This window comes from Cyprinodon tularosa, unplaced genomic scaffold, assembly GCF_016077235.1.
Source record: "Cyprinodon tularosa strain WSP-4 unplaced genomic scaffold, ASM1607723v1 ctg643, whole genome shotgun sequence".
NCBI classification, from domain to species: Eukaryota; Metazoa; Chordata; class Actinopteri; order Cyprinodontiformes; family Cyprinodontidae; genus Cyprinodon; species Cyprinodon tularosa.
Genome location: NW_024039389.1, coordinates 426,270 through 714,627, shown reverse-complemented (window position 1 = coordinate 714,627; position 288,358 = coordinate 426,270). Strand labels below are relative to the sequence as shown.

Here is a 288,358-nt window from a genome sequence, read left to right as displayed (position 1 = left end):
TTACAATTCAAAACAGTTTTCACTTGTTCAATTGTTGAAGTGAAAAACATTAAGGATTTTTTTTTAACATAATGCCTTGGTTTTTGGATTAGTCAGGAATCTTAGCAAAAAATTCTGGGCCAACATTTACTAAGAATCAATTGACGTCAACTATTTTGGTCAATTTGTACATTTCTCAATTTATGTTGCAAAAATAATTGATACTCAATTTTTGCTGGTCCACATCTTCTTGAAATTTGTTTTGTAAAGGATTTGCTTAAATATAACTGTTGAGATCTAAATATAGATTTCCATGTTTATAAATTTTTGTATCTTTAGTTTTGAGTTTGATATATATATATTTTTCTTTTACAGGCATTCAGTATTCCTTTTTTAAGCAAAGGGCTTTTTTCCTATAAAGTGTTTAACTGGACAGTGAAAATTATACAGAGAAACAGATCATATATACAATCTACATTTGTTTCAGAGGTTACTGATCCAAATGCATTGATAGTTTTCTCAGTTCTTTTGGGAGTTACTTTCCTATCCTTTGATACATAGTTTTCAGTCACGCAGTGAATACAGGCAAATGATCAGTGATGTCATATCAAACCACTGGTTTCTTGAACCTCCATATTATTACTGAAGATATTGCCATTGTGTGACATATCTCCTGGGTTTATTGCGGGACAGAGGGTCAAACTATACATAGCATTAGAAAAGTAATGTATTAGTCTGTTGGGATTCAGTATTGGCATCGCCGCAGAATAACCAATAGTGGTTGGAAGTAAACCTTTTTCCATAATTTCAGCAAATGTTTTAACTGCCTGAATCTAGTGAGCAATTCAGAGCTTCAAATATATAATTCCATTACATATTTCAATTGTTAAAAATTCAACCATTTCACCAATGTTAAAATAAATTGGTTTGGAAAGTAAGATTTATGGAGAGAACTACCCCAGCTCCAGTTTTTCCTTCTCTGCTCATGTTAGCTCACAAACACTATGGCTGTTTTTGTAAGTTTGGTTTTTATTGACATTTTTTTAATTTATTGCCCAAGTACTCTTATAAACCTAAAATGACTGAACGTACGTCTAGAAAAGGATGTTGATGGTTTATCTTCAGAGTTCATTGTTGCATTGATTCAGAGTTAAAAATTTACAATAGTGAGAAGTAATATTGTCAAGGTCTATTTCAGTTTGATCAAGTATACTGTGCTCCCAAGTTTTTTTTGCCAGAGCCTATTGTTCTTATTGCTCATGGAATTTTCTTTTACCTTATCTAAGCTATTTTCTGATGCATTTGTATACTTCCTTTTCACCATCAACACCATCTTCTGGGCTTTCGTTGAGTTTATTAAAATTCTGTTATAAACCCAGGTGTTTTCGATTTTTGCAACTTTTTTAGTGGTCTAGCTTTTCTTGGCAATGTCAAACATTTAGGCCTTAAACAGCTCATTAAATGTATAATAAAAAAAAAAACAATTTCCAAACCAGATCTTAGATGCTTCTTTAAAATCTCTTGGTTAACGGCTCTGCTGATATTTTCTATTCTTTGTATGCAGCACTGACCAGGATTAAATAACACAAATTCACATGTATTAGAACATACATTTTTATTCCAAATACTTTAACCAAGCTTGGTTGCCAGTTCCTTGGCCTTAGCCTTCTCCAGCTTAGTAAAGCGGGCTGTGGATTTGGGACCCAGGATACCACCTCCCCAGTGACGACGAATCTGTAAAACAAATGCAGGTCGTTTAAAATAAGCTCTCATCTTCAAAAATATTTCTAAAGTAAAGACACCAAACATTAAAGCTTACCTCTTCATATCTGTCATTGTAGTTGGTCTTGATGGCTTCAACAAGTTTAGCCAGTGCACCTTTATCCTCACTGTGAAGAAAAAAAGAGAAAAAAAACTCAATAAACACAAAGCCTTAAATGCCACATCTACTACAGTGGTACATTGCTCTTCATGTTAACACAAAATACAGTTAACCATACACAGCGTGTAGAGGGTTTTGGGACAGTTTAAACCGTTTTTGTATTAGAAACTTCCCAAACTAGAAACAGTTCATTCTTTTGACACTTACGGGTTAACCTGTGTGAAAGCGAATGAAGTGCATGTTTTCCTGTGCACCAGTCTTCCCAGTCTGGCCTTGCCCTTTACAATGCAGTATGGGACGCCCATCTTGCGGCACAGAGCAGGGAGGAAAACCACAAGCTGTAAAAGCATGACAAAAACTGTTAGAAAAAATGCAAAAAACACGCAGGTAGGGCTAGATAAAGTCTACTAAATGAATACAAGTCTTTAGGTGGTCACTGCTCAGGGTTAAAAAGCTCGTGTTTTGATCCACACAAAAGGATTCAGGTGAAGAAATTCAGACATCATTGCCAGTGACCCCCTTAAAGCTCAGCTAGTTAGCTCAGTTTTAATTCTCAGCCTTACCTCAATTGGATCCACATCATGAGCAATTACAACCAGCTGAGCCTTCTTGTTCTCCACCAGAGAGGTAACGGTGTTCACACCTGGGAAAAACAAAGACATTTAACATCTGACCCTCCAAGCACATGAAAGAAAAATATATTCATATCTGGCCAATGCTCAGGGTTAAAAAGCTCATAAAGCATCAAGGCAAGTTTCAGGTGAAGAAATTCAGGTCATCACTGCATCCTGGCCAGTTTGATAAAGCTGATTCAATGTCAAACCTTCCAATATAAAAAATATTCTACTTCAATTTATTAGAAGGTCCTTAAGCTCAACTCCAGTGGTTTAGTGCTCTTCACCTGCACGGAGGACAGGAGGCCTCTTGGTGGGAGTGTCTCCTTTCCCAGCTGCCTTCTGCTCAGCACGAGCCAGCAGCCTCTTCCTCTTCTCCTGCTTGGTCTCTGGTCTGTACTTGTGGGCCAGCTTAAACAGCTGGGTGGCTGAATCAAAGCAGACACATGTTTAGCCACAAAATAAAGCATCTAACAAAGGTAAAACGCATTTAAACCAAAATGCATCAGTGATCTTGGTGGAAATGTCATCACAATCAGATAGCAAATATTTCACATCATTTGCAAAGAACAAAGAATTCTAAACTACAATATACTACTGATGCATCATCCTCTGGTGGGTTGAAACACTGAATGGAGGTCAGCAGGATCTAATCAATGCATCTCAGTAGTGTGTCCTTAGGTTCCAGGTTTAATAAAGTCCTTATTAAAAAGCACGGGAACATACCTGTCTGGCGGTCCAAAGCCTGGGTGAACTGGTTGATCGCAGGAGGAACCTTCAGACGCTTGTACAGAATGGAGCGTTGCCTCTGCAGGCGAACGTAACGAGGCCATTTCACAAAGCGTGTCAGGTCACGCTTTGGCTGAATATCCTGGCCTGTGGAAAGCAAATTGTTTATGTTCTAAAAGTGAAGTTTTCCTCCGTATAGTCGCTCCGTACTTAAAGTGCATCAGCGATCTTGGTGGAAAAACTATCATCAAGGATGTTAAGATAGCAAATATTCTTTCACATCATCTGCATCAACTCATTGAATGTTTTTCAGGTTAAAAGAGTACTCACCGATGCCAAAGTTCTTTGGCCTCTTCTCAAACAGGGGGTTAACTACTTTCTTGGCCTCATGTTTTTTGGCCACGGAAGGGGCAGGTGCCACCTTCTTCCCCTTAGCCTTCTTTCCCTTAGGCTTAAAAGACAAAACAAAAGGTTAGGGTCATAGCTTATCTATGACAAGTCAAATTACAGTAACATATAGAGTCAACCCCCGTCCCCGAAAAAAAAAATTGTATTCAGTGCTAAAGTTTTTCAATCCAGCTCCTTAAGAGCAACTGTCCCACATGTGTCGACTTATAAACTAAATCCACAGACTTAAGTAAAGGGTGATTAAAGGCATGATGAAGCACAGATAGCTGGGAGAAAAATAATTTGAATCAGCTGTGCTGGAGCAGAGTCCTCAAATTTAGGAATGTGTTAACACGAATTATTTCATTAGTTTGAAATTGTTACGTGCTACACGAGATAGCTTAAAAGTAGCATAATATGATTCAAGGCTAAGCTAATCCTAAGCAAAGAGCCAAAAGAAATGCAAAACTAAATTGCTATAATTAAGAAGAAAAATATACTACTAAATTAAAAGAAATTACAAATTATTAAAAAATGAAGCTGCAAACAGGGTTTATCTCATACCTATACCTCATAAAGCTAGCAAATGCTAAGTCAATGCTAGGGCCCTTTTGGCTAAAGCCGTTAGCAAAACGCTGCCCAATACTTTTTGCTTGGTCAATAAAAATGGTCGGCAGAGTTTTTTTTATAATTTTGTGTAATATCTAGTAGGATAACAAAATTATAAAAAATCCCGAATCCGCGGCTTTTTCCGTATTAGCTCCTATCCTGTAAATACAACGCTGCTAGTACCGGCGACACTTCAACCGCTAAAACCCAGTTTTAATCAAAAATATCACAACAGAAACAGTCAATATACTCGTAATATTAAATAAATAGTTTATAATACTTGATATCGGAAGTGTAAAGTACAATTTTAGGCGCACAGGTGAGGATGAAAGCAGATACAAGAAATAAAACATTATGCCAGAGAAGTCAAACATGTACCCACCATGTCGGTTCAGGCAGAAAGGAAGAGCGGAGGATGTGGCTAGGGTAAATACCGCGAGATTTGGCCCGCGACTGCGTGTACGTATCTACGTCAAGGAGGCTGATTTGGAGTCAGTTCATTACGTTCTTATTGGACACTACATCACAGTCTGACCTAAGAGAAACAGACACGGGATCAGTTTAGTACGAAAATCGTATTTCCGTATGAAAACGTGCCATGCATTATTTCAAATTAGAAAAAAGGTTACCAGAATCAACTTTATTAGTCAAGATTGTGTCACGAATGGGGTATTTAATTCCAGAACCATGTGTCTTTATTGTCATTATTTCACCATAATGTTTTTTTGTTGTTGTTTGTTTTTTTTCTGAGACACAGGCTCAAACTAAACATATAGTAGACACATGTAAAAAAAAAAAAGAGAAAAAAAATACAAGGAATAAGTATCCCTTGAGGAAAACTAGAAATGTATATAAAATACTAAATGTCTCATTTGTGTTCACAATGCCAGATGATGATCTTGTGTGCATGTTTAAAGCATATTTAAAGCTTTAGAGATGACAATGGTAGGATAAATACTAAGCAAAAATACTTCGTCATGAGGCAGTGGGAAGGAAACAATCTTAATGCAAATAAAGCTACATTTTAAGACCCCATAAGTGGAACTAAACACTGTTGCATCTTTATGAACAAACAAACTCAAAATTTAACCCTGACAAGAAAGCAACCATCATGAAGCATGCAAAAGAACATTGAGGGTTTACCTGAAGAATGCAGTCCTAACTTGTGAAACATTACTCTTTTTTTTATTATTTAATATATATTGAAAGGAGTGATGTTTGCTGGAACTGGAATTAATTACAGGAAACTGAAAACTGGAATTTTTAACCAAATGTGTTTTATAGTTTAAAAAACCAACTGTTATATCAACTATAAAATACTGATAGTATAGAATCCAGATGTTTTGAGTTTAAGCCCCACTACTGACACCGGGTCCCTGAGCAAGACCCTTAACTCTACACTGCTCCCCGGACGCCACACAATGCAGCCCACTGCTCCCCAAGGCGATGGGTTAAATGCAGAGAGTAAATTTCATTGCTCTGTACTTGTGACAGTGTAACAATAATAAAAGCTAAAAAAAAAAGATACTTGTGCAAATGGAAATCTAAATGATGTTTGCTATTTTATCGCTGTAAAATTAAAAGCTGAACCATTTCTCTCTGTGTGGCCAAAAACAGCCTTACTATAGTGAAATTATGGTACAGTGAGTGTATGTATGGGGAAAAATGGGACATATTATTTTGTTTTTTTACTCATGATATTTCAGAGTTCTGAATTTCTATTATTCCTTTAACAAACACATAGCAGGTTCTCAAATGTGATTTAAGTAATAGAAAGCAAACTGTTTACAAAGCTGTTTTCTCTACAGATTGTGATAGCTGTTGTATAGCAGGATTCCCCAAAGTCGGTCCTTGAGGGTCTCTGTCCTGCAGGTTTTAGAGGTATCTCTGCTTTAGCACAGCTGATTCTGATGATTGCAGTTCAGCAAAAGCCTGTTAATCAACTATCAATGTAAATCAGCTGTGCTGGAGCAGGGAACCCTCTAAAACCTGCAGGACAGCGGCCCTTGAAGCTCTGACTTTGGGGATGCCTGATGTAGTGTATGGCACAGGAATGTGTTTAGATGCACAGAAGAGCAATAGAAGCAAAATATATGCTAGTTTGGGTTAGGGTTAGTAAAAAAAAAAATCCAATAAAAAAATCATATTTTAATTTCCCTGAGCTAGATTTTTAGTAATGTTATGGAGAGAAGAACATTAGATTTATTCTTCTCTCTATCAACTTCACCCCAAAGTACAGGTTTACACAAATATATAATATATTTTTTATTTAAATAAATATACATAATTGGTGTTTCACTGTTTAGAGAAAGACAATAACCAAACCAACATAAATATTCGGGGAACCCTATCAGTGGGAACTTTTTTTTATCGCCAGTCAAAGCACAAGCAGGACACATTTTTGCGACGCACAAAATTACGTGACTTCCGTAAATATATTGGGTATAACTTTACATGGTTATAATTGACTTTTTCTTTTTTAAAAGTGCATTTTCTTTTATTTCTCACAGTAAATGATAATTTCTCCTCAGAGTTGAAAATATTTGAGCTCCCCTGCGATCCACCCCTGACCCGCTCCGGCAGGCTACGTCATCGCGTTCTTTACGTGCTCCGCCTCAGCTCTGCGGATGGGGGTGGGGACAGTTAGGATGTTAGTGGATCGGAGTGAAAAAACGTCGCTTAGTCGGCTCTTCTTCTAGCTAACACACCATCCGCTGCTTTCTCTCAACACGACTTGTTTAGGCAGAGATGATATAACCACCTTGACGGCGGCATCTGCTTCTATTCTGTTAGTATGATGCGTTAATAACAACTGTTAGCCCTGGAGAAAGGAGGTCTGTCGGGAGTAAACACCAGGGCCTGTCACTTTGCTGAGCTGTCATCCTCTGCACATAGGTTTAGGCTTGTTGTTGTCATATTTTATATATCTGATCTGTCAGACGCAGTGTGTTTATGAAGTCGGTGCACACAGCCTGCTGAGTTACAACAACCTCCTATGTTGTGATGTGTTTTCCTTGTCATGTCTGTTAGGGTACATCAAGTTGGAGACAGCAAGTAAGATGGCAGAGCAAGAAGTTTGTCCTCACCTGGAGTCAATAGGGGAGGTCACTAAGGAGGACCTTCTCCAAAAATCTAAGGTGTTTTTTTTCTTTAGTATCTATTTGTTGTCAATTTGCTGCTTAAGATAATATCCATCCATCCATCCATCCACAGCTGTTGTACAGTAAGCATGTGTGTCAAAACAGCACCTTTGAACTGCTGTTTTTTTTGTATTTTCCAGGGAACCTGCCAGTCATGCGGAGTCGGGGGACCCAACCTATGGGCCTGTCTGCAGGTAGATTTTTAGATTGTTCTTTAGTTTTGAAAGTTGGAACTGTGTGCCTTGCATTATGTCATGTGTGCTTCAACAGCAGCCTGTGTTACACTTACTTTATCCTGTATTGGAAGGTAGTTTTTTTGCTAAATAATTAATAATGGCGTAATGCGTAAAGGTAATTGAGCACTGCTGCTGTTTTCTGGCACAGATGCTTAATCTTGTATTTTGAGTATCACTGGGGAAAAAAGGTTCCAATTAGTCAGATCCTGTCTGATTATTTATTTCTGCTCTTTAGAGTGACTGTTCATATGTTGGTTGCGGCGAGTCCTACGCTGATCACAGCACTCTACACGCACAGGTAAAAACATCTGATGCTAAGGAAATTTAAATGTTTTTATGTCTGTTGCCAACAGTGCACTTAATTTAGAATACAGTTCTTTTTAACTTTTTACACATTTTCTTACAAATATTGCAAACCTGAGGATATTTTATTGAGCTTTTAACTGGGCCATTCTAATGCAAGAAGCCATTTTGCTCTGTTCATCTCCCCATCAAGCCTGACCAGCTTCATTGTCTTTGTCTAAGAGGCTCCACAGAATCACGATGTCGCCACGTTTCATTGCATTGTGTTGTGTTTAGATTTGCAGCCTTTTTTAATTCCAAGATCTTTTATTTTACTACAAGTAATATATGATATATATATATATATATATACAGAATATTTATCATAAAAGTTATAAATTAACTGTTTTGGGAACTGTTTTCTGTACATTTCTTGATTTTAGAACAGAATAAAATAATCAAGATATATAAAGTACTTTTCTTTGGTGGGTAACCATGAAAGGACAAAAAAAACAACAACCTTGCACCAGATGATTAACCACTGGTTTACCAATCAGTAAATTTGCAGACTGAAAATTTCAGTCCTGTTGCCGTTTGAACTGAGCCCCACCTCAGTTAGTTAGACCAAAGTTTTTGGTCTAACTACACCCCTCTATATGGAGGACCAACTCTGCCATATTTAAAAATAAATACAGAAATAAATAAATGCTCAATAAATGTATAAGCATACAATTAATTGCCAACAAAAAAGTGAGACATAAATGTATATAACTCTTAATTAGCTTCTTTATTTATTTGCCTTTATTATTTTTCTGTCCTTTATAATCTTCAACTTTATTTTTTAATTACTTATATTTTTAAGTATTTATTTATGTGCATGTTATAATATTTTTGTCTGTTTTATTCTTCCTTTGTATTTTTTTACCTTAGTTATTTCTTCGCCGCTGTTTATTTCTGTCTGCCCTTTTTACATTTCTCTATGCATTTCTGTCTCATTATGCAAATGAGGAGGGGGGGTGTCCTAGAGAGTCAACTTCTGCTCATTGGTTGGCTTAGCGGCCCATCTTCTTAACTCACAGAGCTCAGAGTACTAAGTTAAATGTTCTCTTTTCTGTAGCTGTTGTTCAATTAAAGTATGTTTTAAGATAATTTGAGGCGAGAACCTTATACTTTTAAGCATCACCATATGGCCCATTCACAGATTTAATGCGTAATTTAAAAGAAAATGTGAAGAACTTGAGAGGACCGCGGCAACCAGAGGAGCTCCGAAGCTGACGGCAGCCAGGTCTATAGCCAGGCTATGATGGCGATTTTTTGTTGTATTTGGCAAAGTTTGGCAAAGTCCCTACTCAAGTTCTAATGACTTCAGACTCGACATCAGACTCTCCTCCTGTAGATTCGACCGATGTAGTAAAATGCTAACCAACACGCTTCACACACGGCTATGCCGAGAGAGGGCAGCTGCAACAAAAAATCGCCATCATCACCAACGATTCTTCACACACGGATATTCCGAGAGAGGGCCGCTGCAGATGGGCTGTGGTTAGACCTGGCTGCCGTCAGCTTCGGAGCTCCTCTGGTTGCCGCGGTCCTCTCAAGTTCGTCACATTTTCTTTTAAATTCCGCATTAAATCTGTGAATGGGCCATATGGTGATGCTTAAAAGTATAAGGTTCTCGCCTCAAATGATCTTAAAACACACTTTTATTGAACAACAGCTACAGAAAAGAGAACATTTAACTTAGTACTCTGAGCTCTGTGAGTTAAGAAGATGGACCGCCAAGCCAACCAATGAGCAGAAGTTGACTTTCTAGGACACCCCCCCTCCTCATTTGCATAATGAGACAGAAATGCATAGAGAAATGTAAAAAGGGCAGAGAGAAATAAACAGCGGCGAAGAAATAACTAAGGTAAAAAAATACAAAGGAAGAATAAAACAGACAAAAATATTATAACATACACATAAATAAATACTTAAAAATATAAGTAATTAAAAAATAAAGTTGAAGATTATAAAGGACAGAAAAATAAATAAGGTAAATATTACAAAGGCAAATAAATAAAGAAGCTAATTAAGAGTTATATACATTTATGTCTCACTTTTTTGTTGGCAATTAATTGTATGCTTATACATTTATTGAGCATTTATTTATTTCTGTATTTATTTTTAAATATGGCAGAGTTGGTCCTTCATACCTCTACACCCTTTATACAGATGTTAAATTGTAGATAGGTGGCTTTCTTTGACTTCTTCTTTGGTGGTAATATGTTAACTAAGACTGTATTTCTGTCATACCTTTCTGATATTTATCAGAAATGAAACATGCAACATTTTTATTCCAATCCACTATTATGCTCCACTTTAAAAGGTGGCTACGAGCGCAAACACGCAGCATCAGCTGCCAAAGGTGCTTCAGATATATTAATGATGCCAACTACAAAACACACAAGCACAAAAATCAAGTGCTTCATAAAAATGCTATTAGAGCAAATCTGCTAATCACAGAATAATGGAAAGTATTAATCAAGGAAAAGTGCTGAGGATACCAAAAACAACAGAATGTAAAAAAAAATAAAATAAATAAAAAAACTGAAATGTGTCAGACCACTAGGGGGAGCTAACCACAAGTCAGGAGGGAGCAGTCCTAGTATATTGACGATTGTCCTTAAGATAATCATTAATTACTAACTGTTGGTCCAGTCCCACCTGGACTCGGAGGTTGACCAAGCAAAATTGCAAGTTTACAGCTTTTTTATTTTATTTTTAATTGATTGATTTTTCTTTAGTTTTTACCTGCAGAACTTTGTCTTTGCAGCGTTTCTCTGTTGGATTTGCCTTTTAGTGCATGTGTGCATTGGCAGTTTGCATAATTCTATTTTCCGTGATTGCAGCATTTTTCTTTTGCAGCGTTTCGCAATTCAAGAGGATTTTAAGTGTTTATTTTTGGAGTTTGCATCAATAACATGTCTGCAGCACATATAGCATTTTGTGGTGCGTCATCCCTATGCTGATCATTTGCAGCTATTGGCCACAGTACTTTTTCTTTATCTGTCATTTAAAGTTCAAATTAAAATACCTAAAGGTTTGTATTTGTGGTGTTCATAAATGTAAATCGTTAAAAATGACAATAATTTAGCAAGAACTTACAAGGTTGTTTTATTTTATTTTATGGTGTTTTTCTTTAGGTTAAAAAACACAACCTGACGGTGAACCTGACAACCTTCAGGATCTGGTGTTATGTGTGTGAGCGGGAGGTGTTTTTGGATCAGAGGCCTACACTGGTCCCTATTCCAGCTGTACCCCACCACTGCAAAGCTACAGAGCAGGTGCAAACACTGACAAAGTTCATTTCTATTTTTCCTTTTGTTATTGATGTATTTTACACATGCATGACGCTCATGCATTTGTTGTTGGCCCAGGATGCAGCTGCCCCTTCAGTAGGTCACCCTCTAAAAGCAGTACCGATTGCAGTGGCAGAAGACGATGGCTCAGAATCAGAGGAAGATGAACTTAAACCAAGAGGTGCAAAACTAGCTTCTAATCATCATAGCGTTTATTAATTCCTATAGATTTTACAGAAAACTTAAAGGAATAGTACACCCAAAACATGATTAGCCTTCATTTTCTACTCACCCCCATGCTGAACAACACTCTGGAGTACTTTTTTGATATCTCAAATGCATCTGGAGATCTGGGAGGCTGCTTGCTGTCTGCTGACATTCAAATAATGGAGGTCTATTGTGCCCGAGACAGAAAGGTCCATAAAAGTCCACAAAAACGTGTCAATATTCCTCCATACTGCTCGTCCAATGTATTCCAAGTGTCCTGAGTGGGTAGCATCCAGAATTTACTCGAAACGAAGTCATTTAGAATGTTTTTAGAGCATAAACAGTAGTGTATAGGATTTCCTGAAAGCGCGCACATGCGCGTTCACGAGCCTACGGAAGCCGGCAGACCAAACCAGCGCATTCAGCTCGGCAAAGCACTCATGCTCTTCCTCAACACTGAAGTCCTCAGACAGTTTTCTTTCGTTGTTTCTTTCTTTGCACAGATAAACAGCACATTTCTTCTTCTACGCTTGCATTATCAGCAGAGCAGACGCTGAATGCGCACTTTCATCTGGTTTGGTCTGCCGGCTTCCGTAGCGTCCTGAACGCGCTGGCGCGCGCTTTCAGGAAATACTATATACATATATACTATATATACTATATATACATACACTATATTGCCAAAAGTATTTGCTCACCTGCCTTGACTCACATATGAGCTTAAGTGACATCCCGTTCCTAATCCATAGGTTTCAATATGACGTCGGTCCACCCTTTGCAGCTAGAACAGCTTCAACTCTTCTGGGAAGGCTGTCCACAAGGTTTAGGAGTGTGTTTATGGGAATTTTTGACCATTCTTCCAGAAGCGCATTTGTGAGGTCGCACACTGATGTTGGACGAGAAGGCCTGGCTCTCAGTCTCCGCTCTAATTCATCCCAAAGGTGTTCTATCGGGTTGAGGTCAGGACTCTGTGCAGGCCAGTCAAGTTCATCCACACCAGACTCTGTCATCCATGTCTTTATGGACCTTGCTTTGTGCACTGGTGCACAGTCATGTTGGAAGAGGAAGGGGCCAGCTCCAAACTGTTCCCACAAAGTTGGGAGCATGGAATTGTCCAAAATGTCTTGGTATGCTGAAGCATTCAGAGTTCCTTTCACTGGAACTAAGGGGCCAAGCCCAGCTCCTGAAAAACAACCTCACACCATAATCCCCCCTCCACCAAACTTTACACTTGGCACAATGCAGTCAGACAAGTACCGTTCTCCTGGCAACCGCCAAACCCAGACCCGTCCATCAGATTGCCAGATGGAGAAGCGCGATTCGTCACGCCAGAGAACGCGTCTCCACTGCTCTAGAGTCCAGTGGCGGCGTGCTTTACACCACCGCATCCGACGCTTTGCATTGCACTTGGTGATGTATGGCTTGGATGCAGCTGCTCGACCATGGAAACCCATTCCATGAAGCTCTCTGCGCACTGTTCTTGAGCTAATCTGAAGGCCACATGAAGTTTGGAGGTCTGTAGTGATTGACTCTGCAGAAAGTTGGCGACCTCTTCGCACTATGCGCGTCAGCATCCGCTGACCCCGCTCCGTCAGTTTACGTGGCCTACCACTTCGTGGCTGAGTTGCTGTCGTTCCCAAACACTTCCATTTTCTTATAATACAGCTGACAGTTGACTGTGGAATATTTAGGAGCGAGGAAATTTCACGACTGGATTTGTTGCACAGGTGGCATCCTATCACAGTTCCACGCTGGAATTCACTGAGCTCCTGAGAGCGACCCATTCTTTCACAAATGTTTGTAAAAACAGTCTGCATGCCTAGGTGCTTGAATTTATACACCTGTGGCCATGGAAGTGATTGGAACACCTGATTCCAATAATTTGGATGGGTGAGCAAATACTTTTGGCAATATAGTGTATATACTATATACACTACTGTTTATACTCTAAAAACATTCTAAATGACTTCGTTTCGAGTAAATTCTGGATGCTACCCACTCAGGACACTTGGAATACATTGGACGAGCAGTATGGAGGAATATTGACACGTTTTTGTGGACTTTTATGGACCTTTCTGCCTCGGGCACCATAGACCTCCATTATTTGAATGTCAGCAGACAGCAAGAAGCCTCCCAGATCTCCAGATGCATTTGAGATATCAAAAAAGTACTCCAGAGTGTTGTTCAGCATGGGGGTGAGTAGAAAATGAAGGCTAATCATGTTTTGGGTGTACTATTCCTTTAATAAGAGTAAATATAGAAAGAAACTCAAAAGTTTTGCTATGAAGAACCCCTTTTGGAGGTGTTTCACTTCTACTTGTTCACTTCTACTTGTGTGTTCATTGTAAAGTTATATAAGTTGATGGGTTCCCGTGTTGCCTTCAGGGTTGACGGGAATGAAGAATATAGGAAACTCCTGCTACATGAATGCTGCTCTGCAGGCCCTGTCCAACTGGTGGGTTCACCTCCACTTAGCCAATTATCAGAGATGAGTCTAGTCTAGTTTAGTTTGTAAATCAGAGCTCCAAACTTTAACTTTTCGTTCTTTTTGTTCACCAGCCCTCCACTCACCCAGTTTTTCCTGGACTGTAGTGGATTGGTGCGGACCGATAAGAAGCCGGCGCTGTGTAAAAGCTACCAGAAACTCATCTCAGAGCTCTGGCATAAGAAACGGTATAAAAATATTTAAAACTTTTTAATATTTCACTTTTTTGGGTCATTATTTTTTTCTTGGACTGATTTAGATCCGTCTCGTGTATCTTTTGCCCTTTCAGGCCCAGCTACGTTGTTCCTACCAGCCTGTCCCATGGCATCAAACTGGTAAACCCAATGTTTCGAGGTTATGCTCAGCAGGTGAGCACCCTGCAAGTAATTACATTTGATTTCTATTGCAAACCACGGGAAACATTCTGCAAATATTAACTGGAAAAGAGATGATTCCTTGGATTTATGTGTGTTCATCAAAAAGGACCAATCCCAGTCAGGCACTGAGAAGAACATCAGTTAGAATGAAACAGTTGTGTTTATATTTCAGTATTCGTTAACAATCTAAACATGCAGGTTCTGTGAAAGCTGCCTAAGTAGCAGGAGGGCTGGAGTGTTTTTATAAGGAAATGAGTTCCCCCTTTTCTTTTAAATGCAGTTCCTGCAGTTTCTAAATGTTTTTTTTTGCACACAATTGGGCAGGAAACTAAAACGATTGAATCCTTTGAGCAGTTTTCTGTTATCTAGGCATCAAAGATGTGAAGCTTTAGTTTCTTTTCTAGCATTTTAAAGTTTTTGAAACTCCTAAGGAATGTAGGTATGATTGGATTGCAGTGTGGAGAGCGTGCAGTTTAAGAAACAAAGGTAAAGTTTAGATAAGGCCTTAAATAATTTTTTTTTTGGCTACTAAAGGATTTACTTCTATAGAGTAATTCCAAACCAAGATGGCTATCAGCTAAAACTGAGTGGCGTTATTAATGTCTGAAAGCAACAAAGAAACGACTAACATCATTATGTTATATTACTCTCTTTCAGAGGAAACGCTGGTAAATTCAAACATCTTTTTAAAACTGAAAACCCAGATTTAAACCTGAAGTTCTTACAGAAAGACATTTTTATGAACTACAGGCAGTTTGCACCTTCAGGCGGGACTCACTACTGTGTCAGATCCGCCGTAACATGGCATGAAAGAAGTAGACGACTGAAGCAAGTAAAAACAAATTCTTGTTGTCTTAGGCTGATCCATCTTATTTGGAGAAATCCAGTTAAAACTGCAAACTTGTTTCTTAAGAATTGTTGCTTTATGTCTCTTATGAAAGCACATTTACCTTGAGTTTTCTTTTATTTAAGGTAATTTGTTGAAGTCTCAGGCATTGTTTTGGTTTCTGAAAATATATGGTGGAATATTCAATGCCTAAAATTGACAAAGAAATCTGAAAAGTTTAAGTAGCACAATGCAGTTTTGATATAAAACTATGTAGAAATGTCTCAATTATTTCTTCTTTTGGACCATATTAATTTCCTTCTCTTTGATGGCTGATAAACCTGTAGTTTACAGTTAAGTTAGCTCAAGTGGGAAGGTATCAATTTATAGTTGAACCTAAAGTTTAACGTGTTCAGGGTGAAGACTGATCACCTCCTTTGCAGCGCTCCTCTACATGGTAAAGTCATCTCAAAAGCACAGATGTTCCTTTTCCCTTACTTAAAGCTTTCAGAGGGCAGAATTTAGCTGTAGACCTGCTTCATAGCCACATGGTCACGGTATTCAACTAAATAATTAGAGGTAACAGGTCAGTTAGTAGGTTTTGTCAAGCCAAATTATCAGTTTCTTCCTATGATTAGCTCAGAAGCTGCTATTGAATTATTTTAACAATTAAGCCAATAAAGCTTAAAATGGAAAAAGAGACAAAATATTTTCTTGTTGCAGAAAGGATGCTTATGAATATTTCTTTAATATCTTGTAGAAATGGCCCGGCACCTGTCAAAGAAGCTGCAGTTGTCATTCTAATGTTTTCTTTCTCTCCAGGACACCCAGGAATTCCTGCGCTGTCTGATGGACCAGTTGCACGAGGAGCTGAAGGAGCCGCTGACAGAGTGCAGCATGAGCAGGGAGGGGAGTGACGGGGAAGAACGGCGGGATGGAGACCGTTCGCCCTCCGAGGACGAATTCCTGTCCTGTGACTCTGGTTCTAGCAGCGACCGGGGAGAGGGGGGAGGACTGGGGGAGGGGGAGCTTCTCTTGCAGGACGAGTGCGATGGGTTTCGGTCCCCATCTGTAGGTGTGGGCTTGGGGACGGTTATCTCGGAGAAGGAGAGGTTGAAGGAAAAGAGGGTGTCCGGTTCTCCCCTGCACGGAGGCTCTCAAGAGATGGATGAGGATGCAGATGTGGACACTGCAGCTGAGGAGGGGCCACCGGAGAGGAGAGAGGAAGAGCCGTCAGCACTCAGTGCAAACACCGAGGTCCAAGCTCAAGAGGACAACCAGACGTCTGCTGCAGGACAGGCACAGGTCGAAAACACCACTGCCTCAGGTAACAGCTGTTTTTTTTTAATCTTCTGCTTTGAATCATGAATATCTAAAAAGTAAACATTGGACCTTCAATGTGCTGCTTTTTATTTTAGAACCAGACAATGAAGCATCAATGGCTCAGCCACAGTCCACTCCCTGCAGTCCTGTACGGACGCTGCAGGAGCTGCATCCCAAACTGTCCTCCAGTCCTCCCAGGTCCAGCCCGCTCCACTCTGCAGGACCCGCCTACTCCATTAAGAAAGGTCTAAGAGAAACAAAGACTTGCTAAATGTTTGAGTCTTTCAGGACTTCTTGAAATATGTCTTGGTTGTTTTTATTTGCACTAAAATCTTTTTTGTCCCCCTGTAGTATATTATTATAAAGCAGTTAGCGGTAGAGATGTAGAAACAGTAGAGAAATGATTAAACATTATTTACTTTGCAGATCAAAACTAAGAACTTCCATTTTTGGTTCATAGAAAGCATGTAATATAATGCACCTTGAGGTGTGGTGAAAATAACCTATATGCTGTTACATATAATTTGGTGCTGAAATGAAGATTATGATTATATAATCATTTTAACTGGATTAGTCTCTTCTTTTATTGTCGAACCTGCAGCCCATCTTTTCTCCGTCTGTGGTATGATCCGTGGAGATGTTGGTTTATTTTCTGACTGGCATTAGGTACTCGGGGCTGCTTTGTTTCAGGTTGCAAGTTTGTCTCTGAATGAACCGCTGTCACCATTTCTCCTGCAGCTCAGCTGCTGCTCACCTCCAGGAAGAAGAAGCAGTCTCACTATCGCAGCATCATCTCGGACATCTTCGACGGCTCCATCCTCAGCTTGGTTCAGTGTTTAACTTGTGACAGGGTGAGATGTGCAGCTTCAAACACCAGGGGGTGTTAAACCCACATTTAGCAAACATGTTCAGTATTTTTAATGGTGAGGATATGGATATATATGATAAATGATTAAACACACAGCTGCATGGATGTTTACAGGTCTCCACCACTGTAGAAACCTTCCAGGACCTTTCTCTACCGATCCCCGGCAAAGAGGACCTGGCTAAGCTCCACTCGTCCATCCATCAGAACCTGCCTGTAAAGACCGGCGTGTGTCCAGACAGCTACGGCTCGCAGGGCTGGATCTCCTACATCATGGACTCCATACGGCGGTCAGTGAAAAACACTGAGTCAGTGTTTCCTAGGAGAACTGGAATGGGACTTCTGAAGAATCAGATAGATTTAACTGGGTGGTAAATGCAGGGACGAGTTGGATCTGCCTCAGTTGGACAAGCTTTTTATTTTGATTCAGATCAAAGCAGAGATTTGAGAACTATAACCAGCGGGTGTATTTTCTGCAACAGTAGGCAAGTAGCCTCTTGACTTTTCATGTGGGTAGCCTAATGTCTTTTTTCAGTTTTTTTTTTCTTTAAGTCAGACACAGTAGAGATTGTAGAAAATTAAACCCTGCTGCAAAAGCAAATCTGATGATGGAGGCTTTGTGAGTTAGTCATTTTTCATTAGTAGCCTTTTTTTTTTCTTGTTCTGAATTAGATCTTTTTTGTGAATCGTCCCCTTTTACATGATTTGTAACTTCCAGTGTAATGAGTTGAAGCCTTGGCTGCTAGTTAAAGGAAACAAGCCCTTAACAATGAGTGGTCAGCTTCTGCGAAAAATGTATATTTAGACCAACCCACAGAAGCCTCATTCTGCTTCTGGGTGCCAGGCTCCGTTACAGCAAGATCCTGCCATTGGAATGAGTGTTGTTGTTTTGTTTTGTTTTGTTTTTTTCATTGCACACTTTAAAGCAGCTGAAGTCAATTCCATAGCAATTGGTTTGTTTTATTAACCGTCATTTCATAGTTTTTTTTTTTTTCTACTTGTGAAGCATATGAGGTAGAGGCAAAAAGTCGAGAATAAAGTCGCAACGAGAATAAAGTCGCAATATTACGAGAATAAAGTCGCAACATTACGAGAATAAAGTCGCAACATTCCGAGAATAAAGTCGCAACCTTCCGAGAATAAAGTCGCAACATTCCGAGAATAAAGTCGCAATGAGAATAAAGTCGCAACATTACGAGAATAAAGTCGCAATGAGAATAAAGTCGCAATGAGAATAAAGTTGCAATGAGAATAAAGTTGCAATGAGAATAAAGTCGCAATGAGAATAAAGTCGCAATATTACGAGAATAAAGTCGCAACATTACGAGAATAAAGTCGCAACATTACGAGAATAAAGTCGCAATGAGAATAAAGTCGCAATGAGAATAAAGTCGCAACATTACGAGAATAAAGTCGCAATGAGAATAAAGTCGCAATGAGAATAAAGTCGCAACATTGCGAGAATAAAGTTGCAATGAGAATAAAGTTGCAATGAGAATAAAGTTGCAATGAGAATAAAGTCGCAATGAGAATAAAGTCGCAACATTACGAGAATAAAGTCGCAACATTACGAGAATAAAGTCGCAATGAGAATAATGTCGCAATGAGAATAAAGTCGCAACATTACGAGAATAAAGTCGCAACATTACGAGAATAAAGTCGCAACATTACGAGAATAAAGTCGCAACATTACGAGAATAAAGTCGCAATGAGAATAAAGTCGCAATGAGAATAAAGTCGCAATGAGAATAAAGTCGCAATGAGAATAAAGTTGCAATGAGAATAAAGTCGCAATGAGAATAAAGTCGCAACATTACGAGAATAAAGTCGCAACATTACGAGAATAAAGTCGCAACATTACGAGAATAAAGTCGCAATGAGAATAAAGTCGCAATGAGAATAAAGTCGCAATGAGAATAAAGTCGCAACATTACGAGAATAAAGTCGCAACATTACGAGAATAAAGTCGCAACATTACGAGAATAAAGTCGCAACATTACGAGAATAAAGTCGCAATGAGAATAAAGTCGCAATGAGAATAAAGTCGCAACATTACGAGAATAAAGTCGCAATGAGAATAAAGTTGCAATGAGAATAAAGTCGCAATGAGAATAAAGTCGCAACATTACGATAATAAAGTCGCAACATTACGAGAATAAAGTCGCAACATTACGAGAATAAAGTCGCAACATTACGAGAATAAAGTCGCAACATTACGAGAATAAAGTCGCAACATTACGAGAATAAAGTCGCAACATTACGAGAATAAAGTCGCAACATTACGAGAATAAAGTCGCAACATTACGAGAATAAAGTCGCAACATCACAAGAATAAAGTCGCAACATTAGAGAATAAAGAGAATAAACTCACAGCATATTAGGACTTTATTCTCCAAATGTTGTGACTTTATTCTCAAAATATTGTGACTTTGTTATCGAAATTTTATGACTTTATTCTCAAAATGTTATGACTTTATTCTCGAAATCTTATGACTTTATTCTCGAAATGTTACGATTTTATTCTTGTAATATTACGACGCTATTCTCATAATATTGCGAATTTATTCTCTCATTAAAAAAAAAAAGAAATCTCTAGCCTGGCCCTAATACTCCGTCATACAAATGTACCTCACCTTTAGGTATTTATTTAGTTATTTATTTTCAAATGTAGCTCAGCTGGTATGTGTAGGGTCATTGCTTGGTTTCACCACAGTCTTTTGTGGCCTCTGTGAGAGATTTTCATCCAGTATTGCTCTATTCAGCTCAACCATTTGATCACAGTCTCTGTTCCTACTGAAAAACGTATCCCCACAGCATAATACAGCCGCAACCATGTTTTCTAATGGGAAAGATGTGTTGGGATCCTTCAAGAGTCCTAACAGTTTTCTTCACTTTTTATTCATCCTCATAATGTTTTTTTTTCCTTCAATAATGTCGTCAAACAAACCTTTGAGAACAGAACAGCTAAACTTATAAGGATTTATACTTCTGTTTTAAGTAAACTACAGTTACACTTACATTATAATTTTTTTTTAGAGACAGAAGCACAGACTATGTTGCATTTTCCATAACCTTTAATTGAAACAAAAACTAATTTTAATTGAGTATTTTTTCTTAACTGTTCAGGTTCCTTGATAGTGCAGCAGGATCCTAAACCTTGCATGTTTTCAAAGACTTATTCAACATTTAAAGGGGTTTGGATTAAAACATGTGTGTGTTGAAGTGGCCTAGTCAAAGTTCAGACCAAAATCCATGTCAAGTCTTAAAATTGGAGGCTTAGACACTTGAAGCATCCGAGTACAAATGCAAACTATATATATATTTTTATTTATTTTTTATTTTTATTTTTTTATTTACATCCTTCCACTCCATAATTATGCACAAAACATTATAAATGTAAAGTGGGATGTGTTGTATGCTTGCCATGACCTCCCATGGATGATAATCATTGGGGTTTTCTTTTGAACAGGTTTGTGGTTTCCTGCATTCCAAGCTGGTTTTGGGGTCCCATGGTTACGCTCGAAGACTGCCTCGCTGCCTTTTTTGCTGCTGATGAGCTCAAAGGTACAAAAAATCTTACTTTTTCCACTGATGCTGTATTGTTACAAGTGTGAGCTACATATTTTTTGTTTTGTTTATTTTTCTACAGGAGACAACATGTATAGCTGCGAGAGATGTAAAAAGTAAGTAGATGCTGGAAGTCTGTGTTGCTTAATTTGACCTTATAATGAATATATATATCTTGTTTTTTGCTGGCAGATTGCGAAATGGTGTCAAATACTGCAAAGTGCTGAAACTTCCAGAGGTAATAGTTGTCTTTATTTTTGATATAATTTGTTTAAAGTTCAGCTATTAGTTTGTCATTGCTTTTGTTTGTTTCCTAGATTCTCTGCATTCACCTGAAACGTTTTCGTCACGAAGTCATGTATTCGTTTAAGATCAGCAGCCATGTCTCCTTCCCTTTGGAGGGCCTCGACATGCAGCCCTTCCTGGCCAAAGACAGCCCGTCTCAAGTCACCACGTATGACCTGCTGTCGGTCATTTGTCACCATGGCACAGCAGGAAGTATGAGAGGAATTCCTGTTTTCTTTGATTATTTATTTTTCTTATTAATCTGTTCTTTGTAATGTGAAGCTTTTACTGACATCTTTTCATTCTTTTTTCTTAATGCAGGTGGACATTATATAGCTTACTGTCAGAATGTGATCAATGGCCAGTGGTACGAGTTTGACGATCAGTATGTGACTGAGGTGCATGAGACGGTGGTTCAGAATGCAGAGGCCTATGTGCTTTTCTATAGGTGAGTTTAATTAAGACACTTTTTTTCTCCACCAAATGGTTTAGAAAAATATTTTTCAAAATAAATGTTTCTTGCCATATTGCAGAAAGAGCAGTGAGGACTCTGTGCGAGAGAGACAGAAGGTGGTGGCTTTGGCCAGCATGAAGGAACCCAGCCTGCTGCAGTTTTACATCTCTAGGGAATGGCTGAACAAGTTCAACACTTTTGCTGAGCCAGGTCCAATCAGCAATCACACCTTCCTTTGTCAGCATGGAGGTGTGTGGCAACTGTGTTTTCTACTTTGGGACCATAATTGTACCCTACATCTGAAGGAGAAAATATTTTTATTTTTTTATTTATTTATTTATCCTTTATTTAACCAGGTAATACCCATTGAGATTAAAAATCTCTTTTGCAAGGGAGACCTGGCCAAGATAGGCATCAAAATTACATCACATCACATCATTACATACGTACAAAGACACACACATAAAAGCCAAATATGCACTTACAATAAAATTTCAATTAAAACATTGACATGTGAAGGAGTCCAACTCAAAACATCTAATTCTCAGCTTAAAAGTACCGTATTTTCACGACCATAAGGCGCACCGTACTAAAAGGCGCACTCTCAGTTATGTGTGCCATTTCTGTATTTAACACACACATAAGGCGCACCGGACTATAGGGCGCGTTTTTTATACACAGGTACATGTCCTCTACTACCTTTAAATAGCTCTACTGCGTATTTAAAAATACAGCGGGCCCAAAACTGAGTATGATGGTGCTTTATTCATGTATTTATTACAAAGTATTAATCAAACCTGGGAGCTGGCCATGACACATCGCAGATGACACAGCGCTGTGATTACTCCTAAATTAATTTAAAATCCTGAAACCTGCCGACGGAATTTGTTCGCTTTTATTGCCGGTATCCTGGTGCCTGCAGTTTAAATTATTTAGATGAAAAACACCTGCCAGCCACCGCGGTGAGGCTGCTGTTGAAGGGATTTCTACTGTCGGCGCACCGCTGGTATGTGGGGGTCTGAGCGCCTCCGACAGAAATAGTAGCCTATAGGCACGATAATAATCTGGATGAACTGACTGCAATTATTAAGTTTTCAGGTGGCCTTTCTCACTTAAAAACATATTAAAACTACTTTATTCCCACTGATCACAGCAAATATAGCTGCAAGATTTAGATTATTTAGATGAAAAACACCTGCCAGCCACCGCGGTGAAGAGGAGGAGACCCGCCCAGAGGCTGCTGTTGAATTAAGTTTTCAGGTAGAAAAATAGAGCGGGAGCAAAACTGAGTATGATTGTGCTTTATTCATGTATTTATTACAAAGTATTAATCAAACCCATCAAAGTCATCATCCTCTGTTTCTGAATTAAACAGCTGCGCTAAATCAGAAATGCCAGTTTCCCCTTCTTCGCTGTCAGAGTCACTTTCCGTGCAGTGCGGCTCCTCAGAAATGATGCCGGCTTTTGCGAAAGCTTGAACAACAGAGCCAGCAGACACGTTAGTCCCAGCATCAACAATCCATCCGCAAACGGTGGCGTAACTTGCCCGGCGCTGCCTTCCACTTTTCCTGAAACTGTGGTCTCTGTCTGTCATCCATCGCTCCCACGCCGCTCGCAGCCTTACTTTGAACGGCCGCTTCACACCGATGTCGAGCGGTTGAAGTTCCTTTGTCAGACCTCCCGGGATAACGGCGAGCACAGCGTTCATTTGATTCACCTTGTTTTTTCACATCGGCTGTGAGATGGGCACCCAGTCACAGATTAACAGCGATGGTGATGCGTGGAAAAAACCACCTGGTCTCCTCACATACACCGGCCTCAGCCACGCTTTCATCATCTCCTCATCCATCCAGCCTTTTTCATTTGCGTTAATATCATATGTCATCAGAGCGCTGTGTCTGTCTCGCTGTCAGCTCCCAGATCAGCTTCTCTGATTGGTTGATGCTGCGCGTCCAGCAGCAAAACTTAAATTTTTCCATCTCGAGCAGCAGCAGCGCGTTGGCGGTGCATCAGATGCTTAAACGCTCCCGACGCGCTGCGCCTGCTGCTCAAAACGCGCTGCGGGACCTTTTGCTGCACCTATACGCGCGTCAACCATTGACTTTGCATGTAAACTCGCTGCTTCTGCTGCACCTGCTGGGTCCGGTTCACACCGATGTCGTGCGGTTGAACAGCGAGCACAGCATTCATTTGTTTCCCCATGTTTTTCACATCAGCTGTGAGATGGGCACGCATGGAGTCACATATTAACAGCGATGGTGAGGAGTGGAAAAAAAAAACCTGGTCTCCTTACATTCAGCCACTCTTTCATCATCTCCTCAATGAGGTGGTCTCAAAAGTCGCAGTTACAACACACATAAGGCGCACTGCACCAAAGGGCGCACCACACATTTTGAGGGAAAAAAAAGACGTTTAAGTGCGCCTTATAGTCGTGAAAATACGGTATTCAAAGGAACCAGTTTACTAAGTTTCACGTTATTTTGCAGCAAATTCCATGTAAAGGGAGCAGAGTAAGCAAAGGCCTTTTTACCCAGCTCAGTACTGACACGTGGGACAGAAAGCAAGACAACAGCCTGCGAACGGAGAGAGTAATGACCAGTACTTTTTTTCATAAGAAGTGAACATAAATAAGATGGAAGCGCACCAAGAATAACCTTATATATAAATATAAACCAATGACAAAGCCTCCGTGTAGCCAAGGCAGACCACCCTACACGAGAATACAGCTCACAGTGATGGGTGCGAGCTTTACAATTAGTAATAAATCTCAATGATGCATGATAGGCTGCGTCAATCATCTGCAGGCATTGAGCAGATGAATGCATATATAATATATCACCATAGTCCAGCACAGTTAAAAAAGTGGATGCCACCAACCGTTTTTTTACATTAAAAGAAAAGCACAGCTTATTTCAAAAGTAAAAATCCAATTTTAGTCTCAACTTTCTCACTAGACAGTGAACATGAGGCTTAAATGATAGGTGGTCATTAATGACAATACCAAGATACTTATAAGTTGAAACAATCTGTATTTCACGACCATCAAGAGTAACCACTGAAGGAACATTCAGTGGCCTGTTCCGAAGATCTGTGAAAAGCATACATTTAGTTTTGTCTGCATTGAGCACAAGTTTCAACTGTAGCAAAGTATTTTAGACCCCCTTTATAGAGAGTTCACACGAGGGCCAGTGATATTTCCCATAGTGAAGCTCTCTGATTGTGGAAATAAGATCAAGAGACAGGATTCTAATGATTCTGGTGCTGATATCAATCAATCATTCAGTTAAACTTTATTTGACTGTTTTACACTCCCAGGTAAAAAAAAAAAAGTGCTGTTCAGGTTCATAAAAAGAAATGCAATGAAATGATATACAATGTTTACAGTAAGATAATATAATACAACAGTTAGAACTAAAAGTCAAAAAATAAAAACAGTTGTTAAAAATAACCTCATGCTATTCAAACAAAAAACGTTAAGGTCATTAAAATTAAAACCATCAGAAAACTCCCAAGTGGGATACTGCAGTAAAATATTACAAAAATGCTAAGATTTTCTACAAAAAAAGGAAATATTTAGATCACCGTATCCCAAAGTAGGAACAAAGGAGCAGTTTTCAGAGGATTTTGTTACTTTAAATCTGAACAGCAAGATGAGTCTCTGGTTTGTTATCCATTGAGGTTCCATTTAGTTATGTATTCGAAGAAACAACTTCACACATCATTGATCATATGGGGCACAGGGTTATTCTAATGTCGCCTAAAATACTTTTATGGCCCCCAGTTCACCCTTCAACTCAGGCGCACTTAAATTATTTTAGTATCACCCTCTAAACACCAGTCTTTAGTTGAATCAGATCTCTTACTGGTTTCTGAAGTAACTAGTTTTATCTTCAATTATTTTATAGAGGTAGAACTTATTAACCTCTTACACCCTCAGGGGGAATAAATAAATTTCTGCCTGACAAAAACACACAAAAGTAAATCACTTATAGCCTCACAGCTATTAGATTTAAGAAGAAACCTTTGGTACCTCTGTAAAGGTAAGATGTCATAGAATGGTTTTCTGGTGTCAGCACCATTGTTGATTTGACCCTGCCTGAAATATTAGGGACAAAATACAAAATATTTTGCATTTTTTGAACCTTGCCAAAATTTTCTTTGAAATAAACATTGCAAAACACTACCAAAATATTATTTATAGCACAAAAAAGTAGTACAGACTTTTAAATCTAAATGTTGTTTAAAAATATACCAAATTTGGACTCAATCAGATGAATCATATTTATTTTAGAATGGTATTAGTGAGAAATTTCTTAGGCGGAGGGGCCATTTTCGCACATTTATCCAAAAATGTCACCAAACTGTGCCAAATGTGTTTTTTACATCAATACTGGGGGTTTGTTAAAATTACGAGGTCACGTAGCAGCTGGACCCACCGGTGGGTCCGTAGGGTTCCAGGGGTTAATAATCCAATTAGGAACTGTATAAAATGTAGCTTTAAAATTTGCTGTATTTAATTGGTAGCCTTTGTAACTGATTTAACTGGAATCCAGCATTATGAATTAAAACAGCAATAATATGAATACAGTAATGGATAAATGAAAAGGCATCAAAGCTGCAAAAGTAAAACTGAGGGAACTGTGTTTTTTACTGCATATTTCAGCTGTTTATTATTTTAAGCATTTGTCAAAATGTTTATCCTTCCTTCAACTGCATCTGTACGCACTAAGTTATCATAGATTTATTATTAATGAAATAAAATCATTGGTATGGATTCTAACTGAAGGTGGACCTACTAGTGAGCCCCGAGGGACTCCAGTTATAAAAACAGGAGTCTTGAACCTAAAACTAAAGGTAAATCTACTTAAATGTCAAACTGTAGTCAAGATACATCTTGGAGAGATGGTTGATTTTAACTGTGTAAAAGAATTTCAACACGCCCACCTCCATTCATTACCATTAGGACCTTTCTAGATCTTTTTCGATCCAAAAACAACCTGCAAAATTACCTGCAAAATTATTATTATTTACATTACATTGTTTTTTTTCAGTAACATTTCTGAGCAAAAACCTTGACTTTGATTTTTCTTTTTTTTTTTGCACTTGTTGCTTGTAAGAGCTACTCGAAAGACATAGGAAATCCACTTTGTTTAAACTTGCAATATCATAAACAATATGTCTGACCATGAGCAGACAATCTAACCTTCATCTTGGGTGCTGACGCCACTAGGTGCTCTAGAAACCTCCAAATCTGTAAAAACCTCTTCCACATAATTATACATAACATGCATTTCTGATATTCCATGAGTCCAACAAGTCCCACTTTGCTCTAGATGCATTACATTACCAAAAAATAAATAGAGACTCTTCTGCATTTTTATGTAATTTGCATGTTTTTTTCTTAAAACTTCTCTTTTATTAAGACTTTTTTAAATAATCATTTAAATATACTGTATATCTTCTCTTCACAGGAATCCCACCCAACAAGTACCAGTACATCGATGATCTGGTTGTGATAGTTCCTCAGAATGTTTGGGAGTATCTTTACAACAGGTAAATGAAAAGAAGCCATGAGTGATCATAGTTTGATTTATCAGAGGAGCTGGAAAAAGGAGATGTAGCAATAGTAGCTCAGGGGTAGCTGAGTCATACAGCTACTCCCAGTGTTTGAAGTATTGTCCCCGAGTGAAACAGGCAGTCATGAATTATTAATTAAAGGTTCATTGACTCTGTGTAGGATTAATCTCCCATCACTGTTGTACATATAGCACATCTATTTTTGAAAGGTGCTTTATATATATTATTTTATGTTTTGTTTCCTGTAATTCTATTTTGCTATTGCAAATAAATGATAATGTTTAAGTATTTTCTTGTAATTAAATTTGATTAATCAAACATTTTAGTCAGTTTGTTGAGGTTTTTTGCTTTTTTCTTGCAATTTGGGGAAAAAATAAAAGGTGATCTACCAAACTTTTTCTTTATTATTTTTGCTAACCTTTCACTAGGAATTTGTTTTGGTCTTTTCAGTTTTGGAGGCGGGCCTGCAGTCAACCACCTGTACATGTGCGCCATCTGTCAGGTGGAGATCGAAGCTCTGGCGAAACGCAGGAAAACTGAAATCGACACCTTCATTAAGGTTCGCCCAAACCCCCAGAAAGGCTCCATTATTAAACTCACTCCCTATTCTAAGAACCTTTAATTGATTTAAGTTTTGTCTTTAGCTGAACAAAGAGTTTCAGGCTGAGGAGGCTCCATCAGTGATCTTGTGTATCAGCATGCAGTGGTTCAGAGAGTGGGAGAGCTTTGTGAAGGGAAAAGACAATGGTACAACCCTGAACTTACCAATATTTAGCAGTGGATGTTATTCATTTAAACAAAAAGTAAAACAAACATAATTTGTTTGTTTTCTCAGAGCCGCCTGGTCCGATCGACAATAGTAAAATTGGTGTTATGAAAGGAGGACACATAACGCTGAAGCAAGGTAAACCTTCCTTCACTGACTGGGACGTAAACGTGGAAAGGAGAAAAGTTCAGATGATTATTGTTTGTTTTTTTTCGCCTCAGGAGCAGACTACGGACAGATCTCAGAGGAGACGTGGCAGTATTTGTTGGGTATATATGGCGGGGGTCCTGAGATCGCAGTGAGGCAAACGGTGGCCCCAGCTGACCCAGACGGGCTTCATGGAGAGAGGAAGATTGAAGCAGAGACTAGAGCACTTTGATATAAAACTGAGGTGAGAGCCCCATGTAATGCATTTCATAATTTTTTTTCTCAGTTTGTGTTCAACACCAAATTGAGCACCGTAACCTGGTTCTGAGAAGTTGTTTGGTAACAAAAGGGATGATGGCAATCAATGCATCACATTTTCTCCACCTCATAATCGTGCTTCCCTGTGTGTTGGAATAACACAAAATATCCTAAATCCATTCTTGGGCCCCTCCTATTCAACATCTACATGCTCCCCTCTGCTCAGATTATAACAAACAACAATATTGTTGCAGACAACACCCAGCTTCACACCACAATGTCACCAGGTCACTATGAACCCAACAGAGCGTTTTTCTAGATATTTGATCAGATCAGTATGTGGATATGCGCCATCATTTTCTACGACTGAAAAAAACAAAACTGAGGTAATAATATTCGGACCAAAGGAGGAGAGATCCAGAATTAGCTCACAGCTTCAGCTACTGCATCTAGAAACCACTGATTATGGCTGAGATCTTGGTGTCATGATGGACTCAGACCTGAAACTTCAGAGGCTCATGAAGGCAGTTACTAAGTCAGCCTTTTATCACATGAAAAAACATTTCCTGGATTAATGGACTGATATCCAAGCAGGATCTAGAAAAACTCATTCATGCTTTTTTCTTTAGTAGAATTGATTACTGCAACAGTGTTTTCACAGGTTTGCCTTAAAAGTCCTTCAGGCCGCTGCAGCTGATCCAAAACGCTGTTGCCCGTGTTCTCACTAGAATTAAGAAAGTAGAGCACATCGGCCCAGTTCTGAAGTCCTTCCACTGGCTTCCTGTAGCTCAGAGAATAGACTGAAGATCATTCTGTTAGTCTATAAATTACTGAATGGATCAGCAACTCAATACATAACAGAGTTGTTGCCAATGTATCAACCTCCCAGACCACTCAGGTCTTCTAGTTCAACCCTGCTCTATACACCCATATAGAACCAAACATGGCCAGGTCGCATTCATCCAACCTGAACGTCATTAATACTGAATAAAGGTCACTATTCTGTGTCTTGAAATGCAGAAGCAGCGACAAAAACAACCAAGATGGACAATAATGCAGAGAGCGGTCTTTCTTGTTGATCTTCTTGAAAAGTTTGCTTTGTTAATGCTCTGGCTCTGTGATTACTAGATGCGATCCAGGGCTACGATTCATGTTTACTTCTGTTAAAAAGAGAGCATACTCGCTACTTGTGATGTCATTGCGCCCTCTACTGCGCATTCACACAACTAATTTGTCCTGCATGCGCAGTAAAGGGCGCAATGACATCACAAGTAGCGAGCATATAAAATATAAAATGTATAAATGTACAGTGTTGGTTAAAGTACAAGTAAATAAAATAAGTTTAAACTCTTAAAATCCACTTAGCTCCGGCGACCGTTTTTTATAGTTTTTACAACTAACAACTCAGAACGCGTGAAAATTGCAACGGTAAGATTCTCCACAATTCAACCACCAAGTTTATTTTATGGACACAGCGAGCACCAGAGCACAATTAAAACGGATATAGCAGCATGGTAAACTTTAAATATGACATTATTTATAACAAGGAGGTGTTAGTTTTCAAATGCTGTATCACACATTTAATTTGGGATTACAGTTCCTCAGTGATTTGCTTTTTCATTTTGGGTTTGCTAATTACGCAAGGATTACTTCAAATCAAATAAGGTACAGTGAACAGATTATATATAATGTAATACGACATTGAGTACAGCACAGTGTTGGTTAATTTTTTATTGTACAGTGGGATGGCATATGGCAGGAAGGATTTCTTGTATCTTTCCCTTCAACAGCGAAGTGGCGCAGCCTGTGAGAGAAAGTGCTCTGCTGTCTGACCAATGTGTGATGCAGAGATTGCTGTACAGAGAAAGCCTTCCTGACTTTCTTAAGCCTGTTGGTGTCGCTTGGACAGTGTGCATTGTGTGGGGGGGTTGGCGTCGTCTTATGGGTGACAGGTGGTGAGCTAAATCTGTTGAAAAACTGGTTGTTCTGGTTTGATCTATCCAGGCTCCCCGGTGTCTGCCTGTCTTTCCCCTTCATCCCAGTGATGTGCTTCATTGCCGTCCACATGTTTCTCACACTTTTTAGTTGGAGTTTTGCCTCCTATATGTTTCCTTGGACATCCTCAGCATGTCTATGGGTTGATACGACCCTCTACTCAGCTCCTCTCTGTGTCCAGACCTGAAAGCCTCCTTCTTCTTGTTTAGAAGTTCCTTCAGGTGACGGGTAATCCAGGGCTTGTTATTGGAGAAGCACTGGACCGTCCATGCTGGTAAGGTGGGGTCCTCCCCGAATCTGATGTAATCCGTAACGCAGTTGGTCATCCCATCAATGTCCTCCCCATGTGGCTCACATAGCACATCCCAGTCTGTCGACTCAAAGCAATGCCTCAGCAGCCTTTGGTGTCCAGCTCCTCACCGCCCTGGGATATACTGGGATATACTTTGGGGTCATCAAGTTGGAAAGTGTTGGCCTAGTGCAGAGGTCACGGATTAGCGGACTGCGGTCCGTATCCGGACCCACCTGCTGGCTATTTCGGACTCCCCCACTGATTTAAAACATTTATAAATTACCTCATGTTATTCGACGGCAGTGTCTAATTTCACTTGCCCCTCTTCTCCTGTTTGTACGGTAAAGCCCTGGATCAGGCTACACGTGACGTAAATAAGCCAATGAGCTGTGTCAGTCTGGGCTGTTGCCGCTAGCTCCTTTTAGACACAACAGGCAAACCTGTGGCCAGCCAGGCGGTGGGTAAGAAAGTGTAGACTGCTGGAAGAAGCGCTGTGAACTGGTGACAGAAAAGTGAAATGGTGTGCTCAAAGATGACCCTGAATATTTTGAGTATTTTTGGCTCACCTACTTCTCTGAAGCAGGATTCTCCACCATGAACATAATCAAAAATAAATATCGATTCAGGCTCAGAATGAGTACCTTGATATGTGCTTGAGAATGGCTTTGTCACCATTTAAACCCAGGTTTAAAGCCTTGCAGGGCGGCCTAAAGCCCACTGCTCTCATTAAGCCATAAAAAAAAGAAAGAAAACAAAAACAGGCAGTTCAGGTGTTTTATAAAATATGTGAATCAGGAAATTGTCTATATAGCAAACTGAACAATTGTTCTCTACTTCAAAAAATACTTAAAATTTTTAAAATGGAAACATTTTTAATATTTTTTTATTTGAAAAGTCAATGTATAACATGGATGCCTAAAAACCTCATTTTATTTCAGTGTTAAATTTTGTTTAAAGTAACAGATTATAATAAAAAATGTCTCCGGACCTTTACTGGTTGGTGATTTTCTTTATTCGGGCCCTGCTGATTTTTAATTGGTTACCCCTGGTCTAGTGGTCAGAGCAGTGCGCCATTTATATAAATACCCGTTAAATACTCGGTGCAATAATCCTTTTAAATAAGAGACTTCAGCTGTTATATATACATATGTGGACGCATTGTATATACTGTATATACTGTTGTATATTTTCCTCCTTTTGGCACCTTCTTTTTGACTACTAGTGAATTTCTCCACTGTGAGATCAATAAAGTCTTTCTTATTTAATCTTATCTTAAATAAACTTGCCTTGTGAAACTAAATTTGCAGAAATTTGTTGTTTGACAATAAAACGGGAAAAACAATTCAAGGGGTCCGAATTCTTCTGCCTGTAAATAATGTGTTTGGATGAAGTTTGGAATCTTTTTTTTTACTTGTTCTTCATCTTTTTCGCCAACAGGTCTGGTGATAAATTTCCACTTCTGCCCTCACATGAAGCTGAGGAATTTGCACGTCGGTGAAGAAGCATTATGAGCACTTTGTAAATGTAGCAATGTCTTATTTTGAAGCTGCAGGGGGTCAAAGCGGGACCTAAATATCAGTTTCTTCATCTGATAGCTCTGAAGCTCAGTTTTTGTGTCATGTCTCTGCAGCTGTTTTGGGTAGCTGTAGGTGTCTCAGTGGCTGCTCTAGTGATAAGACGTCATGTGCTGCTTCTCAACTGGCTGTGGCAGGCGCCCAACACATGGTGTCACTAAGCGGAACGGTGCAGTGATCGTTGCTACGGGGCTAATTTGTAGTGCGAGGACTGCTTGTTACGCAAGAAGCAATTAAGATGAATTACCAAGCTTGCTGATGTTTGTCTGTTTATTAGTTACATAGCAACAAGCAGACAGAGGAGATCTCAAATGAATGAAACTCCTGCAACTTCAACCTCAACGTGTACCGAGCCCTCAGGAATGGAAAGGATTTTCTGTTTGTTTGTTTTGGCCATGGAAATGACCGAAACAGGTTTGTTTATAACTGCAAAACATGCATGTGTGGGTTATGCTCAGTCATTTCTAGGCTCTAGCTGCATGCGGCTGTAAGGTTTTATTCCTGAATGGCTGAGAGGCTCAGTTGTTTTGTTTAAATGGTTCGTTTACATACAGAAGACTTTGCTTTTGTATAGTCTATGTTAGCGCTATCATTAAAGGGGGCATAGGGAGCTTGTATAGATTTGAATGTTAACATTTCATTAATTGATAAGCAGCATGGAGAGGACGTATCTGAAGACATAAGAGAATCTTGTGTTGTAGGTTTCTTTTACAGGAAGCACATTGCACAGTTCTTCAGACATTATCAGTGGCTGTTTTAGATCTATTGCATTATTTCCAATCAGATTTATCATACAAAGGAATATTTAGAGAAACTCTGATTTCTTTGTTGAACTTTAACTTTTCTTCTGGTCTCTTATGTTTGCTTAGCAGAGGGTTTGAAGATCCATATGTATCACGATAAAGTGTTTTCTATCTTGGACTCTTTGCTTATGTGTTTGCTTAAATACGGTTTAATGAATGTTTATGATATAATGCAGCCATAAAACCTTTAGTTTGAATTAAAATGGTTCAGGTTAGGAAAATATGGATTTATGACAATTCCTAAAAATTTAAGGGGAGCAAGAAGTCAGAGGAATTGCAGTAAAACTTTTCCAGATGCCGTTTAAGATTTGATATCCTCTTTTTTTTTTTTTTTCTCAGCACATTTTCCAATGTATCTCTCTCTCTTTCTCTCTCCCTATCTCACTCATATTTTTCATCAGCGGCTCATTTTGGCAGATTCAAAGTGCAATGAATCAAGCCACATTCACCTAATAAAACCTTTATGTGGCATAAATAAATGACAAGTTCCATTCTATCCAACGTCAATTTTACCAAGCTGTTCACCCAGGAGTTTTTTTTTTTTTTTTTTTTTTTTTTTTTTTTTTACATTATTTTTTTTTTTTTTTTACATTATTTTTGTTGAAATTAAAGAATAAGAATACAAAATATGTCCTATGACAGATTTTAAGGAGTTCTTAAAGCATATTGGAGAATTTATTTCTCAGACTGGAACAATCATTGGCTATAAGCCCATATGTTCTCAGTGGTCTTAAAAAACTTAACTTGCTGTCTGTTCTAAGTTAAAATAATTTTTGACAAAGAGCTAGACATTTCAATCATGTCCTGCAAAGCTATTTGCATGCCAACATTCAATATATGTATTTTTTAATATAATTGGTTTAATTTTCCCTGAAGAACAACCGACCTATCAGACACCATCTGATAAATACTGTTGACATTTAGAGATATTCATATAAACCAAATGCATCTTCATAGCTCCTTAAACAAGGTGATAAAATATAAGCATAACAAGCTATTATAAAAATCCATTTATTGCTGGTAGTCTTTACCACATTCAGCATGTAGTGCCGTTTGTGAACCTTGCAATTTAGATTATTAGACAATATATGATGAATAATCGAGGAATATTGAATTATTCACTTTTAGTTGATTGTTTTTTACAGGGTTTATGGGAATCCTGCCTGTTTTTCTTCTCCTTTGTTGTTTTTTTTTAAACTTCATCGGTTTCTAGAGAGATGTTACTTGCATAATGTTTTCCCATTAAATAAGTATTAACTGTTCATTTTCAGACCCGTTCTGGACAGGATGGTGTAGTGTCTTAAAAAAATATATATATTACAAAAGAAATAAAAATATATATTCAAATAAATTGTTTAAATTACACCTGTGGTATATGAAAAATACTTTAACCCTGTGTAATTTACTCCTTGATTCAAATTTGCTTTTAAATTATTGATTTGTCTGTAAAGAAAAGATCACTTATGTTCATTTTGTTTGTGGTACAAGCTTCTCTTTTCACACAGTTCCAGATTTTATGTACAGGAGATGTTAATATTTTTTATTTTCTATAGATGTGGGGAAGAATGTGCAATCAGACTAAAGACAAAAAACTGTGCAATCGTAGTTGTATTATAGAGATGCTAACAGCAGCAACGTGACAGCTGAAAGTTCAAACAGGCTGTATAACATGGTATAATGCAGTGTTTATTAGTAATTATTTCATTAACCCCACCCTGCCAGTGTGTTTTCTCATGTTACAGCAGGTATGTGCGTGTGAAACATCATTCCACTGGAAAAAGCAGGCATTGCTTGGAAAGTATTCAAAGGTGTCACGGCACTCGGCGGGATTTCACAGGGTCATGTTTTTTAAGTTTTTAACAGTGTTTAGATCTTGTGGTTGTGACTATGGTCGTGACTATGGTTATTCTTGTAATGTGGGCAACCACAGTACAGAGGAATGTTTTAATGTCTGTAATGTTATAACTATGACTGGTTTAATGATTAAAATGTCCTGCTTTTGGATTGAAATTTTCCTTCTTCCTTTATTGTACTGAGAAAAACTGATGTCTATATGTTGCTACTGTTTTAAATCGGTGTGTCATTTAGCGTGAAATCCCGATTTAAAACTTTAAATTATTTTTCTTTGGTACTAAACAAATGATTGATAACTAGTGAAACTTTCAAGAGGATCTTACTTTTGCTTGGATTCAAAGCAACAACAAAAAAACCAACAAACTCCAGCATCAACACACATTAAGCTGGCCACTCAGGACTTAAGTAAAGGTAACTTCTAAAACTCCAATCTAAGTTCAAGAGACAAATATTTAAATGGAAGTTTGTTAAGAGAGAAGGAGAAAGCCTTAATGTTTTTTGAATCGAGTTGAGTCACTGGAGCTAAAGAGCCTCTGAGATATGGAGTTCATAGTCAAAGATAAATTGTTGAAATGCCACAGGAAACTTGTAAAATCCTGGATGGTAGTTGTGTATATATAGCTTTAAGGGGGTTCACTTGTACTACAGTTATATAGTTGTCAGTTTTATGTTGAGGAAAGCAAATAATAAAATATATTTTTTATTCATTTGGCAAAGATGGTGAGAAAGAATATTGCTGTTACAACTACTTAAAGGGGATAAATGATATTGTTTAAATTAATATTATTATTATTTACAAAACTGACAAATATCAGCAAAGTTATTTTAACTGATGGAACACATTTCCATCATTACTTATGATCCTGTTTATATTTTGATGCGTTTTCTGTAAGCCAAATAAAAAATCTGAATATGAACGGGAAAAACTGAAGCGCTACTTTTCTTTCTCTGGAAACTCCTTACTAACAAACTGAACCTGCAGGCAGTGCCCTGACAAACACTCTATGTATTCATTTCTATCTAAATTCCAAATCTTTTAGTTTTCTTTTTATAATGATAGACAGTGCTGTATTTCCATACACTATTAGCCTCTCTGTATGGTAAAGGTGTTCCTGTTTTTTTTTTTTTTTCAGGATGGCATGGCTCCAAAGGCCTCTGTGTGCTCTAAACACACATATCTGATAACAAAAAAATTGAAAGACTGTGATTTTATATGAATTTTTCTCCAAAACCTGAAAGCATTTTACAAACTAACTACAATTCATAAAAAATATTGAAAATATGATTTCAATGCACACCTAGATTACTTACAGCTACTTTAAAAATTTTGTTTTATTTATTATCAAACTCTTTATTTTGTTTCAGTTTTTGCTCCAGCTTAGTCGGAGTTGTTCTCGCTTTTGAGAAAAGAAAAACGTCTGTAATGGATTGCTTTAACATAAAAAACACGTTTACTGACATAAATGCAATATATTATCTATGTGTATTATTTATTATGACCTATTAACTGAAAGTCTCAAAGTTTGCTCTTTATAATTACATTGCATTTGTGGAGGCAGACATCTTTTGTGCCAGGCAAGCTCAGAGCTGACAAACTAGTGATTAGAGAGATCGCCATTACAGGTGCTGGTCATAAAATTAGAATATCATGAAAAAGTAGATTGATTTCAGTAATTCCATTTAAAAAGTGAAACTTGTATATTATATTCATACATTACATACAAACTCATATATTTCAGATGTTTATTTTGTTTAATTTTGATGATTACAAATGACAACAAATGAAAATTTCAAATTCATCATATCAGAAAATTAGAATATTGTGAAAAGGTTCAAAATTGATGGCCCCTGGTGCCACACTCTAATCAGCTAATTAACTCAAACCACCTGCAAAAGCCTTTAAATGGTCTTTCAGTCTAGTTCTATAGGCTACACAATCATGGGGAAGACTGCTGACTTGACAGTTGTCCAAAAGACGACCATCGACACCTTGCACAAGGAGGGCAAGACACAAAAGGTCATCGCTAAAGAGACTGGCTGTTCACAGAGCTCAGTGTCCAAGCACATTAATAGAGAGGCGAAGGGAAGGAAAAGATGTGGTCGAAAAAAGTGTACAAGCAAGAGAGATAACCGCACCCTGGAGAGGATTGTGAAACAAAACCCCTTCAAAAATGTGGGGGAGATTCACAAAGAGTGGACTGCAGCTGGAGTGAGTGCTTCAAGAACCACCACACACAGACGTATGAAAGACATGGGTTTCTGCTTTCGCATTCCTTGTGTCAAGCCACTCTTGAACCACAGACAGCGTCAGAAGCGTCTAAAGAGAAACAGGACTGGACTGCTGGTGAGTGGTCCAAAGTCATGTTCTCTGATGAAAGTAAATTTTGCATTTCCTTTGGAAATCAAGGTCCCAGAGTCTGGAGGAAAAGAAGAGAGGCACTTCATCCACGTTGCTTGAAGTCCAGTGTAAAGTTTCCACAGTCAGTGATGGTTTGGGGTGCCATGTCATCTGCTGGTGTTGGTCCATTGTGTTTTCTGAGGTCCAGGGTCAACGCAGCCACATACCAGGAAGTTTTAGAGCACTTCATGCTTCCTGCAGCTGACCAACTTTTTGGAGATGCAGATTTCATTTTCCAACAGGACTTGGCACCTGCACACAGTGCCAAAGCTACCAGTACCTGGTTGAAGGACCATGGTATCTCTGTTCTTAATTGGCCAGCAAACTCTCCTGACCTTAACCCCATAGAAAATCTATGGGGTATTGTGAAGAAGAAGATGCAATACACCAGACCCAACAATTCAGAAGAGCTAAAAGCCACTATTAGAGCAACCTGGGCTATCATAACACCTGAGCAGTGCCACAGACTGATCGACTCCATGCCACGCCGCATTGCTGCACTAATACAGGCCAAAGGAGGCCCAACTAAATACTGAGTGCTGTACATGCTCATACTTTTCATGTTCATACTTTTCAGTTGGCCAACATTTCTATAAATCCTTTGTTTTTATTGGTCTTCAGTAATATTCTAATTTTCTGATATGATGAATTTGAGATTTTCATTTGTTGTCATTTGTAATCATCAAAATTAAACAAAATAAACATCTGAAATATATGAGTTTGTATGTAATGTATGAATATAATATACAAGTTTCACTTTTTAAATGGAATTACTGAAATCAATCTACTTTTTCATGATATTCTAATTTTATGACCAGCACCTGTATATTTGAATGCGACTCTTGCAAGTTAGGCTTGTTTACAATCCTACACAGACTAATGAAATACTAGCCTGTGTAGGACCAGTGTTGGGCACGTTACTTTGAAAAAGTAATTAGTTATAGTTACTAGTTACTTCTCCCAAAAAGTAACTGAGTTACTAACTGAGTTACTCCACAATAAAAGTAACTAGTTACTAGTAAAAGTAACTATTGCGTTACTTTTGCGTTTCTCACCCCCGTAACCCTCACCACCCGGCCCCCATCTTCTCGCCGTGTGTTTTTCAAAGCCAGCTGAATAGAGCGGACGACAAAGACAAGAACCTGCAGACAGTTTAGCATTTATTGCAACTCAACGTAAATGACATCAGGGGGGAACGCGATGTGAAGTTTTATAACAGGACATTCAGATCCGGTGAGTATATGAAATTAATAACTGGGGATGTCTAATTCTGCAATCCTGTGTGTTTGGGTTGTTATAGATACTGCAACATCTATCTATCCATCTGTCTATCTAGATGTATACTCTGTGTGTGACATAAAATATGGATCTCCATCCCTGCCACAAAGGCCATCAAATAATGTTTAAAATAAAAAAAAACAGTAGGTTGAGAAGGCAGAGTATCCATCCATCCATCCATCCATCCATCCATCCATCCATCCATCCATCCATCCATCCATCCATCCATCCATCCATCCAGATTTCTCCCTTTCTCCATATAGGCTATCATTTCTGGCTGTTGTCAGGTTCATGTGATCGTTCACGCTCTCCATAGTTCTCCTGTGGCGCGAGCACAGAGCGACTGTTGCGCGCCTTTAGCGAGCATGCGCGTTTCCTGCCGCTTGCGCGGTGACTCTTGCCGCCTGCGCTGTGTGGAGATGCAGAGGAAACCGTTATGTGATGGGGAAACGCAGCTCTACGTAACACCGGTATTTCCATGTGGAAAACGCTGTTTTGCTGCTGGAGTCATCCTCACTCTCCATCTCTCTGTGTGTGCTGTACGTTAACACCCACCAGCAGAAACACCCACCTATTCAACTGACAGACGGAATCTCATCCTCCCCTCTCTCATGACAAGGCGCGCACCTCTGGATGACCTAAAATAAATCTTTAATATCTCTTAAACAAAAGTAGCACAAACAATATTGTTTTCTGCACAAATCTGCACTAACGTTGCACTAACCATTCAGTCTATTTGCAGAGTTTTTTGACGTGGGTGGGGTGTCAGCTTCACGCAGCTGCACACGAGTCCTATCATGAAAAAAGGTTCATTGTGCGACCTGAGTAACGCGCAGTAACGGGGTGCCTGCAATGGTAACTGCGTTATAGTTACAGTCAAAGTAATTAGTTAGATTACTCGTTACTAAAACAAAGTCCCATCACTGTGTAGGACTAGGTTGGTATAAGTCTAGTTTACGCAGATAAACTAGACTTAGTTCTCCTGCCCTTGGTCTGTGTTTGTTTTGGTCAGAATGCGCAAAATAGGGGGACGAATCACCATGACAACAGAGGTAAGGGGAGACAGCGTTCCTGAGCTTAGGCAGAAGCAACGGGGAATCAATGTTAGAACAGCAGGAGAGAGAGCTCCGTAACCGAGAAGCTGGCTAGCTATGCCACCCTCTGGAGCTAAGCAATCACAGGAGTAAAGGTGGCAGCTTGCAGCTTACAACAGCAGAGTGGAGAGGCCTGCAGGGAAACAGCACTGATGGCTTGGAAGAGGCTACAGCTGGCCCTGGCTAACTACAGGTTAACTGCGGAGGATCGAAGTAGAACAGCAGAGGATCGGATTACTCTGCCAAGCGGAAAGAGTTCAGATGGCAGGGTATAGTGGCTGTGGCTTAACATGAGGAGGACGGCGTGACTTCAGACGAGCTTGCCAGGGAGATGGAGCAGTAAGAAATGACAGCAGGCCAAGGCTAGGCTCCAGAAGCTAACAGAAGCAGCAGCTGGTCTGTGTCTATGCTGGTTCTAGGATACAAAAAAGTATTTCTAATGCTACGTTCACACTGGACGCAGCAAGAGCAGCAAAATCGCGTCTGCTGCTTCATTTTTGCTGCTTGTACCAGTTTAGTTCAGACGCGTGGCTGAAGCAGCTTTGCTGCTCTGGCTGCGCGGTGCAAAAGTGGGTCTGATGGCCGTTGGGCGGAGCTTCACTATCCTTTCTCTGCCTTGCAGCTATATTTGCTGTGATCAGTGGGAATAAAGTAATTTTAATATGTTTTTAAGTGAGAAAATACACCTGAAAACTTCATCAGTGCAGTCAGTTCATCCAGATTACAATCCTGCCTTCCAGTATTATTTCTGTCGGAGCAGCTCAGACCCCCACATACCAGCGGTGCGCCGACAGTAGGATCCCATTCAACAGCAGCCTCTGGCCGGGTCGCCTCCTCGCGGTTCACCGCGGCGGCTGGTAGTTGTTTTTCATCTAAATAATCCGATCTGCACGCACCAGAATAATAAAAGCGAACATATTCTGCTGGCAGATTTCTGCATTTTAAGTCAATTTATGCGTCAATAAAGGGTTTCAGAGGAGCAATCACAGCGCTCTGTATCAACAGCGCTGTGTCTCTCTCCCTGCCAGCTCCCAGATCAGCTTCTCTGATTGGTTGACGCGGCGCATCGAGCAGCAAAAGTTACATTTTTCCATCTCAAGCAGCAGCACGTTTGCGGCGCACCACGCGCGTCAGATGCTTAAACGCGCCCGACGCGCTGCTTCAGCTGCTCAGACGCGCCTTCCATACTGCTCAAAATGCGCCGCTGGACCTTTTGTTGCGCCTTGACGCGTCAGGTGTGAACGCAGCATTAGACTGCATAAAAACGGCTTTTTAAAGCCACAACAAACTTCTTAAGAACTTTACCGCTTCATCAGCATTATTTTTATATCTTCCATTTTGATTTAAAAAAGCTTTTCTCTATGGCCTCCTTCACTAAAACAGTGGTCAATTAATCATTCTTTCTCATCTCCTAAGGTGTATTTTTGTCTTGTCATGTACTTAAGACAAGGTATTGTAGAATTAATGGATTTGATGCTGAGATCTAATGTAAATAAATCTCTTCATCATATTACAACATTGGTAAAGCAGATGTCCCAGTAGCCATTTTCTACCATGACGGCCTCATTGTTAGAGGGGAGAAGCAGCGTGGTGGGACGGTGCATGTTGCTGCACTCTGACTATTATGTCGCTTAAAATTACACATTGTAGCTTTACGGTGGAATTGTGAGTCAGAGCACCTTTTGAACTGCATTCTTTTTGAGTCAGATAATCCCTTGACTTAGCCATGTAAAATAGGTGATGGATTATTTTTCATGTGATGATTTCTGGAAATGTATGGGGAAAAAAACAGTTTTTTCGATTTTAAACTTGCGAAAAAGAATACTGTATATTAGTCTGAAGTTCTAAAAAAATAAAGGTTTTATGTTGATGGAAATCAGTGTTAAAAGTGTTAAACTAATAGACACTTTAAATCAATGCTTGTATGAAGAGATAAAGCTTCATATTTGAAGCCAACAAGACAGTGTTGCCTGAGACAAAATGCTGGCTTCAAGCTTTCACCATACATCCAGACAGACCTGTATTCTTCAGGAGTTGTGTTATTATACTTCTATGGATATTTTTCTTGAAATTGTGCTTAATGGTTAAATAGAGATCATATTATCTGACTGTTACTGACTGTTACCGTGTTTCTAATTGCACCAACATGATGAGGTCTTGAAGTCCTTGAATCCCGTCATTTAAATGTTTGGCTTTTATGGCAAAGTTTGCTAAATTACAGTTCTGCTTCAAGCCTTTAATCTTCTATCTGTAAAGAGAGCAAACAGATGGTGCAAGTCAGACAGCAAAGTGAGAGGGAAGATTTTCATCAGTCTGTTTTTACCTCCCTACACTGAGGCAGTGTGTCTGAAATTTTCAAGATTTAAGTAATCTATGAAAAGGAACAACAGAAAAATATAATTTATGAAATCCAATCTTTACAGAAAATTGTCTGCTGTAAAAGTCTGTCCAGGTTTGGACAGCGCACAGGGTATGCCCAGGTTAATTTTAGAAACACAGCAGTCCTTCAGTGAGCGGCTGTGATGTCATCTCGTGCCCCATGCGTATGCTGAGCTGCATCGAGCTTCGACACAGACAGGCTGAGGAGCAAACAGTCCAGCCTGCTGAGCAGATGCACTAAACATCAACTGATGACAGAATAAACACATCTACAGGTAAGACTTCGTTTCCAGGACAAATTTTTAACTTCTGTATGCATCATACATACATGCACATGGGTGCAGCTTAACATCATGTCAGTTGCATGTCTCTGAATAAACGCAGGCAAACACCAGCTTTTTTTAGCCTTAAAAATGATGGTTATGAATCCCAAGGATACTGGGATACCAGGTGTGCTGTGCAGGCTGTTTGACATGACTCAGCAGACATATTTATCAATGCATTGTGATCATGGCAGTTTAGGACAGCGGAGAACTCACTCCCCTGTGTCCGCTCACTAGGACAGGATGGGTGTGGCATGATGCAGCCCACTTTTGTCCTCTTTGTCTTTGGGAGATTTTAGGACTAACCAGGGAAATACTCTGCATCAATCTTTAACTGAGATCTCTCTGTGGGAATATCTGCTCCAGAAACAGAATATTACAATAGATTCTGTTAAAGCACCCAGAGACTCCACTTATACTTCTTAAGTTATTTTATTAGTCCTGGGATTATTTTGTTGTTGCGTCTGTTAGAAAAAGCTGTACTTTGGCCTAATTCATACATATATTTTGTATAATTTTGATCATGAAGACTCCATTTTAGTTTACTCTATTTCCCTTTTTGGACCCACTGCAATGCTGCATTATTTTGGAAAATGGACCTTAAATCTCTTTAATTCATGTGTCATGACAAATATTTACTTAATTTATCTTTATTACATTCGACAAACCAGACAGCACAAGGAAGAGGGTTTTTTTGCATAATGCAATCCATATAAGGTAATTTGATTATTGAGCTTTAAAGATATAGTACTGATGAGACGATTGCAGACACTCGTGATAATAATAAACATAATTAAATTCTGGTCTTCTGCTCATTAATTTGAACATTTTTCATTTCTTCTCAGGGTGGACTCCCTATACACGATACAACCTCAATCATTAAGATTTGGAGCACAATTGGAATTTACTGTAGATTTGCCATAATTAACACACTTGCATATTATTATAAATATATACAGACCAGTAAGTGAGTAAAAGTGACAGCCACTTTTCTAGACCCATTGTACATCGTGACCCGGTGATGTCTGATAAAACTTTACTGTAGGTGGTTGGAAAGGTGTTACTCTCCAGTTTCCATGGTTAACAGCCATGTTAGGCGACAAATCAATATGTGTCCTGAAGCATTTTTCCAGCAGAGTTCACCATGTTTGATGCAGCCTTAGATGGCATCTTCCATCCATCCATTTTCTGACACACAATGGGTGCTGGTGCTTATCTCCAGCTGTCTAGGTATGAGAGGCAGGGTACACCCTGGACAAGTCATCAGTCTGTCGCAGGGCAATACAGAGACAAATAGGACAAACAACAATTCACACACCTAAGGAGAATTTAGAGAGGTCAATTAACCTAACAATCATGTTTTTGGACTTAGGGAGGAAGCTGGAGAACCCGGAGAGAACCCACACATGCTCAGGGAGAACATGCAAACTCTATGCAGAAATGGAGAAACTCCATGCTGAAAATCGAACCCGCCACTGAGCAGCCTAGATGGATTCTTCTGTAATTAAATTTCTGTAAAACCAAATGAAAAACTGAGTGTTTTTTAAGAAACATTAAAGTTTTACCCTTAAAAGAATTTTGGAGAAAAAAATGCGATCGTCTTTGACAAAAGATAAAATGTGGATGTTGGGCTGTGTAGGTGGCCTGTGTGGCTCAAGGGGTTTATGGGTTCTGTTGGAAAAACCAAATGACTGACAGAGAAAACCGCTTAGAGCAGTAATTATACCAAAGTCGTAAGAAAAATATGTAAACATTTAGCATTTAAGATAAAAAAAAATTTCCTCTGTCAAAATTCTATATTCATTACTCCTTAAGTGGAAAAGTTTTAGTTACATCGGGTTTTATTTAGCAAAAAAATCTGCTTTAAGGAACCTTTTGCTATCTAATTATCAATCGATTGATCACAAAATAGGTAACAGATTAATCGATTTGCAAAATAATTGTTGGTTGCAGTTTCACCTATTTGACCCAGATTGTTACCTTTAATGAGAATAGATAGTATGCATAGTCTGCTATGTGCGGAGCAAGTTTTACACCAAAATGCACCAAAGAGGTGCTTAGAAATAAACCTCTGCTCTACTATGAACAGCTTCAGGCCTGAAGTTGCAGCTCCCACACGAAAAAGACTTCTGGTTACATTATTTTTACTGATAGAAAAGGCAAACTGAGTTTGTTGGCCATAATGGCTGCTCTTCCATTGACCATCAAACTGCAGACCTTGTAATGACAGAAATAAATTCCCTAAATGGACAATCGCAGCTTTAGAAATCAACTCTTTGCACCTTCTACACAAGCAAAAGAGAGTTATTCAGTCATGTTGAAAGTAGTGTGTTTTGGAAAACTGAAATGTAAACCCTTTTTGGTATCAACAAGATAACAGGAAGTGGTAGGAAAATGAAATGTGCTGTGTTTTTAAGCAAGATCCTGCTAGAACAAACTCTTTCACATGCAATTTTTATTTTATTTCACCGCAATTTTGGAATTTTATTTTTTCGACAATAGCAGAGTATGTTATATATTTGCAGCTACTGGCACAATTGTGTTTTTCAGAACTCAAGGGGAGAGATCCAGCCCTACAACTGCTGTCTTGACTTGTAAGGATAGTGCTGGTAGCGTCATGCTTAAGGCTGTTTCACTGCATGAAAAATGGGTAAAAAAAATGAAGGATTACCTTCGATCTTTCTAAATAAACAGCTTGTCAATTTAAACATGGAGACAATTTGAACCATTGCCCACGGTTGCTAGATTTGACTGACAGCGTCAAGTCCTTGAGGCCAAAGCACACGAGTGTCGCCTCATTATTCAGTGACCATCACTCACTGATGAAGTCAAGTTTGACAAATACTCTACATTTCAAAATGAATGAACTAATGGTATGAGTGCAAGGACATAGTGAAATCTGGAATTTTTCATTTTTCTGTTGCACACAATCATTTTCCTATGGATGTTGTGGAAAAAACTACTGAATGTTTTGAAAGGCATCTAGAAATTGATCTACTTACCCAAAGCTGTTTTTCCTCAGCTTAATTAACTTGCTGATAAGATGCCTAATTGGTCAGACATCTTAAACCTGACAATCATTCTACCAAGGCATTAGATGCTCTAAAGCTAAACAGCTTTAAATTAACTTTATTAATTACCCAGTTCACAAAAGTTTAATTTCAATACTATGCATAACTTGTGTATGTTTCTTACCTTTATTTTTTATTGTACACCGTTCAGATCTACTTTTACTGAGCTTGCTTCTGTTTCTTTGTTCTCAGGCACCTCTTCGTACTTCGTACGGCCTTCCTCCATCAAGCAGATGAGGCTGATATGACGAATTTCAGACAGGAAATAATTCCTACTACAAACAATTTGTATGACTCAAAAGGATGTTGGTTCAAAGAACACATAAAAGGAGTATCACAGCAGCAGCACTTGAAGTTTTTTGATTTTCTTGACAGCTGGTGCTTGGTTCCTCTCTAGCTCTGTGAACTCACTCAGAAGGATATTATTTCTTTTGGCAAAGGAGGTTTGTGTAAATATTTGCAGATCACGTTTGGCAGCCATGAGAGAAAGAGGACACCTTAAAACAGTCTTGTTTAAACTCTGTGACCTTATGCTTTAAGTTGCTGTTTGATGGTAAATGATCATCTTTTTTGATCGCTGACAGCAGATAAGTCAGTTTTTCTGCTGCTTTGCTTATCACCTGCATCATTGCGGTGCAACTTTCATTTCCTTCTTCTCAGTTTCATCTTCTCTCTCTTTTTCAGAGAAGACAAACTTGCTTTTTTAGAAAGAAACTGCAGCCTTCACAGCAATCCATAATCTCACAAATTTGTTGTATGAATTGGTTTATTTTTTAGTGTTTTTATTCTACAAAAGCATAAAGGTGAGGAGAAAAATTACCTGTTGTCTGCAGACAAGAATAAGATAAAAAAAAATTAAGAACTTACTGAATACAAAGTGAAAACTAGTAGGTTTTTTGATAATTGTATTGATATTGATATTTTATTTTCAGACACACAAGTATACAATAAATCATAGTATATGTCCTTGTAACATAAATAAAAAAAAAACTGTGAAAAATTATGTATTGGCAGAAGCACTAAGTTTATAATGCCCACCTTTCAAAAGCAAGTTACATTGGACTAGAAAAGAAAAAAAGATGGCCACCTTTTATAATACATACCAAAATATTTTAAATTGTGAGTTAAAAATGGATCAGAAATGTCAAATCTAAGTACTTAATATGATATTTATATGACTCAGCTATAAAATCAAAAAGGTTATGTTAAATGTTCATCCATGTTAATGTATTCTATGGATAAGTCCCAGGTACCAGCTTCTCTGACTCTTACTTCCTGCCCCTCCTGGTTTAGGATGAGTTCATATTGTGACCTGTGTTAGTTCCATACCTGTACTATCTGTTTACACACATCATGGGCTGCGTCATGTGTTCCCAGTTGGTTGATATGTGGACTGTGAGGACAAGAAGGACGGGCCGCAGGGCTGTGGAGCTCACCTCCTGTCCCCAAATGCTCAGCGGAGGCTACCACAGAGTGACCGGCCTCCACTACATGTCTTCCTTCTCAGACGCTGAGGACTGCTGCGATGACAGCAGCTCAGGCAGCTCGCTCACACTGGACTGGCAGCTTCAGGGAGCTGAGGGCTGAGATTTCTCCAGTAGGAGTTATATGTAATGATGTGATGTGATATAAAAGTAAACTCTTTTTCTCTTGAAGACTGGCATCTTTATTGAAAATATTTTAATATTTTCCTTTAGCTTTAATCGTTTAAATCAATATTAAAGGTTGGTGAGAGGCACTGGAAGTTTTATCTAGTGAGCAGTGGCGGCCGGCCCATAGGGGGCGCTGGGGCACCGCCCTCCCTGATAAGAAGAGAGAAACGTAAAATATATTTTTAGAAATTAACTCATAAATGTCAGTTTTACTCTCTAGACTGTGTACCTATAAGCAAAACAAATTATATAAACTACATTTCCCTATCTACTGTCATTCATTTGTGGATTTCCACAGACAGACTCCTACCGTCTCTGTTCTGGGGGCGCTGATCAGACTGACCCACATTTGCAGAGAATCTGTCAATCATGTACTATTGCTAGGTGAATTTAATGGCCAATCAGCGTCTCGGAACTTTATGGTCTTGGGGCGCTGAAAATACTGCGCTTTAACAGGCTTCTGCACCCAAGCGCAGGTGCAGACAATTAGAGGGAAGATGGCGAATGTAACGACCGAGATGCAGCTTCCACCAAATTCGGTGAGATCCTTATTTATCTACCCGTTTGCCAGAAGAACATCCCTGTTGTAGGATATGAACATTTCCTGTCATGGTTATTGTGACTGTGACGAATCCACCTCGTCGCTTAAAACAACCTCTCTAACTTTGCGCGCCACACACACATTCCTGTTATACTGTGTTTGTGAGGACCATGGACCAATACACTCGCGCTGAGCCCAGTAGCTCCATGAACTTAAAACACACAAGCTGTTCCTGGTTACCTGCTGGCATATTGAGGGTGCACACTTAATATTTCAGTGGGGTTAGCCGTGTGTGTGTGTGTGTGTGTGTGTGTGTGTGTGTGTGTGTGTGTGTGTGTGTGGGTGTGTACGTGTTTATGCTACGGGGACTTGTCATCTTCAGTCTGGCTGCGTCTTTGCTGGGTTCAAACCCAGTTTGGTGTAATTGAATAAGTCAATGAATCTGTGTAAAAGAATTAAGTTGTAAAAATTATTTGTTTTTGTACATCAATTGTTTGTGGAGGTAATATATGGACAAAACTGATTAATGAGAAGAAATCAGAAATAAGAGAGCCTGAGGGTAGGGGCTTAAACTATTTAATGAGGGCTGTGGGAAGAAAAGCGGCAATTTTTGTTTTCTGTTTCTTTGTTACATTGCTGGTAACTGGAGGGAGGCTGAGGCCCAGAGGATCTTGTACATGTTTAGTTTCTTTTGCACCCTGTTTTGAGTTTTTGAGCTCAATAAATCACCAACACCGGTAACTGAGACTGGATTCTTGGAGGCCAAAGAACCCCGTCACAGTGACCCAAATCATCACTGTTACTGTTATTATATAGTAAATTAAATCATTACTGTTAAATTGTATGTATTGTCCAATTGTTTATTTGAATTCTTATTCCGGATTAGTTGGAGACATACACTAGGCTATATCAGCCCCACCAAAAATATTTTTCACCAGCCGCCACTGCTAGTGAGGGAGCTAAATATCAGGGTGATGGCAAGGAGGCCTTCAAACCTCAAAGGATTGGAGCTCATCATAAATAACGGAGCATCAAAATCCTGAAGGAAACATGCAATCATAAAGAGGTTCTAAATGTTAGAATATCAATACACTACATCATTTTACACTCATTCAATCAAAACATTTTTTTTTTTTTTTTGAGACATACCTTCTGCTTTCCCATTAAAAAAAATAATCTAATTAGCTGGATAATTAGTCATATTAGTTAAAATCTGATATAGTATTTAAAAAGCAGCACTGCTGATATAAGCAAATCAGAGACACTTGCTTTAGCAGATGGTGTCTTGATACCAATGATTTCTTGCACAGGTACGTTGTCAGGGTTTGGTTGTGGTTTGGAGGAACCAAATGTAGAGGCAGAGAGGCTGAGGTGAATACTTGTAGTTTTAATGCTGAAAATGGTTAACAAAGGCAGGAATAAAAAATCCAACTAAAAATATAACAAACCAGAACCATGGAGACATCAAGGGAAAAAACGTACGAGGAGCCAGGGAGAGAAGAGGTGAGACGACAACAGCGATGACCGGACCAGCAACAACAAGGAACCAACAAAGAGTGGGAGCAGAGGGAGAGCATATATAGCTGACAGAGACAAAGGCAGGGCTAACGAGCTGACAAGGAGCAGGTGTGAGGAGACAACGAGGGAGCCAAGGGGAAAGGAACACACACATACACATACACACACACACACATACACACAAGGGCAACAGAGGACAACAGAAAAACATGAGAACTAACATAAATCTAGAAATTACAACAAAACTGGAATTAAACCAATAAAACTAGAAAACAAGGAGCAAAGTAAAGTACAACAAAACCAAGACCATGACATACGTAGGATTGGTAGAAGCAAAAGAAGAATCTGCTATTGAGCTTTACTAAGACTTGGTGATGGTATTGGTAAAATCACCAGCTCCAAATTCGTAAATGCTCAAGTAATCAGTGAGCCCCATGGCAGCTGTGGTGACTATGTAGCCTGCCAGCATTAGTGTGTGAATATAAAGCCATTTGAGATCCTTGGACTTGATGAAGCGCTTTACATTAAGGGCCATTAATTATTTTACAATTTGCCTTAAATCAGCCATGTTCAGTTCTTGGTCATAAGACTCCTGATGAGGGACTCAAACATAGAATCTAGGAGGTTTTCCAAGATCCAAGGAGAATCCATAGATGGCTTCAAAATGACCTTGAAACACCAGCCACTGTTTTATTGAAATAAGAAATGGCCCAAATCCGGGTGTGCAGGTGGCGCAATGGTTAGATTGAATCCGGCCTGTGGTCCTTTGCCGCATGTCTCATACCCCTTTCCTGTCAGAAAAACAAGCCACTAGTGCTGTAAAAACTAAAAAAAAAAAAGAAAAAGAAATGGCCCAAATCCAATGGCATCTGCACACTGAATTTACAAGACTCAACTGCTGCAGAAAACCAATCTTGATTACAGTTTTTGGAAGAAGATTTGCACAAGGCAGTAAAATACTGGTAGAGTGTACTGTTGTTTGGTGATATTAGGCCAAACGCTGAACATTCTGGATGTTAGTGTTTGGAGGAAGAATGGCTCTGCACATAACTCCAAAAGCACCAAGCCAAAACAAAATTTTGCATGTGGGAACGTTGTGTTGCGGGTTGTTTAAAGCATATGCTAAAAGCAAGCTTGGACATTTGGAAAACCTTAACTGGTTATAAGGGAAAAACAAAAAAAAGTTCTGAAGTTTTCCAACCAAACATCTGACTTGTATCCAAATAAAAATCAGTCAAAAAGAACCAAGAATGTTCAAGATTTGAAAACTTTGTGTGGAAGAAACGATCACAAAGTATGAGACTAGATTCTTTACCTAGGAAATATTCCAGAGCCTTGCAGCCCAGATAATTTGATCAGAGGACCTATGCTCCCCTTTAACCTGAGTTGTTAACTTAAACTATTCAGACTCAAATGTTTAAGTCTGATCAGTTTACATAACAATCATACTGTTTTTTATTTAAGTTATAAAACATTAGACTATCAAAAAGGAAACTCTTGTGTATACAGATTAAATGTGCAGCTAAATGCAGAAGTAGGTATAGACAACTGTAATAGACAGAGTTGACTCCAGGACACCAGAGAGCAGCTATTCGGCCACCGGAAGCACCTTTTTCTTGAATCACAACTTCAGTGGAAAATTTTGTAACCCATATTTTGCCAGCAGGCTCTGATGGGATCATTTTCAGAGTATCATCATCACAGTTCACGGAAGAAAAGACATGTTGGCTCCTGAAATGGGAATCCTTGTCAGAATGTTTAAGGCGGGGGTGCATTCTTACTACAGTGTTTGGAATGCTTCTTCATTGAAAACTATAGAAATTATTTTTGGTTCAAGGGCTTATATTTATATCAGTTTAATATGAATAGAAAATCCCTTTATTGTCCCACAATGGGGAAATTGTGGTGTTACAGCAGGAAAGGATTATAGCAAATGTGGTCACACAAATGTGGACCTTAAGAAAAAGTGTATAAATAATAAAATAGAATATGTAACAGAGTTAAGAAAATAGACAAATAAAATACTGTACTGTAAAGTGTTTTTACAATATAAATGCTGTGCATCTGGAGAATAAATAATCAGTATAGAGAATATATATGCAGAATATGAATAAAAACTCTTTTGTTTGAGGTAATAGAAACAAGCACACTTATAAAGATATCTTCTCAACATACTTTTTTTAAGAGGGAAATTTGGCATAAACAAACACGTTTTTTTCTCCATTTTTAAATTTTTTTTTAATTTTTATATCTGATCTAATTTTGGTAAATTAAAATCCTCTTTCTGATAACTTATATTTTTTAACTAATTAACTAATTTTTTTTTATTAACAGTTGACCTTTGTCCTTTTTCGTCCTGATTTCAGTGTAGATAGATCTTCTCGATTCTTGGTAATTCAGAATATCTCTATCATATTTGTTACTCACGCCTTGTGCTAGCTCTTTTACACTCCAGTCTAGTTCTTTTCTCTTATCTCTAACCACAATCTTATTTTAAAAGCAGTATATTGGACTGACTGCATGATTGTAGATTTTTAAAGTTCTGTCCCTGCTGGATGTGCTGAGATGTTCAGCCATTCAACCGTAAATTACCTTAAATCTGACCCTAAATGCATAATTAAATTAAGAATGTCAACCCTACTTCTTACCAAGGCAAACAGTGTTTCAACAGTAAATTTTAATACAAAATGCTTTTTGTTAAGGGCTGTTTCAGAATATGTTTTAATAGGAAATGTGTAAGTCATTATTTGTGAAAAGGGTTGGCATACGAAAATGTATGAAAAAGCCTTAACCCTTTCTATGATTACGTGCATGATTTTTTTATTTTCAATCCTACGTTCTTATTGAGTGGCCATGATATAATCTTATTTCATTTTTCTTGTTTCCATTTAATTTCTAGTATAAAATAGGCCATTATATATTTAATTGAAAGTATGTTTTAATGGTATTTAACCATCTTTCCCCTCCCCTTCTTCGTGTGATTATAAGATAAGCTAACTTCTATCTTCTGATTTACTTATAGACATATTAGTTAATTTGCTATTTTTCAGACACCATGTAATTCTGAATATGTTCTGGAAATGTTTCATTGTAAAGAGGGGCTAGGAAATGCTTCTTTGCCTCACTTCTTAGAAACTGAGGGGAAGTGAAGTTATGGATCCGTAAAATAAAAAGTTACCAGGAATTCTTAATTCAAAGAAGGAAAACTGACTCCAAGAAAAGGTGTGTGTTAAAAACAGGATTTAAAGTGTTTATATAGGAGCTCAATGGGGGGATGGACTAGAGTTATTGGGACGGAAGGCCTCTGGGTTCATTTCCTCCAGCAGTGGTATACATCTTGTTGAGCCTTGACTCAGACAGTTCAGCGTTCTTTTGAAAAGCCCTGGGGTGAGACATTCATCCTTGGAGTGATTCTGGTAGACTGACACCAGAGGGCTTAAAGGTTTTCTCTAATTGTGGATAACATTGCTCTACATTTCCTAGAGTCCAAAATCCTTAAAAATGTATTTGTACCTTTTCCAAATAGGTCTCATTAAATTTTTTTCTTATCTATGATTTATTTATTTTTTCAAATCACTCAGATGTGCTGCTTTTTAATGTCTTTAACCTATTTCTATTGTAAGGCAGGTTCAATTTATATGACTTCTTAACACCACAACTTATATTTTTCATTTTCAAAATGAGTTGCATATTTTATATATTTTCATTAGCCTGACTTTAAGTTAGATTTTTTGCAGTGCACACATTTAGTAAACTTTGTCAGGTTGTTTTTTTGTTTAGATGCAATTGATTCATTTCTTTTTCTTTGAGTTGCCATTTTCCTTTGGATCTGCTGGTGGAGGGCTGCAATGAGCTCCAGCTTTCCTTCTTCTTCTTATGGGATTTTATGGCGGTTGGCAGACTTGTGAATTGTGCATTACCGCCACCAACTGATATGGAGTAAAGCAAGAAAACAGGAAACGATTCACCCCCCCAAAAAAAAAAAAAAAAAAAAAAAAAAAAAAAAACCTGTGTAACTTAAACCAACATAATACTAAATCACATTTGCCCATATAATTTTAATTTACTCTAGGTCATCTTAACTCTGCCAGTTTCTGATGGTCCCATCGGTCCTCCCATCATACTTCCAACCATCTCCCAGTTCAAATCTTTAATGTCCAGATATTTTTCTGCAGCCTTCACTATTATTTTGATTTTTTCCGTTTTTTTTGTTGTCTGTGCAGTACAATTAATAACTTCTACCATGAAAAGAACAAAATTTGTCTTTTTAACAATAAGTGAGTCTTCATCAATTTTTAGAGATTTCTCTAGAGGTTTGGAATTTGCTGTGTGTTGAACTGTACTCCAGCTTTCCTCAATTGGTTGTTGCAGGCTAATCAGCGGGTCAAACCATTTGTAATGGGAAGGGAAATTTGTTTATCATTTGTTTAAATATTCTTAGTTTGGGTAATTTTGTTAATTTGTTAAATTTAAAAAGTACTTTGTGTCTGGCCAGTATTTATCTGTTTAATTAAGTTTATTTGTTTGTTGATTTGTTAGTCAGTTACCCCCAATTGTGTGTCAACAGTGGTCTGATCAGCCACTATTTAAGTTTCCCTCATATCTTGTTTGTTAGGTCAGTTTGTGCTTGAATTCTTTATGTTAGTATCTGAATTGAAGTCTGTTTTGTTGACCTCTGTTTTTGGGCCCAGTTTATCGTTTTTTTAAACACTTTTTTGAAACAAATTATGACCTTTTTAGAAAAATTTCAGTGGTTTTCTGGCTGGTTTGTGAAAATCCCTCACAATGTGGCATGTGAAATAATACCAAGAAGTGTGCATTATACCAGTGAATATAGCTTTTCACGACAATAATTATTTTTTAAGACTTGGGTTAGTTTAATCAGCTTTTCTTCTTTAATGAATTAAATCAGAATTTAAAAGCGGCTTCTTCTATAACTTGTTAGATGATTTAAAAAAGGTCCTAGAGCAAAATTAAATTAGGAAAAGGCTCTTAATTGTTTTTGGTTTTTTTTGTGTAAAGATTAGAGGCGGTTCTAGACCAAACATGCCAGGAGGGGGACAGCGTGTTTTCATAGGGGCACAGAAAGCAATGAAATAAAGAACAGGGCAAGGGATTCAAATATGTAAATAGTACTGCATGAAGTGAAATTTGTATTTAGTTAGGTTAAATCAAAATTATATGTCTTATTAGGTCAATGTACATTTAGAATTTAGGAATTTTACGTATTTTGACTTAAGTCAATAAAATCTGAATTAGAACTCAAGAAAATCATAAATTCAGCAGTAAAAATTCTAGTATTTTTTAAAATTTGTTTTGAAAACTGGGATCCTATCTCGAAACCACTGAAGCTATCCCCTTATTGTTTTTAAATAATTAGTAAAACAGAATTATTATAAACTTTTATATTTTCTTTAGTCCAATTGTTTTTAATGTTCTTTTTTGTTTCTGCATTATTTATTTATTTATTTTCTACTTTCTTTGATTGTTTTTTCTTCCTATATTTTAATCATATAAAGCACTTTGCTTTGTCTTTGTACTGAATAGTGCTATACAAATAAATTTGCCTTGCCAAAAAAAAACATGAAATAGATCCAAAAGATCTATCAGTAGCCATATCTGTTATGTCTTCAGTACAGGGGCCATCACGGGGGCCAGGACATTATCTACAGGGGTTCTGGCCCCCATTGCCCCCTGTCTAGAACCGTCCATGGTAAAAAAAAATAAAAAAAAATGTAAAACTTTACCCAGTTTTACAATCTGGGTGAATTTGTGTGTCATAAATCAAACACTTCCGTTGGTGTGAGCCAGTCATCTTTTTTTCTGTAGGTGGGTGGAGGCAGAGCCAGTAATAAAACCCTCCTCCCTTCAGGACTAAATCTCACTTTCTGCAACCTGGCGGCTTTGGAGCTGTTAACTCACCGCTGACAGTCATTAAACTTCAGTCATGATAAGAAACGAGGTTTTCTCCTGTTTTGTTTTCTACGCGGTCCTGCTGGTGATCAAAATGTACACCATCGCGGTCATAACGGGACAAGTCAGGCTGCGCAAGAAGGTGGGAGATTTAATAAGCGATTATTAGTTTAATCTAAGTTTTCTGTTGGATTCATCCTTTTTTCATTGAATTTTTGCTCTCTTCCTGATTTCTAAAAGGCTTTTGCCAACCCAGAGGACGCGCACAGACACGGAGGGTTGCAGTTTCACAGAGAGGATCCATATGTGGAAAGATGCCGGAGGTAGGAGCGCACAAAGTTTTTAACCTGATAGGAAAGGTCGGATTTTTATTTACAGGCAAACAATCACTGGTTAACCATGCACAGAGGCGTAGTCAGACATTTTTGTAAGGGTGGCCAGACAATAACCAATGTACAGTGAGGGGGGGCCGAACCTCTGGGTGAATCTACACTGTTCAAACAGGAAAATTAACCAGAAAAACATCCATATTTTCTAAATAAAGACAAACTATACTTTCCTACAGCCTTTGCTAACAGATAGACACATATATTTAAACATCCATGGTATAAGTATAGTGGATAAAACTCAGTTTTGAGTTCTGGGGCGTAAATCAATCATCATTGTCATTAATTAACTTCTTGTTTCAATAAATATTCTGCATAAAATTGATATTTACAAGCACTAATATCTACATAAATTGATTATTTGATACGTTTTTTATTAAAATAGCTATCTATGATTTCACTGAAGACTCCTAGATGACTTGCAGAGACACGTTTTCTCTTTAACCCATAAAATACAAAATCTAGTTCTGAAAAGAGCATAAATTCTGTATTTATCATCTTTGATGTTAGTATATTGATGTATATAATTAACCACAAAAAAAGAAATGTTGAATGAATAAATATTCCCCTTGAGAGTATTCCTGCGGCCACCATCTGTATTAGAGGGAAAAAATGGTTGGGGTGGCCAATGATGGCCCCCCATTAGCTCCACCCCTGATCATGCTCCATATTGCTAATACAGGTTTGTGCAGATATTATAACCTTGAAGAATTGAACACAAACATGCAGGATTATGTCCTAGATGGCGGGTTTTTGTTTGTTTTTGTGTTCTCTACTGATTTGCATTTAAAGCGGCCTGCTTGAAAACTGGTCTGTTATAATATGTTGGAAAAGGGATATCAGATTGGAAGGGGAATAAAGGGAGAACTGATGGTTTTTTTTCTGCTTGTAAAAAGAAAAGAGAAGCCTCACTTCTGTTTTTTTCCCCGAGTCTTAAACCATGTTGAACTCTTACTAAAAAGTTTTTTTTAGAGGTTACAAAGCTACGTGCCATTAAGCCCATATCAAAGCCTCCTGCTGACGGAGTGGCAGGGTTCCTAACCAAATATTTTAGTAGATAGCAGTAAAATGAGAGGAAAGGAAGCAGGAAAGTTCTCTGGTAGCCTGACTCCATTTATCCCAGATCTACATACCAGCCGGTATTGCTGATTCTGCACAAAGAGTGGGACGTCCATTGATGCAGAGAAATTCCCAAATACTCACCCTTACTTAAACAAACAGGGAATTTAACCTGGGGGTGCTCATTTCTTTACAAGTGAAATCCACATCCACATTGAGTCACTGCTTTGCTCATAACTTGTCATATTTCTACCTCATAGGCTGAGTCACACATTCGTAGACTACTGCTAATGCCGTCTAATATTCTGGCTTCAGAGTTCTGTTTCATACAGTTTGAGCCTCCTTTGTGTGCTCCCATTGTGACATTTTCTAAATTTAAAATGCTGTGATGGCCTCATCAGAGCCAAGAGGTGCATACGGGCCTCAATGGGGGTTTTGCACAGGGTGGATGGGTTTCTAGAGGTCCACAAGGTTAGGTTAGACAGCATTAACTAAACTATTTGAGAACCACTTTATCATTTTTTCAACCCTATTTTGTCTATTGCCCTTCATCAGGACACTAAGTAAATTTAGAGCTCAAAATAGATTATTTCAAAGTAAAAAATTCAACTTTTTAATCCTATTAATATTTATATTTAAAAGCAAAATAAGTTTTATGGCTATTTTGACATGTAAAACCCTGTAACAGAAAGTTTGTTATGTTTCTGTGGACCCCTATCTAGGTATGGTTCAGGCTGTCTATGTATTAAGTGAGCTTTGACTAAAAGGAGCTTTTTGTAACCACCGTTACCCAACCAAATGAGTCCTATTTGTAATTGTTGGCCAATATGTGTAAATGGGGCCCATCTAGGCTATGCCCTGACTAATTGATGACTTGATTGGTTCTAACACAAAGATTTGGTGTTGAGCCAAATTAATCCATTTTGGGGAAACTCAGTTTGGCACGTTATGGGTATTAGCTTAGGCTCAGATTGGGGGATGGGTTAATCAGTTTAGAAGCGAATAAAGATAGGCTGTCTGGGTGTCCTACATCAAACTATTCATAATTAACATGCAGCCATTATGTAACACCTAGAAAATCTCATTCATGGCCTTTTATCATTCCGTTTCCATTCATAATGTTGCCTCGAATCTACGAATGGTTCACCTTAATTATATAACCATTATTTTATATTTAAAGTACTTTTTATTTCTTTTTGCTAAACCAGTTAAAAGGAGCTACCCGCTTACCACCTGAATAGTCTTTAGTGGGTAAAACCAGTTGTTCTTGAATTGGTAGGAGGTTTCTCCCAGGAATCCATTGATTATCTTGGTTTCTGTGACACCCTGGGCTTGGTACTCCAGGTTGTAAGTGTGGGAAATATGAGTTTTGGCCTGCTAATGTTATTGACTGAGTGGGCAGCAGGAAGGGGCGGGTCCGACAGGAAAGTGATTAAGGGAGGGTTAAAAAAATATCCATTCATATTCTAAATCTTATCTCTTCCTTAGGGCTCACCTGAACGACTTGGAGAACATCCTGCCCTTCCTTTTCCTGGGGGCTGTCTACTCCTTGACCGGACCTTCGCTAACAGTGGCTCGTTTTCACTTTGTCGTGTTTTTTCTCGCCCGTGTTTTGCACAGCCTTGCCTACCTGTTGGCTTTGCAAGCACCTACCCGCTCTCTGGCCTACACTGCTGCTCAGGTACCCTGTGTTTCCATGGCTGTGCAGATCCTCATGTCAGTGGCAGCTTACGCCTAGCATTTAAAGACTTTTGGAGAAAAGAAAACCAGAAAACTCTTTGGAAATCATCAGAGGGGTTAACTACGGGTTCCTTTGGAAAGACAGTTGGAGTGCAATATAAGGTGTTGATTTACGCCTGTCTCTTTTTTCTTTTCTTTTTTTTTTAAAGTAAGAAAATGTCAGTATTTTATTATGTTTAAAAAATGTGATATCTTAACATATTTTGAAGTATAATGTTACAATGCCATGGACTGTTCTAGTGTACCTAATGAAGTTTGTTGCTGATCTGAAAAAAAAAAAAGATTATTTGAAACCTTTTATAAATACAGTTTTTGTTTCAAAGCCAATTTGGGCTGTTTTTTTGTACAGTGGCTAAAAGGCACAAATAAAAAGTACTGCAAACAAAAATTTGGACCAGGACACAAAATGTATGCAAAGAAGCAAAGTTACTGCAAATACATAAATGATGCTAAGGAAAAAATGACTGAATGACTGAAATACTCCAGACCACTAGAGGGACATGATCATCTGCTCATTTGGAATAGGACCCCAAGTAAAGACATAAAAAGGATTCTCAGAGATAGAAGCTCCTTCCAAATTGTGCAAAGTAAATAGTAAGAACACTGTCCAGGGTAGGAAAGAGATTCAGACTGCTGTGCAGTTTGCAGCCTTATGGCCGTTATTACACGGTGGACACACACATGAACCAGGCTGGTCAGATCGGGAGTAAACCTTTTCTGTAGAAGAACTACAAAGAACAGAAGTTACACAAAGTTCTAATCAATAAAACCCAAAATCTTTGCATATGACACACGGGGTACATGTCACCAAATGTTGTATTTTAGTTCAACCCCACGAGGAGGAGTGTGGAAAACCGTGGACGGTCTGCTATATTAAGGGCCGTCCCTGCATAAGTGCAGACTTGCTGGAATTTTTGCAGTGGGTGTAACAGCGGACTCAAGGCGTAAGAAGCACCTGCATTGAAATTTAAGTTCCACCAGTTAGCTGTATCTTTTTGACGCTGACAGAAATCTCTTTGAAATGGTTTTATTGGGCAGTATAAACTTATTTTTAAGAAAGTTGCAAATGCTTGATTTCACGGCAACCTGCACCATGGCGCTACAGCCGTACACATGACATCACTGTGTTGCCATAGTAACGACTGCTTTCCTTTACCAGTGGAGGGAGGGGCTCCCATTCTCATTCAATAGTTAAGGGGTAGTGTTTAAGGGGAGGTTTGGGATTGGACCCCTTGGCTGATGCAGACTCGCTATTTGAGTGTTCCTCTTACCCTACACAATATATGGTTTGGGACAACCCTTAATGTGGCGGACCCTTTGTAAGAACGTTCAATTGGATGGTTAGTGCATATATGTGGTGTTTTAGGGGTCAGTTTGGGATTGGGTCGAGGTATTCGTATTTACCCTTTGTAATGTCTATGGTCTGGTCCCATAGGAGCTGATGATCGTCTCCTCCTAGCTGTCTGGATCTCTTAACTTGCAGTTATTTTGGCTACTTGCAGCATTTTTCTTTTGCATGCGTTTTGTGTGTTAGTCTATTTTTAGTATTTGCTGTACTTTAATGTATTTGCAGTGATTAAGCCCTCCTCTGCCCTGACCTTTCCTGTGTTTACACTGAAGAAAAGGGCGCCATTAATGTGTTTTTGTATACTTATCATTGCATAGTCTGTTACCTTTGTGTGTTTTAACTTTATTGTTAAACCTTGTTTAGATACTACACTCAGCAACATTAAAATGGGTCCTGACAGAGGTTTTGAATTGTTTACTAGCCTTTATTTGCAGCTTCTCCTGTGAGAGTCAAAACAAGTCTCCTGTGAAAAGGAATGAAGGAAAAACTTGTCTGAACAGCCTGCAAGGAAAGAAAATCAGAGGCTTCCTTCAAGGGTTTGGAACTTCAATTTATTACTTTGTTTAGGTATGTGGACACATCTATGTATATTTTTCTAAGTAGTAAGACAGTTTTTAACCTAACAAGAACAAGCTTTGCAAGAGTTGTAATTTTAACCGTCAGGTTTTTTTTTTTTAATCAGTCCTGCAGAGACTGTTTTTCTTTTTAAGGGGATGAGGCCCCATTTTTTTTATTTTTATTTTTTTATGTGTGAGTGAGATGATCCAGAAGTCTGAGGCAAAGCTCCAGCATTCCTGCACCCATTACGTAAGACTTTGGACCAGGCTGTGCACATTTTCATTACAAGAGGGGGGTTGGGAAATAACTGGGGAGCATCATGAATGTATTTGCTCTTTAATGCCAAGTCATCCATCCACGCTTAGAGCAAATGCATTGTGTGTGTGCATTCTGAAATATTTTCTTTGCCCCTGTCGGCAGTATTTCTTCCATTCGCTTAACCTAAAGCCACCTTTTTAAAACGGTGTCATTCCAGTAATCCCACTTCTGGTTATTTTCCAACTACTCAAGATACCTAAACATTAGCGTACAGAGCTGGAACCTTTTGTGGGACAAAATTTTTTTTTGTCCTTATTCTCTCTTTTTTTTCCTACACAAAAGACAAATTAGAAGTGACCTAGTCCGTGGGAGGACTGGAAAATCCCAGTTATGAAAGAAAGAGCTCTGACAATACATATAATCTGGGAGACACATAAAGTTCACGTGCAAAGAACACGGGTGTGTCTTTACTCTTTTCAAACTCTTCTTCTTTAAGTGTCAGTTTTACCTTATGACCCTGCTCCTTTATTACACTTCCACAAAGTACACCTTATTGTTTAAGTTTCTTTTGCTTTCATTATTTTTGTGCAGATAAAGTTAAAACTTTGACAAGAAGCTCTGTTTTAAGTTTTTAACCTTCCACCATAAGCATTGGAATTATATACCAGGCTACTTATGCTGTGGTCAAATGAGCAGAGGGCTCAAACCAACAAAGAAATTGTCATAAAATAGACTTAGCATAAAGGATAGAAAGGTTTTAAATGCTCCATAGGCGCATAAATGAATATTTAGCACCACCTTGCGGTAATATTGTGAATATTCCTTTGTTTACAAGCCTGGTGAAGAAGGTGTAAAAAGTGATTTTAAACAATTGATGATCCCAAACTGCCACTTTCTGCTGCAGTACTCTCATGATCTTTGGAGATCTTTTTTTTTTTTTTTTTTTTTAACTCATTTTACTCATCACTTTAAAATATTTTAACATTTTTGCAACAGTAGCCTTTGGCACCTCTAAATGAGTGTCAAGTTTTTAGTCTGCAAGCATGAACCGCATGCTTGAATATCTGCTGGATTAATAACCTGAAGCACAAACTGGCTTCAAGTTAGCTTTGAAATCTGTGTTTTTCCTACCATATCCGTAGGACATCCAGTGGGTGGTCATCCATGTTGATCATATCAATTCAATTTGCACAGTTCTTCTTTTTTTTCTGCAAAAATTGTATCTTTATCAGAACTTTCTGTTAATGGAAGGTATATAAATCCAGCATCTCAAAGAGAGGGTCTGGCCTTTTTTTTTTTATTTAACCTTTATTTAACCAGGAAAAAATCCCATTGAGATTAGTGTTTAATATATTTATTCAATTCACATAGTATAAGAATATGAAAGGAATTACAGAAAGGAATAATAAAAAAAACAGGTAATAAAAATATAAACAATCCCTCCCACCCCCCTCCCACTGTCGTTTACAAAATCAACAAAAACATAACAACACACAGCATAGACCGTCAAAAAGGAGGTAGTAGACAGATAATTGAAAAATAATAACCAGAATATCATACAGATTCAATCTTGTAATACTGTAGATGGTTGGCTGAAAAAGGTTAAGAAAGGTCTCCAGACTTGATAAAATTTCTTTTCAGAGCCCCTCAAAACGAAGCGAATTTTCTCCAACTTAAGGTGGAACAGCACATCTTTGATCCAATGCGATACTGTGGGTGGGGCAGCATCCTTCCACTTGAGAAGGATCAAACGGCGTGCTAGCAAGGTGGAGAAGGCGATGAGTTCCCGACCACCAGCAGGCAAACCAAACCCTTCAGTCGTAACCCCAAAAAGCAGCATAAGTGGATTCATGGCTATACTGACTCCAAGTACACTAGAAAGTGCCTCCCTAATACCTTCCCAATATTGCTGTATCTTGGGACAGAACCAGATCATATGGATTAAAGTGGCCTCTGCTGATTTACATCGATCACATGTCGGGTCAATGTGAGGATACATCTTAGCCAGTTTATATTTATGGAGATGTGTACGATGTACTATTTTAAACTGAATGAGAGAGTGTCTTGCGCACATTGAGGATGTGTGAATTTTCCTTAAAACATCAGCCCACTCTGCTTCACTGAAATTCACCTGGAGATCCTGCTCCCAAGCCCCTTTAATAGATAACGATGACAAAGTCTCCAGGTGGCATATAAGGTGCAATAAAAAATCCCATTGAGATTAAAAACTTGTTTTTCAAGGGAGTCCTGGCCAAGAGGCAGCAAGTAAAACAATTACAGATCATTGAGGTAGGGTGACCATATTTTCATTTGGGAAAACCAGGACACCTTGGAGCGGTGTCACTTTCAACTTAAAAGCATTTAAAGATAAAAACTCAGTCAATTTCCAGTTTCAAGTTCTACACACAAGGAGCTGTGTAGCTAAAGGCTTTCTTCCCTAGTTCTATGCGGGGAAAAGGAACAGTGAGCAACAGCTGATCGTTGGATCTCAGGGCATAAGAAGCCATGCTTTTCTGTGTAAGTAAGGTACAAATGTAAGAGGGCATAATCCAAGAAGGGCATTGTAAATAAAAGTGTACCAATGACACTACCTTCTTGTAGAGAAATAAAACAAATACGTTAATATGCAGTGTAATAAATGCAGAGTGGATAATATAGAATTATTAACATTATGTTGCATGGGGGAGAAGCATGAAAAAGAATTTAATGCTTTACTTGCAAGTTGCAATTTTTCCCAATGGTGCAATGAAAAGCTATTTGAATAATTCTGGTAGATTCAAGGTTTTTGGCAGATAGCAAGGGCTGATGGGTGCGAATTTGAGGGTAAAATAGATCACTTATGATTCTACCTGCATATCCTGCATATCCTGCTGCAGATGTCTAAAAAAAATGAGTGATACAGCCCATGATTCAGCCTGGAAATATACAGTTATGAAAAGCCTTATGACAGACCCAACCTTTGTTTTATACCACTGAATCTGACTAGGAGCTGAGACAAAGGCTGAAAAGCAGGAATGCAAGAGCACAACCTTGTGGTAGCTCTGTTTGGAAAGTGTGTTCACCCGAGGGTATTATGTTGACGTCTGGTGGTAAGGATGTCAGTGATCTAGGTGTAATCTGGTACACAGAGCTGGAGAACTACCATCAGCAAAACTGTAATCCCACAAAGCTAAAAGCAGAACCAAAGAGCCAGGTAAAAAGCAGCTTCTACAGAGGATTTTTCTCTCTTTGCAAACTGCAGAGGATTCAGAAAAGTGTCACTCTTGTTTTTACACGACTACAAACGTTAGCCTCACTGCCCTATAGTCATTGAGCCTTGATTTACTTTGCCTTTTGCGCTTTCTGGACCAATAGTGCATGCGGGTATGACTCAGATTTCCAGTGAAATCATTGAAGCTCTCTGAACCAAGGCTGATTAAACATTGAGGGAAAGATTTAAATCTAATCTTGAATGCTATGTTTTCCTAAAATGGTGGAAGATCCTTTTAATCTGAAAGTCAGCTGCGGGTAAGGCTGGGAGAGATCTGATGAAGACCAACATGTGGAATGCTGGAATGCATCTGGTGCACCAATCAGTAGCAAGCTTTTCTTCCATTGCAGCCTGTTTGCATTCTTAAAGTCACCCCTAAAACTAAATGAGTTGCATAAAGTTATATAATAAAATGATTGAAATGATTAAAGAATACATTATCTGACTTTCTAAGCTTCTGATTGGAAATATTTGAGCCAAACTGAGCCTTCCATTGGATGTATAGAAGAACCACTACTTCCTAGTGTTACATTGTTGGAAATTAAAATAGTTTCAGGAAAGTTTTTAGGAAGGTAATTATGGACCTTTAAGACTCCTTATTAGGTATGGTTTCCAGATTCCTGAGGATTCCTCATTTACATGTTTGGATAAATTCTGGTCTAAACAGACATGGGTTTAAACACACCTACTCGGCTGTCTGGGTAACATCAAGGCTTGGTTATCAAAACATTTTCAGAAACTACCAAACACTATCACTAAGGTGATAGTGTTTGGCAGTGGCATTTCTAAATTGGAACCATTCAAGGATTGTGTACGTTCCAAAGTAACCAGCCTTTGGGTCACCATGGACAGAGATTTTAAACTGGACAAAAAGAAAAAAAACAGAATTTTAAAATTGTAGTTTTATCATCTCTGTTTTTGGTAAAACCATTTTTATCCTTTCACCTCTTTGAGCAGGTTTTACACTCTTTTTTTTCTAGCTGCCTGGAATACTGTAATGCACTTTATGCAGGCATTATCCAAAAAGCTCTCTCCCATCTGCAGTTAGTGTAACAGCAGCTTATTTTTTGACACGTTACACCAATTCTTAACGTCTCTACACTTCAACCTGTTCATTTTAGATTCATTTTTAAAGATTTTATTGTTTGTGTTAAGAGCTTTGAATGGGATGACTCCTTAATACATTATGGACCTCCTTCAGATTTACTCTCTAGCTCTGAGGTCTGAGGGCCATCTTCAGCTAATAGTGGATAAGACAAGGCCTAAAACCGGAGGAGAGAGAGCCTTTTCTGTGGTTAGCTCAAGATTTTGAAATACTTTGGCCCTCCATATAAGAACAGCCTCCACATTGGAGTGTTTTAAGACCCACACTGACTTAAACTCTTTGGCTTTTAACACTGCATAATTGTGTGGTCCTCTGTGTCCTTTTCATTTATTTATTTATTTTAAACTCTTACTGCTTTTTTGTGTGTGCAATGGTTTTTTTGTTTGATTTTATGAACAGCACATTGGAAACATTTCTGTAGTTATATTAGCTATATAGAGAAAGTGGATTGGAACGGGTTGTGTCCAAGAATTGTACAGATTTTAGTGTAAAATGTGAACTTTTAAAGATGATGTTTCACGCCTGTTGGACAGTTCCTTTCCACAATTTATAAATTCAGTCAGGGACAAATCATTTATTTTTGGCTTAAGGTCCTGGGATTGAATGGAAGTGTAATTTAGGTATCTGGCAACTATGAGAAAAAGCTTCCAACTGAACTATGAAGTACGAGGGTGTTGGGATCATGTTGTGTGTGTGTTTTGCTGCAGAATGGTCTATCCTCACATTCTTAACTGTTTAGAAACCTAAAACAGGAAAAACTCTGATTTATTGCCAAACTCTATTCTTTTTTTTTTAGCTGTTGATGGTTAGTTGTTGGGCTATACCCCAACCCAATAAAGGTGGACCAATAAACCAAATCCAATGAGCCATACAGCTAAAATTCCATAAATATTTATTACATATTAATGAACAAAATCAAATACTTTCACAGCAGTGGTCTACAGCACTTCTTTAAAATAACAGTTTAAATAATAATAATATAGTTCTGTTTCATTTGAGGCCACATTTGATGCACAAACATTTACAAGTATTACTTGGCTTTAAAAACGATGGCGATACAATATTTTAAGACACTTGGTGTATTTGTTTTTATACGTTTTCTTTCATTTTGATATCATAGATAAGTTCAGCGACAATCTAAACAGGAAATATAGATTTTATTACAAAAAAGGGGAAAACAAGTGAAAAAGCCAAGAGAAAGTGTAACTTGAGCAAAAGTACATAAAACATGACTCCTGTGAGTCAGTCAAGCAGTGTTTTTCCCTTGATCACCTTTAATTCAGAGAGATAAGATTTGAAGTAGTAGGGTTATCCCCCCCCCTTTGAGTTATAGGAGTGTTTGGGGGGATTCATGCTGTGGCAGGCAGAGGAACAGAGAAAGAAGCTTGAGGGGGGAGGAAGAAAGAGGCTCATGCAACATCCCACTGTTGTTGTTTTCTTGTGAAATATTTAATAGTATAAAGAGACACTTCCTACCCACCTTACCTTAGGATTCCCAGTGCAAAACTTATCTCCTCTTTATATTTTTGTTCTACTCTGCTGCTCTGCAAACCGTCCCAGTTGTAAATATATTAATGAAGGCAACATTCACAGTCAGATGTAAAAGGATTGTGGAGAACCTTGTCTTCCTTCTGGCCAAACTGACTCTGAACATTATATATCTCCAGACAGATAATTGGAGAAGACGTTTCCACATGGTCAGGTCAGTTGCAAGGTAGATACAACTTAAGCAGAAGCTTTCCATAAACTGAGATCCAAAATATTATGCTGTCTTCATACAAGTTTCATTGTAAAAAAAAATAGATAAAAAATATGTGAACCTGGATGAGAAAATCTGTTAAGATGGTACGTTTTAATATATATTGGAGTCTGTCTGACATGAATTAGAATAAGCTGTGCAGTACTTGAATATGAATAGAGAAAGGCAGTTTAGATAAAATATGTTTTAATATTTAATATATAATCAGTGCCACATAGATAACAGTGTGTTATCTACGGTCTGCTGTGGCTTCAGTTTGCCTCGTTGGCTGTTTTATTTTCTTGGTCTGAAAGTTTCCCATAATAATGATGTGAGAGGTCTACATGAACTCAGTGACGCCCGCTCGTCATCCGCCGCGTAACACCAAAAGCATGAAATCTCAGTCTGATCTTCAAGAATATCTTTGGCTGCCGTGAGGCCACTTCGCATACGTTTTCAGGCACTTACGTTGCTGTAAAATGACATGTACACTGCAAAATTTTTTTTAAATCTAAATAAGACATTTTTTTCTTCAAATAAGTGAATTTTTTTTCTTGAATTGGGAGGTAAGTGAGACACCTTGCCAATGGAACAAGACAATTTACATTTGAAATAGGAAAAAAAGAATTGCATTGTCCTATTTCAAGTGCATATTAGAGTTAATAATAATCATTCCATTGGCTAAATCACTTTATTGACCTGCTCAAAATAGGTGTAAATACACTTATTTTAAAGAAATTTTTACTTATTTCTAGATCGTTTTTGCAATGTACTTTGGAAGTGGATGTAAGACTGATACCAGGTAGTTTGTTTGACAATCTAAAGTTCCATGCAAACTTAACTCTAGTTTTTTTAATTTGTCCACATTTTGTCATGTTATAACCACAGACTTAAATACTTTTTACTTGGATTATACTGATAGACCAACACAAGAAAGTGAAGAATTATGAAGTTCCTTTGATAAAAGATGTCATTCTGCCATGAAAGGAATGAGAATTCCCTTTTTAAATTCCCCCTAAGCCATATGGGAGACACAGCAAACAGGTGAAAGGTGTTAAACTAACTGAGCAATACTCTAAACACACCATTCACACTGACAGCCTTCCTCCAGCAGGGACAGGTAAGCTGGTACGAGTTAATAGGAATATGAATGAAGTCTGGGTGGATGTTCCCTGTCCAACAGCTCTAAAGATACAGCCGAAGCAACCTGAGGTAGCTAAGCTCAAAGCTTTTTCATTTGTTAGTATCTCCTGGTCAAAGTTCAAACCTAAACGCAACTGAGAATCTGTGACAAGACCTGCTAATTGAGTTTGAGCTGATTTAAAAAATAAAAAAAAAAGTATAAAAATTTATGTTTACCGCAATGTTTATAACTAGCACAGAATTGGAATAAATTGACAACATAAGTCTTAGATCATCTAATATTATCAACCTTTAAGATGAAATTGGGCCAGTATGAAACAGTGACAGCTGTAAAAAGATTTAACCATAAAATAAACTTGAATGGCGGCTGAACACATTGCAGTACATATTGCAGGTGTATATTGACAATTTTGACTACCATGCATCATTTTTTTGTATTCCATAATAACAATCTGCTTTGTTTTGGTCTATTATCTAAAATCCTTGTAAAATCTATGGATTTTTAAAAATTCTGACATAACATAAAATGTGTAAAAAATGCAGATATGGCGGGTGGGAGGAGAATAAAGAAAGCCCAGTTTTGTGGAAGAATGTCATTTGTAGATGTCTCATATTTGGGTTGTTTCATTTTTTTTTTTATGTCAGGTAGAAATTTCTCTAATAACAAATGAAAAAAAAAATTATTATAAAATTTTTCCAAAAGTCCAAACTTGGAGTGTGGATTTTGATGTGTGTTTTCAACAAGTACAAAGTGTAACAGAGACAAAAAAAAAACAATATTATATATTCATTATGAATTTATAGAGATATATAGTATTTATTTCACATTTATATATATATATATGTATATATATTTAGGCTTTATTTGTCTGGATAGTTTTGTGAAACCTTGTTTTCTCTTAAACTAAAAATAAAAAATCCTTCCTTATGGTTTGAATATGTTCGAACTCTTTCCTTCCTTCTAAAATTGTATTTAAATTTAAATTAATCATCCAGCACCTACACTGCAGACATGATTTTAGTTAACTTGTTACTTTTTCAGCACCAGATGTCAGCCATGCTGGTTTAGCGTTGGTCTCTTGATTGAACTGAAGTTGGAGAAAAGCTTTTGTAATGTGGACCAAAGTCATGGCTGCTGCTGCCAGACGCTACAGTGGCACTTAGGGAGACTTTGGCTCCTGCCCTTTCAACCTGTTTAGCAGTGAGTGGGGATAGGTGCAGAGAGCAGAAAACATTATTTCACTGAAGGCTGGAGCAAAACTGAGTTTTATAACATATCTATAAATATTTAGAACAGATCAGGCAGATGTGCCTGGCACTATATGCAGTTTGGTGTATAAACCGATGTACAGATACAGAGCATTATCATACAACATTTGCAAGCGGATCTCAAACAATATACAACACATAGACAGTGGCTTCGGAGAGAACTGCGTGCAGATGCACGGATGTTTGGAGATCTACGTCCAGGTTGCAGTTTCGGCCCAAATCCCTCTCTCTAAGCTACTGTAAATGTTGAAACACACCCAGGCATCTCGCACAACCTCATACCCTTTTTGGGTTATCAGCTGCAGGGCCATACAAGCACCCAACGCAGCATGATCCACATGCGCAGAGGCATGTTTTGTGACTCCCACCATAACCTGATGGAGATCCTAGGTGCAGACCCGGGCTATTAAAAGGCAAGGGATTATTTCAACAAACCAATTAAAAGCAAAGCAAATAAAAAAACAAAATGACTGACAGCACAAAAGTACAGGAGCAAAGAAGTGCACAACAGGATTGTCTTCACTTTAGGTCCAAGACATCATCTTCAAAGGATGTGGAGAGAGTGAACGCGCTGGCGAGGGGCGGACTCTCTTCCTGCAGCACCACCATCTCAGGATCAACCTCCAAAGCAGAGGAGCAGTGCAGCTGGGCGTCGTCTGCTTCGGTCGACTCTGAGGCTAACCTGTTGAAAAGAGAGCAGTCAAACTCTGAAATTAACCCCCCCCCCCAAAAAAAAAAAAAACTGCTGCAGGTCTCTAGTGCTGATTGTCGTACCTGTCACTGTTTGTTGACGTCAGAGCTCGAGCCTTGGGCTCCTCTTCAGTGTTCTTTTTGCTCATTTTCCTCTGTTTGACTGATCCGCTGTCCGACTTCCCGCTTGGCTCCTCTGTCAGGCCTTTATCGATAAGAGAAAACAGAAAGTTAGTGATGCTGCCACCCTGAAACAAATCCCAATGTGGCGCCGGCAAATGCATCGGTATTTACACACCTGCAGCTTTTCCTAATTTTATAAAGTTTCAAACGCAAACTACAAACTTCAGTGCTATTTTTCTTATACATTTCATTCGACAGACAGAAAAACAAAAAAAACTAGGTGTAAACCATACACATAGTGTAGGATAGTGTAGGAAGAGAAGGAAAAAGAAAGTCATCACTTTTGCAGTTTTCTACACACCTTTTAGAGGCCATAATTCAAAAGGTATTTAGGTTAGACAAGGCCACAATGTAACACTTAAGCCTACTTTCATAATAATTATGTGATAAAAAACAGTGCATCAAGTACAAGATATCCCTTGTGAAGCATGGTGGTGGCAGCATCATCACCTTCAGTACAGACAGGGAAGCTGCTTTTTGGAAGAAAACCTGTTTGGGGTGGTTTTCCATCTAACTTAGCAATATACCTGATTACACAAGCAAGGTCACAGAGGACAGATTTAGATCAAAGCATTTTCTTGCATCAAAGTCAAAAATATTTCTAAATTCAATAATGAATCTCAAGAATAATGCACTGAAATGAAATACTTTACATTTGTTGTTTGTGCTTAAATCTGAAAAAGTTCAAGGCATGTGAAGGCTTTGTAAGGTACTGTATTTATATTTCAGAATACCAAGCAGCTCCTTCCGTGTGCGGCTGGCTATCTCTTTGATCTCCATGCGGGACAGAGACAGTGAATGTGTGGCGGAGATAAGCGGCGCCGGGGCAATCATGGCGGGGGTGGGTGCCGTCATCACTTTGTTGACCAGAGGGGACTTCAGGGGTCTTTCGATGCTGCGGCCCACCAGGTTACAGAGAGGAATCTTGAAGATGTGCTTACAGGTTGCTTCACCTGGTGGGAGAAATCCCAGAGGGTAAAAAAAGAAGAAAAAGAATCAAGAAAATAAAGAACAGTCAATCATGTGATTTAAGAGAAATCAAGGAACAGAATGCCAGAAAAAAACAAAGGAATATGCAATAGTTTATAAAAATACATATGATGGTCCTGACCTGCAGCACTTTTTCAGGAGCTTGTCTAAATTTTGTTTTTGATTTTTACTGTTTCTGCTGGAGGAATAAGGGTTTTAACCCTTTGAAAGAGTCATAAATGGAATATCCAGTACAATAACTGGTAAAAGCAGTAGTAGAATGGGATTACTAATCACAAACCACGACATTAAAATGAAGCAAGAAATACAACAGCAAGACGATTGTGATAATATTTGTCAGCAAAACAACTGTTAAATATAGAAAAATACATAGAAATAACAAATTTACATGGAACTAAGGAATCACAACAATTAAAATATCCTGCTTTGATTTAAAAAATGACGATCAGTATGTTTTACATGGTCAGAGGTTTACATACATTTTTTTTTTTAAATGTAAAGGAAATCTAATATTTTTCTTCTGCATTTGAGCAATGAAATCAGCATAAACCTGCACTGACATGAAAAAACAAACCAAAAAAACTCTGAATCTGAATTTATGGTAGATTTTCTCTAAAGCGCACAAAACAGTAATTAATTAATAATTAATTACTAATTAATAATAGTAATTAATAATAAGTGCCTCATTTAAAGCAGATAGAACATTTATGGTGAAAGACGACATCTAAATCGATCCAATTCACCTCACATCAGAAGCTGGACGAATTAAAAACATGGAAAGCTAGCTGCTTTGGCAGAACGATGATCAAAAACCTATTTCAGAACTTGTTTTGAATGAATTATGGGGGCCAAACATCAATCATATATAACAGTACTCTGAATGCTGTTATGGTTTTGTGAACTAAGCTTAAAGTAATCAAATCATGTCAATGAACTACAGCAATTATATAAAAAAATGGTGGCTTCAACTTAAATATATTCTTTTAACCAAATATTAGTGTTACTTTATGTCAAAATATGAGCCTGCCTGCATGATTTTGATCTATTTAGTTAAATTCTACATTAAATAGAACCATTTGATAAAAGTGACCAAAGTTGTTTATTGTTTTTCCGCTCTGAAAAAACAGATCATTCCTGCTAGTGCTGAGTGTAGTGTATGTAAACCTCTGATCAGAAAGATCTACTCTAAAAACCAAAATATGTAAATTAAACCATCCTGTCATGTTATGTAAGCCTGAACACTCATCTAATCGATCTAAATGAAGCAATTCAGATGATTAATAGCCCTGTTTACTGACACAGCATGGAGACTTAAAATTAATCTTCCTTACAAAAGAAACTAATGAAATATAGCAGAAGCTAATCGTAGCAGACAATCTAGTACTCAGCTCATACTCTAGAGCCTAAAGTCCTTTTCATCATTACAAAACTGATCTTTTTTTTTAAGTTTGCACAATTTGAGCACAAAGCTGTATTGTGCAAACATCAATTGTGCCAGCAGGGTGCAGTGTTGAAGCTCAGTAGCTTGGTACTGCTCTAATAATGCATGCTTGTGTGAATGAATGGAATTGGTGGCTATCATCGGAAATGTCAGTGTGGGAGAGTGGAGTAAAGAGCCACGCAGGAAAATAGAGGGTCACTACTTATGTCTGGCGGGTACATTGTGTTAGTCCAATTACAGAACGCTGTGCTCACACAGAAAATAAAAGCATACAGTTATAAGGAATATATAATCAGAAAGATCAATATATTCCTCATGCAATAATTTCTGAACCGGGGGGGAGCTGTGCTCTCCTTCACACTGGCCAATTATTGGAAGTCAAATGTTAGGGCTGTTTTGGGTTTTAAATGAGAGCCCAATTGTGCAGAGCTGCTTGACTGCAGGTCATCGGTGAGTGATCAAGCCAGTGGAGGTCGAGGCGGCCCTCAGCCACCTTTGTAACAGCATCTTGCTCTCATTAATGATGCAATTACATCCATAAAAACCTCCCCGCGGAGCAGATGCAGTGAGGGCGCAGGCAGGTAGAGCCGGAGATTTTTGTCAGCAGCCCTTTTTTCACCCCCATCATCAAACTGTGGCACCGCTGTTTGGACTTCCACTTTGGATCGAAGAGCAGGCTGACAAAAGTCTCCATGGCGACAGTGCAATCTGTAAATCATGCTGCGACAGACGTGTCTTCTCCTTCCATCTCTGCCTCTTCCTCCCGCCCCTCCTGCAGGAGCGCCAGTCCTCCCTCTCCTCCTGTACCCTTCCATACCTTTCCTTCGCCTCCGCCTTTTTTCCCCCTGTAATTAAAAATCCCTCCTTCTTGACTGACATTATCACCTCTGCTTCACTTTTCTGCCTGTGCGCTATCACTTCTTTTGCCCTCTCCTTCTTTTCTCACGTTGATGCTTTAATTAGTTGAGACAGAAAGAGAGGTGGGAGGATGAGGAAGACATAACATAACGTTCACTTAACATTCAACCAACGTCCAAGTCAACATGCCGCCTTGGAGCAGACAGGGTGATACACTCTGGGAGTGTGTGCATGTTAGTGGGGCAGCTTTATGAGGGGTTTTTATGAGCTGAGGATGAGAATCCTGCAGTACCTTCAGCATCCTTAGACATGTACAGGGAAAGCTTGGTACCATAGGGGATCCGTATTGAATCTGAACCAGGGATGAAGAAGAGGGTTACACAAACTGAACACACACAGTAACAGATTTACAGAAACACACAAACACATAATTAAGCCAGTCTTAGTTCTCTGGGTGGTGCAGGACTACACACAAAACCAGAAACAGCAGGGGAGAAAATGAAAATCCCTCCGAGAGAACTGATTACCTGCTCCAGCCTAAGAGCGTAAATCCTGCCTTCGGCTAATTGCAACAGCAACAGTCAAACCTCTCTTCCTGTTAGCCTTAATGGGACCTGTAAATAACCGCTCCTCTCAGTGTGGATCAGGCCTAATGGTGTAGACAACACATTTAATAATTCTGTTTCTCCATCTTTGTCCTTTGTCCAAGTCTCCAGCATCAACAGATGTCAAATCTATGGAACATGTAGCTGACCTCTTCCTGAATCCATCAGTGCGTCGGCTAGGGATGGCTGACACAGCGCTGAGAACAACCGTATCATCCAGTTAGATGCCAGAGGTAAGGAAGACGTTAAGAGAATATGGAATAAATAAGGTTTAAAAAGGAGCTAGAATGAATCAGAAAGGGTTCACAATGATTCCTAACATTCCCTGAAATTAATTCTTTTGAAGGTGGGTAGAGGATGTTGGTAAATAATCTGATTGTCATCTGTCCGTGCAAATAATCCAGTTGTTGAATTAAGATGATCATCCACAAGCCTGGCTTGTTGTCAGGACCCACTAAGGAAACAGCTCCTGTTAAGTTTCTGAGGAGCTGAATAACCTTTGATTAGCTGACCACATTTAGCTATCATTCAGTACAAATCAAATTTTTTTTTTTACACATTATCATGTTGCATTCATGGTGAACCTCTTTGATGGCACTTTCCATGAAGAGGGAAAAGTAGAGCAACAACTATAATCAGTATCTCAGTTCAAAACACCTAAATAACACGAACGTGGTTATGGATTAGTGTAATTAAGTTGCTCACATAGCTGTGGAAAAGCAAGAACACTTTAAAACTATAAACAGATAATTCTTTAAAAGCTGAAGAAAATGTACCAAAGATAATAAAACAATAACTATTACCTCTTAAAAGAAGTCTGGATTGTATGTGGCACAGAGTTGTCGAATACAACCCAAAAATACACTGCCTGGCCAAAAAAAAAAGTCGCCACCAAAAAAAAGGTCACTCACTCTTATACTTTGTTGGACCGCCTTTAGCTTTGATTACAGAACGCATTAGCTGTGGCATTGTTTCGATAAGCTTCTGCAATGTCAAAAGATTTATTTCCATCCAGTGTTGCATTAATTTTTCACCAAGATCTTGCATTGATGATGTTAAGAGTCTGACCGCTGCGCAAAGCCCTCTCTAGCACATCCCAAAGATTCTCAATGGGGTTGAGGTCTGGACTCTGTGGTGGCAATTCCATGTGTGAAAATGATGTGTCAGGCTCCCTGAACCAGTCTTTCACAATTTGAGCCCGATGAATCCTGGCATTGTCATCTTGGAATATGCCTGTGCCATCAGGGAAGAAAAAGTCCATTGATGGAATAACCTGGTCATTCAGTATATTCAGGTAGTCAGTTGACCTCATTCTTTGAGCACATACTGTTGCTGAACCTAGACCTGACCAACTGCAGCAACCCCAGATCATAACACCGCCCCCACAGGCTTGTACAGTAGGCACTAGGCATGGTGGGTGCATCACTTCACCTGCCTCTCTTTTTACCCTGATTCGCCCATCACTCTGGAACAGGGTAAATCTGGACTCATCAGACCACATGACCTTCTTCCATTGCTCCACAGTCCAATCTTTATGCTCCCTAGCAAATTGAAGCCTTTTTTTCTGGTTAGTCTCACTGATTAGTGGTTTTCTTACGGCTACACAGCTGTTCAGTCCCAATCCCTTGAGTTCCCTTCACATTGTGCGTGTGGAAATGCTCTTACTTTCAGTATTAAACAGCCCTGAGTTCTACTGTTGTTTTTCTTCGATTTGATCACACCACACGTTTAAGTGATCGCCGATCACGATCATTCAGGATTTTTTTCCGGCCACATTTCTTCCTCGAAGATGATGGGTCCCCACTATCCTTCCAGTTTTTAATAATGCGTTGGACAGTTCTTAACCCAATTTTAGTAGTTTCTGCAATCTCTTTAGATGTTTTCTCTGCTTGATGCATGCCAATGATTTGACCCTTCTCAAATAGACTAACATCTTTTCCACGACCCTGGGATGTGTCTTTCGACATGGTTGTTTAGGAAATGAGAAGCAAGTCATTGCACCAGTTGTGGTTAAATAACTTGTTGCCAGCTGACAGATAATCGCCCATGCAGTAATTATCCAATAGGAGGCTCGTACCTATTTGCTTAGTTGAATCCAGGTGCCGACTTTTTTTTTGGCCAGGCAGTGTATTTCGATGCAATTAAATAAGTAATATGTAGTTAAAATGTTTGGAAAAGCTAATTTTAGGCAAATATTCTCCTAAAGCAGCAGACATGCTCATATTTTATCATCTTACAGACGGTTTTCAGAATTATCAAGTGTGGTGTGAGTTTTCCTTCAGCACTTCTAAGTGAATGATCAACCTCTGTTTCAGCTACAACTCTTTAGGTTGTGCTTCTACAAGTTTTTAAAGACTGAATTTGTTGCCTGTTGTGCTTTATGAAATAGCTCAGATTTAACCAAGTGTATCTGTTTTCATGTTTTCAAGCTTAGCCACTGATTCTGAATGGGATTAATAAACTTTGAATGGGCCATGAACATGTTTAGATCTCATCCTATGGTTCTTGAACTGTGATGGTTTCAGTGGTACTTCTTCTGGTAGATTCATGAGAAGTGGTGCATTGCCCATTTCTCAAGACTATTGTAGCCTCTAAACTTTAGATTTTGTCACACTAAAGAAAAGCATCCCGACAGCATGACACTGTTTCAGTTTCAACATACTTTGTTCAGTATTTTTTTTCCACCATAATAAATATTGGATGCAGGATAAAAAATGTGAGGCTTCAGCCTATTCTAACAACATTACTATCTTTTATGGGCTAGGTTGCTATATGGATTTGGGCATTCTTTCACCTGGTCAGTAGTATTACTAATAGTATTATTACTAATAAAGGTGGAATATCCCTTCTGAGCTGTGGATCTCTGCAGATCCTCCATCTTTGCCTATTTGTCTTTTATGCGTTTATCCGTCTGTCATTTTAGGTAGACGTTGTGTCTCGTTAGGCGTGGAGTTATGTCATGCTCGTTCTACTTTCAGATGTGGAATTAAGCAAGACATACAAACGTGGAATATTATTTTCTTATCAGACTCCATTTTAAACTTCTCTGTAAGCTTTCTCTCTTACATTTCTGCTGCATTCATTGCTTTTCGTGAGGCTTTATGTTCCCTGAAGCTGTTTAACTGTGGCATTTATACCGACATTAAACTAAACATAGTTAAATGATTTTTTAATAGCAAAGGCAATATTTTAAGGGGACTGAATAAATACAGTATCATATACACATTGCCTAAAAAAGTTTAAAAAAAAAGTTCTATTTATCGACTTGTTGTTGCAAGTAACCTCTATTCCAACCTATATTTATTAAATCCTAATGTTCTTGTGACCCTGCAGAAGTTTAACTGCATCGTCAGTTTTGGTTTCTGAGTTGCAACAACATAACTGGCTTGATTCTCAGCAGACTTTGCCTAAAAGGCGGAGAAGAAAAACAGTGGAGAGAAACTTAACACCATAAAAAAATTTTTTTCATCTAGCCCCATAATGAATAGCTAACATAGAGTGCTGTTTAATGAAAGCTCTGTCAAATACATTGTGAGAAGATAAGGTATCAGTCAAAGAGAGATAAGACTGTGTGAGAACTGCTCAGAATTGTTTAACTAACCCTAACACTGGCAGACGGACGGGTCAAAGAGTCCCTCTGCAGAAAGAATTTTATGCAAATTTTCAAGTGAAGCCTAAAAGGGCCACACAAGGTCACAAAGATCTGCAGACATATGAACACCTGTCAAACAGCCCCCAACCCCAAAAGTGATTTTAATATGAAGAGCTTTACCATCTCCAAGAGGTGAAGGGAACACGGGCATCTCATAGCCAGTGGGCGTCTGTGGGGAGCTCTGAGAGCTGGTGTCTCTGGAACTGCAGTTAGAGGCTGAGCTCACCGGCGCTGACGAGACAAAATAGATGTCCGACTGTGGGCGGAAAAACAGAAGCAAGCAGAGTGTAGTAGAGGCCAGGAACAGCAGATAGATAACAGACATAAGATGAAAGGAAGAAAAAAAAGAAACATAAAAGAGACAAAGGTGTGTGTTTGATGGCAGGTGAATGCTTTTTCTTTCATATTTTATTTTATGACAAATTATTAGTTAAAGTAACAGACCTGGAAATTACTCTAAACAACTGAAAATATTTACATAAGACATAGACATAAATAGGAATACCTTGAAGGGTTGATTTATTTTAGCATTTCTATGTAAAAAGTGATAAGCATATAAAAAGAGTTTTATAATCACACCCATTTTTCTCTGATCATGTTGATGACCTAATCTTAAATTAAAACAAAACCAAATCAATTTTACTATTGAAATTATTATAAATAGTAAAAATGAATTATGATAAATTATGATAAATATGTGTAGCCTGTGTAATTTTTCTTATCATTTTATACAGTAAAGTTATGCAGTGTAAATGCAATAATCCAAGTCAACTATTGTGGAGTCTTCCCTTAGCTCTCTACCTTGAAGATACTTTTATATCTAAGGGAAACATATTCCGGGACATTACAACTTTTTTCTTTTTTTATGCGTTTTTGTACAATATACATTTCTTTTATATTGTCTGTTTTATTTTTTTTATCTTTAATGGCATGTTGCTTTAACTCTTTGTACTTTATATAAGCTACTGGAACCAGAATTTCCCTGAAGGAGTAATCCCAAGGGATAAATAAAGTTGAGTTTAAGTCTAAGACTTAACAATACTGTGTGTTTGCTTAGTGCATAATACATGAAAGCCTATATCCTGGTATATACTGAGTTTAGGGGCTCCTGAAGCACTGAATTTTCAAAAGCATGTTTTCCTACAACTGTGTATGCAAGTGATACCATCTCTCTATCGAAATTTATTTCAATTAAACTTATGCATCGAATAGTAAGTTCTTAATAACTGGACACATTATATCTGTCTCATAAGGGATTATCCAATTTACATAATCAAAATATAAAAATAAATTACCTTAATGTCTGGTACAGCTAAAGGTACATTTGTTTGGACAAATAAATGAAAAATAACAAAAGTCTAATATATAATGAAAAAAACTATTTCACATGGTTTCTTCATAACAACTAACATCCCGAGATTTTAGCTCCATGCTGCAGCTACTACCAAAAACAGCTGTCAGGAAATGTTCTGTTTTAGTGACATTATGCAAATATGAGTTATCACTCGATTGAATAAGCATTGTTTTTGAAAACAAGGGTGGTCTAATATTTCTTTGCATGACTGCAAATCTATCTTATGCTGTATGCAGGGGTTTATATTTGCATAACCTCTGGTGGAAAAGCCCTTACACTTAAGGTAACTTTTGTGTGCCACATGAGCAGCATAATTTTGTATTGTAAAACCTTTATGTAAGCTGAAGTGAGGTGTCAAATATTTATAAAACGATCTAAAAATGCCTTATTACCCTTAATTTGATTAGTTAAATAAGATCACCCAGTGGAATGAGCATTTTTACCCTTAAAATAAGATAATTTGATATTAAACACGTGAAACAAGAGACTGCAGTTGGTTTCTTAAATGTAAATTTTCTTATTCCATTGGCAAAGTGTCTCACTTACCTACTCAATTAAAGAAAAAAAATCCTTTACTTTAAGAAAAAAAGACTTAAATTTTTGCAGTGCTGTTAGTTTGTTTCTTTCTTAATCAAAAAGCTGCACACATATTCTATTTTCTGTTATTAGCGATTACTCATTTTGCCATTGATGTGCAGTTCTAATCAATCATAGGAACATTTTAGATCAGAATAATAACCCAGAGCCAACTGTGTCACTGTTAAAATGTGAAAGACAGTTTTTGCTCTGGGAAACAAGCATTTGTTGGCTCAAAAAAAGCCCTGGCCTAAAGGTGTAACTGCATCTAATCATACTGACCCTTGAGGAAGCCAGCTGCAGCTCCGGGACAACCGCTGTGTACACTAGGTTCCCATTGACCACCAGTCGGATCTCAATGGAATCCGTTGTGAAGGCGAGGATGTAAGGAAAAGCACAAACTACAAACACAAGATGAGCACATGAAATCTGGTTATTAGTTTATTAGCTTTATTTTTACACACAATCACAAGCGCAAAAAAAAAAAAAATGGAGATAATCTGATAGGACAGGATGCTTCTCGTCATGCCTGGTGTTTCCATGGTGACAGCAATGGGAAGGGTGGGGTGCTACCTACCAATTGCATTGGGCATCTGGTTCCAGCTGAAGTGGAAATCAGAGGTGTTGGACTGGATCATCGGTGTGGAGCCATTAAATGGGCAAACTTTCTTATAATAGCAAATATCTGGACAGAAAAACAGGTGCAGATTTTTAAAGACGAGTGTCTTTTCCATTTTTTATTACTGCTTTTTACTGTAGTTGGAACCAGCACTGAAAGCAAAACATATTTTTACTTGACAAAGTTGTTCAGAGTAAAAAAAACAAAAAACAAACAACTTTGATTTACAGTGTCTTACAAAGTACTTTTGTCTTACATAGTCCACTTTTTTATGTCAAAAAGAAACGTAAATGTATTCTGTGATCAATAATTAATAGTACCAAGTGGAAATAAAGGTTTCACTGCATCTTTTGACTCTAATATGCCTAGATAACATTCAGTGCAACCAAACGTCTCCAGGAGTCATTTTATAAGTAAACAGAGTCTACAACACTGCATGGCATACAGAACACAGCAATTTCACTTTCAAACATGGTGGTGGCAGAAACATGCTGCAGGGTTGCTTTTCCTCAGTGAAAAAAAAATTATGCAACTGTTTTTTTGTTGCATTTAAATAATCTTATTTAGTTACTTTAACAGAATTGTTTCATGTTAGCAGGGTAGGAGATAAAACAATTGTGTTAAAATAACTAAATATGATTAAGTAAATGCCAAAATGGTTGCAGAATTTTTTTCCGTCTGGGTTGGTTGCACAAAAAACGCTGGTGAAGATTTTCAGTCATCCAGGTCATAGTCACTCCAAAATTTCCAATTCCAATTAGCATGTTTTCAAAACAAAAACAAGGCTTTGTTGGGCTACTGTACAAAACCTCGAACTCAACGCTATTCCTGACAATTTGAATTGAAAAAGCTTCTCGGATGGGAATCGAAACGTCTTCAAACGTGAAAACAAAGTCCAGTGGATTGTTTTTAATGTTCTTTTTTTGAGTCGCACAAAAAAAACTAATGAAAAATTGTAACACGAAGGCTAAGGGCATGCAAACACTTCTGCTGCAAGGTGAATGTTTAAGAGCCCACTGTCCAGCTTTGACCTAAGTTATAAGGCATCTAAAATGTGAAAAGTCAAGGGGGGACTCACAGTTATAACACAAGAGCAGGCCTGCCTCCCCATCTTCATACACATCAATGGCTGCTACAAAGTTTACCTGCAGGCGGAGACAAGTCACTTTAAAGAAATCACTTGTACATCTGGAGAGTACAAAAGGTTAGAAATGGCAGAAGGTTTTTAAAGATTAATGTCAAGTCACTTCTTTAAAAGGGTATAAAATCATCTCCAATATATCAGCTTCAATGGCTACTTATTCTGTTAAATCTGAGTCTGAGGCTTTATTGCACCTTTTTGGGTGGTTATTATTGGCTACTTGAGCAGGATAGTGATTAGCAGGTAAAAAAAGCGCATTAATGTTTCACTCTCATTTATAATAAAAATTACAAGGAAGGATAAAGAAATGTATGTAAACAAACTCCTCACCCTGTTAGCGTCTACATGATGAAGTCGATAGGCATCCCCGGTGCTCTCATTAATCAGGTCAAACTGGTGTTTGTAGGCCACGCATATCATGTTGTCGTTTTCCCCTGTCGGACCGTCTACCAACGCCATCACCACAGGCGGATCACACAGACAGATCTCCTGAGTACAGGGTGGAAATCAAAATTTTGTGGAAACTTCCCCAGACCCACTCCTGTGGCCACCCCTACCAGCTGATTTGTTATTCCCATGTGGACATAATTCACTACGTCTGAAAAACAGCAGCTCCTCTCAAAAAATATCTACATAAAATTCTAATATCAAAGCTGAAAAGTACCGAATAGCTCTTTTCAGAGCCAGTTTTTGGTGTTTAATGGGAAGGAGGGATGTAATTGTGTGTAAACATAAATAAACACTGCTCAAACAATGTGATGTAAAATATGAATTGTGAAATGAATTCAATAAAGCAGGAGCTAAGGCTGATGAAGCTGCAAATTGATGGATGCATGAATAAGTATTGCCAGCAGATGGCGACATCACACATAATACAGTATTTATGTCTGTTGATTGTGCCTGGTGCAAAAGACTAAGAAAATGACTAAGTAAACAACTAACAACAAGAAGTTATTTTTAACAAGTCGTTTAACACCATTATTTTCAATTCTGGATCAATATTTTTGATTAATTAAATCTGTCCAGATGTTTGCTATACATTGGTTTATTTTAACCTCAACAAATATTTTGCTTTGGTATTTTTGACAAAGTATGTGTCTGGGCTACTTCAAGATAGCTTCCCTGTAGTGACTGTATTGGGTCCATGACTAGTTTGATCCACTGTAAAGAAAATCTTACTTAAATTCAAGCTTCTTGATTTACTAATTCTTGCTTTTAAAATTATTGCATTTTCATGTGATCTTTCCTCTCTCGCTCTCTCTCTCCTTTCCTATTCCCTCTTTCTTTCTCACCCCCCATCCGTTTCTTTGGCTATACGATATAACTCCCTAAATAATTTTTAATAAAGCTTCTAGCTCTGGGACATCGATTTGCAAAGCTTTGTTGGTAAAACAGGATACAAATAAAAAAAAAACTCATTGTCGTTGTATATTGTATAATAATAGCAAAATCGGTAAGACTGATTCATAAAAACTTTTTTTTATGAATCAGTCTTAAATTATCATTATTTATGCTAATGAGGATTATATTTAAATGTCTGACTGAATGTATATATATAAAAAAGCCTATACAAATCTAGAAAGTATGATAAGTATCTTATTCTGATTTATATCCAATAGATAAATGTTTAATTTATCTTGTGTAGTAAAATGTAGATTGACATACACATAATTTATAAAAGAAATGACACTAAAGAGTCTTCAGTTTTTGACTGTATTGATCTATATATCTATACATCTGCGTGTGTAAGTATGACTCTATGAGGAAACTAGGACAAAAAAGCATATATAAAAAAATCACATTTCTCACTTCCTTCTTGCTTGATGCAAAAGAAAAAAAAAATCCTTTATTCCTTATGCATGTGTATGTTGGGAAGGTCATACCCGTATATACTGAAATTCCTCCACTGGAGACTCTGTTCCTGAGGCGACGGCGCTGAAACGGGGATGTTTCCTGGTAATTAGGAGAAGTTTGGTTCTTATGGCTGCCACTATTCTCAGCTCGGAGCCGTGGTGGGTATTAATTGAATACAAATGGCAACCTGGTCCAAAGGAGAGATAGTTTAGAGGAGATGTGGAAGGTTGAACAAGCATTATAGCTGACATTGTATGGTGTTTTTCTACACATTAACTAACAAATAAAGCAACAATTATGTACCGTAAAAGAAAAACCCTGAGTTATCCAGAATATTCAAGTCCAAGTTATTTATCTGATCTATTGATTAATTGTTAAGAGCAATAAAATTTGCTCCTGTAAATACTTTACCTAAATAACATCTACTTTTAGGATTAGGAAGAATTTAGTATGCAAACCCAAAAAAAACAAAAACATGTTTAAGAATGAAAAGTCATAATTATTTTTAACCTTATTAAGATACATTTCTTTAGGCTCTTTATTTTTATTTAAAAAAAATTATGCAGACAGGAAGCAGGACTAGAAAGAGGGCGAAGACATGAGTCGGATGTCAGTAGGCCACGTCGAGGACCAAAGCCTCTGTGTTTAGATCAGTGGTGTCAAAAGTACACACATTTGTTACTTAAGTAGAAGTATAGATACTGCAGTTTACTGCAGTATCTACTTCTGGTAACACTCTGGTAAAAGTTGAAGTATCAACTTGACCTCTTTACTCAAGTAAAAGTGAAAAAGTATGTGCTCCAAAAACTACTTAAAGTATAAAAGTCTAAAGTAACCTTTAAGAAAAAGGCCAGATGCCACTATATGAATTGAAAGCACAATTTTTCCACTATTTCAAAAAATTCTTTGAGATGGGGCCAAAGATGAGGGAGGTCTTGTTGGTCTCTGTCTCCATCTCCCGATACGCTCTCGCCTGTGTCCGACCTTTCAGATGTTTAGACATGTTTTTCTGAATCCGACATTTTAGCATGGCATAGACAATTCACGTTTACAGTTTGAAGAACACCTGCTTGCTTCTGATGATTTCCTTTAACTAAGCAATGAGTGTTTGCGTTATAGGACTCATCCAATTACACTAGTTTTCACGAGATGTGGATGGCACCAATGATCTGCATTGGATGGCGCACATGACGTGAAATATATATTTAGAAACATTAAACCACGGGTAACTAATAAAAAATCAGTGGGGTCCGAATAAAGAAAATCAACCAGTAAAGGTCAGGAGACATTTTTAATGATCTGTTACTTTAAACAGAATTTAACACTGAAATAAAATGACGTATTTATGCATTCATGTTACACTGAATTAAAAAAAAAGAAGATGAAAAAATAAAAATAGAAATTGCCAAATATTACATCCTGTTCTATCTGAGAGGAGTTGACACTTGTACGACTGTATTCCTGTATATCCATCACTAGTTAAAAGACAAGATTCAGCAAATGCAAATTCTGCCCTGTAAAACAATGACAGCGCAATTGTCGCTGTACGATCCGAAGCCTCATTTGGAGCTTTTAAACAGGCTTTTGAAAAACTTTGACAATTTGCTGCTGTAATATTATAGATTTTTTATTTTTTATTCTTTAGAATAAAAAGCTAGCAGATATGCATAATCAGAAAATAACAGAAACACAATTATAGAGCATTCAGTATTGTAAGAAAGCCCACACTGTTTCTGAATAAATACATTATTGTATGAGTTACATTCCGTTTTTGTCTCTTTCCTTGTAAGTATGAAATGTCCCATGCTCCTGAATGCACCATAGCTGTCTGACGCTCGCGAATGCATCACTGGTCTGTGTAGATGAGCGTTTGATTTTCAGTTGAAGACAAAGCTTTGCAGTATTAAAACCCATGTCGGCTAATCGCTGTTTATTGTTGTGTGTGAATAACAAGAGATTTCAACAAATACATCAGCTTTACCTCGGACAAAATCTTTGGATTTAATGTTGTTCATAACATTGCAGTCCGCTAATCCGTGACCTGTGCTTTAAACCGAAGCCAAGAGTAACGAGTGACGTTTGTTTTAAAAATGTAAGGAATAGAAAGTAAAGATACTTGTGTGAAAATGAGTAGAAGTCAAAAGTAGGAGGAAAAATAAGTAATGGAGTAAAGTATAGATACCTAAAAAGTGTACTTAAGTACAGTAACGATGTATTTGTACTTCGTTACTTGACACCTGTGCTTTAGATCGTGCACTAATCCCTGCAGTATGGTCAACCCCCCCTAACATTTTTAAGAACTATTTTGGTGTGACACATATAGACATATATGAACATACAGCATATTTTTAAAACGAGAACCATTCCCTTCATGAAATTAACTTTGCTGGAAGTAGATGAAGCTGAGTCGGTTTACTGAATGGGAAAATTTTGGGGAAATAGATACATTTTAACTATTTTCACATCAGATTAACACGGGATCTTATATTACATATCAAGAATATAGGGCCAAATTATTTCTCCAACGATGCCCCAAAGATAGGAATGTCTAGTTTTGGCTTTTTTCAATAAATCAGGTATTTAACCACGTAGCATTCAAAGTTTTACATTATTCTTATTTCCCCATCTTGTTTTATATAATAAATGCCTTAGTCCAACTACAGTTATAGAAAAAAAAACCTATCTGTGTTTAACTTTTGAAATCACAAACTGGAAAAAAAATGCTTTAATTAGCTGAGTAATATCAGAAAAAAATGTATATTTGCGATATTGTTAAAAATTATGATCTTTATCTGATAGCAATCAAGCCTGGCATACAGTGTATGATCTTTTGCCAATTCTCTAGTTGTATGAGAATTTTTTGTATCCGGCCGAGTTTTAGCCTCATGGTTTGTCCTGCGTTGTGTAGCATACAGCAGGTAACGAGGGGCAATTAGCCTCTCCCACCCACCACCCGATCAGGTTTCAAATTTAGTCGGCCCTCGTTAGGTGTTTATGAGCAAATCCTGCTGCTGATGCAGAGCTATGAGCCTATTTACCAGAACCTCGAGCACTGCACATGTGAAAACAAGGGAATTCTTCTTCTAATATACTGACAAGTCTGACCAGCGTTATCTCTCTACGCTGAGTCCCATGTGTTGTTTTTGAGCGTGCAGAGTGAGCAGTTAGATCGCATCAGAGTTTCGGGGCCGTACAGCATAAGAACATGTATTGTGAGCTGGGAAATCTTAAACCCTGCAGTTTCGTTGTACAGTTTGAGCTGTAGCTGAGTACGATTGAAAATATTGTACAGTGTATGCCTGCCTTTAGATCCATAAATCAGTTGTAGACACTGAGTCCAAATGAATTCCATTTGACTGGCTAAACATATTGTTAAATAAAAAAAATCAAAACATGTAAGAAATTATGTCCAAAAAATCCTGTTAATTTTTCATATTGTGATGATGGTGATTCAGTTTACCGTGCCAGTATGTGGCGATTAATCATAGATGAGGTCACCAATCATTAAAAGGAAAGAGGCAGCTCCTTATGTCTTTTGGAAAATTTTCCTAACTTGTTCTAAAAGAGCCTCATTCTCAGGCATATTATATTTACCCAATTCTTTCTCGATCAACTCAGACCAATAAACTCAATATCCAACACCAGTGTTTAGAGCTCAAAGCCAATCGTTGAAGTCCATCATTTTCTACTTTGTTTACCTTTAGTTTTCTCTAGTTTGTTCTCTCTGCAGTCACACTTGCTTCTTACGAGCTGCCGTTCCTCCAGGCCTCTCTTGATGGCGCAGAGTCTAAACACATACAGCCGGGCGTCCTTTCCTGGACACAAAACAAGGGATTCTGCTGTTTTGCAAGAAGGTTATCTTTTTTGTTTTTTTTGCTTTTCCAGTATTGGCATCCTCCCACTAGCAGACATTGCATGTGGCAGAATTACTCTACTTAAGGCGCTGGTTCTCCCTCAAAGGGCAAACACATGCATGGGGAAAAAATGTTTACACTGACATCACATAATGTAATCACTGTCAAACCAAAGTCAACCATGTGTGTCAATGTTAGCAAAAACTAATCATCTGTATGGTAAATAATGACATAGTCACTGAGCTGAAGCAAACATGAAACAAATCCCACTGAGACTAGAGAGAACTCATACCAGAGGAAAATAACTCTTTGAACATTTTGGATATATTTTTTACGAAAAACATTGTTATTTTTTACCCTGTCACACCTTGACGATTTAGACAGCGTATGCTTGACGTACAGAAAATATGGCAAAAACACTAAATACGTTGGATAAGTTATGGACATGCTGAAGGATGCCGGCACACGTCGACATACGGCAAGTACGTCGAGACGTATGTTCATACATGGGCCATGAATCACAGGTAAGTTATTTGATTGTCGAAATACCTTAAGTGTAAGTTACTCATAAGTTGTGGCGTCTAGCTTATCGAAAACCTATGAGTAAGTTGTGTATAACTTAGGTGTAACTTATTAAGAACTTATCTCCAATGCATATCAACATATTTTACCTGTTCCAGACAACTGCTAAAGATGTTTCGAAACTGCAGCTACTGTTCAATGGTGTATTTGCGGCGTTTTGGTTTGAAAGGAGGTTCACAGGAGGAAAGCCTCAGTTCTCCTCCAGACTTCATCCCCATCATAGGATGAGCAAGAAGGAGAGTGAGATGCATCATCCCTGCGTTCATGCCCGCGGCCACAACCAACAATCTTTTTAGCAGACATGACGCTGAATCGGCTGCGACTGGAAACCCTCTTTCTTTCTGTTTTATTTTTTTCATTTATTTTTTTTGGCGGGAGGTAAACAGCCGCACAGTTAATACCGCGGTCCATCTTTTAATGCAGGACGGACGCCTCAGAGCGCATCGCTGCCCCCTCAGGACATTGGCTTGTGTATCATTTCATTGGCATTACGTTCGGATGCGTTATGTATAAGTTAGGCTTTCGTTGGACATAAGTTCTAGACTCATTATCAATATGTTATGTATACATCCAGAATTGAAAAAAATACATAGAAAGTTCAGCGTATGCCAACGTTTTAGTAGGCGTTCATGCGTATGCTGGCTAAATCGGCAAGGTGTGACAGGGACCTTTGTTTCAACATACCACAAAACATACCACATAATTGAAAAGTGGAAATAAAAAAACAAAGAAAAAAATCTGTTAAGAAATTCAGAGTTTTTTTAAGGTGAACAAACAGCTTCATGAGGCCCAAACAACACAGCAGACCGGTCTGGGATACTGATGTTTAAGGCCGGGTCTTTCAATAGGTTGCTTTCATGTGCATCAAACAACAGATGGAGGGCAGATGATAAAGAGCTTTGTGCTGCTTACGGATCTCCAAGAGCAAAAAGGGTTATTATCCAGAGCCCAAAGTTCATATTAGGTATTAAAATGTAAAAAGCTCATAGGGCAACTTTGGAAAAAACCTACATCTGTTAATACCTGTGTCTGCAGCTGTCCAACTGATTTATTTGCTGCCTCTGTTTATCATTGCATTGTGGTTAAATAGTAATTTAATAATAATGTTTAAGCTATGGTAAGTGTAATATGGACTATCTAGGGACTTTTTTGGCTGCATGAACTTCTGGTTTTGGTTAAATTGGCAGACTGGGCTCTAATGATCAATCTGTTTAATATTTCAATATATGCGCTAACGTTCACCTTGGCAAAGACCAAATGATTATTATCATGTACTGTATAGTTCCTAACTCACAAAAAAGTTACACATGTTCAGACATAAAGGCTTTTATCTGTTTTCATGTTAGATGTGACAACAGATACTTATCTTGATGAGCTACAGGTCACATCCAACATTTTGGTTAATTTTTTTTTTTTTTTTTGTATCTTTGTCTTGAAACTGCATTCATATCACTACAACACTGTTGCCCTGGAACTAGGGCTGCAGCTGACGACTGTTTAGCAAATCCATCAATCTGTCCATTATTTTTTGAATCAATTAATAATCCGATAGTAAAAGGTTCCTTAAAAAAGTTTTTTTAAAAATAAAAATTAAACTAGGTGAAACTAAAATGTTTCTGCTTGAGTTCTGGATAGATAAAACATTTTTTTTTTTTTATCTTAAATGCAAAATGTTTAGAGATTTTTTAACAATTTGATATAATTACTGCTCTATGTGGGTTGCTCTGTCAGCTAAAGACTTGTTTTACACTCTCTGTACTCCAGTTAGCGATTAATCGATTACTAAAATAGTTGATGAAGTACTTCATAGGGGCACAGAACAATAGTAATGATGATGAACCCCGTGGTCGGATCTGAATATGCCTGAAGCATCAAGGTGACTTTAAATAAGGGACCAATCAGTTACACACAGCAAAAATTGTCCATCTTACAAGGCTCTAGCTAAAACATCTTTTTAAGCTTGTTTTGAGTGTATAGAGCAAGGGCAGATTCTGTTAAATAATACGTCTTCTTGCCACATCGCCAGGCAGGACAGTGAAAAAAAATAAAATAAAAATAATGTCTTCTTTGGAAAATATCCACTCAAAATAACTGCAATAATCTGCCAGTACAGACTAGTGCACTTTCTTAAGACTTTTTGAAATCATGGTATATATTCTTCAATATGTTCATTAATTTAAACAACTTCAAACAGTCCCTTCTGTCTGCGCATATCATCATAAAAATTAGAAAACCGTAAAAAGTGATCTAAAAACTAAAAGTAAACTGTTATTAAAATAAGTGCATTTGCCATTAAACCGTGCATGTAAATATGATGATCTGCCAATGAAGGAGAAATTTTGTCCTTAAAATAATTATTAGTGGTGGGATGTGAATTTTTAAAGGAGTTCTGTAATTCATTAATCTTACTTTTTAATCCAATACTATATATTAACTAAATAAATCACCCTTTCAATTCAAAAACTTTGTTTCCTACTAAATTATTGTTGCTTGAGGAATGGGATAAAATGTAAAAAGGTAACCAAAAATGGTTAGAATGTCTTTGTTTTTTTCCTTTTGAATGGTAAGAGCGAAAAGAAATTGCATTTTTACTGCACTGCACCTCACAGATTTCCTCCAGCACAACCAGACCCATATGACCCCCTCTGAGTTTAGCTCTCTATAGGTCAGCTTTCTTAGATCTCAGTAGGAGAGCAACTGTACTTTGGACAAGCTCAGGTAAAAACAGTTAGCAGGTTTTGAACCAGATAGAGATTGAGAGATGATAGAGATGCATTTAGAGAGAATAATGAGAATAAACATCAGAACAGAGCTGAAAGAAAGGGAATCAGTCTCTGATATGCAGGGGGAAGTATAAAACAATATCAGTCCTTCTTTCAACCTACCTTTGTCTGCTCTGGTGATCAGAAGGTCCTGAGGCTCTAGAATGTGCATCTGCTTCACTGCAATGGTTTTGTCAAACACCTGCACTGGGGGAAGCGTCGGTGTCTCTGAAATACAATAAAGCAATCCCATCATCAAACGAGGGGTGAAAAATACATCCCAGCTGTGGAAGGAACAGTGTTATTGACTGCATGCCACTCACCAGCACCAGGCAGCACTGGATCAGGGCCTGCAACATGGACAGCATCATTATTACCATCATCCCAGCTTGATATTGAGCTATGTGTTGCATGATTATTTAAGAAAGACAGATCAAGATGAACTCACCGTCCAGCATCATGACCCCCGCAGTATCAGTCGCCACCAGCAGAGACTGACCCCACGAGTCAGCACAGACGATGTCATAGGGAAACGTGCTGCAGAAAGACTGGGATTCCCATGGCTGCAGAATTAGCCAAAAAAAAAAAAGTATAAGCAATGAAATAAACAAGGATAAACAAGGTCGACTAAAATGACACAAATGAGATAAATAAATAGACATAACCTTTTGTCTGTCAGAGTCTGACAGACAAAACCTGCTGTTTTAGTTCAGAGAGGTTCATCAATATTATCTATATTTTATAAATAGCAGTATGAAACATTTAAGCCTGGTTTATATCCGCCACATCCAACAGGGTGTAAGGGTGTGTGCGCCAAAAGTGACACAATCATGCCTTCCCTTCCACCGAGCACGCAGCCTCGGCACTAGGTCGCGCATCTCCGAATTTTTGTAACTTGGCACTGACCGCTTTCTAGATAGAAGGATATAAAGTTGTTCTCCATGAACAAGTTTGCTTGTACTGACATCAAATGGTGCAGAAAAACATTGTGGTTAAATTCGGTGTTGTTACTGTTCTTTCAGTGACTGAAAACATTATACAGGGGTGAGTTTATTGGCCAAGCTTGTGATACAACCAAGGATTTTAGTTTCAGTTTCCATGACATAAAATATAAAGAAAGTCTGAAAGAACTACGCAGAGTATACAATGCATTCAGGTTTTATTAAAAATGTTATTTAAAAAAAAAAGGTCAGGTGGAGATAGGCACCAGCACCCCTCGTGACCCCACTTGGGATTAAGCGTGTCAGAAAATTAATGGATGGATGGTACGTATGGGCTTCACAGGGGGTGGGGGCTGGTTTCCCCATTGTCACATCTCTCTTTTCTATTTCTGTGTAACACATCTCTTATTCTTCAATAATCATCAATTCTTAAACACACCCTGCTGACTTTGGGACCTAAGGAGTTGATGCATATGAGTCATTTTAAATGATTCCTCAGGCCAATATGCAGTGCTTGACTCTATCAATGCTACGAGCGGGGCTCCCCTCTTGAAATGAAGCCAATGTAAGTTGAGAGATGGCGCACCATGGTTGGCCAGGTCATTTGACCTGAAAGAATGCCCTTTCCAAACCAGCAGCTTTTCACTGGAGCTCTGCCGCTGGTCCTCCACTCCATGCACCGCGGTCTGACCTGTGCTTTCTAGACACGGGAGGCTTACCGGCTGACTGTTGAACTTTGCAACAATACTGCGGTGCTTGGGGCAACTAAGGGCTCTAGCATGAAAGTTACAGGTCTAGCGCACCTAGTGTCCAAAAGTTACGTGGTGAGCCTTTAAATAATGCGCTCATACATTTTGTAAGTGGGACGTAGACTGTTTCTTCTCTTTTTTTCTGTCTTTCCACTTGTTATGTTCATCAATGGCCCTTTGTGTTTTTTGTGAGTACTGCACCTACATCCACGTCAACTACGGTATAAAAGGGTTCAACATTTCTATGGGTTCATGACGGAGCACACAGACTGTAGCGACAACCCAATGTGTGAGTATATCTCGACCTTTAGGAAAATGCTCAAACCAAGAAAATAAACTTCTAATGGGTTAGAAACTGCTTCCTGATGAGACATTGTTATGCCAAGAAAAAAACTTCTGTTTAAGAAAGAGACTGTGATCTAAGTGGATGATCTTGTAAAGGTCCTTGTAAGAGAGGGTTTTAAAGTACAGTGAGGCAAGCCCTTTAAAAACCTCATCTGAAAAGACATCAGCAACAAAGAAGCCATTACCCCAAAAGCAATGTATAAACCCTGATTACAGTTTGCAAATGCTGAGGCAATAGGTCTTCTTTTTGGAGACAGTAAAAGAAGAAACTAAAAGTTAGGTTCTTGATATATTCTTTATAATAAAGTTGGGAAGACAGGAAGAAAAAATAGCAGCTTAAGAGCCTGCAGACAGAAACCTCAACTTTGACTTATGTAAGAGGCAGCGTCATGTAAGGTAGTGGCACTTTTCAAATCAGAACTGCATATATTTTGGAGGCGTCATAGCAACAGCTTAGCCAAGAAGTTAAACCTTACGTACAAATGAGTCTTGCATATGAGTGATGACCCTTTGCCTCCTGTCAAATCAGTTTAAAAGTGGCTTAAGAACAACAAAGTACATATAAGGATTTATCTATTACAAGCTCCTAATCTTAGTGTAATGATAATATGTAGACAGCGCTAAAAAAGTGGTGGTGAGCAAAACTGACACATTTACACTCTCATTTACACTCTCAGTGCTCTCAGTAATTATGGGTGGAAAAAGCTTGCGGGGGAAGTACCCAGAAAAAACAAAAACATATCAATTTTACTAAATACTGTAGAAACTGTCTGACTTAGACAACTCTTATTGTCAGATTATTTCCATTCCACAAAGTGTAGCAGTGATCAAATGTAAACAGTTTGGGAGTGAGGGGTCACTACTGATGTTACGGGCTCGGGACACGCAGCGTAAGGATGAAAGGTCTTTAATGGAGGGAGGAGGAGCCCCAATGATCTTCTCTGCTGTTCTCACCACTGTTCTCAATCTACTTCCAGTCTGAGGCACTGCAGCCTCCACCCCACACAGTGAGACAGCTGGTCAGAACGCTCTCTGTGGTGCTTCTGTAGAAGGTAGTGAGGATGGGTGGGGGCAGGTGGGCTCTCCTCATCCTCCTCAGGAAGTAAACTTCTACAGGCTTTTGACCAGTGAGGTGGTGTTAACAGTCTAGGTGAGTTTGTCTGTGATGTGAACCCCCAAGAATTTGGTGCTGTTGACCACCTCTAAAGCTGAGATGTTGATAACCAGTGGAGCGTGGTTATGCCAGTTTTTCCTGAAGTCGACAATGATCTCCATCATCTTTTCCATATTCAGATTCAGACTGTTATCTCTGCATCAGGCCACCAGCTGCTCCACCTCCACTCTGTAGCCCAGGTCGTTGTCATCTCTGACGAGAGCACCGTCGTGTCCTCTGTAATGTTCACAATGTGATTGGTGGTGAACCTGGGGACACAGTCATCTGTCATTAGGGTGAACAGGTGAGCATCAGGCTCCCCTCAGGATGCTGCCCTGAGGGGAGCCTGTGCTTATGTAGATGACATCAGAGGTGTTCTGTCTGTCCCAGACTGACTGAGGTCTGTTTGTGAGGAAGTCTAGCAGCTAATTGCAGAGGGGTGTATTGAATCCCAGCTGTTCCAGTTTGCCCATCAGATGCTGTGGGATGATGGTGTTGAAAGTTGAACTGAAGTCCAGGAAAAGCATCCGCATGTGGGTGTTTTTCTCCTCCAGGTGTGCTAGGCTCATGTGAACAGTGGAGGGGATGGCATCCTCAGTGGATTGATTGCGTTGGTAGGCAAACTGGGGCGGGTCTAATGTTAGGAGGGGGGAAAGGAGACAATGTGTTCTTTAACCAGCCTTTCAAAGTACTTCATCATGATAGCAGTCAGTGCGGCAGGCCGGTAATCATTGACTGAGTTGACCTGAGGCTTCTTTGGGACCGGAACGATGGTGGCAGACCTAAAGCATGCTGACATTATGGATTGATGCAGTGAAGTGTTAAAAATGTCTGTGAGGACATTAGCCAGCTGATCTGCACACTAATTGTACACTGGCCAGGTATGTTATCGGGGCCTGGGGGACTTTCTTTAGTTGACTTTACTCAGAGTTTTCCCCACATCAGCTATGTTGCAGTGCCTCAAACCTTCCAAAGAAGTTGTTTATTTCATTTAGGAAGTCAGAATCAGCTGCATCTACCAGGGGGAAGGGTGTGTTGTAGTCTGTGATCACCCTTATGCCTTGCAACATCCTCCTCGTGAGGCTGGCATCATGGCAGAGATCCTGGATTGACTGTGGTTCTGCTTTGCTGATCTGTTGGCACAGTTCAAGTCTGAACTCGCGGTTCTCTGTGCCTCTCTATCACCAGGCTTGAAAAGATGGGTTCTATGCTTTTAGCGATTTCCGAACCTCTCCAGACATCTAGGGTCGTTGGTTGGCCCGGGAGGTAATGTTCTTTGTGATGCTGACATCCTCAATGCATTTACTGATTTGGAATTTTCCTTCTCTTTCCTGGCATTTCGTAAATAGGCAACCCTTTTGTGATTCAAAGTCACACAGTAAGAAGAAATATTGCAAGTCTTCTTGTTTGATGTAAGGATGGTTTAATCAATATACTGATGGTAAGGAAATTCAAAGCAGTTTACATAACTCGGCCAAAGAAAACTAGTTTTTGTCACACTTAATGTGATCCACAATTTTACAAAATATCTGCCCACTAAAAAATATAAATTACTCCTGTATAATATTCAAAAACATCAACAAAACAAATTGAATGCAGTTAACGTCTTGAAAAAACTCCCACTCAGAATCATTAAGGACCTGTTTGGCTTTTAAGGATAGACTAACATTGATGTTGTGTTTTTCTGTCACCTCTTTTCTGCACAGACCCGTGGTAACAAGGCTTGTAGGTGCATCTCCTCGAACGATGGTCTTCAGCTTCAGAGCCTGGATAGGAGATAACATCTCATAAAACCCACATACAGACTGTATTTAAATACATGTGCATGGTCTGCAGTTTCTACATGTTTTCCACATGTCTTCCTTCATATGTGGTCATGTCAAAAACCACAAAATACTGTATTCCATTGATATTTTATGCAGAAGACAAAAAAAAAAGTTCAGAAATAAAAATGATGAATGACTGTTATTTTTTGTGTGGTGTCCATTTCCATCCAGCCCGCCTGATTCACCCCAAGAGATCAGTGTACAGTAGCCACTGCAAATTTAATCCAAAGTTGAAGATTATACTATTCATAAAAAAAATCTGGAGATAGTGGAATAAATTCCAACCAACTGTAGATGGTTTAGCAGCATTCAGTGTAGTCCAGTCATTCATTAAACACTGACAAAAAAATTTATCAATTCCATTTTTAGTCAGAAAAGCAAACTGTTTCTCACAGTTGCCTTTCATTTCATGCTTTACAGCACAATGTAGATATCCAGGTTTTCTCTTTCTCCGAGGCAAATAAAAGGGCCAGAGCAAAGGACATTCAAGTGGTCGCAAAATGAAGAGAATACAGGAATCTCTTCGAGGTGAGAGCACTTTAAGAGTTCATCTAAAAAGAGCTGTTAACTTCTCAGTGTCACTGTGAGCGACAGACAGAATGATTGCTGCAACACTTAAAGGTATAGTTGAGGATTTTCTTTTTCCAGGTGGATCGTCAAAATAAGTGGTCCTCCTAATTGCAAATCATTCTGGTGATATGTTTAGGTAAGGCCGTCCTATGTCCTCGTCCATATGTAGCTATATTTTTTTGCGCATGTGCACTTTAAGGTGCATATGTGTGATGAGCTACGGTTTCAGCCAGTTATTGAAGCTTGCCGTTCTCACAGCGGTTCTTTGTTGTCAATACATTTTCACTCACCTGAGATGAGTCGGACATAGTGGAAAAATTGCAAATCTTCTTTTGCAAAGTAAGCTTGTATGAGAGATGCAGACAGCAACTTTTGAACAGAGCGTGCACCAGGGGGATATGCGCCAGTCCATGCTCTTGCCTGCAATCAATTGGTGTTCCCTTTCGGGAGTGGGTACAGGGTTGTGCATGTGCATTTATTAATTTTTTTATAAAGTGGAGAGGGCTGGTTTTTTAAAAAATGTGTGAAAAGCCTTCACTATACCTTTAATATGTGCAGGCTTGTAGGACTAATACTCTGGATTATAGTTTGGGATCTCTTGTCCTAGTCCTCAAAAGCTATTATTCTCCATCTTTTGATGCATGGCTCCTCCTGATTTGTGTTAATGTATGTACTTTTAAATGTGTAATGCTGGTCTCTGCAAAACCCTTGTGCACAGTGCTGATGTGTTTGCGACTTTACCTGGCCTATTCTGACGAATTCAGCCTGCCGGGCCTCCTCTTTCTTACGCGCCGACTTCGGAGACTCAGGGAGCACGTCGCTAAAAGACCTCCTGTTTAACATGTTCTGGGGAGAAAAGGGAACCTAAACGTGGAACACACAAAAAATGGCACACAGGAGAAAGAGAAAGGAAAAAAAAGAAGGGGTCTTAGAGACTAACCCACAGTGGGTGTTTTTAGAAGCAGCAGTGAAAACAGTTTAAAATGAGTTGTGTTAGGGCCAGGGTGAAGGGGGACAAGTGGAAAAAAACCCAAGAGAAATAAGAACAAAAGCAATATGAGGAGAGGGAGCCCTGCTGAGAAAGTCAGCATTGCAGTGGTTTTCCAGTCAGTGTGGTGCAGTATGCGGAGGCAGACCGGGGGCTGCAGTTAGATATAGCAGAACACAGCTCAGCTGTGGTTACAGACGCTGCTGCTGGTGTCTGAGGTAACAGGAGGATTGAGGAAAATATGCCTTGGAGGGCCATAACTGAAGCCCTTCCTGCTCTCTGTGCGTGACTGACGGTCCAAAATGGTGCTCTACCTTGTGAAGGTCAGGCATCAGGTCTTGGTAGAGCGAGCGGATCAACATGTCAAGGGTCCGCTGACGTTTCTGGGCAAACGTTGGTGTCTCCAATGTGGCTTTCTCTCCATTGATTACTAAAAAAAATGAAGATATTAGTTAAAGTGAAATACATGAATTGGATCTCAATATTAGATCTGATTTGCTTTATTTGTTTTCATACATTTGACTAATAAAAAGTCCCTGAATTCATGGTGATCAGTAAACACAGGCGGAGATGGGAGAGGGGGTCCAAACAGTGGAACGCTCTCCTCAGAGAAAATCTTCAACCTGTAGCAAAGAGCAGTTTATACCTCCGAGATCCACCGCAAAAGCAGAGAAGAAAATTCTTGCAATAAAACTGCAATTAAGCCTACTCTAAACTCACCTGTAGCTGTCATTCTGGCTGTTGTACCTGACTAATGCAAAAATATCTGCAAAAATGAGTGAAGGAAAACTAAGCATGTTGTTTAAAGAGATAATTTCTGTGTTCTGCTTTTCCGTTTCAGACCTTGAGCTAGCAGTTCTCATGCAGTCGACAGCCACCTAATTTCTTTGACATTCATTGTCCATGTAAAGGATACGGGTGAAGTGTGATCGGATCATAGATGGTTTGAAGGACGATGACGCCTCGTCCCCTTCCTGAAATACTATGGTAACAATGTCGTTTCCAATGTGCCTCTTCCTCTCCACCTGCCAGAGAAACACAAGCGGCAGACGCTTCATCAAAAAGACCTGATTCACATTTTCTGTTCAATTTAATTTCCCTGTCGTTTGTTTGATCCTTTACAGAGCATATAGAAATAATTTATCACTGCATCATGATACCAACAGGAACTCTGATATCTGGTAACTATTTTAGCAGATTTTTCATACATGTTAGTTAGCTGTTTATAAAGAAATCTTAAACATGTAGCATGCATTTGTATACACATATTACTATGTACTTCAAAAGTCAAACTTTTGCTCAGAATGCAGCTTGGAAGAAAAATAACAGCTATATCCTAAACACACTAACCCAAAGTTAAAACATGGTGGAGGCAGAGTCATTATGGTTGGATTATTTTCTTTACAGAAGACAGCAAAACTGATCAGTTTACAAGTAAAGGAAATTAAGTTTAATACAAGAGAATGCTGAAAACACAAACTGTTAGAGTCAGCAAAAGATTGCACGGTATGGGAAACCCACTTCTTTAAGCACAACAATACTAAACACACAGTCAGAACAACATGGAAATATTTCAGAACAAAGATTGGTGATGCGTGAGATGGTCTCAATCTAATTCTCATGAAGTATCTGTTGCAACGAAATGTGATGGATTGATTTTTTTATGCCAATGAAGGAACATTTGAATTAAAAAACATAAGGAGGCTGCTGGTATCAGTCCAAAGCAAATAAATGGCTGAAAATATAAAAGTAAAGCAACAAATTGATACCAAAATTGGCGAGGACTGATGAAAAGTGACAAAGAACACATTAATAACCAAGCTGTAAAAAGGAATTCCCTTCATTTGGAATCATTCACTAATAATCAAAACCTTGAGTTCCTACTTTTTTTTATCATTACACTATTAACTTATATTAAATCATATTAATGGAACAATGTCCAGATAGGTGGCAAAGAGAAAAAAACACATAATTTTACAAGCTGAGATGAAATATCCTGGTGGGATACGGTTTATCTGCAGCTTCTTTTGGTGAGATGGAGAGGAATCGTGCAGCACTACAGCAACCACAGGATGAGCACACACTGTTCCCTATTACTGACAGCCAGAGTGTCTGTTCTTTAAACCAAATCCAATTATGTGTTAGATCTGCGAGCCAGCCACTCTTTTACATCACATATATAGGCATTACAAAGAAGAGAACCGTGGTTTTTCTCTCTTATTCTGTTTAAAGCTGCAGTATCTAGACGCTGTCAAAGACCTGGCTTCCTCTCAGAGCCCCTTTATTTTCTTAACTGAAATAACAGAGGTGTTTTTACACTATTACACATTTGAAGGTTCTCCTTACACACACATAGACACAGACCTGCTGTTTGTTCTCTTTAGAGTAGGGCAACATGGTGGAGACGTGGAACATGAGCTCATGCCCTTGATACACTGTGTAGATGGATTGAAGTCCTGTAGTGTCATCTGGAGGAACCACATCAAGATCAAGAAAAAATATATTTTAAAATCTGTTTTCAGTAAAAGGATGTTTATACAACTTAAAGGAGTAACTTCTTACTCTTGGTGTCGAGCCCTCCGCGATAGCCTGCCCATCCTTGCAGTGTAATGGTATCACCGAGCAGGTTGAGGAACTTGTCAAAGTTCTCGCTCCCCGTCTCTACAAATGTAAAAGCTCGTCAGCATTTACAGCATATCGTGCAAGAGAGGGCTTTGCAAAATTGTCTATAACCCCGAAAGATGTTTTTGTTTTGTTTTTTTTGTTTTTGTTTTTTTATAGCTGCATATCTACTGAGCTCATTTTAGTCTGAAACTCTAAAATAAAACCCAGTGGACACAACTGCCTTGAAAAGTTCTGCCTTGGTCTGTAAGGACCCACTCAGGTGTACATAAAAAAAGAGAAAAAAAAACATAATCAAGACCAAAAAAGACAAAAGAACATCTTGATAATATCAAAGTCTGGGGAAAATATCATGTGGAAAAACGAGAAAAACCTGGAACAGCTTGGAAAGTATGTGTCCACTACATTTAATTCGAAACAAATGCATTGATCTGGAACAAAGGTGGACAAAGCCACACGTGATGTGTCGTTTCTTCAAATGCAAAGAAAATATTAACTTATGAAAGGTATCATGGAAGTCTTGAGTGCTGCATTTCTGTTCTGCTCTGAGTACAGTTACAAAATTATTGTTGGTGTCAAGAGTAGCTCACCTAATGTAGAACTTTTAATTTTGAAACAGTGTTGGTGTCACTACTGTGAGCCAAGCGTGAAATGTGTCCTGCATGCTGGCAACAGCATTGTCGAGCAATAGATGGTAGATCAGATAACATTTCAGTAAATTCACTATTGCTCAAGGCTTTGTCAGGTGGTGGCTTATGTGTCATATATTTGGGTCAGATCAACCCTGGTTTATATTCACGGCACAAGGAAAATGCATCAGAAAGGGTTTGGAAGCAGACTGAGATAAAAGACAAAAGGTCAGAAACAAAGAGGGGAAACAAACTTAAGTCTATTAAAAGGGACTAAAGATGGCGCATGAATATACCTTATCAATCAATCACATTTTTACATGGGATTGTTTTGGATCTCTTTGGTGCCTAATTAAATGATATCATCAACTCAGATTATCTAATCTGATTCAAAAATCTATGTATTGATTTAAATTAAACATAAAAATGTAATTACAAAAGGAAAAACATTCAGATCCTTCCATTTCCTGTTAGATATCAGCGTATATTTATATACTAGAACAACCAAGAGGAAAATCTAATTATGGATCCATGGGGAGATTTGAACATTTCTACTAAAAAAACAAAAATATATATAAAAAAATGTGTTGCTTGATGAACAAAGCAGTGACATCCCAAAACAGATAACATATTTCATGCAATTTTAAGGAAATAAGTCTACCATCTGTGAAAAAGCTTGAGACACATAAACACTGATTTAAAACACAGGAGCACTTTAGGAACAACATTTGAAAATTAGTTTCTTTTTTTGGGAAAAAAATATTACTTTTGGTGTGATCTAAAAATGGCTGGGCTTTCACCTTATTATAGGGTAAATCTAAACTAAGATAAGCTAATAACTCCTAGCATTTAAAACTACGCCGAAAAATACAGAAAACAAACAAACACACGCTCTCGCACACAAAACACTTCTCAACTATTTTCTTGTTAACCTTTTAACAAAAGATAAAAAATGCTATTTAAACCAATATGCATATTAATAATCTTGTTACTATATTCATGGTTTCATGGTATTTCAGTTGTATATGGCTACAAGATCACCCTATTTTAATTCTAGAAGTTTAAAGGTAAGGACAAATAGAGAGCACCAGAATACATATACAAAACAGTTGAATATAATACACATTTCATTAAAACACCAACAACAAAAAACAGACATAAAATATCAATAAAGTAAGCCAATAGACTTTTACCATTGCTAAACATTTCGTCATCTGTGAGCTGTCCATCTTTGGCGTACAGCACACCAAATTTAAAGTTGACAGAACCCTACAAAATAAGAGATGATCACTGTAGCAAAGAAACAGCTCATATGGATGTTTCTGCTGAAAAATGCACACAGTTTAGAAAATTACACCAAACACATTATGACATTTACTTTGCAAGTTGCATTAAAAATGCTGCTATATCAGATCAACAACTATGCATGAAAGCATATACAAAATATATTGAATAATCATAACTAAACTGACTTAAAAAACAGCACAAATAAGACAAACGGTACTTCATCCTTTCATACCTCTTGTTCCTCCAACACCAGCAGGTCCTGAGGAAAGAGGAAATAAAAACTGTCATTCATACTAACCAGCACAGCGGTGAGAGATGACACAGCCTGAGGACATTATAAAGTTTAGGTGTTGCTGATCAGGCTTGGCGTGAAATGAACCGCTGCTCTGTTGTGAACGGGGAGGCGGCTGTTGCTCCAGTGTCACTCTCACCTTCTGAATCTCCGGGTTGAGGATCTCCCTGGGGCCTTTCTCAAACCTGTCCATGTTCATTGCGCTGTAATAGGAGAAAAGAGAGCCGGAAATGAAAGATTGGAAAAAGCGCGGTATAGAAAAGAGAGAAGGAATAGCAGGGATTTAGAAGTGACTGAAGACAAATGGCTTAGAAAGTTATACTGAAAAATGAGAACTGATATGGGGGATTTCACATTAATTTTCAATGATTTGGGCTTGTTTGAATTTCACTTGTGATACTTTCCACCCCTGAGGAATTTTCCAATCTCCTCTGTCATATCCCTTCTTATATCCTTTATCTAGTCTCCCACACCATTTGCTACCTGAAACACAATATCTTATGCACAAATAACTATAACTGTGATTATAAACTACTGTAAATAAATATGTGTTCCACTCTTCTGAAAAATTATTATTGAAATTATACGGTCCTATTGTTTTGGGGCATTTCAACTATTTTATAGTAGAAACAATGTTTTTCATATTAAAAACCAGGGTTTTTTGGTATTATGGTGACACAGCACAGAGTAATGGACATCAGCTCCTACATCCTTTTGCACTTTTTTTTTTTGATATAAGAAGAAGAATCCATATCTTCAGGTATGAAAACAGAGTGTTTTGAACCCACTTGAGGATGCTTCAAATCAATTTTAAATGGGCTAGTTGCTGTATATGCCCCTTGCTTACTCTAGCTACATCTAGTATTTTGGGAAAATTACTATATTCTGCTGGCATATTGTTAGCTATTTGTGTATTTTATGTGTTGTTTGAATTTGTGTATATTTACAATAACAGCAGCATGTGACAGAAAGTATATGATACTGGGCAAGTGTGCAAGGATGTAATGGGGTTAAGCAAGTTAGAGTCTCCCCTGGTGAAAGTTGTGATAATAATTAAGAAAAGTCCAAGATCCAGTGCGAAAAAGAGCAAAAAATAAAAATAAAAACATAATTCCAAGAGGGACAAGGCTCAAGTAGTGTTTTAAATACAACATGAATGGTGATGCTCCATTAAACATACATCCTACTTCTTTAAGTAGGAGCAAAAGCTGTGGAGACATTCACATTTTGCTGAGAAGCTGATGGATGCATTAATACTGATACTAGTTACAGCAATGTTATTCTTAGTCTCTACAGTCTAAGTCTTTTCATCAGACTGTTGAACTATTGAACTCTAAACTCTGCATCACATTTGGTACATGAATTTTGCCCAAACAACGTGGCTGAACTTTTATAATCCTTTTAAATAGGACACAACTCAATGTTCTACTGCATTTTGCACCATATTTATTTTGCACTCCACTAACCCTTTTCATGTTTCCATTATTCCATTATTTTAAACTGGTTTCTTTTTCTCTTATATTGTTACATTCTGATAACTGCAGCAATTTATATTGGTAATGTTTATCTTACTCCGACTGCAATATCATTATACTGTTGTAAGCTGTATGCAACGTAATTTTGTTTTGTATACACTCTATGCATACAAACTGACAATAAAGTTTGTCTAATTACAAAACAACATTAGAAATTGATATAATGATAAGAATAAAAACAAATGAAGGAATAATTAAATAAATATATATAATCTGGTCCGTAGGGAGCTGGAGATAAGCAACAGCACCCCTCGCGACCCCCGTTGGGATAAGTGTGACAGAAAGTGGATGGATATATAATCTAATTTCAGAAAATATTTATTATACTGTACATTATATTAAATTCTATTCTATTCTTATATATAATATTATATTGTTTCAGTATAATATAATTAAAGATTAGATCATTATCCTAATTATTTATCTTCATGATGTCCATGTCCTAGAATTAACATAAGAAAAAGAAAAAAACTAAATAACACTGCTTTTATAATTAGAGTTTTTTAAATCTTACTTTATCTTACCTTAGGATGGACTTGACTGATAGTGTTTTAGTTGGGCTATAGGGGAGGCTGATCTTCAAAGTTCCCTAAGTGAAAAATAATGACAAACATTTGGAATTAAAACACTGAGTCTAAGAGTAACTTACTTATTTTGAGAAAATAATTATTTTTGAACATGCTTTCCTCCTGATTTCTGTAAATTTCCAATGATAATAAGACAACTTGTATAATTCTACCCAAATAGGTTGCACGGACAACTTGGAGGTTCTTCAATTACAGGCAAAGTAATTGCAGCGTTGCTTTGTTGCAGAACGCCGACAACACAAACATCCTGTACAAGTTAAGAGTCCTGTCAGAAACAAGACAAATCAATATGCTCATGCAGCAGAGGTCCACCGCCTTAATCAGGTTCCAGACGAGGCTGCAGACCAAAATTAGATTCATGATATCCTGATCATGTAACTGAATCACTGAACAGCAAACAAACATTAATCAACATGCAACTTGCACACACCTACACACACTGGGATTTAAAAGTGGAATCACATCACTGCCAAACAAAGCAGTTTGGGTTTATTTACAGAGCTTTAATGATGCATGGAGAAATATTTATACAAAGGATTAACTTGTCCACTTGGGTGCTAATAGTTGAAGAACACGATGCGTTGGAGATGTTGTATTAAAGTGACTATAAAGTGACTTTTTTCTTAATTAAAAAGTATTGGAAAATGTTAAGCATGTTTAATTGGAAGTTTTTTTTAATTTTTTATGAATCTTTATAACCCATTATAAAGTTTACAGAGATGGTAGGGTTGGCTCACTCACCGTCTTTCTCCACAGGATAGCTCGGTACTGAGGGACCCGCTGGTTGTTCTGGTCAGAGAGGACAACTGACAGGTAGAAAGGGTTTTTCTCAGCATCTGTACCCACATAGTTCTGGTGGACTGAAGAAAAGAAAAGCACGATGATGAATGTTATGCAGCACACCACAGAACTATTGTTTTTAAAAGTTTTATCTGCATGTTGCAAATTCAAACTTTAAAGCTGACTGCATTCAGTTGCAGGAGGAGGCTTTTTGGAATACAGCCGCTTCGCACACAGAATGTTTTGTCCTATTTGTCTTTGTGAAACAGCTTAAGCTCAGTTATTATAGATGAAGATTGTTTGTGGTCATTAATTTTCAAACTATACCACAGACTCTCAATTGGATTTAGGCTATGGCATTGACAGCCTTTCCCAAAAGTAATCAAAATTGAACCTAAACCATTTCTATTTGGTGCTAGGTATGTTTTCAGTTCTGCTTTCCTGCTCAATAGTGAAGCTCTTCTCTATTATCAAGCATTTTTCAAACACATTTTCTCTTTAAAAACAGGTCAGAAATGAGCTCTGAGCATCAACTCTGTGCAGCCTCTCCCTCCCTGATGGAAAAAGCATCCCATGAACATCATGCTGCCACCTTCGTGTTTAACCTGTCACCAGTGTTCCTTTAGTCTTCTTCACAGGTTTTTCATTAATCAGCTCAAACAAACTGCTTCATAGACCAACTGGATTTATACTGAGATTAGAACACCCACACAGTTTGACTTTTTTAGTTGTGTGACTTACGAAGTCAAAAATGTTTGCAAGACAATTTTATAATGCGCTTAAAAAAAAGGGCCTGAATGAAAGTGCATGTCACAAGCTTAATTTTTTGGTTGCAAAAAAAACCCAAAAAAATCAAAAACATATATTTTTTTCCCTTTACTTCACAAGGATAAACAATATGATTCAAAGTATCATATAAAATATACCAAAAATACGATGAAACGTAATATGACAAACACAAAAATAGTACAATATATAACAGTCTCTTTTATGAGTGCACATTATAACATACAAAATCACATTATCATGAATAAAAACCTCCCCCCATCTCTTCCTTTCTTTCTTGTCTCGGCTGTTTTTTATGCCTTTATCTGTTTTCTTTTTTTACCTCATTAATTATTGACCATCTGATCTGAAATGCAGGCTATTTAATGCAAGAAAACTGGACTTAACTTGGTAATGAAGAAAATGAGAATTCATGTCATTATATGATAGTAGGTGCTCCTTCAGACAGGAAGTGGCCTCCAGTTTGATCATGTGCTGTGCGATGCAGTGAGCCCTGCTCAGGCTGCGAGACACAGATGGCTCAGCTGTGGTCCAAACAGGTCTAGCCAACTTTGTTCAGACAAGGCTCATTTTGAAACTCCCTATTCCACAGCATCATTAGACCCTGGGTGCAGGATGAAATGAGTATTGTTTCTTCATAGTTGGCTTTTTATCTAAGTTTCCTTTACAAGGATGTGATTTATCTCCACCTTTCAGCCAGCAGTGCTCTTTCTTTTTTAAATTATGCTTAAAAAACACAGACTTTTATCTTCTGTTGTGCCACCTACACCCCGAGACAGGGAACAGTTTCATGGTAATGAGAATGTTGAAATGATGAAAATCAGAGAGGTGAACCAACAGGTGATTCATTTACATTTTTTTTCTCACAGTATCCCTTGCTGTAAGCTTGATGTGCAGTGTGGGACATTTTAGAAAAGACACTTGAGCGTTAACAGCCTTGTCTGGCAGAGGAAAGCTTTTTTTTCCCGACTATTGAGACTGGGCTACATTTCTCCTACTACTTTCCCCAATGGTTAGTATGTGAGATTAGAGCTTAGTTGAGACTCTAAGCTGGAATATGGCTTGATGCTGGCAGATTATAGATGAAATTGAAGAGATTTAATAGGATAAACATTCTTTAGACCAGGTAAGACATCCAAAGGATGATTTATTTTTTGCATGCCCTGTAAGCCAGCTCACTGGCGCTGTCTCAGACTTATCTCTGTATCTTTTACACCAGTGTTTATCTCTGTCTATTTTAAACTCTCTCTTGTAGTAAGCATGAATTTTTTACTAAATAGAGCCCCGCAGAGCAACACTGACCTTTTCCCAAGAAGTACTTGAAGTACCATCTGGTGTGGTACTCTGGATTTTCCAGATGGACGTCCGTTCTCCTCCATGTTCCTGGAGTGTAGTCTGAAGCCTGATCGCCACACACAACATATACATTATTATTCTGACGGTCGAGCTTTGAGTCACCGAGGTCTCTTCTCAAGAAAAAAGTAAAACAATGCAAAAAGCACTGATCACAAGATAAATTACAAAATGACATTAGACAATAAAAGCCCACTATCTACTATCTAGTTGAATATTTGGTTTCAAGATCAAAGAACTTGCCTGTAAAAAGCTACAAAATTATTTTCTTATAATATGATTTATTGACAGCTGAGCTAGCACAAAGACAATATGCAATAGCATGCCAGGAAATCTTAAGGGTCTGAAAATGTATTTCAATGCATTTTTTTGTTAAATTTCAGAGAAACCACTGAAACAGTGATAAAATTTTTCCAAAATGTTTGAGATTTAAACAGACACGGTATCATAGTTCCTTAGGTCAGAGTCAGTAAAACATGAATTACTTTTTGATTGATTGATCACAACCAGCAGTGGTTCATAAAGCACTAGATATACAGTATATCCTAAGTTGGTCACACACACACATTCATACCTAAGGGCTAATTAGAGAGACCAATTAACCTAACAGTCATGCTTTTTGATTAAAGGAGAAAGCAGAGTACTAGTGCTGCAGGGAATTCAGTCACCAGCTGCAACAATGTTCAGTCCCTCAAGGATCCTTGGGCATGAACAACATTAAATAGGGCAATGACATTATGACAAATGTAAACACATTTACTTTTTCTAAAAATGTTTTATACAAAATCTAGGGGTAGTGAGGATTGATCCAGATTGACGGATGGATGGATGGATGGATGGACAGATGGATGGATGGATGGATGGATGGATAGGTGAAAAAATGGATGGATGGATGGATGGATGGATGGATGGATAGGTGGACAGATGGATGGATGGGTGGATGGATAGGTGAAAAAATGGATGGATGGATGGATGGATGGGTGGATGGATGGATGGATGGATGGATAGGTGGACAGATGGATGGATGGGTGGATGGATAGGTGAAAAAATGGATGGATGGATGGATGGATGGATAGGTGGACAGATGGATGGAGGGATGGATGGATAGGTGAAAAAATGGATGGATGGATAGGTGGACAGATGGATGGATGGATGGATGGATGGATGGATGGATGGATGGATGGAGGGATGGATGGATGGATAGGTGGACAGATGGATGGAGGGATGGATGCATGGAGGGATGGATGGATGGATGGATGGACAGGTGGACAGATGGATGGATGGATGGGTGGATGGATGGATGGGTGGATGGATGGATGGATGGATACTGTTGGTACCTCATCTAATGAGCCATTCTCCACCCTGAAGCGTCCCGCCCTGTGAATGGCCCCATCTGCATCACTGGAAATTAGCTAAGAGGGAGACAGAGAACCATGATCCAAATTAGACATTTAGCCATCAGTTGCTTTTGGCAAATTAATACAGAGGCCAGAAATCTACAACACACAAACAAGCAAAAAGGGGAATATCTGAATATTCAGCAACTCTATGTGCCAAAATCCCTCTGCAAATATGTGAGTAGTCGCTTTTCTAAAAAAGAAATTCTATTTTTTCCACTCATTTAAACATCAATAGTCACTCCAGTCTCATAATGATCCCAACTTCCTCCATGATAAAACTTTCAACAGTTCACCCCAATTATCTCTAACCAAATCAGCTTCACACAGACAGAACTTTGCCTGTGAAACTGGGCAGCTAATGATAGTCTGAATGGTTGACTGAAACTAGACAGGAATCAAGTTGTACCAAGTGTAACTCAGCTCTTATATGGAGAAGAAGGTGTTATTTTTAGATAATAACATTATAATATATGGGGTTCTGACACATTTCTTAATAAAAAAAAATCCATGGAAAAGAAATAAATCAAGGTAATTCAAAAGAGAGGACACAGGGAGAAATAAAAAGGACTGACATCAGAAAGAAATAAGTTAGGAAAAAATAATGAAAATAGTGGCACAAAGAATAATGATTGGAGCCGATATGGATAAGCGATAAAGCATGCAAAAATTGAAAAAAACAAAACAAAACAAAAAACCAGAAAAACTTAATTTTCCCAATTCTTATCAACCCCTGAACGACATTTAAATCAAACTACATATATTCCCAGAGTGCGAATCTTTGTGATTTAGGGCTCTGCTGATGTTTGTATTTTATGAAAGATGAGAGAAAAGAAATATGCTTTATTTGAAAAACTAAACATCTCCATGGGGATGTTTGCATGTTGTTAGGACTAATCTCAGTGATGCCATCTGCCTTCTTGGAAACAGTCTTTTTTTTATTTTTCCTGAGGTAAAATAAGCCTGGAACTGCTAATTTCCCCTGACAGATTGAAACATGCATTAACTGTTCTGCACTGCAGGCTGCGCCAGTGTCCCAGCAGTCAGTGTTGATTTAAAATGTTGCTTCTATCAACATCTCACCCAATAGAGTACATGAAGAGAGAAGAACTGGAAGAATGAGAAGAATGTCAGATGATAGTGGGGTTAAATTTATATTTATTATCACTTTCTTGATTATGCATTGCAAAGTCACAGCATGTGGCCTGTCAAGATGTCTTTTAGTAAACAGAATAACAAAAACCTGTCAATTTTTGTATAGAAAATTTTCTGACTGAACCAGATATGCATTCAGTTTTCATGTTTATTTAAGCTTGAAAAACCTTTGCACACCCTACAACCTGTTCGGGTTTAAAGGTCAGCAGATTTACTTAGCAGAAATATTGATAATAAATACAGCACCAATCATCACAGATACAACCAAAAACTTATAAATCCTTTTCTGAGATATTACGTGACAGCAAAAGACATTTAATTTTGGACTCATCTCATCCAGTTTAGCGCACAGAGGAGGGGATCTTTGTTCCTGCTGCTGTATTAAAATAATCCTCTACAAAGTTGGTTGCACACTGTAAATGTATTTAATAAAAATACTGATTTTAATGTTCACATATACTTTTAAACCTCAAACATCATCTCACTGATTGATGCTGGGTTGCTAGGTAACAGACCCTCTAATCCTTCTCTTATTCTCCTCCTCATGACTTTCTCTTTGCTCTTAGCTCTTTGACCCCCAAGACTGTCCAGCTCTATTTTGTTACCATCACTGACAGAGCTCTCCACTAAGCCGGTATGAAACAAAATAAAGAAGAAAAATGATACCCTAGGTGTAAATCCCTGTACAAACCATTAGATGCACAGAGGGCATATAAAACGTCTGCAAAAAATATCGGTGGAATAAAAGTGTAATGCACAATGTCCATAAAGTATGACCAACTGTCTACCTGACCATGTTTACTTTATGGTCATATAAAACAACAAAAACTCAAAAAGAGTACACAGCCCACAGGCCCCTTAAAAAAAGACAAACAAACAGTAAATGTTTTTCATTTAAGGATAAAGTTTCCTTAAAAGTATCAAAGAATCAAAATCAGAAGTGCAATCTTGCTTTAAAATATTTAACAAAAATGAATAATTGACAATTAAAAGTAAAAACCTTGCACAAAGTTTTTAATCAGTTATGTGTGATGTGGTTTGGCAGTCTGTGCAGAGCCCGGATAAAGCAGTGACGACGACCGAGATTACAAATGAGATGTGGTCTGATTTGGAGATTCGGAGTTTGTTCTTTTCTGTTAAGCAGCTGACTGCAGGATAGCGAGCAAGCAGATAGCCTTACTAATTAATTAGCTAATATCAGCAGAAAAACAACAATATGATGTTATTCACTATAAGCATGTCTATTTGCACACTAGTGTGTATACTGTAAATATAGCAGATGTACAGGTTATGCTTTATTTTTTTCACACAAAGGTTTTGAATCAAAGTAAAAATAAAACTCATGTTAAACTGTAGGATGAGAATATCCACCCTTTCACTCTTACAGTACATCACCATGTCCATCAGTAAAAAAGATACAATAGAACAAAGATAACAGGAATAAATCAATTAGTTTGTCAGGCCCCCTGTGTTTTTTTTTTTTTTTTTTTTTTTTTTGGACTTTGAGAAAAAAAGAGCACAAATAAACAGTTCAATAAAGAATCTTAGTTTTTGGTTAGAAACTAGTGGCAATTTCTCACTGAATAGAAGGGAGGATAAACCTTCCCTGTATGAGAAATTGTTTGTCTTTTACATAAAGCAGTGAGAAAGTAGAGCACTGATTGAATAATATTCTAAAATACATCACTTCCTGAGAGGCTAAACCTCTTTGGGGGTCTATGGAGGAAGGGCGGGTCATGAAGCTGGCTGCTCAATGCTGATTGGCAAACATAGTTTAGGATTTTTTTTTGACTGACAGTGGCCAGACAGCGAGGAGGATTTCCTCAAAGAGGAAAAAAGAGGGAAAAGTGATCATTAAGTCAGTCAACAGTCATCTGTTGTTGAACTCTTGCCTTGGTTTCTGGAGTTCATTATTTCAGAGCGCTTCACAACACCTGTTACCACCAGTTGTAATGATGTGTTACATGTGTTTTAAACATTTGTTCATGCGATACATGATGTTTGAATTTAACTAACACCATTGAGCCTCCCCTGTTATAGAGAGCAGCAGCCGTCACTGTTAGAAACCTTTTGTTGGCAATTACTTTGAACTTACGGACATCGGCAGACGCTGTGTTTCCTCATTTTTTATGCTCTGCTGGACTTTTACTGCTGCTGCTTTGACTTGCTGTTTGGTTGTGGGTCTTTTTGTGAAAAGTTTTGTCTTTCACAAGTGAAACACATGCTCAGTGGGGTTAATATCAGTTGACTCGCAGCCTACAGAATTGAAAAAGACTCCTGCATAGGTGTTGAAATTAGAAATGTAACTACAAAACCATGATGGACCCGTGCAAAGAGAATTGGGCAGCAGTCAGAGGACATCTGATCCATGAATGCTCAAACTGAACCAGTTGAAGCATTTCTGCCCTGATTTTTTTCGGATGCCCCCTGGATGCCTCCCTCTGGAGTTGTTTCACGCCCCTTCTACCCAAGGAGTCCCAGGAGACAACCTTGGACATGCTGGAGGGATTGTGCCTCTCGTCTGACCTTGGAGTCTCTGCTGAGACTGCTGTCCCCACAACCCAGTCCTGGGTAAGCAGAAAACTATGAGTACTGTACGAGTTTGAGTATAACTACATATTAGCAATTAAATTCCAATCAGTTAATTGATGTGACATCTAGTTTGTATAAATATATATAAGGGCATATTCCAATTGGATTCTTGTCATTTAAGAAGTTTAGTTTATTATTATAAATACAAACAGCAAAATAATGAAAAAAGAACTTTGAGTCATTTTTAATATATTTTTTTCTCTTTATCCTTTTTTAATGTTAAAGACAAACAACTCATTTTTGGAAGATCATCTCACAGTTTTCCTCTTTTAAAAAGCTTATTTAACATAGCTCAACTAAACTTGAATTTCATGTAAAATAAGATTGTCCACATTTTTAACAACTAAAACTACAAAAACAGAAAAAAAGAACTACTTGGCTTGAAGTAAATTTTACCTTTTTCTTTTGCAGAAAATAGCCCATAGTTTTCAAACATTGTGCACACAACATGCTCGTAGGTAACTCAGCTAAGAGGCTATGCGAGGATAAATTTAACTTGAAATGACTTTTATTCACAATTCTTAATAGAAAGAGAACTAAAACCATTCAGCGATTAGGCCCCTCTTTTCCTCTCTTCTTTTTTGAGAAACAGGAAGTTGAATCATTGAGGGCTCTTTCACGCAGGTTTATAAATTGTCAATTTTTCACAGGAAGGCATTTGCTTTGCTCAAATCTGTATTTACAAAATTAGCTAAATAAAGTTAAAGGTAAACATATAGGTATTATATTCTACACTCATGTAGAAATGTTTTTCACTTATCTAATGTGACAGCCTGTCAAATCTAGAGACTAGGATGTTATAACAAAACTAAAGGAAGTATAAATGAGCTGTACACAAACACACAGGCTCACAGCAAAACATTACAGACTGAGGTTGTTAAAATACGCTTATTTTAATTACTTTAAAAAACAAAACAAAAAGACATCTTAAACTGATTTAGTATCAACAGAAAAAACAGCCTAAATAATCAGATTCATATCAAAATTAGACCAGCTCAGAGCTAGAAGGTTTGGCTCACAGTAGGACTGTACTGGATCCAGTGCTTATGATCTTCTCTTAGTAACTAGATTTTTTTTTTTGTTTAATTTTAAAGGTAGGACAATTTAACAACAATGACTACTAACACTAGAAGTTCATGTGGGAAATGCAGAACTTGCAAAGCAACAAAGCCAGAATATATGCATCGATGCATGTAGAATGTTATGATTCTGCCCTTTCAGGACTTTTTGTTTCTGTTGAAGTTTTCTTTTTGAGTTACAAGTAGTAAGCGAGTTAGTTACATTTCTTCCATTTCTTGTTTACTCTGTTGCCCCCTTGTGCCAGCCTCCTTTCCCCTAGCTCCCTTTCAGATCCTTCTGTGCAAACCTGCTCCCAATTAGTTGATTATTCCATTCTTTGACTAGTTTGGCATTTATACTCCTCCTCTTTGCTAACTGTTTGCTGGATTCTCTTCATTCCCTCCTTAACCTATGTATTCCCCTTTGTTCTGGTCCCTGTGTTCCTTGATTAGGTTTTTCAGGATTTATGCTTCTGTTGCTTATTATTAAATCTGCTTTTGGGTCCTCTACAAACCTTCACACAACCTGACATAGAGAACCTCTTGAAATGTGAGAAACATTAACTGATGTAAAATATCCAGTCAAAATATGTGCTTTTATGAATACAGACGTAAAATCTTTAGCTTATATTACTTTGAAGCACTATAACACCAAATCACAGTATATTCTGAATTACTATGAGCATTCTCCAAACACAGGTTTGAAATCATTCCCTGTGCTCTGACCTCACACCTGAAATGGCTTTGAGTCATTTTTTTCATTTAATCTACTGGGACCTTCTCTTTGTTTTGTTTTGTTAGTTCCTCCAAAGAAAGCAAGTTTACTGCATTAAGCAACGAGAAGTTTGTAGCAATCTTCTCCCATGAAAAGATGTCTAATGACAGTGCAGTTAATTGCTCTATTAGTTACCTTACGATAACCTTCATAGGCATACATATGAGGACACTGTTAAGGAAACCCCTCTCTTAACTGTAAGAAAAACTCAGATCAGGGTGGGCACTGCTCCAGGAGTACTTGTTATGTAAAGAGAGATAGCAGCAGGTCTTTTAGTGGCTTCACTTGGTAGAGAAACATCGCAAAACAGAAAATATGTGAGACAGAAATTAGCTGTAGCAACAGCTCCTTCAATGTATCTGACTAAAAAAGAGACAGGACTGAATACATACAGTAAGACAGGGACCAAATGGGTCACGTAAAGACGAAGAACATAAAGCTATTGGCAGTCCACTCTAGAAAGGCAGCACAGTTAAACAGAATGCAGTTGACCTCTCTTTTTAAATTAGGACATATATTTGGTAATAAGACCACCCATTAAGCATAACAGTGTTCCGGCTGCAGGTTAAAAAAGCCTGTGGAATACGCCGTTTTTTTCAGTAAATTTAATTTACTTATATTGCTAAAAAATAGTATATGCAAGCCAATAATGATATGCTGTTATAACTGTATTGATACCTACGGTATAGGACAGGAGTAAACAATTAAAACTCAGCGGGATCCAAATAAAGAAATTCAACAACCAGTAAAGTCTGTAACTTAAAACATAATTTAACACTGAAATAAAATTAGGTGATTATGTATCCATGTTATATTTTGATTTGTTTTTACATTTTTATTTTACATTTTTAAATTTAAAGTGTTTTTTTAAGTAGAGAACAACAATCATTCAATTTGGTATATAGACAATTTCCTGATTCACATATTTTATAAAAAACCTGCACTGACTAATTTGTATGAGGTGTAGCCTGGTCCCGAAAGCTCTGGAGGGCTTTACCGTACAAACAGGAGAAGCAGCGCGAGCAAAATTATACACTTTCTTCGAACGACACACGGCAAGTTATAACTGTTTTAAATCGGGTTGGGTCCGGATTAGCCAGCAGGTGGGTCTGGGCTCGGACCGCGGCCTGCTAATCCATGACCTCGTGTATAGGATATTATTTACTAAAAATACACCGATATAGTGCAAAAGTGTGGGATTTGATTAAATAGACGCTGTTAGCAGGTAATAAAAATCAAACACTATACTCCTATCACTTTATTAATTTGATACCTATGAAGACAAAACTGGATTGACATTTTCACTGATGACATTTTCTTAGGTTAAAATGGACAAAACAAACAGCCCACAGTGAAAAAGTTGCTTTTTATTTCTAGTTTTTACTAACAAACAGACCTGCGGTACTTCATAGAATCTATGATTTAGTGCTAAAACTGTTGGGAGCTGGAGAAGTTCCACCTTTCTCCAGCAGAGTCCGCCGTGGATCCTTCTGAGTGAGCCTCCTGCACAGCTGCAGCCCATCAGATCATCAGAGGATCCACCATATAAGCTGTCTTCAGACCTTGCCTCAACGCCGCAGTCTTGATCCAGTTGGTCAGCGCCTAAGCCTAGACTCTCAGTGTATCTTTGTGACTTTGAATCCAGCCTGGATTCTAACCGTTGTCTCTATCTTCCAGGAAACCAGTGTCTCCTCTGTGAAGCTCTGGAAGAGCTAACCTGCTGAGCCTACCCTCAGAGCCAAACCCGAAGAACCATAGAGAACTTCCATGCAGCTCAGGACTAAGAGCTGGAAAACCCAAGCCAAGGTCTGTTCATTACTAGACGCGAGACGCTGAAGCAGCAAGCAGACTCTGCTGATCAACTCCTCTCCAGATCCAACAGTGACTCTCCCCAAGCTAACCTCAAGAACCCTCAAGGTACAATCAGTTATAGTCAAGAAATCAAACTCCAACGTGCAACGCTAACTGAACCGTCTCTCACGCAGACTCCGGTGAACCAGTGTCCAGGCCCGACCCAGAACCAGTACATTCTATGTGCTTGTGTCAAATAAACTTGTTGAACTTTTATTCCTGTGTCCGTCAGTGGTGTTCTGCATTATTGGGTCAGTCTTAGAGTACCCATCATGACAAAAACAAGTTTTTGAGGATTTTTTAGAATGCAACCTGAAGAAACATCATATTATCAATAAAATTTCGTAATCATAAATTAGGTAATTCCAAACCTGACAGCCAAGTAAGAACCCCAGATTAGTTGGTTGAGGTTAATTAAAAAGTTTAGGAAGTAAGTATCAGACTGTGTATGCACCAGTAGTAAAATATCCCCCTGAATTCCTCATGTTGCCTTGGAACAATACATAAAACTGGTGGACAAATGATCCAAACTCCTCGCTGAAAAGTTTACTTTGAAACAGTGCCTTGCAAGAAAAAAAATGAGAATGTTGTGCTGAAATGCACGCACAATAAGTTATTTATTTTGCATATATGTGATGATTTTGCTTCGAGGCTGTGTACACAAGCAAAGCAGTAGCTGCTTTTCCTCCCTGATGTCTAAAATGAGGCAATAAAATCCCACAGCTTGAGAGCCAAGCATGGTTACTGCAGGTGTGAGGCTCTGATAAACCACAGAGAGGTTTCTGTGCAATAATTAGCTGCGTCTTCGAAGTAGCTGCGGAAAGGACCGTGCTCTCTTCTGCCGGATGCATATTAATAGGGCTGAAAACAAATACATTCCCAGTGTGGCAGTATGTGCCTGTATTTGCCTGTTTTGATGGGTGGTTGAATGAGCTTTGCTGTTAAGATGGAAATGTGTGTGTGTGCTGAAAGGGGAAAGTAAATGCCGATCGGTAGGCCTCCATCTCCTTCCATTTCTCCCACCTCCTGCAACATTAACCATCCACTAGCAGCATAATGTAGAGGAACCCAGTGCAGCATTCAGACAAAGCTATGCACTGCCTCCTCTGTGTATGTCTGTGGCTGCACACTGGGGGAAAACATTCAGTGTGCAGTTGAGCTGTCAAATTCACACAAGCTCCTCTTCTGTACTAGGGGTTTAAAAATGAAAAATGTCACAAGAAAAGAGAGATTAAGTGCTCTAGGATGTCTGTGTAGTGATCTAGGCACCTACATGCATTACACAGACTCTGCTTCTAATGAAAGCGTTGCAAAGGAGGGGAGAGTTTCTCCAGTGGGTCTCCTTGGACCAAATGAGGCAGACAAGAGGTAAAAAAAAATGTACTGGGGTAAAGCTCAACACTTTAACAAAAAACCTATCAAACACCTTGGTGCATCTGGGGAGGAACCGTAGCAGGAGGGGGAAAGAAAAACAAGGAGAAACCTGTAAACATTCTAAAAATAAGACAATAACAAACCATTACTGAACTTTTCCCATCTAAAGTGTAATTTATCCTGTATAATTCCCCTAGAAAAAAGAAAGAAAGATGCAATAACCCAGCTGGATACTGTGTTCTCACCCTCAAATCACCACTTCACAAAAAGCCCCTTCAGATTCATTTTAGTCTCCTATAATCTCCGATATCTGCTTCGCAAAAATTCTAATTATGAGGACTTCCAATCAAATCTCTCATCAGGTGATTTAAATCTGAACTCTGACTACAGTTTCATTCTCTTTTCTTAGATTTCTTTCTTCTGTTAATTTGAATGTGTGCTTGGGTTTGCTGTTACTGTATATTACTGGAAAAAAACAAAAAAACATTCTATATCACACAGAGGATGAAGCGTATATCTCTTTGTCTACATTAAGTTTTTTATTCAGATTATTTCCTTACCATCTGAAGCAAAACAACCCCAAATTATCATACTACCAACACCATAACTTTCTATAATGTTCTGTTTTTTCTTTTGGTCTTAGTTAACGTTGTTTTTATGTCAGAATTTGCCTTTGGAATTATTATTAAGTTGCAATGTTGTGTAGCCAGGTTTTTAGCATTTTATGATAGGTAGTTGTTTCTGTTTTACAGCTCCCCGTCCTTGATCCAAACACATGGGTAAACAGGAGATATTTTTACATTTAGAATGCTAAAAGAAAGACTTAGCCCCTTCAGAGTTAACGCTGACCAGTTGGGAATGAGTTTCCATCTTATCTTTCCATCTATTTTTGAAAAAGCATTTTCCCATATATTTTTTTTGTATTATTGTAAGGGTCTTTACTGATCCTTTTTGCATACAATTAGTTTATTGCAATCCATTGTTTTTTCTTTTCAAAGAAAGCTACTTTTTTTTTTGGAAAATTCCACAAGAAAAACTGAACTTGAATCAAAATATTCACATTTTCTAAACCTTATAGAAGGTGTGTTTCCAGTGCCATTGAATGTTGAATCTTAATCAATAAGTCCTGAAAACAAATGTTAATTTGAAAAGGAAATTGTGTAACAATTACATTTTTTTTATTGCCTGAAAGCGATAACTGAAATTTCATACATTTTATTCTTGGTATATTATAACTACCGTATTTTCACGACTATAAGGCGCACATAAACGTCTTTTTTCCCCCTCAAAATGTGCGGTGCGCCCTATGTGTGTTGCAACTGCGACTTTTGAGACCACCTCATTGAGGAGATGATGAAAGAGTGGCTGAATGTAAGGAGACCAGGTGTTTTTTTTTCTCCACTCATCACCATTGCTGTTAATCTGACTCCATGCGTGCCCATCTCACAGCTGATGTGAAAAACATGGTGAAACAAATTAATGCTGTGCTCGCTGTGAACCGGACGCAGCAGGTGCAGCAGAAGCAGCGAGTTTACATGCAAAGTCAACGGTTGACGAGCGTATAGACGCAGCAAAAGGTCCCGCTGCTGCTCGAGATGGAAAAAATTGAAATTTTACTGCTGGACGCGCCGCATCAACCAATCAGAGAAGCTGATCTTGGAGCTGACAGCGAGACAGACACAGCGCTCTGATGACATATGATTTTAAAGCAAATGAAAGGGCTGGATGGATGAGGAGATGATGAAAGCGTGGCTGAGGCAGGTGTATGTGAGGAGACCAGGTGTTTTTTTTCCACGCATCACCATCGCTTTTAATATGTGACTCCATGCGTGCCCATCTCACAGCTGATGTGAAAAACATGGTGAAAAAAAAGTAAACGCTGTGCTCGCCGTTATCTCGGGGGTCTGACAAAGGAACTTCCACCGCTCGACATCGGTGTGAACCGGCCGTTCAAAGTAAAAGGCTGCGAGCGGCGTGGGAGCGATGGATGACAGACGGAGACCACAGTTTCACGATAAGTGGAAGGCAGCGCCGGGCAAGTTACGCCACCTTTAGCGGATGGATTGTAGATGCTTGGACTAACGTGTCTGCTGGCTCTGTTGTTCAAATTTTCGCAAAAGCCGGCATTATTTCTGAGGAGCCGCCCGGCATGGAAAGTGACTCTGACAGCGCAGAAGGGGAAACTGGCATGTCTGATTTAGCGCAGCTGTTTAATTCAGAAACAGAGGATGATGACTTTGATGGGTTCGATTAATACTTTGTAATAAATACATGAATAAAGCACAAACATACTCAGTTTTGCTCCTGCTCTATTTTTCTACCTGAAAACTTAATTCAACAGCAGCCTCTGGGCCGGGTCTCCTCCTCTTCACCGCGGCGACTGGCAGGTGTTTTTTCATCTAAATAATCTAAATCTTGCAGCTATATTTGCTGTGATCAGTGGAAATAAAGTAGTTTTAATATGTTTTTTAAGTGAGAAAGTCCACCTGAAAACTTAATAATTGCAGTCAGTTCATCCAGATTATCTATTTCTGTCGGAGGCGCTCAGACCCCCACATACCAGCGGTGCACCGACAGTAGAAATCCCTTCATCAGCAGCCTCTATGCTGGGCAGCCTCCGGGTTCATGCAATGGCTGGCAGGGGTTTTTCATCTAAATAATTTAAACTGCAGGCACCAGGATACCGGTAATAAAAGCGAACATATTCTGTCGGCAGGTTTCAGGATTTTAAGTTAATTTAGGAGTGATCACAGCGCTGTCATCTGCGATGTGTCTGTCTCACGGCCAGCTCCCAGGTTTGATTAATACTTTGTAATAAATACATGAATAAAGCACAGTCATACTCAGTTTTGCCCCCGCTGTATTTTTAAATACGCAGTAGAGCTATTTAAAGGTAGTAGAGGACATGTAGCTGTATATAAAAAACACGCCCTATAGTCCGGTGCGCCTTATGTGTGTGTTAAATACAGAAATGGCACACATAACTGAGACTGCGCCTTTTAGTACGGTGCGACTTATGGTCGTGAAAATACGGTAGTGTTGTGCCGATGCCATTTTTTGGCCCCGATAACAATATCCAATACCTGGTTGTGCAGCAGTGACCGATACCGATACCATCTATTTAAAAGGAATGTGTGTGTGTATATATATATATATATATATGAAGAACTGCATCCTACTTGGATGTAAAATAATTGCCATCATGGCTTTGTCAAGCTGCTGCCTACCTTTGAGAAGGTCCAGTAGAACTTTTTATTGCATACCTGGAACGGGTGACAATAGTTGAATAAAGTTTGGCCTTTAAAAATGTTATCAGTGCCCTATTTGTTGGTACTCGCCGATACCACAGTTTTAGTGCAGGATCGGGGCCTCGCCCGATACTGGTATCGGTATCGGTGCAAAACTAATTATTACCTCCATTAATAATGAGATAGATTTTCATAAGCCTTAGTTTGTACATAAGGCTGGTCATCCATTTGAAAAGTGCCCTGACAGTCTGCCATATTTAAAATACAGAAGCCAGTGAGAGATAAGAGTAGTAGTAAATGCAGGAATGAGACCCCATTTCCCCTTGCTGGCAGTTCAGTGTGATTGAGAGGCGGAGGTGAAGATCATTTGGAGACGTTCACCCAACAACTGAAAGCCTACACTACTGAAGCACAGTGCAGCACCATGCAGAGGCAGCAGCAGCACAAGAAACGGGTTTAACTTTCCTCAGGGAAGCGAAAAAACAGAACTTAAACAACAACAAAATTGGAGATTGGAGACATATGAAAAAAAAAAAGGATGAATATTGGGCAAGCCTTCTCCAGGTGAAAGGAGCTACAGAAGGAGAAAGATTTTTAAACTGGAATCTGAAGTTACCATGTTTCTCCAGGACAAATATATGAACTGTACTGAATACATTAGCATAAAGCAACATGTTAGATTCCACTATTATGAACTGATCATGCTTGAAGGCTTAAATGGGTTTAGTAGCTTTTAAAGCTTTTTATCATAGTAAAAGGCAGCTTGTAGAGACTTAATTTATTTTTTTTTAAAGATTAAATTAATTCTTGCACAATATCCGTCTTTGGGTATCCAAACTAAGGCAACCAGGTTATTTTGTTTTTCATTTTTTGAGATACTTTGTTGTTGTTTTCAGCACTATTTTAGCATTATCAGAGTTACTGTATATGAAACACAAGGAGTAGATGTGGAACTTGAACCACCTTAAATGAGAAGCAAATTTGGTTTTAAATCAACTGCCATGAGAAATAGCAGAATCTTTAAAGTTAAAAACAAACAACATGCATACTATCACCCACTTAAATTGCTTTCATTTTAAATTTCAATTTAAAACACATTTGGTATTATGGACAGGCTATCAAAACAATGTTTTTCTAACTGCTGACAGATAATTGAGCTCATCATTGGGCTTATTCATGCACACTCACAATTGACTAAGAAGGCAGTGAACACAGGGGTAGGCAGCTGAGCAGGGAGAGGGAGGGGGGTGGGGTTGAGTAAAAATGGAAGCGGAAAGAAGAGAGGCAGGTGCAAAGCCAGAGATTGCAAAAAAGAAGAAGAAATTAGGGTGAGGATGTGGGAAATGTGAAAAATGCTTCAAAAAAAAAAATTATGTGGAATTTAAAATAAAGCGCATCAAGCTTGTAAGAGCAAGATGCAGAATAAAAAGAATCATGAAAATCAAGTCTTCTCATAATCTCCTCTTCCAAGCCTCCATTTTTAAACCTTTTTGTTGTGTCTCAGTGTTTATACAAATGCAATCCAGATGGGAGGTGGAAGAAATGACTTGAGATGCCTCTGGCTTGGAAAATGAAAAGTCCCATTTATCTGTCCAATAGAATAACTTATGTAAGGCACAATTAAACCCCACAGCACAGCTTGGATGAATACCTCTCGCTTCAATCTTTGGTTCAATGCAATGCTTTACAAAACATGTAGTCTATTAAAATATTTCAAGGCCTCAGAGAGAAAATGGGTAGGTTCATTTTTACCCAATGCTTATTCAGGTACCCTGCTTTAAATGTCCCAATTTTGCCAAGTAGCAAAAGTGGAACATTTGTATTAAGCGCATTTAGCAGAAGGTTATCTGTAGAAGTTAAAAAAGACATTACAATGACTAACAAAATAATATATACCTCTTAAACAATTTTAAAATTTTGTCATGTAATTTTTTCTTTTTCATATTAATTTTGTATTTTTATCCTGTCTATCTATCTATCTATCTATCTATCTATCATCTATCTATCTATCTATCTATCTATCTATCTATCTATCTATCTATCTATCTATCTATCTATCTATCTATCTATCTATCTTACATTGTAGTTGTTTAATAAAGTAGTATAATTATTATTACACCTTAATATTACCTGCCTGTTGAGTGTTAAAACTGATGTTTACCCCTTAGTTTTTCTTATTAACACAGTTCCTCGGTCCTCCTATATACAATTATAATCTTCATTCTGTATGTGGCAAACATTTGGGAATGGAATCAGAGCGGTGTCCTTCAGCTAAGAAAAAAGTATAATATTTTGATAAGGCTGGAGCCATAGATGTCTCCTCATCTGCATATGATGTAAAATGTGTTGATTTGGCAGACTGGAGATGAATAAAATGCTTCTTTAACTGTTAATCGTGGCCACTTCCCAAGAATTGAGCTGGTAAGCAGCTGCCTTATGTAACCCTAAGCAACTTCTCTGATCTGAGTAAGATTATATTTTCTATCAAAATCTGTTGCCATGACTTATGGTTATTTAATCCATATATGTTATAAAGTGTTATTTAAAGAGTTTGTCCCGAGTGGAATTTTCAGGAAAATGAACTGGAGAGAGAAAGCTTCAAGCTGTAGACACATAATCTGTATTAACTGGTTCCATGTACATCTATAGTGAAATCAAATAAGAGGTCTCCCCATATTAAACTCTCAAGCTAAATTTCAACAACAACTCACCACTGTTTGTAGTAGGAAAAAAAAAAAAAATGATACGCATCATGATAGCTGGGTCCAAATACACTATCACTATATAGTGCAATATTTTACCCAGCTATAAAAATGAAAAGTATAGATAAAAAAGAAGCAAGTGCTGTATAAGTTTATCAGAAGGTATTGATCGTTCAGTTGTTTTGGTATTCATGTTGTTTGGGGCTTGAGTCAGTCCACGTCTTCTACTATGATTGCTTCGAAAGGACTCCCCGGTGCTATCTGCCAGAGTGGCGTTGCAGAGGTAGCCCCTTTTCCCTCATTGTTTTATGTAAAAAAATATATAAAAAAAAAAATAAATATTAGGAACTTAGAGATTGATATTACAGATCGAGTTGGAAATCACGATATATATCACCAAGTACATTTTTTTCCCCACACCTCTAGCTGAAACTATGCTAAAGAGAAAATTATGAAAGTAGACCAGGAGAAGGACTGGGAGGTCAAGTGAGTCCTGTGTGGAACATAAAAAGACATCAAAAAGAAAATACATTAAAAGATAAATGAAAAAATATATATAGAAACATTAAAAAAAAGGTACATAGAAAATGAATTAAAAAAATTGTCCAATTGTTTCAGAATGAACCTAGGGTTAAAACTAATGAATTTTCCTTCTCGGTTTCAAATTATTCAGTTCAGGGATGACGTGTCAGAAGTTTTTATGGATTTTAACTTGATGATAGATAATGATTGACCAAGCCTTAACAATATTTCAGTTGCAAGTGATTAGGTTTCTCCCATAAGTGTTGTAAGCCTGTCACAGTACAATTCTTACAAAATGTCAGAATTTTTTCCATTAATTTTTCATAGTTTTATTTTCCTAGTTTAAGGTTAGATTAGATTTTGGACGCTCCATCTGTGTTGTTAAGAATGAAGTTCAAACTTTAAAATAAAAATTTCAAAAAGGCTAAATAGAAATCGATATTCTGTGAGTACTAACTGAGCAGGACCAATAATAGCAGCTTACACTTCCTCCAGACAGCAGCTGGATACACCTGCGAGTGAAACACTTCACCTTGATGAAAAATATTAAAGCCTTTAAATCGTTATCATAACCCCAATGTAGTTACATCCCTAGTAACATGCCAAGCTTGGTTCTTACGACCATTTACACCTCATACTAGCATGGTTCCTCCCCTCCTATTGGAGGTCCATGGTAATACAGCTCTCAAGGCGGGAATTATGCAAACAGATAGAGGCGCCCATAACGTTTAGGAATTTATGTGCCTGGATAGTGTCCTCTTAACAAATATCAATGAGAGCCTCAGTCTCTATATCATCCCACCATGCTTTTTTTATGCAATTTACTGTTAACAAGCTGAGAAGAACTTTGTGTTGTGAACAGATGAAGAGATCTGTGAATTACAAAGGCGGACAGGCAGGAAAACCAGCTGACTGTAAATAGGAGATGACACGGTCTGCTCATGCACTCTTTGTCATCAGAGAACCGAGCCACAACTGAACCGTGCCGAACCCTACTGTTGAACTAGTACTAGATTTAGCCCGGTTCGATTGTGTCTGGCTGTGTCTGATCTGGGTATTTTGACAGAAACGAAGAATCAGGGTGCAAAACAGACAATCCAGTGACTGAGACTGTAAAGAATATAAAGAAAAATGAGAGCATCTCAGAGCAGGAAATGAAATGTGGGAAATCAAATCAGAGACAGAGATTAAGAAGTTCAAACCTTACTGCCATTTCTTTGTTTTTAGAAGATTTCTGTATCATTCAATCGATCAACAGTTTGTTAGAAAATAGTCATCTATTAAGAGGCTGATTCTATTGCTGTTAAAGGGAGATGAAGCAGGTACTTACAGTAGTATTTAAGTATGATGAAGTCATGACACTAGTTTAAGCAACCCTGTTTATTAATATATAAATACCACTATGTTTATGGGCTTCTATTTTCAGGAACAAGAATTAATTTTTGACCTCTAAGCACAAATCAACCAGACAAAGCCTTCTTAATAAATGCTACTTTACTTCAACCTACACAGCTCTTTAGAAAGCAAAAATATTTCCAGATGTATTTGCTCACCCATCCATATTTGCAGTCAGGTGTTTCAATCACTCCAATGGCCACGGGTGTATACAATCAAGCACCTAGGCATGCAGACTGTCGTTACAAACATTTGTAAAATAATATGTCACTATCAAGGGCTCAATTAATTCCCGTTTTAAAATGTCATAGGATCCCACCTGTGTAACAAATTCAGTTGGGAACTTTCTGTTCCTAAATATTCCTGTCAGCAGTATCATAATAAAATGACATGTTTTGGGACTGACAGCAAGTCAGCCATGAAGTGTTTGGCCACGTAAACTGATGGAATGGAGTCAGCAGTTACGGAAGCACATAATGCAAAGAGGTTGTCAGTTTTCTGCTGAGTCAATAACTTTACACCTCCAAACTTCAAATGGCCTTCAGATTAAGTAAAGAGCAATGCGTTGAGAGCTGTATCTAAGCCATAGAATACAGTGGCCAACAGGTGCAGGTGAGCAGTAAATGATGAAATGAGCAGCAAAAATGCGTGATGCAAAATCCAAACCACCTAAGAACAAACTACAAATACAACAGAAAAACGCTGAAAACAAAAAATGCTGCAATAACTAAAAATAGATGCAAAAACCTGTAATCGCAAAAAACAAATGCAAACAAAATAGCTGCAACCACAAAAAACGCTGCAATCACAGAAAGAAAGAGATGCAGACTCGATCCACAGAAGTGATCCGGACCACTGGAGGGTGTCGAACAAAGAACAAACCATATCAGACCAGACATTGTTTGTTCTTTGTTTGACTCCCTCTAGTGGTCTGGAGCACTTCCATTTTCCTGCCAGTTTCCTGCTGTTTTTGCTATTTGCTATTTGCACCATTGCTACACATTTGCACCTCTTTGCAGCTCTTTCTCTTCTGTTTACAGCTTTTTGTTGTTGCATTTGTCTTTTGTGCTTGCATTTTTGGAAGTTTGCATCACACGTTTCTGCAGTTCATTTCATCGTTAACTGAGCCTTTGCAACTGTCGACCACCGTGGATTGCCGATTGCAATGAAAAGCATCAGATGCAGTGGTGTAAAGCACAACAGCAATGGACTCCAGAGCAGTGGAGACCTGTACACTGGAGTGAGGAAAATAATGCTTTTCCACCTGGAAATTTGAGAAACGAGTTTGTTGTTTCCCAGGAGATGGTACTTGTCTGTCTGGTGTGGGGTTGGTTGTCAGGAGCCAAGCTTGGCCCCTTAGTTCCAGTCAAAGTAATTCTGAATGTTTCAGCATAGCAAAACATTCGGAACAATTCCATGTTCTCCACTTTGTGGAAACAGTTTGTAGCTGACCCCTTCCTCTTCCAACATGACTGTGCATCGATGCACAGAGCAAGAACCCATTTTGGATTAATTAGAGTGAAACCTGAGAGCGGGGACTTCTCATCCAACATCAGTGTCTGACCACGCAAAGGCACTTCTAGAAGAATGGTCAGAAAATCCCATAAATACACTCCTAAACCCGGTGGACAGCCTTTCCAAAATACCTGAACCTTGGTGGACAAGGTAAAAGGGAACCCCTTTAGATTAGGAAGGAGATATCATTTAAGCTCAAACGTAAGGCAAGGCAGATGAATAAAATATCTTTGGCTATATTGTGTAAAAAGTTTTTTGAGAACCACTCTACTTAAGTTATTTAAGAATCCTGGAAATTAGTAATCCAATCTACCATCTACAAGCCAGAAGGTAAATGCTTTGTTCATCCATGGCACAACATGTGTGTCAGAGACTCCCTCATGCTCTGCAAATAAGCATATATAATGCGGGATGTGGAGGTGAAATAACACCCTATGAAGGGAACAATTACCTGTGAAATCAAACACAGAAAATGAGGTTGACTCATTTTCTGAACCTGAGAGAAACAAGCTGCAATAAACGAAACTAATACAGCCGATCTGACAGCATATTTCTATGCTTTTCACATAACAGCAAAAAAAAAGAAAAAAAAGAAAAGACAATTCAGATAGCACTGAAGGCATCAGCCGATCGACCAACCCAGTGGTCTCACTAATGGGGGCAGCAGCTTTTGAAGGGCCCTGAGGAATCTGTAAATGCCTAAGTGAAGTCTTGGACCACAAGGTTCAGCATATCTGTGTTATGTCTGATCTATTTAACAGACCATTAGTTATGTTTCAAAGATGGTCTAAAGCAGGAATGAAGGGAAAAGTATCAAAAGCAATAAATGTACACAACTGGGTGGTTTGGATATGCCTTCAGGTTAAGACTATTTTAGACATCTCTCCCTTTGATCAGTGTTAGGTAGAGAAAATAAGGCTGTAAGTATGATTACTAATTTATTTTTTTGGAGATTAGTTACAAGGTTACAGTGCAAGGACAAAAAAATACTGTGTCACAAGATCTTTTTTCCATGTTGTCACAGAAAAAAGGTTTCAGATCAACAAAATTATCTTTATCATATTTTTTCTAATACAACCTGAAAAAATATGTGCTTTCCAAATGGTAATCTAATTTCTCAAGAAGAAAAGATACCCAAACATAGCTCTGGGAAAATCTAATAGGCCTCTCTTAAAATAACAACCTAATCATAACCACATTTTGAGGAAATTTTAGATCTATTTCAAAGAAACTCCAAGTCAGATTACTGATCCAAAAATATACATATTTGCAGAAAATCTACAAGGGCTCAACAGGCAAATCATACCCTGATCTAAAGAAATTTAAGAAAAGCCGAGGAACAAAGCATTTTCATATTTATCAGTCTGAAACCGGTAAATGATATCCCTCATAAATGGCAAAAACATGGAACAGAGATGAACCACTTCCCTCAGTGAAAATCAGTGTGTAAGTTTCAAATAACAAAGGTATTGAACAGAAATAAATAACAGTGTTGAAATCACTGCTAAACAAAATATGCACAAAGGCTCATTTTGTATCTGACAAAAAATGCTATAGTGTCATGATCTTGGCACTGATGACTGGCCTGATTACTCATTTCATTCACCTGCTTAGCTCCACCCAGCTCTTGTTACTGTTCATTTGATCCACCTGCTAAAGTCTCTATTTAACCAGCTTTCAACCAGTTATCAGTGCCAGATTATTTAAGGCTAAGGTGAGAGTTCTCTAGCGTACATGAGTGTTTCTGATTGCCTGATCCTGACCAAGTTCTGATCTGTGTGCCTGACCAGACCTACGACTCCTGCTGGATATGGAACTGATTCTTTACTCTGTCCTGGAAATTCTTTCGGGACCTCTGATCCCCTGGTTCTTACTGCCGATCACGTCTTTGACGCCGGCTTTGGCTTTGCCCTCTGGATTATCTTCCATTCCTTCATCTGCTTGGTTCTGATCTCCTGCCTTTCCTCCGACCTCCGGGACTTCAGCGTCTGGGACTCGTCTGGCGCTACAACTATAAGACCAGGTTAGTGACTGACATGTTCATTATCATCCTCCTGCCAGACAGACGTGGTCACTAACCCATGTTTTCTCCCTGCAGAAGTTTAGCCTTAGACGCCCACACTATTCTCTGCAGTACCGTCTTACATAAATATTTTGTGATACCTAACTGTCTCTCCACCTCAAAAACTGGGTGCTTTTGTTCTTAGCCTGACATATAATAATTTGGGTAAAGTGGTGTATTAACTGATGAAACAAAAATGAAAATTCCAGGAAATTTACTTCCAGTTACATGAAATCTAAAAAGTTCCTTTTATGAAAAGAACAGCAAAACATAAAGATTATTTTTCAGTTTGAAAGCACAAAATAAAGATTTTGAAGCGATTGTTTTCTGAATTAATTCTTGCAGGCTTGTTTAAAAGCTAAAACCATGAATTGAAAGATTTTTTTTTCCTTTTACATATTGCACCTGGTAAGCAGGCATCAAACTGTATATATAAATATAAATTAGCTTCGGATGGATCATAATGGTCTTAGACTAGACACAGGCTGTGATGTTAGATATATAACATTATTTTCAAAAAGGTTTTTAATATTTCTACATTACAAAACAAGCCACAATTCACTCTCTTATGAAAATGTGGTTAATAATCTTATCCTAATTTCAGCTTATCCTAATTTATGTGGTTGATAAACACACAAACAGATTTAGTCTCACACAGTGTGGTCCAGACATGCTGAGAGTGGGAATAAATTCAAAGTGGCAGAGCACTCAGAAGCCTCCAAGGCACTGACAGTAACACTGGTAGGCAGGTGGGAGTGAAGCCGTCTGCTCACCAGTCGTTGTGAAAGACCGACAGTTAAATCTAAAGCCAGTGTTCCTCAAATACGCATGCATGCTAGCTCTGACAGGAGCTTCGGTAACGTTCTTCGCTGTGCACCCCTGCACATCAGCCAGCACAGAGCCGGGATAAACCTAACCTACCCACACAGAAACGTTCATCATCACAGTGTTCTTTGATGAGTTTTACCTCCAACACTGTCCTTGTTTTCATGTTTCAGGCAGCCAGCGCCCACCTGACTGTCACTGTCTTGATAGCTGGTACATTTCATTTCGAGCTCTTAAAGCTGTCATATAACGATGAAGGCAGCAATTGCTACAATCTGCATCTTAGGCAGACAATACAATAACATTTATGAAAGTGGACTATCGAATTTTCACTGAACGTAGCTATTGGAGAGGGTGGGAGTTGCCTTTGTGAAGTCTTTCAATGCTACGCTGTCATGAAGTATTTTCCATTGCAACAATAACATTTTCATGGGGAAAAAAGTGGGGAAAAAATCTGACTGTGCTCTAGCATACTGATTAAATTGATCCTCACTTGTGCTAATGAGAGTAACTGGTGCATGTAATACGGGCAGACAGCCAGATTGTGACTGGGTGTGGAAGGGCTGCAGAATATCGATTTCCTCAATTCTGTGCAGAATTTATTATATTTAAGTTCCTGCTTTAAAAACTTCCACTTTATAACAAAAAGGTCACTAATACGGTTGTGAAAGGATGTACCACTTGATTTTTATCTAAATTTAAATGCTGCATAGGTTAAAATTACTACGGAATTTTAACAATTAATATTTATTTTAATTGAAGAAATAAATTTAGGCTACTGATATTGACCCTTGATATAGTGGTGGGATCTTTAGGCTTCAATTGTTGCATTCAGGTGTGCACTTTTTTTGATGAACTTGACTAAATAATGGCTACGTCAGAGTCACCATCCTCAGAAATTGAACTTTGCTGTTAAGCTCATTTTGCTAATTAATCATTTTTTACTCTATTAGTCAAAGCAATCATCTACTTCACATACTTCAATATCGAACTACTGCATCTCACAAGACAAAAGGAAAATGAATCCATAGTTTTTCCAAAAAGCATAATGATTTTATTAAAAGGAGTATTGAATGTTGCACCATCTTGTCTCCAAACAAATAATAAAGATCTTTAATAGCAAAGGCTATTCTAGAGCAAGCTATTATTGAATAAGTTATGTTACTGACGTTATCTAAGATGGCTCTAGATCACAAACAGTAAGTTAAATGTGGAAAGTAAGTAAAGACACTTAATTAGTTCAATACTACAAATTGAACAAAGCCTATTTATGATATACAAACCAAACTGATATATGTAGTGTGGGCTCAAGCAAAGCATTGAAGTTATGAAATTATTCAATGACGTGCCCATTTATGGTAAATATATTATTGTGATACTGTCAGAGAAAAAAACAAATGCCCCTTTGTAATCCAGGGCAGGTTCAGAGGCAGCTTTGAGCATTCGTGAATAAGTCGTGAATAATGCGCAGGAGTTATTCACTTCTTTATTCTGGCTTCAGGTAGGCTTTTTATGAGGCTACTATAAACACCTGTCAGTGGCTGGGAAGTACCAGCTCACAGCAGCACTCACTGCTTGCTAAGGACCAAAATCTCCAAAGACACACACAGAAAAAACGTTAGATTTTAGGTAAGTAGCTTTTCTGAAAAACACAGGGCTGAAAACTGGCTACAAGTTGCTACAAAGTTGCTTACTTGGCCACAGTGTTCTGCAGTGCGGTGAGAGTTTCTTGGGTATGAGAGACCTTTGTGTAAGACATGACTGATGACATGAACTTTTCTGGGACAAGTTTGGGAAACATGATTGGTGATTTATTTACTTTCCTCTCCCAGTGGACTGCAGCTAATTACCCAACAAATGTGAGCCAGCATGCTACATGATACTTAGTTACATAAAAGTTCACGTTTTTTGTTTGATTTGATTTCATCATGCTATGTCAGGCACTATTGCTCTACTGCTGTCATACAACAAGGTGAAAAGCAACAAGACAAACAGTCATCACAAGCAGCACAAGCTCACCTGCTGCTTCTGCTCACTAGTCTATAGCAATTAATTATACCTCTGAGTTAGGCTACAGATTGACAGTAACCCCAACACACTTTTAGCACACCAACTGTAACTAGTTTGTAAGACTTTACCATGTTGTTTTGTCTGCTAACCTCGACTGTAGGGGTTAGTATCTGGAGATTGCTGTTGTTATATAACTTAGTCGCAGTTAATCCCCTGCCACTGCTTTCTTCTCCTGAATGCAACATCTCTGTTTGTAATATGTAAGACATTGGCTTGCCTGTCTCTGGGCCTGCAGCATGAGGCAGCACCTACTTCACCTGAATTGTGTGAACAATGCACTCAGACTTTGGACATAGCCTCTACATATGGCCCTCCAGTTATCAAGTGTAATACACCTACAGCCTTACCAACAGGAGTTTTGACAATATTAATAATGACCATAACATTTATTTTGAAACTATGCCATCTAAAATGTTAAACTCATAAATATCCTATAATATTTTATTTTTTCTAAACTTACTTTCCTGTAAGAAACTTTCACAAATAATTCCCACTTAGGAACTACAGATACCCCCTTCACATATCAGACTGCATGGCCTGTTTCCATTAAATTTCACAAGCAGCAGATGCTAAAGTTGGAAAAATAGAATTTTTGCTGCTTGATGCGCCACATCAACCAATCAGAGAAGCTGATCTGGGAGCTAGCAGGGAGACGGACAGTGATGCTGATGCAGAGCACTATGATCACTCCATTGAAACTGTATTAACTTCTAAATTAAGTTAAAATGTCGAAACCTGCCAGCAAAATATGTTTGCTTGCTTTATCCTGGGGCCCGCAGTTTGGATTACGTACATGAAAAACACTAACATCTACCTCCAGCCGCAAAGAACAGTAGGGGAAAACACCCAAGATTTGACCGGGCCTGAGGCAGCTGATGCTGGGGATTCCCAGTAACAGCGCACCTTCACTATGTGGGGGTCTGAGTGGCTCAGACAGAGAAATAATATTTTAAGGCAGGAATCCTAATCTTGATTAACTGACTGCACTGACCATGTTCTGAGGTGGACTTTCTCACTTAAAAAATATTAAATGTACTTTTTTACCCACTGATCACAGTAAATGTAGCAAAGCTGCTCTCTGCCATTGAACACAGGAGCAGCAAAAGCATCAGATGCATCTGAACACACTTTACTGGATGTGCTTGAGGCGCATCTTATCTTAATGAGTACAAGCATCAAAAATGAAGCATCAGGTGCTTTTTTGCTGCTCAAATCGTGGTGTAAACGCAGCATTACACTTTCGGATTGTTTGAATTAACCTTTGAAACAAAATATTGTACCTAAAAAGGATCTCATGTCTTGCTTATGAAATTTCAACCTCTAGTCAAGCACACATACTTCCCATAATCAGGAGAAATTTAGATTTGTAAAAGAGACCAAAACTTAACCTCAAAATGCAGAAAATAGTGTTTCAGAGTCTAAATTTTGGACACTTTGGGGATGTGTACGATTTTTGGGGAACTGGATAAAAAAAACATAACAACATAAGAATGGGCCATAAAAAGCCATTAATGTTTAACAGTGGTAAGTCCACTCATCAGCTTTTTGTAAATGTTTTTGTAATACTTTCAATAACTTCGATTTATTTAGATACTTAAAAAAAATACAACTAAAGTAATTAAGGCTTGAATCAGGTTATTGAGTCTTTTTTCTGAGAAAGTATAGCAAGAAAAACAGCTTTCTGCACATGGTTAGCCTTTTGTGAGAAAGGAAGAAAAAACAGAATGAAAACAAAACAAAAAGCTTATAAATAGATTAATTAGCAAAAACCAACCTGAGCTTTCATTGCAGCCTAATCCTCCTTGCCTGACCAGTCCAGGAGTGACAATTTATTTCACTTCCTGGTATAAATGTTTGACGTGTTCAATAAAGGCTGCTCTATAGTTTAGTTTGAGGAAATGTACATGTGGTTTAGGGTGTCCACCACACCCTTGTAAAAACAAAAAAAAACAGGGCATACTAAAAATATAAAGATGACTTTACACTTGAGCTGCAAAAAGTCAGTTCCTCAATAAATGCTACAAAATCCCTCCGTGGCAACCAAGCAGTGCACACCTTAATGCACCAGAGATGCTTCTTCAATATAGAAGTAAACATAGAACCTTTCAACGAGCTGAGCAACTAAGCAGTAGTTGCAAAGGCTGTAGCTTAACATTCATCAGCGGGCTGTTTTTCTAGCTAAACTAATATAGACTGGTATAACTTTTTGTTATGTGGTGGTCTGTGCAAATATAATCTTAGCCTTTTCCTTTCTGGTGCAGAGGCTTTTCCGAAAAGGTTATTCATAGTAACTTACACACATAACAATTAAGGTGCTTTACAAAACTTAAGATCAAAATTAAGATATTAAATCAAAATGCGAGTGCTTTCTGTTTGAAGACTATGAAACCAAGGGAAGCACCTGCCTCTTACTGAGAAGAGTAACACTAACTCCAAAGTTTCCAGTGAAGCTGGAAAATTGATTTGCATTTGCTGCTATTTTTAAATATTTTTTATTGCTGTTTAAAAGAATTGGTAAAGGGGTTTGAAAACTAGAGCAACACAGAAATGAAGTTAGACATGAGTTATTGCTGGTAGGGTAGTTTGTCTTTTATGTCTGTGTTCTCCTGTAAAGAATTCAGGACTTTTCACACTTGCTGGCAGAGATAGGCAGCAACACCCCTGCAGCTCTTCATGGATGAGGAGAGGACCTACTGACTAATAGTGATGTACATTTGACTTCATTTCAGACACTTTGTTTCAAGATACTCTGTTCCTAATCCTGGCAAAGCTACAAAATATTTAGATGGTCTTGACTCAGAGACTACAAACATACTAATACAAGTTAGGTTTAAAAAAAGGAAGTCAATCTGTGAAGGTTGAAGGGAATATTATCATCTATCTTAGAAATTGAGTCTGTTAGGCTGCCTTCACTTATTGGCAACTGTTGCTGACTGCTGCCATGATGCCAAAAATAAAATAAACAGACAAGGTGAGTCATAGCTTGGCTTGGGCTGGTTTCCTGAATAGGAACACCCTGCTCTAAATCAATATCCCATTGTGGTTTTCAGTCTTCGTAAAAGAAAAAAAAAAAAAAAAAAAAAAAAACAACAGCTTCAAAGCAGTGGAATAAATATCAGTGAAAATCAACCAGACGTAGTTTTTTAGTTGTAACAATAAGTATTAAAATGTAGTCACAAGTATTAACTGGTGGTCAGAACAATGCTTTTAATTTGGGCTTATAATACCAAAATATTAAAATCAATAACAAGAATGTAAGGATGTGTTGAAGTAAAAAAATACTATCATTCTTTTAAAGTGCTGATAGTATTGTACAGTTGTGGCTGGCCAATAGAGCGTGCCAATGGCCTTGATTAAGACATTAAAATAACAAAAATCATAAAAATTGAATATTTTAAAATATAATAATATATTTTTTAGATGTGCACGATAAATATTTAATCTTTAATGACGAGTAAAGCTGTTTTGTTCATCATTGGATTTGTGACAGCAACATTTATAGGGGTCAAAGAATGATTCTATAGGGTATTTGGTGCTGGTCCTTAAGGTATCTGTATAGGTAGTGTAGGTTAGGCTGAAAATGGCAGTTCTATCAGCCCTAATGCAAGCCTGGTTAAAAGCCCTAGAAAGAAACAACAGGTTTTCTTCCTTTTATGGTATGCTCATGAATATTTAGATGATCTGTGTGCTGATTGGTTGGTTTACAACGAGCGAAGCTGTTGAACAAAGAAGCATCATAGCAACAAGCACTCACTCACTAAAACATCGAAAATGTTCATAAAGTAGGGTGACCAGATGTCATTCTTTTCCCGGACATATCCTACTTTTCATTTCCGGGATTTTGGTCGATGACAGTGCATACTTACTACATACTAGTATAATACATACTAGTATATTCTGCTGTAAAATGAGTCTTACGTTTTTGTTCGACTTCGGAAACCTCTGTGGATGGAGAGACATGATGAGTTTTAGAAGGAACAGCAGAGGCAGGCTGATTTCGGCTCCTAGATCTGGAGTCAGGTTCAGAAGACAAGGAACAAACAGACGTGGAGTTGAAGTTGTTTGCAGGGGCAGAAACAGAACAAATGAGAGATCTTACTTTAGATCTTTGTCTGGCTCGTAGCCTATTATCCAACGCTGAACGGAGCATTGCTTTGGACAGGTATGCACAGGTTTTACAAGCGACCTCCTTCCCACACCGCCCTCTCTCTTGTTGTCTGCACAATCGAAGTGGTTCTAATCCGCGCACAGTGCACAAATTATTGTATTGCCTGCACGCTCTCTCTCGCATAAAAAAAAAACACCATCTTGCATAGTCTAAAATCCGGGGATAATTTATCCCATTTGCGGGCATCCGTGAATAACTATCTATATCAGGGAGACTCCCGGAACTTCCGGGGATGTCAGTTACTGGCCCCCAGCCCTCATCCGCTGGCTGAGGAAGGGCGGGTCATGGCTCTCTGCTGAGGTCCGGTCCAGTCAGTGGCCCAGCAGTCGACACTTCATGTGTGTGGGAGTTGGGTGTTCAGTGATAATTTCTACCATAGGAAAGCACACACCATAGACTCAACATTAGGCTTTAGTGGAACCAATGCAGCGAAATGGCATTGACAATAACAAAGACAAAGTAATACAAAGTAATGACATACAAGTTTGTATTTCAGTGTACGTTAGTTAATGCTGTTCAATTAATTGCTTTATTATTTTTCTTATGTAGAGCTTTATGACACTTGGAGTTTGCAAATATTTTTTTCAAAAAAAAAAAAAACCTACAACCACAAATTCAGATTCCCATACACAATTGGCTCTGATGATCTTGGTACCAATGACTGGTTTATTGCTCATTTTATTTACCTGTCCAATTTTCCCTGGTTTTCTCATCAGTGCTCATCTGATCCACCTGCTCTGTCTTCTGACCTTTGAGCCTGCCGGCCCCTGTTCTGATCTGTTTGCCTGACCTGTCTTTGCCCTTTGGATTATCCTGCCTTCCTCCGTCATCTGCTTGGATCTGATCTCGTGTCAATTCTGTTTCCTTCTAGGCTTCGTCGTCTGGACCGGCTGGTATCAACCTCGTTCTTTGGGCATGGACTCTAAACCAGAGTTACCTGCCTTGGACACCCTAGCCGCTGCAGCTTCAGATCTGCAAACTGTTAATTGCTGCTTTAAAAATGTTTTAAGTGATCCCACTGTTTGTCTTGCCTGAATACTGGGTCCCTCTGTTCTGAGTCATTACATTGACCGTTTGTGTCTGTTAGGTTTTGGATTTCCCACTAACGTCTCGCAAACAAGTTAGGAGCATCAAGTGAATAGGTGTGATCCCTAAGCTATTAAAACTCAGTTAGGAAGTCATGAAGAACAGCTTCATTGGTGAAAAGCTGTACTCCATTATTCAATGAAAAGATATCGCAGTAATCAACCAGAAGATTATGTAGTTTAACTGAATGTTATACAGTCAGTATACTGTATTTTGCTATTATACAGATGGAAGACTATTCAAAAATTTTTTGAATTCACTTTCCTTTTTATAAATATATGCTGGTAGCATAACAAAACCTTCACAACTCTAATAAAAAATCCTTTCCAGCAGGAGTCTGTTTAGTCCTGATGGGATAAGAGTCTGTGTGGCTTGTTTATTAGAAGAGGAGGTGGGTAATGGAAAATTAATGACAGGGCTTGATAAGCCAACGTTGATGATCAGAAACAACCTCAGGGAAGAACACTGCATGATGCCAAGCATACATTCTCTTTTCAAGCCTTGATTTCAAAGAGAAATTAAATCTTTGCTTCTCTTTGGGAAGGGAATATAATTGTTTGTCTGGACTTTAAAAAAGGAAATGGTTTTCCTAATGAGTTTAGAGCGCATATTGCTTCAAGCCGAATGAGTTCTGGTGCATTACGGTAATAAAAGAATTCCTTCTAAAGGCAGTATAAAACCTTCCCTCCAAACCCCTCTGAACGTGACTCGCATATTTATATTCATGAAAATAAAAACAATAATCTAAATGATCCCTATATTTCATGTCAATAAGATGCATCTGTATGTTTGGTGGGCTTCCTCCATAGCATCTGTGTTGCTGTGATGTTAAGCAGAGAGTTTGTAACGCTCTAAAGCTTTTAAGACAGCTGTCTGTATATTTGGACAAAGCTGCAATCTGTGCTTTGATTTTATTTGTAATTAGACTGATATCGCAGATAATTTCAGATATCATATTAGTTAACTATTAAATAGCAGTTTTACTAGGTGCAATAATGGGGTTTGATATTTAAAAGAAATATTTCTTACTCCAGAATAAAATAGGATTTAATGCATCTCTGAAGCCCACAGTGTAATCTTTGTTAAGTTTTTTCAGCTTACAGTAAAAAATATGCTTAATGTGTTGTGGTATCTTATCAGTGTAGCATTGGGAAAAGTTTTTAAACCCCTCAAGCTTTCTTAATGAACTTAATCATGTTTTAAACCCTTACAAACCAGTAAACCAAAGTGAAGTGAAAAGACAATTAGACACATAGGCATTCCTTTTCTGCAAAAAATGATGACATGACATGATATGTATTCAGTTTGTTCCATTCTGATACCTCCAAATAAAACGCAATGCTACCAGTTGCTTTAAGTAGCAACAAATTTGTAAAGAAAGTCCACTTGTGCATAATTGCCTATGAAGTAGGGCTGCAACTATTGATTATTTTGCTAATTGATTAACGTATTTTCTGGACTATAAGCCACTATTTTTTCCCCACGCTTTGATCCAAAAGGTGCGGACAGAGGAGGTGAAGTCAAAGTTGTAAATCTGTTGCACTGGTATTCTGGTGCCTGTAGCACCAGAATATCCGTGCAACAGGCACAGTGGAGAACAAATGTACCAAATTCACACATTTTGACAACTATTTGCCGCTTTAAAGCTGCCGAACCAATGAAGAGGCCAGGTTCAACTCCTGCAGAGCTGAAATAAAGAGCTAATGAAGCCCCATCTTTCAGTGGAAGCTCTTACTGCTGCGAGCCAACAAGCTAACGGAAGCTAGCATTCTTCGTCTATACTCTTGGTTCGATATGTAGAGCTCCCCCTACAGGTTTGGTGGTAGACAGTCCAGTAGATATCTGCGGCTTATAGCCCGCGGTGGCTTATAGATGTATGTTGGTGTGGCTTATTGTGAGGTGCACTCTATAATCCAGAAAATATGGTAATCTGCTGATTATTTTTTTTTATGAATCTATTAATAATTGGACAGCAACAGGTTAAGAGGATCCTCTATGGAATTTAAACCAGGTGAAGATAATCTAATCTGCTAAACTTGTTCTGAATAGAACACTTTGACAGGCATTTAAAAAAAAATCTAGAATGCAAAGTCTTTATAATTATTGGGTTTTTACAATTTTGGGATAATTACGACTCTGTCTGGCTTGCTCTTATAGCTAATGGCATTTTTTAAAAGTCTCTATGTCTGGCTTGCTCTTATAGCTAATGGCATTTTTTAAAAGTCTCTATGCTTTAGTTAACAATTCATCGATTTCTCATTATTACAATAATGGATTAATAGTGATTAATCAAACTAATCGTTTCAGGCCTACTCTAAAAGTATCCTGTGAAACCATTAAAGGTATTTTAGAGAAGATCAGTGACTACAGTACATATTATTATGAAAGCCAAGAAACACAGCAGGGAGGTAGGAGATTACGTTGTGTAATATTCCAAATTTTGACCATGTAACAGAATACTGTTAAGTCCATCACCAAAAATAACAAGAAGAATGTGGCACAACTGCTTACCTATCAAGACATGAATGACTCAGATAGGCAGAAAGGAAGTAAAGGATAACTGGATGTGAAGTAGCTGCGGAAATGCCACGCTTAACAGCAATACTAGTAGCATACCACAAATCTGTCCTTAAGGGAAACGTGGTGAGGAAAAAAGTAAGTAATAAAAAAAAAAAAAATCCTAGCACAGTTTTTCCCAAGCCACATATGTTACATAGCAGGCATTTAAAGGTCTTTATTTAAACCTATGTAAACTAAGACTGTGCAACAACCTGAACATTTCACCCCTAATAAAGTATGCTGGTGACATCATGCTCAAAGGATGATTTCTTTCAGCAGGGAGTAGGAAAGCTGTTAATTGCTATAAAATATGCTTTGAGCTAGATGAAGAAAAATGTTGGAAGTAAACCATTCCAGGACTTTTAATTCACAGAGACTGAGAATTATTAAGGTGAGGCTCACCTTCTAGCATGACAACAGCCCATAATATCCCATTCAGAGCTACTATAGAGTGATGCACATCAGAGGGTTAATCCTGTGTTAGAAGGGCCCAGTCAAAGTTCAGATCTTAATCCAGCTGATATTTTCTGACTATTCTTAAAGAAAATCCTATTTACAGTTGATTGTAGCCCAAATGAAGATTTGCTGCATTAACTAGGCTCATCATAACAATCCTTACACTTAAAAGTAAAGCTTCACTTGGTGAAGGTATGTCAAAGAAAGTCCCTTTAAAATACTTCTGAGTTAATAATTGCAGTGTCTCAAAAAAAATTGTAGTTACCTTATCAGTTGGAATTGCTTCAATCACAGGTAACCAGTCATTTTGTTTCCAGTCTTAGATTCTAGGAAACCTAAATAAAAGATTTGATGTATGATTTCCTTCTTTGGATCCTTTTCTCAATACATAGAAACTGCCTTTAAGGTATGTTCACACCAAAAGCAAAATTTGCATGTCAGGCAACAAGCACATCCACAACTTTCTCATCACTCCGTCATTTATGAAATCTAAATTGAAGTTTCTGATAATCTAATAGGCTCATGCTTGATGCAAGAAGAAAGTGTGACTTTAAGCTGTGTTTGTGTAGTATTGGTTACTCAAGCCATCTCAAACTCCCTCTCTGTCTACTTTTATCACATGCACACCCTCTAAACCAGCATAGCTGTATGAGGCGTCTGTCTGCTGGTGCTGATAGGGCAACATGTGGTTTCTCCTGTACACTAATCTGTCCTCCACGTGGTGAGTGAGACTCATAGACAAACCCTTAATATGTCTCTGGTAGGAAGTATGATCACACTGCAGACTTCCTGTCCCCTCTGGGCCATCGACATGCACAGCTCACATTAAGTATCCTCGCATACACACACATCCCCTTCAAACAGCTGTGACTCAACATCTTACTAATCAACCACAAAATTCCACACTGTGTAGCACTTTTAGAACAGAAGAGTAAAAAAGAAAACAAGAAAAAAGCCAAGAAGTTTGGAGGCTGGTCAGCAAGAAGAATCATACGTCACAGCAAGTAGACCACCTGTTGTGATGCACACTGGCAAAGCGGATCTATGGACCACACCCAGTGTCAGTGACTCATCAGCCCTGACCCCCCTGCTGTCCATTGGTGTGAGCAGATAGGAGGAGATGGCAGAGGGATGCAGAGACAGATAGACAAAAAGCGAAGATCGTAAAAAAGAATTACTAATGAGGAGAAAGAGGAGGGGGACTCATGCTCAGAAGCAAAGAGAGCTATGCAGCTAATCTTGACATCGTGGGTGGGACTCACCAGCTCGACTGAACCATAGTGTTTCCTGCTGAAGTCTCCACGCCTGCAGCCCAGGTCCTCTGAGGCGGAGCTGAAACACAAATGTATGATCAGACACATGGCCTACATAACACCACACACGCAGCACAGACACAAAGTGACATCACTCATACACAAGGGGTAGCTGAAGCATCTGATTTCCCTTTTATTCCGCTTTTCACACCCTGACTAGTTGTTCACTGACATTTTGCTCTAACTATGCTTGTGCTTGTTCCCTTCTGCCTTCTTAATGTCCTCCCTGGGTGCGTCTTCATCGGTGTGTAGAAGCTGCTGCTGGTGGCATGGTGACTGGCCTGAAGCAGCAGCCAACCCCCTGCTGATTGAGATGTCGGGCCTGATTGAATTAGGCCTCAGTGATAGATGGGGGACATGCTGGTTAAACCAACAATATGCACAACGCTTGAAGCTGCAGCTTCAATTTTGGCATCAGAAAACATAACATTGGAAGAAGGTATAGAAATAGTACTTTTTCTGTTTGGATTTGATTAACAGACTGTAAGTGGGCAGTGGTTCTACCAGTGAGACTAGTATCAGCAGTACAACAACCAGGGGCGGATTTAGGAAAGTTGGGACCCAAGACAAAGACAGGCAGGGGGCCCTCTGAATTGAGAATACAACACATAAAACAGACCTACAAATAGACATACATTATTTGTTCTATGTTTTGTCCCTGTCTTCTTGTTCCTTTTCTTGTTGTTTTCCTCTCTATGTTATGTACTTAGTTGACTTTTCATCGTGTCTCAAAGGGCATGAAAGATTTTTTTCCAAGCATTAAGCTCACATAGCTGAGTGCTCTGAAGTTCCTATTAGGACAGATGTAATGAGATTTGGTCAATACGAAAATCATGCTACGTTCAGCAGCAAAACAGGCGCCTGCTCCTTCATTTACGATGCTTGTACACATTAAAGTCAGATGCACCTCAAGAGCATCTTTGATCTTCCTGAAGCTCAAGTGTGAACAGATGCATGAATTATAGCAGAAAGCAGCTTTGCTATATTTGCTGTGAGCAGTGCATAAAAAGTAGCTTTAACGTTTTTAAGTGCCACCTTTTAAGTCCACCTCAAAACATCGTCTGTGCAGTCAGTTCATTAAAATTACCATCCTGCCTTAAAAATGTATTATTCTGTTGTCAAAGCCGCTCAGATCCCCACATACCGGTGTAGGCACCAGATCTGCACGGTTGGTCAGACCTGCTCAGGGTCATGCCCTGTCAACATTTTGCAACTCCACTCGAAAAAACGGTATTGACCCTTTTCTTATGGATCAAATCTCTTTTGGAGTCTCAACATATTAGTACCGATATTTGTTATTATTTTACATTTAATTTCCGATCTAAAGTAGCTGAGAGTAGAAAATAATCAAAGTCAGTCTTAAAGGAAAGTACTGCATTCTAAGACTGAGCTCTGTCATTTAACCGACATTCAGCACATGAGAGCGTGATGTTTTTATCATTTATTGGGCAACCAAAATGTTTTACACCATGTTGTAACATTCAGCCAACTATGTAGCGTAAGTAAAATTTATCCAACTCCAGCAGCTGCTGCTTGTGAAGCGGGTCACACACCTCAGATGTCCGGAAGCTCAAGATGCTTCGAGATGCGCTGCTCCTGTTAGTCGAGACAAGCTACAGGACCTTTTAATGCTCCTTGATGCGCGTCAACTATTGACTTTACATGTAAATCCGCTGGTTCTGCTGCTCAAAGCGCATACAATGTGAACGTATCATAAGATAATGACTTCTGATAAAAGCTCAAAAGACACAAATCAGTCTTGATGTTCAAAGCAGCTCGTTATTTATTTTTGCCAACAATATGATCCAGGCAAAAAGCGAACTGCAGACCATGATGTTACCTTACAACATAGTGACCATAGGCTATATTTACACTGCTAAGCCACAATGCACAATTCCGAGCATTTACAGTGTTTTGCATGCTATTTCACGTTTCCAAATATATGTGAATTCTATCTGATCCCCTGTGTGAACTGCTTCGTACAGCTAGAGTATCCCGCATGCGCAGTAGAGGACACAATGTCATCACAAGTAGTAAGTGTTCTCTGTTTTTAAAAGAAGTAAACATGGATGGTAGTGCTGGGGCACAACTAGCATTCAGTGTTGTAAAGTAACAAGGTAAATTCACTTAATTTCTCTACTTAAGTACTTTTTTTAGTATTTTAGAACTTGAGTATTTTTTGGAGGTCCTTCACTCCACTACATTTCAAACTTATATTGTACTACTCCACTCCATTTCTAGGAAGCTGCTAGTTACTTGTTACTTTTGGCTCAGCTTAGCTTTGTAATCTGCTGTTGCTGTTTTTCTTTCTTGAAATGTAATTCCAAAATGTAAGATAGCCGCCCTCAGGACTGAATTTGGACACCAATGTTTTAGAGATTTTATGACATTCCATAACTGTGAAAAACTTAGGGCCGATATTATTTGTAGTTTATAAATTTGATCAAGGCCTTAGTTGTTGCCATGTGGCCAAGTTGTTCAGTCTGATGAGTTCTCAGAGCAGAGTTGGAGTTTCTTTGTGGTAATAGACTGAACCTTAAACCTCTATTCCATAAGTGTGAGGAGAATCAACACACTCCTTGTTTTCTTTTTGGTATATTTCTTAAATAAAGAAGAATAGAAAAATAGCTTTCCTCAGCCTTTTTAAGCTTAAGTACTTTAAAGGTGTACAATCTGTAGCAGGTGGTTATACGCATCAATACATCAAGTGGTTTCTGAAAGTTACAAGGTTCTTTAAAATTATTAACAAAATTATAGAGAAATCTACTGATATTAGAAAATGTAATTAGTACTTTTGAATACTTAATTACTTTTAAAAGTGAGTACTTCAATAATTTAACCTGATTTGATGTTTGACTTAGTAACTTTTACTTGTAGTTGAGTAAGATTTGACTATGAGTATCAATACTTTTACCCAAGTGCTACTGTTGAGTACTTTGTTCACCACTGCTAGTGTTCTTCCATTTGTTTTCCAATCATAGTAAGTGAATTAACTAAATCTTTTCAAAAAGATCAAAAACAAGGCCTGCTCTGTACGTTATCACCCATCATGGCTCTCGCCTGCTGCTGTGTTGCAGAACGCTGAACAGGGACCTTTATAGACTAATAATGATGTTCAGGTCAGATGAATTGAAAAGATCAGATATGTAACGGATTTAGGACCACGTAGCCAAAAGCCTGGGTCGCATTTGAAAAACATCTGTTTCGTTCAGATCAGATGTCATGAAAAGATCAGATACAGGTCGGATATGGACAAAAAAAAAAAAAAAAATCGGATTTGGGTCACTTCAGGCCGTGAAAGTAGAGTTCTCTCAAACTCTACTTCTCTGTGTATCACCTTATCACCAACACAAATTCCTTGTGCATGTAAAACACTACCTGGCAATAAAAAAATTTCTGATTTTCATTCTAATTATGTTCTAACCATAAAAAACATCCCCTCTCCTTAAATTAATTTGTTTTGTTGCATGTTTGTGGGAGTCTTTTTTCCAAACATCTCAATTGTGACATTAAACTGTTATTTACAGATTTTATGGAAATATTTAACAAAATTAAAGTATTCACTTTTCATTTGAGATATCTGATTTTTACTCATTTTTCTGTTCTAATGTGAAGCATCCGCCTAGTGCAGCAAAAGCATGGAAACAAGAAACCACTGTTACAATGTGTACTATTACTAAGAAGTGAATGGTCCCCTGCAAGAAACATTTGTAAGAGCAAAGACATATTGCACTGCACTGAATTTTTACAGATGTTACCAAGCAAAACTGCTCCATACATCTTTTATAACACCTCCTTAGTTTTATTCTATATATCCGCAAAAATCTTCAGTGTTCCTAGAGCAATTTAGGGAGCAAAGGAGGCTTTATCTGGAGCCCTTCCATCTCCTTTTTGTATATTGGTGTTTTTCATTTAGTGGAAACTGGTGAAATTTCCAAGATCCATGTGAAAACAAGTTAAGTAAAAAAAAAATAAACAATAGAAAAAAGACTATTGGGAGATGAATATCCCCAAATGAGCCCAAGATCTTTTTTTTTTTTTCAATATGGCTGCCTCACATGCTGTATTGTTGCAGGGAAAGAAAAAATATTTGCATTTTGGACAGTTTGTAAAACATGATACAGTACGATCTGTATCTGCAAAGATTTTCTTCTTTTAATGTTTCACCTTAGTAAAGTAAAAGCAAAACTAGCTGGCTTCCCAAACAACAACAAGACGTTGTTCACTTTATTCTACATTTTCAGACGAGAACCTATAAAATTCATTCCTCAAATACTAGACCAGCCTAACAATATATGTAAACATGCCTTCCAGTACATCCAAAAACTCTCCTTTAAGGTGTCAGAATCGTCCCAAACTGCTCAGGCTAAGCCCAGTGATGACGCACCGGAAAAAAAACAAAGGGACCAAAGGTTAAGGTAAGAAGTGGCATGAGCTTTGCATGCTGCAAATCTACTCATCAATGCAGCACACTCAGCACATTGTTTTGACTTTACATAACAAACATTTACCCCCCCCCCCCCTGTGTTTTGCCTTTTTTAAAGCCACACCTGAGCAAATACCTGGATATTTAATCTGATACACCTGAACTAGACTCTCCCTCTTTAGACAAAGGGAATATGCCCTACTTCTACAGAGAATCTGTGGACTCAGATCTGAGGCAGTCCACATGCATCATATTCACCCAATAACTAAGTTATCGACAGAAAACATTGTGGCAAGTAAAAGAAACGAAAAATAAATTCCTACAAATAATAGAAATGAGACTTTAAATGGCAGAACATTAAAATGTCAAATAAATTTCGCCCCCAAAAATTATCTGAATTAAAAAGACAGTGACATTTTGAAGCTCAACCTGAAGGTAGCACTAATGGCAGTTATATGCTTTCTGCATTTTCTACAAAACGTAAATTTAATGGACCGACAAGCTTCAATGCCTTGTAAACATGTCTTTTTTTCTTTTTTTATGCCCCTATTTTATAGTTTTAGTGCCTCTACTTTGTACAACTGTTTAGGAAAACAACAAGAAGCTATTATTTTTGAACATATTCACTATAGGATGAAGCATCTCAGTGAAAAACCTCTGATCAAATACTTTTAACTTGAAATAATGAAATTGCAGTAGTTCTTTTGAAGCCTGTCCATATTACTTAAAACTGATAGTTAGCGTTCCTAAAGAACAGTTTCCCAAAACTTGATTCTCATTTTTAGTTATTCACTAATGATGATGAACAACAGCAGTAAATAGAACATTAGAGAATCCTAGTACATCAACACTAAACATGAGATGGCAGCATCATGCTGTGTAAATACATCAGTAGATATACAGGTTGATCGGAATTGATGGAAAGATAGATGGAGTTAAATTCAAGGTAATCCTGGAAGAAAGTCCCTTAAAAATAAACAGACTTTCTCCATTTTAGCAGGATAGAAACCTAAGTATACTTTGACTATAGCCAAGGCATAATCTGGACCTTAATCCAATTCAATTAAATAATTAATCTGTTGCAGAAGTTGAAAACCGATGTACACCGCTGTTCAATGCAGACTAATCAACTGAGCTGTTTTGCAAGGAAGAGTTCACTAAATTTTCAGCCTTTAGATTTTTAAAGTTGTTGAAGACATAATTATTTGCAAAATGTTTGGTATGCATAATATATTGATTAAAGATATCATTGCCTGAGATATCGAAGCCTTTACAAAGTGTGGCTCTTACTTACATTTTTTAACCTATTGTTAACCTTGCATTTCTTTTTATATAACTAGCAAATAGCAGTTTGCTCCTGCTGAAATCCAGGTCTCAACCCATATCTCCCCCTAATAGATCCTTGTCCTCTCAGAGGGCAAGGCTGTTTATGCATAATTCACACTGAAGCTTTAAGAACACATCTATGCATCTATACCACACCATATATCAATCACAGCACCTTTATGGTGTTTGCTTTTTATCTCGGCTCCATCAAAGCCTTTATATATTTTTTTCTTTGCCCTCCCTATTTTTCTCTTCGCACACAAGTCACAATTTCCTTCACCCTCCCCTATTCCTCTGCAGAGAGGGTCATACAAATACTGCATCTTAGGCGGATTTGATTAATAGATACAACCCCACCCACTGTTAGTAATAAAAAAATACACTTTTTCCCCTTACATTTCTTTTCTAGATTTTATGAGCTCATAGCATCCTGCAATGATTTAAGGTGCTCCATGTACATTTGGCGATGCAAAAAGGTGAAAAGAGTTGACTTTTTAAGACCTCGCTTTTACAGCCTGTCTTAATTCTTAGGTTTTACACATTAATATGTAATAAAATGTCTCCTAGTCATCATCAGGCCATAAAATGATGTCACTGCAGCCCTGAATGGATAAATTACACCTTATTATTGTACATATATATCATAAGAAGGATCTTCTTTGTGACAGTTTGAGTCTTCTACACTATTGCTATGATATACTGGACAACAATTTTTACACCATTGCTTTATTTGAGCTAGGGAGAAGTCCTCAAAATCTTTAATTTAATTTTTTACTTCTGTGCTGTAGAATTTGGTCCCAGTTCATATAAGGGAATTGTTCTCACATCTGAAAATAATAAATAAGACTTAGTAATATACAGCTTTTGGAGTGAGTGTCATGATTTTCCCCACTACACTTTATTAGACTTGGACTGGTTTATTCTTTGTTGTATCACATGTTAATGTCTTAAGACAAAACACAGGTATTCATTTGATACTGATCAGGGTAGTATAGTCACAAAGTTCGTAGGTGTGAGATGTTATTTGGCACGTTCCTTTTATCGCTGCATTTATTAACATCTGGGATTCTGTTTAGAAATAATGTTTCATGTAAAATTTGGAAAAAGTTTTGTCACATGATAAAAAAATATTATTTTAATACCTTCAATGATTTGTTTTATCCCACTGTTTTAGAAAATGGTACCTAGTATGAAATATTTTCCAGGGTATCAAAATTTTAGTATCTGGACAACCCTGCTAGACACAGATTCACCATCACATCCAAATGCCACATTGTTTGTCGTTTCTTTGACTTTTAAACAAGCAGACCATAAAATATCATAATTTGAATGTATGCTTCACCTGTGTTTCACTAATTTGAAGAACATATTACTAGATAAGGTCTCAGTAGCTGTTAGTAAGACATGCTCTTTTACATTATTCTACTCTAAATGCAAAGAACATTAGTTCCTGACAGTTAAGCAGAAAATGTCCTTTAGCACAATAATAAGCAGCAAAAAGGATTTTTTATTTCAGACAGAGAAGTTGTCTTTTTCCCTATATTCTGATTTTAACCGTTTCATTTTAAATGCAGGTATTAAACACATTCAAGAGGTGTACAACCTGTGGTAAACCAAGAGCTGTTTTTGTTCAACATTATTTCTGCGAAACCAGAGAGATAAAAACTGTTCAAGCTGTGCTGACATCTATTAGAGGAAGAACAAGCTGAGGGATTTAAGTGCTGGGAGGAACATGTACCTGTCAACAGAGCTATGGGAGGCACAGGCCACTAAGATTTCAGCATGAGTTTGTATCAGAATTGAAAACTAGATTTATGCCAATACTCACATGCTTGATCCAGAAAAGCAAAGAACAGAAAGTGAAAAAACCCAACATTTAAGTTCCTCATCTGAAATTATTGTTTAATTTAATTATTCTTTTTTTAAACTAAATTTCAGTTTTAGCATGACTCTGTTTGGAGGCCACTGTCTGATATTTGTAAGGTTTTGATGATTGCACCCCCCCTGGTGATACAAAGGGCATACACAACCTGTGTACATTGATTAGCAGATCCAATTTTAACCTAATCAAAGAAAGCCTTCTGTCTAACAATGCAAGTGTACAAGCACATACACCCTCAAGTGAAGAAATTAGGAACATAAAAATAAAAATAAAAGAAAATCTGTCATCTTATCTACTGATGTCTATTATTTTTAAACCTAATTTTGCATGCTGCAATTGTACATGAGCTACTTTGTGTATTAGTTGATGGTGTTGCTGTGTCAGTCTTAGGGCAAGCTGCACAGCACCTTTCGATAGTTAGAAGTAAAACAGCTCATGTGCCTGCCCCGCATTTAAAGCTGCTCTTATGATTCAACATAAGTACTTGAACTTTGCAATCCAGCATCCAGACATTCACTCACCAGCAGACTAATGGATGTTAGCCAAAGTAAAATGACTCTGAAAGCCCAGGCCAGAGACAAATAGCTGAGAAACAGACACAGGTAAGATGGATATTCATTACTGAACTGCTCTACTCTGCAATAGAGTATGGGAAAGGTTACAAATTATAGTTTCTGTCAAGGCAAAGTGGACGGTGGCCACTGAAATGCTTCATCTATGTAAAGCATTGCTCTGATCTGGCAGTCATCATTCTAGACCTAACCGTTTTCTATAGGAAAGTATCCTTTAATCATGCTTTATTAATTACAGACCATGTAATGTAATAATGTAGACTCATTAATGAATCTATATTATGGACTCTATATCAAAGAAAAGATGCATAATGTACTCTAATGTTACTGGAAACCAAACCATTTAAGTTGTTTTTTTTAAACAAAGAACATGGCATCATTAGATATCCAGCTAATATATAGAGAATGACAGAAATAAAACCAAACAGCTAAAAGCATATATGTTTATGGATGGGCTAGGATCACCACAGCAACACTGCAAGCTTCTTTAGAAAATTAGAAAAGTCACAGTTTAGGTTTATATTTGTTTACCTCGCTGGGTGCCAACAATTTTTGTAGTTCACCTCTGTAGTCACTCTCAGCGCTTCCAGGGAGGTTTCTTTTATGCTGTTGGTTAAAAGCCATGCATAGTATTAAAAGTTCCTCCAGCACTGAGTTCTAGGCTAAAACAATCTGGAAGGCTCAAAAACACAGAGCAATAATTATTCCGCAGTTTATTTAAACATGCTAGCTCTAATATAGAATATCAAATGTATACCAGCCTCTCTAGGAAAGGTTTTTTTCCTCCACAGATGTAAGATTGTGGAAATCCACCAGACTAAAAAAGTGACTCTTTCTTTTGCATACTAGTTATTATAGCAAAAGCTACATCCCAAAATTTTAACAGTGCATAAAACTATTACAAATGCAGTTCAAATTAACGTAAAAGTAGTTTATTGTCCCCCTAAAATCATACATTTAAATCCAAGCTGTTTTCTTGTGTGTACAAACAGGCTTGAGCGTTTATAAGCAGTGAAGTGATTTTGGCACTGCACAAAAACTCGAGTTTTCAATGTATAACACATAATAACATTTAAAGAGTTTAGATCAGCTTTCATAAGCCCCAGATAAATAGTCACAGTTATTTTCTCTAAAGAGTGTTACAGCCCTAGCTGACCTCCAATAGAAGATGACTACTACAATATTTGTCCCCCTTATAACCAAATAATAACTAGCTATTGGGAAATATTTTTGTTTTTACTAAACGACTTGGTCACATTGTTGAAATAGTAGCTACATAAAATAATATGTATAATAAACTAGATCTTAGCATATCTAGAAATAAGTAAAAAAATCCTTAAATTAAGAGTATTTACACTTATTTTGATAGTTTGCCAATGAGTATTTTTACTCTTAAAATAAGATAATTAGATAACATACACTTGAAATAAGACATGGCAATCGGGTTTTCTTATTTTAAGAGTAAATTGTCTTGTTCCATTGGCAAAGTGTCACCTTTATCTCCTAAATCCAAGAACAAATGCACTTATTTTAAGAGAAAATGACTTATTTAGATTTCGATTTTTTCCAGTGTAGGCACTTATGTTTGCTTATTCTGTAGAGCAAAACCATAATAACCTCTAAAATGTATTAATTACATTATTAGAAATCTAATTGCTCTAACCTTATTACATTAATTATGGTTTATAACTAATAATCAACAGGTTACTTTAGGTGCAGGATGGATAGCTTTTACTTTTCCGTTTTAAATAAACAGAACCACAGAAATGATCCTTAACAACCTCTTCAAGGAAGGAAAAGAAGTGGCCCAGCCTGTCAGTTGACTTTTATCCAGTTTTTTTGTATGTAGAAGTAAAAAGAGCTGCTGTGGAGCCTTCAGCTCTCCCAGTATAAAAAGCTGGACCTAACCTTGGACTGAAGCAGAATCAAGCTGCTCATTTAGATCATTGCGACCACATGTGTTATTCTCTCCCTCCCCACAGTGTAACTGAAAAGCATTTCATGAATAATTTATATTTCTTTTCTCCACATAGCAATATATTGTTTGCAAAAAAAAAAAAAAAAAAAATCTGATTTGCTGTGGAAGAAAGCATGACACCAGAGATATGGAGCAATTAACAGACTAATTACGCGGTGATAACGCAGAGTTATCCATACATAAACAAGCAACTAAATATCCTTCAAATACAAAAAAAAAAAAAAGAAACACCCAAACTTCCACTAAATATAATCAGCTATTGTAACTCATATTTGCGTAAACACACTGGAGCAGGTGTCCAGGTTTGCCTAAACTGCGCTGCGCTGCGCAACAAGCTGCAGGAATATGACAGAAACGACAGACAGGAGCGCAAGCATTCAACAGATGATCACGGACATGCATTCATTCATACAGGTGAAGGAGTTTGTTTTTTTTACCGCTGATTGAAAGTCAACAGTTTGTTAGAGGCTGGGTCCACGCTATTCATGTCCCCATGCGATGCGAGGTCCAGCGGACGAGGCGACAGCAAGCAAACCCGGTGCCTTTAGTTTTCTCCTAAGAGCGCAGGAACATCGCTGCTACGAACTCCAGAGGAAACAGCTGATCCCCGGCTGGTTGTCCTCTGGGCACCACTCTTCTCTCCCTGCTGAGAGGATGAAGCGGAACCACTTTGTCCTGGGAGCTGTGTGTTTGCTGATCTATCTCTACCTCCCTCTCTCTCTCTCATGTATGGTGCATTTCAAGTCCCCACCGTTTCTTTCTATTTTTTATTGCATTTCCCTGCGCTTAGTTAGGAGGATGTGCCGCAGGCTCTGCAGACCAAAGAGCAGCATTCAGAGGGGGTTTATTTCTTTCTTATTTGCAGCTGTTACATCACCATCAATTATGGGAAGGATTGTAGGGGATATGGAGCAGGGAGCAGCGGGGGGCCCAAAGCCTGCAAAATTAATGGAAGCATATTTTTACATGATTTTATTATCGTATATAGTGCTGATCAATCATCCACATCTGTTTAAGTTTGGCATGTCTTGCTTAAAATCAAAAAGTGCCTATGCTGCTAAGGATCCCCATAGAATCATTACCAAACAACCAAATCTGCAAAGGTAAGGTATGGAGAAAATAGAAGCAGGAATTTTGATTACACCAAGGAATAACCTCATGTTTTTTAAATAAAATAAAAATTTAAAATAAGATCCAAAAATCTGGGTTTAACTGTATGTTGGAAAGATGAAACATCAGCACCTTGGACAGCTTTAAAAAGTCTAGATATATCATTATGTTAAGTGTGTGCAATATTCATGTCAGAAATGATTGATTGTTGTTTAACATATTCCAAGTGTTATGAACGTGCATTCTTTAAGCTTATGTCATAATAAGCCATTTGGGATGTCTTGCTGTAGCAGGCCTTTACACCAAACATGAATTAAACTGCTAAAATGGCTACCTGTCACAAAGTGTCAGAAGTACAGGTGAGGAAGAAAGGAAAGAAGAAAATATAAAATAACATTGTCATCTCACCATTTAGCAGCCCTAATAGGTGTCCACTTTAAAGAAACTTCTTACGTAAATGTTGTTAAGAGCATGAACCATTAATGGTTTGGTATTTGTAATAGTTCTGTGAAATGACAAGGCACATGTGATCACATATTGGCAAATTCAGAAAAGTTGTTAACAATGATATGGTAGCTGATGAGGTGAATTGGCTCCCAAATCAAATTCTGCTTTTAGGTTGACCCGTTCTTGCAATGTAGTTAGAACTAAGGCTACAACTAAAAATCTTTTTGGTAATCAATTAATCAATTGGAAAAGGTTAATTGAAGCGTTGTTGCAGAATTTAGGCCAGGTGAAGCTAAAACTTTTCCACTTAAGGAGTTCAGGATAGGGCATATTGATGGACAAACATCCTAAATGCAAAATGTTTATTTTTTTACAATTCTGGTATAGTTACTGCTCTAAGATGATTGCTCTGGGAGCTAAAGTCTCTATACTCCAGTTAATGATTTATCAATTACTAAATTAGTTGATGATTAATTGATTAATCTGATTAACTCTTTCAGTCCTAATTAAAACATTTCCTCTGAAGCACTGAACTGAAACTGAAAGATACTATCAAGTGGACTATTTCTACAACTAGCAGATTTACCCTGACAAAGAAAAAACACAGATATGACAGCATAACGAGTTTCATTACATGATAAAAAAAGAAACTGTCTAAAAAAAGTGCACTGATTATAAGAAAAATGTTCCAGAGTCTGTATATTTTTAATGATGATGTCACAACAGCCACAAGAACAAAGCGGTGAGCTAGCATTAGTTAATATGATGCTGATCAGATGACTTTAGATTTTGACATATAGTCTTTTACACCAAACCTTGAAGTGGCAGAGTGTTTTCTGTAGTGGATCACATCGGTGTGAATCCATCCCGAACCAGACCAGAGAACCGTATGCTGGCACTGAAAACTTCTGATCTTGAGAAGGTTTTTTCAAAGCTGGAGAATTATAGGGGAATGACTCTCATCTGTTTTGCCATGTTATGGTTTTCCCCTTTTGGACTTTGAGTTTTCAGTTATCTATGCCATCTGTTTAGTTGATAATTGGTTTAGTTTCCATTTTGTGTTATATTTAAGCAGTCTTGAGTTACTCTCTGTTGCCCCCTTGTGCCTGTCTCCTTTCCCCTTGCTCCCTTCTAGTTACTTCTATCCACACCTGCTCCATATCAGCTGATTACCACCGTCTTTCTTTTGTCTCCCATATACAAGCTCCCTGTGCAGTTCCTCAATGCTGGGTTCTTGTCGTTGCATGGCTCCCCATATTTGTTTTCCCCTGGTTTTTGGTTTCTAGTATTTTCTCCTTGGATTATTTTTTTTTCTGTTGCCCTTTTGATTTCATTTAACCTACTAGAACTCATCTCTGCCTCCCTAATCTCTTCATTTGGGTCCTCAACCAACCTCCTTCTGTTATTGTGCTTGATGCACGATACTCTGCCCCTTCATCTGTCTGTACAGAACTTCCTGGTTTCCATTTAGCCATATCAAAAGTAACTGATGTGATGCACATCAAAAGTACATAACTGCATTTTAGTTCACTTTTCTGTAGTAATCCAGGCTATAAAAAATGTGACTTTAGAAAAAAAATGGTAACCTGTCTTTTCTTTTTGTTTGCAAACTAGTATTTTCTTTCCATATTCCAGTTGCTCTAGAGCTGAAACTGGTAGATATTTAGGCATCTTCAAAGCAAACTTGAAAAGAAAACAGGTTATATTTCTAGCCTAACCTTTATAAGGTTAAAAACTTAACAATAAAAATCATAAAATAAAGGGTTTAGATGTTATACAATTATTTCTGTTGTATATAAAAAGACTGATTGATACATTAATGTATCAGTAGCTGGTTGTTAATTTTATCTTTATGTAAACAATAATAAATTATAATCCCGTAGCATGAATAAACTCACAGTTCAGTTTATTTCAATAAAATTATCTTTATCTCTAAAGGGCAATTATGAAGCAAGCATGTTCATAGAGACACAAAGAAGTGAAAAATTTGAAAAATAAGAATCACCATGTCAAATTACTAAAAGGCAGCAAAGTTAGGAAATACTTAAGCCAACCATTAACGCATTTAAACACAACCAAATATGTCCATACACATACACAAACTGATATAAGGAAACTTGGTAATGCGTCTTTCTTTTTTAAAAGAAAAGGGTTTGGATCAACTACTTAAAATAATGAATAAGTTAATTTATTTTTGGTGGGGCTACAGTAAAAAAATTAATCTTCTGTAAAGAAATAAAAAAAACCCTTCCCAAACTGAAACAGATTTTGGTTGATTTAATTGCTCCTTGATATGAACAAAATCCTTTTGTAAAAGCATCAGAGCGTAAATGAACCTGAACAATGTGTTCCGAAATTACTTTCTGTTATAAATTTCTCTCTTTTATTTCCCCTGATAGTGTTGCCCTGCTAAATAGGTGCAATGTGACAAAAAGAAAAAGTATTACAGAAATTACAAAAAAATTAAACTCCTTAACGCCCACTAGAATAAATTGAAATGTCTTTTCTTTTGTCGGTGTGTAATAACAATAAGGAAAGCATCTGGAAAGCGGAGGACATTTAAAGAAAGCAGAGGATGGGGGAACAAAAAACATGTCAGGGTAGATTTTAAGTCCTCATTCTATGCCGTCTCCCTTTTTGACACCACTCGCGCTCTCAATTACAGCAGCTGAAACCTGAGCTCAGGTAAATCTGATACCCTCATTATGGTGCAGCCACAGCCTGTCTAAGCAGATCAGGCTTCATATATAAAGAAAACATAAAAGAGTGCAGGAATGCTTTGCCTTGGCTGCACAGCCCTCAGCTGCTCATTAATTTCAGATCTGCAGAAACGCCCCTCTGTGGGCTCCCACCACCGCAGGGAAAACACCTCAAGCTACAACCACGCCTGACATTTTTCCGTTTTATTTTTATTTATCTAAAAATAGAGCATTTTAGAATCGCAGCTGAGGGATTGGCAAAAAAAAAAAAAAAAAAAAGAGTCTTTAAGGGTAACTGGAGCTTGCATTAGGATAAAGTTACAGGAGTCCAAACTGAGACACCTGAACTCCTCCCCCCCGAATACGAATTAGTGCCCAGAGACAGCACCACCAACAAGTGGTTCATACACACTCTACTATGAAACACAGACTCCTGCACTTTGCATGAGGTCATCTGCCTCTTTTGAACGAGAACTTAGTCCTTCACAAGGGAAGTTAGAGGACTTCCTCTGCAAAACCTAGCTGTATATGCCCAAAAGGTTATCCTCCTCACATAAAGAGTAAGAATATTATGAATGTGACATCCTTTATGTATTTAAAGGTACATTTAGAAGGATAAATGTGCTTATCCTGAAAATAATATTTGTAGGTGTTACAGTAGATTTTCTGTAAATCCCTGGTCTAATATATTCTTAACAGCCCACCGAGATTAGTCAACAAGGTGTAGAGATACCACATTGTTTTAGTTGTCCTGGATAAGTATTTAACCATTCTCGTTGAATATTTATTTTTATTTTTGTCAGCTTTTATTGTCATTACTCTGTCAAAAGTACAGAACAATGAGATTTAACTTTGCATTTTAACCCATCCCTTTGGGGAGCAGTGTGCTGACATTGTGTGGTGCATCGGGAGCAGTGTGGGGTTAAGGGTCCCAAAGTGTCAATCCGTGCGAGTGGGGCTTGAACTCAGAACCTCTGGATTCCAAGCGCAATGCCCTAACCAGTAGGGAACCACACCGTCTCATTTTCATAACCTTTAGGCATATTCTATGAATTTTAAAAAGGAGGAGGCCTGGCTTTGAGGAAGGTCATTCTACAAGCCTTATGTTTTTGTGGTTTTCATGATCCATTCACAGAAAAGTTAGGTTTGTGTGTTTGGAGTTGTTTTTATTTAAAAGTCTGAGGTTTTATCTATGTAAGCCTGATGTTACTCACAGATGAAGAAAAACTGCCCGAGATGTTCAAGAGCTACCCAACTACCACCATGAGGCAAATGATATTACAGTTAAATAATAAATATCATAGTGAATTTGTTGTTGTTGTTGTTTTTAAGTAGATTTCAACAGTTACAGCGAAAGTGGTAGGTCACACTGAAAAGTATGAAGGTCACAGATGTCTGCAAGACCACTGAAGACTAGGGGTGGGTATTGCCAAAGAAGTCACGATTCGATTCGAATCACGATTCACAGGCCACGATGCGATTCTATCACGATGCATCACGATACTTGAATTATTGCGATGCATTGCCATATTTTCTCCTCCATGTTTTGTTTTTGAATGACTCGGCACAGTATCCCACGGCCGAAAATGCTTGTGACACAAGGCAGCGTGCGTCAACACATTTGCAGCGACATCTACTGGACTGGAAGTGGTATTGCACTTGTTTTTGGCTGATGTTCGCCAACCATTCATGCAATTTTATTTATTCATTTTTTAAAATTAATAATCGATTCTTGGCATCAAGAATCGATTCAGTAGATCACGAAAATTAGAATCACGATGCATCATCATCACGATTATTTTGCACACCCCTACTGAAGACTGGCCTTCAATACAGTGTAGGATTTCAGAAAAAAAAAAAAAAAAAAAAAAAAAAAAACTGGCATTGGTGTAAAGTAAAAAACAAACAAACAGGTATTTCTTACATTTTCATAATACCCTAAAAACGGGGGGTGGGGGGTGGGGGGGGTTTACCATTAGGAAATACTTGTTGGGATCTGGAGATCTCCCCACCTTTCTCCAGCAGAGGGCGCCCTACGTCTCCTGGAGCTGAAGCTGACTACCAGACCTGCGGCTGTTTTGCTCATCAGGAGGAGCAGCATATAAGCAGTGGCAGAACTACTCTTCAGCGCCAGAGTGTTAAGCTAGTTACGGTTAGCAAACCTGAGCCAACCAGCCTGTCTGATTCTCTGACTCCCAGAAACCCTGACTTGAACCTAACCGGTTTTCTGTCCTCTCTGCTTCCTAGGAAGAACCTGACTGAGATCCTGGAGCTCTGGAAGAGCTACTCAACTGAAACCTGCCTGCCTGCTCTCAGTAACAGACCTGAAGATCAAACTGTCTGGATCTGTCAGCCATCCCTCAAGAAGCAACTTGAAGGAGCCCTTAACACTCACAGCCTGAAGCTAAGTTCTGTCGCTTCCAAGCCCTCTGCCAACGTTCAGTCTCTAGACCCTCCTGGTTCCCTCCCTCTACCGCTCAGCCTGAATCTCTGAACAGGTACAGATCTGCACATTCTCTCAGCTACCTGATCATTAGCTGCCTGGCTAACCTAACTGTCCCTCTCTGCAGAGAGCCATTGTGTGACCAGTCCCGGATGTGATTCCAGCATCTGTCATCTAACCTTGAGTTTATCATTGATTCCAGAATCTGTGAAACAACCTTGTGCAAACCTTTTAATAAATTGTTAAACTTTACTCTGACTCCTGGGTGTTCTGCATGTGGGTTAGAAACTTGAATCCCAACATGACAATACTAGCTACTGGAGACTTTGGCGACAACATATTAAAGCACAGAACTCTGCTCTCCTGAGCAAGTAGATTGGTAACCCCGCCTCCTGCTCTCCTCTATCTTGCTTTCATGATTCATGCAGCTATTATTTCATACAAATGAAAAATGGAGAACAAATAAGCAGATCATTGCTTGTCTACAGTGAAAACAAGGACTGCTTTATTTAGTTTTGGCGTCACCTTTTTGGAAACACAGGAAGGAGCAATCAGCTAAGTGAGCCTGGAGCTTGGAAAAAAGAGAGCATGAAAACTAAGAACAAAACATAGAGAGGAAAACAACAAGAAAAGGGACAAGAGGAGAAGGGCAAAATGTACAACAAACAATGTATGTCTATTCTATTAAAATTTCTGTATCTGTATAATGGGTCTGTTTTGTGTTTTCTCAATTCAGAGGGCCCCCTGTCTGTCTTTGCCTAGGGCCCCAAATTTGCTAAATCTGCCGTTCCACCCCAGAATGTCCAAAACGGTAGATTCAATTTGTATACATGGCTTTAATTACCTTTGCTCTGCTAAATGACCCCCCCCCAACCCTTTTCCTTTTTTTGTCAGTTGAGATTTGTCAGTATTGATTTGGAAGCACACAATAAGCTGTAAATCTTCCGCTGCGTGGAGCCTGGCAGAGCTAAACTATCCCAGGCTCTCTGCTCCCCAGACAAATTAAACTTCAAAGGCGAGGATTTAAACGTAGGTGTAGGCATTACAGCGTGTGGGTTTACAGTCCGTGTGTCCACAGCGTGGATGTGAGGCTGTGGATCTCAGTTAGGATAACTGTGTGAGCAGTCAGTCACGGCTTTGGCGCCCAAAGTGCCTGAATCTGCATGAAATGGATCAGGAGCTCTTGATTCAAAAGTGCGATAATCCCTATGAGTTAAGGCGCCTTCCTTTTGGACAGGTGCCTCTCGGGTCCCAGATGAAGAAAGTTCACCTTTCCCATGCTTGCAACCTGCCTGGCTTAAATAATATATATTTGCTAATATTTCTTGTTTTGTAGTTGTAAGCAGATATAAAACACAAATAAGAATTGAATAAATCCTATGCACAGTGTATTATGCAAAGTAGACAAGAAGCTATAACAGCGGAACTGTTATCTACCACCCATGCCGTGATCCAATATGCAAATCAAACACACCTACCATGATGGGTCTCTTTTGTTATAAGTGGAACTACCAGTAGGAAAAAGTCATAATAGGAGTTCTCATTTTCCTACAGCATTGTGTTAGACAGTATTTCTGCTGTGATGTGGCTCAGGAAGATCACATTAAACCACTGCTTCCCCTTTCAAACATTCAACAGACATCATTTTTCTGGTAAGCAGCCACCTGTATTCCCCTCACGTGTTGTCCAACAGGGCAAACAGACTCATAGGCGGTGGATTTCGATCCAGACCTTGGCCTGTTTGTTTCTGGCGAGTCTCAAATGCCAGGGAGTCACCACGTGGCCTCTGTGAAATGTCACTATGTCAGGTTGCAGCAATTGATAATGGCGATCTCATTAAATGTGATCTGCTGAATTAACCTTTTGTCTATAACACTCAGGCAGTCTCTGGGCACCACTCAGTCCTCATTCCTGCAGCTAAACATCCACGTATGCATTCATGTAAGTATTAGCAGAGGATACAAGGCTGCTACAGGAAGAAAAATTACAACAAGTGTAAGGCAGAAAAAAAAGCCTGAATAAAACCTGCAACTAAATCCACCTGTTCTCCAGATGAACATCCCTGCTGCGGTTTAAAATGCAACAAGCTCCTCCAAGAGGAAAGGTGAGAGCAATGCATCAAGCACAACATTTCAAAACTATAAAACCACCATGAAGAAAAACAATAATTCATGCTTTATTGTTTTTTTTTTTTATTTTATTTGTAAAAATAAGTGTGTTAATACCTGTTAGGAAGTCCTTTGTCTCCCAACCTTGCTGCAGTAACACAGCATTGTTTTTATGGGAACTGTCTGCCACCTTGTGGCGATGCTGTCTAATCACATATTTGCTTGTGGGTAAGGTAGAAAAGGCCTAACTCAGTGTATAAGGGGGGTTCTCTGAACGCTACTGCAACACTTCTTGATATTTCAGTTTTTTGGCTGGGAATGTTTTTTTTTCATTAAAAAACATTGTCTGCCAGTGCAAACATTGTTAAGATGATAAATAATATTAATTACAAATTCAGCATCAATGCTCTAATTGACTGCTGGTGTTATATCCATAAAGCAAGAGTTACTGGGCTTTCCAGTTAACGGCCAAAGCAGGAGCAGCATCTTACATGTAGACAAAAGGTAGGTTCATGGATGTATTTATGACTATGATACTTCAATAAATGTATTGCCTGTTAAACCCTAATATTACCTGCTTGTCACATGTCTAAACAAATGGTTTCCCAAACAATTTATCTAATTAGGAGAGTTCTTCTGTCAGGATGAAAGTAATCTTCCTTATGTACATGGCAAAGATTTGGGAATGAAATGAGAGCAGTGTCGTTTATCTAAGAACAAAGTGTAATATTTTGATAAGGCTGGATCCATGAATGTATTCTCATTTCTCAAAAGTATGTGATGTAACTTCAATGAGATGTGAGCCTGGTTGGTGAGCGCTCCCATCTGTAACCCTAAGCAATTTCTCTGATCTGAGTAAGATTACAGTTTCTGTCAAAATCTGTTGTCACGTCTCATAGTTTTTTTTTCAACATAAATGTTATGAAAAGTTTGCCCCGGGTGATCTTTTCTCAGGAAAGAATCAAGGAGAGAAAGCTAAAAGATGTCAGCACAGAGCTTTCCTCTAACTTTAATAAAGTCTTTGATTAATGATTGCTGTATTTTTCCTCCTGTCTCAGCATACTTTATAATGTTTATTAATGATCTTAGTCAACACCCTTTTTAAGAACTCAAATTTTTGTACATTGACAACCGGATTTTTCCCCTCTAGCTGGCCAGAGTGTAAAAGTCTATGACTTGTCTTTTATGGCCCTAAATTCCTGGCCGTACCCCTGGCCATACTTGTATGCTCTTCTTCCCAACTTGACTGTCCATTTCAAACTTTTTAATTTTTAGATGCAACTGATTGATGTTTCATAACGCTGGAGGAAAATTTTGATATCCACTGCTAGGAAATTGGTAGCTTTGAATGTTTACATCTGTTCTGACGTTAAAAATTAATGATGACCATTTATAAGGCCTATTGGACTGACACCATCTCATTGCTGCTTGTTTTTTAAGTGACTTTTTTTTATTTTAAAACAGTTAGGGTCCAAAACAGTGTAAAGTTCTATGTAATTCTCTACTTTTTATTGCATGTTTTCAGTATTTCACAATGTATTTAATATTTCCGTTTTCTGCCAAAATCAATAATCAGTTTTAGATTTTTAATTACAGCATCTAATGTAGCATCACTTCACTCAGCACAGAACATCAGAGCTAGGAACTGTTGGAAGCTGGAGAAGTACAACCTTTCTCCAGCAGAGTCCGCCGTGGATCCTCCTGAGCTGAGCCTCCTTCACAGCTGCAGCTCATCCCATCATCAGAGGATCCACTACTTAAGCTGTCTTCAGAACTTGCCTCAACGCCGCAGTGTTGATCCAGTTGGTTAGCACTAAGCCTAGAACCTTCTGAGAACTTTGTTGACTTTTGAATCCAAGCTGGATTCTAACCTCTGTCTCTGTTTTCCAGGAAACCAGTCTTTTCTCCTGTGAAGCTCTGGAAGAGCTTAACCTGCCTAGCCTGCCCTCTGAGCCAAACCTGAAGCCTGCCTTTGAACTTCCATGCAGCCTTGGATCAAGAGCTGGAGACCCTGAGCTTAGCTCTGTTCAAACCCAAAGAAGTAAGACGCTGAAGCAGCTGTCGGACTCTGCGAACCAAACTCTCTCCAGTTCCAACAACCTTCCTCTCAAAGCCTAAACGTGGACCCTCAAGGTACAAACCAGAAACAATATAAAGACAAATCCCTAAGTGCCTCGCTAACTGAACTGTCTTCCCACGCAGACTCCGGTGAACCCGTGTCCCTGGACCAGAACCAGAACCAGTATTCATTGTGCTTTGTGACAATAAACTCTGTTAAACTTTTACACCTGTTTCCGTCTAGTGGTGTTCTGCATATTTGGGTCTCTTTTGAGAACCCATCATGACAGGAAAGCCTCATCCAGCGGCTTTATGACTAGATATATAGAATTAACATTTAGTTCAACCTCCAGTTGATCGCAATCTTATTTCAAGTAGATTCAAGTTTCTTCTGCATAAACATTCATGTCAAAAATGGGCTTTGTTTTTTTTCTTATATCTTTGCACACATGGAATGAAAAGTTACTCATTTAAGTTATATAATAAACGGAAAAACTAAAGACAGCATAAAAAGACACCCCTTTCAAAACTAAACTAAAGCTCAGTCTGAAGCCTCTAGAAGGAAAACAGTAACGGCTAATGATCCTAGAAAAAGATTCAAAGAGGACTTAACTCAGCTTTTACAGTTTTACAGAAAGGAATCTGCACATGGAGAACATTAAAAACAATGTTCTCCTGTTGATATGAAACTACATGCCTATACAGTCCGAAAGAGGCTGTGCAATGTTAACTTTGAAACATTTAAGCCAGAATTAAGTTTTCCAGATTAATTTTAAACAATAGACCGCTACTGCTGGAATGATGTCCGATGGACAAATTGGCACAAACTGAGAGGGGAACCTCAAGAAAATGTCAGATAAACCGTAAATTAATTGAAATAGAAGCAGAAGTAGGCCCTCCAAGCAACACAATGACCCAAAATAAAGATTGGCCAAAAACTATAAAAGGAAATGTCCTGGGTCGAGTCAAAGCCCAGGGCTTAATCTGATTAATGCGATGTTATGGGACTTTGACCAAGCGGGGGAGTAGCACCCTAGTGGTTAAGGCATAAGGCTTAGTTTCCTTAGGTTGTGAGGTTGAAACCCACCCCCAAAGACTGCCACTCTGGGTCTCTGAGCAAGACCCTTAAGCCCTAATTACTCCCTGGGCGCTGCACAGTGGCAGCCCACTGCTACCCAAAGGGGCTTGGTTAAATGCAGAGTTCATTTTCGCCATTATGAGATCAATAAAGTTTAATCTATTTTTATATTTTTTAAGCTACAAGAAGGTCCTTTATTTAACTTTATTGATCTCACTTTGGAGAAATTTGCCTCTGCAGTTAACCCATTCCCCTGGGGAGCAGTGGGGGGTTAAGGGTTTTGCTCAGACACCCAGAGTGGAAGTCTGTGGGAGTGGGGCTCAAACTCAGAACCTCAGGGTTCCAAGCTCTATGCCCTAACCACTAGGCCGCCACTCCCCACAATAGTTTATGCAAGTAAAATGTCCTGCCTTTATCCTCTGAAAACACAATTTTATTGATACATTTTTGTTGTTGTGAAATCGCTATTTTTCATTTTTGAAAAACTAGACATTTATGTGTGTCCCTTTTCTAATAAGGACCTTCATATTTATTGGGGTGTCCAATTCTTTTCCATCGTTGTGGAAAAATTCAAAACTCTGGTTTGAGTCAAAGCGCAAATCTTGCATAGACTGAATTGTAAAGCAGCGATAAAACAGCTAATCTTGGATTTTCTGCCTGCCCACCCACCAAAAAGTATTTGGGACAGTTTACTGTACTGCAACATTCTACAATGCTTAACACATTTACATTTGCTATGCTGAACTATTTGCAATTCAAAACATCAGTATCATTTGCTCAGTTATATGTCCTTTTAGTGCTAAAGTTAAAGGGGTATTTCATATAAGACAAGAAAGTTGCTAGAAATATGTTCTGGCTTTTTTAGCCATTTTTAACAACCTTACAATTTTACAGGCAGATTATAGTTAAAACAGGACATATGTGGTTACTGATCAGACTGAATAGAGAAATAGAGAGAAAAATAAGGATTAGCCGGATTAGTCATCAGAGTGACTGTATATTCAAAATGTAACAGCCAGCATTATAACTCAATTATTTATGGGTGACACTAAAGTCAGTTTTTTTTTCTTTTTTCTTTTTTTACATCTGGGTGGATCCCTCCTTTTTTCTGAGAAAGAAGCCCAAACCACAGGGAACTTCTAGCTTTCTGTCAATGGTCAGTGGAAGTTATTTTTGCTTCCAATGTTCCTCTTATAACCAAAGTCCTCTAAAATACATCCTTCCATTTCTTAAGGCAGTCAAAGAAATTCGTCTTCTGCTTCATTTTGAACCTATGGTGCAAACAGAAACACTGAATGCGTGATTTTTGACACATTAACAATCTAGCGATTGCAAACAGCTCTAAATATTTTTCTAAACCAAAGTGTAAATAATCTGGAAATAAACACAATCTTGTTGCGAAAGAGGGTATTTTAAAGTCAGTGTTAAACAGTCATCTTTTTGCAGAATTACTCACATTTCAGAGAGGGTGTTTCCTCTCTTACAGTTGCAACATTATAGCCTTTCAGTTACTCATCGGGCTGCTGAGCTCATGCTGCATACAGTTAAATGTAAACATTTAACGACCCAGTCAACCATCTCAGGGTCATGAAGACTGTGTAAAAATAATGCATGTTAGTTAAACCAGTTATCTGAGTAGTTGCTTTGTTATTGACAAGTAGTTTTCCATTTAAAGTACTTTGGAAACTTAAATAAATACTGTGTTCTACTTGGTATAGTAGGGCTGATATTAAAAAAGTATTTTCCAGCACAAGAAGAAATAGCCTTTTTATATCATTTAAGCAACACAACCATGCTCCCCTCATAGTCACCTTTTCAACCAGGATCTTTAAAGTTTTATTGACCTTTTATATGACAAACAAAGGATAACATAACTGCTATTGGAATGAAAACTTCTGTCTCCAAAAATTCTACTTTTTTAGGAAATGGAAGAAACAAAATGCTTCTAAATGGAAATTCATACTGTTTGGTTGGTCTTAAATATTATCTTTCCAATTACTTTCCAATGAAAATATATCAACAGAATCCCCAATAGAGGTGAGGGGGAATTCAGCACAGAAAATGTTGTGAAACCAAATATTTTATCATATTTCTAAGGAAACTAGATTCAGCTGAGTCAAGCTGGAAGAAAAGTATTTGTGTACATTATTATTTAATTATTGCCACATACTGCTATTTAGAGCTAGCTCTGTCAGGATCTTGGTGCCAATGACTGGCTGAATTACTCATTTCATTCACCTGTCTAGCTCTGCCCGTTTTCTCATTATGTTCATCTCATCCACCTGATTCAGGTTCTATTTAACAAGCATGCTAACCAGTCATCAGGGGCAGATTATTCTCAAATCAGTGGTGAGAGTGTTCCGGTGGTGAGAGAGTTAGTGTTTCTGATAAAGTTATCCTGACCTGTTCTGCCTCTCAACATCTGAGCCTGCCTTTTTCTGTCTGATCTGTTTGCCCGACCTGTCTTTGGACTGCTGGATTCTGCCCGTTTACTGAAGTTAGAACTGCTTTCTGACACCAGTGTGGAATTCCCTTCAAAACCTTTTAAGAATTCTGATCTCCTGGTTCTGAATCCTGAGCATGTCCTTGATACCGGCTGTTGCTTTGTCCTCTGGATAGTCCTGCCTCCCTTGATCTGTTTGGATCTTATCTCCTGCCAGTTCTGCACTCTTCAAGGCTTCAGCGTCTGGGACTCTCTGGGCAGCATTCGCAGCATGCTCGCCTGACCTAAATCCAATAGAACACCTCTGGGACATTATGTTTCAACCCATTCAGATTGCGCCTCAGACTGTCCAGCAGCTCAGTGATGCCCTGGTCCAGATCTGGGAGGAGATACCCCAGGACCCCATCCGTAGTCTCATTAGGAGCATGCCCTGATGTTGTCAGGCATGCATACACGCACGTGGGGGCCATACAAATTAGTGAATACCATTTTGAGTTGCTGCAATGAAATTTCAGCAAAATGGACTAGCCTGCCGCATCATTTTTTCACTTTAATTTTTGAGGTGTCTTTGAATTCAGCCCTATAATTCAGCCATAATTTTAATTTCTATCAAATTATGTGGCATCCTTTTGTTCCTAACACATCACCCAGTCCATATCAATATAAATAAACACGATGATTTTTTACCCATTGAGATCTGATGTGTTTTCAAAGTGTTTCTTTCATTTTTTTGAGCAGTGTATTTAACATCTACTGTAGGAAGTGTAACCTTAACTCCAATCCTCAATGTTTTGCAAACTTTAAATGGAGCATTTCTCATTTAGAGGTTTCATTATAAATCTCTTTGAACATAAAGACTTTACACACTTTTTTAATTTTAATTTGTTTAAAAAAATTAAAAAAAACTTTGAAATTACCCATCACTTCCCTTCCACTAATACGATTGTTCCTTTGTCCCTTTGTCCTAATTGCATAACATCCCACTGCATGTGGTGTGAATAAATTTTTGAGGCACTTTAAGCACTCCAGACAACTAAAATAACATCCAGAGGCAGCCCAGAATGCATTCCTTTACAGTTCTGCAAATATCTCTTTAGTGGCTTTCTTTCTTTCATGTTCTTGTTCTGTTTCTTTCCCTCTAGCCAACAAAAGGCTTTGCCCAGCCTCCTATAAAACCACAGGGTAAAATTGCACAACATTAACCCTTTACAGACTCTGTTTCCTCCTCTTGTCTTCCCTGGATCGTTGATTACCAGTTAAATGGTGGAAACAATGGGATTGATGGTGCTTGTTTCACACTTTGCAGGCGACTTATTTTGATCACTCTACTCTAATCTTGTGAGTGCTTACTTTTTGATAATTTCACTCTGGAATACAGATCAATGTATAGAAAGGTTCTACAACTGTCAGGAAAAGAAAAATCTCCCCATGATTTCCATCCATGTGGCTTGTCTCTAAACTCCAACTGGCTGAACCCAAATCGGAATGCACATTTTGGTGTAGCTACACTGAGTTTATTCCAGCCAGCTATACTGGGAAACAGTTCTTTATATCCTTTAGGAAAGTCCTTGAGCAGAGTATGGTGCACTTTAATGTGTACACATATCCTAAAGTCTTAAATGGAAGCAGATGTTTCCAAGACTAAAACGCTACATAGGGTTATAATCAAGTGAGGGGTTCTTTTTTTCTCTTTTGCGATTTTTCTTCATGTAATTTAGGTCAATTTTTCCATCTCAATTAGCCTGCTGAGCTCCATTGTGTGCTGTGTGTTTAGTTATGCAGCCACATATGGGAGCGATTACAGTCCAGTGTTTACCAGAACTCACTGAGGGACAGGCTGTACGGCTCAGCAGAGAAGAACCATCCTGGTTGACACTGTTTCAGCTTCCCCTTCTAACCCCTTTTATGGATGTCTGAAAGAAACAGCATTTGCACACTGAGCATGTGAGGATACCTCTTACAGGGATATATAATATTAGATATACTGACTTAAAAAAAGAGACCGAAAGTCATATAAAAGTTTTATGGTGATATAATATGACAGGTACATATTTCTTTGTGGTAAAAAACATGTCAAAGGATGTTTTAAAGGAGTCCTAAAGTCATAGCAGTTTCATCAAATGTCAGAGGAAGCAGAAAATGATTTAATTAATATATGGTGGACATAACAAACAGTGCAACCCCAAAAAGCCAGGTTGTCAATGAAAGAAATTATGCAATTAAAAATAATTTCAAAGCATTTCCACCTATAATTTAGTAAACATTGAGAAAAATTCAAATAAGGACCAAGATAATCTGTTATGGAGATAATAAACAAAAAGCAGGACTCGTTATCAGTCCTCTTAGGTATGATTTGATCAGCATCTCACTTGTGGAATTGTTAATATTTACCCACACCGTCTTTCAAAACATCTAAATCATTGAAATAACGAGGACCTGTCTACGGTGACCCCACTGTCAGGTCAATGTCTGAGCCGAGTTAGCCATTTCATTTTCTTTGGGTAAAATCAATTATTTGTTGATTCCAATCTAGGCAGGAGGCACACCGATGCTTAAAATTAAATCTTTCCTTAGGCAGATATTTTATGATATTTAGGTCAGAACTAAAATGGACCAATAAACCACCCAGCGAAGATTTTTGGCAGATATTCATGTTATTCCCTTGTACTGGTATCTCCGATTCATATGCACTTACAACCATACCTTCCAATTACATACAGTAAGCTACATGCATTGCCAATCCTTCCATTTGCTATTAATTGTTAATGTTCTTGTTTTTATTTGTTAAAATATTTTGCTGTTTGTCTATAGAGACATTTTGCAAGTTTTTACCAAAACATATCTTTAAAGCACCCTTATTTTATCCCTTTAATACTAAAACACCGTTTGATGAACAGACAAACATCTCGGTAGTTCAGAATCAATGCATGTATAAGCCTGCAGCCACTGTTGTGCATGAACATGTTTAATGAACGGCGTTCACAGAATATGTTCATATGTTTAGTGAACGGTGAAATGAACAGATCAGTTTTGAAGTAATGATGGTGAACAAGAGTGACATTCACTGACAATAATGAGCGACAAACACACCTCACATTTGCGTTCAATTGATATCGACCCTTTTTGTTGGGTAATGTCAGGTTTTAAGGCACTTATTACGGCCAACAGCATGACAGACCAGCATGTCTACTGCTAGTACTATTCTGCGTGATTCAGACTCATCTACTGGTATTTCTGATGCCAGTTTTGCAGATCACTTCGCAGAGTTTTATGAACTAAAAAAGGAAGACTGGAACAGAAAAAACGGTGCCCACCATGATTTTACAAACAAGTTTGTATGTCAGCCACAACCTCTAAATTGAAAGCAACACATCGAGTTAAAGCACCTAAGCTATCTTGGAAAATATCTGCTACTGAAGGAGGAGCATAAAAATGCATTTTGGAACAGATCTTTTCAGTAGAACCTGAATGTTCCTGTATGTCCTGAAGTCCTGTGTAATTTAGCTATATAAAGGTATCACTGCATAATACAGTATACCTTGACTGCTTTGATTATTTTCCATTTCCTTCTATAAGTTATGATCACACATTTAAAGGGTGAAATATGGATTCTATTGTGTTGGATTTTTGCTTAATTTACCACATGAACCGAACTAGTTCATTTATAGGTTTTTGAACTTAGTTGATTTTTTTTTTGAAAAGGTGAACTACAAGGTGAGCTAGGTCATTTTCATCTGCATTAACTGAACTTCGAACTCATTCTTTTTTATTATGAACGAGCACAACATTCCCTGTAGCCTATTTTCCCTGAATGTACTTAAGGTGAAAGTTTCTGAGCTGTTCTCATATATGATGTCAAGTATGTCCATACCAAATGGTTCCCACAAAGCAAACAATTGAAGCATTATATTCAAGATGGATTTTTTTTAACCCTCAGAAGTCCCGATACCTTCACGTAAGGTGAAAAAGTGAGAAAAAAACTGTGACAAATGCAAGCGTGAGCTATGAGAATGAGCAGAAGTGTGCTGCAGTTCCATCTTTTAGCCACATGTGGTAGTATCATTGGAAAACTCTGTACTGTCTCTTTAAATTAAGACTTGGGAAATATTTAATATCAGTATGTCATTTTTTTTTTTTTAATCAAAAAGAGTCACAGAAATTGGCAGCACATGTTGGGGATTGATGGAAAAATCAATGGGAAAAATCACTGCATCGACCTGAAAAACCTGTATAGGTAATTCTCTATTTGGAGCAGACTGGGCTAAATTAAAAACAAACCAGGATTTCCTCAATATGTGAAAATCCATACCCAGATCTTGAGGCAGCCACCAAGATCAACCCAGACAAACATATTAATGTCGACTTTGTTTTGTATTCTTCTTCTAAACTGAATAATAATTATAATTTTGATACTTTGTGAAATCTTTGCAAATTATGGCTTTAATTAAAAAACTAAAACACAGAAATATCAAGAATATCTACACTAGACAATTATCAGGTGTTCCCTGGCCTTAAGGGGCAGAAGCATTCTGCCACAAGAACTTGTGTGACGTGAGATCAAATGAGTGCATTTGATTGGCTTAAAGTCATTGGATATGTTGCAGTGCTGGTGGCTGGTACATTTGCAAGCACAATTTTGCAGCTGAATTTTTGCACACAAAGTTTTACTGGTAAATTTTTTGCAAGCATATGTAAAGTGAAACATATTAATAAAGAGTAGTAGATGTTAGAAGAGGTTGCTAGTTTGTGCTCCTGTCTGTTGCAGTTGATTGTTTCAAGGACAATATTCCTCTGTATTGCACCACCCTGCTTCTTCCTCCTTTTGTACAGCATTCCAACCTATGAAATTTCTCATGTTTTGTCACCTTCAACAATAATTTACAAAATGTTTATGTTATAGACCAGAGTTAACGACCTATGTACGGAAGCCTTGGGCCTCGACGCGGCCAACCCGGGATTCGAATCCGACCTGTGGCCCTTTGCTGCATGTCTATCATATGTATCTATCATGTGTATCATAAAACTGTCACCGGACCTTTACTGGTTGATTTTCTTTTTTCACACCCACTGATTTTTAATCGGTTACCCCTGTTATAGACCAACAAGTGATATATAGGTGAAAAAACTATTGGCATCACTAAAAACAAGAAAAACATGTGGAGTTCCCTTTATTTCACAATCTCTTTCACTGAATACAAAACAAATCAACCAGTTGCCCTCGGAGCTTCTTTATTAGTCATTCAATCTCAGTATAAAAACAGCTGTTCTGTGACCAAAAGTGGTCAGTTGGAGAAGTATAGTTAACAAACAAGATCATAATGATTACAAAGAAGACAGCAAACGGGTCGGGGGTTGAGTTTTGGAGATGTTGATCAAACCTCTCAAAAAGGGTTGATTAATGCATCTAAAATATAAGTAGCATGTTGTGCAAACATATCACCTCCCAGGAGGACCATAGACATAACAAGTTAAAGCTACATTGGAACAGTATCGTTGATTTAATCATTTAGCTTTTCTTTTGGGATTAGTTAAAGGTATAGAGGATGACCTTTTATCCAGGTGGATCATCTAAATAAGGTGTCTTTTTAATTGTCAACCATTCTGGTGATATGTTTATGTAAGGCCGTCCTACGTGCTCATCCTGTTAGCTATCTTTTCCTGTACATGCACACGTTTAGGCGTAAATGTGTAATGGGCTACAGTTTCAGACAGTCATTGAAGCTCACCTTTCTCACTGTGGTTCTTTGAAAAAGAGAGAAAAAGTGTCTAGGAATAGTATGAGAATAAAGGCCTCAGAAGAGGCAGATATATCCCAGAATGCTTTGCGCGAAGAGCTCTCCTCGCAAAGCATTATGAGATTTGCTGTCACATGGGCTGTCGCTACCCAACAGTTGCGATAACTAACAAAGATGGCGCAGGCAACGCCAAGAGGAGGAGTAGTTACGTGACCAATGGAGAGAAAAAAAGCAGTGATCATCTGTCGAAAGTCAGTTAACTGAATTTGCTATAAAGTCAAAGATCAAAATCTGAGCAGGCCACTGGTTACAGTTATAATATTGGTTTTAAGTAGTATTACTTTCAAATATGCAATTATCGTTACAAGAGGTGTACGCTGTAAGACTTCAATTCCTTAGGTTGATGGTTCGAACCCCCCCCCCCCCCCCCCACAGACTTTTGAAAGTTGCAATAAAACCTAACAAGTATTTGAGCTAATATGACTAATTTGTATTGGTTTGCCATAGTACAAATACAAAAAATTGGGTAAAAACACTGCCAAATTAAGATTGGTTGGATTAACCAAAAGATTGGTTGAAAACATAACTTCCAACCTGTTTAAAACAACAAACTCTGGAAAAACTATTATTTTTGTATACAAATGACTAACACCTTACATTTGGCTCATCATTGCCCAAATTGCACAAGCACTTTCACTGTCTGCATGAGCTTATTTCACTAAAATGTGAAAAACAGTGAATCTTATATGATTTTCTCCTCTAAGATATTTTACACAAAAAGAACTTACAAAATACTTAATTATATACACCAATCATTAACAATTTCAAAGTAATTTAAATGGGAAAAAAAAAACAATAGCAAAAAATCCCAGATTATATTACTAATTGTAGGTATGCACTCCACCAGTAGGTGGTGACATTTTCACATGGAGCTTTATGAACTGTAGCGATCGTTGAAGCAGTTTGGCCAAACATTCAAAGCCTCATGAGGCTTCGTCTCACATTCGTCTCACTGCAAAGAACCAAAAAAAAAAAAAAAGAATGTCACAGAAAACTCACATGGGGAGCCAGAGATGAGGAAGAAGCAAAACAACAACAAACCAGCACTGAGTGACTGCAGAGGTGGTGTATATATGGGGGAACAGAACAACGGATGGGCTAATGAGCTGAATATGGAGCAGGTGTGGTGGAACTAACTAGAAGAAGGACAAGGGGGAAAGAAAAAAGCACAAGGGGGCAGCAGAGAGTAGCTGAAGGACTAAACACTACACTACAAAATACCCGCAATACAAAGAAACTACAAATAAACCTAAATCAGAGGCCAGAACCCTAACAGGATTGTGCAAGTGCATTTTTTTTTAAGTGGAGAGGGCAGGTCTTTTCAAAAATTTGTGAAAATCCTCCACCATACCTTAAATTCAATTAGCAATTTTTAAATATATCTATGTATGTACTCAACTTCTCTCTGTCAGATTTTCTGACATTTAAGTTACGCCACAGTTCAAACCATTCACTGAATGCAAAGCAGAAAGAAACTTTAAAGAAGCAAAAGAATCAGTCTGCTCTCCAATGCATTTCCTCTGCTAGGTGTTTGGTGATTTGCTCTAATGCAGGAGACCTAAGCAGCCCTGACTTAATTTCCAGTTCAAACAGAGCACAAAGGCAGAGTGACACACATCATCTGCAATCTGCAATCTGTGCAAGCTAAAGCAAAATCCCTGGCAACCGTAATCAAAGAGCATCTAAGTTTGTCAGCAGGGAACAATGATGAAGGCACTGACAGCATTTTAAAGCAAACAAACCAAAATCAGCTTTAATGAGAGACATTTAAAAGCAACAGAGGGTGCAGCTCCTGCTCTGCTATAACACCTGCAGCTACAGGTAAACTTATAGCCGGCTTGGCATGGATAAATGAAGGCATATGTTTAACATTTAACATCATATAAAAGCACTGGAAGAGTTTATTAATGGATGACATATTTCTAAACTAATGTGGATGTAGTCTGTCATAACCATTGTGGCAAACTTTGTAGCAAAACCCTGTCTATTGTATTTGTCAGGCCTGAATCCTTAACAACATGTTCTCACCACACCTTGTTAACTTGACAATGGAATGGCTTTTCCTCACTCCAGCTTCTCTTTGCCAACACATGCCTTTCCCTTAAATTAACCACAGACGCTTACAGAAAAGATTGATGGGTGCCTAAAATATTACAAACAATGGAATTACTTTCTCCCATGTCTGAATCTGCTGATCTTACTGCCTGCATTGAAAGCTTTTTATTTCTGCTTTTAACAGAGAAAATCTTCCTACTGTGGTCAGGGTGTCTTTGCAACCAGTCACATAATACCTGTGGCTGTCTCCTTGGCTCCATCTCTAAGAGTTGTACTACTTCTGCCAGCTATCACAGTCAGTTCCCACTTCCCTCTTTGACACATCACCATGTCGTCTGATCTGATAAGTTTAAGATCAGCCAAGAGTTCAGTGACAGGCCCACTCTCCAAACAGATTTTGTGTTGGAAAGTAATGAAAAGAGACTGAAACCAGGTTAGAAGTTGTTGTCCCTGGAGGACATCCAGGCTCTCCCTCCCAATCTTAATATCTGAAAGCAAAGAACTTGTGCATAATAAGAGGGGCAGATTAGGTTTAAGAAACAAATGACACACTTATGCTTTGAATCATACATTTCCTAAGCATTGGTTAGCAAAATGCAATCTTTAAATTGAAGAGAAACTCGGTCACATTGCATTTCACGGGACTATTACAAATGTGCACAAAACTATGTCAATATTCTGCTAAATAAAAAAATGGAAAGATCCAGAATTCCGGTAATTACATTAGATAGAAAATACAATTCAAATTGCACATGGACACATTTGTTCACACGATAACTCTGGAAACAACAAGGCAGGTGCAGATGTAAGCACTATATCCATATTTCAGACACAGCTCAAATACTTCGGTCTTCTTCTTCCTACAAGGCGGGAACGTCCAGTTGCATATCATGTGACTCTTATAAGATATTTAAAATAAAATATATTCCAAAACATTGTAGCAGTTACCCAGAACCTCTTATTAAAAAAGCCTGACAAATTAATCATTTTTAGATATTAGAGAGTCCTCCAAGGATAAATGTAAATACAAAAACAATACAAATGTAAATTTCTATCATCTTCACCAATTTTCACAATTCTAGATAAGGAAATAAAACTATATCTGACATTTTCCAAGAATAAAACAATGAAGCTCAAATGAATGTCAGAGGTCATGGAATATTTTTAACTTGTCATATCTACAACATCTGCTTCGTGTTTTTTTCTTTTTTTTTCTGATATTTGTTTCTCTTTATAAGAATGTGTTCTCTGTCGAAGCATACACCCGTTGCATACTTTTGCCCATTCAGCTCCTTGTTTTTCTTTGCGTTTTTATATATAGATCTTTTCCATCTTTCCAACAACTTGAAAACCAATAAAATAATAAAAAAAACATTGATTTGGACAACATGTAAATCAGAAACATGGAATCCTTAGCCCTCCAGCAGACTCCTGGTTGGAAGTCATGCATGTTTCACCACTCAACTAAAGGGTTACCATTCTGATCGAGTAGCTAGGATGCATCATAATACATAATGACAGGACCCCACACTCTTATACACAATTTACAGAGAATATAGGTGGGATTCTTTTGCATTACTTTTAAGTTTTATATTCTTAAAAGGCTATTTGAGCCAGGCCCCATTATTCATGCTTTTTTCTGCCTCAATTAATGCCTGAAGTAAATCTGACGATGTGTGTGGAAATCTAAAAATTTTTACACCATTGATATCAATTAATAAAGATTTTGGCGCTCTATAATGGGAATTTAGTGGAGACAAGACCTACTTCCTCAGTTTTTAACAGTAAGGGAGCAGGCAACAACAAAGACTAATGACAAGGACCAAAAACAGCTAGTGCGATGAACATGGGGCAACATATCATAAAACAACTGCAAAGAGAATGCTAGTTTACTGCAGATGAATTGGCAATATCACTGTGAGTTATAAACAAAAAAGCAGCTAGAGACATATAAATATATCTACATGAACCACACGGAAATCAGACAACGACGCATAGCCACAACATAAGCCAACAACACTTATACAACATCTACACCAGTGTTGGGAAAGTTCTCTTTCTACGTATGTGAACTAGTTCAAAGTTCAGTTCACACATTTTAAAATGAACTAGTTCAGTTCATAGTTCATAATTCAAAATTTTGAACTAAGTTCACAGTTCCAAAAAATGAACTAGTTCATAGTTCTTTTTTTTTATTTTATTTTTTTTATATATATTGCTCAATTACATCATAGCCTACTGTAGAACCACAGACAGCAATTATTGTATCAGTTGTAACACTGAAACTTTGCGTCAGATTTCATCTTCATGTCCAGTTTTGAATCCTTATCCAACCAGGGTTTACATTAGCATTGAGGGGACAGCATTTCCCCATTGTTGCTTTAACGCTTTGTTGCTGTCCATTCACTTCACACTAGTAGCAGCTGCAGCTTTCACCCCTACAGTATATTCTCAAAAACATCAGGAAAAATGTGCTGCTTGAATGGTCTTTTTTATGAGGAATTATTAAAAGAAAAACAGGAAAGTAGTCTTTAAGGTGCAAATGTTTTTTTAATTTTAATAATTTTTGCAATTTGAAATTCCATTTCAGTACATACTAAAAAGGAATCCTGGAAAATTATACCAGGCAGGTTTAACAAACAAGTTACATGAATAGTAAAACCCTTAAGAACATTTTACCAACACAAACTGAGGGACCAGGCTGAGGTAGGAATTTAAGGTTACTGAAGTGCGGATTTTTTTACTGAAAGCCGGCGGGCAAAGTTTGCAGAGAAATGTAAGATTGTTGCCATCATCCTCACCGACCACCTGGTCATAAAACTGTTTTAAGTGATCATACTGCTGCTTTGTCGCATCCACGGTCGTCTCCATGCTGCTGTGGCTTCCACGCTGCATTTTGTTTTGATGACACACGTGGCTGTAGGCTATGACACTGGTAGCTGGTGTTGCCAGTTTGGGTGTTTTTCCCGCTACATATTAAGGCCTGTTTACGGTGTGATTTAGCCGGGGTTTCGCCTGGAGGGATCTATAGAAATCTGGCAACCTATTGAACGAAGTTGAACTGAGAGAGCGTGCCGTTCACAGACACCAGAATGAACGAGTTCACAATAACGTTCATCAGGCAGTAATACAGTACGTTCAGTTCACGTTCGCCGTCTGCTCTGCCGATAATGCAAGCGTAGAAGAAGAAATGTGCTGTTTACCTGTGCAAAGAAAGAAACAACGAAAGAAAAATGTCTGAGGACCTCAGTGTTGAGGAAGAGCATGAGTTCTTTGCCGAGCTGAATGCGCACTTTCATCTGGTTTGGTCTGCCGCGGTTTCCGTAGGCTCGTGAACTCGCAGGCGCCCGCTTTTAGGAAATCCTATACACTACTGTTTATGCTCTAAAAACATTCTAAATTACTTCGTTTCGAGTAAATTATGGACGCTACCCACTCAGGACACTTGGAATACATTGGACGAGCAGTATGGAGGAATATTGACACGTTTTTTGTGGACTTTTATGGACCTTTCTGCCTCGGGCACCATAGACCTCCATTATTTGAATGTCAGCAGACAGCAAGAAGCCTCCCAGATCTCCAGATGCATTTGAGATATCAAAAAAGTACTCCAGAGTGTTGTTCAGCATGGGGGTGAGTAGAAAATGAAGGCTAATCATGTTTTGGGTGTACTATTCCTTTAAGGCATTGAGAGATGTTGTTAAAGTGTAAATCTACATATATACAATATACCATCTCTGATTTGAGAAAAAATATTGAAAAGAATCTGTTGATTTTTCTGACATCTACACCTGCAGCACAGAAACTTGCTAAAAAGATGAACAATCACTCAACCAGCAAATCTGACAGCAAAGAGGAAAAAGACCCAATAATTACTTCCAGCAAAGGTCCATCAAAGTTTTTTGCTTCCACCTGCAACTCTGCAACTACCTGCTGTCAGGGAGAATGTCTGCCAGCTGGCAGTCTGCTGACTCTGTTAGATAAGGCTTAGTCATGATGAAACAGTGTCCAAACACAGCTGTGAATAACAATAGTAATAATAACATGTGATGTGTTTATATGAACATAACAATCCAAGGATATTTGCACAGATTATGGCAGTCTAACCTGCAATTTGTTCACACTTCTGAACCAAAGATCTATCTGAAATCAGTGGAATAATAATGAACCCTATTGCTGTACCTCACTAATCTATTGGATGAAAGCTGAGTTTCACTCTGGGACTGCCAGAGTGGCCTGGAGGAGGAAAAGAGGTCAGATCAGTGTGTAGATAAAAATTCCTCCTGACATAATTCCACATGCCAGCATCTGGAAACATTTCTACAAGTTTATGTGTGCAAATGCATGTTTCTAACACTCTACAAAGCTTCTTACGAAGCTATCACATGGTCCTTTTCGTGCATGCCGATGCACTTCTCCTCAGAGCCCATCCTCTCAGCAGCAACCATTTACTTGAGTCTTTCACATCCCCTCGGCACAGCGGAGAATCTATTCCCCCATTCAGTCGCTCTTCACTGCCAGCTTTGATTGATTGTCTGTTATCCTGTCTTTGCCGGAGAGACGGACAGCCCAGGAAGCTTTTCAGAGTGACTCCAAACAGAAATGTTCCAAGCTCTTTCAATGCACAAGTCCGATCAGGCTAATTAGAAGGCATGTGTTATCTAAAGCGAAAACTCTTGGCATTAAGCTAGGCTAAATCTCCCCCCCTTGCACACCGAACACCCAGAGAGCAGTTTCTATTTCCATAGTGAGACCTGGCACCAGGAATGCCCAGAACAAATTCAGTACCACATACTCACATACACAGATAAAACTCTACAAGAGTAAAGTTATGAAAAATCTTGTCATTCTACACACCCATAGATTTTCTTTAACAGCATGACTGTAAAATTAAGACAAGAATCTATAGAACAAAGAGTCTAGACATGATTTCTTAATCTTTAGAAAAGTTTCAGAGTCAGCCTAAGGGGAAAAATTATTTTATGGCATTTCCAAACAAGGCGCTGTTTGTGTTTGGAGTTTTCAACCTTGTACAGAAGTAAATGTAACAAATCAGAATACTCGTTAAACATTAAAGAGTGGATTTATTGCTAAGAAGCCCCTAGTAGTAGATTGGTTTCCACTAAACACTGCCTGTATATTAGTTTTAAGGACAAAGACTACAGTAAAGGTAAAAAACGCAGAGGGAATTATCGAAGTTGAAAAGAAAAACGGTTTAAAATAGGATATAGAAAGAATAGCAAGAAAAATGTAATTAAACTTCGTCAGTTAAAAATGTATTAAAAAGAGATGATGCAGCTCTCCTGTCCCTGCTGGAAAAAAAGCACCACCACAGCATGATACTGTCACCACCATGCATCACTATGAGGATGGTGTGATGATATGCCATCTTCATTTTCCACCACACAAAGTCATGTTTAGAGGGACTGACAATAAGTTACACTTTAAACTTTTTAAAATAAATATGCTATATTCTACAAAGTTCGCTTTCAAAAAGTTTTTGGTAAAACATTTGAATTTATCTTGTATTTGTTATGAAATGCTTTCTTCTACTTTACCTTGGTCTACTATTTTGTTTTCATCAATCTAACTAAATCTCCAAATAAAGTTTTGGCCTTTGTTTTTGCAAGTTATACAACAGCAATAAGATTTAAGAGCATACATTATTTTACACATTGGACAGCTGGAATGGATATACAGAAAAAAAAACTGCTCTCTTAAATGTTGTGTGATGACAGCCAATAGAAGCGGAACATGTACTATCAGTAAGCGACCAGCTACACTTCCAGTCACCAAGCTTTTATAGAAAATTGAAACAACAAAGAGATCTAGCACAGGTTAGACATGCAAGTCAGACCGTACCCCCCCCGCCAGGAGGTCACATATCTCATAAACCCAGTCATTTCATCCGAAAAGGTTTCAACAGCTGCACATTAGGTGGTCTGTTTGCCATCAAATTATTTGCCTTCATGTGTAACTCTTCCCTGTCTTGTCAGCTGCCTTGGCTTTTTCAGACAGCAGCAGGTGATCACACACCAATCAGGAGTTTTATGTCTAAGTTTGTCACATCTTTGTCCATTTTTGGTGGGGTTGGCAGTTCCCTGTGGCAGGTCTGAATAAGAATAAAGGATTGCTGCTACTGTATGTAGCAGCGGGTTATTACCAGACTGCACAACTGCAACAGGCTGTGTGCTAAATAGGAGCTCATCCATGCAAAGTAAAAAAAAAATGCTGCAAATTTAACAAAGTTTAAAAGATGGGTTAACAAAGTCAACATCCAAAGCAAATTGATGGATATTTTCTGCTTGTTGGATGTTTCACAAAAATGAGGGCTGTTTATCACCAACAGCATGCTTTGTTACGCTGGGTTTTACTGTCTTTCAGCATAATTATAGTGCATATTATACTTTCCTTAAACACTAATAAACCCTACTTTTTTTCTCCTGGTTACTAGAACATTACTGTGCTCATGTTTCAATGTATCTTTCTGGAATAGCTTATGTTTATTTTATCTTTAACTACAAAATAAAATGACAAAGGATGAAATGTCTGTGTTCAATATGTTTATACTGTTTAAGATGAACAATTACATTTCCAAGAACAGTATCTTTCTTTCTAGGTATCTCTATCCCTCTGGTCTGGCTTAAGCAAGGTATCAGTTTCTACTTAGTCCAGGCGAGGTTTGCTTATGATTGTGGTCTGACATTCACAAGACTAGCAATCTGCTCTTAGTCTGAATGTTACTCAGTCCCAATGGTGTAACGACACAACACTAGGCCCGTATCCAACATTATCTGGGTGGGCCCCATATGAAGTACAACACCCCCACCCACCCCCTGTCTGGTATCGATCGTCGCTAACACATTGTACATAACGGTTATGGTTTTAATCTATGCTCTGGATTACCCATAATTCCAAGTCGTACCGTAAAAAATAAAATACTCAAATACATTGTTCTTTTAGGATCTTTATTGCGGTTTGAAACATTATATGAGCGTATTTTTACCACCCCTCTAATGAACTATACACAGTTATTAACTAAAAGTACCACTGTCTGCTTTGCTATTGATCATGTTGAAATCGGGCATTTGTTGGGGTATAAATAAGGTCTGGACGGTCAGTCTGGTATCAGGTGTGTTTAAGAGAATTTTTTCGCACCATTACATCTGCAAAGGGACGTCCTGGTAGGCAATTGCGAAGGGGGCAAACCAGGTGTGAGTGACAGGGCCCCTAAGCAACTGCAGTCTCTGCTTACCGATATTTTGACCATTGCTCAGTCTAGTTTGCTATGAGACACCACACTAGGAGCTAAAGCACCCATAACAACCAACATATTCTCATTATGAGTGCGTGTGAAATCGTACGAAAAGTTATGCACACTATTTCGTACGTTTTTGGACGTTTTTCCTCAAAAAAACCACATCAGTGCGCATGCGCTGGCAGACAGAAAAAAAAAAGCAGATCCGCGGACGGACGTAAAAATGGGAAAAACAGTGCAATCATCACTTATTCATGTCTCTAACTACGTTGCTTGCTGTTTTATATCTTAGGGTTAGGGTTAGGGTCAGGGTTAGGGCTAATTGTAATTTATATTCTATATTCGTGAAAGGTGCGTCAGATGCGCATACGACGAAAAAAACGTCCAAAATGTACAAAATTACGGTGCATAACTTTTCGTACGATTTAACACGCACTCATAATGAGAATAGGTTGAAATAACAGGCATAATTAAAACCTATCCCAAAAACTAGAGCAGAGACTCTTTGGACATCAGATCAGACTGAGTTTGCCTAACCATAAAGCTTTTCTAAGCAGGTCCAAAATGTAGGAAGTAAAAATAAACAAGAATGGACAGTTTGGAGGGGGGCCCAAAGAGACTCTAGTCGGGGCCTTTTATTTTCCTTTGTCCGGCCCTGGCTGGTACCCTAACCCCCTCCGTAATTTGGCCATAAATTCACAAAGGAACGAGTCGTGTCACTAAGCAGCTCTGGATATATTGCAGAGTCAGGTGGAGAGGAAATCCACCCGTGCGTAACGCATCTCTCCATTCGATCACAATGAGTAAAGCAGAGCTAAAATAATTATAAAAACAACTGAACCAGCAGTTAAAAATGTTACACAGAGCCCTAAATGATAGCACAAAATACCCCAACATTAGGCTGCACTTCTTCTGACCACATTACATGTCGGGACATCCCCGCTTCTTTCCTTAGGCGCATGGGGAATGTTTCCACATGCCAAAATAAATCCAACCAAACATCCGTTTCAACTGATTCTCTGCTCACACCAGAAGTCATCTCTCTAAGATATGCGATGTTCAGAGCAGCCAGCCTGATCGCCTTCTTGTCCCAGACAGAAACACCATCGTCCTACCTGGTTATCTCGAAGCTGCAACCCTTCCGAAGGAGCAGAGCTCTCTTCCGCATGATGCCTTTGTCTTTGCCGAGGTACGCATTTTTATCTGAATTCATGGGTGCTGGACAAGCAGGTAGATTAGAAGAAAAAGCAGCGCCTCGTTTCTGTAGAGTATTAAAATAAAAATAAAAATGAGCGACTGAAGTGTAGGAGTCGAAGAGGGGAGACAGAGAGATAAACAGCCTGACCGAAAAATATCCCTCGACGCAAGGTTCACCTCCTCCTTATAGACACACAAATGAAGATCTGGATCCTAAAAGAGGAAAGGTGCATGTTTTCCGCCTGCCGGTACTTCCATAAGGTCTTATTAGAGGAGTCTAGAGACAGGCTGTTGCGGCTGTCACCCTGAGCGGACTGCGCAAGGAGCCGCTCCAGAGATCCTGAGCACTGTGGGGCTCTCTCTCTCTCTCACACACACACACACACACACACACACACACACACACACACACACACTCCCTAAGCTTCAGACCCACTGAGCTGATGCTGGCCACTGACTGCATGAGCCCCAGGATAAAGGAGGAGAGATAGGGAAATAAACATTATCATGGGGGGGGGCACTGTGTGTGTGTGTGCGTTTTGGAGCGCGCTCTTGTGTGTGTTTTGGGGACACATTTAGGCGCGACAGGGACAGATTGTCTTAATATCAGGGGGCCATGGGACTGCTGCTTCACAACAATCCCCAAACATCCACCTATACGAAAAAGACTATATTGATAAGGTTGGCCCAGCAATAACCAATGTATACTGAGGGGTGGCCAAAGGTGGATAGGCACCACCGTTCCAACAGGAACAAGCACAACGTCCATATTCCTAAATAAAGACAAACTGTAGTTTCCTACAGCCTTTGCTAACAAATAGATGCATATATTTAAACATCCGTCTCGATAAAAGCTATATTGGATAAAATTCTTTGAGGTTTGTGTTCTGGAGCGACAACATATTCTCACTAGAAAAAGCTGTTTCGGAGAAACAGCAAGTGGGAATGCTTTTGCTGAATGAATAAAGCTGAAATTAACTCCAGAACATATGAAAATGTGATAGGAAGTCATCAGAAACTTCAAACTGCAGAAAACAATTGAATCATCTGAAGATTTTTGTAGGGTAGAATTATTTGGCACTAAAATGGCAGAAAGAAACTCATCTTAAAAGCTGCACAGCCAAACCATACATAATATCAAAAATGTCATTAATATGTGCACTAGAAGGGTCTTAATATAATGTCTATCAAGTTTCTAGAAAAATTTCTAAAGAAATTTTGAAGTGGGGCCACCTACTGCCCAGAAACATGTCAGGCATGTTATGAATTAGCAGCAAACAGAAAAGCTTAATTCCTGTCCAGAAAAAGAGCAAAATTAAGCCAAGGTTCACAGCATAGGCTGAAAAATATTAAATTAGCTGAATCAGAAAAGAAATTACAAAGAAAAAATTGAATCTTATCTGGTTGAAGAAAATATGAGTAGCTCAAGGATGGGAAGTAAAATGTTGAGGAAGATGGTATTGAATAAGTATCAAAATTTTGAAATTGTGGAAATGTCAAGACTTGGCACAACAATTTGAAATGATTTAAAATGTGTTGGTTGATCAGCATAAAGAAAACAGTGTCATCCTTAGAGGATTGAAAATCTACAAACCTATGTGCAAGACTGACCATGAGAAGCAGAGGAAGGACAGAGAGAGAAGCTTATAGAAAGAGAGTTAATACCACTTAAGGAGCTGAATTTATAAAAAAAAAACTAACCTGCATGTTACGAGCCGCTGCAGTGATGAAAGCACCGTTGGCAGGCTTAGGCTGCATGTTATGAGGTTAGCAGATGCTGTATCTCAGTGTAAATCTTAGAACCTGGTTAAGAAATATGCTCTGAGGTCTGTGGTCAACAGGCCTTGGTGTAATTTGAAGAAATTGGTTGAATTTGGGTCATAGCTACAAGCCATATGGCACAATGAATGAGTGTGCGTAAGGAAGAGGCTTTTATTTTGTAGGTTCCCTTTAGTCTTATTTTGAAAGTCTATCATGGATGTGTGTCAAGGGAAGGGTCATGCCCAGCAGTGATATAGAATCCATTTCCAAATATGAAATCACTGGTTTTCCATGTTATTGGGTGAATAGATGCTATATTAGAGCGTAAATGGGAAACTTTTATTGTGAAATTTGCTCTGGGATATGTTTTGAAAAGGTCCCTAGAGTCTAAAAAAAATAGGAGTTTAATTTAGGGGCTTTTATTTTGAAGGGTCCCCGGAGTCTTATTTTGAAAGTCTATCAGGGTTGCATGTGAAGGGAAGGGTCATGGCCAGTGGTCATATTGTATCCAATTCCTAATGTTAAATCAGTGTTGTCTCCCTCCATTAGATTAAAATGTGCTGTTTAAAGTGGTGGAGGTAAAATCTCTTTGAAGCTCGGTTACCTTGACAACGCTTAACGAGCCTGTCAGTGACAGAGAGAAACGCACTTCAATTCCGTTCCTTTCCTCTCAGGCTTTTTTGAATGGGAATATCAGCTCCGAACAAATGAGTGCTGAAGACAAACCGTAAATGGTATCCAAAAAATTCTTTCAGTCTAAGCGACAGCTATCCTTTGTCTCCAATTGGGGTAACTTTAATGGATGTAGCTCATTCACAGCCTGATGGGAAGGAGAAATATAAAGGTTTATAAATCCTGCTGGTCTCATTAAATAACATGCAGCTCAATGGTAGAGCAGAAGTCTCAAAAGCAAAACTTTCCCTCCGAACAAACGAGCAGTGAGCCAAAACCGTATTAGGCATTCAAAAACTTTTTTCACCGTGAGCGTCAGCAATCTTTGGACTACAACTGGTGTAACTTTCATATTTCTACAATATTTGGTCTAGGCGTGGTGACGATGTAAAAAAGTATATAATTGTCAAAATCTTGATTTTGGGGTTCGGACAGATTTGTTACCCCCGAACAAACCTTGTTCCTAGCTAAACGATAAAAGATATCGACACACTTCCTTCAATGTGAGTGCTAGGAAGGTCTGAGGAACAACTTCCACAAGGCTCATGTTGCTACGTCGAATGGTTCCCGAATGGGAGCGATACGAAAAAGTCTGTTTTTTTTTATTTTCAGTTCGGATTTTCAGAGAGCTCTCATTGGCTTTCTATTGGGGAAGTGTGGACTTCTTCGTGGTCTGGGCCATACTGTCGGAAAACCGTAAATGCCACACAAATGAGGGTTACATTTCCTGAATCCTGACAAAAATCCCTACGTTTTGATGTAAAATGTATCTAGATAGAGTAAAAAATGAGCGAGTGAGTTGAAGCTGTTCGGCATGAGTGAAATGTTTGAAAACGCTAGAGTGGCACACTCTAGCAGCTGAACATTCCGTCCATAGACTTCCATTATAAATCTGAAAATCTTTAAATTTTCTTTTAAAGTTTGAAGCTTCACTGAAGCAAAACTGTAAAAGTTAGCAGAAAGCTGAGTTAAACAGTAATAGCAGAAAGATACGGAAACATTTTATAAGTTGAATGGTGTTTCTAGCTGAAAGTATGCTGAAGTAGTTAAAGGTCAAAGATGATGAAGGTTTAGCTGAATTTTGCTGAAATCTAAGAATTCTACATGCATTTCAATGGGACAAAAAAAACGCAGAAAAAGCTGAATATCGCGAAAACTACAAAAAATATCTTTACCAAAAGACATAGCAGAATTCTCCTGAACAAGCTGAATGTTTTGATACCAAAATTGTTGAAATCAGTTGAAAACTGCGGGACTAGTTAGAGTCAGAAAAATTAAAAGTGAAAAACAATAAGTGGGAATGCATAAGCACTGAATTCTGTATCTCTAATGTTTGTATATCGATGTGCATAATTAGGCACAGTGTTTTTGTTAAGTAATTGTTAATATATAAAAAATTAAACTGTTTTGAATATTCTGTTTGAGAGAATAAAATAGTAGGGGTGGCCAATGATTGGCTAAGGTTGCCATGGCCACCCCTAGCCCCCCATCTAGCTCCGCCCCTGGATTGAACCAAAATGTTCATTTCTAAGCTTTGAGTACAATTATGGGGTAGTATAGAAAGGACAAGTACACTATAAAAAAAATAAATATATGATCCGTCAGTGGGGCCCCTGAGAACTTTATGAGCTTTATAACATTTGCAACCAATTGGGAAATGCAATCCACCACTGGCTGTTAAAAATAGAAGGGATATCCTTTATAGGAAGCTTCACTGCACTAAATCTTATTTTCTTACTAATCTAAGAGGTGGGGATATATGGAGAGACTGTCATTTTTGTGAGAACCACCCCTGAAGAAAAAAATGACAGTGATTATTACGTTAGTTGGTGGGATATAAAAGCACTAAGATAATATTTAATCATTGTTGTTGATTGGTTAGAAGCAAGAGAAAAGAAAGAAAAACCTGATAAAAGCCAAACTTTTGATGCAGCATTTCCTGTCAAGTGTTTGTTCCATGTCGCAGAAAGCTGACCCCACAGACCTGTTCCCTTTATTTGGGCATTGAACAATTATTTCAATAAAGCTTGAAACCATTACGGTCCAGTAAGAATTTATAGCAACTCTGTTCCTGTAACATTTTACAAGGTTGGAGCAAACAGAGTAGGGTTTTTTAAACAGCAATTGAATCTTGAATCATTATTCCACACAAAAAACTAACTCGAGAACATAAGCCAGAAGGTAAGCATTTGAACTGTTATATTAAAAGGTTTATTTTGCATTACACCCTACTTAGTTTAGATTTGGTTTGCCAAGATAAGCCCCTTGCATCATCTATCATCTTCCAACATAAAAAATAGGTGTTACCTGCTTTTTTGAATGTAAGTTTGCACAAGTAAAACAACACAACATTGGAGATGCACAAGCTTTAACTTCTGACAGTTTTGCATTATATTTACTTTAAAGCTGCACATTGCCTTGTAGCAAGAAGTTCCTGGGTTTGAAACTTTGTCTATGGTCTTTTTGCAGTAAATTTGCATGTTACCTTGTGCCTGTGCAGGTTCTCCTTCACTGCTCTACCTTCCCCCCAGCATCCGTTAACAGATCTTTAAGGTTAAATGAGCTTGTCAAATTGCTTTTAAGTCTGTGTAGGAGTGTGCAGCGTTTGGACTCTGTGATGCACTTGAGAGCTGTCTCATGTACCCCATCTCTCACTCAGTGACTGCTGAAGATAGACAGGCACTTATGATTCCCACAAGACTCCACACCTTTCAATAGTTGTATAAAAAATAACCAAGAGCTAACTGAATTAAATCAAAATAAATTATTTTTGCCTCATTATAATTTTGTGTACTTAGCTGAATGATATTAGTCTCTTGCGTGTCAAACATGGACTGCAGGAAAAGGGAAATACTTGGTTGTGGAAGAAAAGCTCCTTTACCCCCAACAATTTGAACAAAATAAAACTTTTATCAATTTTTTAGGGAAGGGGCTGTCATCAGTGTTGACGTTAATTTCTTAAATATAAATTTATGTACAAAAAAAAAAAAAAAAAAAAAAAAACTGTTTACATGTCTTTACACCAAGTTGCCAATAAGTGCAAAGGGAACTTTGCTTTGGGTTAAAATGGTAAACAAACAGCAACTCTTGGAGCATACCTAATAAATCAAGGTGCATATTGTTTACATTTCCCACAGTAGAGTATGGTGTCCTGTCCAGGGTTATGATATTGTAAATGCTTGTCAGCAATTGTCAGCTGCAGTTCAAATCTAAAGAAGCAGCAAGCTCAGCAAAGCAGCACAACACAGACAGTGAAACCCAGTGGAGAATGAAGTCTGTGCTAGATTTGTATAATAGCAAAGATGAGTTCTTTGCAAAAGGCGTCACTCTAAGAGAAATCCAAAACTTTCTGGATTTGGAGATGTGGGGAATTTTCTCACTATATGCAATACGGCTTTGGTTGGTTACAATTAAAAAATAAGAATAACCAAACAAATATCCTGCAGAAAGTATTGTTAACATGGCTGTTGGGATCCGAAGGTTTGCCCTCCAGAGGGCTGTGTGGATCCCTTCCTGTGGGCTTCTGTTTTTGTTGGGATCCAGAGGTTGCCCAACAGAGGGCGCTGTGGATCTTCTCCTGGGAGCTGATTCCCATCAGCTCTGCTGATTAACCTCTCCCTATATAAACTGTGTGATAGCTTCACTCTGAGCCGGATCGTTTCCATGCCTTGCCATGTTCTCCCATGCTCTGCCATGTGCTGCCTTGCTTTGCCTTGCCATGCTCTTCCATGCTCAGCCGTGCCATGCTTTGCCATTGCCATGCCTGCCTGAATCTGCTTTTCTTTGCCTGTTAAACCCAGCCTGTCTAACCAGCGAACCTGTGAGTTTGAGCTTGTTAATCTGTCCCTGAGTTTAACCTGTGCTCTGTCTTCTCTGCCTTCCAGGGCAGAACCCTGTGTGATCCAAATAAATATTGGACTTTAATCCTGCCTCAGTGTCTGTTGAGTTCTGCATCTTGGGCTAGCAAACCTGCTAAATCATGACAGAACGATCCGGCCAACAGACTACCCCAGCAGACTCCTTCCATGCTCACCTGGTGAGGCCCGCTCAGCGCCGTCCGCTCCCTCCCGGGTGGGAGGCGCTACGCCGTCACTATTATGAGTTAGTGGCCGCTTTAGCTCCTGAGTTAGCCCCGTGCCGTCCAGAGACCTCTGAGCAGGTCGTGAGGGAGAGGTTGTGCCGGCGTTTTTTGGATTATGAGTTGGAGCTGGGGCGGCGTCGACAAGAAGAGGAGCGGCGTCGATGTGTAGAGGAGTTGGAGCTGGAGCAGCGTCGACGTGAAGAGGAGTGGGAACGCAGAAGTCGGGAGATTTGGGGCTGTTGGTTAACCCCCGAGCCTGCTCTGCGTCATCCAGTGACTCCTGAATCGGCGGCCTCTTCACTTCCTGATTCGGAACCGCGATCGGCGGCTTCCGGTGCTCCTGATGCGAAGCCGCAATGGGCGGCCTCTCCAGTTCCTGATCCGGAGCCGCAATCGACAGCCTCCTGTGTTCCTGTGGAGCCACAATCGGTGGTCTCCTCTGTCCCTGTGGAACCACAATCGGTGGTGTCCTCTGCTCCTGGTGTGAAGCTACAGTCGGTGGCTTCCGGTTTTCCTGATGCGAAGCCGCAATGGGCGGTCTCTCCAGTTCCTGATCCGGAGCCGCAATCGACAGCCTCCTGTGTTCCTGTGGAGCCACAATCGGTGGTCTCCTCTGTCCCTGTGGAGCCACAATCGGCGGTTTCCTCTGAGCCTCCTCCTGAGCCGCAGTCGGCGGTTTCCTCTGAGCCTCCTCCTGAGCCGCAGTCGGCGGTTTCCTCTGAGCCTCCTCCTCAACCGCAGTCGGCGGTCTCCTCTGAGCCTCCTCCTGAACCGCAGTCGGCGGTCTCCTCTGAGCCATCTCCTGAGCCGCAGTCGGCGGTTGCTGCTGAGCCTGTTGCTGAGCTGCAGAAGCAGAGACGGCGTCCTCCTCGGAGCTTCCTGCAGCAGCTTAGACGGCGTCCTCCTCGGAGCTTCCTGCAGCAGCTTAGACGGCGTCCTCCTCGGAGCTTCCTGCAGCAGCAGAGACGGCGTCTTCCTCGGTGCTTCCTGCAGCAGCAGAGACGGCGTCTTCCTCGGTGCTTCCTGCAGAAGCAGAGACGGCGTCTTCCTCGGTGCTTCCTGCAGAGGCAGAGACGGCGTCCTCCTCGGAGCTTCCTGCAGAAGCAGAGACGGTGTCCTCCTCCAAGGCCCCTGCAGCTTCTGAGACGCCGGCCCCACGGCCGGCCACCCGAGACTCAATCCTGCTACCGGCCCCACGGCAGGCCAGCTGAGACTTAGCCCTGCTGCCGGCCCCTCGGCCGGTCACCTGAGACTTTCCCTGTCCTTGCCCACCCTGGGTGGGTTGTTTTGAGTTCTGGACCCTGTTTTTGTTTCTTTGTCTGGCCCTCCATGCCTGTTTCCCCCTCTGCTCGCCCTAGGTGGGTTGTTTTTGTTTTCTGGTTTTTTGTTTTTGGGCGTCTGGTATCCGCCCTTAAGGGGGGGGTACTGTTGGGATCCGAAGGTTTGCCCTCCAGAGGGCTGTGTGGATCCCTTCCTGTGGGCTTCTGTTTTTGTTGGGATCCAGAGGTTGCCCACCAGAGGGCGCTGTGGATCCTCTCCTGGGAGCTGATTCCCATCAGCTCTGCTGATTAACCTCTCCCTATATAAACTGTGTGATAGCTTCACTCTGAGCCGGATCGTTTCCATGCCTTGCCATGTTCTCCCATGCTCTGCCATGTGCTGCCTTGCTTTGCCTTGCCATGCTCTTCCATGCTCAGCCGTGCCATGCTTTGCCATTGCCATGCCTGCCTGAATCTGCTTTTCTGTGCCTGTTAAACCCAGCCTGTCTAACCAGCGAACCTGTGAGTTTGAGCTTGTTAATCTGTCCCTGAGTTTAACCTGTGCTCTGTCTTCTCTGCCTTCCAGGGCAGAACCCTGTGTGATCCAAATAAATATTGGACTTTAATCCTGCCTCAGTGTCTGTTGAGTTCTGCATCTTGGGCTAGCGAACCTGCTAAATCATGACAATGGCATCTTTTGTTAACACAGAATGACTTCAGTTCATTTTCTCACATTCAAAATAATTTTTTTTATATAGTACCAATTCACAACACATCTAAAGGTGCTTTACAGAGACAATTAAATCAAATTATACAGTCAGATTGGTTCAAAGTTTTCTATCTAAGTAAAACTAGCTAATTGCATCGACTCATTGACTCGACAGCAATCCCTCATATCAAGCATGCTTGTAGCCACAGTGGAGAGGAAAAACTCCCTTTTAACAGGAAGAAACCTCCAACAGATCCAGGATCAGTGTGAGCGGCCATCTGCTGAGGTCGACTGGGGTTCAAGGAGACAGAAGCAGAAATCCAGAAAGACAGAGGCCACGGGCGGCACTCTCCTGGAAAGACCTAGCCAGGAAGACAAGCTTCCGGCCAGCTACCATGTCAAAGGATGAAGACAGCACATAAAGTTAGTCACAATAGGAGAAACAGGTCTGCACTGAAAAACAGGCCAAGCTCCAATATTTATAAACAAAGGTGTTGATGGCAGCAGGACAGCTGATATTTCTTTCCGGGATGGTATCACATTCAATCAGGAACAGACCAGATGAAGCTACTATGAGGAAAAAAAGAGAGATAGAACAACGTTAGAGATTGAACTGATAAATTCTGAAGAGTGGGAGACTAGATATAGAATGAGGCAGAATGATGAAAAAGGGGTCCATATGTCCTCTGGCAGTCTAAGCCTACAGCAGCATAACTATAGACTATCTCCTAACCTGACTAATACTGGTAATTTCCTCCCATTTTACTTTTAGAAATTTTAGGTGCCACTAGTAAACCTGTAGATTTAGAACAAAATGCTCTATTAGGAGCATAACGCATAATCAGATCTCTGATATAGGACAGAACTTGGCCATTTAAAGCTTTATATGTGAGAAGGAGGATTTCAAATGCACTTTTAGACTTAATAGGAAGCCAATTAAGAGAAGTTTAGGATATGAGGAAGTTTCTCAGCATCTCCTCTGGAAAGGATCTTTCTAATTTTGCAATATCCCGAAGACGAAAACAAAATTCTAGAAACCCTCTTGTATATGGGATGACTGGTCCTGATAAAAAAAAAAGACAAAGATTTTTTCTTTTATTATCTGAGATCAATTAAAACTGATCCAAATGAAGTTACTGACTTATCAGTCTTTTGTTTAAAAGACTCTGTTCGGAAGACTATATCATCTGTTTTGTCTGCATTCAAAACCATCCAGGTTCGTAATACAGGTTTTTATGTCATCCAGGTTTTTATTTCTCCAAGACATGCCTTTAGTCTATGTAAAGGGTTAGTTTGATCTGGATTTATACACTGCAAAAAATAGAAATCTCAATAAGTTATTTTTTCTTAAAATAAGTGTGTTTTTCCTTGATTTGAGGAGGTAAGTAAGACACTTTGCCAATGGAACAAGACAATTTCCTTTTAAAATAAGAAAAAAATATTTTATCGTCTTATTTCAAGTAAATATTATCTAACTATCTTATTTTAAGAGTAAAAATACTCATTCCATTGGCAAATCATCTTATTTACCTGCTCAAATTAAGGCTAAATATACTTACATATACTTAATTTAAGCCATTTTTTACTTATTTCTGGATTGTTTTTGCAGTGTAGAGAGACAGTGGAAATTGATCTCATGCTGTCTAATAATTCTAACAATTGGAAGCATATTTATAGTAAAGAGAATTGGCCCTAGCACTGTTCCCAAGAACAAACTTTAATCTTTCAGAAAAAATTATTTATCTTATTTATTGGTATTTTTCTGATTAAAGTCATAACAAAAACCTTTTGGCATAAATCTTGTCAAAGAAAATTCTGTTTTAAAACTCAAAGCAAAAAGCTGCAGTTTATAACTCTACTCTGACACCATCAGTATTGTATTTATTAGTGACGTAATATCTAAGTTCAATTATTTCCATGTTTCTGTGGTATACTAAAGAACAAATAAACGTTTTTTTAAAGAGCATGTTTTATGTACATATGATGGCAACATAGAGAGGTTTACATAAAATGAGGGTTTGTGAAAAAGGCACTTTCAAAAAGTTATCACCCAGGTGTGCGTACTTACCTGGTGCCAGTGTTGATCAAGCTCAGTGCTGGTGGCAACATAATTTTGAAGGTGTCATGATTTTATCTAAAGCTCTGACCCACATGCAGAAGACCAAACAGAGAGGCCAGAGAAAAGTTTAACAGGTTTTATTGAGAGTAGGTTAAGAGGAGTCCAGTGCTGCTCTGAACACTGTCGAACCGGGACTGAAAAGTGAAGGGGAAGATTCTGCGGTTAGTTCAGGCTCAGTGGGAAATTTGTGTCTTCGATTTGAAGAAGGGAATTGAGGCAACAGGACTCATGTTTCCAGAAAAAGGTGTCACTTGTTGAATCCAGTCGGTGTGGGTTGTTCCAGTGAATGACTTGCTCATTGCAGGGCAGACAGGACTTACCCAGGCTGCGGTTTTTCCTTGAGGAACGGAGGAGCTGACTGCCACTTAGTTTTCCTGTGGTACTTTAACGGTTTCTTGTGGAGATGACACCCCTGCTCAGAGAGACGCCCAAACAATCCTTGGGGAAAAGTAGATCCAAACCACTGGTAGTGGCAGTCAGCAGCTTAAGAGTCCTCCGGTAATGAGGTAACCATCCGCAGGTGTGTGAGGAGGCCAACGAGAATCAGGCGCCGCCTGGTGGTGAAGGAAAGACAAACAAAAGCACAACCCACACAAACTGGATTCCTAACAGAAGGACAGTCAGAAGATAGGAGACAGTTCTAGTGTCTGCTGGACATTCAAACATAATCTTTTGTTGCTGGATCTGAAACTTTTATCTTGAAATACTGGATCATCTGGAAAGCACTTCTTTCCTGTCCACTACTAGGATGAGCTGTTTCTTTAAATTTTTAGGGCATTTAAAGCACATCAGCCACTCTTCAATGGAAACTAGTCTGCAGATTAGATTACTGGAGTTAATTATTTTTTATTTATTTTTTTTTTTACAGTTTGTCTCATTATGAATAGCAAACATTGCAAACTTATCTGCTGTAACTGTTTGTTATTTGCAGTTGATTAAGATACATCTAATGTATTAGCAGAGCTCTGTAAAACGGCCCAAAATGGCAACAAAATCTAAAACTCATTGGTCATTCATGGCAGTGTTCTTCAGCAGCCAAATAAAGAGGCAGCATTATCTTCGCAGTTTCTTCTTTGATTGATACATTATGTGGGTGCTTCCTGTAGGTTGCAAGGTTCGTTTTTTTTCTTTCCAGCAGGAAAAAAAGTGACTTGATCACTCCCACATATGAACAAGTGTAGTGTGTCAGCCCGGTGTTTAGATGAGGAATTCTCCCAACATGACTCACGGCTGTGTTTAAAGAAAACCATGACCATGTTTGTGTGATTCTGTTGCTGCAACTCTCTGACTCACAGTTCTGCTTCAACACATCAACCTATGGTTAGTAAAGCCTTTAAATAGATGCCCTCTCACTAACACCACTTATCAGGCTGTATTATACAGAGCAACAGGATTAGAGCAGGTAAAGTCTAATAGTTTTTTGTCAATGAGGGTAGGCTGCTTATTTGATATTGCAAATATTTTTTCTTTTTTAAATTTTTTTAGTGTGGCACAAATGATAAGCAGAGTGTGTATGCCGGGCATTTATGTGTATTCCCTGACCTGTCACACAAAGCTTCTTAAATCAGCAACCTAATGTTGGCTTATAGTTAATAGAAAGTTTACAGTAAGGGTGCTTAAAGCTACAATGTGTAGTTTTCAACGATATCAACATAACTGTAAGGCTGCAGCGAAATGAACCACCCTCCCCACACTGCATCTTCCCTCCAATGATATAGAGGCTATCATGGTATAAAATGGCTCCAGCCATGTCAGCTTTTCCAACCTGTCGTGTGATTTATTTTGCATTAATTTGCTGCATCAAATTCATAGATTCTTCAACACCGTCGTCTCAAGTAGAGGTTGGCGATACTGGGAATTTTTAATCGATACAATACCAAGTAAATACAGGGTCAGTATCGCCGATTTCAATGCTATACAGACAGTTGACCTTTCTGTGTTTTTGTGATTTTTTCTTATTGTTACAATTGGATAATAATAATATTAATAATGTTATGTTCATAGTGCTTTTTTTTCTAATCCACCTCTTATATAATATCTTTCAATCCTTATGTAATTTTTTTCAATTGTGTGCATTCGTCTGTTGCTTTAATTCTATGAATGTCCCCGTCGTGGGATAAATAAAGGATTAGTTCATGTTAGCCCACTTAAATAACATGTTTTAATAGGATAAATGTACTGGGTTCTTTCAAGGTCTTAATGACGCTTTCTGAGTGGCCTCCAGTTACATACGACATATAATATCTACTTTGAAAGTAAATATAAAGGTGATCACTCTTATCTACCTGGCTATTCTTCGGAGGTCTGAAAGGCCTCCGTGAGTGATGTCTGTCTAAGATCCGAAGGTCTATTGGGGAAATGAGCAAAGTTTCCCCTCTCCATTTCTGTAGCTCAACATTTTCTTGCTCATGTTTTTTTTTATGTGCTTTTTAAAAACTTTTTGTGTTTCAACTGCATTTAAGCAGCTTTGTACAAACCATACAGCCGTTATTTCATTTACGGCATTAAAATATTTGCTCTTCTTCAGCTTTTTCTGCGCCGGCGTCTGAGGAGAGCAGCGCAGTTGTTTGTGTGTCAAGTGGAGGGAGTGCCCAGTGTGCAGGCCAGGCTGAGACTGCTTGCTGAGGCGGTGAGAATATAGGGAGGGGGGAGCAGCAAAGCGCTGTAACACAGATGGGGAGACTGGTGAATTTGCTGCAGTTAGTGCATGCGGGAGAGAATAAATAGTATCAATCTTGTTAAATGATTATTGTTCAATATCAATACCAGCGTTGGCATCGATAGTATCAATCCTAGGATCGATCCTTCCACCTCTAGTTTCAAGTACATTGACAGGCATAAAAAAATAGGACTTGAGAAAGTATCTTGAATTGACCACTGTTTTAGTGAAAGAGGGACGTAGCGACAAGATTTTTTAAAAGGTCGCACGGCCAACTTATATCATATTGGGCTTCCACACCTCTTTGCGTGGACTCAGTGCGGACAGAATTTCTACCGGTGCATAATTAACACTCCATCACTTTGTTGTAGGAAAGACTCTTTTATTCTTGACTTGCCTTTGTCTGCTCAACGATAGAAAGGTGCATAAAGTCCTGTAAAGAAGCTGATAAGGCAAAGTTACCACCCTTCCACTACCGTGTTGGAAAGTATAAAGGGTTTTTGCTATTTAGCTGCTTTTTTACAAATCATGGAACTGCTGCTGGGCATTCTTACCATGCATTTTTTCTAGTCCAAAACTATTGTTCAAGAGGTTAACTTGTTTGTTTAGAAGCAGTCATGCAAATTTTAGTGGTGTACCATCCATTTTGAGAGAAGTCATTCTTTTGCCTCTCCTTGCAGATAAGCAGTAGCTAATGTACTGCTTTGGCAATTTTACTGTGACAGACTTTAACATGAGTCATTGTAAACTTAGGGCTGTGGTTGAGGGGCTGGTAAAACTGGACTGTTATCAAAGTGTAATTGTCGAGCTGTCCAGTTGTAACCCTGGAAAAATTATTACTGGCCCATAGAACAAAAGCATGAATCTCAGAATAACATCTACCTCACTCTAGGGCTACCTCACCTTATAAAGGTGTATTTCAGTTTTGTTCTTATAATTTGATCATTTTTATTCCCACTGTGTTTAAAGTAAATTCTGTGTCTCAAGTTGCAGCTACTTGCAGTTCTCTGCATTGAACTTCAGAGATATTTCTAACTCCCTTATTATCTCCCTAACCACCAATGATGGCAATCAAAAAAATTGTATGTATTAGACTATTTATTTATTTCTCTGACTTTAGACATAGTAGCAAGCGTGGGGGTGCAGCTATTGCCCTGTACCTACAAAGATCAACACATACCTTGATGGTCTTAAAATTTCATATACTCACTGATGAACAAAAAAGTATAATGTCTAAATTAAAACAATTCTCCCATCACTTAAGATACAAAATAAATTAAAAAAACACAGGGAGGGCAATAACTGTTGCACAAATTATTTGTTAAACGCATTCACAGTTTTGCTCTGTTTACAGATTAATCCTCTTTAGGAGCTGTTTTCTTTACCAGAGGTAAAATGTGACTGGAGCTGCATTAGTACCTATTTAAATTCAGGCTTCTTCAGCAACTCACTCTGTATTACCTTACATTTTATGTCCACCCACTCATTAGAGTAACATCTGACCCTCTGGTGTCTAATTGCTTAGCTGTGATCAGAAGCTGGGTTCAGATGTGTTTTGGAGTTCTGCAGGTGGCAATAGGTAGTTTCTTTTGAGGGTTTTTTTTAGCTGCAGATGATAGCCACACTGATTAGAAAGGAAAGAAAGAGACAGAAACATATTCCAGCATCAAATAACAGTTTTGAGACATGGAGGTGAATGACAGCACGCATCACTTAAAATAACATCTCTCATTAAAAAGTAGATGGAAAGAAAGCAGCAAACTCTCTGAAATGTTGTACATCAGCCATGTTAGAAAAAAGTAAAAGAGGATAAATTAACAATTTCCTGCAGTTATTCATCATTTGTCATCATTGTAATCGTCCTGTGTTTTCAATAACCTCCCTCTTCCCCACAAATAGGATGTTATCTTAGCTTCCTTATAGAACTGACATCATGTAAAGGTGTGGCTACAACCTAAAATAAGGAAACAAAGAGGACTTTGGGTATGATTATTGTTTTCTTTTTCATGAAAGTGCTTTTAATTAGTATTATGACATTCTTGTCTACTTCTGTTTCCATCCTTGGTGTGTGTTCACTGAGACACATTTTCACATAAATGATTGATTATAAACTGAATGTCCACAAATACTGACAATGAGATCATACTTGCCTCTGTAAGTCCTCACTCGGTTGGTTAAGAGCTTGGGATTAGAAAACCTTTCCGTCAATCTGAGAACATTTCATCATACCATTAATAACTTTAATCAAAAAAATACATATTTTAAAAACTATTAATATGTATTAAAACTTTCATTTGTTTAGACATACAATGAAATAAATTATATTCCTATTGTCTGGAGGACATGTATTCTAATTCAGATATAATGGACCAAACAGGTCGTTTTATTTATGAATATGTTTTACATACATATATATCATTATATTTAAACAATAAAAGTTGTAGGAAATTCCGACTACATTACATTATTATTAAGCCATCTAGTTTATTACATACTAATAAGATTCACTAGAATTGAGGTAGCACTGTTTTCTTGCAGCAATAAGGTTGTTATTCATAGGTCTTCCAGAATGGAATTTTGTATGTTCTCCTAGTTAGTGAAGGCTCTCTCTTCAGCTACCCTTTCACAATTCAAAAAATATTCGTCAACAAGTTTACATGCCTGTGTAAATTCTCAGTCATCTGGGTCATGGCAAAAACACAACAGGCTTAAATCGGAGGCAACCTGATTTTATGAAGACTGACACTACAGCAAACTGTTATTGGTCAACTTAATAAATGTGTCTATAGACTTTTTTTTTTTTTTACAGATTAACTTTGTGCTTCATGATTAGAGAATTTTGACCTGAGAATGCCAGGGCTCAGTGCTGTGGTAAGCAGTTTCCTGCTTGCTTGTTGTTTTTTTTTTTTTTTCCATCTCCTCTTCCCAACAGATGACTTGCAGCTGACAGGTGGGCGTGCCCCTACAGCTGGCAGCTAAAAGGAGTGAGGAAGCAGCCAGAAGTTGCCACTGTGTTTCCTTGCTTCTAAGGATTACTGTGGAAGTAACCGGGGTGAGCACGCTAAATCCTGTTCAGTTACCTCCTCCACTTCCGAACAGCTGATGTCCATTCCAGCTAAAGCTTCTTCCGACCACCTTGGTGCTAACAAGCCGGGTGACCTTCACAAACCTGATCTCCATCCCTGGGACTTCAGGCTGACTTCGTTCCTCACAACCGACCCCGGCTGCTGCTGGGGCTCCTCTCCACCATCAGCCACTCCACCTGTCACTCAGTCATCTGTGGGTTGGACACCTACCACTGGGCTCGTCTCTTCGCTCCACTCCCCCTGGATAGGTTTAGCGAACCCGTTGGTAAGCACCCTAATTTCGTCTCCTCCGTTGTCCCCTCCTTGGTTATGTAAATTTCTTCTTCTCTCACAGATCCGGTCTCCACCCGAGGTGTCCAGAACCTCTCTGACTCCAGTGAAACTCGGCATCCTGTTAATAAACGGCAATTAAATCAAGATCTGCCTTTTGAGTGTTTTCTGCACGTGGGTTCACCACATAACAATCATGACAGAGAAAAGCTGTTTTTACATTTTAAACATCAAGGAAGCTTTTTTTCCCCATATTTTTATTGTCATTGCACTGTCACAAGTAAAGAGCAAGGAAATGAACTCTCTGCATTTAAACCATCGCCTTGGGCAGCAGTGGGCTGCCATTGTGTGGCGCCCAGGGAACAGGATTAAGGGTCTTTTACTCAGGGACCCAGAGTGGCAATCTTTGAGAGTAGGGCTCGAACTCAGAACCTCATGATTCTAAGTTATATGCCCTAACCACCAGGCTGCCACTTCCCTTTATCAGCTCAAGTCTAATATTTTTTAAGCTATAGTCCCACTAAAATGCAACTGCAGCTGTATTCTTATACAGCTGTCGGATAACAAGGATTTCCATGTTAGTTCTATGAACAGGGTGGATCTGGAGTAAAGCATAGAGGTGCGAAGCCTAGCTAGGCTGAGTTGGGAACATTTGATCACCACCTTGCCTGCATATTAATTTGAAATATGTGATGTTTTGTTTACATTCTTGTCGTGAAATCCAGTGAGGGACTAGATGTGGCTTTGAGCTACAGTGAAGGAGTTAATTTTTTTTTAAATTAGATGTAAGATAGAGAAAATAATAATGAAAGAGTGGGAACATACTTTAGATGACTTTAATTTAGCCCTAGAAGGACTGTTTCATCATCTTACCTGCAGCCCAGATGGATGCCTTTTCTCCCCAGCTCCATTGGTGCTGGGCGGACAGACTTCCTCGTCGATACTCCTTCATCTCCCAAAGACTCTAGAGGCCTCTAGAGTCAGCTGTAGCCTCTCTTATCTCTGCCTCCCTCGCTGACTTTTTTGATGTACCACTGTCCTATTTCCAGGAAGTCAAAGTGTCTACCTCACCTTCAATGCTCTGTTTTTTTTTTGGACTTATCCGATCTGCCGCTGTGCTCCTCTGTTTCTCAACAGTTAGCTACTATTGGTACTATAGCTCCGATGGTGCTTTTTCCCCAGCAGGCTTCTTTGGTCTGCCTTCTCTCCCTCTCTGATCTCCCACAGTTTTTCCTTAGTTCCAGAGGGCGACACAGTTGGCAGTCTGGTCCTGGTTCTGATTTTTTTCTCAGACTGATTTCCCGCTGCTCCTGCCTGAGCTCCAGAATGCCGTCTAACCTAACCCTCTGTTTCCAATGGGGCCCTGACCTGAGTCACGGATAGGCAGAAATAAAACAAAAACCATTGGATTTCTAAATCCACTGTAATGAGATGAAACCAACGACCATCAGACTCAATTACGAAGGAGGCTTTCGCTGGCCATGCGCATTTCAAGGTGAGCAAAGGAAAACAAAGGATACATTTCCGCAAGTTTTACCTTTGGACTTAATTCAGGTAAGTAATAAAATTATTTGGTATATTATATTGAAGATTTTCTAATCTGACGTTCATAAACAGTGTCAAAAACTCTTTAAAATGAAAAACTACTAATGCTGTTTGCCACCCTATACAATAAAAATTCAAAGCCAAAACAAAAAAAAGGGTTCAAATCTCATCTGCTGAGACCTGAAGAGAATTTGAGACAATATTTAAAACCTTTACAGTGACATGAGATACTATTACAGAGAAAATATGAGTAAGAACTAGTTTGTGATATAGCTGTTCACAATGTATATGAACATGGATTCCTTCTCTTGAAGTTCTTGTTCGGATAAAATGGGATACTGTAGCAATGACATTGGTGCCCAGTCACTAGGAAACAGGGGGAGGCCATCCACAGACTGTCCAACAAAGTTTGGCAGATCAAAATGTGAAAAAATGTTTTAGTATTCTGTAGAAGTAAAAGTTTATTTTTACTGAACCTAAGGGGCAAAACTCCTGTAAAATGGCCTCATATTATAGTCCCCTCTGCACCAATCTTCTACTTGATACAGTGCCGTCAGCAAGTGCTGCTCTCCTTGGAGCTCAAGTACCAATCCCAGACAGTAGAAGAGTTTGTCACTCAACAGAAAGTGGGTCTCTGGCATGGGCGTAGGTTTGCATAGGGACCATAGGGACATGTCCCTACCAAAATTTTTAACCGACCTAATTGTCCCTACCAATAATTGGATGTGAGCAACATGTTTATAATTTACAGCAGTAGTTGTTGCAGCAGTGGCTTCTTTTCCTCTCGCAGCTCCTCTGCCTGGTCTCTCCTGTCCCTTTCACGTAGCAGCGCATGGAATTGTGCTGGGCTGTTTAACTCCACTCTCATTGGTTGTTCTGCCTTAAGTCCCGCCTTCTCTCTCCTTGATAGGCTGTTTTCTAGTCCGTCCGTGCTTGGAGCACAAAATTGAAAATTTATTCACACTAGAATGCCGCGGTTACTGCAATTAATATTAGGCTGCAAAACTAGTCCCCAAAAAAAAAAAAAAAAAAAAATAATAATAATATCATGTGAATATCATGTGCACTAAAAAACAAAAATCTTTTTTTTTTCTTTTTTAAAACGAAATATTCTGAGTCTGTTCTGAAGACTGCTGGAAAAATGGGCAAATAAAGGCTGTAAGCCATCAACATTTCTGATTCTTAGCCACAGCCAATTAAGAAAGAAAATGTGAGGGTTTCCTTTTTACCGATATTTAGTTGCTGTTACTGTTTTCATTTTTTGATGACTCTTTGAGGTATAATTATTAGCAGGTGTTATTTATTTTATAGAGTAGCCTACAACAACAAGAAATGGGGCCTAAACATCTGCTGTTTTTCGTTTAAAAAGCATAATTAGGGTTCCACATAATAATAGTTCTATTTTATTGACTATTTATACTTCTAGAAATAGGATAAAGACAAGAACAAACAGAGGAAGAATAACATTGATTTGATCTTACATAGATTTCCACACAGTATTTAAGTAAATTAGTACAAACAGTAATGTCTGGTAAAAATGCTTGAATCTGACTGTTTATTTTGGATATTATTAAATTACAGATAAGATAGTGTTATATTTTCTTTTATAATTGTTAAAAGGGATTTTATAATTCTATAAACTTATGCTCATGCTTAGTTTTGTGTTTGTAGATGATGCCACTAAAAAAGAAAATAGACATAAGGAGCTATTTAAACAGTCAGACAGTAAGCAATATAGGACAATGATAAAAGGTTGTGTTACATTTAATCATTTACTATTAAAAATGCACTTATGCATTAAATGATTATAGGAAACACAGATATCCAGTAATAATGATGCAAGGCAGCTTGTAGGTGAAGCAGCTGGCCCTTCAGTGCTTCAGATGATGTCTAAATAAAACAGGTGATACTAAAATATTTCCTCTTGATGAGTTCTGGATGGAGAATATTGACAGACAAAAACATTTTTTTAATCTTATATATTGTATATATATGTTGTATTTTAAAATTTTTGGTATAATTACTGATCTAAGTGGGTTGCTCTGTCGGAGAAAGGCATATTTTACATTTTTATTATGCTTTAGAGTCTCTATTCTATAGTAAATGATGAATCACTCACAAAATTAGTTGACGATTATTGAAAAAATCAATTAATACGATTCATTTTTTCAGTCCCAGATAAAATACATGAAATGGGCTACACAGAGTAACTACAGCCCAGATGTTCAACTTTTATAGTGAACTTAATATTTTAATGAATGTATTATTTCTCTTGATACAGAGAGAGCATAGTAGGTAAAAATATAAGAGTGGGGTTTAACTCTGCACAATTCTATATCTTCAGAAGAAAATACTGTATTTACCTTCTCTCTTAGTCGTTCAAATGAAACCATTTTCAAAGTGGAAAACAGTCCTAATTCCACATTGATCAGAGCCGGTGATACTTCAAACATTCATAAACAGCATCTAATGAGTGTAGTGCTTATACAATTTTTATTAATGTAGCAAAATGCTGCTTTTCTCTTTTAACAATGAATTCCTCTTATCAGTACGGATCCTCACACCGTGCATAAAAAAGGACATGCATATTGCATAGCACCAATGACAACCGACTGATAGTGTCCCTACCAAAGTTCAAATCAAACCTACGCCCTTGGTCTCTGGGCTAAACATTGTTTACGTACCTGTTCAACTATGGTAAGCCATCCCTTTATGCTTCCTAAGCAGTCTCGCCGTGATAATCTCAAGACCACATTAAGTTTGGTAGTCTGTCATTTCCACTCTGCAGAAAGATGGCTACCTCTGCGTTCTATGTGCTTTAGACTACACTGACCCCTCTGTGTGATCCTAGCAATGCCGGCCACTTTGTAACTGAGTGGCTATCCCAAAATCTTCCACTTTGTTATAATACCACCATGCTGAGGGTGGTAGACAGTTAGCCAGGAAAGTTTTAATCCTGAGTTTTTGCTGTTGTTGCTTTTAATCAGTGATTCACTGAGCTCCAGAGAACAAGCCATTCTCTCACAAATGTTTGCAAAAACATCTGCATGTTTTTGTGTTGTATTTTATTTATTTTTTATTTCATTATTATTTTTTGTGTTGTATTTTAAACAGAAGTGAATAGAAAACCTGAAGAGGTGATGACAGTCTTATGGAAATATCCCTATTTTGCCATTAACATGTTAGAGGGTTGCATGTGGTTACAAAAAAAATATGCTTTCTCTGGAACTTACAAAAGAACATGTATCTAAGCATTAATGCAGTTTAGAGACTATACATAAGTCAAACCTTTTTAGATAATTTTTTAGGAACTCTACTTTTTAACCTGATTTTAAAATACTTGAAGTTGTATCGTCTGACTGGTTCACATGAATTATTAAAAACCAGTATTAATAACATTCATGCTGATGGTGAGTTTGTGTCACCATCTGAGACCAACTACAGGCTTTTATTGCAGTTGACAATGCAGATGGGGTGAAGGACATCATAGGCGTCTGTCTTTTGCAAACATCTACATTATCCTTTTTTGTCCTCGATCCTCAGCCTAATTAACGAATAACATCCAATCAGGGAAACAGCTCCACTTACTGAAATCAGAATCATAAGAGGAGGACTTGTGTATGGGGAAAAAATAAAGAGCTACTGAGAGCCGGATCTGCTCATTGTCTACAATAATCACCAACAATTTTCCTTCTATTTAATGCACGCAATTGCACCAATAAACACAATGTTTGAGCTGAGCAATCAGACAGGCAGGCTAAAGCATCTGAATACAAATGTCCTGAAGTTATTTACTTTATGTTCACAGCTAAAACAGCATGTCAAACTTTTGTAGTTGATGAAAGGGTCGTGGAAGTAAAAAAAAAAAAAAAGCAATTTTCAACTGGAAATGCTGGAAATGGCAGCGTTTTTGTTTTTAAACCACCTCAGCAAAGTGTTGATTTGAAGTGTGCACCTTTTTTACAAAAAGGTGCACACTTCATATTTTTTTACTTAAAATTATGTATGGTTGGAAAGAACAAAATAATTAAAAAGTGTTTGCTTAAATTTGTACGCCCATAGACCCATAACTGGTCTATAATCATTCAACATTCTTTTTTATTTATTTATTTTTTAACATTGTCATGTCTCTCAATGTGGCAATAAGAATAATTGTCTTGATGCCAAAAAGAGCCCAACGGATTTTACTTTTACAAGTGTAGCAGTATGGCAATAGCCATATTGCTCCACTTGTTTCATGCATATAGATTGCTTTATTATAATTATGCAGGGAGTTTTACAGTTTATAAAGACACTGCAAAGTAAATAGAGCAGAAAAACAGAAGAAGAAAAAGGAAAAAAGAGAGAGAGAAAAAAAAGAAAAGATGAAAGAAAGAGGAGATAGAAAGGAGATAATGACAAAACATTTTCAGTCTGCTTCATCACCTGCAACGAGATGAAAAAAGAACAGCACAACCGAAAGACATGGTACGAGACATACAATAAAGCAACACCTTGAAACTATCGCTAAGGTAGTATTATTAAGTCTGACATGTACTCTGTGTTACCTGAAGATACCGATGTGGGGTTTCTGTATGGAAGTGAATCTCTGAGCACCTGGAGCCAAGCACCTGTAATTGTTTGTGAAGGTGAACTTGTGCATGTAAAGTTTATCCATAGAAAAAAATGCTCAATAGTGGTTGTGGAGAGCCGAAGAGGCGCACCCCCCAGAGCACTGAGTCCAGAGCCAGGAGACCCAAAGCCTCAGGTGCCCAAAGGGACCCCAAGAGCAAAGGCACCAAGGAGGGGCCAGTCCCGGAAATCAGACCCCCACCAAGGGAGGACGAGAGACAGCCCCAAGGAAGCCCCCCAGCCACCGCCATGCCGGCGCCCCAGGGAGCCGCGGGGACGAGTCTGCGGGCTCCACCGGTCCTGGGCCCCAGGGATCCGAGGCCCCAGGGGTCGCCCGACCCCCAGACAGGAGCCCCAGCAAGGCCCCGGCCAGGAATGAGCCAGTAGCCACCCAGGCATCCACCCCCAGACCCCGAGCTCCATCAGTCCACCCGCGAGCCACGACGCCAGCCAGCGGAGGGAGAGCAGGAAGGGGGGAATGGGCTCCGCACTTAGCGGAGACTTAAGATGTGTTTGGGAGAGGGGGCAGTTCAGACCCCAACCTGGGAGAGAAAAAAAAAAAAAACACTCACAATCTCAATCACGCCTTCCCTCCCTAGTGCCCCCACTCGCACCACAGAAAAAAAAAAAACGCGGACACACATTCACACATAACACTCACATCCAATAACACCAGGACCAAAGACCCGGCGGCACCGGTGGTTGGTCCCGGGATTATCGGATGACCCAATAAGTGAACCTAAAATCCGGATGGGGGGAGGGGTGCGGCGACACCGCCACACCAACCCATCTCAGTCCTGCTTCGAGCCCGGCCCCCCACACTGCACATGGACCGGACCACCCCCAGCAAGAGCCCCCCAAACCAGAGCCACCCAACCAGAATCCCCCACCCCCCACCCCCAAAAATACATGCCCCTCCTTCCAACCTTTTTGGGGAGAGCAGATTCTGACTTGACAAAATATTCCTATTCTGAACTGCAGAAGGTCCCAACATCTGTCGTATTATTGAGTAATCTCCTTGTTCAAAGCCCTCTAAAAAACCCAATGAGTTTGTATATTAGATGCAAACGTCAACCATATTTGTACGATTAGAGTCATTCTGAGGTTTAATATTACAGCTATCTTCATTGCCAGCACACATACAAGTAAAGATTTTTTTTTTGGTTGTTGTCATTTTGAATGATTGGTTATTTAAAAATAACCCAGTGCCATCTGAAGAAATGTAGCCCTTTACTATAATTCTGCCACCATCATGTTTAACTGTGGGAGTTGCTGTATTTTCGGTGATGTTAAAGTGGAACGAAAGTTGCACTTTCACGAAAGTGAAAAAATATCAATTTAAAAGAAAAAGCAAAGCATTGTTTCTTATTTTTTTTGTAAGGGCGCTGCCGTGTTGCAACGTCTCAGAAAGTGACATCACAGGGTTAGTTGATGCTTCAGCTAGCAATTAAATACATGGTAATACCGGCTGGACAATGATAATCATGAAACACAACAAATTTGGCATGATGAAAGACAAAGCTGAAAAGAAAATTAAGCATCTAAATCACATTGTTTATACTTTTAAGCATATTCACCATGGGACTTCAGCTGTAGTAAGGAGAGAAGAGGCAGTTTTGGAGCTGGGGTTCAGACTATCCCTTCTACCCTAAAAATCACTGGCTGTGGAGATTATTTTAAGCAGAGGTCAAGTAAATATAGTGAGACAAGGTCCCAGCTCTCCCTCACCATATTACAGTCTTCATTCCTGAAATATCCGGTCGCTCCATGTCTCTGCCTGGGGTTGTTCACGGACACTTCCACCTGTCGGAACAGTGATCGATATGTCCGAACATTGGTACAGCACAACTCGCTGCGCAGTACAGTCCTGGTCAGCCTCCTGACAGCAGCCACACCAGGTGGTGTGGATGTGTCTGTGACCAACCCCCGAAGCGAAGACTTGGTGTGACTGGACATTTAAGGAATAAAGCTGGGAGGATGGCGATGGAGAGCTGGGACCTTAGGATAACCTGACTTCCTGTCGTGGAAATGGGGACTCACGTAAAAACTAGACCACTTCTCTGAAAGTTTGGACCCGCTGTGGGTGATCCTGTGCTGCATAGATATGTTCATCCTAAAGGCTGTAACACAATGATGTTATTGTGTGTGCTCTTGTTTCTAATACATTGTGGGGCCCATTTTCTGGTAAAATGGCATGTTATGAGGACCAACTGCTCCTTGTGGGGCCCAATGCCTAGATCCAATGTGGGGAATTGCTGTTTTTGGGTCAAGGGTCATATTTAGGTATAAAATCGGAATTGAGTTTAGGTTGGGGTTAGGGACCCGTAATGGGTAGGGTCACAGTTAGGCATAAATAAATGGAAGTCAATGAAAAGGCACGTTAAGATAGTGAGACAAGTTTGTGTGTGTGTGTGAGTGTGCCACAGATGAAAAAAATCTTACGATGTTAATGTCATCTTTTGAAGTCTTTACTGTACATATGGCCAAGAATATACTTTTTTCACATACTGTGATGAGATGTGTTGTCTGCAGCCCTGCTCACATGATGGCACAGATTTGGTTGTGAAGTCTGATCTAGGCTTGCAAATATACAACTCTCCACACACATTTGTAAATAATAAAGCAACAATTTTGGCCCCATAGGCATGATCCTAATGTTTATTTATATCTATGCCAGGTCTTTGTGATCCAGAAAAGTCCAACTGATCTTCACAACCAGGTCTCCCGTAGAAATCTAACGGTGCTTGTCATGATCTTCACACTGATGACTGGTTTATTAGTTTATTTAATCCATCTGCCTAGCTCCACCCAGTTTTCTAAGGCAACACAAAACAAAGATGGATACTTTACGTTAATAAGTGATAATAAGTAACATAATTGTGGATGATATATTACATTTCTGTGAGTAAATCCCTGTATTTATTACACACTAGTTTTAGCAAAAAATTTCACATCATCAGCCAAGTATTAAAAAAATGAAAAGTGAAATTAACGTAGTCCATATTTTATTATTCTAAGTTTTGTTTTTCCCCTTGAACTGTTGTAAAATAACTGTGACATAGTCATAGTTTACATTACAAGAGCACAGTTTGTACACATTTTAGCAACAAATGTACATGAAGAACCATCCACAGTCCAATGTCAAGTCTCCATTGAACTGCTGCAATCACAAACATAACTGTCAGAAACAGAGTGATCATGCTTTCCTAAATGATTCATGCATATGGATGATTTCATATTTCACTGATTGCTCCAGAAGGCCCTGCCTTCTTTTCGACTGTAATTTGGCTTCATTAAGATGTACATATATTCTGAATCACAGGCGGATAGCCAGCCTCTCTACATTTTAATGTGACCTCTCAAGTGCCCACCTAATTGAAGCCACAGAAGTCCTCTTGGTAATACTTTAATTTCTATCTTTTCCGTCAGTGCTACTTTGTTCTGACGCACATCTTTAATCCCCAGAAGTCCATATGAATACATGCATGCAGTTCGTCCCTCTTGTCTGCTTCAAGTGTTGGCTAAAGCCTGGAAGCTAATCAGCAGCAGAATGGACAATGAGATACAGCAATTACCGTCTGGTGGTCTGTGATCACAGATGTGTGGGTGAGCATGGCTTAGAGGAATATGGTCCCTACTGGTTTCTGTTCTGCATGTGCTCCGAAGAATCTACAGTAAGACTAAAGTCTACCCTAAAAACTTTCTTTCAACTTGGATGATAAACTAATTAACAGGGGAAGTAATGTTCAACAATCAACCTAAAGGGTTGTTACCCTACTTTTGATGCTGCAACTTAGTCAAACAATGTAGATGAATTTAAGTAAAAGAGGGGAAAAATAGAAATAATACCATTCAAAGACCAAGATCTCATCCTACAACTTCCCGCTTCAGAGGTTATCTTTGTACCATCAGATTGAAAGGCATTAGAACTACCTGATTTAATCGGTTTTTTTTTTTGGTTTTTTTTTTGTTTTTACCCCTATCAGGTATCCTACTGTTTATAAAGTACTTTTTCAGGACCTGTAAACCTGCTTCTTTGCTTTTGCCTACATTTGTTATTTGACATGAATATCTCAACATTGTGCCACTAACTAACAAGTTAAGAATCATCTATGGTGTCTAACAAAATTATTCATTTCCATGAATGTCTTTTACCCCATTTTCTCACATTACAATCCTAACCTTCCATGTAGTTTATTGAGAAGTTATCATAAGGTGCTGCATAATTTGGAAATTTAAGGACATCAATAGATGGGTCACCAAAAAGATCCTAGTTAAACCAATGAAAACTATACTATAACTATTAACCTCAGCAGAGTCAGTGCCCTGTCGCTTTTTTTGTTTTTGTCTCTACCAAAGTTACATATTCAGTAGTAGCCATTCAAAATGTCCACACTTTCCTTGATGGGCCCTTGGCTGGTCCCCTAAAATATTTTTTCAAATATCAAACTTTGTGCTAAAATATTCTTTCTGTAATAATTTGTGGAAATTTAGACCCAAAGAGATTTGCCATCTCCTGGTCAGACCCTGTAATCCAGTGAGTCAGAGTAAAAACATATGTTGGGTTCATTGAGGGGAATTTGCTGGGAGTTGCAGGGGAGTGGGCTACCATTCAGCTGGTGTTTTGAATCAATTTGACTGTATTTTGAATCAATTTGACTGTATGATCTGGTTGAACTGTAAAGTGCCTTGAGATGACATGTGTTGTGAATTTGGCGCTATATAAATAAACTGAATTGAATTGAATTGAATTGTTTGACTGAGAAGGGCCATTTTGAATTTCTGCTACTATAGAAACTCATTTTTTACAGTATAAAGATTCTTTAGGAAAAGCAATATACTTATTACTGGCTGACAGCCTTTCTGTTTAGCAGTTTGCCTTCTAAATGGAACTCCTGAAAGAACAAGAACTACCATTAATAGGTTTACTTTTATTGGCATAGAAAGCAGGTATTCTATTGGTATGTGCTCATTTCAAATGAGTAAGCGCTAAAGTCAATGTCTCAATGGAATCTGGTGGATTACCTTAGGCTCAAGTCTTTGTACCTTTTGGAATTGTAAAATGAACATGATTTTTTTTGTTTTTATTTAATTTTTTATTATTTTTTTTATTTCAACAACATTTGTTGTGGATTGGATCTATTAATAAATAAACTTCATTCAGCTGTGGCAATGCTGAAATTAAAAAAAGTGAAATTATAGGTTTGGATTATTTTAAATACATGTATTTAGTAGTGAGTTTTCTTACTCACCAAGTGTTAGTTTATACAAGTATATAATGTTAGGCAAATTTCTAAATGTATTCTTTACTCTTACTGTAAGAAATGTATCCTGTCTAGATTTGAAACTACTTACATACATATCTTACATAGGAGATAAAACATTACTTCAAAGGAGCATGACAGCATTTCTGAATTTAGTAATTTTCCTTTTTGTCACTGACCTTGTGTACACAATGCGTGTCCCTGCAGGGAACATGCTAGGCTGCCTCGAACCTACAACACTGCGCCCCTCCCGCTCCCTGCGCCGTTTGACATTAAGGTTTTAGCTTTGTAAATCTGTTTATTCTTTCCCCCATGGCTTTGATAGTAGAAGGATCATAAAATGAGGAGTTGTTTTTTCCTGACATGCTGCCGTGTCACTGTGGCTTCCTGAAATTATATTATGCCCTGTTGGTACATTTCTGCAATAAAAACCTCCCTTCTTTTAAATGTCACTCTAACCGTGTCCAAGCTGTGATATGAAAAATAAACAAAACAATTTTGATGTATTTCTTTTAGGTGGTGGATGTGCACGTCTGTTTGTTTGTGCTACACATACAGTATGAAGAGTCACGACATGCATATGGACAAGAGGTTCTGGACTTTGTTGCCGTGGGAACATGAGCTGAGCAGGGGAAGCTGGCTTAAATTGTAGGGATTCCCTGTCAGTGAAACTTCATGCCAACTCAGTAAGGGTTGACCTGAGGGAGCTGTGTGCTGTTTAGAAGAAAATTAAAAATTGTACACGTGCATCTTTATTTGTTGGTTATCTAAAAATGATTAAAATTCTCTCTAATGATCAATTGTTTTCTCAGCTTCTTTAAGTCAATATTGTACAATTGATTATCCTGATGGGAGTTTTTTTTTAACATAGATATATCGACCGATACAATTTAATTAGCATGGACACCTTTCTAAGGCATGAGGGGGAGTTATTACAAAGCCAGTAGTGCTGAGACAGCTGCAACAACTTTCAATATTCAGTCGCCCAGCCAGTGATATTCAGCCTGTACACTATTTTTAGTTTGTAATAAATAACATTCATAAGAACACCAACCAGCAGTTCATTCTCCAATATAATGTCTATACCAGCACTATGCTTTGAATATGAAAATAAATTTGGGACTGAGAATGAAACTGTCACTGATGTTACTCCATGCAAGGACAATCAACATCTATTTAAGAAATAACAGTAAGCATGGTCACCAGTTCTCTTTCCACTCATTCAATTGAATCTAGGTAAAGCCCTTGCCCTTGATATATTATTACTGTATTCATATTTTGGTGGCTCACCGTTTTTAAACAAATTAACAGACCAAACATATGTCAGCTTGGCTTCTATTGCCATTTTTAAACAGTTCTTTAACATATTTATCTTACCATGCACCAAAAATAATTTCTCCACAATTTTTCCAACAATTTTTCTAATTTCTCCACATTACAAGTAGGTTTGGGGTTATTTCATCACAAATAACAAAAAAGCGAGTGCTATTAGAGCAGATGTCCCTCCAATCTGGTCCAGATGTACTCTCTGTTTGTAGCTATTAACCGGGGTACAATTCACCCCTGGAGTCCATCCAACTTATCAATGGTTGGCTCATGCAAAGACAGTTAGCATTTTTTAGATAAAATTCTCTCCACGCTTTCAGAGATGATTGCTTCCACCTCAGTACAAAAGAGAACAGCTGGTTTTGAGATATTCTTTTTATCCTGCTACTATAAAGCCCAGAGGACAGTGTTAAAAGAGTCAATTCTACAACATGAAGGATTACAGGAAGGAGCTACAGAGTTTAATTAATGACACAAGAACATTTAATACAAGGTTGTAGTGTAAATGTTCAATCTATTTATTTTTGCAGACAAGGTCACATTGATGGGTTTTTGGGGACCCAAATGTGAGCAGAGTAAAAAAAAAATGGATTTAATAAACGGAGCTAGAAACATAAAACACAGGGAAAATGATAGATAAGATGCTGCAATCCACATGATCAACAGAATATGAAAGATTAGGACCAAAAGATTCGAGCTGTCACGTCTTGGTTGTGGTTTAGGGGACCCAAATGCAGAGGCAGAGAGGCTGAGGTGATTTCTTGTAATTTTAATGGAGAATGCAGTTAACAAAGGCAAGAATCCAACTAAAAATGTAACACAGACCAGAACCATGGAGACATCAGGGGAAAACAGCAGGTGCGAGAGGAAACAACGAGGGAGCCAAGGGGAAAGGAACACACACACACACAAGAGGGCAACCAAGGAAAACAGAAAAACCTGAGAACTAACATAAATCTAGAAACTACAACAAAATAGGAATTAAACCAATAAAACTAGGAAACATAGAGCAAAGTAAAGGACAACATAACCAAAACCATGACAGTAGCTTTTTGAACCTAAAATCACCCTTTTTTTTGTCGGGGACTAATTTATGCTTCATTCAATAAAAACAGACTAAAATGTGGTCCCAAAACACATATATGTGAAAACCTGGATCTAAATTCATTATTAAAAAAAGTATTTATACTCTTGCAAATACTGTTTACTCATTCAAATTCCTTGTATAAATCCTCTGATGACTGTCTTAAATGGTCATTCCATTCACCTGTCTAACTCTTCCTGGTTGCTGGTCATCTGATCCACCTGCTCCTGCCTCTATTTGAGGCACTTGCATTCAGCTATCAGGGCCAGATGATCTTGTTCTTGGGACCAGTGACGAGAAGGGGTTTTTAACATACCATTGTGTTTCTGATTTCCTGATCCTGACCTGATCTGCCTCTCGTCCACTGAGCGAACCTGTTCCTGCATGATCTCAGTTGAGAGCAGAGTTGTTTTTGACTTCCATCTTAGATTTAGTCTTAGTCTTCAGGACGAAAACTATTATTAGTTTTAGTCGCATGTTAGTCATTATGATATGTGATAGTTTTAGTCGCCTAAAACTTAAAAAGATTTTAGTTTAGTTTTAGTCAGTTTTATGTTGCAAAAAAGGTCAACCTGTAAAATTTTGAATAACAACCAAATTATTTGCCAGACTGAGAGCTCTTGGCTGAATACTAACATTTCTGGGTATAGAATGCAGCTGTGCAGTTCATCATCACTTTTGGGCAGAAAACGTTGATTTGTAGAGTTCATATAAACTTTTTTATGAATTATTGCCCTACTTTATACAAAAGTGTGTCACAAAAGTTGTGAAAATACCAGCTCTAGTTCAAAACATCATTTTTTGTTAATATGGCAGACAGATAATAACAAAATGTACAATAAAGCAATGGTTTTAGACATATAAGGTTTCCATCCCTAAGCAAATACTCCCTGATTTACTATGAATTATGCATTCCACACAGATCAATAAAATCTTTATTGCTCCAAAAAAGCAAATAACAAATATTTTATTCTTTCCACTTCGGCAATTTTCGGTTTTTTTCTTCAATTTACCCCTCGGAAATAGCTGCTAATGTGTCAAAGTAGATTTAAATTCACAGGGTTTTGATTTAAAAAAAATTATATATGGAGAGAAACTACATAATTGCCTTGTAATGCCATGCCAATCCAGACCTATTAAACAAATGTGTTAACTAAAATGTTTAAATATTTAAAGGAAACAGAGAAAATGTGTTAATCAAAATACAAGGAAACCTTTATATATTGTTTAAATAGATAGAAATGAGAACTATTTGAAAAAAAATACCTTTTCACCTGGCTCTTTATACAAAAACAAACAGAATTTTTATCATCACCTCTTGTGATCTGGAAGAAATAAAATCTTGATAGTTTGACAAAGGGATTTTTTACGCTTGGCAGAGGATGATCAGCCACATATATTTTATTAAGTGGCAAGGGTAGGAAGAGCCCTACTGCTGGGAGCGAACCATCGGTGTGGAGTTAAAAGCACAGACTGGGAGCTTAGCTTGCACAAAGACTCATATCTGTACAAGCGCAGCTGAAAGAGCAGAGTTTATCAGAGTTCAGTGCGAAGTATCGGACCATTCTGGGTTATTTTCTCCCCTGCAATGATCCATCTGTGGTCATGCAGAATGAGCACTGCAGCACGCCAAGTGGGCCGCGTGACCAAACAAGATGCAACTGCATGACTAATACTGCTTAGCTTGTCTAACAGATTACAGCACAAAGGTTCACCCGCTAACATTTTTATTTAGTCTCATCTTTTCTCGTTGGCGAAAACTCACACATATGAGCCATCAAGTTTTCGTCAACAAAGATCCATGTTTAGCTCGTCAGTTCCTTCCTTTCCATCGAACCGACACACAGTAACCTTCCTTTTCTCATTTTTAGCTGATAATCACAGAGATACTCAGTGAACCTCGCCTCTCAGCAAGGTTCGGATAGGTATTTTTACATACGTTTTGTTTTGTGTTTAACTGAACAAAGCTTTATGGTTTCCAAAGACTGTTTTCGATCGGCGTGGTGTGGTTTGTTACTGACAGACATTACTCCACTGTTGCTACATTTTAATACATTTCAGAGTTGTTGTTCATTATTCACTGTAAAACCAAATGAAGCATCATGATTTAGATTTGATCTAAATTCACTGCATCAGTTTTTATTTTTACATTTACCTAAACTCCTAAGTGCATTAATAGATCAAGGCCTATAACTTGAAAATTCCTCAGAGACTCTTTGAAAGGACTCTTAGACCTCTTTTCCCTCTTTTTATTAACCTTTCATTTATCTTGTGCTTATTTTAAGTATTGTGTAATGTTTGCGTAATTATTAGAAATAATAATACTGTAACAGGGATTATAAGGTAATAAAGATACGCATATCTTAACTGTGGTTGTCTCTGGTTATTTATAACAGAAACAATTTATCAAACCCAGATCCACCCCCTTTTTTTAGTTAACACTTGATGAAACAGACACAATTTCCTTTGCTTGATGGTTAATAACTCTGTTAGTCTAAATAGTCTAAATAGTCTAAATTACTAAATTGGTGAAAGACAACTGGATTTTAACAGCCGGTCCAGAACTCAAACCTTGGGTAAAAGACAATAGAGGTTTGGTGAGTAAGCATATTTCAGTTATAATTATTTTAGTAATGATCATAATTGGTTTCACCCTTGATTTGAGTAACCTATTCATTGGCTATAACTCCCAGTTCTACTTATCTAATATATTCATAATCTGCTGGTAAAATTGCACAACTTCAGCAAATGTGTTCCTAAGAATGAGACTGGGACAGTGACTTCAAACGTTACTCCTAAATGCATATTAGCCATCTTAATTATAACCTCACTACAAACAAAAATAAACAATAAATTGTAATATATGATGCATTAGGGGAACACCAGCTGATATATAGATTTTTTACTCAAGCAGTAATGCTAAAAAATATATCATCACTTTACAGCTGCATGTGGGCAACATGACCAACAGAATCAAATAACCAACAGTCCAATAAAGTCACAAAATATATGAAAACAGATATTTCAGAGCCAATGCAAATTTATTTATATACAGTAGCACAATTCAGAAGAAAAGACCATTCAAAGTGCTTTACATGAATGACATGATAAAATAAAAGCAGAATAAAAGAAAGTGCAGATAAAAACAGTAGGATCAAAACCTTAAACTAGTAATAATAATACCTCAGTAAACAGTTGAAATTTAACAGTCAAAGGCAGTTAACTGTTAGAAAATTATTTCTATAAGATTCATCTATTAGAGCCAGGGTTCGAGCTTATAACTGTGTGTTGGTGCCCATTTACATCTTAGCTCAAGCTTGCACACTTACCTTCATGGCAAGTGTTAGATTGAGTGCTGCAAATGAGGCCGGATGTTTCTCCGTTATGTCTGTCCCTGGAGAATGGAACACATGCTGCTTCAGCATCAACCCAATCAATCTGTCACTGCAGAGCAGATGATCTGATTAATCTCCCGAAGAATTCATTTTACAAAAGGGGTAGATGTTTTTATTTATTTATTTTTTGAAATACTCATTGGCTGCACAGACTGGTTCCTCTGATATATATTCTGTTGAAGTAAATTACATAGAAACTGGAGTTTTAAAGCTAAAACAACACAGCTCAATAAGATCATAGTGACTTACATTAAAACATGACAGATAAAATCCTACATTCTTTTAAATGTTTCAGATCAGGATGATCCATTTCAAGAAATAAAGATACTTTCACAATAATGAATGAGGACAAAAACATTATTACAGAATAAAAACATTTTAATCATGTGGTGCCATGTATAAATAATTCTCAAACAAATAAACCAACAGTAATTTTCTTTTCACTTGCACTTTTCATTTGATCTGTTTAATTTGGAATAGTAAGATTAATTAATTTTATTATTCCTAAAATATGTCATAGAACAAAATTGTTTTCCTCCTGATCAGAGTCTTCTGAAGAATCACTGTACTTTATTGTTTCTGATGTAGAACAGCCAACAATGCTTTAAGCAGGCAAGTGTCTTCGCTGGCCTGTAAACTGTATTAAAACCAACCCTATTAGTGGTTGATGCTTTAACTGGAAGATGGGCCAAATCACCAAGGAAAAGGTTTCAGACCACATGCATCACATTAGTGTAAAAAGTTTAGCCTGTATCATGGCTAATTCAATTCAGATATGTTGCTTCTGAGTCAATTAACAAAAACACAACTTCTATGTATCCTTTGTACTACATGATGAATGTTCTTTTTTTAGCTCACAATTGCAGAGAAAGGCAGTGGTGTGCTTTTTTCATGCAGGTGATTTCTACGCAGCGGTTATCTAACGGCTTTCTCCAAAAACAACCATTCAGTGCTTGAGAATTCTTTCAGGTCTTTGAAAGGTGTGGGAGTTTTCTTCTTGAAATTTTTTTTTAAAAAGCTATCTAAAAAGACAATGCATTGTAGCACATGATGATTGCAAAACAAGGTTTTTACCTAAGCAAGAAGGCTACCAAGCAATCTGCTGACTCCCATTACTATGCTAGATGCTATGTAGAGGATGTCTACAAGAGAGTCTAGACAAGCTCAAGTTTCTGTCATTCATCAAGAGTGCTTAAACAAAGAATTAAAATCTCAGTCAGACATATTTTTAAATGGAAATTTTTGCTTAAGCAACAAAAAATTTTTTGCATCTCCAAATATGTTGAGCGAGAATCAGATTGAATCAGGCCTTTTCAGAGCACATTTAAAGGATAATTCCGGTTTTTAACACTTTTAGCCCATTTTCTGTAGTGTCCAGGATGAAATCGAATGATCGACACCGAAATTTTGACAATTGGTCCTGTCTCTGCTTTTTGGCTCATGCAGAATCCCCCCTGGCTGCTTCAGAATGGCTTCCATAGTGCATGTCCGATAATGTCCTTAAAACAACCTTAAACGTTCTTTTTTTAAAATATGCTACTCACAGGGTCGTCAGCGCTGTTCAATGACGTTCCAAAAAAAGTTTCGTGAAGAAAAACCGTTCCTGTCTTGTTTTATTTAGCATTTTGTAAATCCCAGAACTATTTTTTCCGATACATCACAGCGTTGCACACTCCAGACCACTAGTTGGCGACGGTATCCTCTACCGTCAAACTCAAAGTCCAATATGTCCTCCTCAAGAATCCACCTTTCGTATTCCATTTTCAGAGTTTTTTAAAGTGTTTAACAGAGACGTTAGCACCTCGACGTCGGAGTACACAGAGTGAAGCAGAAACACTTGGGCCTTGCGAAAAGACTACAACTAATCGTAAACCGGCCCCATTTCCGTTTCCGGTGGCGGAGGGATATTGACTATTCCAACAGAACTCAATGGGATTTACAAAATGCTAAATAAAACACTACAGGAACGTTTTTTCTTTACGAAACTTTATTTGGAACGTCATTGAACAGCGCTGACGACCCGGTGAGTAGCATATTTTAAAAAAAAGAACGTTTAAGGTTGTTTTAAGGACATTATCGGACATGCACTATGGAAGCTATTCTGAAGCAGCCAGGGGGGATTCTGCATGAGCCAAAAAGCAGAGACAGGACCAATTGTCAAAATTTTGGTGTCGATCATTCGATTCTATCCTGGACACTACAGAAAATGGGCTAAAAGTGTTAAAAACCGGAATTCTCCTTTAACATTCTGTTTGTTTACTTTCACTGTGTTTTGATGGATCTGTCTAGGATGTACAATACATCCTGTTGAATGCTAAAGGCACCGGACCTATACTGTATCCTTGACTGATACAACGAAGTGCAGTTCTTCTACTCACTTGGTTGCAGTTAAGTGTGTGTCACTGGATGAAACTAGTTCATGCTCACCTGACCCAAAAAACCTTTTCTGGTCATACAGAAAAAAACAGCTAGAAAACGAGTTTAATGAAACATTATGGATGGTTCTCCTGTTTCAAATTTTTTTTGACTGTTTCTATGTTGACTCTGCTGGTGAGAATTGACAGCAGCTGCAGTGTCACTTTATGATTGTAGAGTAGAACAGTCAATTAAAAACAATAATTGAATATCTGTGATAATGTTGAAAAGAAATCTAAGATTGAATTCAAATCTTTCAAAACAATTTTCAAACCATTTCACTTTTTTTTGTTTATATAAATATTCACAAACTCAAAAAACATTTAACAATCATGCACACATTTTTAAAAGCCCTAATAAAACGATTTCTTTTAATACTATGATATGATTTATCAGTCACGCCATCCTTTTATTATGCATTTCTATCTGCAAATTTGAAGCAACAGGAGGTAAATCCAAACATTTATGTACTTAAAATCAAACGCAATAAGGTAGGTTTTAGTAGGTGATCTAATGTTCTAATATCTTTGCTCGCTGATCTCTATCTGAAGAATAAGAGCAACTATACAGTATGTCATGACACGAACCAGTGATGGAGGAAAAAGGAAAATATCCAGGTATATCTGTACTTTAGTTCATTTCTAACAGTGGTGTGATTATAACACTTGAGGTATGATAATGTATGAAGACCATGAGGCATTATGGGAGATTTCTGCGGGTACATTTAAGGAAAAGTCTGAGATGATAAGACACAGTTTAGAAAGAAGCACAAAATTGGAGCAGAGTGGAGCAGCAGGCAAACATGAAATACACAACCGCACCTCTGTAATGAGCTCTCCAAGGTGACAAGCTCAGGTTTCTTCTGCTTCTCAAAGCCTGTTTTAGGACCCAAAGTGTTTATATATTTCATCCCTCCAGCTGGGTTAACGACTCCTCAGAGCAATTAATGCTTCAAAGATTTCCAAATGGAAACATGGTAACCAGATAACTGCTTTGCCTGGATGTGGCAAAGCAGCTACCACAATCATGTTTGCTGCTAATAAAATTTGAAGTCACTTTGGTACTATTAAGATTCCTCTGGGTATACTTTGATTTAATGTAAGCAGAGTTTTGATATTCCAAACTACCTGCAGTGTGAATATGGAAAGTTAGTATAAGAATTTCAGGGGAAGAAAGTCAAGATTTATTTGAATTTAAACGTTTATTTTCCGTTAAATTGGGTCATTTTGAGAGGAGTTGAAACAGCAAAAACATAAATATTTTCATTTAGAAGGACTGACTGGATAATCCGAGTAATTCTTTAGTTTATAGAGAACACTAATTACTTTTAATTTCAGTGAAGACGTGTTGGAGTATACGATCTAAAATAGTTTTAAAAGCAAAATATAAACCAACTCAATTTTGTACATAAAAATAAGAACAAATAGGAAGCTTGGTTTCAGGGGAAGTGCTGGGTTGAATATCTTTTAGTTGGGAAGACTTTAATGAGAGTAAATGAAGTCTTAACATGGGATTTCCATTACAGAGAGCCGTGAGTCACTTATCCTTACTGTGCATGTGTATGAATGCAAAGCTACGCACCCAGTCCAGATGGCAGATTATAGGCAGCGTCACACACATACAGAAAAACAAATTAGATGTTGTAGAAATGATTCCCCACTGTTGCACATCAATGAGGGCATGTCAGTCTGGCGTCTGTTTGAGTGCCATTTGAGACTTTCTGAAACACTGCAGGCTTCATCCGCTCAGTTAAGGTCAGAGATCAGAATCCGACAACAGCTGAGCAAAAATTTATTTTATGAATATTTAACGCTGTTTCTACACATTTGATTATGAATTAGTTAGAATGTTGTATGGCAGTTTTCATCGAAGGTGGAATGAGTAATTATCAGGTTTTATCAAGTTTACCCACTCATATCAGAAAAAAAAAATTGAATCCCCATACTGAACCTTTAATCCTTCCCATACACACCCAGTGGATGGTGGAGACACAGCTTCATACTTCTGGTCAATCAAAACTTTGCTTCCAGCCTCATCTCTTCTTCTTTTGCCCAAATCTCTGTGACAACATAGCGTAGGGTCTGCAGCTTGCTGGGGAGCAAAACTACTTCAACTTGGATTGAAAAGTTAAGTTTAAAAAAAAAATGGAAGTGTCTCCTGAGTTGATGGGAGGGGTAACGGCGAAAAACCCTTTCTAAAAAAGATCTGAGCCAAAGATTTACCCAGAATAGACCTTGTCTTTAAACCATAAGACACGGCGGCTTACCCTCCCTGCATAACTCAATTTTAGGGGAAGTTATTTGAGGTTAAAATACGTATTTTTTTTACCTACAATGCTGAGTTGCATTGTGAATTGGTTTGAGCACATACTGTACCATGCTTTCAATTAATTTTAAAGCTAATATATTCCCATTTCAAATTCATGGAGATAAACTTTGATTCTCAAACATAAACACACACAATAAACTGTGATTATCATTGCATAATTTTACTGATAATGCCACACAAATATTTCTATCTGCCCACTTTTCCTTTTATTTAGTGCATCAATTTTGTTTATCTAAAAAGTTTTACTTGATGGTTTTATTGAGATTTTGCAAGTCGGTTTAAAGAGTTATTGATTTTGATGTGTGAACTTGAAATGTATCTGATGATAAATTTATATATCACAAAAGGAAGCTGTTGTGAATTTAACCCATATATACATCTAAAGTTTGCTCTTGCGCCATCGCTAAGTTGGTTATACAGGTGCTGGTCATAAAATTAGAATATCATGAAAAAGTAGATTGATTTCAGTAATTCCATTTAAAAAGTGAAACTTGTATATTATATTCATACATTACATACAAACTCATATATTTCAGATGTTTATTTTGTTTAATTTTGATGATTACAAATGACAACAAATGAAAATCTCAAATTCATCATATCAGAAAATTAGAATATTACTGAAGACCAATAAAAACAAAGGATTTATAGAAATGTTGGCCAACTGAAAAGTATGAACATGAAAAGTATGAGCATGTACAGCACTCAGTATTTAGTTGGGCCTCCTTTGGCCTGTATTACTGCAGCAATGCGGCGTGGCATGGAGTCGATCAGTCTGTGGCACTGCTCAGGTGTTATGATAGCCCAGGTTGCTCTAATAGTGGCTTTTAGCTCTTCTGAATTGTTGGGTCTGGTGTATTGCATCTTCTTCTTCACAATACCCCATAGATTTTCTATGGGGTTAAGGTCAGGAGAGTTTGCTGGCCAATTAAGAACAGGGATACCATGGTCCTTCAACCAGGTACTGGTAGCTTTGGCACTGTGTGCAGGTGCCAAGTCCTGTTGGAAAATGAAATCTGCATCTCCAAAAAGTTGGTCAGCTGCAGGAAGCATGAAGTGCTCTAAAACTTCCTGGTATGTGGCTGCGTTGACCCTGGACCTCAGAAAACACAATGGACCAACACCAGCAGATGACATGGCACCCCAAACCATCACTGACTGTGGAAACTTTACACTGGACTTCAAGCAACGTGGATGAAGTGCCTCTCTTCTTTTCCTCCAGACTCTGGGACCTTGATTTCCAAAGGAAATGCAAAATTTACTTTCATCAGAGAACATGACTTTGGACCACTCACCAGCAGTCCAGTCCTGTTTCTCTTTAGACGCTTCTGACGCTGTCTGTGGTTCAAGAGTGGCTTGACACAAGGAATGCGACAGCAGAAACCCATGTCTTTCATACGTCTGTGTGTGGTGGTTCTTGAAGCACTCACTCCAGCTGCAGTCCACTCTTTGTGAATCTCCCCCACATTTTTGAAGGGGTTTTGTTTCACAATCCTCTCCAGGGTGCGGTTATCTCTCTTGCTTGTACACTTTTTTCGACCACATCTTTTCCTTCCCTTCGCCTCTCTATTAATGTGCTTGGACACTGAGCTCTGTGAACAGCCAGCCTCTTTAGCGATGACCTTTTGTGTCTTGCCCTCCTTGTGCAAGGTGTCGATGGTCGTCTTTTGGACAACTGTCAAGTCAGCAGTCTTCCCCATGATTGTGTAGCCTATAGAACTAGACTGAAAGACCATTTAAAGGCTTTTGCAGGTGGTTTGAGTTAATTAGCTGATTAGAGTGTGGCACCAGGGGCCATCAATTTTGAACCTTTTCACAATATTCTAATTTTCTGATATGATGAATTTGAGATTTTCATTTGTTGTCATTTGTAATCATCAAAATTAAACAAAATAAACATCTGAAATATATGAGTTTGTATGTAATGTATGAATATAATATACAAGTTTCACTTTTTAAATGGAATTACTGAAATCAATCTACTTTTTCATGATATTCTAATTTTATGACCAGCACCTGTATATTAATGGGGCAATACTTCAGAAACCAAGTTATTTAATTAAATATATATATTTAAAAAAACTTAAACATATACATTACAAATTACCTACAATACTGAAAATTATATGGTTATCTTTAACAACAAAGTAGGAGATATTTTATAAGTATACAAGCAAATACACATTCACCTATGATCCCTGCCTATTTGTCATACAAAACAGAACATGAAGTTGGTTCTAAATTTCTAAATTATTACTGTGGAGAGACTCCCAAAGAGACAAGGAGGGATAAGAGACTTTATTGTCATGAATTATTTTAAATATTCTCGCACTCAGACCTAAGAGCTAAGCTTTGATGATAACAAGGAATGGAAATATTTATGAGAATGCAGAGATCTGGTGGTGGACTGAAGATGGAGGATTGGCTGCTAAGGAGGCTTAAAGGGATAGTTCGGGATTTTTGACATGAATCTGTATGGCATCCCCATCACCAGTGTCATGCAATCACACTGACTTACCCCTGGCAGCATCCTGTGAGCAGAGTTCTCGTCCAGCTTTGGTCAAGCCGAAAGTAGTCCGGCAGGTTTGCTAGACCCAGCGAAATAAAACGTTTCTCTTCCCAAAACATTATGTGTTCAAAAGAGTGATATTTTTGCATCCCAAAAACATTGTAGTGGAAAAAGTCACACGTCGTTATCACTTGGTCCTATTTTCTCTCTGTTCGTATCAGTGCGCGCGACACCATGACCTGACAGCTAGGGCCTACCTGTTTGATTCGCGATTGTTTACTACTGGGGAAGATGTCTGACTACGATAGCGACGAGGAAAACATCGACTTCCACTTAGAGCCAAAGGGATATCTTTATGAACCCGAGTACACTGACGATGAACTTCGACAAATGGAGTTAGATCGGGCAGAAAGAGAGAGGGTGGACAGAGAAGTGATGGAAGCTGAAGCCGGAGCCGCAGGAGCCACAGCTGGAGCTGCGATATCCAGGGTGGCCGACAAATCATGGTGCACTTGTTTCAAGTGCGAATTAATGCAGACAGAGGTGAAATGCTACTGTTGCCACGAGTGGGATTTAGTAATGCCCGAGATACAGAACCTTTCCATTGATGAGGATGTCGGAGTTGCAGCAGCTGCTGTCTGCATGACAAACAACAGCAACTTCCCTGCCCTCCTCAAAGTTGAGCTCGCTGTCAGAATGACGGCGCGCACTGATACGAACAGAGAGAAAATAGGACCAAGTGATAACGACGTGTGACTTTTTCCACTACAATGTTTTTGGGATGCAAAAATATCACTCTTTTGAACACATAATGTTTTGGGAAGAGAAACGTTTTATTTCGCTGGGTCTAGCAAACCTGCCGGACTACTTTCGGCTTGACCAAAGCTGGACGAGAACTCTGCTCACAGGATGCTGCCAGGGGTAAGTCAGTGTGATTGCATGACACTGGTGATGGGGATGCCATACAGATTCATGTCAAAAATCCCGAACTATCCCTTTAAGGAGTAGAAGGTTGGTGGATACAGATGACATGGCAGAGGGTAAGACTTGGCAGAGTCTTCCAGATTTAAAATAGGCCTAGGCTCCATTGGTGTTGGAGACTGAGGAGTTGCTGAAATGTAGTGAATGTCTGAAATCTCCATCTTAAACCCCCAAAAATTAAGGAGTGTCAATTAGTATGCATCACGTAGAGTACAGATTAAGAAATAATGTATTTTGTTGAGAGGGTTGTTACTATATGTCCTATTATGCAAAGGATTATGGGCAACCGCATAGCTCCCAGCAGCTAGGAACATCAACGTGTCCCTATGTTAACTGACTTGGTGACAGGAAACATACTGCTTACCGTCCTAGCTCCTTCCTAACTGTCAGCACTGTTTGGATGGCATTTATTAAGTCCTGTGCAATGCTTCTCTTTAACTAAGGGAAAATAAACTGACAAGCGCAGACTCTATCATCTCCAGCCAAGAAGATCTGTTGCCGATTTATGGCTTATCCCCTCTCTGGTCCTACCAGTAACTCCAGCCTTGTCAGCCATCTAACAAGATCCTGTGACTGCAAGATTCACCTCCTGTAATTATTCTCTTCCTTCTCCAGATGCCAGTCAAACCTGAATTCCAGAAAGTGGCTTGTATCTATACAATGTTGTAAATAAAAGCCGCTAACTTCTTACCTAAGGATGATTTTTTCATTTGGGCCAAAAAGATTACTATATCGATTACAAGCAAAACGGAGAATTTGCAAAACACAGTCATTGCACAAATCTAGTGCAGAAAAGAATTCTCACTTTGGGGAAGGAGGAGCTAATAGGAAGAGGGACATGGGTCAGCACCCCCCTTATTGCACACCCTGTGCAAATCATTGCATATTGCCACTCGTGCAATATTCTTCTTTCTCACTGTGCAATAACACATGTAAACTACTGTGTAATTTTTTACTTATTTATAAGGTCAGTACATCTCTGCAGTACAAGTGCAATAATCCAAGTCAACTATTGTATAGTCTGTATAATCTTCACTTATGTATATGGTCCTTTTTATACTTTTTATATTGTCTGTTTTATTTTTTTATCTTTAATGGCATCTTGCTCTGTACTCTTGTAATCTATATTAGCTACTGGAACCAGAATTTCCCTGAAGGAGTAATCTCAAGGGATAAATAAAGTTGAGTCTAAGTCTCAGAGGATCAAATCTGTTGGGTGTGCAAATGATGTGTCTCAGAAAGCAACAGAGATTTTTTTCCTCAGTTAACACAAGTATTTCTGTTTACCGGCTTTAACTAGTGCACTTACAAGCACACAAACATAAAAACTACACCTCTGGTATAACAGATGTTAGAATACAACATACCTTATAATGCAATTTGGATTTTTGAAATTCTAAATTCAATATTTGTTGAAGTCAGCAAAGCCACGTGAAACTTAAAAAGACCTTTTAATCTCTTACAAAATGTTAATTGAAAAGGAAACCCAAATTTCCGAAAGAGTTTTTTGTTTTCATTTTTAATGAGTTGAACCAAAAGTCATTGATCCACCTTCATTATTAACATCTCACCATCCAACTTCAGAGCTTACCACTTCAAATGAAAACTGGGGGGCACTTAGTTTCAAATGTCTGTTTTCCTCGAGCTGTTTTAAATAAATTTTCTGGTGAGTAATTTGAGGAAAATTTAATGTGCCTTCCAGTCTATCTCAGCTAATGGAACATCCTTGATATTGTATCCTTACTTTGTTAAACGCAGTGAATATAACAATGTGAAGTAGGCTGACTGAGTGGGTCTTGGATTCAATTACACGGGGTGTGGAGGTTGCATTAAGAGCTAGTTAATGCAGAGCTGATACTATCAGAGTGACAGAGGGAACATCATCAAATGATTTGGTGACCCATTTCCAACATGTGATTATGAAGGAAAATCTGGCATTATTATGAAACTTAGCTGGAAAACAACTAGCTACTAATAGCATCTTACTGTATGTAAGATATCCTATTCTAATGACTTGTTACAAAAAGTAGTTTATTCTACTATATGCTTTTTGCAAGATCATCATTTGAAACTGTAAATACCTTTAAAACAAATCTGAATTTTTACTCTAGTGAATTAAATGAATGAAAGAGAGAAATCTTATAGCAAGATAAAATAATAGAAGAAAGCTGGTGCTAAACTTCCACTGCTATAATGTTGTGTACATCTGTGTTCTGTCAGTAAGGAATTAAAGGTGCTTTTTACAATACCATGAAAAGGCTTTTTGTCACTCATTCCAGAAAGTGAAACTTGTGTGTTCAATTCAAAAGTACTTTTTTAGTCCTTAAGGGAAATTAATGAAATAAATTCAAACACAGACACATCTAAGATAGAATTATGTATTTAATGTGGTCAGTTAATTTAATGATAATGATTAAGGATTACAGATCATTAAAAAAACAAAATGTTGTGTTTTACATATTATCAATACAATTGTATATTCTGAACAGAAATACCGAGTTCAATACTTGTTTTCACATGTTTTGCAATAATTACTGTATTAATGTTTATTGCCAGAGAGATGATCACCCTGTGCCACTGATGTGTATTGGAAACCAAGGTTGCTTTGATATCAGCCTTCAGGTCATTTTTATTACTGGTTCTGGTGTCTTTCATTTTCCTCTTGATAATTCCCTGTGAATTCTCACCCCACATATTTTTTTAAAATCCACATTTAAGTGCTGGGATGGGATAGGAAAAGGTTTGGAGCCATTCCACTTTCTATTGGCCATATGTTTCAGATCACTGTCTTGTTGAAAGATCGAATGATGACCCTATCTCATTTTCATGCAGCCTTTTTAAGCTTTACATCTGCAGGTAATTCAAAGATTTGATTAAAACCGTATGCAAAAAGATTCAAAAAGCTTTTGAAAAAGAAATGGGACCACATTATGAAAAGATTCTCCACCATAAATAATAGCGGACATTTTTTAGACCAAGTTTCAGTGGCACTCAGCAACCACTACATATATTTTACCCCATCTCATGATACTAAAATCTTTTCTTGTCATCCCCCCCACCAAAAAAAAGAAAAAAAACTGTATGTTGAGGTCTGTGTACATTTTCATTCATCGATGTCATGGCTTATTTTACAAGCAAGGTTATTTTTGTTGCAAAAACACCCAAAAATATATCTGGCCAGAAGTCAACAGATGCATTAGTTTTGATAAAGAAATGTTTTGGAGCCATGGAATGCAATGAGGTGTATTAAGTCAAAGCATAAACCAGAGAAAGGATGAAGCAAGACAAAACATGGCTGTGCCGGTTTTAGCAGGAAAAACCTAAGGACACAATATTTGTCTTTGTGGATGGGAAAGATGTTTGTGTGTTCCTACCTACTGGATTTTGTAACAGTTTGACTTATCAGTTAGCTCCACTAGTTGTGAAACAAATAAAGAATGTCGTACGTCGCAGCTATTACAACTGCTGTGATTCGCTAAAAGTTGAAATGAGAGGCATGAGCCACTTGATTTACCCAATTAGTTTGAAGAATTTTACTAAATGTCCCTTCCTTTTGCAAATGCTTTTAACAGGAGTCTTTCCAGATAGATTTGGTATAAAATTGTAATTGAACTACAAGGATTAATCTGGCTTATGCAAGGTTCGGTCATGTCAACCCCAAAACAGAATTTAAATTGATGATAACTGGATATTCAGTCTTTTTTAAACATTTCAACATCGGTCAAGGAGTCTTTTCTCAATTCTGTCGAAAGCAGTGATATTTTCAAGCAGAGGTATTCCTAAATACATCACAACTAAGATACAACTCAAAGATCTACCGATTGTTCTCCAGGGTTGTTGGAGCATCTTGTTTTGAATGTGTTTTTTGTTTTGTTTTGCCATTTAGATCATGATAAGACTGGATGTGTAACTTTTCTTTTAAATGAGTCAAAAAGTTTCCAAAAAACTTAGATTGCCTCTGATTTAAACCTGTTTTTGGTTATATAGATATTGTTTAATGTGTTTGGAAATTATACCTGCCCTTCCTTACCTTCCTTGTTTCATCATTAACACTTATTTCATCAGTGTGCAGAATAAACATGGATCCTAAGTCAGTGTTGCTTTTCACAGTTCAGCTGTCTCTGTAATAGGTACGTTTGGATGAGTAGACATTTCATGATTCACAATTTAAAAAGGCTTATATCTCCTTTTTCAATTGAAAGATTAAACTCTGTGTGAATTCATTTTTAGACCTCAGCAAACAAGGAAGTCATTGATTAATAATATTCCCCTACCACTCCGGTACACTTTTAAATAAATCATATGGGAAAAAATGTTGGTAATTAGAATTTTTTAGGGATAGCAAAATAAAAACTAATGCTGAGATTTTAAGATGATGAATGCACAATGTATCTGTCTCAGTCATCAATACTGGCTGATGTTGGACACTTTTAAAAATATCGGTATAAATTGCTAGCATTCTGAAAAAAATAAACAAAGAAAACAAATAAAACCAAAAAAAACAACAGCCACAGCAGTTAAGGGACTAAAAACACCATTAGGAAAAGGGGGAACAAAGGAAGCTGAACAACAGTAACTCCAGGACAAGTACCTTCAAACATATACAATTTCAATACAAGCTCCCTCCTGTTTCATCAGAAAAACATTATCCTTCTGTTTGTTGTTTTACTTTGAACAGTAAAAAAGGAGTGCAAGAGAAAATATGTTGTGCCTGGCTTAGACCCTTACCAAATAAATGTATTTTACTGTGGAAACTAGTCTGAAAACAGGATATGGCGTTCATCTGTACCATGTGGTAAATGAGTTCAACTATTGTAGAGTGTGTGACACAGAGAAAGAACTTAAGGAAAAACTCAGAAACATAATAACACAGCTGCTAGTTGGCTGCAGGTTTAAGATGTTATCATATTACATCTGTCATGATGTAACGTTGACAGCAGAGGGAGAAGTGAGCAGTCTGAGCTAAATTTTTGGTTGAGGTTGGTTGTAGTGCAGGACCTGAGCTGAGCAGTAATAAACCCTTTAGATATGCAGGTGTAATGCCAGAACTTGTCAGTTTATGTCCTTTAAGACTTTTGTATAAGCTTGTAAACTGATATACTACTCACAATGAACCAAAATAACACAATGACCAAAAACATCACGGAGGACCAAACATTTTACGACCACTGTAGGTCTTTAGTGAATTCAGCAAGAACCTTTGCTGGTTTCTGCTCTGAAATACGGGTCTGTGGTGACAAACTGCTGCCCGCCGCCCACAGTAGTCAGGAGAAACCACTGCACCTCTCAGTCTAGGCTGCCAGAGAAAATATTTTGCTGTAATTCCATCTTCCTCACTTTCTGTGCAAACTATCAATTATTGTATCCTAGAGAGGCCCACAATGTATTTCGCTCTCAGAAAATAAAAAAATGCATTGTTATTCATGCAGTAGTATATATGTGTTTTAGGTTTTTTTTTTTTTTTTTTTTGTATTTTTAGCTAAGCCTTCCCCTTTCTAAGGTAAAATGTTATGCTATTCTGTTTTCATTTGTTCAACAGCATAAAGTAGAGAATGCAATATGATCTAAAGGAATATAACGAGACAAGCACAATACAGCACATAATGTAAAGTAGAAGGACAATACTTTTATTTTTTTGTGGAGGTAAAATTCTGAAAAGATTGTTTGTATTTTACTTCAAACTTCTTACAAAATACAGCACATCAATTACCCTTTAGAAGTCATAAATAGATTCTCCATATGTCTTTTCTAATAGTGGTAAAGATGCAGCTGTTCAGTCAAGGCCTCAAAGGTTTGCTGGATAACATTAGTGAACAACATCACAAGGACCCAGAAACACACCAAACATATTAGGGATAAAGCTGGGGAGAGGTTCAAGCAGGGTCATCAAATACAGTGATATATAAAAGCTTTGAACATTGTGCAAAACTCTATTTAGTTATTTTTTCAAAAATACAGATTATGGTCAATACATAGGAACTCATATAAACAGACAGACAGACCTATAAGAAAGCCAGCAGTGATGTCTGAAGGAGCTGCAGAGATCTTCAGCTCACTGGGAAACGCTGGTGGCAGGGAAACAAATATGTAGTTGTATATGGTCCACAAGTCTGCAAAATACAGTTAGCGTTGAAAGAAAAAAAATAAAAATAAGTGTAAAAAACACAGCAAAAATGCCAAGTACTGCACATTATCCTATTCATAACAGCCCTTTGGTAAAATTAGGTGGCAGAAGCACCATCCCGCTGGGTTATTTACCCCAAGTAGGAAGAGTGAAGCTAGTGGAATAGAGTGGAAACAAGTTAGACCCCTTAGAGGCTGCAAATAGAATGTAACAGCCAGAGGCCCAACAGAATGGATCAGATCCTTGCATCAGACACTAACCCTTCACCTTTTAATGATTTGTTCGAAGGTGCTCTCCAGTAAGTCCAATTGAGCTTGAACAGTTTTGCACACAATGGGCTACAATTTTGATTTGGAGAAATAAAAATGCAATCATACATTTTGGTAAGAAATTTATATGTTTGACAAGGCAATTAATTTTTTAATGGACAGGTGGATTTTTTTTTAGTATAGGGTTGTCAACTTTCAAAGCATTTTCAGTTTCTCTGAAAGAAAATGACTGCATCTAATTGGCCAACAGGGACATGTTACACTTCTATTAACCATCTTCAGCTCTGACCCTCTGGGTGAGTCTTCACCTAGTTTTTCTGTTTGCCAAAAAGAAAAGAAAAGATAGATCTAGAATAAGTCAACAAATGATGGATATAGTATGGGTTTCTTAACCCTCACAGTGCAAAAAGGAAGACATCATGTTTGGCTTTTGGAAGATGTAGCTGCTTTTTTGCCCGATGCTAATAGTAGTGGGTGGAAACATAATTACTTCTCCTGTCCTCAAGGGGAATATTTCTGTAAAAGGAACTACAGTTCAAAAGGTTTGAAAAAGCACATTAAGAACAGGCAAAAGTACGGCCAATGTAGATAGAAATTTAGTGAAGAAAACCTGAATTTTATTCAATCTGTAAATGAAACTTACTATATATATATATATATATATATATATATATATATATATATATATATATATATATATATATATATATATATATATATATATATGTATAAATAAATGATGATGAGGGTGATGAGGGTTTGCATGAAAATGGTATTGGTAAGGGCAGCAGCAGCTCGTTGATAGAGGCTGTTTTAGTTCTTGACTGTATTGCTCTGAAATGACTCCATGAGGGTTAAAGGGTTCGTTGGTGATGGTGCGAGCTGCCGGAGGCAGCAGGTTATGTAGATCTCCTCCAGAAATGAAATAGGGCAGCCAAACAGTTTCAGGCAGTGTTTATCAACCTGCCAGAATCCAACATGCAGTGGGAACTGCCCCTAGTAAAGACCCCTAGACTCCCTGCTACTAGAGCACCCCTCCCCCACAGGGGACCATGAGGTTCTACAATTAGCTGGAGTCCCCTATTCAGCAACCTGCCATAGGGAGAGATGTGATCTCCCTGTGGTTGGAAGTCGCCCTTCAGTCCCCCTTGCTATGGAGGGGAACCACCAACCCTGTCTGCCACGCAGTGATGATGAGCTGTGCCAGCCATGAAAGACAAACAGCATCCAGAGACTTGAAGTACTAAAGCCGAGCTCAGTCTAAACAAGGTGTAGTTCACCATGGTGAACTACAGATGACGGCTGTAGTTCACCATGACGGCTTTGCTGGGGGAAATGACTAAACCCACCAACCTCTTCCTGCAGGCAAAGCCAGAGTTGAAGAATTTCCATACTCTTGAGGAGCTGGGTTCCAGAGCCCAGGCTTTGCGTGAAGATGAGCCAAACCATTTGTTTCCTAGGCATCGCACTACCTCTTGCACAAAGTCAGGCAGTTAAAACTGTAACCTTTTTTTATAATTTTTTTTTCCCCAACTGACAATTGATGAAATAAAGAAGCTATCCTTGCCTACTGACTGTTAGGCAACGTCATTAATGCCGAGCTCAGACTAAACACGGTGGAGCTTCTATATAACTGTAGTGCGGGTGTGTTGCAGAAAGTCACTCACACTACGTATAGGCTGTCCCTGCTGAATCTCCAGCTACAGAAATTCTACTCGTAAGAAACTAAATTCATGTGGGTTTACGTAGGTAGTTTCTGGGAGTTGTTGGGCAAAACGTATTAGTGCGCATAGTAAACACTGTATCCCCTCTCATCGTCCGATAGCCATTCTTTTTTTTATTTTGCCTATTTGATTTTACTAGTCAAGTTTACCATGGATGGATTTTAGTCTGAAATTCATCTGGACTTTTTTTTTTGTCTGTCACCCGGCTTTTCCTGTTTGGCATGTGCAATGCAAGTGCCTAATGCAGAGACTGCTGTGTCATTTGACCAAACCTTCTTATGGAAACACTTCATTGATCCGGATGGCTTCAGTAAATGCACCCACTCTGCACCAGGGCTGATGTGAGTCTACACATTGATTTTAATGATCTTAGTTCCATGTGGTGCCTACGCCGCAGCTGCACCGCATTCAGTGTGGACACAGAGAAAAAGGCTTCAATAAAAATATCCCCAAATATAAGAACACAAAGTTTTTCGGTTGAGTAAGGCTTCATGAGCTGTCCAATTTCCCTTAGTTTTACAAAGTCAATCAGATGACAACCACCTTAATGCTAAATAATATAAAATCATCAGAATTGTTTTTTTAAATATCAATTTTTAAAACATTTTTTATTTCGTTCTGTACGTTTTTTTTTCCATTCTAAATTTTTGAAAACTTAATTTTTTGAAAAAATGTAAGTTATTCAGAAAGGTACCTTGCATAATCAAAGCAACACACTACTTTTGTTTGTTTTTTTAATCTATGAGGATGTTACATTATAAGTATGACATTTTTTTATTTTTAATCCATAGATCAATTTAAGTTTATTGTATCATTTACAGTGAACACAATATTCTCATTATGAGGTTAATTTCACCTTTAAGTATCAACACGTGTAGCATTAATGTCTTAATGTTTTCACTCTTTCTAGTTGTCTAAAAAAGCTACAGTGTTTACTTTTTTTGCCGTGCCTCCACTGATTTAGATAACAGGCTGAAATTGCACTGCTGATGCATTCTTGAATAATTAAAGGAAAAAGCAGCAAAAGGTTCAGTTCTGTTTATTGTACCTGCACCCCAACTGGTAGCAGTTAAGAGCTTGATGTTGGTCCACATTTTTGTGATCACAGGCATTGCATTAGCTCTGATGAAAGGCAGACTCGTCTAATGCTTTTTCAGCAGTATTAATGGCTACATAAAGTGCGACTGCCTTATGTTTTAAATGTCTGTGTAAAACCCCAGAGCCAAGGTTTCAGAGCTGAGCTGCCTTGTGGCTCTTAAGAGCTACAGTACATTGATCGCAGATCAAAATGCAGTCCTGTATTGAACGGGCTCATTAAACTGGTTGGAAGCTACCTCTGGAGAAGGAGAGAGTGCAGGAGAGACTGCCTGACAACATTATTGATTATTCAGTTGGGGAACACCATGTTGGAAGGTGGCACAGACTGAAAACTGGCCCTGCTATGTCAGTTATAAATAGAGATGCAGCAGCTCTCAACTCACCAACACTGACTTTAGGTTGTCTTCATGGTCTGACCAGCAAATTGGGATTTTCTAGAGGATGCATTTTTAGAATCTAAAAGAAAATCCCAAGATTGAGACACAAATTTATTTCACAGCATATGGTATTACCGATATCCAATTTTTTTATTTTAAGCTCAAACAGAAAACTGCATTTTGGTTAATCCTGTATGATGTTGGTTTTACATTTTGCTTTGGAAAGTTGTTAACTTCCTTACAGATTTCAGCATCGTCTTTCATAATTAACTTTTTTCAAACCTTCCAACTATACATCTATTTTCTGCCACATGCCCATCAGAGTCACGGAGGGCTGGTTCCTACTCCAATCAGTCTATAAGGGAAAAGACATGGACAGGTCACCAGTCCATTGCAGGAGTGCCTAAGGACAAGCAAATTAACATACAGTAACAGACATATTTTTAGACTGTGGGAAGAAGACAGAATACCCAGAGAGAACCCATGTATGCACTCTGAGAACATGCACACTCCACCCAGAAAGATCCTAGGCAAGGAATCAAACCCAGGACCTTCTTGCTACAAGGAAATAGTGCTACAAACTACGCCACAATGCATATTCTTCTAAATTTGCTTCAAATACAGATAACATGAGCAAATATAAAACATTGTCTTCAATGATTGAGTTTATCATAAAGAACAATGTATGTAAATCTTGTCAAATGATGTATTAGGTGTGATTTACATCACCTAAAGAAAAGTAGAAGAGAGAAAAAAATTATTCTCAGTAATCTGTCTGGAGAGTCTTGAGGCTATGGCACTATAGAGAACCACAGTGAGAGCTAATATCCAAAAATGAAGAAAACATGGAACAGTGAGGACGCTCCCTAGATGTACATCAACAACCCGTCCAGGAGATCTCAAAAAAAAAAAAAAAACAGAGCCACACAGGCCTCACATTACTGACCAAAGGTTAGTGTTCACAATAATGGGAAGGAAAAAAAATGCTTCCATGGGATAGCTGTTTGGACAAACACACAGCTTTGCGTTGAATACAATGGCCCTTTTTGCTCTTTATGTTTTTTTCATGGTAGCTTCATCTGGTAAGTTCCTGTTTGATTGTGACATTATCTTGGAGATAAATATTAAAAGCGCTGCTGCCAAGAATACCTTAGATTATAGATGACAGAGTTGTGCCTATTTTTGAGGGCATAGTACTGTTTCTCTGGTAAACATAGCTATGGGATCAGCTTTTACTGTGACAAACTGTATGTGCTATCTTTCATCCCTTCTGAAATAGAAAGTTTTTCTGTTCGTTTGGAAGTCTTTGTCCATGAACCTCCAGCCTGATTTTGCTGGAGCTTCCTTTCTGTTAAAAGGGACTTTTTCTCTCCACTGTTGCTGCATGCATGCTTGGTGTGAGGGACTGCGGTCAAAACAATGATTCAATGCAAACAGCGGATTTTCTTTAGATAGAACCAATCAGACTATGATCTGACAGAAATGTCTCTGCCTTGAGATAACATGTTATGAATTGGTGCTATATATATATATATATGTATATATATATATAGAAAGTTAATACAATTTGACCAATCTTATATGTAACAGTAACATCTTGATTTTTAAAATAAAACAAAACATTCTGCCGACTAAAAAGAAAGTGGTTAAATCCTGAAGGAAAGAGTCTGGCTTTCGTTTTTTTTTAAAGAGACGTTATGCAAGTTTTACAGAAATATATCTTTAAAACGGCATATGTATTTGAGCCTTTATGCCTAAAACATAGTTTGATGAGCAGACTGACGCCTCAGTAAATGTGTTATATTCAAGATGGATTTTGTGGATACTCAGAAGTATCCACAAAATTACCAATGGCAATCATCAATGGCAACTTCACTTAAGGAGTTGCCCTTGAAAAAAACAAACAAAAAACAACCTTGTTGAGTATGAGTATGTCCTATGAGAATGAGCAGGAGGCCGTTCTGTACTTTGGCCAATGGTGGCCAAAGTATTATTAGAAAACACCTTAATACATTTTTTAACTCATTCTGAAGAACAACAGCAGGTCAACCTCTGAATTGCTGTCAATAAATAAATGAAGCATTCAATAAAATAATAAACAAAAGTTTTTGGAAAAACATCATGCTCGAAAACCTTCTACTGTTGCTCAATTTCATAAATTACAACAAAAGAGAAAACACATGTGTACAGTATTTAGTACTGTATGAATTATTATGTTACATAATTATACTAAAAAAACAATCTTATATGATTCCATATTATGCACTTAAAATAATAAGTTTTTTTTTATTTTATTTTAAATGTAGATTGTCTAATCCTATTGGCAAAGCGTCTCTCTTACCTGCTTAATTCAAGAAAAAATGTACTTATTAAAAAAAATGACTTACTTTGATTTCATTTTTTTTGCAGTGAGAAAAAAAACTGCAAAATAAAATATTAATGACCTATTAGACTGAAATCCTAATTTCAGAACAACAGCAGGTCAACCTTTGAATTGCTGTCAATAAATAAATGAAGCATTCAATAAAATAATAAACAAAAGTTTTTGGAAAAACATCATGTTCGAAAACCTTCTACTGTCGCTCAATTTCATAAATTACAACAAAAGAGAAAATGGGTGTATTTATTAATGTATTATTTTACATGTCAGGCACTTGGAATTGTTATGTTACATAATTATACTAAAAAAACAATCTTACCTTGCTCTCCACTGGAAGGCTCTTGCTGCTTTTGTCTGGCTATGTTCTTTAACCTTACAAAATTAAGTTGTCTTTTAGATTTATTTTGTTTTTTTGGTCTGTCGTTTGTTGGATGATATGAGACATTTAAGTGTCAATAATAAAGCAAAAAGTTAGATACTTAATTTACAAATTGTGTAATGAAGAGAGGAAAATGTCAGCATTGATCCATGTTTTTTGTTTTTAACATTCACCATTTTTTGTCATCTTAGAGTTGGTATTTATTTTTCTACTGCTTCTAGTTCATAAGGGAGAAATTACAGCTTTTAAACCTTTCGATTAAGGGATTTCCTATGTGCCTCATTTCAAATGAGTGCATCACACTGACGCCCCGAGGGCACAAGGCCATTCAGTTTCATATTAATGCATGCAAGAATGTGCTGCAAATGCATGTTGTCAGGCTATTAGAAGGCAGGGGGAACAGCTCAGCTTCCAAAAAAAGCACTTCTGGAAAAGGTTCTATAGTCCAAATGGGTCTGGAAATAACCATGAGAAAAGCCTCTGTCTGAATTTTTAATGGCTTGGAAATAATAAAACAAGATCTTGCACACATTCTGTCAGAAAAACTGAAACAAAGATTTCCCTTCAGAGATTAAAGGTAAACAGCATTTTTTATTTTGTTACTTCAGCTGCTTTTTGTGAAACTTTACTACATGCAAACGCTTTGATGCTTTCAGCTCCATTCGTGTATGCAATGCGCTGAGGTTACAGGAAATTATAAAGAGGACTGTCAACAAAGCTGACTTGCAGAATGAAGTATGCGCACAGACAGGTAATTTCAGCAGCACAGTGAACGTAGGCGTCTTGCACAAAATATTAACCTGTCATCCTGCTAGCAGGGTAATGTAAAGTCCAGCCCAACCTTAAAGTTCCCTGAGAATGAATGCATGAAAAAAAGAGTAAAGCGCCATAGTTTTCAGCTACATCTCTTTATTGTTTTGTTTTCAGGCCATGTTAGTGATATAAAACTCCTTGCTGAAAGTGACATTGGGAAAAGCCTCAATTTCTGGAGTAAAATGAATTCAACAGCATTTTACATCTGCAGCCATTACCTCCTTCACACCTCAGCTCGTTTACCTCCTGTCTCTGCCTCTTCCCCCTGCATCAACTCAGTGAAAAAAAGCATGCTTTAACTTCTATCATAAAAATACAGTAAAGCAGCAAAGATCTGATAATTATATATATTTTCAATTCTTTCTCATTTGAAATCCCCTGACCTCAAAACATAACGATAAAACCTGAAGAGATTTTATTTATTTTTAACTAATTTTACAGCTTAATTAAATCGGGTTATTTAAGACGGGTTTATTAAGACAGGTAATTAGAGCTTTGTAAAAAAAAAGGTTTTGTTTGGTTATTTCTTTTTCCCAGTTTATTTAATCCACTAATTCTTAGATTTTTTTTTCTTTTTTTTTTTTTTTTTAACAAATCTCAAACTCATTCTACTGCTACAATAAAAGGAATTATATTTTCATAGTAAACAGGAATTTGCCCATATTCAGTTTTTTTTTCTCCATACCAAAGTACGGCTCAACACAACAACAAACACTGTATTTTTAACCTGGCTCAAAGAACACAACACAAAACCAAACGCGTTTTTTTCTGAGAAACGTGGACATTCATGCTGAGGCAGCTAACACTCCACCAGTAATCCTTCTTATCAAGCAATGCTATAATATGATTCCATATTATGCACTTGAAATAAGAGCTTTTTTTCTCTTATTTTAAATGTAAAGTGTCTAATCCCATTGGCAAACTGTCTCTCTTACCTGCTTAATTCAAGAAAAATTTTCTTATTTAAAAAAAAAACATACTTTGATTTCATTTTTTTTTGCAGTGAGAATAAAAACAACAAAATAAAATATCAATTAGACTGAAATCCAAATAAGAATGATTAAGAGTCATGAATCTTGATCGATACGGGAAGAAATTATATCCTGGTTTTATAGAAGTGCAATGTTTCCGTACTCAACTATATTTAATATAGCTTTGAATGGACCTTGAAGTTTAGCTAATTTTGCAACAGGTGAAAATTATAAGCTATTTAAATTAACTTGAGATATGAAGTTTTCAGCTCTATACACTGTTTGACTCTTCTTGTTTAAATATTAAAGGAAGCTGTTCCAACATTTGATTTTACATTTGATAGTCACACTGGAACACCATTGTCTCTTATGATGGCAGCAAAAGTAGCATTTTTTCTGTCCAGAAACCTCTTTTAAAGAGTAATTCATGTTTTTATTACATCAAAAGGATGCAGTACATCCTTTCCCCTCCTTAGAACTTGGAATTTGTTCCTCAACATTCACCTCCTTGGTCCCTCAGGTTGGCTGAACAGCAGCTCCTGCAGGTACTGAGATCTATAAGGAAGCTCTGAGGGGGGTAGGGCTGTTCATATGGTGATACAGTGATTAGCTTACCCTTAGCAATGTCTTGTAAAAAGTTATAAAAAATCCACTGGACTTGGTTTCCAAGTTTGAAGACGTTTTGCTTCCCATCCAGGAAGCTTTTTCAATTTAGAATGTCAGAATTAGTTCAAAGCTTAATATAGTAGCCCAGAAACTTTTTTTGCCTTAGAAAACATGCAAATTGAACGAGAAGAACAGCTCCGCCCCTCAGGAATGGGGAGTCATTTTGGGTTTGTTAGCCTGCAAAATACAATGTCAATTTTGCAGGTTTTTTAGATTCTTTAAAAGAGTTAATGAAACACATTGTTTATGATATTATTGCTTTTAGTGTCAACAAAAAAGTAAAATTTAGAGTTTTTTTAAAGACGTATTGCTACATATGGTATAGATACTTCGTAAGGCTAACGGGAGTTTCGTACCAGCCCTTGCCTAGACTCGACATTCACAAATCCCACTTACTTCTGACAGAAAATAAAAAATGCAAACCTAATTAACCCATTTCTCAAGAACAAATAACTGACTTCTATCTCTCCTCTTCAATTTCACTGACTTCCTTGTACCTTTCTTCCCATCCATCATCCCATCAGGTGCTTTTTCAGGAGCTGAAGCTTTCCCCAACATCTCTTCCATCTCTATGCTCTTGTCTCTTATTTCTTTGTGAACTTTTAAAAACATTATTCTTCCGCAGTTGTTTGCACCGAAGTGAACCATCATACAAAATAACAGCTTGATGTTTACAGCTAGCAAAAATAAATGTGTTTCATTTGTTAGTTTTAAATTTATACAGTGAATTCAGTACGACTTGAACAGTGCAACATATTGCTACATGTACTCTGCTTAACATTCTAGGCCCCTAAAAAGTAAATTAGATCAGCACTCTAATACAAAAATACTAAATCTATTCATTGGCTAATTACTGATACAACAACAGGCATTTTATCAACACATAGGCTGTGTTACAGGTGAAATAAAAGACTTAAGGACCTGAAATGGACACCCAGTGCACACATAGTAGTGTCTGAAAGCAAGCCCTGCATCTTATATGTTGATTAAAGAACCGGATAAAGTCGTCCTAACTCCGCTGGGCCATACTGGTGTCCTCCTGACTGCTCTCAGGGAGCTCATCCTCAGAAAAGCTGATGTGAAGGCAGGTGTCATTCATGGGAGAGGAGATGCACAGCGGCTGATCGTAGCTGTCAGAGCGCGAGGCCATGGTGTTTGTTTCTGTCGACGACTCAGAGGACGAGGCAACTGCTTCCCCCTGCTCCTCCAGGGGACTTCCACAGCCACTGGACGCTGTCAGAAACGTCCCGCGGTCGGCGAATAGGTCACAGTCATCGCGAAGGGGAGACAAGAGGGACTTGGTCTCTGAGCGGACGCCCGAGTCCTCGCTCGCCGAAGACGAGGAGGAGCTGCTGTCACCGTTGCTGAGGGAGTGGAAATCAGCAGGCGACAGGGAGCTGGGGGTGATGTCTGGAAAGGAGAAGCTGCTGCTGTTGCTCGGGGCTGCAGTGGTGGGCACAGCTGCCATCTCTGACCCAGGAGAGAATGTCCTACTGGATCTCTTACGGTGTGCAGAGGGTGGAGGAGGATCAAGTTTAGGTATAATCTGCTTGTACCTACAAGCAAAAGAAGAAAGAAACACTCCTGTTAATAAGATAAAAAAATATACCTTCACTGGTTATCATAAAAAATTACAATTTAAGCCTAGATTTAGCTTCCTTATTTAGCCAATTCCCAGTTTGCATCGCTCCTCTGCTAAAAAGCCTCAAGCCCCTTTTACTCTCCATTACTCACATTATACCTCATTAACCTGGCCGCATAGAACATAAGCTGTTGCTACACAAGACTCTGACACTTTCTCTGGCTCTCCGTTGTTCAGGCTGTCAAGGAACTTATCTCCAGCCCACAGCTTCACTGTTGTGAAAATAGAAAGCCTCTGGGGAAGAACAAGAGCCAAAGCCTGGGGGATGTGGGTAAAGAAGCGAGGAGAAACAACACTCGCTGATTTCACCACAATAAGGCCTTGACAAGCACCAGTGCTCGCATCCACACACAATTATAGTTCTCCTCTTGGAAAAATGACTCCTGATAAGAGGCTCCGCTTCCTCTAAGAATCCTCCTGTTTAGTAAGGCGGCTAACTTTGTTCCCCTAAGAGATCCGGTCTTTGGTTGAGTTCATTTCTGAGTAATGAAGTTACAAGACTAGAAGCCTTCGCTGTCTGCTTCTACAGGACGATAATGGGAACGTTTCAGTAATAACAGACTTGAAGAGCCAGGGAAATCCTCCTCAGAGGCATTTATAGTGTATTTCCTAAGCTGACGAGAAGAAGAGGAAGGAGAAGCCTAAATACCGTTCCGTGGAAAAGTTTTCGCAGCCGTTTTCGCACAGCATAAAGTAGCGACCAACTGTAAAATGGACGAACAAAAATCTGCAGTCTTCAAAATGTTTTGCAAATATGAAACTAAAAAGTGTGGCCTGCATTTGTTGCCAGTTCCCTCCAAATGATCCCTTTATATATAGCACCAGCTTTTGCTGCAATTTGTCTCTACAAACTTTACACACTTAGCAGCCATTTAGATGAGATGGATGTAGCAGTGAACAGTGATTCCTAACTATTCAATTTAACTCTCCATTGCTTTAAAGTCAGGGGTGGATCATTTATACAGACATGCTTACTGTTTGAAATAAACCAGAAGTTTTCTAGCTCCAGTCCTCAAAGGTCACTGTCCTACAAGTTTTAAAAGCAACACTGTTCAAAAACATCACATTAAAAAAAAACAGCTTATTTCTAAGGTCTGCAGAGCTTGAAGAACTGCTGAAGACGTCTGTTCTGTCACAAATAAAACTCAAAAGAACAAAAAAAAAATTCAATCAACAAATTTGAGCAAATATCCCAACAGTAAACACCTCTAATAGTTTTATATAGAGAAGCTCCAACATTTGCTTGCAAAGTGGTAATTGAGGTAGATACAGTAATAGCTAAGCTTCAACCAGTAGCTTTAGGACACAATGACGGTAATGTTGTCAGTTTAATTCTTCAGAGTAAGCTGCTTGGTAGTAACGTGGGTCAATACCTTCAGCAATGTTGTTGGTGAACTATACTTATTTGCTGACTGAAAAGTGCCATTTTGGCCCATAAGTGTGTAGGAAACAATACAAGGCTTCAAACAAAGAGACAGTTTTTCTTGTATATAAATATTGAAAAGAAAATGCTTAAACTCCAGCTTTTATGGCTTATTAAAGCTATTTTTAATGGGTTTTTGCTATATTACTCAACTTTATTTTGTTCTCCAGTTTTGTTTCTTTTCTGTTAAAATAAAAACAGTTTCTACCTAACCTCACTAAAGCCCCTGTCACACCTTGACGATATGCCTTCGTGCCTGACGTACGAAAAATCTGGCCAAAACGCTGGCAGTTGTTGGATAAGTTATGGGTATGATTTGTATGAGTTATGAGCACACTGAAACATGCTGGCATATGACGACATACGGCAAGTACATAGAGAAATTTTGAGCATGCCAGCGTATGCTGATACGTGGACCATTAAGTTACAGGTAAGCTATACGATCATTGACACACGTTAATTGTAAGTTACACATAAGCCGTGGAGTCTGGCTTAGCCAAAACCTATGAGTAACATGTGCATAACTTATGCGTAACTTATTAAGAACTGATCTCCAATGCATAATGTATCTGACGTGTTCCAGACCACTGCTGAACAAGTTTCTTACTTAGAGCTGCATTATAATGCCGTTTAGTGGAATCTTTCTCTTGTGCTTTTGATGCAGGCCGGGCACCACCGGGGGCATTGTTGCCCCCCTCGGGACAATGACTGGTATTGTATCATGGGCATTACATTGCGGTGCGTTACGCACAAGTTAGGCTGCCGTTGGATATAAGTTCTGGACTCGCTATATATACGCAGAAAATTGAAAAATAAATAAAAAGTTTGGCGTATGCCATCGTTTTAGAAGATTCTAGGACGTCAGGCATATGCTGGATAAATCCTTAAGGTGTGACAGGCTCAAGTCTATCTGGATCTGTGCAGGTAACCTTTATATTTATCCTCTGAAAGTTATAGTGCTGAAGTTAAGTCACCTGTTTTTGCAGCAGCAAGACTTTGATTTTTTTTAATTTTTTTAGCAAATTTAATTTGTGGGGAAATAATCTTTATCAAACATACTCTAAAATAATGATCGGTTCCATGAACACATCATAGAATATAAACATAAACAGATGTATTTAATGCATGCTTTACAGTAGGCTACTTGTTAAAGTTGATTAGAGAGTTAAAGAATGTTTGATTAGCAATTAAACATTGAGCTTCCTTTAGGTATAAATGTATTACCAACTCCTCATAGTTATAAAAACAAGAGAATATATTCCTCAAGTAAGGCAGATGAATGCTTGGAGTATAAAAATACGACAGGAAGCAAGCTTCTAGCCCAAATTCGGCCATATAAAAATAGTTTAAAATTCTAAAGCAGATATTTTAAATAAGATAATGCTACAGCAATAAGTATTTGATTCAGGGGCACTTGTAACAAAGGAGGGTCCATGGAAATTATTTAATAGATTAAGCGTAACATCTTTCCCCTTTTCTCTAATGCAGATATGAATTATTCTATCTTTGTAGATGAAAAATGTAAATCAAGTTACTACAAGGTCTTTTCTTGCTCTGTTTATAATTAGCCTTTTCTTTATGGGCAGGATGGTTTTCAAACATTAACACAAACTGTGTTCCAAATGAACCTAGATGATATCCTCAGCTTTAGAGTTACTAATACTAATGGCATTTATTTTACGCTCATGCTTTACAATCATGTACAAAAGAACAAAGGCAAATTAAAATCAGCTCAGAGTGAGAAAGTCACCTTTCAGGCGGAATAAAGCCTTTTATATTTAGAACATGTTTCACAATCCATAATTATTTATCAATTTTATGTATAAGTGCGCCTAAATCCTGAAAAATATTTTCCCCCCATGGGACTAAAATGCACATTGACAAAAAATTAATCACAGGAGGTATATCTAAAGTTAGCTTATTATAATATTACAAAAATCCGTAACTGAGACTAAGAGCAAAGGGTGTAAAAGGATAGTAAAATAACAAAATCCTAACAAAATCATATGAAGTATGCTATGTTTAGAATAAAATAAATATATGTCTGAAATATATTAGAAGCTCTTCCACACTTAATTTTTAGTTTCTAATAAAAGCTAAATAAAATTAGGGCTGTAATTAAACCAATTATTTTGCAAATCGGTTGATCTGTTACTAATTTTTTCATTGATCGATTAATAATCGGATAGCCAAAGGTTCCTTAAAGAAGAATCTTTACGAAATTAAAACAAAACTTTTCAAATTGAGGAGTTTAGGACAGAGCATATTGACAGACCAAAACATTTTTTTAAAATCTTAAATGTAAAAAATGTTTATTCCTTTTTATACAATTACTGTTCTAAGTGGGTCGCTCTGTCAGCTAATGGAAAATTTTACTGTCTCCATTCTCTAGTTAACGATTAATCGATTACTAAATGAGTTGACGATTATTTAAATAATTGATTAATCACGATTAATCTGATTGTTTCAGCCCTAATCTTTGTTATAAAATATAGGTAAAACAAAATGAATTCTCGGCCAATATATCTGCCGAGGATGATTTTTATATATAGGATCAATACAAATACATTAAGTTAATAGGATTAACCACACGAATATGAAATTGAGTGAAATTGTTTCCGCCTATTGCAGCTTCAAGTCTTTTAGTTACGGTTTTCCATAAGATTTGAGTGTCAACCTGAATTTATGAGCATCCTTTTAGAAGCCTATTTAAAAGGACAGGCAATGATGGTAGGCGAAACCACGTTCAGATTTATTTAATGCACATATTTTATATCACAGTTCCTGTTTCAACAGAAAGCAGCCACCTCTGAATTTTCCAGATAGCCAGCAGAACGATTGCCCTAATATTTTGATAAAGTGAAGCAATAAAATTTCCTTTCACCAGAAATAAAAGGCTGACCCAAATTCCAGGAAAACAGTTCCTCGCTATGGTAAGGTACTGAGTTTGCCAATTTTATGTTTATTTTCTTTCCTTTTTAGTTGTAGTATTGTGTTTCTGTTCACTTTATGCAGTTAAATGTATTCAAAGCCCAAAATAGTATCTCTTAAAAAGACAGTAAGGGATTTTTGCATGTTTTTAGGGGCAATTAAATAAGCACCACAGTTAAGTGCAAAAATAAACGTGTGTTTCTTTAACACAGAGATTTAGAAACAACAGAGAAAAAAAAAACTTGTTAATAAAATAGTCTTTTAGACGTATTCATTATTATCATGATCTAAATTCTTAGATTGAAGCTAAGTGATTGAATAAAACACAAGTAAACCGTGTTTACATTTTAATAATACCCTTTCCTAGTGTGTTTTATAGATTAACAAAATTATATAATTTATCTAAACTGGCTACCAGGCTGGACAGAGTCTGAGGTTTAAATAAGAGTGATCATTGGCATTCCTTTCATTCCTATCCATTTGCATGACAAGAAATGATGTTAATACAAGTGAAGCTGTATGACAGTGCCTGCTAAGAGTACTTTTTTATTTTACTTCTAATTTAATGAAATTTGACATTCTTGATTTTAAACACACTTTTTTAAATGAACAAAAAAAAATGGCGCTGTAACTGTCAGGTTTGCCTATTCTTCTATTGAGGAGGCTTGACTGCAAAGCTTTGCATGCATGTGACAAATACATCAGAAATCAGACCCCGAAATGTGAGAAGGTACAGGGTGCACATAAAAACATGCCTCTGACCGCTCTGACAGCGTTATAAGTTCAGCCCTAAGCCACTCTGATGAGAAAGCTTGACAAAAGCATTTCTGCTCCTCAAGCAGGTCCTGCAGAAGCAAAACACGTTGGAAAAATGAAGCTGCCGCATACTATGTCCTATTCACTGATTATGCTAAGTTCGTTATTAATCTGCAGAGAAATTTCTGCATGCAAATGGAGGTTCTTATGCATTAGTTAGAAAAAAAAATCTCTGGTGAACCCACACACAAGCCCACAGACGCCCACATCCACCACATGCCCAGTCCCATGCTCGTGCCACAGACACATGCTGTTTATGGTGAGTAATACTCACATAAAGGGAGGAGAAGGGGCAGAGAGGAAGAGAAGGAGGGGGGAAAAGAGGAAGGAGGGGGCGGATGTAGTGGCAGAGAGAACCCCAGGCTCCTGGGGGAGAGGCAGCAAACGATGAGAGAAGGATGGGGACAGAGCGATGGGATGCAAGAGAGGTTTGAGGCAGCAGCTGCTGGCTGGGTGGGTGGGTGTTATGGGGGAGTTAGAGGAGGAGGAGGATGAGCAGAAGCGGGTCGTCACACCTGTACCAAAAAAAGGAAGCAGTTAGGCTACAGATGATCATGGAGCCAAGTGGGGGAGAAATGAACTTTAAGGCCAGTGATCGCCCAGCCATCTGTGACTTTAGAGCCTCTTTGTGTTGGACATTTAAAAACCCTGGCAGCAACTAGAAGGACACAGTGGGAGACAGGAATGTAATTAAGTAAGTGAGCAATGCTGCTGGTTTGGTTGGTATTTCACTCTAATATGAGTCCATGCCTTTAGCATTACATCACAGGGAAGACTATCCAGTAAAGGCTGGGAATCTCCCCTGGTTTACTAAAACCATTGAAATATCCCCACTGTGATCAGTTTGAGATTATCTGCTGGACCACAGAAAACTAGAGTAGAATGCAGGAAAAGCGGTGCCAGAAAGCCATTGCTAAGTTACATGCAGCTTTTGAAACTATAAAAAAACAACCTCATCTTAAATTCAAACATAACAAAAGTCCTGCTGTTCTCAAACAATAGATAGTTCCCAAATCCAACCACAGATAACCACCTTTCAGATGCTTCAAATAGAATTTATAAGCTATAACAAATATATTTGACTCTAGATTGACAGATTTAATTTATATTGCATATTAAAAGGCTGTGCTTCTTTATTTAAAACTGGGCTCATCTGTGCTTTAAGGCCAGGAAGAGGTTTGTTACAGCCACATTCATGCCATTGTTTGGCGATGTAACATAATGCACTCATCAGCTCAGAGTCTGAGAGCTCTACTGCGCATCAAGGAGCTCTGAGGTTCATCGTTGGCCTCAGAGCTCTTACACATCGCTGCGTTCTTTATGATCCTGTTTGTTTGTTCTCTTTGGCGTCCACAGGCTTCAGTACCTGTATTTACTTATTTATAAATGTCTACTTGATCAGCTTTATCATTTCCAAATGCATATTTCTCAGAAATGTTCTGGCTCTTACCATCTTTTCTGTGCCTACCTGGTTTTATTGCCAGCTCCACTATTTAAGAAGGCTTTCACGTTACTGCTTCTTGCTGCTTGGAAACTTTTACAAAAACTTTGTAGAATCAGAAGGATCTGTTCTTAGAAAATACATGTATATGATAAGGAAACTGGAACATCAGTATATGGATGTTTTACACGATTTTTTCTTGTTCATATTGTAAAATGTTTAGCTTCGGTTTGCTTTTTTTTTTCCAGGTTAACAATTGTGCATTTTTGTTTGTGTGCTGAATGTTGTGCCCTATTTTTTTCTTTTTTGTTATTGGCCAGGAAAGTGGAAGAGATTTTTAATCTCAGTGAAGCCTTTCCTTGTTAAAACACAGTGAAATAAAAATAAAATAAAATGTGGTAATTTAGTTCTGTAAGGCAGGGGTCTTCAACGTTTTCCAGGCCAAGGACCCCCAAACGGATAGCAAGATGGGGCGGGGACCCCCTAATTAGATATATTGTATGAAATTGTGTTATATCAAACTGGTCCTATAGTCACTCTATTACAGATGGAGTAACGTAACGGAAGTAATTTCTCCCTGGGATTATTAAAGTATTTCTGCTTCCTGGTTAATGGGACAGGTGTTGTGAATAAAACGGTTATCAGCTTAAAAGAGCTCCTGTGTGTCGCTGAATGTGTGCATTGATGACTGAAAGACATCTTCTGCCTCCATTTATCTATTTACTACATTGTGTTAACTTCATGTTAATGTGGGTTTAAAGACATTTCAATTAGTGGAAAAAAATTGCAGGGGGAATATGAAAAAAAAGTCTAATCAACTAAAACTTTTGCGACCCCCATGCAGTACCTCCGTGGGCCTCCACTTTAAGGTAGCATAACAATTATTTTGAAACATGTCCCATCTGTTTCAAAATGCTGTATCTTTTATTTACAAATTGAGTTTAAACTCTGGCCTCTAATGCAGAATATTAAATCAATAAATGCTCTTTTATAGAAGAATAATCTCACACTGAATAAATCTATAACAAAACTAAAAAAAACATTGAATATTAAACAACGTTATAACAATTATACAATTCATTGGAAAAAGGGATGCATCTAAAAACTTCTGAATATTTTACAGTTTCCATAGACCACCATAGACCATTTGCTGGTGTTGGTCATACAGTAAAACTAGATTAGGAGGTGTTTGAGCACTTTATGGAGACACTGATTTTATTTTCATGTAGAAGCTAAGGCCGTTTCAATGACGATTAAGTGGTTGTGCTTGGTTGGCCAGCAGTAAATCTGTGATGCAACATTGCAGATGATCCAAAAGTAACCCAAGCTTTCATTACCTCCTTACCATGCTGCTTTCATGCAGTGTTAATACAAAAAAAGCCTTAAAGAATTACTGAGCACAACAGAACAAAAATACTTTCCAGATACTTGCTATTTCTGTTCATAAAATTTTCCACTTGATTTTATAAGATTCTCTAATTTTCTGAGACAATGAATTTCAGTTAGCACTACCAGTAAGTGAAAGGCTTGAAATATTCACACTATGTGTAACAGTATAATAGACAGCAACGGCCGACAAGAGATGCTTCTTTTTTAGTGTATTTGTAGTTTTGGTTAATATTTTAATTTATTGGGTTTGGGGGCAAAAAAAAAGTTCTACATCAGAAGTTTTTTGTTTTTTTTTCCAAAGAATAAAGTCAGATATAATTACTGTCAGCTTTAACTCCTCATTTATTTATATCTCCCTGGGATTAGTTTTTAATACTGTTTTAAATTATAATCTATAAGAATTAGTGTTTCTAGGGGGAATAATTTTGGTGTGACAAAGATACACATTTCTGCAGAATTATAAGTGATGTGTACATACTCCCTAGTCACTGCAGCAAGAAAGCAAGACAAACAGTCCAGAGGGGTTCCGATGTTAAAGCATAGTAGAGGATCTGTCATACAGTGGGCTAAAGAAAACCTAGAGAGGTGGTGCAAATGTTAATCAGCTAAGTTTAATCAGCAGAGGTGTAAACATAAGAGGCTGTGACTGATTTTCAAACTGCATAAAAGATAAGGGGTAACAATTTGGTGGGATAACGTTTGTGTGAATATTCAACCATATCTTTAGTAACAACAACGGCTTAAGTTTGAGTTTGGCATCTAGGCTATAGTCTCTGCTCCTTGGCCATTCTGCTCACATGTGGAGTGATGGGAGCATTTCTGCCCCCCTGAACCTGTCTTCCTCCCCTTTGAGAGTGAGGAGAAGTTGTCTGACCTCAACCCTCAAGAGGGTGATGCAGGGGGAGTCGGTGTCTGTAAAGGGAAGGCGGTAGAGAAACAAGGAGCAGCAGACAAGCAGCACGTAGCAACACACAGTAAGCAGAGCGCAGTTTTATCTCCTGAGTAAAAGATCACATATAAAGCAGCAGAACCTCTAACCTAACTCACAAGCTGCTTCCTATAGGCTTCATTTGACCTTCATTTCTCAAACTTTGTTCATGCTTGTTCCAATTATGGCTGCAACTGACGATTATTAAGCTAATCAATTAATCTGTAGATAATTTTATTGATTAATTGATTAATAACTGGATAGCAAACGATTCCTTGAAGACTTTTCACAAAATTAAACTATGAAAACTTTTCCTCATGAGGAGTTCTGGATAGAGCATACTGACAGGTATTTTTTTAATCATGAATGCAAAATTTTAATATATTTTTCACAACCTTGGCAAAAATATTAATCAAAGTGGGTTGTTCTGTCAACTCAAGGGATGTTTTAGAGTCTCTATACCCCAGTTAACGATTAACTGATTACTAAATTAGTTGACAATTATTTAGCTAATTGATTAATCACGATTAATTGTTTCAGCCCAATACAATAATTTCTCCAGTTTGAAAGTATCCTGATCCTTACTTATGCTCAGATGTTTTAAATTGTTATACTTATGCAAAACTAACAGTTGTCCTAATGCTGAGGAGAGGCTCCTGTCCTGCTTCTTGCAGGGTTGTAATTAAATTTTTATTCACAAATGGAAACTTGCAGCACCACTGGTAGGACCCCTAAACTAGAGGCGTTTCAGGCTTTTCACAGTGGGGAAACCGTTTATTTTTGGACTAATTAAATGTCGCTAAAAAGTCAATGAAGAGACCGGAGTAGAAAAGGTGCTAAAGAAGCTGCAATGGGTCACCCTGCGGTGTCTGAAGTCGAAATTACTCAGAAGCGCAGCGTGTTTATCTCCTCTGCTCAATAAAAGCGGAACAATGCAGGCAATCGAGAGTGGAGTGTGAAAGCTTTCAGATCGGAAAAGAGCCAAAAGGAGCTCTAGATAACAGCAGGTAATATACAAGGAAAGGTGATGTTGGTGATTCTAAAAACATGTGTTGCATTCTCCTTTTTAAACCAAGCTTTTGTTTTACTTTCAAAAAAATAAAAATGAGAGGAAGTGGGATAGAGGCAGCAGGTGGTGGATTCCTATCAGATAGGAGAAGGTGGGTTTTGATTCTGCGAGGGATTTATAACACCTTTGCTTTATTCTGAATGTACGTGGGTGATCAGGGAACCCAGCAGAGAGCTAGAAAACTTCTACATATTGATCTTCTATAAAGCTCAACAAAGCCGGAGTCAAATATTATTCTTAACAGACCCTCCAGCTCCCCAGACGATCATTTTAGTCTTACAATAAGTCCAAAGGCACAGCTGTAAGCTTCCTGTTTGACAGTATCTATTTCTGAGCGAGCTCCACATAACAGTGTGTAAATCTAGCTGACAGCACCGGCTCTGCCTAAACGCCAGGAAGCATCATCCATTACATCCCCATCAAATCCTTGCAATTGGGTTATAGGCCGAGGAGATATGCTGGTGCAGCTCTGGCCCTGATGTTAAAGATGAACGGCTAAAACAATAGTGACAGAGTGGAAGGGAATATTGCAGATAATTTCAGGAAATGTGATTGTGAAGCGTACACCACTGATGGAGCTATGGGGGCGAAAAGCAGTCCTTATCGGACATGAAGAACTCATTTGTGATAAAAAAATTGCTCAGGGTTTCTCTGTACTCGTATAGTGAGCTGGGCAGCATGTGCGTTCGTCTTTGTTGAGTGTGGGCAGGGTGCAGTTTTTAGCTCCACAGCTTAAAAGATTTCAAATTTTAGTCAGACCGTCACTTCAGTTGAAAAATTGGGATATTAGAGGATCTCTGGGAAGGGCCGACATTTATCACAGGAAGGCGTAATCCTCAGAGAATATCCTGATTGGAGTCACCTTCCGACATAGTGGAGATTCTGCCTACAGAAAATATTTTCAGTCTACTACAACATCCTTATATGATATCACCTTGGCACATATAACTCCTCCATCTGTTGCGTAAAGCATGACTCACTACACTACATGCTAGGCTATAGCAGTTAGTAACTAAACGTATGTGTAGTTAGGATCAAGTGTACTTAAAAAAACTAAAATAAATCCACTCTGATTGGCTCGACAAGCGAATATTAAGCCAAATCTTTTCATTTTTTGATAATATTTTGTGTCAAAGCCTAAAGTGTGAGTTTAAAAAAAATAGAACACCTTCTTCCTCATGTTGGCTGCTTCCCCTACATGGTTTTTAACTATTTAAAATTTGAGATTTTGAGTATGAAAAAATTTGCACCTTTCTGCCTAGCTGGTGGTTTTATAGCAGAGCAACTGAAGGTGTGAATTAAAGTGCCTGGGTTAGACTTCTAAGACAACACTAATGTAGTTTCTGCCCAGAAGCAGCTGAGTATAAAATTTGTGCTTTGGATTGAAGATGCTTTGCAGCCACAATAGAAGGTCTGATCACCCAGTTGAACAGGGAATTTGACAAAACTGTGCAGTGATATACAGTATTTCTTGCCAAACATTGAATAAGCAGCACTAAAATGTCCAAAGATGGAGCTGCTCACAGGACATCAGCTGCATACATTTTATCCTGCAGCAGTAAAGCTTGAAAACAGAACAAAATTGCAGAGATATGTTAAATATTTTCTGCCTTGTATCATAAGTGTGAGACTCTACACTGTTCCCATTGAGGTCCACTCCATGGGGTGCTAAGTATCAATAAGGGATTTGAGAACGACCAGAAATAGCCCAGATAGGTCAGCTTTACAGGTTTATGAGAGAACGGTTTTTAACAAGGTTTATGTCCACCAAATACTCTAGATGTGAAAGCATTTATAAGCCACACATGACTGTTTATATTTTTCAACTTGGGAGAACAAGAGAGTATGGCGATATTTCAAAATGGAAGGCAATAGTAAAATCAAAGATTAACGGGAAGTCAGAACTGACTGCTTTGCTTGATGCAGGGGAGAGGTCAGACCGGTGAGAGCAGAGACTAGAGTGTTAGTCTGCCAGTTCGCAGGACATAAAAAATCAGGCTGTAAACAGTAATCCACTGGGGGAATCAAGAAAACAAAAGAAAATGAAAGCAATAAAATATGTGGTGCGGTGGTGGTGGGGGGGCAGTCTGACTGCAGCAGAGGTGATGCAAAGAATTCAGAAATGAGAGCAGAGAAACATTGAATGCTGCTTACATTTCACCAAACATTTTTCTACTTGTCACTGCAACACATTCTTCTACTTCTAAAAGGTCACTAAAGTTCAGGTAGAACTTAGGTCATCCATAATATTTCTTTTACCAATGCAAACTGAGGATAAGCATGATAAGGCCAAACATAAAATAGATACAAAAGAAGAAAACATTTTTAATTTTAATTAGTAAAAATATGACTGCTTTAAGGATTTTGCAAGATGCAACAGATTTTGTAAGAGTAAATGGGAAAAATAGTCAAATACAGGAAGGGGACCATTAGTAGTTTTTTACATAATTTAGAGAAAAAAAAATGGCTTCCCACTTACAGATACATACTGTAACTGCTGCTCCTTCTGCAAAGGATTTAAAAAAATGCTTTTTGCCTTTTCTAATTCAGACTCACTTGCTGTCACAGCATGGAAGTCTCAGATCAACTCACAGAGATAATATATGTAATAACAGTTTGTATATAGCAACACGCATAGCTCTACTAAGTCAGTGTATGTGGTCATTTCATGTATATGTGCCTTTAAAACAATGTTACTACGCTGGCCTGTCTACAGAGAACTTTCTGAGTAGAACAAACTCTGGGAGTGAGAATGAGATTAAAGAAAACAGAATATTAAAAGAAAACTGTTGTTTAGAGGATGTCTCGGATTTTATTTTATAAATGTTTTTTAAGAGGATTTAAAGCTTTTTAAATTTACTTAATTTATGGTATGTGTCACATTTTATATCCACCTTTTACAAGGTACAAAACTTAAGGTATGTCAAGTGCAATACAAAAGGAAACAAATGTTCTTATATCCGTTAAAAGCTAAACTAATTTATTATTGATGACTTTCTGAATAAACAGATAATATCTCTTGTGAAATGTACTTTAAAACCTTTTTTAGAGAAGGTATTAGCTAATAAAAACGTAGACAGGACCAGGAGTTAAAGCTGATTGAGTTACAGCGTTTTTTCTCACGTCTCCTTCTCTCACAGGCTGCTTTGATTCCTGCTTCTGACCTCAAATCTCATCCCCATTTTGTTCGTCTAACTCAAACCTTTTTTTGTCCCAAATAATCCCTTGATTACGCTTGCTCTTTCATTAGCTGCAGGCCCTTTCTGCCAAGCTGAGCTGCTCTCCAGCAATAACAGAGTAAGCCACAGGATGTTCACGTCAGCGTTGCCTGGTTACCCAGAACACAAACTGACACCTTCAACACGTTTGTATAGCTAAACGTATACATTTGGACATTAAACATATCAACACCAGGCTGATGCTCCTTATGTGTTTGGGTTAAATTGCAGCCAAGTCAGTATGTGCTTATCTTAGTACAAACAGGGATCTGGAGAGGAAAATGGTTGATCTGGTTCCATCCAAAAGTCACAGAGTTCAGCTTCCAGAATCAAGCAGTGACTGGGTTAGGCCTTCAGGTAATCTTTTACACTTGACTATTAAAAAGAAAAAAAATATCCAACTATATTTCATGATAACGACTTTCTGTGTCTGATTTCACAGTAGATGCTGAAAATAATATGAAATCACTGGATCGACACTAAGAAGATGGTTCAGCGTGATTTGTCTGCTTTAATAAAAACAGCCAGCTAAATAGTTAATTATGAATTCTGAAGCATTTTCATCTAATCTGATTAACCTTTTTACTATGGCAGCAACTGATGATCATTTTGCAAATTGATTAATTTGCGGATTCTTTAATAATCGGGTGGCCAAAGCTTCCTTAAAGAAGACTTTTTACGAAATTAAACCAGGTGAAACTAAAACTTTTCCACTAGAAGAGTTTTGGATACAGCATATTGATGGACAAAAAGTTTTTTTTTTTTATCTGTAATTCCAAATATTTATTTATATATATATTTTGCATTTTGGTAAAATTACTGCTCTAAGTGGGTTACTCAGTCAGCTAAAGGCACATTTTAAAATATCTATACTCCAGTTAATGATTCAACAATCACTAAATTAGTTGACGATTTTTATTTTAATAATCGATTAATCTGGATTAATCTGATTAATTGTTTCAGCACTTATTTCTATGTAGATGATAATACAGTACAACCCTTTAAGCTGCAAGATGTTCAATTATCCCTTTGCAAAAAAGAAAACAAAAAAAAAGAGATGCATAATTTGTGCTAAAATCAGATCAGGTTAATATCGGAATCCCATTGGAAATGAAAAAGTTATATCAGGACAAAACCTGAAGAGATGCTAAAGTGAAGAAAAAGACAAGTATAAAAACTCTTTCCTCTGATTATGCTGGTACTTACTTGGTTACATTGATGTTTAAAAATGAACATTTAATTGATTTTTTCTCATTGATATAAAGTTGTAATTTTTTGCTTTAACTACCTTCAATATCCGTGTTATATGCAAAACAGTAGTTATATGAAAACTTGCTATACAAAGTGCATAAAGAGTGATTTTGATTTTGTAAATTATGCTGAAGTGATTACGCATTTTCTCTTTGTTAACTTGTTACACAGCATCTTGATATTTCTCTGAAGGGGAAACAATAAGAGTAAAACCATAGAAAAAAGTTATGGTTGTGCACAGAATGCAGTAGCTGTATGAAATAATAGTTGCATAACACCTACCAGTAATATATATGGAGTATGGAAGTAGGCTTTTGTAAGATTATACTATATTTTAATCAGTTTAACAAACTAAACCACTTTTCGGGACGCTTCGTTTTTCCTGCTTTCTTGACAGCTATCTATCCATAATGAAACAATACAAAGCAGCATGGACCTGCGTATTCTCAGCATGACATCAGCAGACTTACTTTTCATCCACGTTTGCAGAGTTTCTAGATGAGAACTGGACGACCTCGCTGTTGGAGCCCTCCTTGTTTTCCACTGTGCCATTGGCTCTGATGAAGGGGTCCTGCTCAGTTAGCGGGGCTGCTGGTTTACTGTTGTTCTCCAGGTTCAGCAGGTTCAGGTAGGACTCTGCACACTCCCCTTGGCTGGGGTAGAGGGGCCATGCAGGAGCGGAGGTGATGAGCTGGTCCAAGGCATGATTGTACTGGTTTTTCAGATTTAAGGATAATGATTTTTCTGAAGTAAAGATTGAACTGGGTGCCGTCTGTGGAGCATCTGGAAGAGACAGAGAGGATAGTAGAAAAAAAGAAAACCAAAAGCTAGATTTTCTTTATGATTTGATGACTCAGCACAAAGGAGAACCTGTCATTGCCCCCACCACCCACCCCAATCATGTAATTTTTTATCAGAAGGGAAAAAAATGATTAATAAAAGCATGAAACACGATGTGACAAATTATACGACGTGTAGACAAAAGGGAAAACTCAGTATGTGTTTATTTATCATCACTAAAGGAAAATCACACATTTTTTCTACCTATTTTAAATACAGATGAGTAAAAATTATTGTAAGGACCAGAAAATACCTGTTTTTCATTCAAACAGAACTCTCACTGAGAGCCTCTAAGCGTGGGATAATGCAGACAGAAGGCAGTTAAAAATGAACTCTGCACAGTTTGAAATGTGAAAGAATGTGTGTGAAACTCTTGGGCTATAAAACAAAGGCAAGTTGAGGAACAGTTTTTACATTCAAATATTACAGCTTAAAAAACAGAAATACTCTTGAAGGAATCTCATTTTTTCAATATGCCTCAAATGAATACACCATTTTGATCTGGATGACATGAGGATGACCTAAGCCTTAGTCTAATTTGTGTTTAGTGATAATTAGTCGAAGTCATCCTGCTGACATCCAACTAAAGCCCTTGCTTCTGTGCTCTGAAATTAAAGCGTCTCTGTTGCTATTATGGTTTAACATCAACCATAATCATTATGTGCAAAGAATTAGAGACAACCACAGCCTTGATGTCACAGTATTGAAACATATCGGTGTGAACGATTCCATGAATGTATCAGACATGAGCAATGGACATACTGTGGCAGCTGTCTGCTGTTATTTACAATCCTTCTGATTGGTTGCTTATTTTTAAAGAATAGCTAAGTTTCTATTATAAAAGTTATGCAAAGTTTCACAGTCAGTATCGATCATTTTTAAAATTTGTTTTCCATTCAAAATACTATTTTTTGTAGTTTAAAGACCACCAAGAACACATCATAATAGACCATCCACAAATGTTTCAGTGCTGCCATGTATAGTAGTATACAGTATATAGTAGTGTATATATTATATATATATATATATATATATATATATATATATATATATATATATATATATATATATATATATATATATATATATATATATATATATATATATATATATATATATATATATATACTTCTTTACATAAATATTTTAAAGCTTTTAATCAAAGCTTTTAGAACTGTTTATTTCTCTTTAATGACAGCAACACATATGATATCTATCTTTAACAACTTTGCCTATTTTTCTTTGTAAAACATCTTCTAGTCAGACAGACTGCCATCTGTAAACGGTGTTATAAGTTTTTCCCTAGATTCTTAGGTCTTCTATTTAATTTGGTTATTTTATCACAGAATTTGCTTTGATTTAAACCATTAAAATGTAGCTTTAGCTTGATGTTCAGGGCTGTTCTCATCCTGCAAAGCGAATCTCCAACCTAACCGAAGGCCTTTCAAGCCCCGTTGAGGAGAAACATTCCCACAGCATGATGCTGCCACTATCTTGTTCCATTTGAGGAGACTTTGAGAGTGATGTGCCGCATTTTCCACCACAGAAAATAATTACTATGAAGACCAAAAAGGTCAGTTATGGTGTCTACATTTCTGATGATAACCTTAAAGCATAATTTTACTTTAGTATTTTTTCATATTTACTGCAGTATTTTGTTGTTAATTAAATATAATTTAAACTCAACAGATTTAAACAACGCCCTGCATTGTTTAATTTTTGATATCCAATCCTTTGCAATTTACCAAGTGGAAATTGGTGCTTCTTTCCACTCTGCTTCTTGGTTACAGGGAACAAACAGCAGATTGACTTTAAACAGACAGAACTGATTAAATTTAGTCCTTTTAATTATAAATAAGCAATATTGTTTTTGTTTAACCACATGCACCTTCTTTTAAGGTCATATATTATATTATTTCTTTCAGCTTAAGGCCGCACAGACCGATCCATCCAAGTGAATCATATTGAAATGCAAAATTCCAATTAATTCACATTGTTGCTAATAAAGATGTTAAATTTTGGATCAGGGTCTTTAAGCCTGCTTTTTGCTCAGTTGCTTTATGTTGTTTAATTATTCACAGTTATCAGCTTAATAACATAATACAGTAGAGATTAGGTTCACATACAAAAATGAGTGGATGGAATTTGAATATATTTAACCTCAATCCTCCATGGTTCTGTCCTACTGTTCTAATCTAAATAGCACATAATTTCAACATTAACATACTACATAAAACATACATTAGATCTTCAGAAATGTGTTATACTCATGGAACATCTAAATATTTTGGGCTGTACTTATATAGTGCTTTTTCAAGTCAGAGGACTTGAACACTTAACTCTACATTAATTGATTCACGCACACACTGACGCCACCGGGCAGGTGTCTTGCCCAAGTGCATAATGAAACCGTGAGCCGGTGCTTGAAAAGTCAACCCTTTGATTTCAGGACAAACTCCTACATCCAACACCACTGTCGCCCCGACAACTTATCTTTATCAAACCATGACTTCAATGTTATAATTTCTTTGTTACACACAATGAACATTAGTGTGATTGGCAAATCAGAGGAAAGGTACATTTTCAGTATATCAGATATTTTACATCATCTGTTTAAATGCCCCGGAGGAGTTGCTGCTGAGCTATGTCCGAGTAATGAGAAGAAACATCTAATTTTAATACTGCTTCCTGCCTCTATAATAGCTTTCACTAACCAGAGAATTCAGTTTAATTGGAAATGAAATAAGTTTAGTTACTTAGCTGTATATTAAATTAGTTAAATTAAATCTGCTAACTTAATTAAACTCAAGGTAAAATTTTTATGTAAAAAATATAAAAAATTTAACCCATAAATCTCTTACTGCATCTTTATTTTGCACCAAATAACTACTTCTATTCTTTTTATTTACATCTGAGAAAATGAAAGAACATGAACTGAAAATATATTTTTATCAAAAATGTAATAGAAAAAGCCTTGTCCATCATTAAGGATTTATTGAATTGCTTTTAGTCCCACCTTGATGACAGCTTCTTTCTCTGTTTTGTTCAGTAAAATGTTTAAAGTGGCATGAAGGGAAAACTCTTTGTAAGGCTGGATTCCTAAAAGCCTCTGAACCAATGAAACATATTCTGTTTGCAGGCAGTGGGAGGATGTGAGCATGATTAGTGCAACGACTGTTTGTTTCATATGCAGACAAAGAAACAAGCCTGTGGTGAAGACAGTAACACTTGAGGAAGCTGACCTGACATTGCCTGCATTAAATTACCCCCCCGTCCTACTAGTCATTCATAGGGTCACTTACCGAGTCTGTTAGCCTGAGTGTCCTGCTGTGACTGGCCTTCTTGTGTTTTTATTTGGGACTGGCCCTCCATTTCTTTCAGCTGCTGCACGAGCAGCGCCAGGTGTTGCAGCAGGTCCCTGTTTTGCAGCAGCAGCTGGTGGATGCGGGCCTGAGCCTCCATGCGAGCTGCGGTCTCTGCTGCTATCTGGTCCTTCAGCAGCTGAACCTTAAAGAGGAGCAGAGGGCAGAATGTAAATCCATTAAAATGCCACTTTGATTATTCTGTCTAATTTCCCATTGCATCTCACCTCACACCCCACTCAAATAATAAGCCATAACTTAAAAAATAAAGGCTCCTCCATATTGATCATTTCAATTTACTAAAATGCTGTTGGTGTTTCATAGCTTCCTTGAAGCTGAATAGCTAAGAGGTTTGTTAAACTAAGTTCCACATAAAAGAATATGGTAAGCATTAATGCAGTGCAGCTTTTACTAAAAATATCATGAAGTTTTTAATACCTGTTAATGTAATCGTTAAATATCAGTCCTTATTTTTGTTTCTGTGCTGCCCCCTAGTGTTGCAGAAAAAGCATTAAACATTTTTTACTTTCTGAGCATCTTGGATTATATTATATCAATTGTACTGTCTTGTAATGTATTATATTATATCACAATATACTGTCCAAAAACATGACTAATTAGGTGCGTAATGATACATCCAGTCTACTGTGTATCTATCAAAAAAGAATAAGATAAAACAACTGTAGAGTGCATGGCACTATTTGCTAAGGTTAATTTCTTTTTTGTTTTTGTAAGTTAAAGAAACAGAAATCAAAATTATCTAATGCAATTAAAAAAAAAAATCCTTAAATAAGACAATATGAAGAGATCTTCAGAATATTCTTACGCTTGTAATCTGCTTCCTACTGTTCCCATTGGAAAACAGTAAGCCTGTGTGTGGTTGACCTAAGGTTCACACCTTTGTGAGCTTCCATTTAGTAAGACTTTTAATTGCCACACCTATCTCAAACTAATTAACTGTGTGAGAGTCCTACCTGTGCGACGGCCACCTGCGTGTGCTGCTGTTGCTGCTGCAGCTGTTGCTGAAGGAGCTGCAGGTAGTGCTGAGAAGCCAGTGGAGTAAGAGACGGAGAGCGTGGGCTGTTTGCAGTGATGCCTTGGGACGTCACAGTGTAGACAGACCTTTGATCAATATCCTGACAGAATATATCAGAAAAAAAAGAAAAAAGGTTATTGTTCTAGTAATAGAAAAACAAAAAACAAAAAAACACTGTGGTTTTTAAGATATCTGCTTTCAGTTCCCAAAAGCTTACTAGCTTCCCTGTCCTTGGAGATTTAAAGATCTGATCTGAGATGTTCTTTTCAAAATTACAATAAAGAGAATAATCAGAGATCCATATCATATCCTTTGTATAAAAAACTCTGGTCCAATTGTCTACCAGTATTCCCCATGGGCACTTTAAAATGATTTATCTGATGATCTGCAGCAGCACTATTTTCTCTGAGGAAAAAGGACAGTCCCTGCAGCTCACAATGTCAGCACAAGGATGGACGGAGAAAGATAATTTTGCTTAATATGCGGGATCTCATTGAGAAACTTATGTGTATCTCTTAGGTGGGGCTGCTGAGTGAGACAGCATCCATGCATAAAAACACATGGAATCTATTTTTGCCGTCTGTCTTTCTGCCAGTGTATAAAACAAGTGGATGCACTTTTGTAATGCCCAAATTTAACCACTAGAGGGGAACAGAACCCAACAAAAACAGGCATGTTCAAGATGAACAACTAATGTTGATCTTGAACATGCCTCATCTTAATTAAAACACATTAACCAACAGAAAATACATGTATTAAGAACCTCCCTCTTTTTTGTAATACAAAATTATAATTTTGCAAAAGTTAACTGTGTTAAAAGAGATTCTGGTAAAAATGAAAAATATCAACTGAAAAAATGAAAACATCTTTTTTATTTCTACTTAAAAATGATGGTCTACTTTGTGTTGCTCAAACACGTGAATTCCATAAAAAAACACCTTTTTGTTGTAACATGAAAGCGGGAAACAGTTCCAAGTGCATAAATACTTTTGCATGTCCATGCATATGGCTTTGCAAAATAAAACTTGTTGCAGAACAATAGACCTGATTAAATGATCTTAGCAAATATACCTTTACTGCAAGTTTGAAAAACATTCATTTTGTTTAATTAAGCTTTGTTTTGAACCTAATACATATCTGGCTCATACATTTAGAAGGTCAACCCCACCTTAGAGGCTTTAATTAACTGACTATCTGTTTTAAAAGGTCTTTTTGAAAGTTTATGTATGTGAAAATGTGCACTCTTTGCTGTCTGGATGTCTACAGTAAATGAGAGGTTTTTTGTGTGTAGCAGACCTTTAAATGTGGTCTACAGAGCTGATCCAAAATGTTATCAAAACAAACTATTTTCTTCCTTTTTTCAAAAGTACAAAATACAGAATTGCTTATTATGCATTATCTAATGCAGAATTGGCCAAATATATAATTTAGATGTTTAAAAGATTAGAAAACTACATCCCCCTTTTTAAACCACGTTTAAACTAATGAGGTTCTAAGTAGTAAGTTTTAAAAACCCTTGTTTTCTGGATGTGGAAGAAGCATTACCGGTATGTTTTGATTAGAGTTCTGGATGTGCTAAATGCTAGAACTGTTGTTCCTCTTCAGTTGCTGCCTGATGCTGATTAAACATGAACAAACTGAAATTAAATATCTGGAACCCTATGATCTATTCTTTGAAATTAAAATCAATACAAAGATTAATCCTAATACTTGTTTGTGGTAAATTGTACCATTCAGTTTAAAAATATTTTTGTTTTTTAATTAGGCCATTAGAAAAATTCCACTCCTAATTGTTTAATATCTTTGGCCAAAAGTTGATCAAAATTATTTTCATGCGCTTTAGGGGGAAGTTAAGGCTGAAGGTTATGTGTCTTTTTAGAAAAAATACAAAGTAATTATTGGTTTTCAATATTCTACGTAAATTATAAAGAACCCTGTAATTGCAGAACTTTATAAATACATTGCTAAACCAGTGAATTACTGCAGTTAAAGGTGTTTCGACATGTCAGAAATCCTGTGTTATAAATTCTCTGTTAGCCATTTTGTTGATTTTTGTTGCTGTTTTTTTTCTTATACATTGCCTTCTCCTCATATGTTATATAACCAGCAACAAAGTGAGCTGATATAGATGAGTCATGATCTCCAGGTTGCTTCTGTTTTTTTTTTACTTGCCTCAATTTTTTTGTTGTTCCCTTTGTTCATTTAGGCCACTTTAGGCTTTTTTTGGATATTTACTGTTATTTCTCTTTTGTCTCTGTACATCTGTGCCCCTTGATTGATAGTTGTTTTTTTTTGTTATTTGTGTCCATATTCAGCCCATAATTAGTCTCCCTCTCTCAGCTTCTGTGTTTTTTTATTCCTATTATAGCTGCCCTGCAGCTACTTTGACTCCTTTTGTGGTTTGCTAGTTATTTCTCCAACCCAGCTCCAGTATTTAAGCCCCTATGTTTCATTGCCCACCTCTGGATTCTTCCATTAAACTGCTCTCTATTCAGCTGCACTCTCTGTTAATACTTTATACTGTCCGTTACATTCTCCTGTGCAACATGCCCCGTTTCTGCTGGGACTCTATAGAAAGTCTTCTTACTATCCAATTAACAATTATACAGTGTTGTAGAAGAGGACCGAATATTCAAATTTAAGAAAACCTATCATATGTTTGCTGATGTAGCTCTACCATTTCAAAGCGTGCATATGTGTTCTCAAGTATCTTACCATGATAGTCAGGCCTGGTTTCACCACGTTCAGTTCAGTCAGGCTCTGCAGAATCTCACTGACTGTCTTCTCGCACAGTGTACCACCAACCAGAGAATCTCCTCCTCCTGCTCCACTCCCTCTGTCATGTAGGCCTTCATCTTCTTCATCTTGTTCACTTCCTGTGAGTTTATGAGCTGACAAAGAAAATGATTTAACTTTAGATTCTTCCTTGTGTGCTATACTCTGGTGAAAATTCCCAAAGGTCCTTTAAAAGCTAAAACAAGTGAGATTAAACCAGTCAAAACTCAAAGGTTTAACATAGATGGCAAGATTGTTGAAAGCTTTTATAAGCGCAAAAATACAGTAATTTGCCTAGACATGATGAAGAGCTTTGTAATGCCTTGGAAACAGGGCTTCACTCAGTAAATTACAGCTATTAGCTCAGTTTAGGTTCAGCCCACAGACACCAGTTTCAAAGGGCATTTAAGTCTACAGTATTTGTTTTTCCTTAATTTTGTGCATTACCCTGCTTTACTGGGCATCTTTGCTTTTTCTATTTGATAACTGCTCAGTAATAATAAGCTGGTAAAATTTTACTGTAGTATTAGCTTCAATTAGGCATTTCAAAAGCCGCGTTCAGAAGGAAACCAACATTTCGGGGTTAAAGTGCCCTTAAAAGGCGAATCCTTGCTTGGGATAGCTATTTAATCAATATGACACTAATAGTAGAATGTCAAGTTTCTAATACCACCATGTATTCATAAAAAATAGTTTTTTGCACATCCACCTGAAATAAAGATTTAAAATGATAATAAAAAATCAAAGACACACAATTAGCCAAAATCCTTAAGCTGCTTTTATGCTTGTTGCTTGTTTTTTTTTGCATTGAGCAGCTGAGGTTTAAAGAGATGAAAAATACATTTATTCAAAGCTTCTAAGGTCTCAAAAAGACAGCTTTGCAAAGAACCTCAGTCTTTTTCAGTTTCTGGCTGAGAATAAAACAAAAAGGTACCATTTGCCTCAGGGGGGCTTAATATCCAGGTCAGATCACTCAAGTGAATTATGTATAAACAAGAAACTTTTATTTGTTTCACAACAAACTAGGTAGATGAAAACGCTGACAGGTTCAGAGGTAATCACTAATCTCAAGCTGAGGCTGGTGAATCTGATGAGGACTCATTGTGTCACTGCATGCGTGTCAGATGTTCCCAACAGGTGCTCACATCACAACATAATCCATACTGTGATATACTTACAGCATTTCTGTCACTTGATTAAACAGATCAGTAAAAATGAATCTATCTGAACATTACAGCTAAAGAGATCAGAAAAAAAGTTAAATTTATATATATAACTTCTATAAATAGTTGTTATATTTTGTGCGGGGTCTTCCTGTCTTTTGGTCTTCTAGGTCATTATAAAACTTTAGTAGCAGTTGTTTTTGACCTGGATGTCTTCAGAGTGGCTCCCAGCTTTCTTCTATTTGATTTACATGCAAAAAGTTCCTTGGATTTATTTTTTGGTCTGGTCTCTAAAGACAACCTTCTCCATTTCTTGAAATAACACTTAAAGCCTGCTGAATTATGCAAAAAAGCTGGATACATAGAGTATTTTTGTTTGTGAATATGTAAAGAAACTCTTACATAAGAACCTTTCACATGCTTTTAAATTTGGATTGAAGTTGCATCTGAGTCAAAGTAATGTTTCCTTGTTCCCTACAAACTGTAACAGAACATCTTAAAACTTGTTGCCCACAATAACTGATTACAAAGCCTGCAGATTTGTTCTCATCAACTATCTTCTGATGTCTCATTCATCGGGGCCAGACTACATTACACATTTAATCTCACATTTAGTCTGGTTTACCAGGCTAGATTGTTTGTAATTTTGTTAGACTATTTCCACATCAAGTTTTTCCCTGGGGGCAGAGATCACTTTGTGCAGTGCAGCAGCCCCTCCACCAGCAAAATACCAATAATACCGGTAACAGGATTGCTGCCACCCTTCACAGCTGGAATACTTTTCCTCTAAATGCAACAATGGCCATTTGGAGCAGTTAAAATTGAAGTTCTATCAAAGTAAAAGTATAAATACAAACATGTATTACACTGAGAGAACTGCTTCTTGTTGGCTGTGGTCTTTCAGCCCTACAGCCTAACAGACACAGCAAGTCTTCAGATGAAGACACACGGGGAGGTCTCTTCATTTGCCCATCTGTGCATCAACCTATCCCGAGGAGTCGATATAAAATTGTTGGCAGTCATAAATAAACCTTTCATGATTTGTCTTAGTATTTATGATAAGTAACTTCTACCAGGTGATTTATCTGCTAGGTTTGTCAGACAAGGTCAATCCTATGGCAACTGGAAAGCGCTTTGCCTGACAACCTTCCCCTCCACAGAATGTGTTTTTACATTTTAATATCATCAGATCATGACATCTCATCAATTCCCCGGCGGTAATACATTTAGCTTCATTAATGTGGTTTTTTACAATTTCTTGGTGCTGTTAAGATACAATTAAGTCCTCACCGTAGCTGCTGGGCTCCTCCGTTGACTTATCACTCTCTCCATCTGGTTGTCCATCAGCGTCCTTCTCAGCATGCTGCAAACTCAGCTTATGGCACACCTCAAATGCCTGACCCACTGTTCGCACAATACGCATAGCCTGAGTCTGAGGAGGAGGGAAAAGTTAGGTCCCTGCTAGCATAGAGAGGCATTCAAAACTGAGCAGAATATGCTGTATGAAACACTACAGAAGAAAGATGCAACACATTTATCTACTCAGCTAATCTATTTTTATAAGAAATAATAAAATATGAATAACACTGCTGTGGGAGAGCTGACTATTAGGGAAATACTGGACATCTGAGCAAAGACAATGATCCTTTTCTGTAATATGCATTTGTATGCCTTGTCATTTAACACAGCTCCTTTGTATGCACTGCACTGTAGGCTGTAGTTCTGCTAAGTGAATTGATATTAACTGAGCCAACAGAAATTGAAATCCAGATTATTTAAAAACTCAAAATGGATAACCGAACAGTCATGATCAAAAAACGGATTCCAAAAGGAGGCAAAATTGAAAATGAAGAGAAAAAAGTAATTGTCCGCTGATAGATTTCTTCTATTTTTGACTAATTTTAACATAAGGCAAAGAGCATCAACTTCTTACATTTATTTCTGTTAAAAAGTAAAAAAAAAAAAAAAAAAATTCAAACCAACAGGTTCTGATGTTAAAATTGTAATTACCCACCAGGATTAATGACTAACTGTGATTAACCATGTTTTTTATTTGAATTCACAAAAAGCAAACATGGTGACGGCCAGACCAGTAGAGTCAAGATAACAATTAAATAGAACCTATCTGACAACATGAAGAAGGGTAAAAGATATTATAACAGAACAGTCCCTTCAAGAAATGAAACCAATGAGGGTCTGATATCTGTAAAAGTCTGGAAAAGGCAGCAAACCTGTAACATTATAGTAAACTCCAGTGAGGGTCATCCGAGTAGCACAAGGCTTGGATAGCTTCTTTCCAAGAAATAATGGCATCACCAGTTTTACCAGTTAAAAAGTACCTTAAGCATGTGATTTTTTTTTCATTTTTCTATTATTCCATTTGCTGGAAAATCTTAAATGTTTCTGTAACAAAAACAAAATAAAAATAGACAGCATTCGTGAACCAGAAAACACTCTAGTCCATTATGTATACAGCGACTTTAACCTTCTGCAGCCTGTGGATGAACATCTTGAAATGTTCACCCACTTTCTCTGTCATCAATAAGCACCTAAATGTGTTTTAGGAGATTGCACAGTGGGGCAAATTGTACCTTCTTTTTAGATTTGAAGACGTTACACCTGAACGAATTACTGGAGCCATCTCTTGCAATGTAGCTGAAGATCTTCAAGTCTTGGGAGTCGTGAGATACGTAAAAAATCCTGTAAATGATGAAAGCCGGTTGGCATGCTGAGTGGAATAAAATCATAAAGACTGACTTTTTAAGTACTCATAATTTAAAACAATGGCCTAAATAATGGTAGACCAAAGTGGAAGAGATCTTACTCTTTACAGCACACAGAAAAACATTTACTGTTGTGAATACATTAGTTCCCGTTTGCAGATAACTTAGTGTAGGCATAGTTTAAAAATTTGAGATTAATGGTCATGTTTGTGTGTCCTGTAGTTGCTTAGAAATGAGTCATAAATGCTTAAAAACATGAAAGAACACCTTAGATTAATGCATTAAACATAATTCAATATAACAGATTCATATTGTAAATCAAAGACCAACAAACTATATATTAAATAAATATAATCAGGATGGAAGTTTCCATCTGACAGTTTGAGCTTGTAGCTGACCTGTATATTGGATCCTGCATGATCAACATCTTGCTCTCATCCCATGTCCACTCTTTTCTCTGTTTGGGTACACATCAGCGCTGTTAAGGCTGGATAAAATGTAACACCTTCATATTGTAGAGTTTACTCCTACTGACTCACCTTCTGTTTTTTCCTCAGTGCTACTTTGACTCCATCTACAGACACCACAATGCTGACCTTCTTCTTCTTGATGTTCTTGGCTTTGAATTCATACTGGAAAAGAAAATAACAGACACATTAGTGTCTCCGAGTGGGTCTAAAAGGAATGAGTAAACTAAATCTGAGATGCCTACATTGTTCATTTTTACTCAGCGTTGGACTGTTAAACCACAGTGGATCTTAATTTTCCAGTGTCCTGCTAAAATATATAAATTTCAGATAGACTGGTCATCTAGGAGCTGATCAACCATGTCCAAAGTCTTTTACAGCTTCTAAAAAGGCTTCTTCATGATTTCCCTCCAGCTCCATCTGTAATCTAATAAGGTTTATCCAGCTTTACTGTCCCACAGCATCATACTGTCACTACCATGGTGAACAGTGGTGTGGATTTTCAGGGTGGTGTAGCTTTTAGCATTTAGACTAACAGACTTCTTGGTCTCACCTTCCCAGAGCCATTTTTCCCCATGTTTCCAAACTGTAAATTAGTTTAACTTTTTCTTTGTCACTCTTCCACCAGAGTCCACATTTGTAGAATGAATGACTAAAGATTTTATCACTAGATCAGTCAACCTAAGCTTAAAATTTGTAGGAACGGTAGGAATATGTTTGGAAGGCACTATATATTTCTATGCAGGTATTTTCTCTACTTCAATAATTAAAAAACATCAACAGCAGCATTCGTTCTTTTTTCTTTGTTTTTTTCAGGAAAACAAATAGCTCAACATTCTAAAGTCAACTAAGAGATGGTTTGATTTACTAATGCCAAAAAAACAACAACAATAAACTACTTTAAGGAGTAGATTTTAAGGAAAGGGACATCAAACCTATGAAAAATTCTCAATTAATGAGGAAAAACATCCAAGCTGTGTGATTATCTTTATTGTGCCTGCTAAGTACATGCACTTAGTCAATAACATGTTTCCCCTCGTCAGCTGACCTAAAAGTCTGCAGAGGCACCTTACACGACTGGTCTGTCAAATCAAATCAGGCGTCAAGTTAAACAAGAAGCACACTTAGAATCTCTGTAGATATAATCCATGAAGGCTTTCAGTGGGACCATCACAAGCTAAAACTAATCTAATTCAGCTGAGAGAAGACTGCTTTGCTTGGGGACTCAACAACCAAATGCACATTTAATTAACATATGTTTCAAATAACCTTCATTTATCCTCATATTTGTCATTTTCTTCTGGTAACAGCAAATTAATGGATTAGCTTTCATATAAGAACTGGAAATAGAGTGAATAGGGTGAATTTGAACATAAATCTAAGCCAAAGTGATCATAAAGAGGGTGCTTCGTGCATCACACTAGGGAGCACTGTTACACGAATGAGACGACAAGCATGGACCTTCAATTCTAAACACTATGCACTGCCTCTGCTGTAACACCTGCACAATTCAAACCACATTTTCAAAATGAATGAGAAGCAGCTGAATATAATCTTACGGTTTGGAGGCCATTTGCTGGGTAAAAAATAGCCCTTTTTTTTTTTTTCAAAAAACACTTTCAAACACATTTAGCAAGAGGTTCCGTTTTTAGACTAGTGAGGAGATATAACATGTACCTTTACAGCTAGCACGGTTTTAATTATTCTATGAGGAATTCTTTCTTTTATATATTTTTTAATCAAAGTCAGTTATATCAACAGCCACTATGCCATTACATACATAAAAAGTTTGTATTACACTGTTAAAGCTGAGTTTCTGTGTGGGAGATGCTAGCTTTCCTTTCATTTTTTATCAGTCATTTAATCTTTTTTTAAATTACTTTTTTGTGTGTTACATTACATTACTTATCTTTTCTCCTCACTTTTAATTGTTGTGCTACTGAAATATGGAGCCTAGGCAGAAGTTTTGCTTTTCATACATCCACCTGCGACACAGTCAATCAGCTTTGAACTACGTCTCCACGAAAGCCAATCTGCATCCAAGGTTCATCTTAAAAGGCCTCCGATACGCACTGTCTGCTCCTGTGTGACTTCATTTAGATGACACTGTTTCAACCCACCTCCAGCCCCTCCTCCACCATCGTAGCTAAAGCTTCATCAGAGTGTCATTCCTCCTGAACTCTTACTGGGTTCCCTGTCTAATTTCAACTGCAGAAGACCAGCAGAAGACCGGCATGTTGAGCCTGGTTCTGCCAGAGGCTGCTTCCCAACGGGGAGTTTTTCCTCTCCACTGTCGCTTCATGCTTGCTCATCATGCTTCCAGGTCCCTGAGTGAAGCTCTAGTATCAGCCCACGCAATCCACTGGATCTCCCCATAAAGCAAAGTTAAGCGCTATGTTTCCTGTCGAGGTCTGAGCGCCAAGGACAAAGTAATTTTATCAATAAATATCTCCTAATGGTCTTTTCTCTTCATGTGAGTTTTTCAGATTGAAAAGCTAGATAGATAATCTTTATTACAGATGTAATTAGGTGTTTAAAAGCTTTATAATGTTTTTTTGAGCTGGTTGAGGACTTTAATTTGCTGTAGTGTGGAGAAATCTGCTTGTTTTCAAGCTAACCTCAACTTAGCTGTAATATTAGAAACATATTTTTTCTAATATATCGCAAAACTAAATCCTAAGTAAATACTTCCTTCTGTAATAGTACTGAGGCAAATGTTGGCTTTTCATCTGTTTTTCTATGCAAGATAAAATAAAATGTTAAACAGACTAAATTAATAGTGTCTTTCCAGCTAATTCAAAGCACTTTGCACTAAATTAACATTATTGTTGTATTCTAACTCTAATATCTAATGGAAATTATTCTCAGCAGGGGAAAAAACACTGAAGCATTAATAAGTTTAACCCTTTATTATATTATTTATATAAGTTACAGTTTTTGATCACTCACATACCCCTTAGAGACGGAGTCCCCCATCCATTAAAGAGGTCTCAAAGCACAAGACTCATATCCAGCTATTCAGCAAAGATATTGCTAGTACTGTAACAGTACAGAGTATATAAGGGCAATTGGCTGTTTCTTGTTATTACATTGACCTTAATTTTTGCCATCAAATTAAACATATTTTTAGAATTTTACCAAAGTAATGGCTTGAGATTTTGATTTTCAAGAGTATTTCACTGAGTCCCCCTGAAAGGGTTTTTAGCATAATCATCATTTAGTGCATCAACCAGAATAAAAAGCAAATTTTTTGTGATAAAAAAATGAGGATTGTGCCTGCTGCACTCGCATGTGCAATGACTACACAGAACAGGAGGCAGAAAACTCTAAAGTTTCTATAAGGAAGTCTGGTGAATCGGCCAGAGGAAATATGAAATCTTGGCATGTTGAATATCTGTCAAAATTCTAATATTGTGTATCTCTAGATATACTCATAAACTATACAATTTAAAATAATGCTTTTAAAAAAATGGTAATTAAAAAGGGAATCACAAATCTTTTTTTTATTTTTTATAGTGATCAGTAAACACTGAGCCAAAAGACACCATAAATGTTTTATACATTTTTGTTTTTTGCAATCCAGAGAAGAAGTAAACCAAAAAAATTGGGTTTCTTTTTCTGGAAACAATTACAATTTTAATTTACTTTACTTACATGCACATTTTTTTTGTATCATGTCTAACAACTCCAACTAAAGACATGGTCTTCAAGCAGCAAAGTGATTGATGTTCTTATTCTTGTACTCATGTCCTTCAGTAATATTAATGAGTAATAGAAATTTAAAATTGAGGCTAAAAAATAAAAGAAATATTACGGTGACCACAACCAGCAGGAGAAAAGAATGAAACAGATGTTTCGCGGTTTGGAGAGCTGGTAAGAGCAGGTTTGGTACAGGTAGCAGCATATATAAACCTCCTGGGAAATGCAGTCTTATTATCAAGCTACCCAATGCTGCTATGCAACTATTAGCCCAGCATGTGCCTTCAATGCTTCAATTGCCTTTTTTCTGTTTAGCAAATGAGTGTTTTCATTTACCAAAGGAGTTTTTGTTGTTTAACAATGCTTTATATTTATGATCATATTCTGCTTGTGTCCTTTTGAAAAGCCAGTCTCTCCCGGCTCTAAATCCATGGTGATTAAAGTTTCAGTCACTAATTATCCAGACTCGAGTCCTCTGAGAGCTGATTAAATGGAAAACAGGGGTGAAAAGCAGAGACACACCAGAGACACTAAAATGGAGGAAAGGGGAGGTGAACCTGCTGGAAAATGGAATAATGCTACCATAAGATGAAAGGAATATTTCAGATCTGAAGTTCATATTCATTTGTTTTTATTAAAGGCAGCTCATGAAGTCAATGAAGCACTAATTCCTTGTGTGGATCTGGTAGTGTGAGCTTCTAATGAGCTGACTTCATTCAAGGAGCGGTTACAGAGCAGGATAAAGATTTTTATGGGAGGGGGGGCTCAGCTAGCAAAACAGATGACAAAAACATCATTATATTAAGATTCTTAATGCAAAGACAGATATTCATGCAAGCAGTCATTTCAGGACAGCACATGCCATTTAAACATTCTTTCATTCACTAACTGAGGGTTTCTGCATCCAAATGATGATATTAAAGGTTCATAAGAGGGATAAGGATGTATAAACAAGGAACTATCCTTTTAGAATAGAACTTTATTGATCTCACAATGGAGAAATTCACTTGTGACATCGGCTTTTATAAACAAACAGAAGGTGGAAACGGTGCATTATGTATATACAGTGCATCCAGATATATACAGTGGATGGTAAAATATAAAGGAGAGATTTCAGGTGACTTATATATACATATACTTATAGACTCAACTTTATTTATCCCTTGGGATTACTTCTTCAGGGAAATTGTGGTTCCAGTAGCATATATAGACTACAAAGAGTTAAAGTAAGATGCCATAAAAGATAAAAATATGACACAATATAAAAAGAGCCTATATAGTACAAAAAAGCATTAAAAAAAAAGTTGTAATGTCCTGAAATATATTTCCCTTAGATATAAAATATCTGCACACTAGAAAGCTAAAGGAAGACTACTCAGTAGTTGACTTGGGTTATTGCACTTGCACTGCAGAGATGTACTGACCAGAGATGTACTGCAATAACAAATGCCACAGTAGTTGGCATTTGTTATTGCACAGTGAGAGAATATTGCATATGAGTGACAATAGGTCATGCATTTTTTTTTTATTTAACCTTTATTTAACCAGGAAAAAAAATCCCCATTGAGATTTAAAACATCTTTTTCAAGGGGGTCCTGGCCAAGAGGCAGCAAAGTTACATAAGAAAAATATTAAATTAAAATAAATGACAGGTACATAAAAAAAAAAAAAACGCATACCAAGTAAAACAATTACAGATCATTGAGGCTGCTTCAAATTCTTTCACGTTCAACTAAAAAGCATTTAAAGATAAAAACTCAGTCAATTTCCAGTTTCTTTGTGAAAGATTCCATGTACAAGGAGCTGGGTAACTAAAGGCTTTCTTCCCTAGTTCTGTGTGGGAAAAAGGAACAGTGAGCAAAAGGCTGATCGTTGGATCTCAGGGCAGAAGAAGCCATGCTTTTCTGTGTAAATAAGGTACAAATGTAAGAGGGCAGTATTCCAAGAAGGTCCATGTAAATAAAATTGTACCAATGACACTGACTTCTCGCAGAGATTGAAGGCCATCCCACCTGAGAGTACAGGTCACAGTGATGTGTCTTGGCTCTACATGACACATCACTCAATAAGATGTCCAAGGAGGGGGGTTGCTGACCCTTGTCCCTCTTCCTATCACCTCCTCCTTCCCCCAAGTGAGGAGTTGTACGGCTCAATGGCTTGGGGAACAAAAGACTTCAGCCGTCTGTTGGTCCTGCATTTGGCGAAGACAATTTCCCACTGATCAGGCTCCTCTGAGTGGTGAAGAGGGCATTGTTGATAATGTCCAGCAGTTTGTTAAGTGTCCTTGTCTCTACCACCGTCCCCAGAGGGTCCAGCTTCTTCCCAATCACAGAGTGGGCTCGCCTCACCAGTTTGCCCAGTCTGGAGGTGTCCCCCATGGACGTGCTGCTCCCCCAGCACACCACGGTGTAGAAGAGGATAGACTGGTAGAACACCTCCAACAGCTTATTAAAAATGTTGAATGACATCAGTCTCCTCAGGAAGTACATCCTGCTCTGTGTCTTCCCGTGCAGGTGGTTGGTGTGTGTTGACCAGTCCAGCTTATTATTAGGCACACCTCCAGGTATTTGTATGAATCCACAGCCTCAAATCAGCCCCCTCTGGTAGTACAGGCTTAGTCTTTGGTCAATTTATCCCAAAGTCTTCGACCAGCTCCTTCGTATTGGAGATGTTGAGCTCCAGGTGGTTGGTGCGGCACCAGGTGGCAAAACCCTCCACCAGACTCCTGTACTCCCCCTTTCTGTTGTCCCTGATACACCCCACAATGGCTGTATCATCTGCGTACTTCTGTATGTGACACAGCTTAGTGTTGGGACAGAATGTGTATGAAGTGAAGAGGACAGGGGCCAGCACAGTAACCAGGGGGGCTCCAGTGCTGCTGACCATAGTTTCAGAGAGGGTGTCTTTCAGCTTATACTTCTTATTTACAGGAAAGTGGTGGCAGGTAAACTGCGGTTTCTGGTTTGTTAAATAAATAAATAGTATAAGTTACTGCAGTGTAAGCTATTGCATTTCTACTAAAACTCAGTTTAAAAAGAATAGAATTGGGTTTTTAAAAAATTTACTGTTTATTGAGTCATTAAGTCTAACAGCCCTCCTTAAACATATTAATGAAATATATAGAGGTTTTTATGCTGACTAAATTCAACTGTTAAAACTTACACTCATGAATACCCACCTGTTTCCTAGATTATGTAATCTGTTTAAAGCTGAAAGAATTATTGGGATTGATATAGTGATGATATAGTCCTCAACTAATTTAGTAATTGATTAATCTTTAACTGGAGTATAGAGACTCTTAAACATGCCTTTAGCTGACAGAGCAACCCACTTATAGCACTAAAAATACCAAAATTGTAAAAAAAAAACTTTTTCATCTGTCAATATGCTCCATCCAAAACTCCTCCAGTTTTAGTTTTACCTGATTTCATTTCACACAAAAAACTTCGTTAAGGAACCTTTGGCTGTTCGATTTTTAATCGATTAATCGAAAAAATAATCAACAGATCAATCGATCTGCTAAAATTCCAGCCCTAAATCGTACATTTTTTTTGGTGCCGAACTGTTTGTCTGGCAGTTATTGATTAAAAAAGTAACTTGTAAATTAAATACAGGTTAATACAACCTTTGGATATTTACTTTTACATTTTTAATATAATAATATTGTCATACCAGCACCCTTATTTCTTTAAATTTGGGAGTATGACTTGAAGAAAAAACAAATGGATTTTGCTTTCAACCATATCTATCCGCATGTAAACTCCACTGTAAAAGAACAAAGTTAAGAAATAAATTAGTTTGGCATCGATCTGATGTTTTCTCATTAGTGAGCTTAACAAAAACTATATGACGTGTTATTTTTAATGAAGTATTAAATGAATCATGTGACCCAATCACTCATTCAGCCAAGGTTTTCTGAAAAAAAAATCATACTTTACAAATTTCAATCCAAAATAGATGATATTTATAAAACTATGTACACAGAAAAGAAAGGTTTGTTTCTTTAACAGAAGAAAAAAGCATAAATATTTTGGACTGAATGCTTTTGACTGAAGAGCTAACTCTAACCAGGTTCACTTATATCATATAAAAAAACCATATCTTTAAAAAAAAAGCTGTATTTTTTCCACTTTCATGGCTTTATTCAAGGTCAGGGCACTTTCATAAAAGTAATTTATATTTTTTCACTACCTCCTACATTTTCCTTTATAGTGGTGTCAGAACAGGCGGGCATCTCTTACATAATTCAAAGCTCATTCCAACATTATGCAGACCTAGAATTAAATTTTTAAATTCAATCTGAAACTATAAAATTCTGATAACCTTCTCGCTTAACCGCAATGTTTATTTAATCATTTATAACTCTGATGTATTTGTAATTTATTTATTTTGTGCCTGGTAACAACAATAATGCATGCAATCCACATCCGATGGTTGACTTTTAGCAAGTGTCAGGCTGAGGTTGGCAAACTCATAGTGTACTGACATGAGACATTTTGGTTTCAAGTTCTGAGTTACTCTATTATAAATATGAATAAAAACCATACACTGAGCCTAAAACCAACAAAGGTGACTGTGGTTGTTGTTCAAAAATATAAATGTTTAGTAGAAAGAGCCTGGAGTATTTATTTAAAATACTGGCTGTCAGCTTTAAGGCTGTCAGCCTCATCAGTCTTCCCAGGCAGTAGAACACATTTTCTGTTGGTGCTCCTATCAACAGCGTATCAGGAAAGTGTCAGCAAGAATAGTGATGACTGTTGCTGTGTGCATAGAATGAGGAAAGAAAACTGTCTCTCAGTAGAGCCCTGTTATAAGTTATGGCTTGGCAGTTTAAAAAGACAGACAGATATATAAAAAGAGGCCATGCAGTTTCTATTTGTCATTCTGGAGCAAGTTTATGAAACTTGATATTCTTAATGTCAACTGAGATAGTGCCTCTATTCCACTGGCTTCACCTCACCTGGGTTTAAGCAGGTCAAGCGGATCCTGTGAAAAAGGGGCATAACTCTGTATTGGTACCATCATGCATTCCTACTCTTTAAATACATTTAGTTCTTTAAATACATGTGAAGTTGTGTGACATCATTAGTATTTGAGTTTGTGCATCAACTTCTGCTGATTACTTGAAATGGTTGAGATGGATGTGGGGAATTACATTAGTGGGTTCAATTTAAAAACAAAACAAAAGGACTAGGGCTGCAACTAATGATTATTTTGCAAATCGATTAATCTGTCGATTATTACTCAAATAGCTAAATATTCCTTCAAGAAGACTTTTCATTAAATTAAACTATATGAAACTCAAACCTTACCACAATATACTGGATAGAGCATATTGACAGCTGATTTTTTTCTATTCTGGCATTTTAAAGACTCAAATTTCTAAAGAATATAAATAAATATCATGAATATAAAAGAACAAATTCATGCAGAAGAAAAACTTTTACAGTTTTCCACTGCTAATATTTACTGTTTACCGTATATTTACCTGATTTTCGAATAGTTCAAATAACTCACAGGAGGACAGAGTAGTCAGATATTTTACTCAAGTAGGAGTAGCGATACTTTTCAAGAACATTACTCAAGTAAAAGTAAGAAGTGCAGCACAGTAAACCTACTCCTTAAAGTACTACCCATCTCTGCTTGCAACACTGTTTTTAAGGATAACAAAACAGTTTTTTTTCTAGGCTTTACAATCATCTCTCTGATTGTTTGGATCAATGTTAATCAATTCAGGTACTAGAAAGGCCTCTTTCAAAGATGATTACATAAAGAATCAAATTTTTGTTGTTAAACTATCTTACTGCATTCAAATTCTTCATAAAAAGCAACAATGATGTATGAAGAAATGTAATGATGTGTCTTTGAGGTAGCTCATTGACTGTAGAAAGCTGTTGTAAAGAAGAGTATATGCACACTACAACATTCACCATGATTGCTTCAGTTTGGAAGAAAAAAAAGCAGACACAGAGCAGCTGAAGGAACAACCCCCTGCTAGGTTGGACTGTTAGACTGCGGATACCGTAAATAAACCCTTTGGCTGCAAACCACCGCTGCCAACAACCTCTTAATCACAGGCCACTCAGTCCTACAGTTAATATTGCTTCATTTGTCTTTGAGGGGTCTTGCTTGTGAGAAATCCAAAGAGTAAAGTAAAAAGAAACCAATGTATGGTGCTAAACGGCGCTAATGAACATCTTTAAAATAGGTAAAACAGACGGATGTAGGAACAGCAAGATAAATAGTGGAAAGACTAATCAGAGAAAGAACCAAGACCAGTTGAAAAGCAGTGGAATGTGAGTGCAATGTGGGTCACTGATGCTCCCTGTTGTACCATGAAATCCATATAGGAGCTCACAATAGGCCCTATAGATCGCAGCCTAGCAACCCCTCCATTATAATCCCAAGGATTTGGGGAGTTCCAGAGAATTTCAATGCTTTTTCCCCCCAATTCAGTTTACAAAGACGTAACAGTGGCTAATAGAACCTATCCAAGAAACAGGCTTGCTTTCCACCATCTAAACCTAGAAACGTGGAAAAATCTTGCAGATCAGCATATACTTTTTAAATCAGGGGTAGCAAATTCCTTTCCTGATTATTCAATTAATTATAAGTCCATTTCATTTTATCTACAATAAATCCAGCTGCTACCTAGTAATAAGAGAATATAGCTGAGCTTTGATCACAGCTGCTCTGCGAATCCTAAATGCATTTTATTATCCTTTGGTCATGCAGGAAGGGCTAAATTACTCCCATGACGGCAGAGATGCACTAAGATGCAGAGTGAGTTAGCACTTCTCATCATTAATGAACATGAGTGGCAATTATCTTGACTTTCACTGCTGACGACACCCTAAGCCGTAATGAACTGGCACAGAGAATTTGTTTATCTTTTCTGCAAAAAGACTACACAATGTGGAATAACCTAATCAATTATTTTCTGGTTTGATTCACCAGAGCTCACCAATGACAGATGGAAAGTTAACTAGAACACCTCACTTTTCCATGATATATTATTATTATATAGTATTGTTCAATACTATCTATCTATCTATCTATCTATCTATCTATCTATCTATCTATCTATCTATCTATCTATCTATCTATCTATCTATCTATCTATCTATCTATCTATCTATCTATCTATCTATCTATCTATCTATCTATCTATCTATCTATCTATCTATCTGTCTGTATGTCTGTCTTAAATAGAACTTAAATTTAGACATTTTTGCAAATGTATTAAAAAAAGATAAACTGAAATATCACAGTCATAAGTATTCAGACCCTTTGCTCAACTTTCAGCAGTCACCTAACTGGCGTGTGAAACCCTCACAGCTCTAGACGTCAGATAAGAGATAAATATTAGGGATGCACGATATAATCGGCCCCCGATCGGTATCGGCCTGTATCGGCCTTAAAACTGAATATCGGACATCGGCCACCCCACCGATATTTAACCCGATATTTGATCAGCTTCTGAGTTTCTAAAGTCTAAAAAAAAAAAAAATACTACTTCTTCTTCTTCCTAAAAAACTTCTCTTTTACAGACTTAAAAACTTCTAAAGACGAAGGAAAAAATATTGATACATTAAAATATCACAATATCTTCATATGCTGATATATTGCCATTTAAAAACACCACATCAATCTCTTTTACTAATGAAATATTGCTATATGTCATCGTTATGCTACGAATGCCATATTTCTATATGTTGATATATTGACGCGGTATCGATCTATTTTACTAACAAATCTCACAAGAATTTGCAAAATATCACGAGAGTTTGTAACAGAACGATGAAATTTCACAAGATTTTTAAAGTAAAATAGATCGATACCCCGTTTTTAAAAATCAATATGATATCAGCATATGAAAATATATTTGAGTATATTATTTTTCCAAGTGTGAGAAATGGAAAACAAAACTGCTATTTTCAATAACTTACTTATTTTTGTCCAGCTTTAACATCAGTACCAATATCGGTTATCGGCTACATGAGTTTTAAAATATCGGCATATCGGATATCGGCCAAAATCCCAATATCGTGCATCCCTAATAAATATCCCAATCTCTGAACATTTTTACCAGTTAACCTCGGTCATTCAAGCAAATCAACCACAGAAGCAGCCAAAAGCCCCATGAGAACTCTGGAGGAGGTGCAGAGATCCAAAGCTCATGCAGGAAAGCAAAAAAAAATCTGGCCTTTCTAGCGACAAGAATATAGTCTAAAGTAAACTACAATAAATCCTTCTTAAAGCATAGCACAAACCATTAAGGATATGTTTGATAGAAAACGAATAATGCATGACACCTTAAGTGCACCATCCCCACTAGAAAATTCAGTAATAGCATCATTATAATGGGGGGAAATGTTCCTATGTAGATGAAGATAGATAGATGGATGATAGATGTTCTAAAAGACAACCCATTAGAGGCTGAAAATACCTTGGTGGATGTAGGGTGTCCATCCAGACAACAGTCCTAAGCTTACAGCAGGACTGCAATGAAATAGTCTAGAACAGGGGTCTGCAACCTGCGGCTCCGGAGCCACATATGGCTCTTTGGACCCTCTCCACCGGCTCTTAATACTGGCTAAAATGTATATAAAGAGCTAAATAATTTACTATAATATATACCGGTATCAATAGCTTTAGCGTTTTTTATAAGATGGAAGAGAATGGGTTTAAAAGAACCAGAAATATATTTTCAGAGACATTTCTCTATGAATTAGCTGGAGAATTATATGCTTTAACATTAAAAATATATGAATTTATTGTTTGAGATGGCAACAACTAATTTGCTATACAAGCTTTTAAAAAAAAAGGTTTTCTAGAAAAAGTCATGTTATTATTTGCGGCTCTAAACAACTTTTATTTGGTCGTACTCTGGGCAAAACGGCTCTTTGGATATGAAAGGTTGCAGACCCCTGGTCTAGAACAACATATGTTGATATGTAGTGTAGCCCAGTCAAGGTCCAGATTTAAAGCCAGTTGAAATAGTATGGCCTAACATATTGGCAGTATTGCAAAATAAAGTTAGTAAGCATTTCTTTTCTTAAAGGGTAAACCCCAAAATTAAAGTGGTTGTAGATAACTTTGTGTTTATCTATTGCAACTGCACTGAATTTCCAGTTGCTTTGTGGAATACATATTTTCAAGTCACCATAGCTTTTGAAGGTCACAATTACTACATAATTTCTGGCAGTAAGAGGTCTACTTAAATAAAATCATTTTTTACACCCCAAAAAAATTGTTTGGAGAGTCATTCCAAAATAATCAAACCTCTTTCAGTTAAAAACTACCATCTGAGCTGTTATAAAGAAAAATATGGTCATTAACACTGATCATGCAGTGCTTTGGTGTCAAAATGCAGCACTGTTAGGATGAAGTTGAATACGTGCCCCTTCAGTGAACCAGAAGCTTCAGATGAAGCATTTTTGTAAAAGTAATCAGTTTCACCCTGATGCTGGCCCAAGCAGGCTCTCCACATTCACTGACGTCCTTGAAGTGAGAATGGACGCACACTTGAATGGATTGCTGACAGGCACAGCAAATGGACAGCCAGTCCCAAAGCGCTGACAGCAGCTACTTTAGGGTAGTCACAAGGGGCACCAAAAGAATAATAAGACACACCCTGAGGATGCCCAAATCTTCCTCTCAGTAACAAACAGGGTGTGGAAGAGAGGTTCATAAGGGGTTAAAGGGGGTCCACGACTTGGCAAAAACCAACACACTGACAAACAGAGCTGCAATTAGACATATTTTCACAGCCCCAACATGATTTTTGAGAAACCAAAATCCTTCAATTCATTTATTTTTTTTCTTTTATAATCAGGCAGCATTGTGATATGTTGTACTTTCTTGCTGACTACTAAAAAGCCTAGATTATACCTGCTTTTTGGGCAATCTGTCTTCTTTTAAGAAAAAAATAAAAAAATTAATTTGGTGACTCTTGGAAAAAATACTTTACTGTAGTTGAATGTCTGGTACGGTGCCTTCTCAGAACACAGAAATATGTGAAAGTATATTTTTTATTTGACTTTATATCCAGTTAAAATGTGCTTGGAGAATAATAAGGGAAAACAGAATTTCGCCTACTGCTATTTTTGGACTAAATACTAAGGTGAGAAATGAAGCATAGTATCTGACCAGGTGAAATTCTACATTTCTTTTAGAATATGTGTTTAATGTATTAAAAATGGGATAATGCTGCAAATCAGCTAAATGGATCAAAAAAATGAAGAAAAAAAACACACTTTACTGAAGTAAAATTTCTCCTAAACTTGGCCAATAAAGCTGCTTCTGATTCTAAAAGAAGGCCTTGTTTAAAGTATAAAACAATAAACATAAACAAACTGTGTCTTTGTCCTACCAAAGTGGAACTGGAATAAATCCGAATGTGATGAAAGACAAAGCATTCTGCTGTACACAGCCATTGTTGTATTCTTTTAAAGCAACAATCAGATTAATAGGATTACTGGGACAAACATTGTCCGATCAGAGTCACTAAAATCCCCTTATCCCCCGTATGGGAGGGCTTCCACCAACAACAGAAAAAACAGAAACACAAATTACGCTCATCTGTGCAGCTAATAGTTTAGGCAAGCAGACAAAGACTAATATGCCGCTTTTCTGAAATCATTGTTTTTACATAACATAGTGTAAAGGCAACTGTCTTGTAACTTCAGAATAAAATATTATTTAGCATTGCTTTTTAGTATTTCAGAGCCAGAGCATTAAAGATCTAATCCACAGATTTAGCAGTAATGAATGCCATCATGAGCTTTGCCATAATATCCTGTTTTACCAGATGACTTTAGTAAGCAGTAAACAGTCCAATCAAGGATGAGTTGCTTAATTCAACCAAGAGATTAAAACCCAACAAAGGACAGTCAAGAAATGGATTGACTGTACAAACCTGAACATATCAGCATCTTAACATGGCAAGGTGATAAATAGGAAACAGATAAATTATAGGGAGGCGAAATATGTTAAACAGGAAAGCCTGAAAAAATAGGGAAAAGCCAACAGTTATGCTACGTTCACACCGGACGCTGCAAAAGCAGCAAAATCGCGTCTGCTGCTTCATTTTTACTGCTTGTACCAGTTAGTTCTGTTAGTTCGGCTGAAGCAGCTTTGCTGCTCTGGCTGCGCGGTGCAAAAGTGTGTCTGACGCGCGTTGGGCGGAGCTTCACTATCCTTTCTCTGCCATGCAGCTATATTTGCTGTGATCAGTGGAATAAAGTAGTTTTAATATGTTTTTAAGTGAGAAAATACACCTGAAAACTTCATCAGTGCAGTCATTTCATCCAGATTACAATCCTGCCTCCCAATGTTATTTCTGTCGGAGCCGCTCAGACCCCCACATAGCAGCGGTGCGCCGACAGAAGGAATCCATTCATCAGCAGCCTCTGGCCGGGTCGCCTCCTCGCGGTTTACCGCGGCGGCTGGTAGGTGTTTTTCATCTAAATAATCCGATCTGCAGGCACCAGAATAATAAAAGCGAACATATTCTGCCGGCAGATATATATATTTTAAGTTAATTATGCGTTAATAAACTGTTTAAGAGAAGTGATCAGAGCGGTCTGTGTCATCAGCGCTGTGTCTCTCTCCCAGCCAGCTCCCAGATCAGCTTCTCTGATTCTCTGATTGGTTGACGCGGCGCGTCGAGCAGCAAAAACTCAATTTTTCCATCTCGAGCAGCAGCGCGTTTGCGGCGCGTCACACGCGTCAGATGCTTAAACGCACCCGACGCGCTGCTTCAGCTGCTCAGACGCGCTGCGCCTGCTGCTCAAAACGCGCCGCAGGACCTTTTGCTGCGCCTTGACGCGTGTCAACCATTGACTTTGCATGTAAACTTGCTGCTTCTGTCGCGCCAGCTGCGCCCGGTGTGAACGCAGCATTAAAAAGGTCACAATGTCAGGTTTGAGGTTGATCCCTCAGCCGAAGTTAACCCTGTTTTTGTCATGATCTTCGCGCTGCTGCTTCAACTGATCACTCATTTCACACACCTGCTTAGCTATGCCCAGTTCTCATTACCTGCTTATCTGAGCAACCTGCTTTAACCAGCCTTCAGACCAGTCATCAGTGCCAGATTATATCGAGTCGTTGATGAGATTTATTATAGCAAACTTGTGTTCTTACTGCCTGACCTCTCTGAGCCTGCCTGTCCTGTTTTGATCTGTTTGCTTGACCTGGCTTCTGACTCCTGCCTGATCCCTGCCTGCTTCTGTGCTGCCTGGAACTGTTTCCCGGCCACTGAGTCTGTCTGCTCGTCCAGCCTGTCAGCCCCACTGTGTACAAAACCTGGAACTATTACCTCTTACCTCACATTGGCTTTGGCTTCGCCCTCTGGATTATCCTGCCTACATCTGTCCACTTGTTATGAAAAAGTTTAAAAAACAATCTACTGGACTTGGTTTCCAAGGATTGAAGACGTTTCGCTTCCCTTTCTCAATTGAGAAAGCTTCCTGGACGGAATGACTATGACCTGCATGACTGGGAATCTTCATCAGCATCTGTCTGCTTGGTTCTGATCTCCTGCCGGTCCTCTGATATCTGCGTCTGGGACTCTGTGCGGCAACCGCTGCCTCGCGCTGGCAGCCAGATGGCTGGAACAATTCTCTACCTCTGGACTCTGAACTATAAAACCAGGTTAGTGACTCTATCATTTGTGGTCACTAACCTGCAGTCTCGACCCACAGAGGTTCCTGCCTTAGATGCCGCCCACCCGATTCTGTTGTTAATAAAACATTCTGAGAAATCTGTTTTGTCTGCCTCAAATTACTGGATCCTTCTTTTCTGAGCCCTGACAGTTTTAGCAGGTCAAACAGGTGTGAATCGGGGCACCATCTGTGATTAATTTACTTATTTCCTTTTTAAAAAAATATATCTTTTAAGAGGTTCAACCAGAGTAGCCTTAAAACTTTAAAGGACTCAGTATCAGTTAAGCATTTCAGGAAGACCATATTATGCTTACATCAAAATCCGCCTTTTTAATGTCTACAATCTATGTAAAAATTCATGAAAAGTATTTTCAGCCTTTGCCAAAACATTAAGGCTTCAGGTGTCTTGTCCACATTAGGATGGGAGGATGGAGCAGAAGACCTACAGATGGATTTATGCTTTGTCTGCAGGAATGTGGGAGCCAGTCAACTCAGTCACCATGAAGAAAGAGTTGAGATAAAAACAGTTTTTTTATTTACTGTTTTTTTTATTCTGAACTCATCTATAAAGATTGTGACCCAGAGTAAAACATCCCAGATAAAAGTGTCTAGATTAGCTTCCTTAGTAACAGTACTGAACTCAGCCTTAAAGTTGGTTTAAGGAGCTCCATTGTTTGTGGGGGGGTCTGGTTTCCCTCTGTATCATGAGGGGTAAGCTGAAGTTGTTTGTGCATCTAAGCAGGAGGACTCCTTGATGCCTATCTTTGGACGTTTTCCAGACATATCAAACTGGCAGACCCACATCATGTTGGCGTCACTACGAATATATGCCTCTCTCATTGGGGATGCCTTTGGATCCCCCAGGATGAACCTTAACTGTCCAATATTTTGCTAAGCCCTAAATACTCAAACTGCAAAATATTTTACTTATAATTTGACAAGACTGTATAACAAAGCTGCTTTTGGGTTTCCTTTGTTTGGAGTTTTGTATTTGTGGGCAGGTATTAGCAGAACAAGACCGCAAAGCCTACTGGGAATCCCTTCAGGTCTGGAAAAAGGCTTTGTTTCAGCTCTTCAGGATGAGAAAGTCATTAGGAAGAGATGTTTTGGTTTCATTTTGGACCTGTGATTTCCATCATCGGTCCCAGATAAGTGGAAGACAACTGCTGACTAAACGGAGTTGGTGTATCCTTATTTTTTGTACCATTAACATTCAATTGAAAAATGTGAAGCACCAGTAAATCAGGCTCCTATACAGCCGATAAAAAGAGACAAGTGGCTATTTATATTTTCATTTCATTGCCCTCTGAGGATGTCTGATTTCCAATTCACAAAACACTGCAGCCAATTACAGGCATTCAAATGGATGAAAAGAGATGAATGACTTTGGGGCAGAATCAAAGGATTTTCTGGAGATGTGCAGGGCTCAGGATGCAGAGTGATAACCAGAATGATGGCTCTGACACTTATCTGTTATTAACCTGCGGCAAGAACAGGTTCTAAATCTGCATGAGATTAGCTAAACTTAAAGGTCAGACTGAAAATATGCTCACAGTAACATGGCTGTTTATTAGCATTAGTTTCTGTTTTTACCACCTCATGTCATTATATGACCTTTAAATACAGTACATTTCAGTTTAAAATGTTGCAATCATCTGAAGACAGTAGAATGTGGCTCGCAAACCAGAAGCTGTTCAGATATTTACCCTCAAATGAAATGATGTCTCTAGTTTTCCTGGGATGAATAATTTGATGTTTAGCTGTTGAAATGCAACAGATGCCCTAGATTACAGGTAATACAGGAAGAAACACATTCCCCCTCACACTGTCCTTCTCCTATCACTCTAACATGGGTGAAAGCAACATCAGGCTGGGACAAACTCACATTCACCATAAGAAATAAAATAAAACCGCCAATCTAAGAAAAAAACTAAACTGAGGTTCAGCTGAGATAGAAATTATTAAAAGGAACCAGCAGGAAACAGGAAGGCAGATGTTATTGGTGAGACCGATTCCAATTTGGAAATGCCAGCAGTGAATATCACTGTGGGCTTATTGGGTTGTCGCTTATAATTCATTCAGTTTTTCTGCCCTGATTGGCTGATGTGTTTGGGGACAATAACAGTGAGTGACAAAGAACAGTTTCACCAGATTTCCTTGCTGTGCCGGTAAGCACATGAAAAGCCCTTAAAGAAACTCTACAAAATAAAATTTAAACTTTAGATTTAAAATATTTTAATTTAAAATAAAGTTTCTCTATAAAAAGATTCAATCTAGATAAAGTATTCAAAGCATGGACAGGAGACAAAGACTAAACTGAGGGACAGACACAATATTTGTCCTGTCATTGGGAAAACAGAAAAGAACTCATCCACTGATCTCTATTTATTCACTGGATTGCTGATAGGCCGTTGGTAGTACAAGGTGCTGTGAAGTCACCAGTTGGCATACATGTACTCCCTAGTTAGACCGGTTGGAATCTAAACAATACGTGCCCTACAGCATCGAACAACAATGATTTTCTCAGTTTCAGGTGGGCTTAAAGCTTAAAAAAAAAGATAAATTTATCACTTTAACACACATTTGCTGTTTCATAGCATCAGTTTAAGGCGTAATTTATGGTAAGAATAGGCACATCACATTGCACATTCAGTATGATGTCCATGAAGTCTATAAATCATGTATATTGCAGCAACTTCAGGAAACACAAAAAAAGCTGCTTAGAGGCTGAGGTCGACCGTTCCTTTTCTGATGTTCAAAAAAGGAATCCACTGAGATCAATATGTTGCTGATAAGAACTTTATTCACATCACAGGCATAAAGGACATCTCCAAAATATAACTTGTTAAAACGTAGAATACAGCGGCCCACTCTCTGCCAGTGGCACTCCCCCAGGTGAGTAATATGCCCAATTAAAAAACTCCTCCCAAATCTAATTGATCGATTCCCCTACAAACAAACAACCATAACAGCTATAAACTCAGGCAAACAAACATGAAAGCATCTTATATTTATGGCTCCTACAATGTAATATAACATACACAAGTCCATCCCAACCAAAATTTGTGTGTTAATGGAGCATAATAATACTATAGTTAAATATTAACAATATGACACACACACACACACACACACACACACACACACACACACACACACACACACACACACACACACACACACACACACACACACACACACACACACACACACACACTATCTGATGATGTGCCAAAAATGCTAAATTGATGATGTACATATAATATGCATGTAATGATTACATTGTTATGGTAATTACATTACATTACATGCATTTTATGGTGCGACTCAGTGAAAGTGGGGAGTTCCAAGATGGCGGTGACGACTTCAGGTTCTTCGGTCTATCAGCAATGCAGTGAATAAATAGAGATCAGTGAACTCATCCTGTGAATGCCTGTGAGTAGAATTGATTTTTTTTTGTTCTTTTTTAATCAGGGGTGACATTATTATTTGTTTTCTCCAATTTACACTAGGTCAAAAAAAAGTAAGATAAAAGTCTTGCAAGTTGAAATGAAATCAAACATTTCTTGGAGCCGTCTGCAGGCTTTCATAAATCTGGCTGGATGTTTTACCTCTGTTCCTACCAGAAAGAGAGGTTTTATATCAAGGGGAAGCTCAAACAATTGGAGGTTACCCCCCCTTAAACATTCCACTCAATTTGTGCAACACATCAATTGTACTAGTAGCTGAAAACACCCTGAAAGCTAAGGGGAACATTGGAAAGAAGCTTAGGTTTGAAATCTACCTGACTTGACAAACTCTTATCTGACCATACTAGAAATATTTAGCTGACCGTGTGGTGCAGCTGCTTCAGCATTGTCAACTTTGTTACTGGGCTAAAATAGTAATATTTTATTGTCAGTAAATATTAAATTGGAAGTATTATTACACATAAATTATAAATACTATTATTTATAAAAATGTAAAATTTTATCTCTGCTTTCTTTTTTGTGTTTCACTGTCTTTCACTACTGTTTTGACTGTCTTCATAGCATTTAACCTTCCAAGTCGCCATAACTTGTGTCAGCTGTGGGCCACGAAAGCAGTGAGACTGTGAGAAAATCACACTGGCATGCAAGGTGAAAACCATACAGTCCTTTGCTATCTAAAACAAATGTAGTTGTTGTAAAACTGTGTTGACATTGTGCTAATTTTGACAATACAAAGTTTTTCAGTTGCGGTATTTCCGTTTAATAACAAATACAATAAAAATTGCACGTGAATACGTCTGTTCACAGGATAACACTGAAAAAAAATGGCAGCGGTTGATGTACTGTAAATACGAGATCTGTCCACTATAGGTACAGCTCTAGTGGACAATCATCCAGCTGCAGATCATGTGACTCATGTGATGTGAAAAACATTGTTTCCATTGCAGTTTTTCAAAAATATAAGAATATCGATACGACCCAGAAACCACCTTATTAAAATGTAAAAACTTTTTATCGAAAAAGCAGGATTTTTTCCCCCAAATTGCAGTGTTTCCATTTAGTAGGTTTATTTTTGTAAATGTAATTTATGCAATTTGATGGTTAATGAAAACATAGTGTCTGATTGTGAAATGACAATATATCTGCAAATGCAGCCCTAATGCAGACCGCTTTCCATTCATCTGAGGTGACATCACTCAAATGATTGAAACTTGAACACAGTCGGATTTTCAAACTAGACAACATTCCCTGTCATTCTTTGGTTTGGCATGGTTTCCACAGGCTAACATTTGACTTATCTGTTGTCTGAGCTAGGTATTTGCCAGTAAAATAAGAAGTTTAAAAAAAGGCTATCATTTCTGTCCAGAGAGTGGTCATATATCCACGCATAATATTGCCAGAAACTTGTTGGTGTCCGTGTTGCAGCTTGAAAAGGTACATTTATGCTGATATTAAAGGTGCATAATCATTTATCTGAGTCATGGGTGGATAATTTTAACCTGTTGAGATTACAGAAAATTGACAATAAATTTCAACTTTTGCACCCGGTTAGCCATTCAAAGGTTTGTATGGAAATGTTTGAACCAAATGACAGAAAAAGAATTGAATAACTTAGTTGTTTCTTTTTTTTTATTCATACAAACATATCTTACCCATGGAGTTCCCACCTTATTTCCAATTTTACTTATTCCAAAT

At 38.0% G+C, this 288,358-nt stretch overlaps 5 protein-coding genes, 1 long non-coding RNA gene and 4 other non-coding genes across 20 annotated transcripts; 3 read left to right on the top strand and 7 right to left on the bottom strand.

Annotated features, from left to right (window-relative positions):
* Nucleotides 1–1,575: 1,575 nt before the first annotated feature.
* On the bottom strand, nucleotides 1,576–3,676 carry rpl7a (ribosomal protein L7a; the record flags this gene model as incomplete). Its single annotated transcript, XM_038308671.1, has 7 exons — nucleotides 1,576–1,713; nucleotides 1,799–1,868; nucleotides 2,069–2,199; nucleotides 2,425–2,504; nucleotides 2,763–2,903; nucleotides 3,202–3,351; nucleotides 3,535–3,676. Coding segments are annotated over 7 exons (819 nt in total), but the record flags the coding sequence as incomplete, so codon positions are not given.
* LOC119799014 lies at nucleotides 2,297–2,372 on the bottom strand. Its single transcript, XR_005282800.1, has one exon. It is a non-coding gene; the product is annotated as a small nucleolar RNA SNORD36 (small nucleolar RNA).
* Nucleotides 2,576–2,648, bottom strand: LOC119799015. The gene has a single exon (XR_005282801.1). It is a non-coding gene; the product is annotated as a small nucleolar RNA SNORD36 (small nucleolar RNA).
* On the bottom strand, nucleotides 2,977–3,040 carry LOC119799017. Its single transcript, XR_005282803.1, has one exon. It is a non-coding gene; the product is annotated as a small nucleolar RNA SNORD24 (small nucleolar RNA).
* On the bottom strand, nucleotides 3,421–3,494 carry LOC119799016. The gene has a single exon (XR_005282802.1). It is a non-coding gene; the product is annotated as a small nucleolar RNA SNORD24 (small nucleolar RNA).
* A 3,144-nt stretch (nucleotides 3,677–6,820) lies between the features above and the next one.
* Nucleotides 6,821–33,534, top strand: usp20 (ubiquitin specific peptidase 20). Of its 3 annotated transcripts, none has more exons than XM_038308687.1 (25): nucleotides 6,821–6,988; nucleotides 7,231–7,337; nucleotides 7,481–7,534; nucleotides 7,812–7,874; nucleotides 11,044–11,184; nucleotides 11,278–11,380; nucleotides 13,792–13,861; nucleotides 13,966–14,079; nucleotides 14,181–14,259; nucleotides 15,917–16,421; nucleotides 16,513–16,662; nucleotides 17,156–17,268; nucleotides 17,400–17,572; nucleotides 20,752–20,846; nucleotides 20,932–20,965; nucleotides 21,042–21,087; nucleotides 21,167–21,347; nucleotides 21,456–21,582; nucleotides 21,668–21,837; nucleotides 27,060–27,141; nucleotides 27,616–27,724; nucleotides 27,810–27,912; nucleotides 28,001–28,069; nucleotides 28,153–28,322; nucleotides 32,061–33,534. In XM_038308687.1, the coding sequence occupies exons 2-24, from the start codon at nucleotides 7,260–7,262 to the stop codon at nucleotides 28,308–28,310; spliced, it is 2,817 nt and encodes a 938-aa protein (XP_038164615.1). In that variant the 5' UTR covers nucleotides 6,821–6,988; nucleotides 7,231–7,259; the 3' UTR covers nucleotides 28,311–28,322; nucleotides 32,061–33,534. The 3 variants fall into 3 exon arrangements, with proteins under 3 accessions (XP_038164615.1, XP_038164613.1, XP_038164614.1); XM_038308685.1 differs by having other exon boundaries at nucleotides 14,181–14,274; XM_038308686.1 differs by having other exon boundaries at nucleotides 6,821–7,095; nucleotides 14,181–14,274.
* A 21,448-nt stretch (nucleotides 33,535–54,982) lies between these two features.
* ptges (prostaglandin E synthase) lies at nucleotides 54,983–59,956 on the top strand. The gene is made up of 3 exons (XM_038308666.1): nucleotides 54,983–55,163; nucleotides 55,262–55,344; nucleotides 57,955–59,956. The coding sequence occupies exons 1-3, from the start codon at nucleotides 55,056–55,058 to the stop codon at nucleotides 58,202–58,204; spliced, it is 441 nt and encodes a 146-aa protein (XP_038164594.1). The 5' UTR covers nucleotides 54,983–55,055; the 3' UTR covers nucleotides 58,205–59,956.
* Nucleotides 59,957–68,854: 8,898 nt separating this feature from the next.
* garnl3 (GTPase activating Rap/RanGAP domain like 3) lies at nucleotides 68,855–181,852 on the bottom strand. 8 transcript variants are annotated; one of them, XM_038308677.1, is made up of 32 exons: nucleotides 181,626–181,852; nucleotides 181,396–181,553; nucleotides 140,552–140,621; nucleotides 107,817–107,891; nucleotides 106,429–106,528; nucleotides 104,302–104,420; nucleotides 103,498–103,562; nucleotides 101,578–101,641; nucleotides 101,379–101,405; nucleotides 101,053–101,128; nucleotides 99,171–99,269; nucleotides 98,973–99,076; nucleotides 97,525–97,633; nucleotides 97,329–97,374; nucleotides 97,125–97,231; nucleotides 96,923–97,038; nucleotides 96,362–96,466; nucleotides 94,916–94,990; nucleotides 90,485–90,599; nucleotides 90,360–90,386; nucleotides 90,160–90,264; nucleotides 86,537–86,653; nucleotides 82,868–83,025; nucleotides 81,315–81,473; nucleotides 80,922–80,988; nucleotides 79,802–79,909; nucleotides 79,507–79,625; nucleotides 77,415–77,550; nucleotides 73,330–73,389; nucleotides 70,483–70,701; nucleotides 69,650–69,770; nucleotides 68,855–69,557 (listed from the first exon to the last, which is right to left on the bottom strand). In XM_038308677.1, exons 2-32 carry the CDS (start codon nucleotides 181,491–181,493, stop codon nucleotides 69,395–69,397), a joined length of 3,129 nt encoding a protein of 1,042 aa, XP_038164605.1. In that variant the 5' UTR covers nucleotides 181,494–181,553; nucleotides 181,626–181,852; the 3' UTR covers nucleotides 68,855–69,394. The 8 variants fall into 8 exon arrangements, with proteins under 8 accessions (XP_038164605.1, XP_038164603.1, XP_038164602.1 ...); XM_038308675.1 differs by lacking the exons at nucleotides 181,396–181,553; nucleotides 181,626–181,852 and adding exons at nucleotides 149,340–149,414; nucleotides 151,224–151,583; XM_038308674.1 differs by lacking the exons at nucleotides 181,396–181,553; nucleotides 181,626–181,852 and adding exons at nucleotides 149,340–149,414; nucleotides 151,224–151,582 and having other exon boundaries at nucleotides 96,362–96,484.
* LOC119798998 lies at nucleotides 151,084–157,738 on the top strand. Of its 2 annotated transcripts, none has more exons than XR_005282799.1 (3): nucleotides 151,084–151,200; nucleotides 157,290–157,540; nucleotides 157,613–157,738. It is a non-coding gene; the product is annotated as an uncharacterized LOC119798998 (long non-coding RNA). The 2 variants fall into 2 exon arrangements; XR_005282798.1 differs by lacking the exon at nucleotides 151,084–151,200 and adding an exon at nucleotides 157,037–157,194.
* Nucleotides 181,853–238,949: 57,097 nt separating the features above from the next.
* Nucleotides 238,950–267,403, bottom strand: si:dkey-34e4.1 (capon-like protein). The gene is made up of 10 exons (XM_038308670.1): nucleotides 267,380–267,403; nucleotides 266,899–266,991; nucleotides 266,758–266,816; nucleotides 266,228–266,336; nucleotides 264,927–265,068; nucleotides 262,414–262,589; nucleotides 259,637–259,798; nucleotides 258,603–258,807; nucleotides 254,931–255,243; nucleotides 238,950–239,908 (listed from the first exon to the last, which is right to left on the bottom strand). The coding sequence occupies exons 1-10, from the start codon at nucleotides 267,401–267,403 to the stop codon at nucleotides 239,362–239,364; spliced, it is 1,830 nt and encodes a 609-aa protein (XP_038164598.1). The 3' UTR covers nucleotides 238,950–239,361.
* Nucleotides 267,404–288,358: the final 20,955 nt, after the last annotated feature.

Excerpts from the sequence above, each read along its gene's own strand:
- ptges (XM_038308666.1), top strand. The coding sequence starts at position 55,056 with ATGATAAGAAACGAGGTTTTCTCCTGTTTTGTTTTCTACGCGGTCCTG. Across the intron at positions 55,164-55,261 it reads AAGTCAGGCTGCGCAAGAAG|GCTTTTGCCAACCCAGAGGA; the intron begins GTGGGAGATTTA and ends GATTTCTAAAAG. Across the intron at positions 55,345-57,954 it reads TATGTGGAAAGATGCCGGAG|GGCTCACCTGAACGACTTGG; the intron begins GTAGGAGCGCAC and ends TCTCTTCCTTAG.
- garnl3 (XM_038308674.1), bottom strand. The coding sequence starts at position 151,273 with ATGAATAGCGTGGACCCAGCCTCTAACAAACTGTTGACTTTCAATCAG. Across the intron at positions 96,485-96,922 it reads TGATGCCTGACCTTCACAAG|GTTCCCTTTTCTCCCCAGAA; the intron begins GTAGAGCACCAT and ends TTCCACGTTTAG. Across the intron at positions 79,910-80,921 it reads CCTGCTCTTGTGTTATAACT|ATATTTGCTATTATAAGAAA; the intron begins GTGAGTCCCCCC and ends TTTTCTGTCCAG.
- si:dkey-34e4.1 (XM_038308670.1), bottom strand. The coding sequence starts at position 267,403 with ATGGGGAAAAATGGCTCTGGGAAG. Across the intron at positions 259,799-262,413 it reads AACCAGGCCTGACTATCATG|GATATTGATCAAAGGTCTGT; the intron begins GTAAGATACTTG and ends ATATTCTGTCAG. Across the intron at positions 258,808-259,636 it reads CGCAGGTGGCCGTCGCACAG|GTTCAGCTGCTGAAGGACCA; the intron begins GTAGGACTCTCA and ends CTCCTCTTTAAG.
- usp20 (XM_038308685.1), top strand. The coding sequence starts at position 7,260 with ATGGCAGAGCAAGAAGTTTGTCCTCACCTGGAGTCAATAGGGGAGGTC. Across the intron at positions 20,966-21,041 it reads AGCTGCGAGAGATGTAAAAA|ATTGCGAAATGGTGTCAAAT; the intron begins GTAAGTAGATGC and ends TTTTGCTGGCAG. Across the intron at positions 21,348-21,455 it reads TCACCATGGCACAGCAGGAA|GTGGACATTATATAGCTTAC; the intron begins GTATGAGAGGAA and ends TTCTTAATGCAG.